General features: G+C 38.8%; 3 protein-coding genes across 4 annotated transcripts; 1 reads left to right on the forward strand and 2 right to left on the reverse strand.

The window, feature by feature from the left end:
• Positions 1-7,593: 7,593 nt before the first annotated feature.
• mettl14 (methyltransferase 14, N6-adenosine-methyltransferase non-catalytic subunit) lies at positions 7,594-12,369 on the reverse strand. The gene is made up of 11 exons (XM_067404474.1): positions 12,190-12,369; positions 11,968-12,056; positions 11,749-11,836; positions 11,563-11,640; positions 10,629-10,716; positions 10,423-10,513; positions 10,019-10,160; positions 9,809-9,901; positions 9,178-9,294; positions 8,849-9,059; positions 7,594-8,126 (listed from the first exon to the last, which is right to left on the reverse strand). The coding sequence occupies exons 1-11, from the start codon at positions 12,253-12,255 to the stop codon at positions 7,822-7,824; spliced, it is 1,368 nt and encodes a 455-aa protein (XP_067260575.1). The 5' UTR covers positions 12,256-12,369; the 3' UTR covers positions 7,594-7,821.
• A 2,123-nt stretch (positions 12,370-14,492) lies between these two features.
• On the forward strand, positions 14,493-59,893 carry prss12 (serine protease 12). Its single transcript, XM_067404334.1, has 13 exons — positions 14,493-14,805; positions 17,451-17,589; positions 20,079-20,257; positions 20,361-20,511; positions 24,506-24,684; positions 26,342-26,483; positions 26,575-26,771; positions 39,151-39,292; positions 42,981-43,183; positions 46,809-46,887; positions 47,040-47,162; positions 55,711-56,009; positions 59,277-59,893. Exons 1-13 carry the CDS (start codon positions 14,493-14,495, stop codon positions 59,582-59,584), a joined length of 2,454 nt encoding a protein of 817 aa, XP_067260435.1. The 3' UTR covers positions 59,585-59,893.
• Positions 59,894-65,469: 5,576 nt separating this feature from the next.
• On the reverse strand, positions 65,470-149,653 carry ndst3 (N-deacetylase/N-sulfotransferase (heparan glucosaminyl) 3). Of its 2 annotated transcripts, none has more exons than XM_067403015.1 (14): positions 149,327-149,653; positions 146,131-147,386; positions 120,670-120,757; positions 119,666-119,820; positions 110,759-110,944; positions 100,789-100,917; positions 83,211-83,393; positions 80,946-81,042; positions 80,250-80,373; positions 78,711-78,885; positions 76,220-76,384; positions 76,003-76,112; positions 70,330-70,432; positions 65,470-66,492 (listed from the first exon to the last, which is right to left on the reverse strand). In XM_067403015.1, exons 2-14 carry the CDS (start codon positions 147,112-147,114, stop codon positions 66,373-66,375), a joined length of 2,619 nt encoding a protein of 872 aa, XP_067259116.1. In that variant the 5' UTR covers positions 147,115-147,386; positions 149,327-149,653; the 3' UTR covers positions 65,470-66,372. The 2 variants fall into 2 exon arrangements, with proteins under 2 accessions (XP_067259116.1, XP_067259115.1); XM_067403014.1 differs by having other exon boundaries at positions 76,220-76,390.
• Positions 149,654-288,358: the final 138,705 nt, after the last annotated feature.

Consider the following 288,358-nt stretch of genomic DNA (forward strand, 5'->3'; position numbering starts at 1 on the left):
TTATCACTATTTAGAGAGGGATCATATGCACTCTGAGCAGAGTTGATTTAACTCTGGGGATTTTGCTGTGCAGGGATTTTCAGCTAGGGTCAGTAAAATTACAATAAAAAAGCCAAATTTAATTTAATTTAGTCTTTACGTACAAGGATAATCATATTTTATTCTGTTTGACAGTATTTTGTATACATAGTATTTTCACACTGTATAGAAATGAATATTCAGTATACAGTTATATATATGAATATACAGTTGGGTCCAAAAGTCTGACACCACTAACCAGTGACCAAGAAATATTTAGCCATTTACTTACTTACTTCTGTAACTTTTTGTTTATTGCCTAGTTTAAATAAGAATTTCAGTTAAATTTCAAGAATTTCAACAGATTTTCAATGTGGAGTTTTGAACCCCATTGTACTTACTGTCTAAAAGTTTGGGGTCAGTAAGATTTTTTTTTTTTTTTTTTTTGAAAGAAAGAATTAATAATTTTATTCAGCAAGGATGGTTTAAATTGATCAAAAGTGACTGTTAAACTATATTGCTACAAAAATGTATATTTTTATGATTTTAAATCGAATGTATTTCACAATAATACCGTTTTAACGTATGTTTGATCATATAAATGCAGCCTTTGACTTTTTAAACATTACGAAATCTTACCAACCCTGAAGAATTGAGAACATACAGTTGGCTCCAAAAGTCTGGTACCACTAGAACCTGTGACCTAGAAACAATGCAGAATCTTAAATATTTCTTATTTATTTTACGCCATAACATTTATTTTGTTTTTTATTTTAAAAATCCTGTAATGTTCTACTTATTACCAGGTTTAAATTATAATTTGAATCCCACATTTTCAATGTAGACTTTTGAACCCCACTGTACACACATTCAAAATCTAATTAGTCAAAATGAAATTTTAATACGTACCTCTCATAATGTAAGTGCAGTCAGCCCGTCAACAGGTATGAGAATATGAGAACAGAATGTGAGAATTAGGAGCCCCCCTCTATCTCTCTCTCTCTCTCTCTCTCTCTCTCTCGATCTGTCTGTCTCCCTTGTCTCACATACGGTCTCTCTCTCTCTGAGATCCTATGTCACTACGACAACAAACACACTTGTTCTTGTCAACAGAGTGTGAATCTTCTGTCTACAGATAGTCAGCTATCAGCAGCTCATCATTTCTCTCTCTCTCTCTCTCTCTCTCTCTCTCTCACACACACACACACACAAACACACAGGCTGACTGAAAACAGCGAATAGTAGGCCTACATTAACAGGTTTGAGATAAGAAAGAGGTGTGTAAGATATAGCACATGAAGTGTTATATATGTTCATTTGGAAGTGCGTTTGATCTATTTCTTACTCTCTTCTTTAAAAGACTGATTTGTTGTTATTCACTGGAGTTTAGTTAAAGAACAGACTGCTGGCTTTAAGGGTAAACAGACTCCAGAGTAACGCTTAATTTCTGCTCATTTGAAACCCTCTCATGCCTGACGCACGTCGGCTCCAATGAGACACAATTAGCCTGACGTTTGCATTCATCATGCTGAATGATTCATTGCTTTGGTCTCAAATCCATTCTGAGCCCAGTCTCCCTCAGTTACCCCCACATTAGCACTGAAACAAACTACACTGGTCTTTGTCAAAAGTTTCTAGTCCCTTCTTTGAAGAACTGATGGTTTTATTCCAAACTTTGACAGCCAATCAGCTGCTGAGTCAAATTTAACCCTACCCACGCCACACCTTATTGGTCTCTACTGTCATCAGTTGACTTTTAATTAGTGATGAGATCTGTCAGTCTCATTGAAAATAATCCTTACTAATGTTACTTTAACTTCAGATTAGTGGAGCCAACACAGTGAGACTGCTTAATTAATAATGCTGTGTGGGGGGTGTGTACACTTCCATGTGTGTCTGTGTGCTGAATTAGTAATGTAAAGGAATACACAGCTTCTTTTTCCTCATTAACCCACTGCTCAATGCCTCAAGGGCAGATCAGTGTGTCCAGTGACACTACATCAGCTTCAATGTTATTTCAGCTTTAACTGTCATTATAAAGGTTTCTTCAATATATATACACTGTGTGCAGAATTATTAGGCAAGTTGATTTTCTGATCATATTTTTTTTCCAAGCACATTTTACCAATTCCAATCCACATCAATCTTAATAACTACTATTAATATTGTTTTTAATCATTTATAAGTGATATATAATTGTTCATGAAGGCTGGAAATGAAAAATGCCCTATATTCAGGTGTGCAGAATTATTAGGCAGGTTTTCTTTTACAGATAAAATGAGCCAAAAAAGAGATTTAACTCAGACTGAAAAGTCAAAAATTATTAAATACTCATGAGAAGGACGCAATACTAATGTAATACTAGAAATTGCAAAGTTAAAGCATGACCATTGGACAGTGAAATGATCATTGGGTCAGCTGGGTCATACAAAAACAGCTGGAGAAGAAGAATCTGCTGCAGAATCTGGCAGTAAGTTTTGGAAGATCATTTAGTCCATCTCTGCAAGATGGACATTTCAGGATAAGAGATGGACTAAAAGTGAACTCCCACACCTTACTGCCAGATTCTGGAAGATAAATTCTTCAAACAGTGGTACAAGAGGATGTGGTGCTGGTCCTTCAGGAGTCACTCTCAAGCTGTCTGTCTATAAGGCCTATAAAAACCCAGTCTTCATGTACTTTATAACACTTCAGCTTGTGATTCTTATTAAGAGCAGGTCGCTTTTTAGGATTCTTCACCTAACCTAAGTCTCTGAGATCCTGACATCTCACACTTCTGAAGACTCCAGGTAGGTTTCAGTACTGGGAAATGGTGGCGCTGGAGACTAAAGGGTTCCTGATGGTTTCACACTTAATTCTTCACCTTAATTCTTAATTATTTTGCAGTTAACATGTCTTTTCTTCTCCAGCTGTTTTTGTATGACCCCGCTGACCCAATGAGCATTTCACTGTCCAATGGTCATGCTTTAACTTTGCAATTTCTAGTATTACATTAGTATTGCGTCCTTCTCATGAGTATTTAATAATTTTTGACTTTTCAGTCTGAGTTAAATCTCTTTTTTGGCTCATTTTATCTGTAAAAGAAAACCTGCCTAATAATTCTGCACACCTGAATATAGGGCATTTTTCATTTCCAGCCTTCATGAACAATTATATATCACTTATAAATGATTAAAAACAATATTAATAGTAGTTATTAAGATTGATGTGGATTGGAATTGGTAAAATGTGCTTGGAAAAAAAATATGATCAGAAAATCAACTTGCCTAATAATTCTGCACACAGTGTATAGCCTCATCTGATCAATGTGTGAATGTAGGCTGTGGGATGGCAATATACTTGTTGGTGTGAAACAAACTGATTTTAATAAGTTGAAATGAATGCACAAATAAGGGAACTGTTGTTACATTAGGTCTTAGTGACTAAACAGAAGGGGAGAACTGGAATAATTCTAACACATTTTATTTTAGGTTATGCTTTGAAGCCACCGGGTGGTTGGTTTCCAATACGTTGTTATTGTTCCGAGTGGTATTTAGCATGGTCAAACTCGGACCCCTAAATATGATGACCCCCCTTTTTTTTTAAATAAATAAAATATAGGTATAATAAATAATTAATTTTATAAAAGTAAAATCACACTTCTTTCCATCAAGATGCACAAATTGATGTATTACGCATTACTATAGCACAAACTGTATGGGACAAGTTACCTGCAAAATTTAACTAGTTTGTTCAAACAAGACAAAAAAGAGACACTTGTGTAATGAGTGTGGAATACAACAAAAATCTGCCTTTCATGCATGCTGTTATGGCAAGTTATAGCACATGTATGCTGGCTATTCTTCATGTGCTAATTACACATCAGAACATGCACCTGACCCACATTTCTGCTGACCTAGATGTTGTTACATTCACGTATGTAATGTTGCAACTAAATCAGGCCTGAAAACAATGCTAAAGCTTAGATAACTGAGATAACTCGATGGTTTTCAACCTTTTTGTCCTACATTGTCCACAACAATATTCAATGGTCGATTGCAGTTTATTTTACAGTATGTGCACTTATGTGTACTTACAGATACTTGCCTAAGAAAGTACTGGGTAATATGCTATAAGGTTAGGTTTAGGGGTTGGTTCAGGGTTAGTACCTAGTTATTATGCAGTTATTGTAACTACCATAATAAGTACATAGTATGTATATGGGGAACAGGACTGTAAAATTAAGTGCTACCCAAAGGTCCCATAATATTTTAGTTGTTCGTGATTTACTGGATAAGGATTTAGGATAAGTATTTTTTTAATATTTTTGCTCAAAAATGTCTACCCAATAAAATAGCTTGGCATTGCTAAAAATTCTGTATTAATTATGATAATGATATAGATAGATTTTTATTAATTAGGCCCAAGCGAATTAAGCGCGCAGGGCCCTCTTGTTCTTCTAAGGATTATTATTATTATTTTATTTTATTTTAATTTTTTTTCCGTCTTCCGGGGCATTTTGGGGGCCTTAACATGCTCAAAAACTCTTGAAAATTGGCACACACATTGGAATCCGCGGCCATTAGGATGCCGCAGAGGCTAGTACCCGGGCGTGGCAGGGGGCCTCGACAGCGCCCCCTTGAAAAAAGTCTGAAAATTTGGTCCATATATTAAACACGCTTGCACGTATTAGTATGAAACTCGGTACACATATAGACCTCATCGGGCCGAACAACTTTCGTGCTCTAAGTTAAACGCCACGCCAACAGGAAATCAGCTATTAAGGGTTGTTTGAAAAAAATTATAACGTCTGCATACATATATTGATCTTTATGAAACTTCACGAGTGTCTTGGTTGTAGTAGTCTGATCACATGGATGTGACTATTGTGAGTCAAAGTTATAGCGCCACCAACTGGCAGCAGGAAGTGTATCACTTTTTGAAATGCTTTGAGATCACCCTCTTATTTTTACCTGATTTGCTTCAAACTTCATCAGTGTAATGTCAATACACAGCAGATGTAGACCTATGACAGGATTTTTGATATTTGAAATATTGTTGCCATGGCAACAGGTCAAGCTGTAATAATATTCTTGAGTGTTTTTGAGGCTCTTAACATGCTTCAAATTGCATGAAACTCGACACACACATCAATATTGTCATCCAGTAGACATGGACAAAGCCATAGAAATGGGCGTGGTGGAGGGGCTCAGTAGCGCCACCTTTTGACAAAAGTGGGGGGGTTAGTTTTTCCTACAGTCACCAAACTCTGTACACATATTGATCTCATCAAGCCGGACAATTTTCTAATTTACATTCATTAGCTCCGACCAACAGGAAGTCGGCTATTTTTGTTTGAATGTTAATTTTTTGAAAAAACAGGCTATGAATTTTATACTACTACTCCTACAGGGTTTATCCAATTTACACCAAGCTTTTTTTAACTTGTTGCTAACACATTGAAGTTGTTTAATTGCAAACAGATTTTGGATATCTCAAACGGTTTGGCCGTGGCGAGGCAACGAATTTATGGCAAGAAAAGGGAAACAAAGTGTTATAACTTCTGCATACATTAATTGATTTTGATGAAACTTTGGCTTAGTCTTCGTTGTACAAGGCTGATCACATGGATTTGACTATTGTGATTCAAAGTCATAGCGCCACCAACTGGAAGCAGAAAATGTGTCACTTTCAGCATACATTGAGATCACCCTCTTATTTTTACCTGATTTGCTTATTCATCAGAATAATGTTAAAACTTGGCACATGTAATCCTTTGAAAATGGGCAGGGAGGAGGGGCTCTATAGCGGCACCTTGTAGTGCAGTAAATGTGGAGTGAATTTGACATAGTCCTTTGATGTTTAACCGCTTTAAGTGCCTATTGCCCGCTGTGCACAGTTGCCCTGAAGCCACCAGGGTGGCGGTGCCACCGGGCTTGGGCCTGCCATCGCTGCTCGCAGCTATATTTTACATTGCTTTTTTATATAGATAAAATGTTATAAACCACATTTAAATGTAAAAAAAAAAAGAATTAAAATAAATATATCTAGTGGGAACCCTGGTTCTTCAAAGAAAAAAAAAAGTTGTTGAGGGGTTGATTTAAAATGACATATCTTAAAGGTGCTAAAGAGGATGTTTTGTTTTATACATTTTTGCAATATTACTTGAAACTTTACTAACTGATAAAAGACTATTTATTAGGTGCACTGAAAGGAATAATATTAATATACATCATCTGTGCATGAGGTAGGGCCTTAAAAACATCAGCCAATCGTTTATGCGATCATCGCATAAACGATTGGCCCTCTGGCTTGTCAACAAAGACTATAGAATAACACTTAAAGGTCTTAAAGGGACGTTCTTTATGAGAGACGTGCGCGGATTGGCCCTCTGGCTTGTCAATCACTGCCATGAAGTTCCTTGTGAGAGACGAGCGCGGCTGCGCGCTCCAGTAACTTTCCACACTCCACAGGTGCCGCATGCAATGTTTTTGTCAGGAGACAGGAGTAACAACTGCAGATTATGTGTTACCTGCGGTGAGTCCGACATAATGAATCCACTAACACGACACAGCGAATGCCGGTGGTAAACACTCGTGTTCCAATACCCGTGCACGAGTTTTGGGAGGCGTTCCCTCTAAATGAGGCGTGAAAGAGGTGGGTTGTTCTTACGCATGCGCTCATTTCAAAAACTCACTAACAGTCTTTGGTTTCTCAGTCGTCGAAAACATCCTCTTTAGCACCTTTAACTTTTAAACTTTTAGCAGTTTTCCCTTAAATTATTGCTTGTTTTATCTTATTTTAAATTATATTGAGGACTCCTATTGGGTCCTGGGCCCCTGATTGAGAACCACTGTTCTAACAAGTATCAGACTCATGTTCTTATTTTGCTCATTGAGAAGATTATTGTTTTACATTTTGAACCTTCTAGTTTTAAAGTCACAATGAAATCAAATTGTCTTGTTTTTAATGGAATATTGCATTAGTTCTTATGATTTATCCATGAACATCTTTTTTTAATTCATGTGCCCTCATAATTTTTAATAAAAATTACTTACTCATCCGAAATCTCTTCTCTTCTGATGACGTTTTCCGGCGCGAGAGAAAGGGGCCATGAGATCGCACTAAAAGCAAACCACAACGATCCAATCAATTCCCACCCTACATTTCGCCCTACAGAAGCCAACTTCTGTTTCATGATGAATTTCAGGTTTGTTCTCCAGTATGTTGCATTTAAGTTGCAACTTTCCAGTCTTGATATCAAATATAAATGAAAGTTAGAACTTCAGCCTGAAAATATTGAAAATATCTCCATGTTATGTTTCTCATGATAAGCAGTTCACCACCACAAACCAGCTACCTGTAAAGTAAAAACATAAAAAAATGTTGACTACTGACAGAATGAATAAGCTTTGACAATGATCATAAAACACAGTTTTGCTGCCCTCCACAGGACACACAGGAAGTGTGCGCATGGCAGGAGGAGAGGCCCGCTGATGTTCAGATGCACAAAACACACATAAAATGATTCATGTAATGTGCAAATGTAAAAAACAAAACAAAAAAAAGCTAAACCTTTAAATTTTTGTTAAAAAAACTGTTTAATTGAGGTTGAATAAAATTCTTACAAATGTGACTTAACAGACCAGAAGTCATACAGAATTGAGTTTGTATGTCATTAAAATTAATTCTTGCTCTTAACCTCTAACGTAATACACTAACAAAACAATACAAAGGGGGAAAACACCTTTTCAAATTTTAGGTACAAAAATATCAGACACATCACATTTTCTGTTTTCAGTCTCAAAGTTGGCACGTTGTGCACTATCGAGGAGGGAATCCACGATGTGGGCCACCACGGCCTCTGAATCCACCTCGCTCTCCACGGAAGTTTGGCCGGTTTCTCTCTCGACCTCGATCCCCTCGTCCCGCAGAAGGACCGCCCCGTCCTCCTCGTGGTGCTCCCCCACCTCTCTCTGCCATAGATTTAGGAGGTGGGGATTTGGGTCGGAGTCTCTCAATTTCTTCAGTACAACCAGACAAGTAAGAGCTGGGCTCACTGAAGTGGGTGGCATAAGCTTCTGCATTGAAGTTGCTATTGGTCAAGGTAGGGCCCACAGTCAGCCAACCTGAAAAAAAAAAAAAAAAAAGCATAACAGATCAGAATAAACATACATTACCATTCAAAGGTTTGTGGTCAGCAAGATTTTTTTTTTTTTTTTACTTTTATTCAACAATGATGCGTTAAATTGATCAAAACTGGCAGTAAAGACATTTATAATTTTACAGAAGATTCCTATTTTAAACAAACTGTTCTTTACATTAAAGAACCTTAAAAAACAAAAATATTAAGTAGCATAACTGTTTTCAATTGTAATAATAAAATAAAATGCCTCGAGAGAGAAAAAAAAAAACAAAAAACATCAATACAAGGATTTCTGAAGGGTCCTGTGATACTGAAAACTGGAGCTTTGTCATCACAGCAATAAATTACATTTTAAAACATATTCAAATAGAAAACAGTTATTTTAAATTGAAATATTTCTCAACATTACTGTTTTTAATATATTTTTGATCAAATAAATGCAGCCTTGGTGACCTCTTTCAAAAACATTTTTAAAAAAATCTTACCAACCTCAAACTTTTAACAGTAGTTTATAATATAATATAATATAATATAATATAATATAATATAATATAATATAATATAATATAATATAATATATACTTGTCATACTGTATTGTCACTTTTTAACTTGTACTTAAATTCTACTTTTGTATTCCTGAGAAAATAGCATACAGGAATGATATGAGGGTGAGTAAAAAATGACAATTTTTTCTAATATCTAACCTGGCCTGATGGTGCTGTCCCTGCCAAACAGGTGCAGCCGTCGACGGCCCAAGCAGAAATGTTCAATGATGTGGAAAATCTCCACTGGCTTCTCAATATTGCCCATCTCTGGCTCCTCTGTAATGATCAGGTCAATATCCACATTAGCATGAATGAAATCGCCATCTGTGCTGCGTCTAACTGTGCCTTTGATACCCATCAGACAGTGTTCCTGAGTGCACGCACAAAGAGAGAGACATCAGAGAAGAAAAAAATAAAAGCATTTCTAACTAGAAACAATTGTTAGTGCCAACAATGTTGCTCTAACCAATCTGGACAGTCTCTCTTACCTTAGTTCTCTGGAACACTGCTTTAGGGTCCAGTGTTTTGGTCTTGCCAGGGTTGTTTTTGTTGGTCTTGATCCAACAAATGTCTTCACATCGCCTGAAACCCCATTTCCTCAAACACTGAGAGAGAAAGATGTTAAAATGTAGCTTGCAAGACTCATAGACTGTAATGCAGCATATTTGTTTGTGGGCAGGTTATGTAGTAATGCATGTCATTTACATCATCATGCAGCATTTAAATCAGTAAAATTAGCTGAATATTACTTCACATCAAAACAGAACTCTTTTAGCTTAACTGAACATTTTCAGTTAAGCTAAAAAAAAAAGTTTTCTTGTCACGTCATAAAATTAAGGTTGAACCAGTGCAGTCACGTAGACTTTTTAACAATGTCTTTAGTAACTTTCTGGACCTTGGTTAAATTGCTGTCTATGGACGAGTCATATACCTCTCAGATTTCATCAAAAATATCTTAATTTGTGTTCAGAAGATGAACGAAGGTCTTACGGGTGTGGAACGACATGAGGGTGAGTAATAAACAGAATTTTCATTTTTGGGTGAACTAACCCTTTAAGGCAGGTGATATGTGCAACAAACAGAAGTATGCTACACTGTGTGTGATTGTGAGATTTGTACCATTCGGCCGAGATCAAGGCCTTCTCCTGAACCACACCACAGGAATACAAAAGAGCGAATAGATGAGATTTCCTCTATGTCCAGCTTCATGATCTATAATTTTTTTTAAAATATAAAAAATAAAATAGAATAAAAATGTATGTACTCAATATCAATTATTTTCCAATGCTCACATGTGGTTGCATTTGAGAGACATTTGCAATAACTCACATCGTCCCAGGTCCAAAAGCGCTCGTTGGCAATGATGCCGGACTCTCTGTAATACTCCTCTAATGGAGGCTCTATCAGAATCACATCAAACTTACACTTCAAATCCCTCAGATCAAACGAGTCTGGATCTGCCTGCAGATACCTGATGCACAAAAGACATTCATATATGCATATATACACATGAAAATGAGACATACAATGGGATCCAAAAGTGTCATAATGAAATGCTTTTAATTTATTTATTTGCTATCCAAATTGAACATTTTAAAGTAATTTGCTTAGATTTTCAGTGTGGTCTCAAACTTTAGGACCCCTTTTTCTTATATATACACAAGTGAAATTTAGTAAAAAGGCCAATTAAACATCTGTTCTATTTTGCATTGACTGACAACAGGATTTCTCACATGGGTGGGGTGTTGGTGGCAGCAATGAGCTCATCTTTTAGTCGGATGAGCTCTCTTTGTTTGGGGTACTCCTCAAACCTGTCAGCCAAACCTACAGCACAATATACAATAGGTTAACTTAACACAGTCTCACAGCTGGGCATGAGAGAGGGAGAAAAAGGGAAAAAAATAAATAAATAAAAATAGAAAGAGATCGGAACATTTACCTCCATCTCGGATAAAGTTCTGAGGTCTATGACCTGTGTCCACAAAGTGTTGGCAGTAATCATTGTGGGGATTTAAACTCTGAGTGCCCTGTAAAACAGAAAGTGGTGATATCTTGATCTTTATAATAAAAAACAATATAATATATATGATATATATAATCAAATATGTATAATAAAAAACAATTATATATATATATATATATATATATGAATGAAGAGTTTCCTTGCAAAACGAGATAACTTGAATATCAATTCAACTGCAGTTGGTTTGTTTTGATTTAAACCTTCATAACTTAAAAAATACAGCTAAAGTAGCACCATAAAACAAAATAATAACATGATAACATAATAATAAACATGTTTTGACAAAAATGTTAAAAACGGAGTTCTCGTTTTGCAATGAAACTCTTCATATATATATGTGACTGAAACGGCTTCTGGAACACGAAGAAATGTAGAACAGGACTTCATTTTGTCCTTCTGTAATTGATTGGATTGAAGTTCACAAATGGGAGAAGTTATTTTGATTAAAGATTACAAGGGCACAAAAACTGTGTCCACAAATCAGCAGAAAGATTTCTAAAGGATCATGTGACACTTTTCCATTTTAGGAATAGCCCAAATTACATTTTAAAACACATTAAAACAGAAAACATTCTTTTAAATTGTATTTGTAGGCCTTTCAATGGTTTAATTCTAGAGCACTGACTAAAACTGTGTGAAGACTGGTTTTGAAAAAGTGACCAAAGTATTAAAAAATGTGTCCTAGCAAATGTAAAAAACTGTAAATACCGCAATTTCCCATAAAAAAAATAGGAATCGTACATTTTTATTTCACGGTGATCATCAACATAATGTAAGATTTTTGCACATATTCCCATCGTACTAGCATGCAATTGTTATGTAAATCATATATTATTGTGTTTAATTCTACCTTTAGGAAAGTGCTGGAGTCTTTGTACACCTCTTCATACGGTCCGCTCTCCTCCTGCTGCTGGGGCTCAACATCTTCCTGTAACACCATACAGCAGATCCAGAATCAGTTACTTACAGCCCTGACCTGATCTAATCTAAACAGAATTTAGGAATTACAGCTGATTCCTGATCAGTGCTCACTCACCCTCTGCTCCTCCACATCCTCCTCTGGTTCTTCACCCTCATTCATACACTTTCTTTTCCCACCAGGAACTGATGTGTCAAATGATGCCCTACAGTAAACACAACACAGAGGTGACTGTCTGATCCTGATCATTATTGTCACTGTTTTGACTTGGCTTAGTGTGAAAATCGCCATATCAAAACAGTTTTTCAAAACAATCAAACAAGCATATTTTTTTACCTGCACGTCTCTCTGGTCTCTTCGATCTCTTTTTGTTCATCTTTACTATTGAGAACAGCACCGATGCTATCGGGACTCTCTGCCCCGAGCTGCAAAACGAATCATTAACATTAACAAAGCTATCTATATTGATTCATAAGCATAAAGTATAACACAATTAGTTTGCCATTACTCGCTAACACTACATTTCTGCAGTAAGCTTAAAAAGTTGCATTTCTTCACCTGTTGTGCAAGAAGCTGTCGTCTTAGCTTCTGCCTTTCACGTATTTCTTGCAGCCGGCTGTTCATGTCAGTAATATTTTGCACTGAATAAACTTCTCATACAATTATTTGATGAACACAAAAGAACGGCAAAAAATTCATTGAAAACCTCAACGTGAGAAGGAGTCGCACGTATTTTACATCATCAGACGCATACTATGACGTCAGTAAACGGCTCACTTTCTTTTGAAGTTAAAACCATTTTTTTAGTCTGTGGTTAAAACGTTGCGTATTATTAGTTTATTAAGATTTGTTAAATTTTCTGCTTAATAATATTATTATGGTAAATCTATAGATTTGTAAATCTAGCGCTTAGCTAAAATGACTTTACAGGTATTTTAATTCACTTGTTTTATCGATGTATTTGTATTATACAGAGGCTTCCAACACGTTGTTTCAGAATGGTATTTTTTTATATACTTTATTATGTCTTTCAATTCAAGCATATTTAATACAATTATACCAATAAACATCTCCTTTAAAGGCATACTATTTTTTACCAATAGTTAATTCTCATTTTTCAATCTACTTTCTCTTCCTTTCACTTTTTATATTTCTTTTGTGATAATACCCATCACCAACACAATAAATAAATAAATAAATGAATAAATAAATAAATAAATAATAATTAGAGACATAGCCAATACATACATAATGAAACACTTATATATAACACTTATATATATTTATATAAAACAAGAAATATATACACACAAATAAAAAATGAGGTATTCACATATTCATTTCAAAATCTTGTAATGACATAATTCCTAATAAGTAATTCAAATAGTATTATTTAAACATCAATTAATAGTAATATTAAATAAGTAAATAAAAAAATAAATAATAATAATAATAGTAATAAGTAAGTTAAAAGGGAGGCAGAGTTATACAATAATTAAAATATGCATTCCTTTATTTTTTATGATATATACTTTAATTTTAAAGGTGTCCAAATCTTTTCAAAATGTATAGGGCCTACTTTTGTTCTTAATTTCATATGTTATCCTCTCCATAGAAAGTAAATCTAACCAATCACTTAAAACTGGAGATTCTTGCCTTCTCCAAAACTTTGTTATCACTTTAAAGGCTGTAATTCTCAGTATTCTAACTCATCTTTAATAAGGCCCTATACCCAAAACTATATGTTATCTTTATTATATTATTATATTTCTTAAAACTTTCTTCTATTACCTGAATTACTTCTGTCCAATTTTTTTTTTTATTGTTTTACAAGTATTAAATATATGTGTGTAATGAGCTTTAAGTTTTATTTATTTATTTATTTATTTTTTTGATGCCATTTCTGGATGTTTGTAATGTATTTATTTTACCCTAATTCTGTTATTTTTATTTGATTTTGTTAATGTTAGGCTACTATTTTTTGATTTCAATTTGAAATATAAATATTTTGTTACATAATAAAGGTCTTCACTGTCACTTATTTTGATCAATTTAATATAGGTTCTTGCTGAATAAAAAATATTTATTTATTCTTTGGTATGCCTATCACGGTTTTCACAAAAAATATTAAGCAGCAAAAACGGGTTTCAAAATTAATAATAATAAGATCCACAAATCAGCAGAAAGATTTCTAAAGGATCATGTGACACTTTTCCATTTTTGAATAGCCCAAATTACATTTTAAAACACATTAAAACAGAAAACATTCTTTTAAATTGTATTTGTAGGCCTTTCAACGGTTTTAATCTAGAGCACGGACTATATTTGGTTATATTTTACTGACACAAGAGGGCAGACATGAACTTTGTCTCGTCTGTTGGTGATCGCTATCAGCCCTGAATGCTTGAACACAAGATTTCACCCCGGAGAGAGTGATGGCCAGACCAGGCACTTATAATGCCCGCACAGACTCGTTTAAGTTCAGATTCTGGGAGGATCGGCGCGCGTACCTTAATCGTGAGCATCTCCCAGAATCCTGTGTGCTGGCGTGACTATTTTGTAGTGACTATTTTGAACAATTCATTTGCCGGTTATCCTGCACCTTGACACTCTTTAGTGAAGGACAACATTATTGATTTATTTCTTTTTAAAAAAAACTTCAAATCTCTGGTGACTCAATCATCAATATATGCATGAGTCATTATAAGCCCCGGGCTTCCTCTTTTATTGATCAGCGTCTGACTCTGAGCTGCTCCGATAACAGCCGAAACACAAGATGAGACTACTCAAGGACCATGTCTCCATATAGACTGGAGAGGAACTGTTATTGTTTTTATGGTTATGGTGACAGGTTGATCGTGATGGATGTGAGATGTCGGTTTCTCTTCACCCTCTGCACGCTGCTGCTCACCGCCGGTAGTGACGGCTCTCCGTTCACCGACTGTATTCAAAGCAAAGGGAAAGCGGGCTTTTACGAGGGATTTATAGACGCAACCGAATCAGGCGTGAAATGCATGAACTGGAACGACGTGCCCGGTGTTATAGAGCGATATCCGGGGAAAGGTCTTGGAGAGCACAGCTTCTGTCGGAACCCGGACGGGAGAATTCGGCCCTGGTGTTTCTTCCCAAACAGCCGAGGACGCATTGACTGGGGGTACTGCGACTGCAAGCAAGGTATCTATATATGGGCTACATGAAATAAAATTAGCTAATTTGGAAGAGCAGCCTATTTTATATTACTCGTGCGAGGGAAAACTGCGCGTCAAGAATGTTTCATTTTCTTAAACAAAAGAGGTAGCCTACTTCCACGCGCCTCTAGTCGTTCAAGATTTCTTATTAATAGTTTAATGTTCATACTTAAATGTTTTGCTAAACTTATGATTGACAGTTAAAAATTAGTCAGGTCAAGAAAACATTGCAGTGCACGCAAGCAAGCTAAGACATGTCCAAACTTCAATGCGTCCACGCGTGGGAAAGGTATGCGCGCCTCAGGTAGCACCTATGAGAACAAAGCAGCCACTCTCATCCGGCGCACGAGGTCATTTTATCATTTGGGTCTTACTTTGAGGCAACTATCAATGTCAAACAGAAATTTCGCAATTTAAGTTATTTCTGTTGCAGCAGAAACTGTAGAAATTAGTAATTTTGCACGAGCGTGTCTCGAGCAGGTCTTGAGGTGCCAGCAGAGCTTTCGCTTTGCTGACGGGCTCGAGTCGCTCGCTCCCGTTTTTGGTTATTTCTGGAGCGCGAGATTTGGAGTCAATGCGCTGCTAAGAAGTCAGTACAGTTTAATTTGGCAATCACCATTTGAAAGTTTGACAACGTGAGAGAATAAATAGCACCGGGACGTAAATAAAGTAGCCTAAGTATACGGAAAAATCGGGGCAATAAAGTTTTCACATTTTAAGGTAAGCTTGTTTATCAATTTGTAAGTCAATTTGTGTATAATTAATTAATAAATAAATTCTTGGCTACAAACATTTCCACTTTTCTCTGGAAAAGAATGTTAATGGAACACACGTTGACCTTTTGTGACAACATGTCCCAATGTTGTGGGATAAGCAACCTCCCACAACAACTTACCAGGAACAATGAACTATATTGTGACATATTTATTGAAATATATATATATATATATATATATATATATATATATATATATATATATATATATATATATATATATATAGCCTATATATATATACACATTCCTGTCCTAACAAAAACTGACCATGGTAACCACATATATATATATATATATATATATATATATATATATATATATATATATATATATATATATATATATATATGTGGTTACCATGGTCAGTTTTTGTTAGGACAGGAATGTATATATATATATATATATATATATATATATATATATATACATTCTTGTCCTAACAAAAACAGACCATGGTAACCACATATATATATATATATATATATATATATATATATATATATATATGTATATATATGTGTGTGGTTACCATGTTCAGTTTTTGTTAGGACAGGATTGTGCATCCTCATGGTCTCTGATTTGTAATGAAATTTTTGGTAACACTTTAGTATGGAAACACATATATTGAAGTTACATTTTTTTTTTTTATCAAACAATTTTTTTGAATGTTCCTAGAAAATTTATGCACGGTCACAAACAATCTGATGATGTAATTAACGGGGGTCTAAAATAGGCCTTGGAAATAAAACTTGGAGAAGAGGTCTAAAATTTTTGGTTGAGTTCCTCCATAATCTTTCCATATTTATTTGTGACATTTCTTTACAATCTTTTCAATATTAATTAAAAATCACTTTGCATGTGAACAGCTTATCAGTGTATTAAATGGGAACCAGATGAGTTTATTTAAATATTTTGATATTCTATTAGTTTACGTTTCCAGCACATCAGGCGCCTCACATTTTCCAAACATTCTGTGAGAGTTTTGACGCACTGAAATGTTTGAAGAACATGTGCTGCCATCATGTGTGGTTGTCCAATGTATGTGATTTATACTGCTCTGAATGCAACAGCTGGGCAGCACATACTGTAAACACACACACACACACACACACACACACACACACACACACACACACACACACACACACACACACACACACACACACACACACACACACACACACACACACACACACACACACACACCTTAATACCACACCTGAATACACCTTAAATTATATGTTATGTTAAAAATACCAATTATTGTATTGTTTGCACTAGTTTACTGTAATTTGATAACCAGTATCTCTGAATTACCAAGTTAATTCATATCCAAAACTTAAAGATATACCTACAGACTGTACATGTGGCTAAAAGAGCTATTTTTAGTTCTCAACTTTAAATTAATATTCTGTAAACCTGTGAATATTTAAGTCCAGTTAGAATGCAGAGATGTATTTTAATAGCAAATAAATGGCTTTTCTCATCTGCACTCACTACTTTTATAATAGACCATTTTGTACTGTTGTACTCAATAGCTTACATTGTTTTCATGACATACATTATAGCTGTGAGCAATTTCCAGGATCACATGCACAAACACACATTTATTATAGAACTGACAAGTGAAACTCATGTGGAGGTTAAGCATTCCTCTGTCATCACATAAAGCAAGTCGTGGATTAATGTTTTCGTGCATCGTAACTGTGGGAACATTTGTAATGCGCACATTTATCAAAATTACGGAGACCAGCGGAACCAATTGTTTGCAGAACATTCATTTTTATCACCTGCCTGAGCAGTGAAGGTCAACAACACTTTCAATTTTAACTCACTTTTTTATGTGCATTTGCAGGCTCTTTGCGACTGCAGGGAGGCAGATCCAAGTTGGATGGTACGATAGAAGTGTATCTGAACGGTGTGTGGGGAGCCATCTGCAGTAATGACTGGGATGACCAAGATGCCGCTGTGGTGTGTCGACAGCTGGGACAGGGGTAACACATACACACATATATACAGTATGTACAACATACTGTCATACCATTTGTACTATTTTTGCAGTATGTATGCTGTGTGCAATAACTGAATGACTTACTATATTTATCAAAATATGCAATATATCACAGAACATATGTGCAATGCATTGGACTTGACTTGCATTTCTTGTGTGAAGAAAGACAAAGTATTATAGCAAACACTTACTGTCATATTTCTAATAAGTGTCGATCACTAATAATTATATTGTTTTATATTATATTATGGTATATTAATATTTTAGTATCTATTACACTACAACATTTTCTTAATATTGCTTTGTCCTGTCTGGCCCAAAATGCGGAAACGATTGTGCTTGACTTGATACTTGACTTATTTAACTGGACTGTCAAGAGTTAAAGCTATAGTTTAACCAAAAATTAAAATTTCATCATTATTTACTCACTCTAACGTCATTCCAAATGTTTTTTTTAACTTCAAAAAGAGCAATTTAATAATAATAAAAAAATAGATTAATGGAAAATAACCATCCCTGACCCTGAGATACTAACTGGATGCCATATTCTGACTTAAACATGCAATGTGGTAAGGTCATGTGACAACAATGTATCATACTACTAGTGTTACTTGACTTATGCATATGGTTTCACACTAAAAATATTAGGCAGAGTAAGAACAGAGGAACAGAGTGTTAATTTACTTTTTACAAAAACCTAAACACATACAATACAGTCCATGTACTGCTGAAATATTCAGCATATGTTATGTCTGTCCACGGCGGACTTCATGGTGGTAAGGTAAAGCATGTGGTTGTATTTAGTTTTTGAAGCCTCATTGTCAGTGCCGCCACAACTGGGCCTGTCAAAGAGATAGTTACTGTGTTCCGACGACCATATGCTGCCCGTTCCTTTATTACCTAACCACAAAACACCTTTGTAAGGTTGTGCATGGAATCCTTTGGTATTTGACCCCAGGGGGTCAAAGGTCAAAGGTCAGTCTTTCACCTTTAAACACAGCATATGCTTAGTGAGTTGTCAAGCAGTGAATATATGTGTGCGGGTGTTTTAAAAGATCGCTGATTTCCCCAGAGTGTTCTAATCTCAATCACAAACACACCCATGTGGTTTGTGTCTATCACGCTCACACACTTCTATCTGAGAGCGTTTGTCTGAGGTCATTACTGAGCGTGCTCAGGGAGAGGTGATCGCAGGGTCTAGTATATCACATGACACAACAATGACAGTTATAAGTCTGATAAAAAAGTATTATTTTGCTATTAAAAAATAAACGGATACATACACATGTGCGGACCTGTCATCTTTTGACCTCAGGAGCTTAGAGCCCATTTGTCATTTGTGAATAATTTATTGGGTGTCTCAGCTTTGATAGATGAACATACTTGAATTATTTAAAAGCTAGAGAGACAGGTAGACTTCACAGATTTTGATTTATGTTTTCTAACGTCTGTCTAACACAGGGGTTCTCAAGCCTTTTTGGTCCATGCCCCACCTATGTAGAAGAGGTTCATAGGCAGCAAATAACATTCTTAAGAATAAAAACACATTTCAATATTCTGCCAATTTCATTATCATTGACTCATTGTGTCACACAGATTTTTTTCTGTCTTCAGCAGCACAGTTTTAAGATGTTTTTTTAAGTAGTTCAGCTTTGAGAAAGTGCTCAATTCTATTGCTTGCTAATTAGTATAATAATACATAAATTATACTAAGATTCTACATTACATTCTACAGATATACTAAGATTATACATTATTAGTCAAAGGTTTAGATTTAGTAAGACTTTTTTTTTGAAAAAAAATCTTTCATCTTTCACAATCTTTCATTTCATATATGAATAAATAACTGAACAAATATAATATAGGGAAACAATCACCGGCTTAATAATTGACATGAATCAAAAGTGCTTATGTTTAAGTTGAGATGTTTAAGAGTTGCCAGCTTACTAGATTCATGGAATTAAATCTTTTAAATTTTTAAATCTGTAATTTAGTTTGACACATTTCTAAATAACAAAATACTGTTTCTTGTGTGACTAAGTTCTGTCAATGGTATCACCATTTGCTTGTAAAAACACATGAACTGAGATTGTTCATTTTACATGTCAGTCAGACAGCTCCTTATCAATATTCCGAGCATATTTTTCAGAGCAGGGACAGAAGAGAGTCCCAGCAGTTATGCAAGAATAATACTAGCATAATGCAGAATTATCTGTGGCTATAAAAAACTATGATCAATTTAACAAAAAGAAAAAGCTAAAGTTCACAAAGATTTCTTGCAACTGCATCTTCATCATTTGCAACCCCATGTACGGTTGTGACCCCAGGGTTCAGAACATGTGGTTTACCATTTACAAACTTTGACAAAGGTACATGATTAGTTGAAAAATAATAAAATCTAAATGGATAAACGAGAAAAGACTGAATTGAGACAAATGAGACAAAAATGTAAAAAATCTTATGTCGTCTCAGTTACAGGGCACGTGCACGTGTGATTCCTCTATCACGTCTAGTGGTGTCTGTAGTTCACTGGCAGACTGTGGGCTGTGAAGGACAGGAAGAAGACTTACTCCAGTGCAATCGCACCGTATGGAATGGGGGACAGTGTGTTAACCGCCAGGCCGCTGCTGTCTCTTGCTCACCAGTCGAGGGTATGCACACGCACACAGATACATAAACACAGACACAGTCACAAACATACACTCAAAAAAAGTGAAAATATCTTGAAGGAAGCATGTGTGTGTGTATGTTTAGCTTCAGTGTTTGTCCCGGTACGTCTCTCTGGTGGTCCATCAGCGTATGAGGGCAGAGTAGAAGTGTATCATGCAGGACAGTGGGGCACAGTTTGTGATGACCAGTGGGACGATAACGACGCTGAGGTGGTCTGCAGACAGCTGGGGTTAGGGTAAGACACACACACATTTTATATACTTTCATACTGCACATATATATAGTTTGGTTTTAAAATCCGATCTTTTGTGTTACAAATCCAGTTAATTTGTTTTGCAAGTACTGGAATCAGATCCATTCAGATAGTGAAGAAAAGGGGTCCCCAATCCTGTTCCTGGAGATCTACCTTCCTGAAAAGTACAGCTCCAACCCTGATCAAACACAACTGAACCAGCTAGTTAAGATCTTCAGGATAATTACTGAGAGGTGTGTTGGGTCAGGGTAGGATCTGAACTCTGCAGCTATGTAGGGCTACATCTGAAAGCTTAAAAATGCTGGCTTCGGATGATGCATTCAAAGGTAGGAAGGCATCAAGGCACGTCCGAATCCAATAGTCTCCTGAGATACCTTCATCTGATACATTTTTGAAGGCAGCATTGATATGTCCTTCGCTCCCTTTGATATTCCACAATCCTGTGCTTTCCATTCTGTGACAGTTCAGCTAAAAAATAAAGATGCTATCTGAAAGTTGCGTGGTCAGTTTCTGTGTAAATGTACGTTTTTGACCAACGTTTCCACTTTTGATGTCATTTCTAGCAAAAACATTGCTATTGAAGTAATTAAAGTCCCCCTGTAGTCAATAATTGTATCCCTTAAAACTCATCTTTGATCACCAAAATTACATATTTAAATGTTTTTTTATGTGAAAAAAAATCTTAATGCCTTAAAGGTGCCATTGAACGTTTTTTTACAAGATGTAATATAAGTCTAAGGTGTCCCCTGAATGTGTCTGTGAAGATTCAGCTCAAAATACCCCATAGATTTTTTTAAATTAATTTTTTTAACTGCCTATTTTGGGGCATAATTAGAAATGCACCGATTCAGGCTGCGGCCCCTTTAAATTCTCGTGCTCCCCGCCCCCGGAGCTCGCGCTTGCCTTAAACAGCATAAACAAAGTTCACACAGCTAATATAACCCTCAAAATGGATCTTTACAAAGTGTTCATCATTCATACTGCATGCATGCGTCGGATCATGTGAGTAAAGTATTTATTTGGATGTTACGTAACAGTCAGTGTTATGTTGAGAATCGCCTGTTCTTCTGAGGTCTATTAAACAAATGAGATTTATATAAGAAGGAAGAAACAATACAGTTTGAGACTCACTGTATGTCATTTCCATGTACTGAACTCTTGTTATTCAACTATGCCAAGATAAATTCAATTTTCCATTCGATGGCACCTTTAAAATAGCTTGAATGTAACTCTACACCCTTGCATCCTTTAATATACACGGATCTGTGAATATGATAATTAGCCCCGCCTCCACTCACTCGCACAAGCTCAGACGAGATCCACTCGTTCAACTTACCAAGGTAAACGCTGTTATGCTGCCTCAGAAGTCAGTTTTGTGAGGTAATCTACCTTTGTGCGCAAAGTCATTGCCTGATAAGGCAGCGAGGCAACAAGTCAGCTGCCTAAAGCTTCAGATGCAGCCTAGATCTCCAGGAACAGGATTGGGTATCGCTGATGTAGGAAATATCTAGTATATCTACATTGGTTGACATAGTAGAGAGATAAGCGAAAAGAAATTAATCATATCATTCCACCGTGGTACAACATTCATGCATATACTTATTTGTCATTCAGTATGTAGTGAATGCCACTTTTGAGAATGAATGAATGAATTCAGGCACTGCTGTAGACACTACTGTGCTTTGTGTATAACATTACATTCATGTTTTGTCCCATATTACGAAAAATACTTGAAATCTGATCTAACTGGAATGTGATGAATCACATTTCACACCACATACTGTAAGTCATCAGTTGTATCACATTTTGTATTCTAAACAAATATATATATATATATATATATATATATATATATATATATATATATATATAATTTTATATTTATAATTAATTTTATTAACTAAGTTCATTATTATCAAGCCATTAATTGACAGCCCTACAAAAAACTAGTCATGGTTGCCAAAGAAATCTGCCTGTCTGAACATAGCCAAGAGGCTTGACCTGGTTTTTGGAAACAAACTGTCTATTTAGAGGAACACCAGGGCGTTCTTTACAACTGAGATGTGTGAAAATAGAAGGAAGATAGAGAGGAGGTAGGAGAGAAAGAGAGGAGTAGAGTGTCTTCTGTTCATAAAAATGTGAAATATTTTCTTGGGAGGTTCCTGACACACAAAGCCAAAGTGTTCTCACTAAGAAAGTGAGTGTGTTAGAAACGGACAGAAAATGGAGATAATGAGAGGATGAGAGCCAGAGGAAGACAGATCGAGAAGGCAAAGAGGCGTAAAGGGTGATTTAGTGGGAGGAAAGGAATTAGAAAGGAACGGAAAGAGGGAATGGAAAGATCAAGATGTGAATCAGGTTGATTGTTTCAAGCTTTTCAACTATAATGTTGAAACGGACATAACAAATGGTGCCCAGAAGTGAGTTCTGCAGGTGTGTGTGAGTTTGTATAATAATCACTCATGTGAAGGGTTCTTTATTGAGCTGAAACTCTTGTAGAATAAAATGTGTGGGTTTGTGCATGTCGGAGACTGCAGTTCCACTTCATTTGCCTCTCAACTTTCGCTGATTATTGACTGCTGAATTTTGTGCTTGATTGCCTGTTAATCACAGAAAGAATTTTAAAATATATAATCTCATAGAACACTCTTAATGCGGCCCACGAGTCTGTTTGAAACAATTCAGTTTTGGATGTGAGTGTTGTAGAAATCTAGCCTTGTTGGAGTTCTGCCATACTCACCGATTAAGAATGTAAGAGGGGTAACAGACTAAATGGCTGCCTGTGACATTTCTCTCCCATTACCTGTTATGTATCGCCCATTTTGCCAGCAAATCAATCTGAAGGTCACCAAATTAAAAAAGAGGTTCCATGCTGACATAAACAATTGCAATAGACTGCATCATGGAGTGATTTTATCCTTCAGGGCTTTAATATATATATTCATGCTCAATTTTTGTGGGAAAAAAGTCACATTCATTAAACAACAGACTGTTCTGCCTCCACTTTCTTAAATTTATTAGTCATTAAAGTGTACGAGAACCCCCAAAATGCTCAGTTACACAATCACCATGTTTAACATTCAGCGTTTGTGATATGGAATGTAGCTTTGCGTTTGCTGAGGATAAAAATTAAATACTTTAAATTAATATACTTAGGTGCAAATGTCATGAATGTCATGTTTTCACACACTTAATTGCATGTTAATTGCAATTGAATGAAAATGCATTATAGTTTAAAATTTTAATAAATGCAAAGCGCTGCACTTTAGAGTGTTTTTGACCCACTTAAGTAGAACATCTTTTGATGTAGTTTCATAATTATTTTATTGTCTTTGAAATATGGTTAAAATGTTCCTCCAAATGTACTGACATGGATTTATGGTAAATTAAAATATACTTTAATGTAATTTCTGTTGAAACTTGCATGTCATGTATTTAAATATGTAGTAATTACACATTTGTCACAATTAAAAAAACTATCAATTATTATATATCATGTTCTTTAGTATATTATTAAAAAGTGCACTTTTTAACAGTGTACTTATGGGGGTTAAGATTAAATTTAAGTGTCTTTTATTTCATAAATGCTATATTATCTGCAAATACAGTTTTTTAAACACTTTTTAAGATTTGAAGTACACTACAAGTGCACAGTCAGTATAGTTAAGTGCACTTATTTATCACAAGGGCTGTTATGGCTTGTCAGTTCTTCAGTGTAAGAATCTCATTTGAAGAAGCTTATCTGAATCATAATGTAATAAATGCAGCACACATAAACTACTTCCTCTGATTTTATAGTGACTGTATATGAACGACTGCAAATCAGCTGGAAGAAATCAGCTAGTGGGATGCCAGATTTAATCTTTATCTACACAATGATTGTTTCACTTTCTTTGAGTCATTATGAATTTCAGTGATTTGAATTTTCCACTGAAGTGTTGTGTTTTTTGTATTATTTTCTGATGTATGTGAACAGTGGCATCGCTAAGGCTTGGGTGGGAGCATATTTCGGTGCAGGCTCAGGGCGTGTATTGTTGGATGAGGTGAGCTGCACAGGAAATGAGCTTTCCATAGAACAGTGTCCAAAAACTGCCTGGGGGGAGCACAACTGTGACCACACAGAGGATGCTGGAGTTTCTTGTATCCCACTTACAGGTATACACATACACATATACAAGTATGGACAAAACTTATGAGAAACAGACTAAAGTTCTATTAAATTACATGATATATGTGTAGGTTTGGGAACTGAGGGCCATTGTTTTGACATTCATTTGCACTGACAGTGTTTCCTGCAGTACTATTCAGCGGCCCTTCAGCACCGCAACCCTTGTGAAAAAGATGTACACCTTAGCATACTTAATAGATAAGTACACTTTAGCATACAAATAGTGCTCATTATGGAAATAATACTGTTAAAAAAATAAACTTAATTAAGATAAACTTAATAAACACTTAATTGTATGGTAATTGCAAGTAACTGAAAAATTATAGTTTAAATTTATATTAAAGGTCCCGTTTGATTGTGTTTATAGTGTGCAATATAACATGTGTTCATGTTTCGCGTGTAAAAAAACACAGTTTTTTTCACATAATTTACTTATCTGTATACCGCTGTTTCCACTGTCATAAAAACGGGCTGATGACTTCCTTGTTCTATGAAGTCCCTCCTTCAGAAATACGTAACGAGTTCTGATTGTGCCAGCGGTTCCTGTGTTGTGATTCGACTCGTTGCCCGGAAAGGTCACGCCTCTTACCATAACGTGTGCTGTACATAGTTTTACATGTGGATTATTGTGGTGTCGTGCCGAATGAACACAAAAGACAATAATTCCCGAGAGACTGAACTTTTTAATCTCCACAAGCAGCGACAGAAAATGTACAACATTAGCACTCACTCAGAAGAGTACCTCATACGGAAAACAGCCATATACATAAACATAGTCCCCTCTTGTGGCCATTATGTGCACTGCAGTCCAACATTAACTATTGCAGTAAGGATACCACAATTATAATTTTCGGGAACCGAGTTAAACATAAATTGTAACCATTGATCTCTAAGTACAGCGTACCTGGGAAGGCCAAACAAAGGTGATTGGACTGCGGGATGAAAATAATAGCGTTTCAACGACATGGCGACAAACACACTCTACAAACGCAACTCTTGCTCTTCTCCGTGGGAGCGCAACAAGAGCACGCCCCCTTTTTTGTGTATTCCTGTGGGCGGAGGTTAGTCAAACAACTGATTTAGTGACATCATTAAAGAAGGAAGTAGAGGGATGTAGTCCAAACTGGCCGTTCGATGTAGGCGACTTCTGTTAAATAATAATAATAATAATGAATAAACGAGAACACAGGTAAAACAAGTGACAGGGAAAACCAAACAGAGCATGGCAATGAAACTAAACAATCATGACTGTGACATAAGTACACTTGAGTGGACCTGTATTTCATTAATATTATATTATCTGCAACTTAAGTACAATTTTTAAAAAATACTTTTAAGATTTGAAGTGCACTTTTTTTCGGAACTAGTTTTGTAAGTGAGCAACTCTTACAAGTCGACTCTTTTCAGCGAATCAACCAATACGGTGCTATCAGTTTACTCCAACTTATTTTGTAATGAATGACTCTTGTGAGCTCTGAATGACTCTCTATTTAGTTAATCAAACGCCTACACTTTACAACTTAACGTTGATCTTAAGGCTTATGAGACATTTTTTCAAAAACATTTTGCAGGGATTGTTTTCAGTTTATGTTTTCCTGAGTGTTAATACCAGGTGTAAACAGAATCCCTCTCTCTCTTTTTGAGATGGTGCAGTGCGTCTGGTTGGGGGTGTGAAGGGTTATGAAGGGAGACTGGAGGTTCATTACAGAGGTCAGTGGGGGACCGTGTGTGATGATGGCTGGACACAGACCAACACGCAGGTCGTCTGCAGGCAGCTGGGCTTCAGGTAGCACACACACACATGCAACGTTTAGTTATTCGATTTGATTGCTGGTGTGTTTATTGGCTGATTTGTTAAAGCTGTTGTGTTGATGTAGGTCAGGGGAGAGTGTGTCACCAGTGCGGTTTGAAATGGCGACAGGTCCTATTCTCTTGGATGATGTCAGGTGCACAGGAAAAGAGCCCAGCGTCACACACTGCACCCGGAGGGGCTGGCTCAAACACGACTGTACTCACAACCAAGACGTAGCCATTGTGTGCAACCCCCAGCGCTCCAGACATGGAGTGCCCACCAGTAAGAGCTCTGACACACATACAAACACACACACACACCACCTTATACATTCTCTCTCCTCAGAGACGCAGGAACAATTCAAACACTTAGGGAGACACAAATCTCATCAGCCATAAATCTGATGTGACCTATGAAAAAGCTGATACGGTTTGAAACCTAAACTTGCAGAAATGTCAGAAATGTCTCATTCTAGTATTCTAGTCATTCAAACTTTGTTGCAACTATGTTTCTTCTCTTCTGTTACATATTCTCTGACAGAAGTTTCTTAATTTCAGCATATATATTAATAATAATAATAATAAATCAGCATATTAGAATGATTTCTGAAGGATCATGTGACACTGAAGACTGGAGTAATGATGCTGAAAATTCAGCTTTGCCAACACGAGAATAAATTACATTTTAAAGTACATTAAAATAGAAAACAGTTTCTATTGTAGTAATATTTCACAATATTACTGTTTTTACTGTATGTTAAATCAAATAAATGCAGCCTTGGTGAGCATAAGAAACTTTTTTTCAAAAACATTTGTAATTATTCCAAACTTCTGACTGGGAGTTTACAGATATGGGTGCATCAGTCATTTTTAATAAAATGTAACATTATAATAACGATATTTATTAGCGGTCTAAAATCACTATTATTAAATCTATGAAATCACTATTAATAACAAAATAATCTATTTAGGGCTGTCAGCCAATGAAAATATTCAGCAACTGTATCAAGATTAATTAACACTATTATAGGATATATGTGTGTGTATATATATATATATATATATATATATATATATATATATATATATATATATATATATATATATGCTAAGTGATTTTATGCAAATTAGGCAACAAAAAAGGACATCTGTTTTAAAGTATACTCTTTCATGTGCATTACATATGGTTCAGATAAGTGAGGTAATATACTTTTGTATTAGCATTTCAGAGTTATGATAACTATTATGGGGTTGCCATGGTGATGCCTCCACACCTGTAACCCATGTGGCACAAGGGATGGTGTATGCACACACGCATAAAACCTGAATTCCCCCTTGAGGAAGTCGATCTGTCTATCAGCAGAATGTTACATTACACACACTACTGAATATATATATATATATATATACGAGTTCTGCTAATGGTCAGAGGACATGAAGTCAGACGTTTAACAAGTACAGCTGCCACTAGACTTATCATGTCTGACTCCTGCTGAGCTTCATAAAGAGCTGATGATTTTACCGGATCCAGACAGACACACATATTACACACATACATATAGAAAACACTCATACACTTCCAGATTACAGAATTTACTTCAGTTTCATGATTATAACTCTAGTTTAAAAAATAACTTAATAAGTTAATATAAATATTAACAAATTCAATGAAAACAATGGTATTTAGTAAAATAAAACTGTAAAAAAGGTATTAATTAAAAGTGTTTTTCAAGAAATTTTAATCACAAGGACATACATAAATTTGAATAATAAAGTAAAACAAATTTGTAGGTGCATAAATCATCTCTTTGTCTTGTTAATTTGTTGTTTGATTAATATTTTCAAAATAATAGACTGTGACAGATCTATAGGGATGCATTTTCATGGCAAGACCACATTTTTCCTGCCTTAATCTACATTCAAGACACAGGCTAACTAAATTATTATTTTGCAGAGAGTTCACCATTCACATGTGCCACTGTGAGTAAAATTCAGACTCTGTTAAAATTCAGAAGTAACAGTACTTTCACATTATTTTGCAGCTTTTCTCTTTCTCAGTTTGATTCCTACTTTTCCACACTATCCCAGACCCCTTTTGTAAAATGCAGCAGACAGAGAAAGAGAATGTGTGTGTAATAGATCTTTATGGGCAGCAGGCCAGTCAGAGTGTGAATAACAGAATGAGTGACAACACTGGAACTGGGAAACGGTGAGGAGTGTGTCACTTACACACTCACTCACACATACACACACTAGATACTATTGTTTATGTGTAAATGCCCTGCTGCAGTCCTTTTCCTGCACTCTCTGGCTTATTTAACTTTATTGTCTTTGGACAGAGCAGCCGATGCTTTCAAGAGACTCACTATAGAGGAGATCTCCCTGTTTAATTCATCTTACTCACACACGGATTCAGATGAGTGCGTTTTCGTCTGTGTATGAACAAAAGATTAATAAAGTCTCCTGTTTTTAGTATTCTTATCAAACACATTTCAACATTCTTATATATGAATGTATATATATATATATATATATATATATATATATATATATATATATATATATATATATATATATATATATATATATACACATACACACACACACACACATGTTCGTTTTGAATTGTGAGGAAATTCCATAGGCGTAATGGTTTTTATACTGTACAAACTGTATTTTCTATCCCCCTACACTACCCCTACCCCTAAACCTACCCATCACAGGAAACTGTGCACACTTTTACTTTCTCACAAAAACTCATTCTGTATGATTTATAAGCCTTTTGAAAAGTGGGGACATGTGTAATGTCCTCAAAAGTCATCTCTCTTTGTAATACCCATGTCATTATACACATTTGTGTCCTGATATGTCACACAAACACGCATATACACACTTACACACTGTAAAAAATCTTTTTTGACATTAGTAAACAAAACTTCACTGTGTTTATCCAGTTGATTTGTATAATGTATTTGAATTGGATGTTTTTAAAAAGAGATTTTTAATTTAAATAATTACTATTGACTAGGCCTACACAAAGTTTTTTGAGTAAAAAAACACACTCATGAATCATTTTTCCTATTGAGGACAAGTGGAGTTTTTGTCAGATTTAGCTACTGGTAGCTGTTGTGTTACTTTTTTTGTATTACTACCCCAAACTTTGCCTACTGATTTGTTTCTTAGATTCATCAAATTCATACTGTACAAACTTTGTATTCTATCCCCTGACCCTCTAAACCTACCTATCACAGAAAACTTTATGCATTTTTTACATTTTCAAAAAACATCACTTGGTATGATTTATAAGCTGTTTTCAGAAAACTAGACGCAATCCTTTTGATTAAAACTAGAAGCAACCCCCCCCCCCCCAAAAATAAATGCATAAATGTGAAATGTGTAATGATTTACATATTTAGTACAAGGGGTACAATTACAAAATGGAAAGTTACCCTGGGCATCTCCAAAAGTAGTCGGAAAGATGTAAGTATCTGCATGAACAAGTTTATCCCTCAAACTAGAGGTCCTAGAGAAAACACAAAGTGGTCATTAAATACATTCAATCACTTTGGATAATGTGCCGATGACTCTTAACACCAGAACCGCCAGGGGGTAAATTTTACCTGTCGCTGTTTTTCAAATGTACATAACAGGTTTTCTATAAAACATTCAAGTCTCCCAGTCATTGACTTTTACTAAAATTGTGTAATTTGCAATCCCTTGGTGTTAAAAATTGTTTAGATAAAACCAGATCATAAAACGTCTCGGTTACAAAGGTAACCCTCGTTCCCTGAAGGAGGGAACAGAGACGTACGTCGGACAGAGAGGCCAATCTACTTCGAGTGTAACTAAACGAGCCAATGCACATTGGCATGCAATCATCTGCATCAGCTGCTTGCCTCGCAGCGCGGGTATATAATGAGCAGCAGGTGCGTTGCATCTTCAGGTTTTCGCTGAGGAGCCGAACCAAGCAGGCGGCAGCACAGCAGGACAACAACTGTGGCGACGGGACGTACGTCTCCGTTCCCTCCTTCAGGGAACGAGGGTTACCTTTGTAACCGAGACGTTCCCATTCAGTCGAATAGGAATCCCTACCAAAGCGCCACAGGAGCTGCCCTCATCCAGCGCTCTGTTGTAAGCCACCTGAACCCCCTTGCCTGCGGATGGTGGGACAGGGCTAACACACAGAGAGGGTCGATCACTGTTGTTCCAAAACCCATTCAGTGAGACTATTGGATAACGCTGGGAAAGCGTAACCTTCGTTTGAAGGAACGCTGCAGAAGCCACATCCTTCCCCGAAGGAGTTATGTGGAGAAGTACATATGGACTAACCCTGTAGGGCTGTGCTACATATGGAATAACTGGGGTGACTCCAACTCGATAGAAATGGGTTCTCCCAGAGGGAAAGACACGGGCTTCGTTTAGGAGCAGCCATGGAGAAAGCCATATGGGATCCCCGTAGGGTCACACATATGGAACCCAGCCTAAATCCGGTTCTCAGGGATGCAACGGAGTATAGGCCTGACGCCGGACGCTCCACCACGTCGGCTACCGAAGGGTAACCGGAGGACTCAACAGGGTCTGCCCGTAGGGACTCTCTGGAGCAAAGAAGCGCACACAGCGCAGCAAGCCGACACTAAGCCGGGGCCTCTCCGTGCCTCTGACCTGAGGCGAGAACACGGGAGGAGACCGGCTCGACACGAAGGCTATAGTATCTAGCGAATGTGTTGGGTGTCGCCCAGCCCGCAGCCCTACAAATGTCTGTTAGCGAGGCGCCACGAGCCAGCGCCCAGGAGGATGCTACACCTCTCGTGGAGTGAGCATGCAACCTGAGCGGGCAGGGCATGCCCTGAGCTTGGTAAGCCAGGGCGATGGCATCCACTATCCAGTGGGCCATCCTCTGCTTGGAGACAGCCTTTCCCTTCTGCTGGCCTCCGTAACAGACAAAGAGCTGGTCTGAGGTCCTGAAGCTTCGAGTTCTGTCTATGTACAGTCGCAAGGCGCGGACTGGACAGAGCAAAGCCAGGGCTGGGTCTGCCTCCTCCGAGGGTAGCGCTTGAAGGCTCACTACCTGGTCCCTGAAGGTAGTGGTAGGAACCTTGGGCACATAGCCAGGTCGGGGTCTCAGTACCACGTGACTGTCACCCGGCCCGAACTCTAGGCACGATTCATCGACCGAAAATGACTGCAGGTCCCCTACCCTCTTGATGGAGGCCAATGCCACCAGCAGCAAAGTCTTCATAGACAGAATCTTTAAGTCTGCTGACAGCAAAGGCTCAAAGGGAGCAATCTGAAGTGCTCTCAGCACCAGAGCGAGGTCCCAAGAGGGTATGGAGGGGGGACGAGGAGGATTTAACCGTCTCGCCCCCCTAAGGAACCTGACGACCAGGTCGTGCTGACCAACAGATTTGCCATCTATGTGGTCGTGGTAAGCGGAGATAGCAGCAGAATGGACTTTGAGGGTGGAGGGGGACAGCCTACGCTCCAACCCTTGCTGCAAGAAGGAAAGCACGACACCGATCGAGCATCTTCGGGGGTCTTCTCGGCGAGAAGAGCCCCACTCGACGAACAGGTTCCACTTCGAGGCGTAAGCACGTCTCGTAGACAGTGTGCGAGCCGAAGTGATGGTGTTAAGTACCTCGGGGGGTAAGTCACCTAGAACCTCCGCGTCCCGTCCAGGGACCAGACATGGAGTTTCCAGAGGTCTGGACGCGGGTGCCAAAGAGTGCCCCGTCTCTGAGAAAGAAGGTCCTTCCTCAGAGGAATGGGCCAGGGAGGGGCTGTCGCGAGGATTGAGAGTTCTGGGAACCAGGTCCGGTTGGGCCAGTAAGGCGCAATCAGCAAGACCTGCTCCTCGTCCTCCCTGACTTTGCACAGAGTCTGTGCAAGTAGGCTCACTGGGGGAAACGCATATTTGCGCAGGCCCCGGGGCCAGCTGTGAGCCAGTGCATCTGTCCCGAGTGTCCCCTCGGTCAGAGAGTAAAACAACTGGCAGTGGGAGGTTTCTGGTGAGGCAAACAGGTCTACCTGAGCCTTTCCGAACTCTCTCCAGATCAGCTGAACCACCTGGGGGTGGAGTTGCCATTCTCCTGGCAGCGCAGCTCGTGATAGCTCGTCGGCCACATGGTTGAGCACACCGGGGACATGAATGGCGCGAAGCGACCTCAGAAGCTTCCGACTCCACAGGAGGAGATGGCGGGCGAGTTGCGACATGCGACGGGAGCGTAGACCACCTTGACGGTTGATGTACGCAACGGTCGCAGTGTTGTCCGTACGGACCAGTACATGCTTGCCCCGTAGCAGGCCTTTGAGGCGGCTCAGAGCAAGGCGTACTGCCAGCAACTCGAGGCAGTTGATGTGCCAATGCAGATGGGGTCCCGTCCAAACCCCTGACACTGCATGCCCGTTGTACGTGGCACCCCAGCCGGTGGCAGAAGCATCTGTGAACACCACAGCATGCAGGGACACCTGTTCTAGGGGCACTCCTGCCCGAAGAAACAAGGGGTCCGACCACGGACTGAAGGTTCGGCGGCACTCCTGAGTGATTGGCACCCGGAACGTGCCGCATTGCCACGCCCATCTCGGGACTCGGCCGTGAAGCCAGTGCTGAAACGGTCTCATATGAAGCAGACCGAGCGGTGTTACAGCTGCAGCAGACGCCATATGCCCCAGGAGCCTCTGAAAGAACTTCAGTGGGACCGCTGTCCTGCCATTGAATGTATTCAGGCAGTTCAACACCGACCGAGCACGTTCCTCTGTGAGGCGTGCTATCTGCTCGACCGACCGGAACAAAAACAGAAGGAAACAAAAGATTTTCCACCCGGCCCTCCTCCGGGGGAAGGAGCGGTGCGGTCACTACCTCCTGTAGAGCAGTCCCCTCCATCTCCGGGTCGCCCGTCGTAGGGCCGCTTGGACTTGGCCTTGCCACCCTTCTTCTTTGGGGGGTGGCGGGACGGGCTGGGCGCCCCGACCACGACCGAGCAGTCTGAGGTGCTGCGGGCGGTGGTGGAGCAGCAGCTGACCGCCTCGGCAAGATGTGACTGATGGCCTCAGACTGCTTCTGTACAGTCGAGAACTGTTGGGCAAAGTTCTCGACCGCGTCGCCGAAGAGGCCGGTCTGGGACACGGGGGAATTAAGAAACCTGACCTTGTCGGTATCCCTCATGTCCGCGAGACACAGCCAGAGATGGCGCTCCTGGACCACAAGTGTGGACATCGCATGACCCACTGACCGCGCCGTAACCTTCGTCGCACGAAGCGCGAGGTCCGTCGCGGCACGAAGTTCCTGAAGAACTTGTGGGTCATGACCACCCTCGGGCAGATCCCTCAGTGCCTTGGCCTGATGGACCTGCAACAACGCCATAGCGTGTAGGGCAGAGGTAGCTTCCCCACAAGCCTGGTAAGCCTTGCCGGTAAGATCCGACGAGTGCTTACAGGCCCGGGAAGGGAGAGACAGCTTCCCCCCGCCAGGTGGAGTTAGGGCACAGTTGCATAGCAACGGCCCGTTCCTCCCGAGGGAGGCAGCTGCGCCGAATCGTCATCCCCAAAAGTGTCAGGCTCACCCTCCGATGCAGCGATCGACATCCGGTCGTCTTGGGGATCTCCAAAGGATACGGATGGTACACACCTCTGGGGTGGTCCACCGCGCTCCCCGGGCAGCTCTACTGGCTGCGGAGTGCAGGAGGGATGAGGGTTCCTAGGGGGTTGGTTCCCCGAAGGAAGCACGCTCACCGTGATCCTCAGGTCACCAGTGCCGCTGCCCGAAGCAACCCTCTGAGGAGGATTGGAACGAGGCAACGGCACTGGGACTCCGCCCCTTTGCAGGAACTGGAGTATAGACCGACCGCAACTCCGTGACGGTCATCTTCCCACAATGGGTACATGACTCGTCCAAAAATGCCGCCTCAGCGTGCCTTAAGCCCAAGCACGCGATACAGCGTTGGTGACCATCCCGAGGCGCCAGGTAACGACCGCATCCAGCAGCACACAAGTAGAATGACATCTTTAAAAAGACGCGAACTACTCGTGTAAGCTCTTTCAGGGACTAACTCTCTCAGTGCCGAAGCACGCAGGGGAAAGCCGCTGCAGCACAGACAGGGAATGTGCAGCCTGTCGTGTGCACTCTCCTTGCAGACGCTGCTCTTACCAGCTGTAAGAACAGCTTTTTAGCGCTCTTAAAGCGCACCATTACCAGCCGTGAAAACGGCCTTCACGCTGATACACAGCTTTTTTTTTTGCTCAAATGAAAAAAGGCAAAAAACGAAAGCAAAGAAGAAAAAATCGACCCCACTGCTGTGCTGTTCCTCCTGCACCGGACGAGAAGAGCAGTCAGAGAGAGAGCTGGCTCGTTGAAGTCCGTTCTTCAAACACTCGCTCAGTAGTTCGGCTCCGAAGCGAAAAGCTGAAGATGCAACGCACCTGCTGCTCATTATATACCCGCACTTCGAGGCGAGCAGCTGATGCAGATGATTGCATGCCAATGTGCATTGGCTCGTTTAGTTACACTCGAAGTACATTGGCCTCTCTGGCGAGATTCCTATTCGTCGGTCTGTCCGACGTACGTCGAACGTGACCGACTGAATGGGAACAGGGCATTTATACCTATAAGCGCCACCTGGGTCAAATTTACCCGATATATAATGCCTGTATTTTCGCGCTGTCATTTTCGCGTGCCCTTATATTTAAACATTGTACATTGCTAGGCAACGCCTTTCACTCACTGAATTAGCGGTCATTGGTTTCATAAACAAAGTCACAATGAGTAAAAGCCGGTGATTTATGGATGCAGAAGAGGTAGAAGCCCTAAATGCCATGATTGAAGGAGTCTGATGGTGGTGAGATCAGTGACGCGTCCTGGGTCGGCTCAGCATCTGACGGCTCATCTGACAGCGATCCAGAGCCTCCAAGAAAAATTAGACTGACTGTGCTTCAGGACAGGATTGTTACAATAGTTACAGAGAGTGAGTATCAATAAACTTTGGATATAAATAATTAAGGTGAAGCTGCGCGCTTGAATTTGTCATTGCATCCTATGCAGTGTGGGGAATTATTATCGTTCATTATTGTCTATAGGCAATTTAAGTAATTTAAATAGCATGGGTTATCTTAATATATGATTAATTATTATATTACACCACCCAAATATGTATTTACTTCCTTCTAATTCTCGTTGTCAGTGCAGGCTTGACCGTTATGAAAAGTGATTAGTGTAGCCTGCATAAAAAGCCTTGAACATAAAACAGCAGGACAAAAATATAGTTGATGACATGACATTATCATTTCATGACTCTAGACACTTCTTTGTGAAGACAGTGACATAATACAGTGAAATAATATGTTCTTTAGCCATATAAAAACAGGTGTAATGTGCGTAGGTAAAATTTACCTGCATGGCGGTTTTAGGTATACAGCGGAGGTCACGTCCATAGTTGCTAATATAGCATCCTGCTAAACATTTTGTATTAGGCATTGCATAAAATCTGCTGTGTCAGTCAAACAGCGTGGAAGGGATGGAACTAAAGGCATTAAAACAAAATCAACAAAACTGGAGAATGGTTCAGCAAGACTATTATTTACTATTTATTACGTACTACTATAGGTTGTCCTGGTGGATTAACCAAACTCTTATGTACCTTTGGTACAATGTAAAAGACTGGCCTACTCAGAGAACGATTTACCAAATATTGCATCTCTTTATCCGAAATTAATAAATGAGCATGTTCTTCCAGAAGAAAAGTCTTAATTTCCTTGTGAAACTGAGCAGTTGTATCTGATGCTAAAACTCAGTAGTAAGTGGTATTTTCTAATTGACAAAGAGCCTCCTGATTGTATAGAGCTCAAAGCATAATAAACCACATAATCTAAACCACCTCCTTTGTCTGCAGGTTTAGTACAATATCTATGTTCCTGCATAAAGCCTCTTTTTCAGAATGCGTTAAATTTGACTTTTTATTCTGAGATGAAGATGACTGCTCAAGTAAATGAGTCATCCCTTACCACTAGCCTACAATATGTATCAATAGATGAATTAGATGCAAAAGGTGCTGTTAGGCTTAAATTTAGCATGACCACTGTAGCTATTTACATTTTGTTGATTTACTTTGTCACTCTTCTAAAAGCATTTTAATGCCTGAAAAAACTCAATTTTAGTGACAAAAGGATCTGTAGCTTTAGATGGAACAAAACTTAAGCCTTTGTTCAGAAGTCTGAAAAAACAGCTCGACGGGGGAGACGTGGTGGCAAGAGGAGACCCATGACAATCAGGTTGGAAGAGAGGAATCTAAAGACAATCTGATCTTCAATCTTACCAGTCAAGGATTACGTCCACGATATAGAATGATCTTTTTTGAAAAAAATCAATTTTAGTGACAAAAGGATCTGTAGCTTTAGTGGTTGTAATCCTTGACCTCTTGCCACCACGTCTCCCCCGTCGAGCTGTTTTTCCAGACTTCTGAACAAAGGCTTAAGTTTTGTTCCATCTAAAGCTACAGATCCTTTTGTCACTAAAATTGAGTTTTGACTGGTAAGATTGAAGATCAGATTGTCTTTAGATTCCTCTCTTCCGACCTGATTGTCATGGGTCTCCTCTTGCCACCACGTCTCCCCCGTTGAGCTGTTTTTGTGAAGTACAAACTATATATTCTATCCCCCTACACTAAACCTACCCATCACAGAAAACGTTCTACTATTTTAGATTTTCAAAAAAGATCATTCTTTATGATGTATAAGCTGGGGACCAAAAAAATTTCCCCACAGGGTCAAAATTTACCGGTATTACTATACTTGTGGGGACATTTGGTCCCCATAACGTAGGGAATCCCAGGACCACACACACACACACATAGCTTCCTCTGTCAAGTTGATGGCTCTATGAAAATGTGGGGAGTGTGACTCTATGGGAAACTCTCAGAGCTTGACTAATGTCTCCTTCTCACTGAATGAACTTAAATTTAGTTCCCATTTGCCTCTGAGCCACATGGAATCCATAAGGGTCCACATGGAATCTGTGCCCACAATAGAGAATTTCTGCAGATTTTCACAGAACCGGAACACCCGTCCTTCACAAAGTCATTCATCTCAATAGTAATACTCTCAGCTCATTTTAACACACTTGATCATGCTTAAATGCATTCTGCAGAAAGCAACAGATTTACCTCCCTGATCAGCACAGTGATGTCAGTTTTGCTGCTGTTGTGATTCCATTGACTTAACATGAATTATTACTCTACATCTATGTCTCTGTCTCTATCTTTCTTTCTCACACACCCGAACCCCTTATATATGAATGAAAGATGACCATTATATATACAAAACCTCAAGTTCTCACTCTCGACATGAACTTAGCAGAAACACGGTATTTGGACAATGAGTCCAAATAAATAAAACCCCTCTGAGTATATGCCTATGTGGTTTTTGGAGTGTTTTTCATGACATCTCATAGACAGAGCTGATGAAAAGTAGAGACCATCTGAAAAAACCATTTCAGCAGGAATCATTATCGTATGTGAGTGTATGTGTGTGCGTGCCGCTGGTGCTGAAGGCTTTATGAAGTACATTTTGAAGTATATTTGATTTAATAAAAAAAGTACTTGAATAGCTGCTGACAGATGAGACATGACTGTGAGAAATGAACTTTAAGCTTTAGGAATGACTAGTAATGCAGATGTTCATAAAGCTGTATGTTCTCGTAATGTATAGAACATTACACAGATGCAAAGAATATGAGCGATAAGGCATAACTTGCACACAAGTTACTGTAAAGTGACTCAACTGATAGAAATAATAATCAAACACTAAATCTAAAATAATTCAAGCCCGTAGGCTTTGTATGGTTGTCACATAATAAAGCAACTTGGCACATTACTATGGAATTCCGCTATTGAGCAGTTATAAGTATGCATAATTGTCTAATCAAAATTTTGAGTCAGAACTATCAGCTTTTACAAACAAATTTTGCTGTTAAATTCATATTAATTTTGGGTGCAAATGTGTATGAATGTATGGTTAGTAAGTCTTGTTTTCTTTTTCTTGCACGAAGAGTACTGCTGATATTGCTGACAGGCCAGTAGCTGATGATTGATTGCGTTTATGTGTGTGTATGTGTGTCTGTGTATACGTGTAAGTGGAGGCAGATGTTTCATGAGTGGAAACCTAAAACTGTCCCTCCAGCACCAGGTGTTTTTTTTATGTCTCTTACTGTGATACACACACATTCAAACTCATATATGTGGACATAAGATGTCTTTCCATAGCCTCCCTCATTTCCCCTTTTCTTCCTCTCTTCTTTTGTGTTCCACATAAGAAAGAAAGTCTTGTCTGAAAGTCAAAGAAAAGTTTTTTTTTTTTTTTTTTTTTTGTCCATACACTTAATGTCAGTAACCAAAACTGTTTGGTTACCAACATTATTCAAAATATATTCCCACGTGAATGCATACAGATTTGCCATGACATGAGAGGACAATAAATTGTAATTTTTGGGTGAACAATCACTTTAAACATCATTATACAGAACATATAAATTATATATACATATCTAATATGTTAAATTAGCAGTCACCTGCTAGTTTGAACCTATAGCCAATCAGATCCGCCCAGATGTTTAACCACTACACTACCACCTTCTGATCAAAGCGAAATTCATATACTTTGTTTTACCTATCTGTCAGGTCTACCTGTGCGACTGGTGGGCGGAGAGAATGAGAGAGAGGGGCGTGTTGAGATCCTGGTGGGTGGCCAGTGGGGGACGGTTTGTGATGACGGATGGACAGATCGGGATGCAGAGGTTGTGTGCAGACAACTGGGTTACAGGTGAAATCAACATGAACAGCCTTGTATGTTCAGTATGTTCAGTTTTACATATCATTCAGAGATGACCTGGTAAAGTAAAGGTATAATAATTTAATGATGACATAGACATTTAATGTAAGGTGTAGCCAAATCTAAGACCCTGTTTCCACCTGGTATTGAGATGCATTTTGGTCGATCGGATCACAAGTGGATGACGCTAAATACCAGTGTAAACAGAGTGTAAAACACTTTGGGCTTGTCTGCTTTCGACCACTTGCAGAAGTTGTTGAAAACGTATTCGACCGGATTGCTTTCATAGTGGAAACGCTCATGAGGTTGAATGCGTTCGAACAGCGAAAAAAGACATACTCTCCGCCTACTGAACACGTAAACCTTATGGGAAGCGCGCTAGCCAGAAGGGATTTAAACTTTGTCGGCTGAAGACACAAGACACATTCACCACGTTCGACGTTGTCTTGCGGCTGTCAGAGCAGAAACGAAAGCTGCTCCCTGTTTTTCCGTCGTCTCCTACAGCGTTCATATGTAAATTGTGCGAGCTTATTTTGTCCATTAGATCGAAAGATCTGAAAAAGCCCATACATTTACCTTCCCATAGACCCTCCCCTCAAAGAGATCAGGACAGAAGTGGTTGAAAGTGGACAAAAGAGATGGATTAAAATACCAGGTGTAAACGGGTATGTGTCTCCCTCGTCTACTTGTGATCCGATCGACCAAACGCATCTTAATACCTGGTGTAAACAGGGCAATTGTTATCTAGCAAAATGTGTTATAACCTGACTATTCTAATGACTATTTTTATGACATATTACTATTCATAATTTTCAGTCACATGACTGCCACGGAGACCTGGAGGGCAAAACATGCAGACTGAATTAGATCTAAACAGGGGCAAAAATTGTGGTCGGCAATTTAGAATCCTCCTCCCATGGCTTTATTAATCGATTTACGAAAGCTGCGGCAGATTCTTTTAGCCCCTGTTTAGTGTTATCGACATATATCTCTTTTTGAAATCCTCTTTTTGAGCCCCCATCCTTTGTAGCTCCTCGTAAAAATCGCTAAATGATAAAAATCTAAATGTAAAAATCTTCCTCATCCCACATTCTGGCAGGGTGGGGTATAATTTTGGTAGAATGAGAGGTTGTTTCAATTCCTCTAATGTAGGCCTTATATTGACAAATATTTTATGGGGATGTTGGGGCATGGGGCTGGTATGGGTACCCCTTTTTCCCTTTTTTAATTTTAGCCTCTCTGGACCTTTATCCCAATATGTTTTCATTTCTTTCCATTTATTGTACAACTCTTTCATGTACTTATAATTCCGCTCTGGATCTCCCCAGCCCCCATTTATCATTGGATTTTTCACTTTCCATAACCCCTGGCTTAAAAGAGCCCTCTTCGGAGAAAGGATCCAATTGTATTTTTCCCTGAGTCCACCCTTTTAAATTTGAGGAAAAGGGCTTGGTCCAATATCCACAACTATTTCTAAACATCCAATTTCGGGGTGTCTCATCTTATATTGATCTTAAAATCTTTTGACCCATCCTTCACTTTTAATTTGCTACACCAAACCAAAGGGTTCTCTGCATAATTCTTTAATTATAATTATTCTGCCAATTTTATTAATTTGTCAAACGGAATAATTCCATCAACACTTTGTTTTCTGTCAGAGCGGATCTAAACAGATCTTCCTCACTCCGGAGGTATAACCAAACTATTTGTCAGGTAGCTGTGCTTTTAAACAGTACCCTTACAGACAAATCTTCCTGGACTAACTCTCTCAGAGCTCCATCCAAGGATAAAACTACCTATTATGAGATCAATCAATCCTACCACCACAGGAAAAACAACTTACCTGTGATGGAGGATGACTTCTCAGTCCCGTGTTTCTTGGGAATATCCCAGGCGAGCCCCCAGCTGTTAGAGAATTACAGACCTGTCAATTTTCCAACTCAAAAGAAGAAAATCAAAAACATGTGAACAAAATGCAAGTTGTGGGCGCTTGTGATCCATATAAGTAGATGAGGGAGACACATACCCGTTTATACCTGGTATTTTAATCCATCTCTTTTGTCCACTTTCAACCACTTCTGTCCTGATTTCTTCGAGGGCAGGGTCTATGGGCAGGTAAATGTATGGGCTTTTTCAGATATTTCGATCTAATGGACAAAATAATATAGCACAATTTACATATGAACGCTGCAGGAGACGACGGAAAAACAGCGATGGAGGATGACTTCTCTGTCCCGTGTTTCTTGGGAATATCCCGGACGAGCCCCCAGCTGTTAGAGAATTACAGACCTGTCAATTTTCCAACTCAAAAGAAGAAAATCAAAAACATGTGAACAAAATGCAAGTCTTGTGATCCATATACAGCACCTGCTGCAGTATTTCAACTACTAAAACCAGCAAGACATTCTAAAAACACTTAATGTATTAAAACAGTGATATTGAAAGATCAAATTCAGTATAAACTTTATTGAAGATGCATACTAATATACAGGTGATCAGATGTGCCCAGAATATGAACGCAACACACTAAATGGTGAAAAACGCTTAACAAGAAACTGCGCAGTGTGTTTATTCTGGGGACATCTGCTTGAGTGTACATAGTATACATCAATAAGGTGTATACTGAATTTGGTCATTTAATATCACTGTCTTACTACTTTAATACTTAGCACAAACCTGATAAAAATGACTGGCGGGCAATGAAGGAAAGCCTTGTTTTGCCCATCAGGTAGGCATTCATATAAGGGTGAGACGCCACGTGAAAACTATGAATAGCAAAATAAAGACTATAAAACCTTGTGTTGTAATGTTGCCAGTGACACACTCAGTCATATACACTCAGGAGAACAGAAAGAGAAAGAATTTACTTCTATCACAATAGAAAATTCATTTCACAATAGATTTTATTTAGCAATTGGCTCTGGTCTATTTCATCATCAGATTGTTTTTCTTGTTTGGAAGTAATATAAGTTCAGTTATGAATCATGCATGTGTTATTTTTGAGCTCAGATTACAAAACTGAGAAGACTCAGATTTACACACACTAATGTGATCAACACCTTCCCTCACGCTCACCTCCTAAGGGGGGGTCAGAGGTCAGGTTATCACACTGTAACTAATGCTCATATCTGATGAGCTCAGTTCTCTCAGCTGGAGTTGGCGACACTTCTCTCTTGTGTTATATCTGATATTCTGTGCTTGCCTGTGTATGTGTGGTACAACATCCTATATGCTTCTCTCAAGTGAATACACCTGAAACCCACCCAGATCTTTCATTGTTTAGTGTTTGCTTGTAGGTAACTTTCGCACTTCATATTGAGCAAGGTAACTGAATCTTGCTAAACTACAGGATTCTGATTAGTGAATTAATCAATAATTAACTGGTGCTGTTATGCGCAACAGCACACATCTCAAGCTTTTCTACAACAGTGGTATTTTAGTATTATTTATGTACTATTATAGTATCTATTAATATTTAGAATTTTTTATATTTTCAGTTTTAATTTAATTTTAGCTTAAGTTATAGTCATTTTATTATGTGCTTTTGTTATTTATATTTTTTCTAATTAGGTTTAATTTATTTTTTCATTTTAGTTGTAGTTGTTAAGTTTCTTTTAAAACTTAACATATTTGAAACAAAATGTTACAAAATGTATCATTTACTTTCATTCTTTTGCAGCGGGATGGCTAAAGCTCGTGTAATGGCGTATTTCGGAGAAGGCGAGGGGCCTATTCACATTGACAACGTAAAGTGTACGGGTGGGGAACATTCTCTTACTGACTGTATCAAACAGCCGTTTGGGACACACAACTGTCGCCATAGCGAAGATGCCGGCGTTATTTGTGACTATGGGTTACAGAAGGATTCTGCTGGGGTCAAAGGTGGGACATTCTCCTTGATCCTCTCATAGCGACAGCATTCAGGTATATGATGCTGGCAATGTTTAAAGGGATACTTACCCAAACCTGTGTTTTCTGTCTTTCATGGAACATAATAGGAGTAGTTTACCAGAATGTTAATGCAGCTCTTTCCTATACAATGAAAGTTTCAACCTTCAAAAATGCCAAAAACCCATAATAGTACCAGAAAAATAGTGTTTACTTAAACTGAAATAAAAAGAGCAGTTTGAACATTCTGCCTAATATCTCCTTTTGTGTTCTTACAAGAAAAAAAAAAAATCACATGGTTTTGGAAAGACATGAAGGGTAGTAAATGATGACAGAATTTTCCAACATGGTCTCATAGGTAAGACGTACCTGTGGGAACGTTTTCACGAGTCGCCAAACGTCGCATACCAACAGAAATGAACGCTAGAGTCAGTAAAACAGCAAGGCCTTTAAATCATTTTCATACACAGTTACGATTACGGGGTCAGATTATGGATTAATAAAGACTTGTTTTCACGTCTCCTCATACAATATGTTATGTTATGTTATGACTTCAAAATGCTTTTTTACCAAAGTGCACGATTTGTAAACGAATATATTTTGGACTTTGCATCGCTTAACCAGCTACATATGTTTCGCTTTCCTGACATAACAAGCTTGCTCGGTAGCTCACCTGATACCGAGTTTTACTTAAGACGAGAAAGCCTTGGGCACGAATCCCGTGAAAGGCGAGTCATGGTAAAAGAGCTCAAAGAGAGATCTAAAGCTAAAACGGCACGATTACGGACGCTTTTTATGTCACATTTGCTTTTGTTAACACTATCGGGTAAGTTTAGGTGTAGTGTTGGTGGTACGTTATTTTAAAATGCAAAGGAGTGCAAATGTCAAATCAGAACTGCGGTGATTCGTATAAAAACCAACATCATAAAAACATACTATATTCACGTTTGTCTGTTCAGGCAAAAAAAATGAACATGCTTTTAGCGCCACTCAGTGGACATTTCACATTGAAACTGCAATGATATGTACGTATTGGTACGTATTTTGCAGACACACGAAAACGTTCCCACGGGTACGTTTTTCTAATGAGACTGGGTTGGAATTTTCATGTTACGATGATCTATTTCTTTTAGGCACATTAAATGAACTGGAATTGAATGAACAGACATTCTTGGACTTTACAAGAGCAGCTGACTTCATTGTATTTCGTGGTCTTCAAAATTAATGGAAAATTAGCATTTTGAAGCACAGGTAAATGTAGAGTCCTAGACAGTGGTTTTGAAGGATAGATTTAGAGATCCAAACACCTGTTAAAATACTTGAAACCATTTAAAAGCAAGAGTGAAAGATGAAACCTATCTGATCAGATCTCTAGTTTGTGCCGGAGTGGAGTGTGTGTGTGTTATGTCTGCTTTAAAGGATGTGGTTTGGCGCGCCATCTCATGATCACTGGCACTTAGACTTCATTTATGCTTTATTATTCTTATCAATCTAATTACGCTAATGCTGGATTATCCGGCTTGCGGTGCTTTCTCCATTAAACACTGAGGACACACAAGCTACACACACATCTTTTTGTGTTATTATATGTTACTCTACTCTACATCCTTAGGTCCATCAAACAGTTCTGTACTGTATGTACACACAAACACAAATGCATACAGCTGAATCTCACAAAAGCATGCCCATGTCCCATTTCACCCCAAAATCAAAAAGATGAAAAATAAAGAAATTATATTGTGCATACAGAAAATTAAGCCATTTAATAATTTCCTCAGTGCATGATTTACATTTCACAGACATATTCTCCATCTGTAAAAGTTAGAAAGTCAAGAAAATATTTCTATTTTGCAGTCAGGCGTGGACGAGCCTTCAGTAAGCACAAACTTCTGTGAACGCCAAATAGACGGAGTTCAGTCTGAGTAAAATACATTTTGCTCTAAATATTTGTTGAAAATTTGTTTTCGTTGGCGAACATAATTATGTCATATGTAGAATTTCGAACCTACAACTATGTGTATTTGTACGATAGCAGTAACTGTGTAAAGTGACTAGGGTAATCAAAATAATAATAATTATTAGTCTGTTCTTTTGTTTTTAATAATTTTCATTTTTAGTTTAGTGTATTTAATTTCTGCTTCAAAAAGCATTTTGATTTTAGATTGTAAAGGTACAATTTTAGAATGTAGCCTAGGCCTAATGTGATTTGCCCCCTTTTTTGCACTTATTTTATAGCATATACTACACAGTTTCATTCATGTTTATTTTTATAGCCTTCAATATGAACATTGTTTCTAGAACAATATTGGGCAGGATCTTAAATAAATTTTTTTTTAAATTAAATTAGATCTCAGCCCTATGACTTTAAATACTGAATTTTCCATGTTTTAGATAGATACATTATTATATCACTTGTTAAATGGTTATTTAACAATTAGCCCATTCGTTCCTGCATTTCTAAATTTTTTATTTTTTATTAAATAATATTTTTAGCACCAGCTGCCACTGTAGTAAGGTAGTTAAGTTTAGGTATTAAAGGATTAGTTTACTTTCAAATGAAAATTTGCCCAAGCTTTACTCACTCTCGAGCTACTCTCTTAGGTATATAAGACTTTCTTCTTTCTGATTAACACTCTCTGAGATATTTTAATAAATATCCTGACGCATCCGAGCTTTATTATGGCAGTGAACAGGGGTCACGACTCGAGTATAAGTGCTTCCATCCATCATTAACATACTCCACATGGCTCGGGGGGGTTAATAGAGGCCTTCTGAAGTGAAGCGATGCGTTTGTGTAAAAAAAATATCCATATTTAACAAGTTCTGAAGTAAAATATTTAGCTTCCGCCAGACCGCCCTCAGTATTCAAGTTACGAAGACAGTGTAAACTGGCTTTTTGAACTGCAAGAGTTTTACACTTTCTTCGTATGTTGAATACGGAAGGTGGTCTAGCTGAAGCTATTTTACTTCATAACTTGTTAAATATGGATTTTTTTTTTTTTTTTTTTTACACAAGTGCATCGCTTCGCTTTAGAAGGCCTTTATTAGCCATTATTAGCCATGTGGAGTATGTTTATAATGGATGGAAGCACTTTCTTCAGCTCATACTCGTGGGTCCCGTTCACTGCCATAATGAAGCTCATTTGCGTCAGGATATTTATTAAAATATCTCTGAGAGTGTTTATCAGAAAGAAGAAAGTCATAAACACCTAGGATGGCTTGAGGGTGAGTAAAGCTTGGGCTAATTTTCATTTGAAAGTGAACTGATCCTTTAAGTAGGATTAAGGGATGTAGAATATAGTCCTGCAGAATTAGGCATTAATATCTGCTTTATAAGTACTAATAAACAGCCAAAATCCTAGTAATATGCATGCTAATAAGCAGTTAGTTAACTAAAGTGTTACCCATTTAAAGGCAGTACAACAAAGGCCGACATGATGTAAATAATATTATTTATGTTATTTATATAAATCATTTTAATACCTAAATAATTAATATTATATAAACACATCACAGTAATATGAAGAATCCTAGGCTTCAATTTTGTTGTGAAATAGTAAGTTTCGTGAGATTCACCCATACTTGCTTTATAGAAACATGTGTTTGTTTCACATTACAGAGGCAGTGGGCTCCATGTGTGGTCTAAGACCCTCTCATATCCGTCAGAAGAGAATAATAGGAGGGGAAAACTCTCTACGGTAAGCAGAAAGGGTCAAAATGTATACAAACATCTTTGACATAACAAATTACACATTCGAAAATAATTGTTAATGCGGTCGGAATGAGAAAATGTATATGCAGAGCGGTTAAATGCAAATTTATAGTGTGTGTTTGTGTGTGTGTGGTATAGTGGAGGCTGGCCGTGGCAGGCAGCTGTGCGTATGCGGGGGTCTCAGGCAGATGGAAGGTTGGTATGTGGAGCCACTTTGATCAACAGCTGCTGGATCCTCACCTCTGCTCACTGCTTTAAGAGGTACATACATGCATACATATGGACAGGTACATCTTCATTCTGTATCACATCTGCAAGGCATAAATAAAGTCCACCCACACACACAAACATGTACACACACTTCTTTCTTGTGTATCCAATTTTCCACTGTGACTCACACAGCTAAATAACACAAAATAGGCTGAAATACAAACAAAACATATTTCTAATTGTCTGTTTTAAACAATATACCTTCTTCCCACACTTCCTCTGAGTCTGTGCCTAATTATGTAATCATTATTTGTGACTTGCAAATAAACACTCTTAATCATTCCGGCTGCAAGACAAACAAAGTTAAATAGCTCCAATAATTCAAGTTCAATAACAAAGGCAGAGCAAGCAAATCAAAATATTCATCATTCAGTGAAGATGTCACAGAATGCAAAATAAATAAATAAATAAATATATGCTTAACTTCTGCTTTGTTTTCTAGTAAAAATATCTAAATGTAAATACATTTGAGACAAAATTGTGTTATAAGACAAAAAAAAAAAAATGGTTTAAAGCATAAACATCACAAAATAATGTTTTGCAGTGTATGTTCCTCTTTTTCTGAAATTAATTTCCAAACAATAATTGCAGTCTCACACATAAACAGAAAATAGTCTTTCTTTCCAAGAAAACTGAATTTAAAACCAGAATATAGTTGCTCATATATTGAAATTAGATTAAATATTTCAAGATGGTTACCAACAGGTATGTTTAGGGTTAGGACAATATATAGTTAAACAACTAAATAATTCCTGAAAAAGAATAAAAAAAATACATAATTGAATATTAAATGTTATAAAATATAAACTGCTAAAAAAAAAAAAAAAAAGGGTCCTAGAAAATTGAATATTTTTCAGCTGAAAACTGTCATCATTTAAATATCAAGCCTCAAATTTTAGAAGCCTCGCATGAAAAAGAAATTTATCTTACTCTAAAAACAACCCTCAACCTTGTAATAATAAAATTAATTTAAATAATAATACCGGTAAATAAAACTGTACAAACATTATATATATATATATATATATATATATATATATATATATATATATATATATATATATATATATATATATATATATAACTTGGTTATTTTAGTACCTCACTACACAGAAATTATTTTATTCAGAACAAGAACAAAAAATAAGTAGCTATATATTGAAATCATCATAAAGCAGAAATGAATTTATTTAAAGCAAAACTGAATTGGGCTCACATAGCCTACCTCTCTCATTCAGGAGGAATCCAAACATTTCCATATTCACGATGCAACATTTATTGGTTGCTGAACTACTGTTCATTATGTAAACTAAGGTTTTCTGTTTCACTCTTTTTTCAATATCCACATAAAACATCATCCTTCACATGCGCAAAAATGTGTTTGGATGGGCTTTGCGCGTGCCGACTGGTACAGATGTAGATGTACTCGGACCATTAAACTGAGCAGTGTTAACTTTCTCTCCATTTATTTTGCTGATAAATGGCTGAAATGTAAAGTTAGCAATGCTAGAACTGATACGTTGCATCTGCATGTGAGTGAGGCGCCTGCGCGATCAATTGAATTTAATAAAATAAAGATAAATAAAGAAATTGAATAGACAATGCATCAAATGAGCATAGCCTTACAAGCCCTACTTGATGCACAGTTTTTCTCTTTTTTTTTGTTAATCTGTTAATTATTTCAGTGAAATATATTTCGTGCAGTCCTATTTTTTATTCCTTGTAGGCTATATATTCAGTTTTTTTCTGTGTTGCAGGTGTATGATGTGTGAATCCTAATGTTCTTTTGATGTTGCCATTTGCGCATTCCAAAGCTAAATCCCTGGAAAAAAAAACATTTGTGGTATTTTAAGACACGCATCTATTAGAATTTAATTTTAATTTGACGTTTTAATCGTGTGGTTTAATGGTTAATGATCGGTTAGTGAGTGATTGTCGGTCAGGAAAATAAACTAAATGTTCTCATAACAGTTCTCCACCAGATTTACTGCTGCACGCAAGTTCCCGCCGACTCAAAAACGTGCGTACACGAGCTGAGACCTGATGTGAGATTTGATCGTAGCCACCGCTCACGCTCATATTGATAAATGTTATTTTACGTGGAAACGAGCGTACCCACAGTTTTCTGGTGTACGATCGTTTGATAAATGAGGGCCAATGGCTTGTTGCTTGGCAATGATACATCCCATCGATCCCAAACTTACACTATATGCAATTAGCCACAGACCCTTCGTGCTACATTTGATGAGTTTTCACCAAAGGGATAAAACTGTTCACATTAAGGAAGAATAATAATAGCATGCCAGAGGCAAAGCAATAAAAACATGCCCACACAAACACTTTCTGCTTCCCATAAGGATCAGTCTGGCAAATGATCTGTCTTCAGTTCAGGTCTGAGACTGTGCTGCATTTTCACATTACTGTGAAGAATGTACGTTAGTGGCAGTTTCCTGAGCCATTTAGGGTTTTCATTTAAAAAAAAAGAGTCTCAGTTGAAAATCTTTGGCTGTGTGAGCGGTTTAAGTAAGATTGAATCTGTTTTTTATCAACTATCCAAGCACCGAGCCCTCAAAATATGATCCATGACATCAGACTACTGCTAAAGTTTCCTCTAGTTACACGCTCTCCTACACAGAGCCATAAATCTAGATACCTTTGCGGCCCCCTCCCTCTTTTTCCTCAGACACGTACATACACTTTTTCAAGAATGCAATTAATAGCCTACAGAACAGCGTAACAGTTGTTTTAAATCATTTGAGCTCATTTACCTCGAGAGGACTAAAGTTAGTCTCTCACTTCCGAGTTTGCAGAAGGTAACATGACATTTGTGCAAAAATAGCATGTACATACACACATTAGCGCTAAACTATTTTTATGCTGTATGCACGGTTGTTGGCCAAACTTAATTAAACTCTTGGGTTACAACCAACAAGGTATTAAAGGATTGAGAAAGCAATATGCTGAAGTCAGCCTTAATGTCGGAACTGCCATAACGAACAACCTAAGTGTTTGATAGCTGTCAACAGATGTAGCATCCGGCTCCTGAAAATCTGAGTGTTAGATTAGTGAGCAAATGTGAGTTACCAATTAATAGAGTACTGAACTTTATCAGTTATTGGCCATTCATAGAGATCTTTTAATATGCTGAAATTGGATATTTAATTGCAAATGCCCATTTCCCCTATTTCTATATTTATATTACTTTTGCTGTCAGTTAACGTTCACGTAAAGTATTTTAAAAACTAATAATTTAATAACACTATATTAAAAGTTTAAAGTTGTCATTTCCAGGCATAGAATAGTCAAATTACAATTAAATTTAAAAAAATGTCTTATAATAAATATTATATGTATGCATATATAGCTTGCAGTCAGTAAGATTACTTTTTTTTGAAGAAAAAAAAAAAAGAAGTGGGGGTTGTTACTGAGAAATGATCCAGATTCAAAGTTGGGTTCAAGTGCAATATGTCAGAGCACTGCCCACTTGGCCATGCCTCAGACAGAATAACCTTTTAATAACCTCATTGAGATCAGTACTACAGTAAGGATTAACATTGATTGTGAGTATTAGAAGCTTAATATATACAGTGTCAGGATCAGAACTGCCCTTTCCAGAGTGTCTCTCATGAAGAGACTTTGGGAATGTGGTGCTGATCCTGCTGCTGACTACTGCCAGACCAAGAGTGTCATTCCGGACAGGGCAGATCCATTTTCCAGAAAAGACCTGACCGTGTAACAGGACACTGCTGTTTCTCTCTCTGGCACCACACCACATATATATTTCCGTTACACACCAATGGTTTCAATCACTAACAAGCAGACAGGAGGGCACATACACAGAGTCACTGCAGTGCAAACTACAGCTCTTCATTCTGTTTTTTCCCTACTCATAAAGGATATACAGTATCTAAATAGTTTACATATGGGAAATATTTATGTGCTATTAAATTAACAGGCATTTTATGTTTTTTTAAACCTGAGGAGAAAATTACAACTGTGGTTGTCAATAGAATACAATAATTGTGATTAATGTCATGATTTTCTTATTTTGTTTTATTTTATTGTATATATTATTTATATAAAATATATAATTTTATATATTTTATATTGTTTATATTCAAAAAACGCTTCCACAGACCTCCTTGCAGCTCTCTCGGGGTCCTCAGACCCTAGTTTGAAAACTTTATCTGAAGAGATATGTCAGTCTCACCAATCACAGCAAAGAAACAGGAGACCTGCCATGCACAGGAGACATTCTGGTTCACGCAAAGATCTTTGTGGGTGTGATGTCATGGTGTTGGGTTTATGGAAAAAGGAAAACGTCCTGTATGTATCTGTTTTCACTAACTGACCGTGACTGTGGTTTTGCAAGTGTGTGTTTGTGAATGCACATGGTTTGGCTTTGGGGACCCTAAGATCGGTTGACATGAAGTTCCTGAGGGAGGGCCCTGATTTGTCATGTGAGGGGCGTATTTGAGTGGCACATAGAAAAGCCGTAAATCATCCTGTGATAATGTATTACACTGCTGTGTTGTCCCGTATACTTCTTTGATGATTGTGTTCTGTGCAGTTGTGTTCAGTCTTTCTGAATGTGTCCTGTCTGTATGCCCTGTCTATCTATTTTTTTTTTGTAATTTTATTTGGGCTTTTTTGCCTCAATAAGCTATCATAATATGGCCGATGTTAATGGCCTATACTAAATAAAATGGCCTAAATAAATGAAAAATAAAGTGCATTTACATATCCCAACTGTATAATGTTCAGCATGAAAAATAGATATTCGTTTTAAGATTTAAAAACTACATTTAGCAGTGTTTAAAATTTTTGTGTTTTTAAAGATTAACTTTAAAGGAACACTCCACTTTTTTTGAAAATAGGCTCATTTTCCAACTCCCCTAGAGTTAAACAGTTGAGTTTTACCGTTTTCGAATCCATTCAGCCGATCTCCGGTTCTGGCGGTACCACTTTTAGCATAGCTTAGCATAGTTCATTGAATCTGATTAGACCATTAGCATCGCGCTTAAAAATGACCAAAGAGTTTTGATATTTTTCCTATTTAAAACTTGACTCTTCTGTAGTTAAATCGTGTACTAAGACCGACGGAAAATAAAAAGTTGTGATTTTCTAGGCTGATATGGCTAGGAACTATACTCTCATTCAGGCGTAATAATCAAGGAACTTTGCTGCCGTATCATGGCTGCAGCAGTGCAATGATATTACGCAGCGCCCGTGAGCCCCTGCTTGCACAGGGAACGTGCCTTGCAACCATGGAGACGTTTGTGAGAAACGCTGCGTAATATCATTGCACTGCTGCAGCCATGATACGGCAGCAAAGTTCCTTGATTATTACACCTGAATGAGAGTATAGTTCCTAGCCATATCAGCGTAGAAAATCACAACTTTTCATTTTCTGTCGGTCTTAGTACACGATTTAACTACAGAAGAGTCAAGTTTTAAATAGGAAAAATATCAAAACTCTTTGGTCATTTTTAAGAGCGATGCTAATGGTCTAATCAGATTCAATGAACTATGCTAAGCTATGCTAAAAGTGGTACCGCCAGAACGGGAGATCGGCTGAATGGATTCGAAAACGGTAAAACTCAACTGTTTAACTCTAGGGGAGTTGGAAAATGAGCCTATTTTCAAAAAAAGTGGAGTGTTCCTTTAAGTGATCATTAGATGACGGCCATTATCCATTATTGTCTGATATACAGTATCATTCAAAAGTATGTGTTTGAAAGAAGTCTCTTCTGCTCACCAAGGCTGCATTTATTTGATAATACAATAAAAACAGAAATATTGTGAATTATTATTATAATTTAAAATAACTTTCTTTTTTAATATATTTTAAAATGTAATTTATTCCTGTGATGGCAAAGCTGATTTTTTAGTGTCACATGGTCCTCCAGAAATCATACTAATATGCTGATTTAGTGCTCAAGAAACATTTCTTATTATTATCAATGTTGAAAACAGTTGTGCTGCTTAATATTTTTGTGGAAACTGATCCTTTTTTTTTCAGAATTCTTTCATTAATAGAAAATTCAAAATTGGGAAAAAAACAGCTTTTATTTGAAATAGAAATCTTTTTTTTAAATTGTAAATGTCACTTTTTTTTATCAATTTAATGCATTCTTGCTTAATATAACTTAATATATTTTCTTAAAATAAATATCATATTGGTCCCAAACTTTTAAATGGTAATGTATAAATTAAATTATTTAAAAAAGATTTTTCTCATTTTCTCATTTATAAAATGTTGCAAAAAAACTGTCCTACATTTAATCTAACGATTGTTTCTTAAAAATGCATATGTGTGTTTCAGAGAATGAACATACTCACAAAAAACATGCATACTCCTCTCTTCTAGATGTGAAATTTATAAATTGCAAATAATCTTGAAATTCAAAAGCAGCTGAATGCTTTCCTTGTAAACGCTACCTAATTAGTGTCATTATTAACATATAAAAGTGCACCAGTCAACGTCCAAATTAGGGATGCTCATTTCGGTTAAATTTCTCGACCGACAACCGACGCTCGTTATCCGATTATTAACCGTTAACTGATAAGATTATAATATTGTATAGCCTATATGATGATAATATGACATATATAGGCTATGACATTAAATAAAAAATACAATTGACGAGTGTCTGTGTCTTTCACGGGTTTATTTTAACATGCAAACAGCAGCATAGATCAGATAAACAACAGAACCTGGATTCACATTATCAAATTGTCACGCACCTGCAGCGTTTCTGACAACAGAAAAAAAAATAATTTAAATAAAAGGCATAAAATAAATAGGCCTACACTAAATATTTTTCACTTAAATGTTTAACAAATTAAGATGAAAAAACAAAAACACGGTGAATCCATTGAAGCTTTGAACAACCGGTATTTTAGACATTTTTTCCGTCAAATAAAAATAGCAGGCCTACCTCAAGGATTGTTATTGTTATGACCACGGACGGTGCACGTGTGCATACCGAACGAGTCTTTCCGCGCTCATGGGCAAAGGAGTTTCTTTGACAGGCTCGTGCACGAGACTAAGCGGAATGCGGGAAATGAAGTATACCATGGCCCTAAATTGTAATGGACTGGAGCTCACGGTTCACATCGAGAGAAATGGGAACGCGGGGGCACCGCGATGCGACCGCAGAAGGCACTTTCACTTTCGTGATCAAAGTGCATGCCACTGATAAGCTTTGTAAATGCAGTATTACAGTAGCTATACACATACCAATTAAACGCGCAGGTCTCCTCTCGTGCGTCCTCCCCACTGTGTCGCCGGTCGAGGCAATAATTTTCGTTTCGCTTTTAGATATCTCTTTTATAGATGCCATCAATGCTTTTAACTTCCTAGATACCGAACTCAAAACAGTCCATAAACTACAAATCCTCACGAAAACTTCAGTCAAGCCGGCTCGCGCGTCAATCTGAGAGATCAGCCTCTTACCTTAAAGTGTCAAATTTCTCGGTTTCTGAATGGACGGTTTTGCTTGATTGACAAACGCTAACGTTCAGCCACGATTTATATACCATCAACCTGTCCTAAAACGTTAGCACGCTGTGATCGATTGCTTGGAGATCGCGTGTTTCTCTGTTCGAGAGCGCATTTCCTCTTCTTCACATCTGCGACAAAACAGTTGATTATTTATGAACGAAAGCTCACAGAAACGTGAAAATGGTCTCATTTGAAAGAAAATAGCCTAAGCTAAAAGATGATATATTGTGACTGATTGAAGCAGCCCTTATCAAAAGTGCGGGGGTCGATTTCTGTCTTTTCAAAACTGCGGGGGTCCTGACCCCCCTGTCCCTCGTTCCAACGGCGCGCCTGACCCTTTCTATCGAAATGGTCAGTACTTCTTTTCGCTCGTTTCAATTTGCTTGTTGCTTAGCGAAATATGTCTGGCACGTGTGAAACGCCCTGCGAGTTATAGGTATATATATATATATATATATATATATATATATATATATATATATATATATATATATATAGAGAGAGAGAGAGAGAGAGAGAGAGAGAGAGAGGTATATATAGCATATTTTTCTTTAACCATGCAGCAAACAGCAAAAAAAAAAAAAAAAAAAAAACGTTTAACTGATAGTATTAATCGGTTAAAATTCTTACTTTCGGTTAACGGTTAAACGGTCAATGTGAGCATCCCTAGTCCAAATCCTTTAGTTGAGAATGGCGAGCGGCAAGAATTGCTTAGATTTCCAAATACCTGCCGTACTCTAACTCTGCCACAAGGAAAAGTGTGTATGCCTGCTTAAACCCTGACGTGGTGCTAAGCACTTTTCCATGTCAAAGACGTGTTGGCGTAGATTTTAGTGTATGTACACAATTCAAATCTGTGTGTATGCACGTTTTATAAGTGAGGCCCTCGAATATCAGCTGATCACCAATTTATGTTCACCAAAATATTGTACATCGATTCACTTCTGATTTTTGGCTGATTAGTGAGGTTTGACCAATATGTATGACATTCACTGAAGTTTAGTTACGGGTCTGTTATGTGCTCTTTCTTAGATACGGTAACAGCACTGGGCTGTATAAAGTTCGTGTGGGTGATTATCACTCTCTGGTTCCTGAAGAATATGAGGAAGAGTATGCCGTTGAGAAGATCGTCCTTCACCCGCGCTACCATGCTGACAGTAATGACTACGACCTGGCAATGGTGCGAGTGTCTGGCCACAGAGCTCACAGGGGTGTCACGGGCGAGTGTGTCATGCTGAACCGTTTCGTGCTGCCCGCCTGCCTGCCAGTGAGGAGGGAAAAAGTGCCAAAGGACATCGCCAACTGCTACATCACAGGCTGGGGAGACACAGGTTGGAAATGCCATGAAACACACACACACACACACACACACACACACACACACACACAAGCACGTTTGTTTTGCTATCAAAGTGAGGAAATTAGATAGGCGTAATGGTTTTTATACTGTGCAAACTGTACATTCTATCCCCCTACACTACCCCTAAACCCTCCCATCACAGAAAACATGCTGCATTTTTACATTTTTAATAAACATTGTTTAGTATGTTTTTAAAGCTAATTTAAATATGAGGACTCATGAAATGTCCTCATATTTCATGTTTACGTCGTAATACCAGTGTGATACCCATGTCATTATACAAATTTGTGTCCTCATAAATCACAAAAACGCACACACACACACTCTCCGTACATATCTCCTTAAAGCTAAAGAAATCGATGCAGATCTGATTCAGAAACAATTAGACTGCCAGACAGCCTCAAACTTTCATTCTTGAAATGAAGGATGCTTTGAGCACAATTAGAACAAGAACTGAGGCTGAGCGTGTAAAATGTGTTTTTGGCTCTTTTGAATAGCACAGGCTGACATGCATAAGATGTGATCAGACAGTGTGAAAGCAGAACTGACAGCGATGATCACACACTGTAAGATATCAGTCTTTGTTCTGTGTTTCATCTGAAACAATCACTCTCTCACCAACTGACAGCCATGTTCAAACTCCTGGAGGAAACACAAGTTAAAGTTTTTGGTAAAATGGTGTGATGACATTTTCATTTAATCATTTAACAGTTGATTTTATCCGATGGATGTACAAATGAGGAAAAGCACAGGCAAATTCAGAAGTGCCACAGTACTGAATTTCAAGAGTAAATCAGAGTAGTACAAAAACTAGAGCAGAAGATTTCTGAATAAAACTTCTCACCTTTTTGAAAAAGAATACTTTAGCATACTTTTAAAAAGAGTACTTACTACATAAATAATATACTTTAAAAGAATATAATTACAGCAAGTGTGAACTGAATAATGTTTTTAGACACTTAAAGGATTAGTTCACCCAAAAATGAAAATTCTTTCATTTATTACTCACTCTCATGTCGTTTCACACCCGTAAGCCCTTCATTAATCTTCAGAACACAAATTAAGATATTTTAGTTGAAATCCGATGGCTCCGTGAGGCCTCCATAGGGAGCAATGGACACTTCCTCTGTCAAGATCCATAAAGGTACTAAAAACATATTTAAATCGGATCATGTGAGTACAGTGGCTCAATATTAATATTATAAAGTGACGAGAATACTTTTGGTGCGAAAACAAAATAACGACTTATTTAATGATGGCCGATTTCAAAACACTGCTTTAGAAAGCAGAAAGCGGACTTAACAACAAAGGATAACGCATGTTATAAAGTTGTTTAGTGTGAAAAGTTCACAGTTTTAAAAGGAAAACAACTTGTTTCACTTGAACTTGAACAATAACCATCTGTATTTAGGCAAGAAGTGAGGAATTCTAAACAATTAATCATTTGTCAGCATTTGTAGAAATCTGCTTAATACGTGATAATAATGTTTTTCTGTTTCTGAGTTTCTGTTTGCTGAACATGTAGATCATTTTATCAGTATAACATCTGTTTTTCTGCTACAATCAGGCAGGCATCATCCATTTCAAACATTTAGTAATTATTTGTATCCTTGGTGGTATTTGCAAACAAGGTTGCATATTTGCGTGAGGGTATTTGTAAGCACTGGTTTATGTATGAGCACATGACTGAGTGGCATTTAACATGTTAATAATCACAAAAGAGTCTGTGTTAGTGTTTTTGATCATTTTTCCAACCAGATGTCCAGTGAAACAAAAATATTAGTAGCTAGCAACAGTTACACATATCTACACACACATAATATACTCCTACAAACATTTTTATTGTTAAGATGTACTCTTTAGCATACTTATTACGGATGTGATATTCTTTAAAAGAATGTACTTAATATAAGTGAACTTAATGTAATGTTTTTGAGCGCTTAATGGCATGTCAATTGCAGTTAAAGTAAAATGTATTATAGTTTGAATTTATATTAAATGCAATTAGCTGAACTTGAGGGTTCTTTTTTGAGACACTTAAAGGGATATTTGTCATCATTTACTCACCCTGAATGATTTTTCCCCCCCTGCAGAACACAAAAGAAGATATTTGGAAAAATGTCGGTAAGCATACAGTTGATGGACCCCATTGACTTCCATAGTATTTTTTTTTTTCCATACTATGGAAGTCAGTGGGGTCCATCAACTGTTTGCTTACCAACATTATTCCAAATATCTTCTTTTGTGTTCAGCAGAAGAAAGAAATTCATACAGGTTTGGAACAACTTGAGGATGAGTAAATGAATTTTAATTTTTGGGTGAACTATCCCTTAAGTACATCTTTATATATAATTTCATAATTACTCCTATTGTTTTTGAAATATGGTTTAAGTGCACTGCCAAATGTACTGTCTTTCTATGAAACTTTTCATGTATTTAAAATTTGCAATTGCACATTTGTAATAATGAATATGCAAGTTAGTACATTTTAAATGTATTAACTTTAAATGTAATATCGAAAAACACTTAAAAAGTTATAATTATAATCAAGTACGTGCTTTAGTATGTTAGACAACATGTTTAACATTTTACTTCTTTAAAGTACAACAAACATAATTATTTAAATGTAATGGAGCGGAACATTTCCGATAAATTTCCAGGATTTTTGGAAACTTTCGGGAAACTTTGAAAAGTTTCTGGAAATGTTCTGCCCCATTGCATCCCTAGTCATCATTCCAAAATGCACTTTTACAGAAACATAGCCATGAAAGTGTACTTTTAAAGTTCACTTAAAGTGGCCTTTTATTTAATTTAAGTGCACATTAAATACAATTAAGCACACTTTATTTTCTTTTCTGGCCACACCTTTCCAGCTGTCTAGCCTAATCAAAAAAGACTGACATGACAGAGCTGTAATCAGAGGCTGACACAGAACATGAGGAAATCATCAAGGAACTACAGTGTGTAATTATAATGTCAGTGTCAAGCATCTACAGATTATCATGTGATGCGCTGATAGTGGGGTTTCATTCTATGGTCACGATATTTCTCTCAGTAAGTGGACTTAACGGAATTCTGAAGTGGGATGAATGAGGTGTGTGATCGCACTGACAGAAAAGTGACTGCACACTCCACTGCATACATGAACAGTTAAGTCTGATTACTTCCAGACTTCAAGTTAAAAGAAAGGAGGACTTTCTGACCTGTTGGATTTTTTTCCCCTCTTTTGTTTTCTCAGGTCGTGCATATTCAAAAACTCTCCAGCAGGCCTCGATTTCAGTGTTGAGCAAGCGTCAGTGTGAGCAGCGCTATTCTGACCAGTTCACCAATCGCATGCTGTGTGCCGGCTCCTCCCACGACGACCGCCGCGTGGACAGTTGCCGTGGAGATAGCGGAGGTCCGTTGGTGTGTGAGAGGCCGAGTGGAAGTTGGGTTGTATATGGGGTCACATCATGGGGTCACGCGTGTCGACTGCAAGACGCACCCGGCGTCTACACCAAAGTCTCCGCCTTCGTGCCCTGGATTAAGAAGGTCATCGGCCAGTAGGACCGGATGGAAATTTCAATCAACTAATAACAGACATTCTGACTATGGGGGCAGAAAAATTAAGCACATTTTTAGATACAATTTTAAACAATTTTATAACTTGTTGAAGTTAACTTGCTGAAATTAACTGTAGTATTCCAAATAAGTCTTAAATGTCAGAGAGATAGTAGTAATTACGCAGTGCCTGGCAAATTATAGTCATCACAAAACTTGAACTTTGCACTGAAATTACACTGCAAAAAAAAAAAAAAATGTAATCAGTATTTTGCTCTCCAGTAAAAATATCTAAACATCCTGAATGAATTTACAGAAAACTACGGAAGAGGATTAGGGCCAAGCAATAATAAAAAAATAAAACCATCTCGAGATTAAATTTGTTAAATTTTGAGAAAAAACTCATTCAATTTCAAGAAAAAAGTCGAAATAAAATGTTGAGAATAAACTCGTTAAATTATGAGAAAAAACCCGTTAAAAATTCGAGAAAAAAGTCGAGATAAAATGTTGAGAATAAACTCATTAAATTATGAGAAAAAAGTCATTCGATTTCAAGAACAAATTCATTAAATTATGAGAAAAAAAGTCGTTAAATTTCGAGAAAAAAAGTCAAGATAAAATGTTGAGAATAAAGTCATTAAATTACGAGAAAAAAGTATTTCGATTACGAGAACAAATTCGTTAAATTATGAGAAAAACTACTTTTATCTCGACTTTTTTCTCGAAATTTAACAAATTTTTTCTCATAATTTAACGAGTTTATTCTCAACATTTTATCTCAACTTTTTTCTCAAAATTTAACAACTTTAATCTCGAGATGGTTTTGTTTTTTTATTATTGCTTGGCCCTAATCCTCTTCCGTATAAAACATTAGAAACATTTAATAAATACCTTTTTAATTTTAATATTGAAAAAAGATATTCGATTAAGACGATATTAGATTGTCAGAGAATATTTCTTGAATTGTTATCTAAAATATTGCACTTTTTTGTATTTTAGGCATAAATCCCGTTATTTTTATGTTTAAAACAAGAAAAAAATTATTTGTCAGTTTTTTTTGTTAACACTAAATTGACCTTGTTTTAAAGATGGTTAGATATTTTTACTGGGAAAAAAAAACAAACAAAAAAAAAACAAATCAGTATTTGCAAAGGTTTAGAGGCCCGTCTTGATAGCGATGCATTTGGAGGTCTTAAATCGATGTTATTTCAGGTCTTCATCCTTTTCCTTTTTTTTCTTCTTTTTTTTAAAATGAAAGCACTTCTAGGTTGCAGAGACCACAATTGTGAATATGGAATTATTGACTTCTTTTCTTAAAAGGAGGAATGGACATGTATCGAAGGGACTGTATACTTTATGCCATGGAGAGACAGATACTGTTTGAACATAAAATGGGACAAGTAATGTTCCAATTTCATACATAACGGATTGAAGAACGTTCCAATGGCTTGAAATCACATTAAGCTTAAAATGCTAAAAGGAGAAGATTCTAGATTTCCTGCCAAGAAATGTATGGTAATTCTAAACTCCTGGGATACATTTACCATGCCATTGCTAAGTAACCGACCACATCACCTCATCAACACATTAGATGACATCATAAACCTCCACAGGAACCATGACATCATTTGTTATAGATCAGATGTTCATGATGATAGTTGGACTGAGGCTTGCCGTATCTTAACATGAGGACAAAAAGCACAAATCATCATTTGCTTAATATTTTTGCAGTGCCACACTCTCTTCCAAAAGCCAGAGACCTGTGGGGTATGGGAATTATGTGCAATGCAAAGCTGTTTGTACCTCCTTGTTTTAGTGTTGTGATGAGGAGCATTTCATGTTAGCATGATTAATGATCACAAAAGTGTCTTTAAGCGTGATTTATGAATGTAGTCTTGATACAGACTACGCCCCTTTTTTTTAATGCAATCCATTATTGGTCTGTTAAAAAAGAGGAAAAACCTCTGCTCTGACCAACCACAAGCTCTGTTATTTTGCACAAACTATGGTGTTTCAGTTTAGACTTTTGTAAATTTCATGTTTGTAATCTTGTGGTAATTAACTATACTATGAAAACTGTAAAAAGTGTTAATCTGTTCACACAGGGTCATAATTCAGTAGTGCTTAGTATTGCCATTATATATCTGTTTAAATATTTCTGGACTTGTTGCATGGTGCTTATATTCTTGCCTAAAGGAGTATGTCAATTCATGAGGGCTGCAGTGTCATTAACAAGAAAACAAACATTGGTAAATATTTAGAGAAACTTAAAATCCTAGTCTTACAACCTCAGTTTGGAGTATTAAACATTTGTCAATTGGTGTAAACATTTGTCAGCGGAGTACGTAACGGAATACAGTAGCCTACTGTCAAAGAACTGTCAGCTTCTTAAACTGGGAAATTTAATTTGAGGGAAATCTAAAAATGTTTTAACTGAGATTATCAGATGAGTATGTATAAAAAAATCATTGATTGTGTGGCAACATACAGTATGTTCTGTGTGTTTGTGTGAATGCACATCCATAGCTTGTATTTGAGGATGTTTCTAACAACTGTTAGTTTTAGGTTTTCAAAATACACAGACAAGCTATACTTTCAGCAAGTCCAGATTTTTTTGTGGTTTTGTTCACACATTGGTCTGAATCAGTGTGTACAGACCTGACAGTGCAGTGTTAGCACAGTCTTCTCAGAAAGCCATTCGTTTACTTAACAGTTACAATGTGTGTTTACACTGCATTTCAAATACACTCTTCCTTTAAACAGATCTCTATGGAGACAAGTTTACTGTATGATGGGAAAGGGTGAAATTAATTTTCAGAATTATTTGTTAATAGTCATTCATATTGATTTTCTGAACGAAAGTAAATCTGAATGAAAATAAAATTCAAGAGTCCTGCCAGAAGCACAAATACAGCAAGTAAATGCAAATCCGATACATATATGAGCCCTCTGCAGTTCTAGGCAAGAGGGGGAGTTCTTTCTCTATGACTCTTTATCCAATTACATTGTTCTGGCGCGTGACAGATTAATCCAGACAGCTCACTGAGACAGAGAGAGAATTGTTTCAGTGATTGAGATTGAGAGAAGTGTTGTAGCGCCACCATGTGTAATAGCTGTCAAATTAAACAGCTTACAACATGCTTTATACACTGATCAGGCATAACATTATGAGCACATTCCTAATATTGTGTTGGTCCCCCTTTTGCTGCCAAAACAGCCCTGACCCTTCGAGGCATGGACTCCACTAGACCCTGAAGGTGTGCTGTGGTATCTGGCACCAAGATGTTAGATGTTAGCATCAGATCCTTTAAGTCCTGCCAAAGTCAGTGGTCATAATTTTATGCCTGATTGGTGTAAATATAGCATATATATATCGTATTACACAGTTTTATAATGCTTTACCTCATAAACATATAACCTACTGATCTTCCAAGTACACGTATACAAAACTCCAGTAATACACTGTATTAATTAACCAATCAGTGATGGAATAACCAAGGTTATTAAGACTTTTCCATTTCTGGGTTTGGCATGTACTCTTTCTCCTTTCTGAAGTAGAAGTATCTTATCACTATAACAGTAGCTGGGACATGGATTGAGACATTGACATTACTCCATTGACCGGATTAAACTTTACGTTATTATCATAGACTATGGCAAAACGAGTTCCTGACCATATTAATAATCATTTACTGTATGATAATGTCTCTAGAGGTATCACTATAGATCCCTGACACAACAACAAAGAAATATACTAATATAAATATAAGCTGCAACTAGATGGAGATTGTTTAAAACCCTCAAAAAAAAAAAAAAGTACTGTGGTAGCAAAATAGTACATTGTTATAGTGATACGGTAATACCATGGTACATAAAGCATGATTCTAGAAATTCACGCATCATGAAATTTACACGGTACTCTGGTTCATGTACAAAACACCTTGGTAAGACCATTATACTTTGTTGTATGTGACATGTATAATGTAACTTATAAAGAGTGTAGGTGATGTAAAGTGACAGTGAGTATTTTTGGAAACACTGGGGGGGAAAAGTTGGTTATGATCTAGGGCGCCCCCTGCTGCCCACCCAACAACCTTGCAGGTGGTGCCCTACTTCCAGCTTCATGAGGTCCCCTGGGGGTCCCCAATGCTAAGCCCTCCCAGTACTAAACTAAAGTATATGGTCCCTCTATAACCCAGGGCGTGCACGTGAAGCCAGAAGGTGTCACGCTGCAGTCCTAAATGTTGGAATTCTCTCTCAAGCTCAGTGTCTCTTAACTCTAGTATAATCCCGAGTTCATTACTAACCCAAATTGTTTTTCTATGTGAGCAAGCTCCAAAGGAGCTTTCGTGTTTGACCGTTGCATTCCACGTCATTTGCATCTCATTATGCGGTGTTCTAAAAACGTGGCGCTCGTCGAGTTAAAAGAAGTCCAACTAAAAAAAAATAAATAAATAAAAAAAAAATGTGTGATCTTTTTTTGTATTCCATTGCCTTGCATTGTCAAAACAAAAATGCATTGTGTGAATGGCACCTTGCAAAAATTTATATTCTGATGCGTGATTCGTGTAATGAATCGTATGTGCATACTTATTTTGACAGATTCAAAAATTCCTCACAAAAATAAAATGTGTGTGTGGGGAGTTGGAGTAGCCTATAAAATTCCATATCAGACCTACAACATGGTATATTCCAACATGATTTAGTTTCGATACACAGGTGTGATCAGAGAGCAGATCCAGCTGAGAGACACAGACATGCTAATGGACAGCTACTCTATGTCTGCTTGAATAAAGTACAGTATGAAGATTTGATTTGACATTAAAAGTTATTTTTATACAAAATCAGATCTTAAACTTGTTGCTCTGATTTATTTTACAGCTATAAATGTCTGCCAACCTAATCTGTTGGTGGTACTTATATGGTCTGACTGGATTTACCAGGCCTAAAAATTGAATGTGAGGGCCCCATTATTTATGTGACCACTAGAGGGAGGTATTTTATAGCACTAAAGGTTTTGTAAAAAAAAAAAAAAAGTCTAAGATGTCTCAGACAATTGTAAGTTCCTTGAGTATGTCTATTTGAAAGGGCACCTTTATGGATACTCAATGTTTACACGATCTTATCACATGGTTTTGAGTATTCCTAACCATGTGATAACATGAAGACATAGTCAAGTAAAATATATGTGACCCTGGACCACAAAACCAATCATAAGTTGCACGGGTATATTTGTAGCAATAGCCAACGCTACATTGTATGGGTCAAAATTATCAATTTTTCTTTTATGCCAAAATTATTAGGATATTAAGTAAAGATCATGTTCCATGAAAATATTTTGTAAATTTCCTACTGTAAATATATCAAAACTTTATTTTTGTGAGTGGATATGCATCTCTAAGGACTTCATTTGGACAACTTTAAAGGCAATTTTCTCAATATTTTGATTTTTTTACACCCTCAGATTCCATTTCAAATAGTTGTATCTCGGCCAAGTATTGTCCTGTCCTAACAAACCATACTTAGCTTATTAGCCATAGCTTATTTATTCAGCTTTCAGATAAAAAAATAAAAAATAAAAAGACCCTTATGACTGATTTTGTGGTCCAGGGCATATATATATATATATATATATATATATATATATATATATATATATATATATATATATATATATATATATATATATATATATATATATATATATATATATATATATATATATATATATATATATATAAATATAATAGATGCAGATGTAAATATAAATATACATCTAAAACAAAATGATATCTAAAATATATTTTATGTATATACTCCACTCCAGGTATATCATGCACAAAGAGAGACAGAACTTTGCAAGGACTGTTTTACAGAAACATGAATCTCTCCAGTGTTTATTGAATATATATAGTTATTTACATATTTCTCAAAGCACTTTCTCTCCATATTGAGGCAAATTGTTTTCAAAAATAAAAGTCACACTTCAAATTCATCAGCCAACCAGTTGCAGTCCAGTGGGCGGGGCTAAGGCTACCTGGCTACAGAGATATACCTAGACACACACACACACACACACACACACACACACACACACACACACACACACACATACACACACACGCAAGGGTTTCTGTGTATTTACCCTTACACACACACACACATACACAAACTGAAATGATTTCCACTCTTCAGGCCATTGTGTCTATAATAACAGTAGCTGGGACATGGATTGAGACATTGACATCACAATGACATCACTCCATTGACCGGTTTAAAGCTGACGCAGCAAACTTGACTGTGCTCTTTATTTTTCCATATTGATTCTTAACATTTTGCATCTTCACTTTGATTGACTGATAGATTTGCAAGAGTGAAGTTATGAACAGTGGTTGTGCAGTTCTAAATTTCTCAATGATGACGTATAAAATCTTATATCCAGTGTCTGATGGGGGGACAGTAAATATAGCAGGAAGTCTGTGGAGGTTTACATTTTCAGTTACGCAGGTTTTATGCAGTCTCTGTTTGGCTGCATCTGAAGTTCAAGGTTCACAGTTACATCACCGTATCTCACTGACAAAATTTGACCTTTTGCAACAAAAAAGTCATGTTGCCATGGACACATCATACTGCTTTGTTTGGATTTCCAGAGGCACCAATGATTGGTGAGTTGAATTTTTGACTTTTGCTTTGCAAGCTTGCAGTTAGGTGGCATTGAGTACTGTTCAAGTGTCTGTTTTCTTTGAGGGCTGAACCTGGATCTCTGACCCGGAGGAGCAGTGGTTTGGTTAGGGCTACCTGACCTTCTGTAGTTCCTCCCGGAGCCAGGCTGGTAGCGGCTGACCCAGTCTGTGCAGCAGCTTAGATAATTCAATGTTCTGATCCCTGTAGAATCTGGAGAGAAATGCTCGTGACTAGAAAAGAAAAGACAAGAGTGAACAGAAAACATTTTTAGTGAGCAGAGAGCTACAGAATTTTGTATAGAATACAGGGGTGAAACGGGACACATTTGTGGTATGGGTCTTATGGTTTGGCACGCTTCTTTAGCGAATAAATTCAGTGTTATTTCAACTATTGCACATGCAAAACTTAAAGCTGCACTATAGTCCCTTTCACCCATACATTTTACTGGTAAATTACCGCTAAATGACCGTTTAGAGATTATAAGTGCACAGGACCTTTTCAAAGTTACAGATAAATTGCATATATATGTTATTCGCTTGTGTGTGTCACGTCATATCCATGGCTCACACACACACAAACACACACAAAAACACAAGCTAATTAAACAGTTAATGTCGTTCATGTTGTTCCAAACCTGTACGACTTTCTTTCTTCTGCAGAACACAAAAGTAGATTTTGAAGAATGTTTTACTGTTTTTGTCCATTCAGTGAATGGAGTCCAAAACAACATTGAAACACTGGACACTGTATGGACAAAACTTCTCAAAACATCTTTCTTTGTGGGGTTCCAAACAGGGTTTGGAATGACTTGAGGATCATTGAGTAAATAATGACAGAATTTTCATTTTTTAGTCATCGTCTAGTTTTCGTCTGTGAAAAAATGTCAAACGTATGATAAGTATGAACGTACGATTCATTTCATGAATCACGCATCGGAATATAAATCTCTGCAAAGTGCCATTCACACAATGCATTTTTGTTTTGACACTGCGAGAGGCGAAAATTATTCTTCAATGAAATTGACACTGCCATGGTGAGGCTACATAAGGGCCAGGGTGTCAATGGCCCAGTCAGACTGATGGTTGGTCTACCCAATCAAATAAGATTTTTTTTTTTTTTTGTAGGAAAGAATTAAAAAAAACATGACAAAAATAATCACTCAAATGAATTTCCGCTATATTTTTGTTGCATGTCAAGTTTCAGAAATAATTATTTTAGAGTGAAAAACTGTGACAGCCAATTAACAGGTTAGTAGTACTGCCAATCACAGATTGTTGTGGAGAGTTTACATTTGCTACTAGTGAAATAAACTAAAACTCAACACACACAAGGCCAGCATGTCGAAATAGATATCTTTGATTAAATATTAAAAAAAAGCAAAAACAAGAGTAGAGCCTGAAACTACACTCGATTATGTCGACAGTGCAGACATGTCAACTGATGACCAGCAGCCCACAATCTCCTGTCCACCAGCACCTCCTCTCTAACCTACCAGCTGATTTATTCACACTTGATGAAGCACTGCTCACTCAGCCCCATTTACGCACACAACAAAAAACGGCAAGTCCAGATATTTTGCTGCCACTGGTACATAATTGAGGTCCATCTTATTTCTCCAAGGTCCACTCACTTAAAAATGTCTGGCCTCGCCGCTGCTCTGGCACATGTGTGGTGTAGACCAGGGTTTGAAAATTAGTGAGGTCTGGGGTGGGGTGTTAAAAATGGTTCTATAATAACACAAATACAATACAAATGCCACTCATTATTTATAATACATAAACTTTAAAAGATCTCTGTCTCCTTCAGATGTCTATCCTCCTTCTCCTCCCTGTTGCTCTCCTCTTTTTCCTCATCTTCCTGATCTTTAAAGGGATAGTTCACCCAAAAATGAAAATTTGATGTTTATCTGCTTACCACCAGGGCATCCAAGATGTAGGAGACTTTGTTTCTTCTTAACTCCATTGCGGTCTGTCAGTCATATAATGCGTGTCAATGGTAACACAATTTTGTGTTCTAACAACAGAAGTAATGTCTAGCACTCATTGAAGTATATGCGCGAGACATCACTGCCGTTGTCAGAGTGCGATCAGACCTCACTAACCGAGTGCTGAACGCAGTTGGGCATAGTGGTGTATTAGAGGTAAAAAATGATATAAATACTGTTCGGTTTCTCACACAAACCGATCGTTTCGTGTCTTATGACATCAATGTGCCTTCATGTGCCAAAGGGTTTAATTTGGATTTGTCTACACATGTTTTATGACTCTTATAAATTGTGTTACCATTGACACGCATTATACGACTGCCAGACCGCAACGGTTGGAGTTAAAAATCATAATTTGTGTTTTACTGAAGAAACAAAGTCACCTACATCTTGGATGCCCTGGGGGTAAGCAGATAAACATCAAATTTTAATTTGTGGGTGAACTTTTAAATTTATTTATTAAGAAATACATTTAATGTAATTTGTCAGAACCTATTTGCCATTTTTCACATTTTCCCTGTTCTGTTTTGAGGGGATGGACATCGTTAAATTAGACCTTATTGCATCACAATTTGTTAATACTTTACTATAGGCTAGGTAATTTTATAATTTGTTTATTACTCATGCAACAATACTTATTAATGTAACAGTTTTCATTAATAAGCATTGCTATATGGACCAAAAGTAATAAGAACTTTGCCTGTTCTCTTATGAATGTTTTTTAGCATGAAAGCTTAACTACCAAACTGAACAAAATAGCATAGCTTTCTTCATGGCTAGTGTTTGGATATTTCATAAACTACTTGTTCTACAGATCTGTGTACTAGTGTTATCATGCTACTGTTTTTGATAGCGTTGCTACCGTTTGTAACAGGTAATATCATCATGATGACCATTGCGTTTGTCTTACTGAATGTGGTATCCTGTCAGCAATAACCTGGGCAGGTAACCTGGCACTTAGGCACTGTCTATGGGCCTTTTTTGATTACTGTCAGTTTATATGCCAGCGATGCAGTGTTGCCAGATATTGCTACAAACAGAAATAAGTTCAAATCTTGTGATTTGGGAATAAGATATATTGCTAACCCTAACATGCAAATTCCCACTATATTAACTTCCTAAAGTGTTCCAAAGTGTCACATTAAGTAAAAAAAAATCTAAAGACGCCTATAATAACTGGATCTGGCAACATAGAGGAGGCTGCACCTGCGCCCTCACTCACAACTCTCTCTCAAGCCCCATTCACCTGGCAGCGTCATAAATCATTCTCCATAATTTTCACACCACAGACACTAAACAATCTAGCAAACTGTCTAAACTAAATTATACAAGCAGACTAATTAGTCATTCAGAGAACTTCACTTAGTCCTGCCCCCTTTCCGGTTATAATTCTGACTAATATTGTTTCAAATATCTGTTCAGTAAACCACTGTTTAATAAAAAAAAAACAAAGAAGCAGAATATTGTTTTGTTTCCCCAGTGCTGTACAGAAAACAAACCATACTGTAATTGTACCTTTACACCCCTAATAGTTTATATACAATGTTCTTAAAGAGACCATTATCTCATTATTTACTCAATCATCCTCAAGTCGTTCCAAACCCTAAACATTTGTTCTTCTGTGGAACACAATGAAAGATGTTTTGAGAATTTTGTCCATACAGTGATGGGGTCCAGTGTTGTTTTGGACTCCATTCACTGAATTGACAAAAACAGTAAAACATTCTTCAAAATCTACTTTTGTGTTCTGCAGAAGAAAGAAAGTGGTACAGGTTTGAAACAACATGAACGACATTAACTGTTTAATTAACTTGTGTTTTTTTTTTTGGTGTTTGAGGAAAAACAGAAGGAAAATGGAGAAATATGAAGCGAGAGTGAGAGTTGTTTTCTTGGTATAAGTTATTCAGTACATGAGCTACAGACATGTTAGCTGCTGCAAAATTGAACAGTCAGAGGTCAGAGTGAGTTCTCTCTCTCTTTCTATGACCCATATTTCAGTGATGGCATGCCTCTATAATGCAGCTGTAATCATTAAAGTTTAAAGGCTCCATTTTGCTCAGAGTTTACTGTTGTTAGGTGGTACCTCAGAGTCCATGGGTGGGTACTTGCGGCCTTTGCTCTTCCCCAAACACTTAGTCCTGCCCCCTTCCAACAGCTGACACCAGAAGCCCTTCTGAGGATCAAACCTGTCAACACATAGAGAACTCTTTACAATCTTACAGACTTCTTTCCTTAGTAGACATCTTTTTAATTTGCATATTCATTGTAATATATACTGTGCATATTGTGTAAAAAATATCCATCCATCCATTGTCTTTAAACTCCTGTTATTTCTTCCTCACACTAGGAGATGGAGAAAATCTAGAAAACTCCAGAATGTTGTCTCCCCCCCCCCCCCCCCCACCCCACAAACAGAGCTGTCTGACTGACAGATGTCTGCTGTAACCTTGTCTGTCTGTCAGATGAGACATGGTCTGGCTTGATAATCATTCAGAAACACATCAGCAATCTCTAACAGCTCTCAGCAAAATGCAATATAGAATATGTGTGAGTGTGTGTGTGCTGGTTCTTTGACAAAGCAGTAAGCAGAGAGTACTCTAAAACATTAACTGCATGTCACAATGTATTTTTTGTTTCACTCTCTCACTCTTCACCTGTCTTTATCTCTCTCTTTTTTGGTCTCACTCACTCCTTTTCCTTTTTTCTTGCTCAAAAGTGTGCTCAAATATTCTTTGTTTAGTCTTAGTCCCAGAAAATACAGAGAGAATACAGAAAATAAGAGCCTTCTTTTCCAACTTCGGGCACATTTCTATATCTGGGGATTAATATATTTTAAAATTATAAGAGATATTTTGGTAACATTTTACAATAAGGTTTCATTAGTTAACTACTTTAGCTAACAAGAACTAAGAATGAACAACACTTCTACCGCATTTATAGTTAATGTTAATTTTAACATTTACCAATCCATTATTAAAATCAAAAGTTGTATTTGTTAACATTAGTTAATGAACTATATTTTTATCAACTAACATTAACAAAGATGAATAAAAACTGTAATAAATGTAATGCTCATTGACAGTTCATGTTAACTAATGTTACAAATGAGACCTTATTGTGAAGTGTTACCAGATTTTTTGCTTTATGAAGATCACATGCTCTATTTTTTTAGCGAGGTCAAAGCATGGAATTTAATTGCCTATATTAAAGCATCTGTAATTTTATCAAATTATACAATTAGGGAACATTCAGAGCATGTATTGCCCAGTAAACGTAGATTATTTATGGATAATTTAATTACAAATAACCAGACAAACATCATTTGTTTTTTTTGTGTGGTGGAATTCACAATCATCAGTGGAGAATTATCTGAAAGAGAAAGTTTAAAATATCATTTTCATCACAGAATGTTATGAAACACAATACATATTAAAGCTGCAAGCAGCGATGAAAGGGCCTCGCACCCGGGCTCACCGCCACCTGTTGGCCTCACGAAAACAGTGAACAGTGGGCGACATGCATGTAAGCAAGTAAATACAGGAGAATTATGGCAAAGTCATTTCAAAGTGCCACATTTCCTGCTGCCAACAGGTGGCGCTTTGACTGTAACTGAATATTGCCATGTAGATGTCTTCAGGCCAGGACTTTTCTCAAACATGTGAAGTTTGGACAACAACTTCCTCTTTCGTGGCATTAATCGCATACCACTAAGCCAAGTGTTGCATGATTTAACGTGTTTCTAGTATGTTTGGTACTTCGTGGCATATTGAAATGTGTTTCTGGGAGTGAATTACAGTAAAAATCATGCCATTTCTTGTTGCCAGCAGGTGGCGCTATGACTAACTGAATGTTGGAATATAGACGTTTTTAGGCCAGGACTCTTATCACACATGTGAAGTTTGGGGCAGATCGGACATTGGCTACGTTCCACTCTAGTTCTAGACCCGCACTCGCGAACTTCCCTAAACACTTCCCCTTGGGGGAATCCCTGCCGCCATTTTGAAGTGCGTTCCACTTTGTGAAGTGGGCGAGGGAAGTTTATATGGACAGACCCTCGCTCCCTCGATTTTGACCGAGGGAGCGAGTCTACTTCATATGTACACTTCAGGCAGCTCCATAACCCACAATGCAACACGATCATGACGTCACCGCAAATCACTTTTAATTTACCCCACCACAAACAATTCTATGATATATTAATTATTTTTTTAAACATTTAAAACATGCATATATACATATAGAATGCTGTATTAAACAATTTTGTAAGGGGACAAAATAAATAATCAGCTCCACTGCAGATTCCAAGTGCTCAAGGGCTTAGGACGTTCCATTTCAGCCCATTGCAAGGGTTCCGCCAGTAGTGGGCACTCATGCAACGTAAGCAATGACGTACATCCGAGTCAATGAGACCAAGGGAAGTTAGCGAGGGAAGGGCATTTAAAAAACGAACTGCTTCCTCTTTCATGGCGAATCATCAGACTTTGTCAGGCCGCCACAGATATGCCCTCCAACGAAAACTCTAGATCTTTGGAATTTAACGTCCAAAAGGCCTTAAGATTAGAATAACCATATATGATGTGCTTCTGGTTAAATCTCCATGAGGAGTTAATCACAGTGTAAAACGTCATTTCCTGTTGTCCATCAGGTGGCGCTATGACTGTAATTGAATATTGCTATGTATATGTCTTCATAAAACATGTGAATTTTGGGGCAGATCGGACATTGTATACCCAAGTTTCATGGCGAAACATTGAATGTTTCGGACACACCCTCCAGCGAAAACTCTAGATCTTCACAATTTAACATCGCAAAGGCCTTTAATTTAGACTGACCAAATATGATGTTGATCTGATAAAATTCTAGGAGGAGTTCGTTAAAGTACAACGTCTGAAAATGGAAAAAATTGCACAAATTTTCAAAGATAATTAAAAATATCTGACTTTCTGTTGGTTTTCAGATTTTGCTTCAAGAGAGCAAAAGGTAGGTATTGGTATTATAATTTCATACTTGTACATCAAACATAGCACGAGGGGCACTTCGTTGAAAATGTATTGGTGGTGCTATCGAGCCATTTTGCCACACCCAATTCTGAAACCCATATCAGATGAAAATGTCACTACTTCTGATGCGTGTGCAAAGTTTCATGAGTTTTCGAGCATGTTTAGGCCCTCAAAAATGCGATTCATTTCAAAGAAGAAGAAGAAGAAACAGAGCAATTCCAATAGGGTTCTCACACCATCGGTGCTCTGGCCCTAATTATGAGATGCGGTGGAGATGAGAAACTTTGGGGTTGAAAAGTTCATTAGGTTTTGGAAAAAATTCTACTGTAATGCTTGTACAAGAACTGTAAGACATTTTTAGTGGACAAATTAAACCAGTGGAGAGTGTGAAAAGAATGTTTTAAGAGGGTTTATTTTAAAAGTCAACAAGGCCAAAAGTACCCAGGAAACACCCCTAAAAGAGAAGAAAGCAACAGGGAGGCAGACGGAGTGATATATGACATATGAGACGAGTGAAAGGCAGAGGAACTGCAAAAAAAGATTGTTGAAAGACAGAGACTGAAACAAAATATGAAATGAGGAAAGTGATGCCACAAAAGAAAGAAGTGATAGTAAATGAAAGTGACAGAAAACAAGAAAAAGTAGAAACAGGCATGATGAGAGAAAGAAAGAGAGATGTGTGAAGAGATGAAGAGAGAGAGAGAGAGAGAGAGAGAGAGAGACTGAAACAGAGGGAGGTTATTAATAAAAGCCAAAGATTGATGGAGCTGTCTGTGGTAGAGAACACATGCAGAGACTCACAGAGCATTCAAACACACACACACACACACACACACACACACACACACACACACACACACACACACACACACACACACACACACACACACACACACACACACACACACACACACACACACACACACACACACACACACACACACACACACACACACACACACACACACACACACACAGAGGGGGAGGACTGAAAAGGTCTACACGTGACACAGGTAATACTGAGTTCAATCTTTCAACCTCTTATACCAATGGCCATGGACACAGGCAGTGAGAATTTTTTTCTTTCTTTTCTTGATTTTAGGTATTGGTTCATTACAAAAAAATATATTTTTTAAGACAGTTAAAGTATGCTTTATTTTAAACGAAAGGCTGTTTATTTAGGGACTTTTGACTTCCAAAAATGAGTGAATGTCATTTCATTAAATATGTTACAATACAATATGATTTATCCACATGGTTCAAAATTAACACACATATTATACATATTATATATATATATATATATATATATATATTGGTCTTTATTTCACTCTGTGAAACTGCACATGTGACAAAAATCATATTAATTTTGTGGTTTAATGTGAGGAATGTTCCACATATGTGTTACCACATGGTGTTTTGGAGAAAAGAAAACAACACTTAAGCTATCAGATGAACTTGTCTGGTAAATGTTGTTAGAAGATGTGTTGTGAAAGATGTTTTCTTTTAGATAGTCTGTATGAAATTGATTTGAGTTGCAAATCACATCACAGCAAGCGTTGGATCTTACAGTTCAAACATGACTGAACATGTTTTAAGTGTTCATTTTGATATATGATTCATGAGAAGGCATGGGCTCATCCTCTTATAGGTGCTTTTTCAGCCATTCAGAAGCAATGTTTGACAATGAATACTTCTGCAAACTGTTGTATTACGCACATACACACCATTCCCTGCTCTCCTCATTTACTCACTATTATGCAAAAGTGTGAGAATGTACATGACACTTTAAGAGCAATTTAACACACAGAGAAAGTGTCAGATGCCTAACGAGCTGTTTTTAATTGGAGAGGCCAGATGAAGTTAATCCTCTGGCTCTCATGTGGTGCAAATGGCTACAGCCAGATTATCACAATTAATCTCATTCAGACTCTGTACAGATTATACAGGCATCAAATGCTGAGAACACGGATCTGTCAACTCATTTTATCAGCTGATTCTCAAACACATGGGACCAGGGACAGCATGGATGGCAGTCTTGTTCCTGTATCATATCTCTGGATGAGCCTGTGTCCATCTGTGTGCGCAAGTATGAGCATGGTCTCATTTGCATATCCAAGTGGGGACCAAATGTTCCCAGAAAGATAATAAAAACTAAAAAACTACATTGTCTGAATGTACATCACACAGCTGCATAAAGTAATTGTTCATTTGTAGGGCTGTCAAAGTTAACATGTTAATGCTCGCAATTTATTAACTCTTTCCCTGCCAGTGTTTTTTAAAAAAAATTGCCATCCAGCACCAGCATTTTTATTCATTTTCACAAAGGTTTCATGGCCCCCAGAATATTTTGTTGTATGAATATCTGAACATGCAATATATCAAAAGATTCACAATGATGATAAAAACATATATAGAGTAGCGATTAATTACATTTTAAAATAAATTAAAATAGAAAACAGTTCATTTAAATTATGTAAACTATTAATGTAATAGTTTACAATTTTACTGTTTTTACTGTAGCATAAGAGACTTCCTTTATGAACATAAAAAAAAAAACAAACAAACAAAAAAAAAAAAACCCAAAAAAACAAAATGACCCCAAACTTTTGAATGGTATGTATGCATAATTAGAAAAGTTCAAGCATGGGTTAATGATAGTATATAGCAATTGTAATTATGCAAATTTAAAAATCACTGGGATGACCCCACTTGAAATAAAACATATGGTGTGTGTTTATGAGCGTGACCCTTACGTGAGTGCCTGTGAGTAGTTGTAATAAGGAGTGACACCCAGAAATTTCTGAAGCTCGTCCATCACTTTAGCTGGGTCATTCCTCAGTTGTTGTCCATCAATAATCATTAGCTGCAGGAAGAGATAGAGAGAGACAGACAGGGAGTTGAAGATTCAGAAAATGTCCTGTAAAAATCCTCAACAAGGGATGATCCAGACCATTGACAGATGTGTGTTACCTGGTTTGGAGGGTAGTATGTGAGCCATCTCTCCAGGTGTGTGGCGTAGAGTCCAGGTACGAGGCAGCGGTTCTGGAGGGAGCGCAGCTCAGGTGGAGCGAGCTGGTCTGCTGAAATGACCTCATAGAAACTGAACTGCAATGCTGCTGGGTCTTCATGAGCCCTCTGATGCTGCCAGTGAGATTAAAACTATTTTAAATACCAAAACCTACACAATGATTTAAATATCAGTATTTGTTCCGATTCTGACTGATCAGTAATTGTAAATTGGTCAAATACTTTTGTATAATTGTATTATTGTCTGTTTTGTTGTTAGGCCGATTATTTTCAACATTATATTGGTCTATTTTTTTCTCATCTGAAGATGATCTACAATTAATATAATGCAGTAATTTCAACTCAAAATAATATTTATTTAAGCAGCCATGTAATAAGCGAGATAATGCACATGGCTTAAATTGTATTTAATCTGAATTAATATTCCTTCAAAGGTGCCATCGAATTAAAAATTGAATTTACCTTGGCATAGATGAATAACAAGAGTTCAGTACATGGAAATGACATACAGTGAGTCTCAAACACCATTGTTTCCTCCTTCTTATGTAAATCTCATTTGTTTAAAAGACCTCCGAAGAACAGGTGAATCTCAACATAACACCGACTGTTACGTAACAGTCAGGATCATTAATATGTACGCCCCCAATATTTGCATATGTCAGCCCATGTTCAAGGCATTACACAAGGGCAAAACGTCTGGATCTGTGCACAGCTGAATCATCAGACTAGGTAAGCAAACAAGGACAATAGCAAAAAATGGCAGATGGATCAATAATAACTGACATGATCCATGATATCATGATATATTTAGTGATATTTGTAAATTGTCTTTCTAAATGTTTCGTTAACATGTTGCTAATACTGTTAAATGTGGTTAAAGTTACCATTGTTTCTTACTGTATTCACGGAGACAAGAGAGCCGTCGCTATTTTCATTTTCAAACATTTGCAGTCTGTATAATGCATAAACACAACTTCATTCTTTATAAATCTCTCCAACAGTGTGTAATGTTAGCTTTAGCCCGTTAGCCATGGAGCACAGCCTCAAACTCATTCAAATGTAAACATCCAAATAAATACTATACTCACATAATCCGATGTATGCATGCAGCATGCATGACGAACACTTTGTAAAGATCCATTTTGAGGGTTATATTAGCTGTGTGAACTTTGTTTATGCTGGTTAAGGCAGTCGAGAGTTTGGGGGTGGGGGAGCGCGAGATTTAAAGGGGCCACGCACTGAATTGGTGCATATATAATTATGGCTTAAAATAGTTAATTAAAAATTAATTTAAAAAAATCTATGGTTTATTTTGAGCTGAAACTTCACAGACACGTTCAGGGGACACCTTAGACTTATATTACATCTTGTTAAAACTGGTTCTAGGGCACCTTTAATACAGTATATGAGATTGAAATGTTTTTCTTTTCATGTTCTTGTGCAGTAGCAGCTTCATGCTGTGCTCTCCTGTGCATGCTGTTGATGAGATTTCTGTCTCACACAATCTCTACTTGGGTTTTCACCCAGTGATTTTCTCACTCTCACTTACACATATTCAATCTCTCCACAATATCACACATGAACATGTGCATGCCTGGTTCCAACAGAAATCCACCAAGCACTCAAACACGCACACACAAACCCTGAGTGATTTCATGTATATGTACTGTAAATATACTACTTTGCACTAAAAAAAGTGAAAGGGTGTACTAAAAGTATAAGAAAATATCAAACACACTGCCCTCTATAGGCCTGGAGAAGTAATGAATACTTGCACAGGTGCACAGTTTACATGCACATGACTTTTAGATTTAGGTTAATATTTTTGAATATTATTATAACATGACAATACTATATTGCTTGACTTTTCACAGCTGTCGATATTGAAAAGAAGAATAGTCTTTGTCTGGATATGTGCAGACATACATGCCTCTGAATATTCCTTAAGAGGTGTCTACACGAACACAAAAGTCTGACCACTGGCCTATTCTACCATTGAAAAGATTGGGGTTAATAAGAGCCTCTAATGCTCACTAAGGTTACATTTATTTGATCAAAATAATACAGTAAAAATAGGCATATTGTGAAATATTATTACAATTTAAAATAACTTTTTTCTATTAATATAATTTAAAATGTAATATATTCCTATGATGGCAAAGCTGAAATTACTCCAGTCTTTAGTGTCACATGATCAATCCTTCTAATATGTGGTGCTCAAGAAACATTAATTATTATCACAGTTGAAAACAGCTGTGCTGCTGAATATGTGTTTTTGAACAGTAGAGTACATAATCAAAATATGACCAAATACTAATTAATATTGGAAAATTCTTGTGCATGTAAACATGGTCAATGGCATTGACTGTACAAGCAGTCAACTCTGATTGGGCAATTTTACTAGTCTTTGCTTTGTTATTGGTCAGTGTCATACCTGGTACCAGCTGTACGCCCTGTCTGAAGGGTTGATCAGCAGAGTAAGGATCTTGGCTTTAGGCAGGAGAGCAGCAGCTCGTTTGGGCGTCTCCTCAGAAGGAAAGTAATTTGCGCTTTTCTCAAACAGGAAATCTGTGCTGACATTAGAGGGTACGGGAAAGAACTCCATGTACCTTTAAGAAGAGAGGTGTATTGAGTTAGAGAATACTCATAGAAAGACAAATACACACAGAGGCTTCATTTATGGTAGGTCATTTTGCCATGGCTGATTTTGTCTCCTCCGTTTTATGAAATAGCTTGAGGTGAGGATATATCTGGGTCAATGACAAATAAGAGTTTCCAAGATAAATGGAAAAAAATAAAAATAAAATCTAGGTTTACACTTTATTTTAAGGTGACGTAGTTACATTGTACTTACTCAAATAAGTATTGAGTAATATTAATTAACTACATGTACTTACTATATGTAGTAACATGTAACTACATCATCTTAAAATAAATCACAGTATAATAAAGACATTATCACTAGACCAAAAATGTATACTTGTCATTAAGCTGTTGATCCATGCATTCATTCACTGACCTACAAAACCCTGAGATTGACAGTAGGAGATGCAGAAATAAAGTTATCAAATTAAATGCGTCACAAGTTCATTTAAGCACTTAAATGGGTCTGTAAAAATAATTGCTCCCTAAAATGACTGTGTGATGAGAATTTAAGAACTTAAAGGTGCTACAGAGGATGTTTTGTTTTATACATTTTTGCAATATTACTTGAAACTGTCTTTACTAACTGATAAAAGACTATTTATTAGGTGCACTGAAAGGAACAATATTAATATACATCATCTGTGCACGAGGTAGGGCCTTAAAAACATCAGCCAATCGTTTGGCCCTCTGGCTTGTCAATCACTGCCATGGCGTTACTTTTGAGAGACGTGCGCGGCGCGCTCCAGTAACTTTCCACACTCCACAGGCGCCGCATGCAATGTTTTTGTCCGGAGACAGGAGTAACAACTGCAGATTATGAGTTACCTGCGGTGAGTCCGGCATAATGAATCCACTAACACAACACAGAGAATGCCGGTGGTAAACACTCGTGTTCCAATACTCGTGCACGATTTTTGGGAGGCGTTCCCTCGAAATGAGCTGTGAAAGAGGTGGGTTGTTCTTACGCATGCGCTCATTTCAAAAACTCAGTAACAGTCTTTGGTTTCTCAGTCGATAAAAAGATCCTCTGTAGCACCTTTAAGTCAGAATAGCAATTCAAACAGAAATATTATTATTTATATTTAAATTTTTATTTGGAAATGAACCATGATCTGCAGATCATATCACAATTTATTTATTTATTTTTTAAATCAAAACAGTGGAAGATCGTGTTAAAATCTGTGAATTCTCTCATTAATATTCATGAGCTACACCTTCACCCTTTTGTGACACCATGATCAGTGCATACTCTTCCAAAAAACACCTTTAACAAAGTGAAAACCATGCACAAAAGTATCTGGAGCACAAGTACATGTTTCACACCCACCAGTCGATGCCTTTGTGATAGTTGTTGGTGTTGAAAAACTGAACTTCCTCAAATGTTTTCACACTGGGGAAGTTGCTGGAGATGAAGGGATGCATGATCAGGAAGAGGTAGAGCGCTGTCGTGCCTGGTGAGAGAGAGAAAGACATGAAGGGAGAAAGGAGGAGGGCAGAAGAGAAAGGAAGAAGGAGGAGAAGTAAATCAACGAGCCCTTCCCCTGCTAATGATGAAATTATATGTGCAGCTGATAGTGCTGAAGAGAAACATTTTGGGCCTGGAGATTCAGCCCACAGACAGAGAAACTAAGAGACATGGGATCAATACCCCATTTACCTTATGGATTTTTTTTCTGTGTGTGTTGTGAGTTTGTGAAACAGAAGGAAAGAAGATGAGTGCAGAGAGGAGAAGTGTTTAACAAGACAGTGTCTTGACACCAATCAAAATCTTACAGCCCCAAAACAGCTCTCTGTCTTTTCCCTTGTTCTACCCCCAGCCCTCTGGGGATGTGTCTGCATTGTTCTCCTCTAGAGCTCAACGCCCGTGGTTGCACTTTCATCATTTCTAGCAGCACAAGGTGAGATATGAAGCAGGATCAAGGGGAACAGTGGAGCGAGGAGATACGCGCACACATAAGGCTTTGAAGCCCTGCAAATGGAAAGACGTAGGAAACATGCTCTCGTAACAGAAGTACAGAATTACCTGTTTTCTGAGGCCCGACCACCATGAACTTGGGCAGCCTGTCGCAGGTCTTCTCTTTGGACCAGATGTCCTTATGCCGTTTATCATCACATGGGTTCTAAAAAAAACAATATCCCAGAGGCATAAAATTCTATCAGATCAATACATGATCTGTTAAGCACTGAGACAGAGGACAGGTCATTGTCTGTAGCTCGACGCTTACAGTATATGGATCATCCTTGAGATCATCTTCAGATATAATATGATGCTAAAAATAGATATTCTAAAATACATAATAAAAAATAAAGGCCATACGGTATGTCTGTAATGGAATTGTTACTGCAGCAATTTAATAAGTAATTTATGTTGAGAACAGAACAATATGAAATTCAACTGAAATCTTTTTTCTGTACTATTCAAGGCTGTAACTCCTACATGCAGCATCTTTTTAATATAAAACATAATTGGAACAACCGCAGAAAAATGCTTTGTGCAAAATTGTGCAAAACCCCCATAAATCCAAGTGATGTCCCTGTGAGAAGTTGTAAAGTGCAACTGTTCATTTTCTGGAGGCTTTTCATTGGTCAGCGTCCATTTGAGACTTGGAGTGCTTGATGTACAGCGATAGTTACACAGCATACAAGCCACAGAGAGTAGGCTTTTTAGCAACATGTCATTTTGCAAAGGATTGCTTTTCCCTTTGGTAATTTCTTGAGGATTTCTTGAGGTATCCATTTAAAAAAATAAATAAAAATATTTTTATATATATAATATATATATCTATTGTTTATATTGCCAAAAGTTTTGGGACAGCTGCTTTTACGTGCACATGAACTTTAATGACATCCCATTCTTAATCGATAGTGGTTAATATGGAGTTGTCCCACCCTTTGCAGCTATAACAGCCTCAACTCCTCTGGGAATGCTTTTCACAAGATTTAGGAGTGTGTTTATGGGAATTTTTGACCATTCTTCCAGAAGCACATTTGTGAGGTCAGCCACTGATGTAGGACGAGAAGGCCTGGCTCACAGTCTCCGCTCTAATTCATCCAAAAGGTGTTCTATTGGGTTGAGGTCAGGACTCAACTGACGCTTTGCATTGCACTTGATGTAAGGCTTGGATGCAGCTGCTCGGCCATTGAATCCCATTCCATGAAGCTCTCTACACACTGTTCTTGAGCTAATCTGAAGGCCACACAAAGTTTGGAGGTCTGTAGCTATTGACTCTGCAGAAGGTTGGCGACTTCTGTGCACTGTGCGCCTCAGCATGCGCTGACCCCGCTCTGTGATTTTACGTGTCCTACCACTTCGTGGCTGAGTTGCTTTTGTTCCCAATTGCTTCCACTTTGTTATGATACCACTAACAGTTGACTGTGGAATATTTAGTAGTGAGGAAATATCACGAATGGACTTATTGCACAGGTAGTACCCTATCACAGTACCATGTTTGAATTCACTGAGCTCCTGAGAGCGACCCATTCTTTCACAAATGTTTGTAGAAGAAGTCTGCATGCCTAGGTGCTTGATTTTTCTACACCTTTTGCATATAAGTGATTTGAACACCTGAAATCAATGATTTGGAGGGGTGTCCCAATACATTTGGCAATATAATATATATATATACCTGGAATCTGATGGTGCAAAAAAAATCTAAATATTGAGAAAATCGCCTTTAAAATTGTCCAAATGAAGTTCTTAGCAATGCATATCCACTCACAAAAATACATTTTTTATATATTTATGGTAGGAAATTTACTAAATATCTTCATGGAACATGATCTTTACTTAATATCCTAATGATTTTTGGCATAAAAGAAAAATCGATAATTTTGACCCATACAATGTATTTTTGGCTATTGCTACAAATATACCCGTGCAACATTGTGGTCCAGGGTTCATATAAACAAAATATAAAACATTTTTTAAATGTTTTTGAAAGACGTCTCTTACGCTCACCAAGGCTGCATTTATTTAATATAAAAATGAAATGTTTTGAAACATTACTACAATTGAAAATAAATGTGTTTGGTTTTAGTATATTTTATAGTTATTTTAAACATGTATTAATTGATGGCAAAGCTGAATATTCAGCAGCCTTCACTCCATTCTTCAGTTTCACATGATCCTTTAGTAAACCTTCTTATATTCTATTATTTAAATATTATTTAAAACCAGTTCTCATTAAACAAGGAAAACTCAAGAAGTGTTAATCATAATTATTCATTAGTAAATTAAAATGTTTGAATATGGTTAAAAGACAGTTTGTGTCTTTCTATCATGACTGACCTGCCACAGCGGGTGCCTCTGCTCCGGGAAGAGTGTGAAGTACTTGTGTGCGAGCTGCAGGGGAGGAAGTGTGTGTAGCCTCAGGTTGGTCCAGCATTTCAGGAAGTTAGCCAAATTAGTGAATGTATATAATCCCAAGCGGTCATTCCCATAGTTGGAGAGATGAGTCATAAATATACTGATCTACAGAGAGGAACAAAGAGAGAAACTTTTTATTCATCAATCATAAATAAATAATCATTTGTCATAAGTAAACAGCACCCTTTGCTAATCTAACATTTCCGCTAATATAAAAAGCTATAGTGACATATGTGAATGTGATGACCTTATTTGTAATACCCCAGTGTTTCCTGTAGGCAGCAGTATTGTGTATATTAATGCTCAGGTCTTAAACCTTTGCTCCTCCATTATACTAACACCTTTTCTCATAAGAGCATTAGAGGAGAGAGAAAACCATTTGAATACAAAACGACCCGCATTTTTCCGTGTTAGTTGCATTTGTGCATGATTTTATTTGTCAAACATGTGTCGTAAACGGCCCAGCAGATGTTGAGGTGATGTTGATCATTTGGTTTGCTGGCATTGTTTAATAAAGGCTAAATGTCGCCTAGCAACCCTATACACTGCACTAGGGTGTACTGATTTCCTGCGTCAGCCCCTTTATGGGGTGGTTCAGAGCACCCCTGGGGCACATTCAATTACTGCAGGCCGATCAGCGGTCTTTCATATGAGGTAAACCCAGCGGATGCGTCCACTTCATGTGGAGTGGAGCTGTAATTCTGATGTAATCCACTAGAGTAAGGTCATTCGCGGACAGTGTCTGTGGAGATTAGGATCAATACAATTAACAAGGGTCTGCTGAGAGAAGAGAAAAGATGAGAGGAGTGAGGGGGGAAAGACGAGAAAAAGGAAAAGTGAAGAAGTTTTATTGGGTCTCTATGCTTGACTGGTTTAGTAGGTTGCATTGCAAGAGGAGAGGAGAGGGAATATGTGGCCTAGTTTAAAACAGACACTCCCAGTAATGCCAGACAAGGCTGTCGCTAAAATTCTCCCTACCCAGGGCAAAGTTTTATGGGTGGGCCCCCACCAGGTGCATTAGGGGGCCTCTCATCACAGGGTCCAGGACAACATTCCCAGTTGTCCCTCCTGAATGACGGCCCTGAAGCAACGCATCCTTCACTTCTACAATAATATCACATATAGGCCTACTGATAATCAGCTTGAATGATATTTGTTTTACAACTGCTTATACGTAATCAGTTCTTTTATATTGGATTCTCCCATCTGTAAAGTACGTAAAGTGCTATTAAACACTGTGAATTTAACAGGAAACAATAGTGTTCAAAGCTACATAAATGTAATGGCATTAAAAAAATGAAACACTACTACTAATATTACTAACAGTGGCGGCGTTTCACAAAAACCTAGGGTATAGCATGATTCCTTCTGGCCATACAACAATGACATTCCCAAGTAATCCTATTATGTCTAAACAAAATGTGGACAAAAATCCACCATACTAAAAGAATGGATGGAGTCCATGGACATGAACAGACTTAACAACAACACAAAATAAATGCAAATTTTGAAACAGCCCTAACACCCTGTCCTAACCAGACACGACGCGACACGCGGGAAAATGTATCTTTTCCATTTTAATCAGAGATGTTTGTACTAAAGCAACAACGATTTGTGACTATTCTAATTTACAAACAGTTTCTATTTCTGCAGCGTTGTGGCTGGAACAACTTGCCTACAGTGTAAGACAATGATAATCTCAGGTGATGATTAGGATTATGTGCTTGATATAATTTTAATATAATGTGAGTTTGAATGTAATTTTTTGTGACCTTTATAGACACTGCCTACTGAAAGCTACAATGGATAGGCTAACCTTAGATCTTGAAAATAAATTAAAGGAAACAACAGTGTTCAAACTGTCAACTCAAGGTGAACAAACACGTGTATTTTATGTTAAAAAAAGATTATTTCTGTCTTTTGGTATGTATTTTTAATTTTGTTAAAATGGAGTAAGATTTAGGAATTTGATAATGTACTTATCCATTTTGTTGCAAATACAGTGCGCTTAAAGAGAGAGCCCACCCACACGCTCTTCTGATTGGCTGTGATTGAGTTTCCCTATTGGCTGTGGGTTGAGTCTGATTTATCGCATCGCATTGCGTCTGGTTAGGACATGGTGTTAGGCTGTTTAAGTTTGCTTTTCAAAGCTGAAAAAGCAAAAGCCAACTCAAGCAACAGAACTAACAAGCAGCATCATGAGCTGTTTATTTCCCCTTGTTTTGTCTAAATGCCAAGGTACTCTGCCATACGTAAACGTCACACCTGATTACTAAGAAAAGTTATTAAAGACGTATTTAAAACAGTTCATGTGACTACAGTGGTTCAACCTTACAAAGCAACCAGAATACTTTTTGTGCGCCAAAAAAATTGTTCAACAATATGATGGGAGATTTCAAAACACTGCTTCATGAGGCTTCAAAGCTTTACAAATCTTTTGTTTCGAATCAGTGGTTCGGAGCATGTATCAAAAGTCACATGATTTCAGTAAACGAGGCTTCGTTATGTTATAAGTGTTTTGAAATTTCAATGGTTCACTACTGGGGGGCATGACTTTGGCAGTTTGATACACGCTAAAAGATTCATAAAGCTTTGAATCTTCATGAAGCAGTGTTTTGAAATCGCCTATCACTAGATATTGTTGAATAAAGTCGTTATTTTGTTTTTTGTGCACAAAAAGTATTCTCGTCGCTTCCTAACATTAAGGTTGAATCACTGTAGTCACATGAACTGATTTAAATACTTCTTTAGAAGTTTTCTGGGCATTGAAAGTGTTAATTATCTTGCTGGCAATGCAGGCCTCACTGAGCCAACCGATTTTATGAAAAAATACCTTCATTTGTGTTCCGAAGATGAACGAAGGTCTTACGGGTGTGGAACGACATGAAGGTAATTAATGACAGAATTTTCATTTTTGGGTGAACTAACCCTTTAATACTTTTTATCAGCAAGAACAAATTAAATTGATCAAAATTTATCAAATATTTCATATAAATATTGTTCTATTCATCAAATATTCCTGAAAAAAGTATCAACATTGATAATATTAAGAAAGGTTTCTTGAGCACCAAATAAGCATGTTAGAATGATTTCTAAAGGATCATGTGACACTGAAGACTGGAGTAATGGCTGCTGAAAATTCAGCTTTTTCATCACAGGAATAAATGACATTGTACAATATATTAAAACAGAAACCAGTTTTGTAAATTGTAATAATATTACTGTTTTTACTGTATTTTTGATAAAAAAAAAGCATCCTTATTGTGCATAAGATCCCAAACTTTTAGAAGTGAATACTATACCTAATAATAATAATAATAATAATAATAAATGTAAAGTTGTAAATATGCAATAATGTAAATGTTTTTTTTATTATTATTCATATAATAATATAATATTTATAATGGACATTATGTTTTTATCTTTGTAGTGAATACTTATTGTGTGAAAAAGTATAAATAAAACAACAACAACAACAGCAACAACAGCAACAACAACAACAACAACGACAATAATAATAATAATAATAAAACGACTGTTGTAATTATCAGCCAAAAATCAATATTGGTAAGAGTTATAAAAAAACAATAATAGTCAATCTCTAATAAACACATAGGTACATGAACCAGCAAAACAACAAAAGGCAGCAAAGTCTGGCAGAAGCTGCACAAACTTTACAGCCAACTAAACATCCTCATCCAGTTTTAGCAGAACTTTTTCACCGACATCAATTCATTTTCCACATAACTCTTACATTTATCACGAAATGAGATCTGCTATATTATATATCTGTTTATTAGGTTGAAGGTAAAAGAGAAGACTATGATCCATTAGAACACACTGTCTCCTGTAAGCTGAAAGTGTTTTATAATCAGCCAGGATCTGGTTGGAGTGTGTAATGGACTCTGTATCAGAGCCTAAGTGCAGCTCCCTCAGAAGGTTGCCGTGGATATGGTAGCGGCACAGCAATGGCAGCAGGCTTTGATTGATGGATGGGATGCTAGGTGACCGTGAGCAGGGCGGGGAATATTTATGGGATAATGAGACAAGTTTAGCAGCTTCTGTCACACTGGCATGCTTTATGCTGGACTGGTGTAACACACACTCTCGCGTACACACTCGCAGCCACTGAATTCAATTTAACCCTCACGGGAAAACGAATGGGACCCGTGATATTAAAAAGATGTCAAGTATTATAAAGTATTTTGGTGGGATTGTGGTGAATGTTCGCCTTCGCTCCACACACATAAGAACACAGGCTTTTCCCATATGTACAACATCAATCTGACCACTGAACAAGTTCTGCTGTACCCCAAACAGACTGATCAAGATATGATTTATGCTGCGCTTTCAGCAATCAATAACAAACACACACATAGACTTTGTAAAATAGACACCAGAAAGCAACAACGCCTACACACACACTGCCATAGGTCGTATGATTCATTTTACCTAGCTCTAGCAGCCAGGGCAAAGAAAGAGAGCAAGAAAAAGAGGAAAAGAGAGCGAGCGAGCAAAAAAAACATCCTTTAAAAGGATCTCAGGTCCAAAAGCATCTATCCTGCTTGTCCAACACACACTTGAGAATGCCAGCACAAGCCACCATTTTAACAGCTAAATTTGGACTACCTATTGAACATGCACACACACACAAACACACACAGCGAGAGGATCTAAAGGGTTCCAAACAGATGTTCCTTCTGGAAGAGGTTCAGGACCTGACAGAATTATAAATCACTAGCCTGGAAAAGACATGAAAATTTAACCATCAAACACACATGCACTTACCACAAACACACACACGCACGCGTACACACACACAAACACACGCACACACGCACACACACACGCACGCGCACACACACACACACACACACACACACACACACACACACACACACACACACACACACACACACACACACACACACACACACACACACACACACACACACACACACACACACACACACACACACACACACACACACACACACACGAGAGAGAGACTCCAATTACCACTGCTCACCTTTCACTGTGATTATGAGCATTACACAATTCAAGGCAACAGTGAAGTTCATACAGGGGATTAATAACTACTAGTTAGTTTGCAAGTATAGTAATTGTGAACTTGGTTTGGTTGCATCATTTTTTCTTAAAGGGGTCATATAATGTCAGTTTTGTAAAAGTTACAGTTTTCTACAGACGTTAGGACACATTTGTCAATACTTAGGTTGCTTTTGCAAAACTCTTCACACAGTGAGCACAACAGAAGTCTATGTGGGCTAAACTGAAGATTAATTATCATTGCTTTGGCACAAAATGCATTCAATGACTACATCTCTCAAATTTCTCTTTTCTCACTCAGACACAACAACTGCCAAACTCTTTGTACGTACAGGCCAATTTGCACACGCTTACATACTGTTTTCAAAACTGTTAAACTTATGTTCAAAACAATAACATAATACAAAACTGAATAAGACAGCAATTTGCTACATTCCTACAGTAATATTGTAATGAAATATATGCTGAATCTAAAAAAATCAAATACTATCAAAGCAATTAGATGAAACTGTACACCTACACAAGTATTAGTTTTTCAATTTCATTACCATCAATTCAAAAGGGGAAACTTAGGAATAATTTTGTTCTGTAATGTAAACTTGGACCATGTAAAAAACTGCAGTGAATTATAAGCAGTAGAGAGTGTCATTCTTGTTTTGTAAAGACATTTTAAAATAGAAAACATTGTATAATGATACCTAATGTCAGTGTTTTTAGGTCAGCGTTTTATGACTGACAAAGTGTGTTTGCTGGGTCAAAACCTTTGTTAGGGTCCTGATAGAATGAGTTAATTTGAGACACGAATGAAGTGTTTTGGTAGATTTAGTGCATTTTGAATGTGAAATTAACTGCTGTGCCAAGATGAATGTTGGTTAGGAGAACTGTGTGAAGAGTTTTAAAAAAGTTACCTAAGTATTGAGAAATGTGTCCTAACGATTGTAAAAAACTGTAATATGATTCTCTAGGGTCTTAATGAAAAGTTTGTAATATACTTTAATTAAAAATTCTCATTACTATTGTAAGAAAACACAAATTTTACCTGGTCAAAAACAGCTCTGGGTAACACTTTAGAATAATGGTCTGTCATTAATAAGTAACTATGCAGGAAGTAATGCAGGACTAATGAGTAGTACTACATTAACACTTCAGCTACTACTATTACAGTTTTTTTTCGATTGCTAAACGACAGTGAGCACAACTGGAGCTACATGTGCAAAACTCTAACTACAGTCTGCACTACCAACAGTCACCTGAGCTAAACAGTTAACACATGGCTCAAAATAGGCTCAGTGCAGCCAAACACTATGCACAACCCTCATTGAGATAACACACACTGTCACTCAGAACACACTGAGAGTAAAAACACTAGCATCAAACACTAACACAGAAAATACAAACTTTCATCTTTACATTTTGAACAATTTCAGTGACTTCATACAAAGTACTATTTTCTTCAAAGAAAAGAGTGACATTCTTTCAAATTATTTATTTAAATTTTTAGAACATAATTCTTTAAGGTAAATGAAAATTAGCAGTTTGCTTCAATAGTCTGTAGTAATTTACGGAATTACAGTAATGAGTTACACACATATATATATATACATATATATATATATATATATATATATAGCTAGATATATATATATCTATAGGTGTGTGAGTGTGTGTGGGTGTCTGGGTGTGTGTGTGTGTGTGTGTGTGTTCACTAACAAGTCTAAAACAAGACACCTGCTTAGCCTTTCAGCTGAAATTGCAATGTTTGAAAGGCACAAGGCTGAAATCTATTCTGTTTTGAATGTGTGGTTCACAGTTTTGACAGCAGTGTGTAAGCATTTGAACAAAGTGCTGTAAATCCACAGTGTTGTGCAGGTTGTGATTAAAGTCATGGGATAAGTGTGTAGAGTTTTGAAAACTGTGTTCAAGCAATGAAAAACGAACTAGAGTTTGGTCCACATGAACTGCTGCTGTGCAGACTGTAGTTAGAGTTTTGCACATGTGACTCCAGTTGTGCCCACTGTCGTTTAGCAATCGAAAAAAACTGTAACTAATGTAAAAAACAAGCTTAACTAATCAGTAAGTAATATCAAATTTAGAAGATAGTTCCTTATTAGCTAATCAATAATTACCTATTGAGATTACCATAATTAATAACTATTAACTAATGGATAAATTGTAAAGAACATTATTGTGTGTCTGAGACGTAATCAGTCATGATTTTTACTCTGAATATAGTCATAAAATGCATCTTTAATTACTTAAGTGTTACCTAATCACTATGCAGGAACTACTAGTGATCAGGACCATTATTTTAAAGTGAAAAACATATTTTTCACTTTAAAATAATGGTCCTGATCACTAGTAGTTTTACAGTATTTTATAAATAATTTTACAAACAATAAACAATTCATTAAATTTAATTTATACAGTGAATTAAATTATTACTTCATACATATTAATTAAAATTAATATATTATACAATATCAATATTATTTATAATTATTATAATACTGATCCTTTTATTCCAAATGTTACTTCTGGTACAAGGATAATTAGTTTTTATTTGAGGTTATCATGATTTTGCCTTTCACCCTTAAGTGTTTGACAATTCAGGAATCCAAGAATGGGAGAATTGTCATGTTTGTATATTCTGATGTCTATTCTACAGCTGATTTTTCACTGTTAAATTTACTGAATGATACTTTTAATACATATTCAAAACAGTGGTGCTGGACAACAATCTTGGTGTTTGTTTCATACTCCAACTTTTCCTAGCCTAGCATAACTTAATGAGACTCAAAATTACACACACACACACACACACACACACACACACACACACACACACACACACACACACACACACACACACACACACACACACACACACACACACACACACACACACACACACACACACACACACACACACACACAAACACACTAACACACACATAATCGGCTCATTTAACAGGAGAGTCCAGCTGGAAAATTTTGTCCTCAAGCGTCATTCCTCTCTCTCTTTCTGTCCTTTATTCTCTCAGACACAAACAAACACATACTCCCTTCCCGATTCTCTGATTGGACACCCTTCCTTTTCTTGTACAAACTGTTTAGTTCCGCTTATAGTTTCTCTCTCTCGGTGTTAGACGTTCTTTGACCATCCATTATCAGGATAATTGAAAGTTGACATCAACATACATAATGATGTCAGCTGAATTTGTTGTGTTGCTCTTAATGTTGCTCTTAGTTCACCCAAAAAACACAAAAAGAAAATCTTTTAAGAATTCTTTTTTTTAATACAGCAGTTTATAAAGGTAACAGTGTTTTCAATTAATTACCTAGAAGAAAACATTTTTACACTTGCCTTTCATTTTGAAAAGAATGGATAAATTGAACAAAAATTAGTGAGCTTATCAAATTGCAAAAATTGGTGCATTTTAAAACAAAGTCATGAAACTCTAGTTGGCACAGGCTGATTGGTCATTACAGTTTTTTACAGACGCTAGGACACATTTCTCAATACTTAGGTCACTTTTGCAAAACTCTTCACACAGTGAGCACAACAGAAGTCTATGTGGGCTAAACTGAGGATCAATTATCATTGCTTTGGCACAAAATGCATTCAATGACTACATCTCTCAAATTTCATGAATTCTTTTCTCACTCAGACACAACAACTGCCAAAACTCTTTGTACGTACAGGCCAATTTGCACATGCTTACATACTGTTGTCAAAACTGTTAAACTTATGTTCAAAACAATAACATCATACAAAACTGAATAAGGCAGAAATATGCTGCATTTCTACAGTAATATAGTTATGAAATATATTCTGAATATAAAAAATCAAATACTATCAGAGGAATTAGATGAAACTGAACACCTACACAAGCATTCGTTTTTCAATTTCATTACCATACTATCAGAGGAATATATTCTATATATACTATCAGAGGAATATATATTCAAAAGGGGAAATTTAGGAATAATTTTGTTCTGTAATGTAAACATGGACCATGTAACATGTACTGCGGTGAATTATAAGCAGTAGAGAGTGTCATTCTTGTTTTATAAAGAAATTTAAAAAAAGAGAACATTGTATATTGCTAACTGATGTTAGTGTTTTTAAGGTCGATGTTTTATGACTGACAAAGTGTGTTTGCTTGGTGAAAACCTTTGCTAGTGTTCTGGAAGAATGAGTTGATTTGAGACATGAATGAAGTGTTTTGGTAGATTTAGTGCATTTTGAATGTGAAATTAACTGCTGTACCAAGATGAAAGTTGGTTAGGAGAACTGTGTGAAGAGATTTGAAAAAGTGACCTAAGTATTGAGAAATGTGTCCTAGCAATTGTAAAAAACTGTAACTCAATTTGTTAACGATCACATCATTATGTACATAGCACAGCTGATTGGTTGCTGTGGCATAAGCAGCTAGTGAGCTGTGGCATTCGAATACTTCAACCTGGTCTCATGACGAAAACGTATCTGTGGGCACGTTTTCGCGAGTCGCAAAATACGTACCAATGAGTACATATCGCTGCAGTTTCGCTCTGAAATGTCCACTGAGCGGCGCTAAAAGCGTGTTCTTTTTTTTTTTTGCCGGAGCAGATAATAGGGTGAATGCGGTACGTTTTTATGACGTTGCTTTTTAGACGAATCGCCGCGGTTCTCGATTTGACATTTGCGCTCCGTTGTGTTTTAAAATAACTTCCCACTGACACTATGCCTAAACCTACCCGATAGTGTTAACAAAAGCAAACGTGACGTAAGAAGCGTCTGTTTTTCAGCTCGTTTAGATCTCTCTTTGAGCTCTTTTTTTTTTTTTCCCTCAGTCGCCTTTCATGGGATTCGTACCCAGGCAGGGGGAGTCGACTCCTCGCCGTAAGTCCAACTCCGTATCGGCTGAGCAACCCAGCAAGCTTGGTAACGGCCAAAAAAAGTGAAACGCGTAGAGCCGGAAAGTCCAAAGTATGTTCGTTTACAAATCGGGCACTCTGGTCAGATGTGTTTTGAAGTCGTAAAATGATATTGCACGAGGAGATGCCAAAACAAGTCTTTACGAATTGATAATCCAACCCCGGCTGTCATCGAAACCGTGTGTGAAAACGAGCAAAAGCGCTTATCGACGTTTTACCGGCCTCTAGCGTTCGTTTCTGTCGGAAACTGCAGCGAGACGTACTCGTCGGTACGTAATTTTGTGTCTCGCGAAAATGTGCCCACGGGTACGTCTCTCCCATGAGACCAGGTTGGAATACTTGGCACTGTTTGCTGTTAGCAGTCTGCTGCACACTTTCAGAAACCCTCCACCTTCCCCAGCTCCACCTGTATAGATCTGCTAGGGGTTATTTCATATTTACATGTGTGCAGCTCATAATCTGGTTTTCAGTGTCTCCGAGCGGCTCAGTTTACAGTAAATGCAGCAAACTCCATCTCTACATGTGCTGTGAGTTTAACGTACATTTGGGAATGCATCGTGCACCAGTTGTGCTATATCTTCACATATACATAATTTTGAACATTTTTGTGTACAGATGATTACAGCATTTTACTAGATTTCTAATGAGAAGTGTTTGTAAACCTGAAACTTAAAGGTCTCTCTTCAGTTTTCTACCAAAATAAAATCTTTAAAGCTGCAATCAATAACTTTTTTTTTGGTTAAAAATCTACCAAAATCAATTTTTGAGCAAGTATATAACCAGCCAGTGTTCATAATTATCTCTTTACCTTAACCCAATTCACAACAGTAAGCTTGTAATAATGTTTTATAATAAATCGATACTGGTGTATTTCTGTGGGAAATTCGAGCATGCAGCAGTTCGTCTTTGCGTTATTACGTCACATCTGAAAAAAGAAAGAAAGGAGTCCCTGCATATAGGATGCTTCTGGTAGTGGATCATTTACAGCCTTTTCTCACAATAATTAAACTTATCATTTTGATGGCGGACTGTAATCCAGAAAGGTCCAAATGAAATTCATTGCTGACAGCTGGAGATTCAGCCATGGTCAAAAAGCAAAGAGTGGCTACAGTAATTGAAATCTACAGGTAACGCTAATACAGACTAAATACACATAGTCACACAATGCTGATGTTGTAAACATTAACAATTTGAGAACAAAGTATAACAAAAATAATAATTTGAACGGTTTGATACAATATGAGCCAAGCGATCCTTAGATTTAATCACAATTGGCAGTGTGATTTATTGTAGGCCTAATGCTTTTTCCCTCAGTTGGTCAGAACAAAAGTGGCAGACATGTTACTTACAGTACTTGTTCAGATGACATTTTTTGGTGAAAATTCCTACTTTGGTCATACTTCAAGACTAAAATCTGTGATTCCAAAGTACAGTATCCACACCGATGTGGTGACTGACAGCAAACATTAGATTCATCCACGCTGAGGAGCTTTGCCTATGCACAATGCACGTAAAGATAATAATTCCACATATAACTGCAACTGCAGGTTTCAAACAGAGATTGTGTCTAAGAAGCAAATCTTATGGACAGCACCTTTTGCAAGTAAAAATTTTAAAGACAGAAATAAGTACTTTAATTTTACTAATGTATACTTATTGTGATTGTTTTTTACATTTATTTTACAGTGCAATTGTATTTGCAATAGTAATCTATTTCTGGCTTAGAGATGATGATGATAATAATGGGCATGAACAAGGGAAAAACAGAGTGTCAAAAACACAGTGTTCTCCCCTCTGTAACTGATGTTATGCTCTGTTACCCTCATGCTCTAAAGCACAGCATGCACAGCACACACGCACACACACACACACACACACACACACACACACACACACACACACACACACACACACACACACACACACACACACACACACACACACACACACACACACACACACACACACACACACACACACACACACACACACACACACACACACACCTCATTTCAGGGAGAGGACCTCAATAATGAATGGGCAGATAAATGAGTTTCCTTTAAAGCCCTCTGGACAAGGAGACAAAGAGAGCACAAGGCATGGCGGAATTTTTTTCTTTTTTCAATCAATGTTATACCAATGTTTTTTTTAAATGTAATAACATTTTTATCTCTGCTATAAAATGTTTAATCGATGCTACTGAATGAAGAGAGAAGAGAAGAGAAGAGAAGAGAAGAGAAGAGAAGAGAAGAGAAGAGAAGAGAAGAGAAGAGTGATGTATGTCATTAATAAGTAGTGCTGTGTCTTCATGTTAACAGTGATTCATTTTAACACAGAGGAATGTGGCGTGGCTGTGATGAATAAATCAAAGAGCCTACGGTCAGATTAATGTATGTATGTGATGGGTTTGAGTTTAATGTAGAAAGACAGATGTGTGATCATGTTACTGGTAATGTGCATCTACAGAACTCTCACAGCACTTTTCAAGCTCAATAGTATTTTGGATGCTTATTGAAGAAGGAATTTCAAACAAGATTTACAAAGGAATCTAATTGTCTGCTTTATCTTTCCTGATTTGGTGTGATGTTCTGATTGGTCAGGAAGTGTTTCTTGGAGTAAGAAGACTTATGTTTAATTTACTGGAGGTGGAGTCCAGACTCTAAAGTCATGCCCACACAACTTCCTTCTGATATTACTTGTATTCCAGTCTCAAAACATTACCAAGCAAACTAGCCACACATTCAGTATTTACAACACTAAACATAGCACAGACACTGAAAGTATTCACTGATTCATGCCATATGGACATCAGAATGGTGGAACAGCTCTGAGGCCTGTTGCATGAAGTCGGTTTCAGTTGCTACCCAGGGATGCGTTTCCCAAAAACATCATTAGCCAATTAACATCGCAAGTTCCTTTGTTACTTACATAGTTCAATGATTTGGTGTTTCCCGAAAGCATAGTTCAAAAGATTATTCGCAAATTGCATCGCAAACTTGTGTGGTTGGAACGACAGCTCTCGAGCTGTGGTTAGAAGCATAGTTTCCTGTTTTTATGACATGTGGACTTAATAAATCGTTATGTTGAGCAAAATAAGCAAGCTGACATTAAGTACAATGTATATCTTTTATTTCGAATATATACAAATGTCATTTTTGTATTTTAGTTTGTCAAGAGATCTAAAGCACCGTTTTTGAAGAGTGCGCATGTGCGTACGTGCTCTAGTACGTCAGAACAAGCATTTGATTTAATCTGGAAATAAAGCAAAATAACTGAGGAAAATGAGAACATGTCTGTAATTTATAGCAGAAATTATAGCATTAATTGGATCTCAAACGGATTCATTTAAAGAAGTTACTTTTACTAAGTTACTCTACCACCTGCGTGACATTATTCACCAACATGGTTGAATGACAAGTTTGCGACAATACGGTTTCGGGAAACAGTCGTGATTAGCTAGTTGATTTGTTCAACAATGCATCATACTATGGTAGTGAAGCAGCGAGTTACATCGTTGCTCAGGAAACGCACCCCAGGTAAATTTGAGATTTGTTTGGGCAAACTCTCGTTTTTCTGGCTCAGGAAGGTGGATTGGTTTTTTAGCTGTGATCATGGCCTTTGTAACTACACGGCTAACCTGCTCCAGAGCAGGGGTGCGTTTCCCAAAGCGAACTATGGTTGCAAGTTCCGTCGTTACCAATAGAGTTCAATTTTATTCTGGGTTAGATATTGCAAACCAAAACTGGCCCAATCAGCCGTGAGCAAATAAAGCCACTCCCCCCTGTATCTCTTGCTCCAAATTAAAGCAATTTACAGTGAAACATTTTTAGAGACAACATTGCACATCTTTTGCTGCTAGTTATTTGTTATATTTATATTATATGAATTATAATTATGTTTAACTATACAGATTTGTCTGCATACCTTTGGCTATAACGAGTGGTTATTTTAGTTGCTGTTGCCCTTCTATCAGCTCAAACCAGTTTAACCATTCTCTTCTGGCATCAACAAGGCATTTTCACCCAGAGAACTGCATATATATTTTTGTTTTTGGATCCATTCTCTGTAAACCATAGAGATGGTTGTGTGCGAAAATCCAAGTTGATCAGCAGTTTCTGAAATACGTCTGTGAATCAAACCGATGCTCTCAATGTTCCATGTGATTGGCTGTTCACTGCACATGTCACAAATTCAGGTGCATGTGCTTCAAACTCTGGACCAAATCCTGAGTTGACATATGACATGGACTCAGTGTATGGTTTAATAACTTTATTTGGTAGCAATATTATTGCTAACTGTGATATTTAAAGTGTAATTTAATTATTATAGGTTTGCATATAAAGTTCAGTGTTTGTATTTCCCCTGTGCATTTCTATTAATTACTGAGATGAATAAAGAGCATTTGTTGCATAAATAATTAACTGTCTGTTGTCTATAAGTAGCACATTCAGTATTTTTATTAGGAGTAAAATGTACACACAATTCTTATTTTTACTTAGCTATCTTGAAAACGTTTTGAGAACAGAGTGTAAATGTAAAATATGTGGTGACAAAGTTGATGTAGGTAAGTGAAAATATGCACAGAACTGAGAAAATAGTTGTTATGGAGATAAATTGTGTCTCACAAGGCAAACGTTGTGAATGTTTTTGCCAACAACTCTCTAATCATAGTTATTCCTGTAGTTTTTCCCTGTAGTTCCTGTAGGTAGGATACAGGTTTACAGTGTATAGGTATAATCGTTTTAAAATATTTTAGTTAAAATGTTGCACAACAAGTGCATGTAATGCGAATATTTTTGAGAAATAAAATATTTCTTGATGGGTTTGGATGTGTAGTTAACTGATGGATCTGTATAATGTCTTACCTTATTTTTTACACAAACTGTTTTGCTACATTTTATTTTTACATTTAGTTATATTTACATACTTGTGTATTTACAATTACACTTATATTTGTATATAAGTAATGAGTCACCATGAGTCCAAGTAAATTTTCGCTTCGTGGACAGTACAATGTATTTCAGTCATTTACCTGACTCGTATGTATGTGTTTCAAATGCCACTGGTTCATGTAATAGTGCTATAAATCTTAGGAGTATTTTGAGTGATATAACAGATATAAATAACTATAAAATATCATTTTTGTCTTTGTCCAGCTCTTTGCACTGGCGTCAGGCACAACCGGTGCACACAATCACTAGATCGAAATCCAACATGGTGGACATATGCAACTAGCACAAGTAAATATAGTGCACTGATCCACACTATAAAAAGGGAAATTATTCTCAGTATCTCTTTCTCATCAGTTTCTCTTTTATTCAGACAACCACACAGACAAACATTTAACACATTATTAACACACTATCACACATTCTAGGCTTTAGCAAGGTAAGTGTGAAGTGAACAATATTATTCTGCACAGAGTGACTACAATATACTACTTCACACCTCCATATCTCCTTATGTTCATTTCACCCACCCTCTTTCTATCTGTGTCTGTGGGTTGTTTATTATTGCTGGTATAAGCAGATGACCAGGATCTTTGTGAAAATGAGAACACAGACAATCTCTGATTACATTCAGCTTGTTTTTCAGGTCAGTACAATACCATGGGAATGAGTCAACCCTTAGTAATGGCCTTTAGCCAAAGGAAAAGATCTACAAGGATGCTTTCTTCACAGACACAAACATACAAAATATGACTCTTTAAACATTAAATTTTCATACCTTATACAGATAAAGGCTGTACAGGATGTTAGCAGTTCACAATACAGTATCCATTCATCAGTCTGTCTACAGAATCCATTAATGCTCCACAGTTGTTCTTCAGGGTTTTAGACATCCACTGGCAACTAGATCAGTGTTTTTTTTTTAGTATATTTATATACTATTATAGTATTTATTCATATTTTGAATTTTATTGTTATATTTTCAGCTTAAGTTTTAGTAATTTTGGTATGTGCTTTTATAAATTTTTTTATTAGTTTTATTCTATTTAGCAGTGTTAAAAAAGATAAAGATAAAAAAATCATTGCAATTTTTTTATCTTACAATTGTCACCATTTTGTTTATTTTTGTTCATGGACTTTCAGTTTGTTTTCATTTGTCATGTTTCTTTGTTCAGATTTCCACCACTCATCTGTCTCCATAGTTACTGTCATTATTAGTTCATTGGTGTCAGCCGTGTGTTAGTAATTATCCTTCTTGTGTTCCTTCTCCTTCTCCTGTGTGTGTAAAGCTTGTAAGCTTGTACCTGTTTGGATTTGCCAATTTTGGATTGCTATTTGTAAAGTTACCTGTTTGAATCTTTATCTTTTGTGTCTACGTCTTCCTGCCTGCATGCACAACGTTACAACAATTCTGACTTTTTTTCTCATAATTGCGAGATTTAAACTCGCATTGAGAGTTATAATGTCAGAATTGTGAGATATAAACTTGCAGTTATGATTTAAAGTCAGATGTGCAGGATATAAACTTGCAACTGCAAGAAATAAAGTCAGAATTAGTCATGCAAAGTGTGATTCATTTCTGTGAAGCTGTTCTTTTCGGACAGTTCGGCTCAATGAACTGGTTCAAAAAGCCGATTCATAGGTTTCTGACGTTTTATCAATGAAATATTCAAATAAAGTAATTTGCTTCAACGCATATTGAAGCATTAAAATAAAAAGTTCTTTGGGTGAACACATATTGCTGATTATTGCCTTTTCATTTAGTTTGTGGTCAAAGTTTCATTCGTTCAGATCCTTTATGTCGTACCGACCAATATTGAGTAGCCTACATCTTGGATAAGATTCGGAAATAAACCAATTTTATACACTCATTAATTTCGCTTAACAACATTGTAAAATTTATTTACATCTCTTGACAGAAAGGCTTTTTGCAGATTCTGAGAAAAAAAGTTAGAATTGCGAGATGTAAACTTGCAAGTTTGAGATAAAAAGTAGCAATTATTTTAATTTATAGTTCTGGTCAACAATAACAACAATGGACTCAACACAGCAACAAAACTGTTTATAGAACAAAAATAAAACACAGATTTGTGCCAAAATTGGATGTACAACCTTTGACATGGGAAGCATTTTCTTTTAAAATGTAATAACCTCATTTTGCTACCCAAACTATGTATTGTTCTATGGTTAGATGCATTATTCCCCCCCCCCTGCGGTACGTGACCCTATCAGGACAGACCTGTGAATCAATTTTGGGTCGCAACCCGCTAGTTGAGAAGCAATGAATTAACGTATAAACATACAGCACACATACACGACAGTATACACAATTTTGTTTTTCATTTCACTGCTGTTTCCAATAGAGCAGAGTTTCAACATAAGAACAGTGATTCATGCTGGGAGAACAAATCTATAAGCAACACTAACACGGAAACCCAGCGAGAGAGAGGAGGGGGGCATGAGGACAGAATAAGACAGAAAAAAACAATACAACAGGCTGATAGGATGAAATAAGCAGAGACGACAGGGAATAGCAGTATGTGTGTGCCTGTGCGTTTTACACTCACAGGGTTGAGCAGGACGGTCAGAAACAGCTCTCCTCCTCGTATGCTTTTGTCCAGTTCTTTAGGGCCTCCTGGATACTCTTTATAGAAGATGGTGTGTGTGAATAAGCCGCATGTCTGACGGGGCAGCACCTGCTCACACACACACACACACACACACACATAGAGTTTTAGACTACAAAGATTTGCAGTCAACACAGTTTGGTTTGTATTTGCTTTGTACTGTGGAAATGAATCTTCTTATGGTACATTTATAAACTTCTCTGTTGTTTTTTCATGTAACACTGCCAGTTTCAGTTTTACAGATAACTTTTTATTACGTCTCATGTCAATGTATCTGTATTCAGGTGGAGACAACTTCATATATATATTCATCCATTCACTTCCTGTCTGGATCAGTCAAAGAAAACAGAATCATTTCTCAGTGGAAAAAGCTGAATGTTTCAATAAAATATGTGCCAAAAAGGCAAAGACAGACAAGAAGAGAAAGAGAATAAGAAATATACTGTGACTCAATGTGACAAAATTACTTTATAAAAGCTCTTCTGTCTCTTTTCTCTTACTTTTTCTCTAGTGTATTTCTCCAGTTATAGTAAAGCAAGTTATATGTTTATATTTTGACAAAATAATTACTCTTTTCTATGTAATTAAATTCAGGTTGTCATTCACTGTTGTATGTCTTGAAAGCATCAGTTACTATTCATTGTAATTGAGAGAGCAATACATTACAAAAATCCTCCTGTGTTTAAATGAAATAAGAAAATAATATGGTTTGGAACAACATGAGGGTGATTAAATAACAACAATTCACTTTTTTTATTAAACTATTGCTATAATACAGTAACTCAGCTTTTCCTCGAAGCAATTAGATAATTGAATTTTCTTCTTAAATATTTATCATCAGATTCTTCCAAGAACAAATTATCTGAGCTACGCCAACCTTAGTCATCATTTTATAACTTTATAATATTATTGTTCGCCGACACTTGATTCTATTTTATTTCTATTTTGTTTAAGCAATTTTATGGAAAATTTAACATCCGAGTCACAAGAGAAAAACATTCTGTTAATCAATACATAGTGTATACACTACTATTTAGTATGGAGTAAGTAATATTTTTTTAAGAGGTTATTACTTTTATTCATCAAGGATGCATTAAATTGATCATAAGGGACAGTAAAGACATTTATAATGTTATAAAAGATTCCTATTTCAAATAAATGCTGTTCTTTTGAACATTCCATTTATCAAAGAGTCCTTAAAAATGCAAAAAGTTTTCCAAAAAATATTAAGCATCAACTGTTTACATGAATAATAATAAGAAATGTTGGTAACACTTTATTTTAGCGTCTTTTAACTAGTTGCTGATTACCTTGCATATTACTAGAATATTGGCTGTTTATTAAGCATATATTAATGCCTTATTCTACATGACCTTATTCTACATTCTTAATCCTACCCAATGCCTAAACTTAAAAACTAACTTACTAACTATTAATAAGCAGTAAATTAGGAGACTATTGAGGGAAAAGTCATAGCATATTAGAATGATTTCTAAAAAATCATTTGACACTGAACACCAGAAAAAATGCTACTGAAAAGCAGTTATTTTAAATTGTATTTCAAACTTTTGAATGGTATAATGTACTCTATGTCCAACATACTTGCTCTGTGTGTGGCAGACAGAGAGAAGCAGATTGAGAAATGCTCAATTTCTCAACACTGTAACAGTGTGTAAATATCAGAGAGGCAGCTAAACTCTTCCAGCAAACTGCTAAAACAGCAAAATCTATTACATTAACACACCCACAAACACACTGGGCTCTAATGCACTGATAAGAGCTTTCATCACCCATATGCTTGTTTTCGGACTGCTTGATTGAGCTGGAACAGATCTTTGGGACTCAATCCAATCTTTCCATCTAACTTAAACTTAATTGCTTTTCCCGCTTTAACATCTCTCTCTGTGTTTTATTGCAGAGTATAGTGTGGCATGCGTGTTCAACTAAACGTGTGCCGTAGCTGAAACTACACACACACACACACACTTTTGATGGGCGCAGAGCAATTGTATTGCACGCATGTGGCCTTGATTTAATATTTTAATCTACTCCATCTCCTAAAATTCAATTCCAGTGCAAACACACTAAACTACCTGTCCCACCAGAATGCCTGGACAATTTATGAGGCTCTATTCATGTGCTCTGCCCTTCCTGTTCATTTTTCTACCACCCACCTTCCCTGTTCTTTCTTCGTATTGAATGTAACTTGCCCTGTCAGTATATTATTGTGGTGGTTTGTGAAAGGAGCAGTTAGTTCTGTGGCGCGTTGTCGACTTGCTGTATTGCGGAGCCTGTAACAGTCTGACATGCTTCATAGCTCATGTTTAAGCTCCATGGATTCATACTCATCAGGATTCTGCACTCTGGATCTCTGATCTGAGACCTGTCATGCTCACACAGAGGAGGCCAGTAATTAGGCCACAGGTGTCCAAGCAACTGACCCAAAACCTGTTTCGGTGCATCCTCTAAATAAAAAAGCTAGAGATTTGGGCTCACAAACTCCTGCTCTAAAATATCTGTCTAGATTCAAAACACTCTTAAAAAGCTAGAGATGATGACAGCTAAATTGCACGTAAAACAGCACTGATTTGAGTAAGGCCTGCCAACGTTTGTTCTTTTGTATTGTGAATGAGAGAAAGTGATTCACTAGAAAGAACAAAGAATAGAACATGCTGTAGTGGGCTGGGGTTCTAACAAAAGAGAGTACTCTAATTTGTTTTTCTGAACTTCAAAAAAAAAAAAAAGTGTTCATAAAAACTAAATAAAGGGTGCATTAATTCCTGGTGTTTCATAAGAGTTATGAAAGATATTGCACTGCACTTTAAGAACTCATTTTCTTAATCAGTATTTTTCATTTTTATGAAAGTTTTTATTTTTGTCATTAAATATTTAAACATCTTAAAACAATCTAATTTACTAAAATTGCAAAAAAGTCAGAATTTTTCCAGGTGGGTAAGAGAAATTAAACTAATTCAAGAGATGTTGTTATATATAACCTAATACAGGGGTCTCAAACTCAAATTGGCGGGGGGCCGTTTCTGTGATTGACACCTCATAGGAGGGCCATATTAACATTCAATCGCAAGAAAGCGCAACATTTCAGAAAATTTACTTTCCTTTGCATTATTTCTCATTTACTTCAAATTTCATTAGGCCTACTAAAATATTTTTATACATATAAATATTGTATTTACCATACTAAATGTAAACAGCAGTGTCTCTCTCATTGTGACAGAGTGTAATATAATTATATAATACTATTACTAATATAATACTACTAATATAGCCTACTAATATAATACTATTAATTGCAATAGTCTGGTGCAGCTTCTCACATCCAACCAGGTGCATGGAATAAAAAAAATTGTAATTTAGGAACAAATCCAGCAAAACTTGTGGCGTAGAGGGGTCAGAAATAAAAAACTGGAGCTATCAACTTTATTTTGCCAAAAAATTACATGCTTTATTAGTTTTTAACATCTAGTGGAAGTATTTTACCTTACTTTATGTTAGCTTAAATAACATTAAAATCTTGCACTGAACAACACTGTACTGAACAAATACAATCCCTGAATACATTTGTACACTTCTGTTTCTTGACAGACACCTGGCAGCGCTTCTGCTCACTGTTACGGGTGGCTGGTAGAGAGATGAGGCAGATACGGATTTCCACGATAATAGAGACTTTACTTCAAATAATGGCAATGAATAACAGACAGACACCTTAACAAAACAGAGAACGGACGAGGAGTGAAGGGAGTGAGTGCAATATATGGGGAGTGCTGACAATAGAGTCCAGGTGCAGGTGATGAGTGACGATGAGGAGCAGACGAGGGAAGTGAGTGCAGGTGTGGAGAACAGGAGGATTCTGGGAAATGGAGTCCAGGGAAACAAGGGATCTGTAACAGTACCTCCCCCTCCCGGTAGGCGCGTCCTCGCGCCGTAGATGTAACAACCGGGAGGGGGGCGGGCGCCCTGGAGACCTCAAACCGGAGCAGGGGAAGGAGTAAACTGGAGTGGAGGTCTCCAGGGCAGGTCCAAAAACCATGGCGGGTCAGGAGCCGTGGGCAGCCATGGGGGGTCAGGAGCCGTGGGCAGCCATGGCGGGTCAGGAGCCGTGGGCAGCCATGGGGGGTCAGGAGCCGTGGGCAGCCATGGCGGGTCAGGTGCAGCGGGCAGCCATGGCGGGTCAGGTGCAGCGGGCAGACATGCAGCGGGCATACATGGCGGGTCAGGTGCAGCGGGCAGCCATGGCGGGTCAGGTGCAGCGGGCAGCCATGGCGGGTCAGGAGCCGAAGCCTTCGAGGCGTTGAGCCCAGGCGTCGCTGAAGGACTGGCGGGTGATGGCGGAACCGAAGGCTCCGCCGACCGAAGCGCAGCCGGGGCTCCAGAAGGCCGCAGTGAAAGCAGAAGGACAGCCAACAAAACGAACACCGGGGGGAGTGAGGAGGCCAACTGAATCCGAGGGACGGAGTGACGGAGCGGAGACGGAGGAGTGAAGTCCAGAGGGGAGGGCAGGCTGATGAATGACCAAGGTGTGAGTGGAGGCAGGATGGAGACTGGTGAAGCTGGAGGACTGATGGGCAACGGTGGAGCAGAGGGAGGTTGGAGCCGGGGGTGAAGGTAATCGCCCAGAGGTCCGAGGTGGAGATCTGGGCGTGGGGGCTTGAGGTGGAGGTGCAGTATAGACATGACTTGGAGGAGGCGGGAGAGGGAGGCAGGGAGGGAAAACAGTCCTTGGGCTGGAGAGTTCAATCACAGAGACCATACTAGGAGCGGCTGGCTCGGCGGCGGCGGCTGGAGCGGCAGGCTCGGCGGCGGCGGCTGGAGCGGCAGGCTCGGCGGCGGCGGCTGGAGCGGCAGGCTCGGCGGCGGCGGCTGGAGCGGCTGGCTCGGCGGCGGCGGCTGGAGCGGCAGGCTCGGCGGCGGCGGCTGGAGCGGCTGGCTCGGCGGCGGCGGCTGGAGCTGAGGGCTCGGCGGCGGCGGCTGGAGCTGAGGGCTCGTAGGCGGCGGAGACTGGAGAACTTTGCTCGGCGGCGGAGACTGGAGAACTTTGCTCGGCGGCGGAGACTGGAGAACTTTGCTCGGCGGCGGAGACTGGAGAACTTTGCTCGGCGGCGGAGACTGGAGAACTTTGCTCGGCGGCGGAGACTGGAGAACTTTGCTCGGCGGCGGAGACTGGAGAACTTTGCTCGGCGGCGGAGACTGGAGAACTTGGCTCGGCGGCGGAGACTGGAGAACTTGGCTCGGAGGCGGAGACTGGAGAACTTGGCTCGGAGGCGGAGACTGGAGAACTTGGCTCGGAGGCGGAGACTGGAGAACTTGGCTCGGAGGAGACTGGAGAACTTGGCTCGGAGGAGACTGGAGAACTTGGCTCGGAGGAGACTGGAGAACTTGGCTCGGAGGAGACTGGAGAACTTGGCTCGGAGGAGACTGGAGAACTTGGCTCGGCGGAGACTGGGGTTGAGGGCCATTTCATCCCCTCAAATACAATTAAAATCCCCACAGGCACTGGAGCTGGCTCTGTGGGGACTGGAGCTGGCTCTGGAGATACTGGAGCGGGCTCTGGAGATACTGGAGCGGGCTCTGGAGATACTGGAGCGGGCTCTGGAGATACTGGAGCGGGCTCTGGAGATACTGGAGCGGGCTCTGGAGATACTGGAGCGGGCTCTGGAGATACTGGAGCGGGCTCTGGAGATACTGGAGCGGGCTCTGGAGATACTGGAGTGGGCTCTGGAGATACTGGAGCGGGCTCTGGAGATACTGGAGCGGGCTCTGGAGATACTGGAGCGGGCTCTGGAGATACTGGAGCGGGCTCTGGAGATACTGGAGCGGGCTCTGGAGATACTGGAGCGGGCTCTGGAGATACTGGAGCGGGCTCTGGAGATACTGGAGCGGGCTCTGGAGATACTGGGGCCGCTTTCTTCCTCCTCCTCCGCTTACTGGGCCCAGTAGCGGAATATGGGTCCAGCCTGGGGCAGGCAGGGAGTTCGCTGGAGCGGTATGCGGAGGAAGCCGGAGGTTGACTGACTGGCCCGGCCAACCGTGTTTCTGGATGGACCGGACGACAACACTGATCCTGAACCTCTTTCACTAAGAATTTGGAGCCATTCAACCACAAAATTAAATTGATAGTTTCGCTTAAGGAGAAACAAAAAACAGGTTCATCAAAACGGATAGTGTCGTCATCCAATCCATCCAAAAACAAGGAGATCAACTGAGCATCGGGCCAGTTAGACAAGTAAGCAAGCTCAACGAACTCCTCCACATACCTCTCCAGCGAACGTCCTACCTGCAGGAGCCCGATAATGCGTTCGCTGGCTGTTAGGGTGAGAGGCGATGGAGGAGCTGGATCCAGGGAGCTGGTGGAAGTCTCCATTCTTTTTTTTTTTTGTGGAAAATCCGGTCGGTTTGGTCCGTTCTTCTATTACGGGTGGCTGGTAGAGAGATGAGGCAGATACGGATTTCCACGATAATAGAGACTTTACTTCAAATAATGGCAATGAATAACAGACAGACACCTTAACAAAACAGAGAACGGACGAGGAGTGAAGGGAGTGAGTGCAATATATGGGGAGTGCTGACAATAGAGTCCAGGTGCAGGTGATGAGTGACGATGAGGAGCAGACGAGGGAAGTGAGTGCAGGTGTGGAGAACAGGAGGATTCTGGGAAATGGAGTCCAGGGAAACAAGGGATCTGTAACACTCACACAGCTGAGACACATTTTATCAAGATGCCGTTTGAGCATCGGTAACATTTAATGGTTGCATCGGACGCGTTTCGGTGGTTTAAATCGATGCTCGTGACTTAAAGTCGAGTGCTTTTACTGTAATTTAAGCCGCGCACACACTTATTAGGCAAGCACGCTCATAATAGACGCGGTTGAGAGCGCGGTTCATGGTTGCATAGCAACGACAGACGCCACTGGAGCGAAAGCGCATTGGAAAGGAGGAGAACGTGGCGCGGCAGCTTATGTGAATGCCCCCATAGAACGGCGACTTTTTCTTTGCATATCAGACAGGTAGCAACTAGAGAATAATCATAATAATTTAGCGGGCTGGATTGTGTTTTATTTTTGAGATCAGTTGCGGGCTGGGTAGAGGGGGAGGGCGGGCCGTAAATGGCCTGCGGGCCGGCAGTTTAAGACCACTGACCTAATATGTCATAAATGCTTTGTACTAATAGTATATAGTATCTATACAGTTAAGCAGCTATATAGTTGTTAAGACTTAGTTAGATTTGTTACCCAAATTCAAACTGAATGAGTGAAATAAACTTAAAATCTTTAAGTTGAGTTTACTCTAATGAGTGACTAAACCAACACTAAAATATTAGTAAATTGAACTTTATATGCGTTTACAGTTCTCATACTTATTGGTTTTAAAACTTAAATGGTTTGAGTTACCGTAACTCATGAGGTTTTACAGTGTATCTATATAAAATTTTACTTTTGTCTTTTATCATTTACTGTACTCCTTCCTTATTCCAAACCTGTATGACATTCTTTCTTCTCTAAAACTTAAAAGTAGATATTAGGCAAAATGTCAACATCTCCATTTTACCAGAAGAAAGGTTAGCAGAGTTCTGCACAGGTCCTGTTTGGTAAACCTGCATCTGCCCCGCACCCACAGAACACCAGACCCATTATCAGACAGCAACGCTAATTTAATTCTGTACCAGACTCGTTTGAAATAAAGACCGTTACCCGAACCGCATCTGCATTAAAATTTTCTCTCCTAAAACTCTGCAGTGTATACGTGGGTGTTGGTCCTCATCGCAGCATGAAAAATAAAACTTTATTCAAATTATGAATAGACTATATACAGAAAGCAAGCAAAAAGTGATCCCTATGTAATCACTGAAGCTGTCAATGCTGTCAATGCTATAATGCTCAATGGTGCAAAACTTTATTCCACCCGTTACATTAAATATTGCCAGTTCACCTGTCAGGTATCTGCCCACGTGCAGGACTCTGTATGAGGGTGAGTAAATGATGACAAATCTTTATTTCAGGGTGAACTATCCTTTTAAGTCAAATCTTCAGATAACCATAGAGCCTTTGACCAGAAATGAGGGACACAGACAGCAAAAAGCTATTTAAAAAATTGATTCAAAGCTGTGGTTAGGGACATCTAGTCAAAATCTCTGTGTTTGTACCACTAATAGATTTGGCTGTGGTGAATGCACTATGGGGTATTTCATCTGAGTCCCAGTGTGTCATCATTAATTCTTTTGGTGTGTGTGTGTGTGTGTGTGTGTTTGTGTGTTTCATTGATTTGCTATGCTAGCTGTTGCTTGTATTTTGGCAGTCCCTTGTCTCACTGCATTTTTCACGACACCTGTGTAGCAACCAGTTGCACATCTATAAGGCCCCCCACAAAGCATGAGATGGGGCCCTGTCAGCAATCATTGATGTTATGTATGAAAGTTTATTATTGACAGCTTAAAGGATTAGTTCACTTCTGAGAAAAATCCTGAAACGTTTTCCTCAAAAACCTTAACTTCTTTTCGACTGAAGATAGAAAGACATGAACATCTTGGATGATATGGGGGTGAGTAAATTATCAGGAAATTTTCATTCAGAAGTGAACTAATCCTTTGACCTACTAGCATAGCATTAATGGGTTAAGAAAAGTTCTTCTGGTAAGCTACAACAAATTGTTATGATAACACTACATTTTAATCAGACATTGAGGAATAGGGAATAGGATCTTGTATGGCTGCCTGTGGATGTGAAAATAAAATATCAAATATTAAACTATTAAAGGTGCCATCGAACGTTTTTTTACAAGATGTAATATAAGTCTAAGGTGTCCCCTGAATGTGTCTGTGAAGTTGCAGCTCAAAATACCCCATAGATTTTTTTTAATTAATTTTTTTAACTGCCTATTTTGAGGCATAATTAGAAATGCGCCGATTCATGCTGCGGCCCCTTTAAATCGCACGCTCTCCGCCCCCTCCCGAGCTCTCGACTCTATCACCGCATTAACAAAGTTCACACAGCTAATATAACCCTCAAAATGGATCTTTACAAAGTGTTCTTCATGCAGCATGTCTAATCGCATAAGTACAGCGTTTATTTGGATGTTTACATTTGATTCTGAATGAGTTTGAGGCTGTGCTCCGTGGCTAATGGCTAATGCTACACTGTTGGAGAGATTTATAAAGAATGAAGTTGTGTTTATGAATTATACAGACTGCAAGTGTTTAAAAATGAAAACAGCGACAGCTCTTGTCTCCATGAATACAGTAAGAAACGATGGTAACTTTAACCACATTTAACAGTACATTAGCAACATGCTAACAAAACATTTAGAAAGACAATTTACAAATATCACTAAAAATATCAGGTGAATCTCATGGATCATGTCAGTTATTATTGCTCCATCTGCCATTTTTCAATATTGTCCTTGCTTGCTTACCTGGTCTGAGGATTCAGCTGTGCACAGATCAAGACGTTAATACTGGCTGCCCTTGTGTAATGCCTTGAACATGGGCTGGCATATACAAATATTAGGGACGTACACCCCGACTGTTACGTAACAGTCGGTGTTATGTTGAGATTCCTCTGTTCTTCAAAGGGCTTTTAAACAAATGAGATTTATATAAGAAGGAGGAAACAATGGAGTTTGAGACTCACTGTATGTCATTTCCATGTACAGAACTCTTGTTATTCAACTATGCCGAGGTAAATTCAATTTTCAATTCAATGGCACCTTTGAGCTTTGCATTATTAATATTCTCTAATATAATCTTTGAGTGTGTGATATTGTTTTTTGCACCTTTGATCCCAAGAAAAATGCATTTTATGCCACATCAAATAACTTTTTTGTCAAACGCTACTAAATGGATTTCTATGTGGTGTAAAAAAAAAAAGAAAAAAAGTGTCCTCCATGTGATGAACCATACCATAATGTTGTTATGAATGAATCCCTTGCGGTGACGTGCAGGTTTGAGGTGTGGGTATTCCTCTGTACTGGTCACTTGTATCCCCCATGCTTTCTTCCAAGCCTCATACAGTTGAATATGGACTGGATATACACCAGAATGATGAGGGGCCACTGCATATCCCAGATCTACTGGAATACCATGCTCCTGTAATGAGAAATACACACACCAATAAATATACTTTATATTTGGATGTCAAGAGCATATATAAGCATATTGCAATCTTTTATAAACACACATACACATGGATGGTCACAAGTAATTGAGTAGTGATGTAGGCTACTTAGATGTGACGGCAATGACTGATCATAAAAACAAAATAATTTGATGAAATTCAGAAAATTCTGTTCAAAAGTTTGAGGTTGCTAAGATTTTTTAATGTTCTTGAAAGAAGTCTCGCCAAGGATGCATTTATTTGTTCAAAAATACAGTAGAAACAGTAATATTGTAAATTATTATTACAATTTAACTGTTTTCTATTTTAATATATGTTAAGATGTCATTTCTGTTATGGCAAAGCTAAATGTTTAGCAGCCATTACTCCAGTCTTCTTCAGTGTCACATGATCCTTCAGAAATCATTCGAATATGTCCTATCAATTTTTGCATGTTATGACAAAAAAGACTGTTGCATGTCACGTCTGGTTAGAACACATTGTGACATATATACATATATGCACTGGAATAATTTATCTGTTGAGTGCTTGAGTAGACAAAATAAGCAAAAATCTCTTTTCTCAGAAACAGACACACACACATTTATATAGCTGGCGCTCTCCTTAACACACATTCACACTTATCTTCAGAGTTACACAGAGCTACCTCAGAGCTATTGATTCGAGACTTTATGATTTTTATGAAAAATCCATTTTCATTTTTAAATTTCTCTGGGCTAACTAATTAAAATCAGATAGGTGAGATAATAGACATCTAAAGAACAGCTGAGTCGATAACTGTATTTTAAGGTGAATTTTTAGATTTAACTTCCATATCATGAGGATCCAGTAATCCATAGAATTTCCCTCAAGAGAGTGTGCGCACACATGCACACACATGCACACACACACAGACAGAGAAAACCACCCACATCTTCCATCCTCTCATGTACACTCATCTGTTAGCTTAGCTGCACAGCTCTGATTTAATCAAGCCCCCAAACCAACAAAGGCAAATCAAAGCTGTCTTCTCTAGATTATCAAACTTCTGCTCGTGGCCCATTAAAATTCTCTGTCAGCTTGACTCTCACAGTCTCTGCCCTCTGAGCTGACAGACACTAGTCTGTTTAACTCAGCACCCTGAGTCAAGCGCATGCTAGCTACTTGACCTTGGTCACTCCTGTAGGAGATTTTTCATGGGAAAATTTTTAAGTTTGCAGTTTGTTGATTGCCACAAATTTTGAGCAGATCCTAAAGGTAGCTCTGAAAATGTATTTAAAGGGTTAGTCCACCCAAAAATGAAATTAATGTCATTTATTACTCACCCTCATGTAGTTCTACACCCGTAAGGCTTTCGTTCATCATCGGAACACAAATTAAGTTATTTTTGATGAAATCCGATGGCTCAGTGAGGCCTCTATAGACAAATCTTTTGTTTCGAATCAGTAATTCTGATCGCATGTCAAAATGCCAAACTGCTGAAATCACGTGACTTTGGTGCTCCGAATCACTGATTCGAAACAAAAGATTCAAGGCAGTGTTTTGAAATCGTCCATCACTAGATATCGTTGAAAAGTCGTTTTTGGCGCACAAAACGTTTTCTCGTCACTTTATAATATTAAGATTGAACAACTGTACTCACATGAACTGTTTTAAATATGTTTTGGGTACCTTTCTGGATCTTGAGACGTTCAATGGTATTGCTGTCTATAGAGGCCACTGGATTTCTTTAAAAATATCTTAATTTGTGTTCTGAAGATGCATGAAGGCCTTACGGGTGTAGAACAACATAAGGGTGAATAATAAATGACATTATTTTCATTTTTGTGTGAACTAACCCTTTAAGTCAGCATGAAATGGAAATTCACCCAATCTATTTACTAAATGCATTTTATTGATCTTATTGTGAACAGTTCATAGATGCATTTTTTATTATGATATGACCCTGCCCTACATTTCCGTTTAATTTGGATGTATGTCATAATACAGAACAAAGGATTTGTCACTATACTTTCATTATACTGTGAATTTAAGAGTGAAACAACACACACGTTTATTTTTCTATCATGTTGAAGACTTTCCAAAGTGACGAGAATATTTTTGGTGCGCCAAAAACACAAAATAACGACTTATTTAGTGATGGCCGATTTCAAAACACTGCTTCAGGAAGCTTCGGAGCGTTATGAATCAGCGTATGGAATCATGATTCAGATCGCGTATCAAACCACCAAACTGCTGAATTCACGTGACTTTGGCGCGCCGAACAGCTGATTCGAGACGCTGATTCATTGTGATCCGATGCTTCCTGAAGCAGTGTTTTGAAATCGGCCATCACTAAATAAGTTGTTATTTTGTTTTTTTGGCACACCAAAAATATTCTCGTCGCTTTATAATATTAATATTGAACCACTGTACTCACATGAACTGATTTAAATATGTTATTTGTACCTTTATGGATCTTGGTAAATGTCATTGCTCTCTGTGCAGGCCTCACGGAGCTATCGGATTTCAACTAAAATATCTTAATTTGTGTTCCAAAGATTAACAAAGGTCTTACAGGTGTGGAATGGCATGAGGGTGAGTAATAAATGATTTTGGGTGAACTAACCCTTTAAATTTTAGGGTGTACTCACACTAGGCACGCTTGCCTTGAACCGAGCAGTTTGCAGTTTCATTAAGATACTGCCTAATATATAGGCTATTTATAATTTATGCCGTGCAGCGATTTTCAATAGCACGCATCAGAGGATTATTACGAAGGCAGCTGACGTTATTGGAGGAATTTGCAGCTTTACACGCAAACTACAATTCCTGTTCATCAATAAGGTGAGAATCAGACCCGTTATAAACCCAAATACACTAAAATTAATTACATGAATTTATAAGTGTACTATCAAAGCAGTAATAAAGATGTTTGCCATCATAATGATGACAGTAGCGCACACAAAAGTAGTAACTGTTCCGTGTTCTGGCACGGTTAGTGCTCACACTGCATGCGAACTGCGCTCGAGCCCAACTGAACAGAACTCTGGCCCACCTCTTCCAAGCGGGCCAGGGCTGGCTAAATGAACCGTGCCTGGGCACGGAACAGAGCGATCACACTTGTCAAACGAACCGGGCTTTAGGTGTCAAACACGCACAGTTCAGAGCACCTAGTGTGAGTCCCACCCTCGCGCCAGTAAACACGTCATCAGAGAAGAGATGTCGTTGCAAGTTATTTTGATTAAAGATTATGAGAATCCATACTGTACACTAAATACAACAACAACAAGAACAACAACAAAAAATAGTGATGAACAGCACTGTTCTAATAAAATACTTTGCTATAAAAAGACACACAACATCACCAGAGACTTATCTTCTGAGAAGAAGTTTGAATCTGTCAGTCATTTCTTTTTTATCTGGGTCACTTACAGAAATTGTTTGAACAAAGTGAATCACTAAAGCTGTGAGAATGTGTATGATTATTACCTCAGATCTAAAGAAAAACAATGTGATGCAGAAACTGTGATGTCGTGTTTTGTCACACAATATTACTATTGTACTTGTTGGAAAAAGTAGCTTGTTGCTACTGAAAAATGTAACAGTTAAACAGTTCAACACAAACATACCTACAGTGAAAGAGATATTAGGCCACTTGATTTCTAATATTTCAATTTCTCAGATGGATAAACACAGTAAAAGCCACTAAAAGTTCATATGAAGGCCTCTTTAAAGATAAAGACAAAATGATATTGAAAATGACAATCTGGGGGGAAATAAACAACAGATATAATAATTATATGGATAAATCAGACTATTGTTTTCAAAAGAGCTTTGTTAAAACTTAATTTTAGTCACATTTTAATGCAAACTGCATTTGCATAAAAAACTATTAGCTAAACTGCTCAAGCCGTGGCCCATGACTCAAATTATAATTTAGCTAGCGGTTATGTTTTCAGAGAGAAATGGTGCATGTTTGTGACTTCCAGCAGGGGCACTTTGCGCTCTGTAGTTTATCACTCATTCTACTGTTCACATCACATGGCTGTTTTTCTAATATTCAAACTGCCAAGTGACAGTGATGTTAACATACAGCCTAACAGTACAGATGAAGCCTAGACAGCTAGTGAGCACACAACCATCTACAATACCTTGCTGTGCATATACATGTATAAACACTATAAGGACAAAAGTATTGGGACACCTGACCATTATGCCGCACTCGCCCATCAGACTGCCAAACAGAGAAGTGTGATTCATCACTCCACAGAACATGTTTCCACTGCTCCAGAGTTTATTGGCAGCATGCTTTACATCTAATGTTTGGCATTGTATTTGGTGAAGTGAGGCTTGCATGCAGCTGCTCAGCAATGGAAACACATTCCATGAAGCTCCCACAGCACAGTTTTTGAACTGATATTACTGCCAGTAGAAGTTTGGAACTCTTCAGCTATGGAATCAGAAGAGTGTCACCTCACTCTGTTACTTTATGTGGCCTTGTGCGTTGTGGCTTCAGAGCTCAATGAATTAAATTTTTTTCACAAATATTTGTACATGCAGACTGTATGGCAAAGTGCTTAATTTTATACACCTGTGGCAATAAAGGCCCTTTCACACTGAGTGCGATGCAAAAAGGTGAGGCGATTCACTGAAGAACGGATCTTTCACACCGAAAGCGAAAAGACTGATCATCTTCTGCTAATTCATGCCTGCACGCTAGGTGGCGCCGACCAATAATGCATTTTTCCTCATGTATGTGTCTTGTATATGGCTTTAAACCATCATCAAGTTATTGTAATAACGTCTGATTATGATTTAAAGTTTTGACCTGATATTGGGCAGACATGCATTCTTTGTATGTTTTGAATGGATTGAATGGATTGAACGCCAAATCTGCTTATCGTTTGTCATAAACATCCTTTATTGTTATAAAAATACCATAAGCTGCATAAAAAATACACCGAAAAAATATAGTCATAATCAGCTGTCTATCTGCCTTCATATTTCATCTGTAGAAAAAATTCTCTCTCAATTTTTTTATATGGAAGAGCAGGAGATATGATTACATGATTGACAGATCTTGAACGCACTCTCATAATACTCACGCACGTGGCAGAAAATGGAAGTGATCACATATTTCAGTGGAAAATGAATAGAAATGATATTCTGTATAAAGAATGTGCAAATAGTTCTCTTCTAAGATACAAATGATAACAGGAACTCAGCATCCACTCTCTTCTCTCCTCAGGAATACTCTTCTTCTGTGTTTGTTTACACTAGTTTTCGAAACAGCGCCACCATTCTCCCCCTTCTGTGCAACAGCAGCTGCTCTGGGCATGTGATCTAAAGCTCAAATCTAATTGGACGGCCCATTTCATCAACCCGCGTTTTGGTGGAAAAAATCTGTAACAGACAAAGAGCTGGTCTGAGGTCCTAAAGCTTTGTGTCCGGTCGACGTACATTCGTTATGCATGGACGGACAGTGCAAAGCTAGGGCTGGGTCTGCCGCCTCTGGGGGCAGCGCTTGCAGGTTTTTGAAAGGAGTGGTAGGAACCTTGGGCATGTAGCCAGGCTGGGGTCTGAGTACCACGTGGGTGTCGCCCAGCCTGAACTCTAGGCACAATTTGTTGTCCGAAAATGCCTGCAGGTCCCATACCCTCTTAATGGAGGCCAGTTGGTTAGTATCTTTGGATCAACTGACTGCAAAGGCTCAAATGGGACAATCTGTGCTCTGAGCACCAGAGTGAGGTCCCAAGAGGGAGATCGAGGAGGATTTAACCATCTCATCGCCACCATTCTCCCCCTTCTGTGCAACAGCAGCTGCTCTGGGCACGTGGTCTAAAGCTCAAATCTAATTGGAGGGCCCATTTCATCGACCCCCGTTTTGGTGGAAAAACACCGCAAATGTTTGTGCCCAGTGTAAAAGTCTCCATAAAGAGCAGTTGTTTTGAATTAAGAGCAAGCACATATCAGGTTTTCTCTGAGGAGCCGAGCTGAAGTTGGCTACCCAGCGCCCAGGCAGCGGTACAGCAGCTGTGGCGATGGGATGAGATGTCTCTTTTCCCTCTTTCAGGGAATGAGGGTTACATACGTAACCGGGATGTTCCCACCCAGCCTAGAACAGGTTCTCAAGGATACATCCGACGTAGGACTGGTGTAGGTGCTCCACCATGTCCGGCTGCGGAAGGGTGATCGAAGGACTCAACAGGGTCTGCCTTGTAGGGACTAAGCCAGGGCCTCTCCGTGCCTCTGACCGGTTGAGGTGAGAACACAGGAGGAGACCACCTCGACACGAAGGCTATAGAATCTAGCAAACGTGTTAGGTGTCGCCCAGCCCACAGCTCTACAAATATCTGCCAGGAGGATGTAAAACTCCTGGCAGAGTGAGCCTGAGCGGGAAGGGCACACCTTGTGCTTGGTAAGCAAAGGTGATGGCATCCACTATCCAGTGGGAAATCCTCTGCTTGGAGACAGCCTTTCCCTTCTGCTGGCCTCTGTAACAGACAAAGAGCTGGTCTGAGGTCCTAAAGTTTTGTGTCCGGTCAACGTACATTCGTAATGCATGGACGGACAGTGCAAAGCTAGGGCTGGGTCTGCCGCCTCTGGGGGCAGCGCTTGCAGGTTTTTGAAAGGAGTGGTAGGAACCTTGGGCATGTAGCCAGGCTGGGGTCTGAGTACCACGTGGGTGTCGCTCAGCCTGAATTCTAGGCACGATTTGTGGACCGAAAATGCCTGCAGGTCCCATACCCTCTTAATGGAGGCCAGTGCAACCAGAAGCAGAGTTCATGGTTAGTATCTTTAGATCAACTGACTGCAAAGGCTCAAATGGGACAATCTGAAGTGCTCTGAGCACCAGAGTGAGGTCCCAAGAGGGAGGTCGAGGAGGATTTAACTGTCTCACCCCAAGGAACCTGACGACCAGGTCGTGCTTCCCAACCAACTTGCCTCCTGTGGGGTCATGATAAGCAGATATTGCAGCAGCATAGACTTTGAGGGTGGAGAACGCTACGTACTCTCATGGTATCAAGGACCATCTCCGTGACTTCCGTGAAGACATAAGGTTACAGGGACAGCCCGAATGGCAGGACTTTGTACTGATTTGCTCGACTCTCAAACTCAAAGCGCAGGAACGGCCTGTGTCAAGGGAGAATCGAGACATGAAAGCACGCATTCTTCAGGTCGATCACTGCAAACCAATTTCGGGGATGGATGCATTTGAAAATTTATGCGTCAACATTTTGAATGGTAGCTTGTGTAAGGCTCGGTTCAAAACTTGAAGGTCCACGATTGGCCGTAACCCACCACTTTTCTTGGGTACAATGAAGTAGGGGCTGTAAAACGCTGCCTTGATATCGGCTGGAAGGACCGGCTCTAGCAGGACTGCAAGACAGGGGCATCGACAGTCTTCACTGAAGTGAACTGGATGCCTCTGAACTTGGGGGGACACCAGGTTAACTGAGTAGCATAGCCGAGTCTGATGGTCCGAAAGAGTCAGCGAGTCAGACTGGGGAACGCTATCCAGGCTCTCAGAGACTGTGTAAGCAGGACCAAGGGAAACCACAGACGTACCCGCAGACGGGCAGCGAGGTGGAACACAGGGACCCAGCTAGGGGGGCTCTCTTTCTGAGGCTGCTCATTTATACTCACACTGCAAGGCAGAGCAGCTAAATGTAATAATCACATGCTCATTTTAGTTACACTCAAAGTAGATTGGCCCAATTTGTAGCAGAATTAAATAATTAAGAGGAGTGCCCCAATACATTTATCCATATAGTGTATATAAATGTTTTAAAACATTTCTTGCAGTAACATACAAAGTGTACTTCTGAGAGCAAAAAGAAACAAATGCACTGACCAAATTGCATTAAAAGTGCATGAGTGGCTCTGCACTGCACCATGGATGGATAGTTTACTTGCATGACAATTTACTTGTTCACTGGGTCATGCAGATATCCTCTAACAGTTCAGCTGCAGGGTTTGGCTTCCAAACAGCTCATAACTAAATAAAAACAGGCTGTGTGATAATGAGGAATGCCAATGATCACCCCTTAGTGTGCCAGCTTACAGCAAGATTCTTTTTCTTTGAAATTCACTTAGAAATCTGAAATTTTTTGTTATGTCTTAGTAGGGCATTTCTCATTTTTATATATATTTTAGGACATATATCTTGCCCATTTTATAGACAGGGAAAGTCAGACAGGGAACGATAAGGAGCAGAAGAGTAGAAGGGATCAGGAAATGGAATGAGCCGGATTTGCACTCAGGTTGCTCACATCAATTTACAGTATGCGTGTCACTCTGTAATACATGAAGGGTAAATATATGTGTCAGAGTATTACATTCTGCTGGAAAAGTGTCTTTAAGTGTGGTATGAGAGTGCTGCTTCACAGAAAAACGGGGGACAAATAAATGCAGGAGTGTTACTGAGAGATAACTAAATGAGAGCACACACACGCTCACACTCACACTCTTCCCCGTTCAAGTGTGGGTTTCAATGATTCTGTCAAAATCATAAGAGGCACTTCTCTATTTGAGGAACAACTGAAGTCTCAAAGCACCTGTAAAACATGCATAATTAGTGTTCATTTTCTCACAGTAAATGACACATGACTCGCTGTCAGGCAAATGGTTCCTTAGGTAAATGAGTATTTTTCGCTGGATATGATAATACCTGGATGATGGTTTTGTTCAGTGATTGTGTATGGGCAAGTAAAAAGTGTAGTTTTTCTCACCAAAGCAAAGTCTTTGTTCAGGATCATTTGTTCCATCAGAGAGGATTCATTGTGGAAGAGATGAGGCTGCATATGACTCCACATATGAGGAAACCACCAGAACTCATCAACATATTTCAATAACAGATCATCTCCATCATCTTCCTCCTGCGTACCTACACAAACAAACATTAGCTCATTAGCATATTGGGTATTTCTTTTGGGCCTGTGGACTTTTAGAAAACAAATATTCCTTCATTTCTAAAAGAATCCTAAATTCCTGAAATATTGACATGTCTAATGGCATCAAAGAAGAATGACTGTCATTTCTACCACAGCTCAAATATTTATTTTGTTTAATAGCATTCTGTGGTGGAAATGATGGTGATGGAAATATCATTTTAGAATAAAATGGATGACTACTTTGTTTTGCTAAAGTGATTTTCATGTTCACTTCTTACCTAATCTGACAAAATAAGATTGGAAATTATGCCCCCCCCACACACACACACATTTTACATTCTTGTACATACATTTATCTCAAGCATGCTGCAGCATTTCTACTTTTCAGTTGAAGTACTAAAATAACAAAATAAAAATAAGCTAAAAACTAAACCTTCATTAAAAACTATATAGACATATTTACAAAAAAATAAATGAAAGAAAAGAATAAAAATGACAAACATTTGACAGTGAAAAACAAATGAAAACACTGGTCTCTTCCTTTCTAAGTAGGTGGTTCTTGGCCAGAATAAGCTATAATTTGCAATGGTATTCAGCAACAACAATAAAAACTTAATTTGGTTATCCACACAAACACATACATACACAGTTCAAAAATAGAACCTAATCTCTAACATGACAAACTAGAGAAACTTCAATGTTGCTATGGCAGAGTTCTGTTACCATGCCATTCAGAATATTACAGAAAGCCTGTTGGCAGGCATTTATATAGCAATATAATCATGCGTGTTATATTAGTTTTTCACCTTTATCTTTTAACATCGACATACATATACAGTTACCTGTATGGAAGAACTTCCCAGAAAATCCCAGGTTAAAGGTGAAGTTAGAGACATAAGACCTCAATGTGTTCTGTGTTTCCAGAAGTGCCTGAAAAATAAAAATGTCAAACATTAGATTCTGCCCTTCTTCTATACAGCACACACCCATTTATTCATTATATATCAATCAACCATAATACACATCACAATATTGAACTATTTTGCATTAGCATTATGAAGTAGTATATGTGCGCTTGGCCTGTATATATGCATCTAAGGATGTGATCGATCTTTCCAGGATGAGTAATGGCATTTGGGTTTGGCAGGTGCCTCATTGCAGCAGTTCCAATAAAACAGTCTCATATATTTCTAGCCTAAGACACCATGCAAATACAATCAATATCTGTCTGACAACTGACAGCGAGTGTGAGTGTGTGTGTCACTGTTTTGTAGGATATATGGTAATATCGCAGAAGGCAGGAAGGGGCGTGTTGGCTGACTTAGACGGTGTCATCAAGTCATTACTCACAGAGCTCGGGAAGATATGCTGACACACACTCCGGCACACAGGCAGATACACACAGACGGGACCCAGGAGACAGGTGTAATATATTTGATTTTATCCTCCGGTGAGAGTGTGGCAGTTATCCCTGATGACATTTTGGTAATTAATTCTATTTACATTCAACTAAACAACTGCCACAACAATCAGCTCAGGTACTCGCATCCTGGTAATCGAATCAGCTCACCCACGTGAGGGTGCACCAATCTTTGTGCGTTTTGCATTTTAACCTAATAATGTGGCATTTTGATTGAGCGTTCATTAATTTAAAATGATTTGGCCTCACAAGCAACTGTCATCTAATTCAATGTTCATGTCGTAATGTGATATTACTAAAACTGAGGCTTTTGATAAGATGCCTTTCTGAATATTGAGTGGAGTGTGTTGTGTGTCTTATGGGAGATACAGCCTGATGTTTGATGGCTTATGGCTCAGCATGCAGGAAAAGAAGGAGAGGTAAGATGAACCTGTGAGTACATTAACCCACCTCTTGTAATCAGGTAACTGTACATGTTTTCTGTAAAGTGATCATGGCTGGATTTTGCAAAACCTTCTTAACTCTACGTCGCTCTTTAATTATACCTTAAGCTTTACCTTAACGTTAATACGCGTTTCCCGAAACATTTTTAATTAAGTATACCTTCTGCAAGTCATTAATTCGGAAGGTTCCACTCTTAGCTATAACTTATCACTGTTGACAGTCTATACGAATATAATTCTGAAATTGTAATACACCCAGTGTTCAATTAGGATAAACGGCAAAGAATAAAATGCAAATATTCACTGCTAAATTCAAATGTGCTTTGGCGCTGAGCCAGAGACAGACGCGCTCCGCGCTTGTCATATTCCATACACAGATGTCTATGGAAGCTGCAATAATATTCCTTTCAATTATGTAATTTAACAAAGTGTTTTATTAATATCAGGTACACATTGTGTATGAAACGATAAAGTTTACTCTATTCTTCTCCCAGTTCATGTATTTTGGGGAAAATTTTGTAAATCTGACAGCTACTGCAGTGCAAACTCATAGCGCGACAAAACACATTCACTTCCACATATTTTACAATTGGAATATAACATAAAATTCATAATATAGTTAACAATTTTGTGAATATTTTAAATATATAAACGGAAAAACAATATAAACCGTATACCTATGTATCTGTCAGCTGCATCACGCGTCTCCAAGGAATTAATTGATTGATTGATTGAAAATTTATTTCACATACTTCATCATTTTAAAGACAAAAATTAACAATAATTAATAAAAGTTAATGTGTGTAAAAGGGGTAAACCCCAAAGAAGCATTCTAAAATAATGTTCTAAAATAACGGTTGCCTTAAACTCACGCTCGGGGCTCAGCTAGAATATAGAGCCCTCAGAATATACATAAATTACAATACAGATTTAATTTGCAATTTGGATAATTTTCCCACGAAGATCCCATGAGTGCTGATAAATGCAATTTCTACTTCTGAAGTGCTTCTTTTATAAAGACCACCACTTTCTCATATAATGCAATGAAGCAGCCCCTGTATAGAGTGAATTATCGATTCTCAAGCCATTGATATCAACCAATTCAGCACCACCGCCGTGGACAGCACCTGGTAACGTTGCACTTAAGAAGATATACCTTAAGCAACCTCCTAAGGTATAGTTCACTTAGAAAAGGTATATCTTCAGTTAAGGTATACCTTTAGAGTCTTCGTAGCACGCTAAGAGACAACGTTATCAGGAAATCCAGCCCATATTAACAGTTAGTATCCATCAGTATTAAGAACATAGTAAAAGGGCTATAATAATTTCAAATTTTTACATTTTTTTTACACTTTTGACAACCTAAAGGATTATTTTTTTTATTATTCTGGCAAAGATTTTAGTCCAGTTATATGTTTTTATTGAAACAATTTTGTTTATAATGTTTGGAATTAAAAATTGATTGATTTATTTTTTTGGAAAAACTTTTATGTAGTTGATTAAATGTGTCCATCATATATACATTATAAGCATATATAATCTAAATATTTGTAAGTATATTTAAAGGGTTAGTTCACCCAAAAATGAAAAACTTGTCATCAATTACTCACCCTCATGTCGTTCCAAACCCGACTTTCATTCATCTTCGAAACACAAATTAAGATATATTAAATTAAATCTGAGAGATTTCAATCCCTCCATTGACAGTTACACAACTACCACTTTGACTTTTCAAAAAGGTCATAAAAAGATTGTAAAACTAATCCATATGAATTGAACAGTTTAGTAGAAATTTCAAGAACAGTTTTTATTCACATATAAACATTGATCGGTGAACATACAGAAGCTCAACCGAACCTGATTCACACGTGAGAACAAACCTCTTACGAAAGCTCAAACATGCTGCGTAACACATGACAGTAAAGCTCACTGAACTTCCATTTACCATATCTGATGTATGTGTTTAGAGAAGGCTTATATGTGAATAAATACCTAAATTAAATCTGTTCATCATATAAAGGGATTGCCTCTCTTCAGAAAATTAGGACTAAACCGTTCAATTCATATGGATTCGTTTTACAATCTCTTCATTAACTTTTTGAAGCTACAAAGTGGTAGTGGCATGGATTTGTGTTTCAAAGATGAACGAAAGTCTTATGGTTTGGAATGACATGAGCAAATGATGATCCTCAAGTGTCAAACTCTCTGAGGCTTATTTTATATTAATATAAACGTATAAAAATGTAAATAAAATAAAAGAAAGCGGATAGGAAAGGATGACAATTATATTTAATAAACAGATTAAGATAAACTAAGAAATTAAAGATATGTAATCTGATTTTTTTTATTTTAACTTCAGTCAGTGAATCACATATACAACAACAAAAAAAGTCATACGTTAGTGGCTTTCCGTCATAGACAGTCTTATTTTATCCAATCATAACAGACGTCTGGATAAAAAGTAGTTCTATTCTTTTCCTCTATCTAAGTTTTCTTTGTATAGGAGACAAACAAACTTTACCTCATCTTACCCTTCTCTCCTCTTTATATAAAAGGTACATATAAGACAACAGTGAAAGGTAGATGGGACATATTCTATTGCCGGAGCAAGAGGGAAGAGTGCAAATAAAAGAATGAGAAAGAACATGTTTAATATTGATGTGGGAATCTGGGATGTTGGGAATCTGACATCATAAGATAAACCAGAGTGCAGGAGAGATGGGAGGGGAATGACAGGATGAGAGGAGAGAGTGAACCTGAAATGGATGACAGCAGGAAAAAACAGAGAGAGACAGCTATTCTAGGATATTTTTACAGACACAAAGTTTCCCAATCTCTCAGCAAGCCGTGACATGCGCACACACGCAAGTACATGCATAAATCACAAAACTCTTCCAAAACACAAATCTAAAATAGCAAGACATGCCACAAACATGTCGGAAAAGTTGAACTGAAACTTCCTCGGCTCATTTCTATAGTCTGCACTCCCATCCACTGTCAGGTTCCTCTTGATTAAAATGCAACAAACTGAGCGAAATTAATTATTTAACGGTTAGGTTTTAAACAGCTCTGTCTTAAATCGATTCCTTACATTTACTGAGCACACTTCAAAAGAGTGCACATGAATCATTAATGCATTAATAAGCCAAAGAAGCAGCTTCATAATGGCATCATAGTTCTGATGCTTCCCGTCAGCTTGGCGATTCAGTGTACGCTGTCATAAAAGTCTAAAATAGTTTATTTGTAAGAATCAGTTTTATTGTAAGTAATTATGACCCAAACCTGCTTTACCCTAGTAGGATATTCTTGTTAGCTCTTGCTTTGAGGTTTGAAGGTTAATGTAAATGTTGAGCCTTTTATTAACCAGTCATTTGTCTCTCACTTCAGAGGTAGTTTATGGTTATGGTTAAGGGTGTTGACGGAGTTTGGCCTATGATTATTTGGTAAGAAGGTTGTTCCAGGACAAACAAACAATCTCAATCTGGGAATTTGTCCTACCTGACACACTGCAAAATGTTCAGTGTGAAATTAAATAATAAGTTTGAACAGCTCACGAAATATAAAAATACAGTATAGTTTCATCCACACCTATCATGAGTCATACTATTGACATTGCCTGAACTGTCTAATATATAAATGTGTATTGATAGAACATAATTGTGGCGACCAGGGCGGGCGAGAGCCGTGAGGGAACGGCGCAATAAAAGGAGGAGCGACTACAGTGAAGGACGAGAGAGGACCAGGCCTGGACTTTATTTTATGTTTTATTATGTTTGTGTGGCCGGCAGACGTCCGCGAGGGGTCTGCCGGCATTACTTTCGTTTTGTTGTTTGTTTATTTTGAGATTAAAATTTTGTTGAATGTTCACCGGTTCCCGCCTCCTTCTTCCCACATCTATGAACCAACGTTACAATAATGTTATGAAAAAATTAAGGCTGTCAAACGATTAATCATGATTAATCGCATACACAATAAAAGTTTGAGTTTGCATAATATATGTGTGAGTACTGTGTGTAATTAATATGTATATATAAATACACACAAATTAATGTATATATTTAAGAGAAATATGTTATGTACAAAATATTTGTATTTATATATAATATAAAATTATATAAAAATATAAATAAATACATATACTTGTAAATATATACATGAATGTGTTTGTATTTATATATACATAATAATTACACACAGTACTCACACATATATTAGGCAAACTCAAACTTTAAAATTTAAAATATGCGATTAATCACGATTATTTGAAATTTGAGAGATGCATTCTAAGTGGAATTGTATCCCATAATGCATTTGCTACACTGAAGTCTATCAAGAGTATTGTTGAATATATTAAAACAAATCTTTTAATATATGCTAACATTATCATTTAATGAGGCAGCATATTTATTAAAAAAATAGTTTTTAATATTAACATTTTTTTTTTAAATGTAACCACAAATGTTATATACAAATCAAACTTTCAGAAGCACAGGACCAACCTACAAAGTCTGTCCTGAATACCCAAGTGCATGATGGTTAAAAACTTGTGGTACCAACATCAGTCACTACCAAAGGATATTTCTGCCAAGATTATGACTGGCATCAATTCTGTGGCCTGCACTTATCCAGATGCTGCAGAAAACACACATAAACAAAAGCTTCATTGCCACTCTCACAAGCTGTCTTTGCCAACTTCAAATTGAGATCACAATTAAGCTCATCAACTTATTGTCTTTGGTCGACCTAAAATGCCTTGGATGAACTGAAGTGGTAGAGTCTCTAATTTGAATTCATTAATCAGCTTCAGCCTAATAAGAAACCAGATATGCTCAGATCCACTGAGCTAGTAATCAGACAAAGTAATCAGAGCGTAGAAAGATACAGTTTCTTCAAGGAAAGTGCATTCTACTGACTTTTCCTCCACAGAAATTTAATCAGTGCCCTTAAGACGTAATGGAGAGATGTATAATTCACTTGCTCAGTACAGGTGTGCAGTATAAATGGACAGTTTCATAAGACAGAATTACCTTTAACTGCAGGCAATGTTTAAATAAAAGTTCAGGTCCCCCCCCCTTCATATAATGTTAGAGAGTTTATTATAAAAACAATTTTTGAAATGTAATATTTAGCGGCTCCTTTTGCTGGAGGCAACACTATGTGACAATGGAAAGAAATTAATCAAAGACTTTGCCAGTGCTGAATATATAGCACTATCTGCTACATGACAGAAACTAATGGAAATGGCCTTTATTTGATTAAGTTAGTACTATAAAGGTAGATATTTAATAATAGAATATATATATACATATATATATATATATATATATATATATATATATATATATATATATATATAAACAAAAAGATATCCACTGTACATGACATTACATTACACTTTAACAAAATGTTGCATCGAGGCAATAAAGATATTTATACAATGCCTCCTCCTGAATTAACAGTTAATTTAGATGAAATGTCTGAAATGGAAGTTTACTCGCTAACAAATGTTAATTGTAAGTCATTATTAGTGTTCTCTTATTTGCATCATGCGTTGACAAAGTAAAGAAAATGTAATTGTTACTCATTGTGCAACAGAGGGTTAACGCAGATAGTAATAATTCCAATTGTTTCCTCAAAACTACACTAAGTTCATGGTGTTTAGATCCTCATAAAAGAACAGTGAGAGGGAGAAAGGGACTGATAAGCAGAGTTAATCAGATTGACTGGTTTTTATTCAGACTGCAGAGAGAGCAAATTATATTTAAGGATTGCAACCACAGCTGTGCTTCATTTCATTACATGCACATATGCAGGCGCCCCTCTGGTGAGGGATAAAAACAAACATCCATGACAAGCCAAGTGTATGCTTATCACTTATCCTTTATTTCTTTTTACCTTCAAACTCACTGTCCTCTTTTGGGTTCTTACATTATCTCTTCTTATCCTTCACTCTTTCATCTGAATCTGAATGTTTTCTTTTTCTCTCCTCTCTTCTCGCGACTCTCTGCTGACATTGAGGGCCGATCAGGGAGAAGATAGAGTGACAGAGATGCATGTTAATGACCCGAAAGCACTGATCGATTCCTCACAGGGGAGAGATAGAGAGAGAGGGAAAGAGGGAGAAAAGAGTGAGAGTGGTGGAGGGAAGGAGGAGGAGACCTGTTGAAATGCTGACAAATAGCTGAAGACATCTGGGCAGGCAAGAAGACGAACATGCCCCCAGAGAATGACAGAGAGAGAGGGACAAAGAAAGAAAGAGACAGCCATTTCTAGAGTTTTGTTAGCAACATGTTCCCATTCAGTCGGTCACGTTCGACGTACGTCGGACAGACCGACGAATAGGAATCTCGCTAGAGAGGCCAATCTACTTCGAGTGTAACTAAACGAGCCAATGCACATTGGCATGCAATCATATGCATCAGCTGCTCGCCTCGCAGCGCGGGTATATAATGAGCAGCAGGTGCGTTGCATCTTCAGCTTTTCGCTTCGGAGCCGAACGGTGTTGTTCCTGTTCTCTGCAAGCGAGTGTCTGCTAGAAGACGAGTCAAGCTTTTGGTTGAACTTCTCTTTTTCCGAGTGCGGAGGCGAACAGCACAGCAGCGGGGTCGACGTCCTCTCTTTTTCTGTTTCGTTTGCCGTTTTTGAGCAAATAGCTGTTTGACAGCGTCAGAAGGCTGTTCTCACGGCCGGTACGGTGCGCTTTTGAGCGCTGAAAAGCCGTTTTTACGGCTGGTAAGAGTGAGCGCCTTCAAAGAGAGAGAAAGCACATGACAGGCTGCACACAATCCCTGTCTGTGTTGCGGTGGCCGTTCCCCTGCGTGCTTCAGCACTTCTAAAGAGTAAAGTCCCTGAAAGAGCTTACACAAGTAGATTCGCGTCTTTTTAAAGACGACATCCTACTTGTGTTTCTGGATGCGATCGTTCCTGTCCTCACTGACGGCCACGATCACCGTTTCGCATGTCTGGGCGCGTGCTGAAATGATGTTCGTGGGTGTTCATGTTTTCATATGAGAACATGATCACGTCGACACGCCGGTCGTGACTCTTCTTTCTCCGGGAAGCTTGAGTCCCCTCTGTTGTTGGCCAGCTGCCGCTTGTGTGTAAAAGCACAGCCGCGGCTCTGCCCGACACTCTGGGAGACCGCGGAGATCAGCGAGAGCAAACCTCTCGCTCCTCTGCGTGTCGTGTGCCGTCGAGCTGCCGGGCTGCAGCGCGGGTTGTCACGGCAACCCAGCGCTCGCTCGGCGCTCTAGATGCGCGGTTCCCTTGCGTAATCTCCATTGTAGCGCCCTCTCTGGTGCACCAGAAGAGGTCTACTTTGCTGATATGGCTTGGGTGACATGAGGTTGAGGGGTTCCTTCGGGGAACCAACCCCCTAGGGCCCTCTCCCTCTCTAGCGCATTGCAAGCTGTGCAGTTTCTGGATTGGATTGCTGGTCCTTTTCATGGGGGAACCTAGCATTTCATTCAGAGCTCCAGCTGAGGGACAGACGTCGATTGCAGCATCGGAGAGAGTGCTGTTATGCTCTGGAAATGAGGGTGACGCTGCCCACTGTAATGGTGTGTGCTTATGCTGACTCAGATTCAGAGTTTACAGCCATGCTTTCCTGGGTCTTCCAGATGTGCATGGAAAACTTGGCAGTATGGGGGTATATTGGTGCCATAAATATGGAATGCCAAAGGTGCCAATCTGCATAAGTTTTCCTCTCTCACTACCCTCTTGGATGGGGTGGCTGTACACAGACCACACCCACCCTGCATGTGAGGCCAAGGCACTCTTTTTGCATGAGGGTAGTTCTGTGCTGGGGTTGAGCTGCGCTTGTTGACTAACCGTGATCAAAGTCACGGCGCAGGCCCTCAGCCAGACGATGTCCACCTCCGTGGTCCAGAAGTGCCCCCTGGCTTACCTTGTGAGGTGTGAGAGGTTGTCAAGCTAAATGCTTTCTCAATGCTCCCATCTTACGAGGTGGCCTTTCGGTGACACTGTCGAGGACTGAGCCCAGCGGTTCTCCTCAGTTAGTAGCGGATAGGGGAGCTTCCCATGACAAACCATTGAGTTCCTCTTGGGCCGCCCCTCAGTCTGCTCGTCGCCAAGGGTGTCGTCCCCTGCAAGAAACTCCGGCCCAGCAGGCTCTGCTGTGTCCATTGCGGGGAGATGACGCCTCCCGTCTCTGCAGCTGTTTAACTGGTTGGTGAGAATCACCCCTGAGACGGGCGACCCAGAGATGGGTGGGGCTGCTCTTCCACCCCTGGAGGAGGGCCAGGTGGTAAATCCTTTATTGGGTTTGTTTCTGTTCCGCCACTGACCCAAGAGGCAGCGGTACCCAAATTTTAAAGAGCAGTTCCTCCATTTCCAGGTCTGAAGAGGGTTTGGAGAGCAGTGGGAGGAGAAAAACCTCACCACTCTCATCCCCCTCTTCTGTCGCCAGCGGACAGCAGCGAGCAGCGGGCAGCCAAAGCCTCGACTGCTCCCTCTGTCCATCCGTGGAGCCAGGTAAGTGTTGCCTAGCACACTGTGACGCCGCTTCGGGCCGCCTCACAAAGAGAGCCCCCCGAGCCGCGTCCCTGTGTTCCACCTCGCTGCCCTGCTGCGGGTACACCGGTGGTCCCTTTGGTCCTGCTTGTACGGTCTCTGCGAGCCGGGTTAGCGCTCCCCAGTCCGTCTCGCTGGCTCCTTCGGACCATCAGGGTCGGCTTTGCGATTCAGTTCGCCCGGCTCCCCCCCCAAGTTCAGGGACGTCCTCTTCACTACAGTGAAAGATGCCGATGCCCCTGTCCTGCGTGCGGAGATCGCAGTCCTACTGGCGAAGGACGCGATAGAGCCGGTCCCTCCAGCCGATTTGAGGTCGGGGTTCTACAGCCCCTACTTCATTGTACCCAGGAAAAGCGGCGGGTTACGACCGATCTTGGACCTGCGAGTTTTGAATCGGAGCCTCCACAAGCTACCATTCAAAATGCTCACGCAGAAACGCATTTTTCGAGTGCATCCGTCCCCGAGATTGGTTTGCAGCGATTGACCTGAAGGACGCGTACTTCCATGTTTCAATTCTTCGGCGACACAGGCCATTCCTGAGATTCGCGTTCGAAGGTCGAGCATATCAGTACAGAGTCCTACCCTTCGGGCTGGCCCTGTCTCCCCGCGTCTTCACGAAAGTCGTGGAGGGAGCCCTTGTTCCCATGAGAGAACGGGGTGTTCGCATTCTCAACTATCTCGACGACTGGCTCATTCTAGCACAGTCCCGGGATCAGTTGTGCAAACTCAGGGATTTGGTGCTCAGACACCTCAGCCAGTTGGGGCTTCAGGTCAACTGGGAAAAGAGCAAACTCGCCCCGGTGCAGAGGATCTCTTTTCTCGGTATGGAGTTGGATTCGGTCGAGCAGATAGCACGCCTCACAGAGGAACGTGCTTGGTCAGTGTTGAACTGCCTGAATACATTCAATGGCAGGACAGCGGTCCCACTGAAGTTCTTTCAGAGGCTCCTGGGGCATATGGCGGCTGCTGCGGCTGTAACACCGCTCGGTCTGCTTCATATGAGACCGCTTCAGCACTGGCTTCACGGCCGAGTCCCGAGATGGGCGTGGCAGCGCGGCACATTCCGGGTGCCAATCACTCAGGAGTGCCGCCGAACCTTCAGTCCGTGGTCGGACCCCTTGTTTCTTCGGGCAGGAGTGCCCCTAGAACAGGTGTCCCGGCATGCTGTGGTGTTCACAGATGCTTCTGCCACCGGCTGGGGTGCCACGTAATACGGGCATGCAGTCTCAGGGGTTTGGACGGGACCCCATCTGCATTGGCACATCAATTGCCTCGAGTTGCTGGCAGTACGCCTTGCTCTGAGCCGCCTCAAAGGCCTGCTTCAGGGCAAGCATGTACTGGTCCGTATGGACAACACTGCGACCGTTGCGTACATCAACCGTCAAGGTGGTCTACGCTCCCGTCGCATGTCACAACTCGCCCGCCATCTCCTCCTGTGGAGTCGGAAGCATCTGAGGTCGCTTCGCGCCATTCATGTCTCCGGTGTGCTCAACCGTGTGGCCGACGAGCTATCACGAGCTGCGCTGCCAGGAGAGTGGCGACTCCACCCCCAGGTGGTTCAGCTGATCTGGAGAGAATTCGGAAAGGCTCAGGTAGACCTGTTTGCCTCACCAGAAACCTCCCACTGCCAGTTGTTTTACTCTCTGACCGAGGGGACACTCGGGACAGATGCACTGGCTCACAGCTGGCCCCGGGGCCTGCGCAAATATGCGTTTCCCCCAGTGAGCCTACTTGCACAGACCCTGTGCAAAGTCAGGGAGGACGAGGAGCAGGTCTTGTTAGTTGCGCCTTACTGGCCCAACCGGACCTGGTTCCCAGAACTCTCACTCCTCGCGACAGCCCCTCCCTGGCCCATCCCTCTGAGGAAAGACCTTCTTTCTCAGAGACGGGGCACTCTTTGGCACCCGCGTCCAGACCTCTGGAAACTCCATGTCTGGTCCCTTGGACGGGATGCGGAGGTTCTAGGTGACTTACCCCCTGAGGTACTTAACACCATCACTTCGGCACGTGCACTGTCTACGAGACGTGCTTACGCCTCCAAAGTGGAACCTGTTCGTCGAGTGGTGCTCTTCTCGCCGGGAAGACCCCCGAAGATGCTCGATCAGAGTCGTGCTTTCCTTCTTGCAGTAGGGTTGGAGCGTAGGCTGTCCCCCCTCCACCCTCAAAAGTCCATACTGCTGCTATATCCGCTTACCACGACCACTTAGATGGCAAATCTGTTGGTCAGCACGACCTGGTCATCAGGTTCCTTAGGGGGGCGAGACGGTTAAATCCTTCTCGTCCCCTCTCCATACCCTCTTGGGACCTCACTCTGGTGCTGAGAGCACTTCAGATTGCTCCCTTTGAGCCTTTGCTGTCAGCAGACTTAAAGATTCTGTCTATGAAGACTTTGCTGCTGGTGGCATTGGCCTCCATCAAGAGGGTAGGGGACCTGCAGTCATTTTCGGTCGACGAATCGTGCCTGGAGTTCGGGCCGGGTGATAGCCACGTGGTACTAAGACCCCGGCCTGGCTATGTGCCCAAGGTTCCTACCTCTCCTACGGGACCAGGTGGTGAGCCTGCAAGCGCTGCCCTCGGAGGAGGCAGACCCAGCCCTGGCTTTACTCTGTCCAGTCCGCGCTTTGCGACTGTACATAGACAGAACCTAAAGCCTCAGGACCTCAGACCAGCTCTTGTCTGTTATGGAGGCCAGCAGAAGGGAAAGGCTGTCTCCAAGCAGAGGATGGCCCACTGGATAGTGGATGGCATCGCCCTGGCTTTCCAAGCTCAGGGTGTGCCCTGCCCGCTCAGGTTGCATGCTCACTCCACGAGAGGTGTCGCATCCTCCTGGGCGCTGGCTCGTGGCGCCTCGCTGACAGACATTTGTAGAGCTGCGGGCTGGGCGACACAACACGTTCGCTAGATACTATAGCCTTCGTGTCGAGCCGGTCTCCTCCCATGTTCTCGCCACAGGTCAGAGGCACGGAGAGGCCCCGGCTTAGTGTCGGCTTGCTGCGCTACATGCGCTTCTTTTCTCCAGAGAGTCCCTACAAGGCAGACCCTGTCGAGTCCTCCGATATCCCTTCGGCAGCCGACGTGGCGGAGCGTCTGGCGCCAGGCCTATACTCCGTTGTATCCTTGAGAACCGGGTTTAGGCTGGGTTCCATATGTGTGACCCTACGGGGATCCCATATGGTTGGTTCCATGGTTGCTCCTAAACGAAGCCCGTGTCTTTCCCTCTGGGAGAACCTACCCTTCATCGGGTTGGAGTCACCCCAGCTCTTCCATATGTAGCACAGCCCTACAGGGTTAGTCCATATGTACTTCTCCACATAACTCCTTCGGGGAAGGATGTGGCTTCCGCAGCGTTCCTTTCCCAGCGAAGGGTACGCTTTCCCCAGCGTTATCCAATAGTCTCACTGAATGGGTTTTGGGGAACAGCAGTGATCGACTCTCTCTGTGTTAGCCCTGTCCCACCATCCTCGGGCAAGGGGGTTCAGGTGGCTTGCAACAGAGCGCTGGAAGGGGGCAGCTCCTGTGGCGCTTTGGTAGGGATTCCTATTCGTCGGTCTGTCCGACGTACGTCGAACGTGACCGACTGAATGGGAACGTCTCGGTTACAAAGGTAACCCTCGTTCCCTGAAGGAGGGAACGGAGACGTACGTCCCGTCGCCACAGTCGCTGTACCCCGCTGATGCTGCCGCCTATCCGGTTCGGCTCCTCAGCGAAAACCTGAAGATGCAACGCACCTGCTGCTCATTATATACCCGCGCTGCGAGGCGAGCAGCTGATGCATATGATTGCATGCCAATGTGCATTGGCTCGTTTAGTTACACTCGAAGTAGATTGGCCTCTCTAGCGAGATTCCTATTCGTCGGTCTGTCCGACGTACGTCTCCGTTCCCTCCTTCAGGGAACGAGGGTTACCTTTGTAACCGAGACGTTTCTTACATACTAATCTATCTACAGTGCACAGCATAAATGAGTACAGCCCCTCTGAACAAATACAAAAGATGTATTTTCTTTATGATCACTAATACAATTCATGGAAAGATGGCAAAGCTAAAAAGTATTAAACATATACATAATAAAAACAGAGAAATATATCTCATTAATAACCCTAGATTTAATTACACAAATGTATAATAGTCTAGTACTTAGTATGCCCTCCATAATTTTGAATATACTGCTCTGACCCTTCTTGGCACAGAGTGTACAAGTTCATGACAAATTGTCACATCTGTCCTGTTTAACTCCTGGATGATGAGCTCCTTAAATGCCTCTACAGAATCCCCCACAGGTGCTCAAGAGTGTTAAAACTGAGTGCGATACATGTCCACAGAAGTTTTTTTCACCTTGGGAGAATGCATATCCTCATTGTCATGTTGAAAAATGCCCAACAATGCAGGGAATAAGGAAAGGGTAACATCTTCTGTTTCAAGTTTGTGTATTAAATTACACAGTGGTGTGGGAATTCATGACAGCATTGATAAAGCACAACTCCCTCACACCTTCAGCCCTCATACATCCCTATATAAGAGCTTTACTACCACTGAACTTTACTGTGGGAACCAGGCACTTCTCACTGCACTCCTCCTCTAGCAACACCATAACATTTTGGATTAATTTAGTCTCACGAGACCAGAGTATTGATTCCCAGAATCTATATTTTGTAAATATGGGCTTTGGATATGGCTAACTGACTTTATTGTGCTTTGGCTACAGTAGGTACTTCCAGTGAAAACAACAACCATGTATGTCATTTCTGCAGGCTGCATCTTACTCTGTGAGATAAATAGTCACTCTTTTCATAGCTTTTGCTGGCTCTGAGACACTCGCTTGGTATTTCTCCTGCTCTTTGTCTAGCAAAAAAAATCCCTCATCAATAAATGAAAGATTAAAATGAAGGCCTGATTATTTCAGGAGCCTTGTCACAAGTCCATTGTTTCACACTTAAAACAATGATTTAGTAATCCTCTTGTAGCACTGTCCTCTTTTGTGCTGAGAAATAAGTCTCCTGACAGTTCTCTCCCAAGTGGTTCCATTGTTCCATCTATCTATCTATCTGGTTTAGCTCAGTTAGTTGATGTTAGGTCTGTGTTTAATGACTTTCTAAAGCCAAAAAGCTCAACACAGTCTGTTGTGGATCAAATCTGCTTTTCAAAGGCAGACTGTGTGCATATGTGTACATGTGTGTGTGTGCGCCAGGGGAACCAGGAAAGGCTCCACATGTAATATTTATTGGACATGAAATCATTGCTTATTCCTGAGGCCATAAGAAAAAAAGAGCATGCACATATACATGCCCACTAATCTACATCAGTAAAGACTTATTCTCAGCAATAGCACTATTCCTGGATATCATGCAAAAAACAAGCACAATTGACATAATTAGCTCACTTGATGCCCAAGATGACATAAGTCATTAAGTCTAGTTAGTCTGGTTGTATGGTTTTTGTTTAAATGAGACTTATTAAGCAAAATTAACTTTAATGAGGTGTTTGAACACAGATGGGTGTCCACAGTGTGTAAACAACCAGCCTATAATGGTAAAAATCCACCCACTTCTTTTTTAATAATCACCATAAATCATAAACAATCTCTCCAAACACGCAGTTCCAGATTTTCCCCTACTCTTACGTAAGAGTATGGGAACAGGGGCGGGGAAGGTTGGGGGTGCTGTGTGTGCGGGTGGGGGCTTTATGAAAAAAAACAATTAAGAAAACAACCAGGAAAATGGACAACCAGGAAACAACAAGCATATCGCTGAAAAAAAAAGAAAAGAAAATCACTGAGAATGCTGCGTAGCCCATACACCAGGTCATTTGACTGCACATGGGAAATACATTAGCCTAAGCGTTTAAACAAATAAAAAGTATAAAAAGTTTTTTTTTTTCCCAGTACATCCATGAGATTTCCATGCTCCGCTTTTAAGTTGTGTGTCGCCTAGCCACAACCTACATATCCCAGCATAAACATTGATACATTATATAATATTTGTTATTTAAGTATCAACAATATTCAGAAACATAAAAGCAAGCATAGGCAGTGCTGCGTGCATGATTTGGCATGGCAGAATGCGCACAACAAACGCTTCCATTATAATCACTAAAAAGATGAAAGTTTGACGCGACCTCACAATGCTTCAATGACTGCACAATGAATAATAATGTCTAGACTTTGTTTTAATCAGAGGATTTGCTAACATGCAAAACATTCAGCGCTGAACAAAAACTCCAACATTTTTATAGCCCATTTAAAATGTTTATTACAAACAAATTATTAAATGATAAAAAATGAATAAATGTAACTGAACAAAAATTTGCGCTGCAGCACCCCCACTTCCCTCTCCCCTGTAGGGAAACCCCGCCCATGACTGGTGATGATCTGCTCTCGCTGTAGCAGCTGGAGATATACAAACTCTGCTGCAAAAAACATTACAAATGTTCTGTTATTGGATGTACAAATGACCATAAGACTCCATAGACTTTCTGCATCTGAGCCACTGAGGACACTGTGGTTGAATTTCAATTATGAAGAAAATGTGCCGAAGAAAGTCGGTAAAGTGTGATACATTTGCACAAATCATTTCACGCCAGATTGCTTCACAAATGAGGGTCAGTTCAATGCTGGATTTGCCCAAAAGATTGACATGATGGCACATGCTAGTAGATGAGTTGAATCAGCTCCACAGCAACTACATAAATGTATCCACTAAATGTTCAGAAATGTCCAGTTGCATTCTAAAAGTAGTTACTTCTTCCCGAGTCTCTCCAATAGTGTCAGACTCTCCCATTTGAACAATGTAAGGCTGAACACTGTTACTTAATATCATAATTTTGGCTGCGTGAGATTCTCCAGCTTGTTGTTTTTGAGTATCCGAAGTGCGAACTGTTAAAGCTCCGCCCTCTTCTGGAAAGGGGGCTGGGAGCAGCAGCTCATTTGTATTTAAAGGGACACACACAAAAATGGTATTGTATAAATGGTATGGGGTATTTTGAGTGGAAACTTCACAAACACATTCAGGGGATACTAGAGACTTATATTACATCATGTGAAAAGAGGTTTAATGGGTCCCCTTTAACATGCAAAGACACAAGAATTTTTTTTTTTTAAATAAACCCTTTTTAGATGCCACAATAAACTAAACAGCAAGTGATTACATGCATGTTCTTATGGAAAACAGCAGATCTAGTATGTGCGTTTCATGCATTATAAGGGTTACATGTGAAAAAACTATCAACTACTTGAGAAAGACTTGTCTGGACTGACCAAATGTCAATGTGTGATATCCTTCACAACGTTTCAACATTTTATACTTTTTAGCCTACAATAATCATGCAACTTCATTACTATTATGTTGTGTTTACAGATGTAGGTGTGCAAATTTTCTTAACTTTTCTTCAGGAATCAGAGATCTATAGCTGCAACCAAAAACACTCCACCTGAACTGAGAAGCAGGAAATGGCAGCTATGCATTATTATGTGTATGTTTTCATGTGAACTTGCTGACACAGAGCATCGCTACAAACCTGACGTCAACACACCTGCCCAAAATGTTCAAAGCACCTCCCAGCTCTTTTTTGGGTAAGATCTGGGTTAGAACGAGCATAAACCATGATACAGATGCAGAGAGGATGAGCCTGCATAGATAAGCCATGGTTTTTTCTTTTATGCAGAGTGAAAACAGGGGCAAATGCTAACGTTTGTAGATTTGTATTTATATGAAAACAGCAGAGGGGGGAATAAGAGGGATAAGAGGACAAAAATAAAGGTGGAGAGAAAAGTAAGGATGGCAAAAAGAAATAATCCCACACAAATGCCAAACATATTGTTGTCACAGCAACACGGCTTTCTGTTTCCCCTCCTTCTTACCACCCTCTTTCTGTCTATCTTTCTATCCATGTATATTTACACTGGCATCTTATTAAAATAGCACAACTTTATTTAACCAAACTATAACCTACTCTGTTGTGCCAGAGCTGTGATCATATACATAAGTTTTTATGCCTTGCAAACTTTTAAAATTTCTTTTTGCCATGAATTTACATTGTTCCTACAAATTCTGCTGATATAAATATGTCAGCCGGCTAACATAGATAATGTTTCATCAAAATTGAGAATTATTTTTAGTCCTTTTTATTATTTTCCCCACAAATGCACTCTAGAATATTTCTTTATCAGACAAATATGATTCATTAGTAAGTCTGCTTCTTTCAGACTTTCATTTTAATGAAGTGGTAAAAAAAATACATTTACTGATTAAATTGGAATTTTACACAATCTTTCTCTAGCAAAATAAAATAATTAATTTAACACCGTTATTATGCTATATTTTTATATAATACACTACATACATACATATTTACTATGTTATATAATTTTTTTTTTATTTTTTTTTTTGCTTTATTAGTTTAATGTTAATGTATGCATATACTAAGAATGATGCCCTAACTGATATCCTTTGTTTGTTTTTCCTTAGTAAATTTGGCTATTTTAAACTGAATCATATCTGATAATTATATAATTTAAAAGATAATGTTACCTTATCTTTAATGTAGTTAGATACATTTTGTTATTTATTAACTATTTTTCTTAAGAGTAGCTTGTCTTTACTTTAAATAATGCGTAGCTTGTTTCTTGGCATGTAGCTTCCCCAACAAACCTCATAATGTGTCAAGTGTGAGAGGACACACATGTTAGCGTGTTGTTGATGTAAGTGTGCGGCTGAAAATGAAGACAGCTGCTTAGCAACCTACGTAGGCCTTTAACGGAAACACATACACCAGCTCCATCTTACTCAGAGCAGAAATATCATTGGATCAATACTTTCTGAAAATAGGTCTGGTGTGTGAGTTTTTCTCTGGTTGTTCTGTGTTTGACCTCCTGAATCTCAGATTTAACACCGTACTGATGCTTCAGTTTCAATCTGCTCTAAAAGTGTCAGGTTCACGTGACTTTCAAACTACCAAAATCCTTGCAGTGTTCACATTATACAGCATTCTTTAAATCGGTCATCTTGTTAGCATTGCAGAGCACATACTACACAATCAAGCAATGACGAGGTCCACAAATTACAAAATCTCTGACCTGCAGCTTTTCCAGATAAGCAGTCTGTTTACCTATCAAACTACACAAGAAAGTGCCACAGAACTTGGGACTTGGCCAGAAATACAGTCTAAGGAGCAGGTGGTTGTCCAAGTTGGTCTGGCACTTCTTTCTTTTTTTTTTTTTTTTTTGCATTTATTTAGATTAGACAGGAAAGAGAGGGGGATGGGATTGGAAAGGACAACAAACAGGTACTCGAACATCTTGGAGCGCTGTCTGCAAGGCTATCCAAAAAACAGTTAGTTCTACATTTAAGCTAGTCTTATTCACAAACAGCCTGAACCGCCCACATTCTGATGCATATTGCACACAAAACTGGAAAGCACTTGCTCAATCTGGCAAGCTCTAATCTGACAACTTCCGGACGTAAAGGCTCACAGTGTGGTTTATCAGTCCTCAGGGAAGCAAAGTCATGTTAACAAGGAACTGGTTGATACAATGAGCACTTGAGGGCAGAATTTGAGATGACTGTGCAAAGTCCATACATATTTTCTGCTACTTTTCTATATATGGTTTTCAACAGTTTGTAGAGATTGATGCACATCAGAAAAATCTGCTCCTATAGAGCAAATAAAACAAAAAACAAAATGGCAGTTGGTTCACATGTCAGACAAAAGGTCTCTTCCAATCTAAGTGGCTGTTTCCTGGTCAGATGCAGCTGCACTGTGGACCAGACATTATGGCGTTCAGTCAAAGGTCTTGATACACAAGACCATTCCAATTCCACTTTAAACTACTCTGGTTTTCACAACAAAAAAAAGGATAATAAATGGGAATTCACAAGGAATATTCTGTAAATACATTTCTATATAAGTCCTGTGGACCTCAGAAGCTCTTGTAAAAAAATCTATGTAAAAGTCTAAATCCTTTCAATTTCAATATGTTTGTTCTATTTTGACCATCTTTTTGCTTGTTGACCTTCTTGACACCATCATGTATTTATGTTTATCAGATCTCTTTAAATCACTTTATCTCACTTAAGAAGTATCTGGAACGGAAATGAGTGGCTGTACTGCTCTTCTTTCTCATTTCCCCTGTTTTCTAACCCATATTTGTGTGTGAGTGTGTGTGAGGGAGGCTTCAGGAGTCACTTTGATTCTGCTCTCTGTCTCTGGCTGAATGTGTGCAGGTATAGCTTTGATATTGTGAATCTGTTCACTGTGATTCTGTCTTACAGTACATGTTGAAGTCAGTGTGCAGCTGAAGAAGTGGCAGCTTTGTCTTTAATCCTCATCTATATGCTGCTTCAAAGCCAAGAATCATACTCACCACACACACATATACAGTGACCTGCTGTAAGTGTACTAGGGCTACGAGATATAGCAGTTACATCTCGATATTTATGCATTTGCTTTGAAATGGCAAAAGAAGGATTTGTTTCAGAGAAACCATAATTTCGACCAAACAGCCTTTGTATCCAATTAGATTCAAAATAATTCATGCAAGAAGTCAAACACAATCAAAATCCAGTTAAAAATAATTAAGCCATTCCATGGTTTTTCACAACCATAAGCATAGTAACGAAACATTTTCCTATTACTTTTTAATACATTAAAAATGCTACACAGTGACTTCAGTGAACATTTTTGAGTGATAACGCTAATTAATTACTGAATTTATTCATTGAAATGGATAGTTTGATTCACCTAAACGTACTGAAGCAAACAGGAAGTGTCAATCTCAAAGCGCAGATGAGCAGCTGATAGCCACTGTTATCTGTTTTATTTGTGGTACTTTACACTACCGTTCAAAAGATTGGGGTCAGTAAGATTTTTTTTAAAGTCATAATGAAATCAAAATGGACAATTCTTTTTTTTAATGGAATATTGCAATATTGCAAGTATTTTAAATGATTCATTCGTACACATCATTATTTTTTTTTTAATTCATGTGCTCTCATAATCTTTCATCAAAATAACTTCCCCTTCCTCTTGCAACAACATCTCTTCTCTGATGATGACATGTTTACTGACACGTGAGGGTGGGACAACCTGTCACTCACATGAGATCACAGGAAAAGCAAACCACAACCAACCAATCAATTCCTGATTAACCAAATTTAGTCCCACCCTACATTTTTTCTTCTTCCAGAAGCTGTTTAACTTGGATATATACATCACAATAGGTAAGAAGAGACTATCACAACTTCTGTTTTTAATGCCGATTTATTCAGCAAGGATTCAGTAAATTAAATAAAAGGGACAGTAAAGACATTTACAATGCTACAGAAAAAAATCTATTTCAAATAAATGCATTTCTTTTGAACTTTCTAATTATCAAAGAATTCTGAAATAATGTATCACGGTTAAGCAGTACAACTGTTTTCAACAATGATAATAAAAATAAATGTTACTAAATCAGCATATTAGAATGATTTCTGAAGGATCATGTGACACTGAAAATTGTAGTAATTCAACTTTGCCATCATAGGAATACACTACATTTTGAAAACACATTCAAAAAGAAAACAATGATTTTAAATTGCAATGATATTTCACAATATTACTGTTTTTACTCTAATTTGATTAAATAAATTCAGCCTTTGTAAGCGTAAGATTCTTGTTTCAAAACCATTAAAAATCTTACTGACCCCGACCTTTTGAATGGTAGTGTATATGATTAGTTCATATATTAAAAATTCCATGCCAAAATGAATAGAAAAATCACTGCAATATATTGCCCAAGTGTACAAAATGAAATTCATAAATACTTCATAAATACTGCAGTTCAAGCTAGGTGAGTTCAGTACTACACATGCTGTCACTACACATGCTGTCACACAATGGCCTTACACACACGACCATACAAATGCAAAGTTCCACATACACACATCTGTACTTAAATGTCCTGTTACACAACCACCAACACAAGGTCACTTTAACTGCAATTTCAGCAGAATCTCTGCTTGGGGAATCCACACACACACACACACACACATAAAGTGAGGGTAAATCCCATTTGTGTTTGTGAGTGTGTGCAAGTGTGCATCGAGTCATTTATCACTAGTGTCCCCTGTTTTTTCAGCCTGCCCCATGGGTTGATGGGAGATATGGCAACCAGTCACTAAGAGTGACATTCTAATCTACAACACCTATATCTAGAGCACACAGGGTTCCTTTTGTTTCGCTCTCCCTCTTGTTTTCGCTCTCTCATCTTTACACTCTCAACAAATATATGACATGAGCCTATTTATTCCAAAAGTCAAAAAGTAACTGTTGTAAAATTGTTAAAGTAATCTAATGGAGAACAAGAATTTTGGTGATATTTTACAAACCAGTGGCTCTTGACTGGTTTTGCTTTAGGACCCTGATCAAATGATGTCCAAAAACCATGTTTATATTAAATTTAAGTGAACACATATTTAACAAAGTCTGGAATGTATTTTGTTTTTATCTTTTTTACCTGCTTTTCTAGAATCAGGACATGTCGGATACTTTCTACCAAGCTTCAGTTTTCTACCAATACTCAGCAAAAACATGGGGAATGTTTTCTCCTCCCTTGTAACATCCTTAGCCTAACAATCTGTGATTATATGATTAGTTGCATTTTATTTTTGGTATTTAGCATTGTTTTTGCCTTGTGATCCTAAGAACAGACTTGTGTGCCATTTTTGGGTCGCGACCCACCAGTTGAGACTCATGGGTTTTCCGATGATTAGCTGTTATCTGCCATTTCATTCCACTGGCTTAGTATCAGCCTTTCCTCACACACGGACAAACACACGCACCTGTTCTGGATTCTAACAGCCTGCCATAAACAGTCAGATTCTTCTCTATAACCAATGGTAACAGTGGCTAAAAACAATGGCTGGTGGATCAAAGCCTTCCCACTTCTCTCCCCCATCACTACACGCCATGTTTTTCCCCAGAATCCTCCGGGAATTTTCCGCTGACATTTCCAGCCATGCTCCAGAGCGACTAGCTCTAATTCTCTCCCTGAGCACCCCCTCCAGAATCTCCATCTTACCGCTGGCTCATTTGCCAGGTCTAAATTAGCTCAGACCAATCGGGAAGAATTTGACAGTGCACATTCTTAGCTAACAACATCTGGGGAGAAGTCACGTGCTTAGCCACTAACCTTTCTCAGAGAACATTAGATTCGGAAATTAAATGTGTACCCACGCTAGGTAATGGTACTATACTGTTTATAGTAGGAAAAGACCCATAAGGAGCAACCATAAAGAATGTGGCCTCACTTCCTGTGTCCAAAGTGTTCAATATTTTAAAATAATGGAAGCCAGTCAGATTTAGGTTTGTGAAAAAGATGTCTAAATGTTAGGTACCTATTTTATAATTCCCCTTATTAAATATGCATATACCTAATTAGTAATTAACAATAGTACCAAAAGTTTCTGGATGGAAACTGTTTCCAATAAAATTATCAGAAAGGTCACTGGAAGATGATCATGAAAGATGCGTTTAGTACAGGACATTTTAGTTAAGAAAGGGTAACTAAAAACAATTAAAGAGGGCATGCAAACCACACAGAATTTTTGAATGATGGGAATATAAAATTTATTCTAAACCTTCATGCTGTTTTCCTTGAAAGTGGAATTTAGATGAACTTTTTAGCAACTCTTTCCATTGAACAACACTAGGCATCAAGTTTCAAAAAGGACAAAAAAAAAAAAAAAATCATTAAAAGTTGTAAATTCGCACAATGGAACATTTAAACAATTTTACAGTATAATCACGGAGGCCTCCATTGCTCTCCTGGGTGCCATTCGGCAAATCACACTTCAGCCAGTAGGTGGCGGAAATTTTTACTTTGGCTGCATTTGTTCAACTGAAAAATTCTGCCTTCGGAGGACACATTCCAAGGTAAGAAGGCATTAAGGCACATCCAAATCCAAAGTTAGCTTTACTTCCTATCTCATGATTTACATTCCTATCACTTCATCTGATCGATTTTTGAAGTCATCCAAGATGTTCATGACTTTCTTCAGTTGAAAAGAAATTAATGTTTTTATGGAAAACGATCGGTCATTTTCTAAAAAAAAAAAATAATAATATACTTTTTAATCACAAATGCTTGTCTTGCACTAGCTCTGCGATCCACACGAATGACATAATCACGTTACAAAGGTCATGCGTGATCCAGTGTCTACAAAGCAAACGTGCAAAGATTAAGCCAAACGTCGATATCAGATGATTTTGAAGTTGGAGGAGAAAATTAGATGAAGTTTTTCACCCTACTGCGGTATTTCCGCCTACATCACGCGTGACCTTTCAACATAATGTGTGGTGCATCGCAGAGCACTGCAAGACAAGCATTTGTAGTTAAGAAGTATATAATTTTTTTTTTTTTTTTTAAATGACAGATTGTTTCACTAGATAAGACCCTTAGTCCTCGTCTGGGATCATGTAGAGTTCTTTGAAGCTGCACTGAAACTGCAATTTGGACCTTCAACCTGGTGAACCCCACTGAAGTCTACTATATGGAGAAGAATCCTGGAATGTTTTCCTCAAAAACCTTAATTTCTTTTTGACTGAAGAAAGAAAGACACGAACATCTTGGATGACATGGGGGTGAGTAAATTATGAGGGAATTTTCATTCAGAAGTGAACTAATCCTTTAAATATTGAGTTGTTTTTCACTAAAACCTTTTGGAAAATGATCAGGAAGCTGCAGTTACTTTTTTGCTGACGCTCTTAGTGCTTTGTTAAGCGTTAAATTGAGTCACAATGTAGTGCCACTGTACTGAATTCACCCAACTGGCTATTCATTAAATTATCTACTTTTGTGTTACAAAGAAGGAATAAAGTAAACACGAAGGTGAGTAAATGATGAGTGAATTTTCATTAATTTCATTTCATTTTAGACTGTTCCTCACAAAAGCCTATCAGATAGCTTCAAAAGATTTGTAATATAGCACACAAGTTCTATAGCAGTCTAATAGCACACTAATTCTATGGTGTTTTCTGTGCTTTGACAGTTTATTCTGAACTTTGGCAAGAGCTGCGTAACGATCCTTCAAAAAACTCTACATTGAGATCCAAAAAAAAAATAACAGCATATACGTTTAGAAAAAAATAAATACATTATGACAAAATTTTCATACGTGAACTGTTCCTTTAAATATTTGACTCTCTCCCCTATTGTATCCATTTCTAATTGTTGCGTAATGTCCGCATTAATTCATATTCACACTCATGTGCTTGCACTTGAAACTGAAAGCTCTGGAAGTCATGAAGTCATCTCACAATAGAGCGTGAGCGGCTCTTCAATCTGTTGAACAGCCTCAGAGAGGGGCCAAACGTGGGAACGAGATTATGAATGAGTATGTGAAAGAGAGAATGAACACCATTTTACTGCTCTTGTCCCTCTAAATAGCCTCTTTATACTGACTGAGGCCAACTCAAACACCCACTCCAATTCAGTGACACATACACACAACATCCCCTTCTTGTCCTCACAAAAACATTCACATAATATATCAGTCGCGAACACCTGCGACTTAAAAAATCAACCAAATTGACAAATTGATATTTAGTCTTTTTGGTTGATATTTAGTCGCAGATGTTCACGTCTGATTTACTAAATGTGAATGTTTTTTTTTACCATTTTCACCAAATGCTGCATCCAAAAATCCCACACAGCTACAGCTCAATTTCTGTCTTTTGTGATTAATTGGAACAGATTGGAAAAAAAATCTTGTGGTAAATGTGCTTGTAAAATGTTGAATGTCCTTGGTGATGCATCCTATCACCATTTAAATGCACAAATAATCATTTTATATCTATTTTTACATTTTTTAATTTGTTTTATTATATTTTAAATGTACTCAAATTAACACGCGCATATTCTTCAACCACCTCTTACCTTCACGTCATTCACATTCATTCTCGTCCCTTTCTTCCCCACGAAAATGTCATCTATGTCAACCAGGATGTAGCGTTCCAGAGATCGGGACAGCTTCCTGCCTGTGAGATAAGCGATGGCATCCACCAGTATGAGTCTGTGTAACCAGTAGCTCAGTCCATGTCCAAACAGCACACGCTGCACCCCATCGTACAGACCCAAGTCCTGCACGACGGTAGCATGGAGACCCTGGGGACCTGGGATCATCTGGGCTGCCCCACTCTCACTGGGCCGAGTTTTAGCCAATAGGACTGGTTCATACGTGGAGTGATTGAACTGGAACACAGTCCAGTCTTCTCCTGGTAAATGCCCTCGATCCACTTCTGCCCGTGTTATGTAGAGCAAAGGTGAGCGTGGGTTTACGCAACAGTCTCGAAGTGCAACATTTGTTCGCAATGTCAGAGGGAAACCCCTCAGCTGCAGTGCAGGCTGGGAGTTTTCACTTGCACGGTGAAATGCAATGACGCCAACGCTGTATTCGGCACAGTATTTATCCAGCAGGTCGCGGTTCCATGCATCCATCCCGACATACTTAAGAAGGTTCTCGTAGATGACCAGTGCATAGCGCCCACGGCCTTTGTGCGTTAGAGGTGGAATATCACCCTTCCCCGGCGCAATTTCAGCGTGGTAACGGAATTGGTTGGATTCTAGAATGGCGATGATGTCCTGTCCCAGTTGAGAATACTGACTCTCCACAAATACCAGCACCACCGGATCCTTACGTGACGGATCGATTGGTTTTGGCGTCCGAGGTTCTGACAGTCGGATCGGAAGGGCCCGGAGGTCAGCACAGTCTGGACCTATGGCGCGGTCCGCGAGATCCAGTTCTTGGGTGGAGCCTGTGTAAAGGTAGTAGGCGGAGATTAAAACGCTGACCATACAGAAGGTGGCGAGGAGGATGACCAGCCTCCTCAGATTCCTCCGCAGCTTGGTGGCCAGATTCATGGCAAACGGAGCACATGTGTGGGAGTGTGTGTGGGTGGGAGTCTCTGATAGATCACTGAGGCGGGCTAAAGCTGAAAATTGGCTTTTTCGAAAATCATGCTGCAGTCATGTGACCATCTCACAAAACTGGCAAATTCACTTCCAAGACAGGCCGCTTTTGGTTGATAATGAGGCCCAACGTTCAGACTATGACACCAGCTGTTCCCAAAATGAATCCTTCACCCAACTAGCAACACTCCATGTTCTGAGATTTCTCCTGACCCCCAACAAACCTGGAGAGGATACAAATGACAAACGACAAGCAAATTCATGTTTTAGTACAACTTTAAGCATCTCTGAGGTGTGTGTGTTCCTCTTACAGAAGTGTTCATCAGGGGTGTGTATGGATGCTCTTGAGGGGCAATTCAGCCGTCAGCCTTCAGGTTGTTTTCAATCAACACTTCACCAGCTGTGGCCAACACTTCCCGTGAGGAGTGTGTGATTGGCTGTATATAAATAGGAAGTTGGAGGCTGAGCCAGTGGGAGCCTAAGGGTGGCTCTAAGGGAGAAATTCATCATTTGTCCAATAGGAATCGACTGTGTCACACATTTACTGCATACACATCAGGTAATCTACATGACCACATTTTGTCTTCAGAAAGGTGCTACTGCAGAAAAAGGGAAAGTGTATGCTCTCTTTTTCTTCTTGTAGACACCCTAACACAGTGGACAAATACAATGAGGATGGTTTGATATTTTCCCATAAACTACAAATGCAGTACATCCAACAAGTGCACTTGTGTTTATGTGTGTGTGCAAGACTCTGCGCATGTCATGGTCGGTGTGATATCGGAGTATGTAATTAAAGGAACATGAATTACACAAGATTGAAATAACAGATTACAGCGTTGCGCTGGAACATCACGGGGGAATTCAAGAAAGTGGGAATGTGAGTCGAGGGATGAATTTCATAGGGAGAGAAAAACAAATTACCAAAAGAGTGCTCCTATTTCTGTATCATAACTCAAGCAAAGGTTTACTTAGAGAGTGGATTAGATTGTGACATGCATTTACATGACATTATATATCAAAAACATGTGCTTATTTTTGTAGGCTATGTGTATATTAATATTTTACTATTCTATGTTTACTGAAAACTTAATAATCAACAAGTTTAGTGTAGTCTGCGGGTTGCAAAGTCCCGCTGTGTATGCAGATTTAGCTAATACTTGCTAATACTTTTACAGGTAAACAACCTAGTTGTGTAGACATTTGAAGTGGTCCTCACCATTTTTTAAGGCTAATAAATCGGTCAAATCATATTTTGTTTTAAATCTAACGTCAACAAGTTTGAATGAGGGTTACGTTTAGTAAATATCATCACCTTCTTATAAAAAAAACACTGCGTCCGAGATGTCCTCACTAATATAATGAGCGCGCGCGTGTGCGTATTTCCCCGCGAGGCGGCGCATTCTTTAAAAAGGGAAACATCGCCAGAGATTACATATTTTGCCTATTTTAACTTGCATTAAAACTAATAATTCTAAATATGGATACCCAAGACATGTCTTTTCTCAGTCCTGTCATGTTTAACAGACTACATTAATAGTACATTTTGATTAAAAACACAAAAAAGCTACAGTTTCTGTTTAAGATTAACAGTTTTATGTCAAAACCTGAGGCAAAGTCTAAAACAAAAAGAGAAAATGAAAGTCGAATATTTAGAAACAAACAAACATATGCTGAAGTAGCCTAAGTAAATTTAACCTCAACACACGCAAGGATTCTAAAAAGACCAGTATGAGTGTTATTGTTTACGATGTGTTTGTCAGCTAGAAAATTATTTTAGAAAATGTTTTCAAATACTTTTCAACTAGCCCAAGAGATAGGCTATTCAATGGAGACAAACGTGCACATGTGCATGTGTTATGGGTGCGCATTAACGGTCGCTCTTCAAACTAAACCGTTATCAATCACGCTTTAAGAACTGATTTTGCTCAAGAGAAATTGTATTAAAATAAAAGACCGTTAAAGGCGTTAAATACAACGCGAGCGAAATTAAACGCACAGCATCTCCGGTCCGGTAATGTGACATTCCAGCACAGCATATCTCTAAATCTTACACACACGCACACAAAGATGTTCAGCACCCCAATCAGCACAAAGTTACAACACTAAACGTAACTCAAAATAAACCGCACTTTCGCCATCTCCTGCCAACGAGCTTTCTTACCTTGAGCCGAACCTGAGGCACAGCTGAGCGGGAAGCTGTCACACCAGAGCCGCCTCTCTCCGGAACACCAGCTCCTTACAGCTCTGAACCCGAGCGCCCAATCTCATTCACTGATTCAGAGGCAGCCATCTGGAATGATGCGGGGACCGGTTCGCTATTCTCTCCGCGCCCTCTTCTCCTTTCTCCCTTTCTCTCACTGCGACACGGATTAAAGGAGCGCGGGGGGAAGACAGGTCTAGAGACAGGAGGAGAGACAGGACTGGAGACAGGAAAAGCGCTCAAAAGACGAACTGAAGAATATCCCGAGAGGAGCGCTGAGACCCTCCACTGTCAGCAGTGACTGAATAGTGCCGCTGCCGCTCTCTGCGCTTTAGCTCACCAACATAGAGAGAGTGAGCGAGCGAGCGAGAGAGATGCTCAGAGTGATTGGCAATTTTAATGGTATGGCAAGTATAAATAGGCTACATGGAAAGTGTGACAAATGCTTAGAATTTTTAGCACGGTGTCTCTAATTACTAATTATTTTCTTCGTTTAATAATAATAATCACAACAATATAGGCTAGTAGTAGGCCTATTGTTTAAATTAACAATGTAGTCTACAAGCAGCTCCGCAAAACAATACTCCATTAGCCTACATGTAATCCCACTTTATACAAATTTGCTTTACTCAGTGTTTGTAAAAATATCAGTAATTTGAACAGAGGAAAACAACAGTACAGTAGCTAAAAACCTGCTGTAAGTTACCTCACCATATAGGCCTACTGTAAAATTGTATTGTAATTTAAAAGACAATACATGTTATTTTACTGTAAAAAGAAAAGGGAAAAAAAAAAGGCAAAATTACATTTTTGACAAGTAAAATGTATTGCCTTATAATATGGGGAAATAAATGAATGCATGAATAATCAAATTTTTGGGGGGATTTTTCATTTAGAATCTATTTTTGTATTCAGTTATGGACAATGGAGTGTTTATGCATCAATTTATGCTTTGTGTTTATCGTCATGTGCCAATTTTGTATTCTGATGGTATTTTGGGTTTGTAACATTGTGATTTTTCATTTTATTACTGACTGCAGTTTCAGAAGAGAAACAGATTTTAATGTCTCAAAGATGTTGATTTTTTAACATTAATGTAATAAAAAAAAAAAAAAAAAGTGGAAAAAAAGGGGTCACTAAGGCATCCTGTAATGCTTGTTACAGCTGCTGGTTTTTAACATAAAAAAAAAAAAAAAGTGTACAAAAAAGTATAAAGAAGAAGAAGAAAAGAAAAGAAAAAAATCCCCAGTTGCAGGTATCCTTAACCCTAACATCATATTTCTCTTAGCATAATTTCAATGCTCAGTCTGGTCTCCATGACTGGGATTTTCTGTTTTTCGTAAATCAAAACGGTTTGAGGGTTTAACTCAAAATAAAACAGGACAGTGCTGACTACTGCGGAAATGCTAAAGGCAGTGTGGAGCAAACTGTTCTGCAGAATTAATTACAACTGTAATAATAAAAAAAAAAAAGATTGATGTGATTCTAAACAGTATGAAGGGAGGTGCAGTTTTGGTTGATGATAAGGGCATTTTAAAATGGACAATGTACTGTAAGAGGAAGTGAAAACTATTACAGTAGGAGCTCATTAGAGACATGTTCAAACATGAGTGCCTACACTCAACCATTTAAAACACTGAGAGTGATTTGATTAGAACAAACCAACACTCACTGCATGCAAACATACACACACGCTCAAAGTTAAACAGCTATTTAAAGCAGGATGAGAGCTTCTGTTGGGTGGCCTGCAAGTCTGATGAGTTGATACAGACAGTAGCCAAAGAATCTTTCTCTCTCACACACAGACACAGTTCTTAGATACTCTGAAGAGGCAGCATTAGTGTATGCCTCATTTGGGCCAAATGTGATGGTCTGGCAAGTGTTCAGCTCTCCTTCCTCTTGCTCTCCCACCACTCCTCTCCATTCCCGTTTCCCTCCCTGTCCATTCCTCCCCTCTCCCTCTCCTTCTTTTCTGGAGCTAATGGGGCTGAAAGCTTCCAGCAGTTCTCTGCTAAAACATGCGTTTAATTTGATTATTTACTACCTATTGTTTTCTGTCCTATAGAGTTTGAAGAAAGTAAAAAAAAGAGTGAAGGTGTATGTTTGTGAGAGAAAGATGGGGGTATGTGTGAAAATTAAGTGAGAGAGGCAGAAAGAATCCTCTGAATGTCTCTCTCGCTGTGTGTGTGGTGTGTAAGTGGGTAATTGTATGTGTGACGAGTGTGTATTGTGTGTGTGTGACAGGGGAAGCCCAGCTTGTATTTGTTATTCTAATTGAGGCTCCTCAGTTGTCTATAGATTCATTGTGTTGCACTCAAGATTTAAGACTTAGATTTAAACCCAAAAGGACTAACACTTTAACTTATCAAATCCCTCCCCCACATAGAGAAAATTAAAGGAAATTATGAACTTCCAAACTCCCCCCTTAAACATTGGCACATTTAATATACTTCCTACTAATCTCTAAACTAAAAAATGTACATGTAATGTTTATTGTTTATTGAATTTTTCTATAGTACGAATTTGGAACTTTGTATTACAACATGTTGCATGTGACATTACTGTATGTCTCATTATAAATTGCAGTACAAGTAGCTTTAAAGGTGCACTATGTAATATTTTATGTCTGCTAGAGGTCGCTAGAGGCCTATTCAAAACAAAGGCATAGCTTGATGACGCCAAGTTTGAGTGCGGAATCTTGGGATATGTGGTCTTCACCTCAACGGATGGTGGAATAGAATTGGCATAGGACTCGGAAAGAAATCATGTTCATGGATGCGATTATTAACGTTACTGTAGTATGAAGCAGAGCAGGTTGAGTGTTGTGGGAGCTGAACGAAGCCACTGGAGCGATTGCGCAACATACGCCGCAAGCAGCAGAACTTTTATTACAGTCGCCAGCGCTGCTTCCGCTTTTCCGGTCATGAATATGAGGTATAGCAGCTCTGTTTATCATATTACATACATTTATGTGTGCTGAAAATTATGTTATAACATTACTCTGTGCGTTCGGTCGGCGGCTGCTGTGAGACACTTGTTTGAAACACACTGCAGTAAGCTAGATCGATTTTAGAATATCATATTAAATGCTGGATGGCTTGTGTTGATAAATGGCATGAAATTAGTTTTAAAATGTATTGTATGATGGAGAAAATTCTGTATTACTGTTACTAAAAATAAAGCTGCATCTGATTATGCTAAGTAAGCTACTTGACTAAATAGTTCCCTTTCAAGGGAACTCGCGCTGCGTTAGCCGCTATGGGAACGCCTCTGCGTGATGTCGTCGTGAAGCACGTATATATTGTTGTCTGTCCCAATATATTGCTTATATTGTGATTATGGTGAGCGAACAACATTTCAGGAAGTGTGTTCATCCCTGCCCACGTTTTATCCCGGGAGGTGATACACATGAAATGTGTGTTGTCTGTTTGGGAGTGCAGCATGCCCAGGCAGCTCTCGAGCTCTGGATGTTGTTAGCGTGGCTACAGGAGAATCTGAAGACTCGTAACTTCAATCTCCCGCGAGAGGTTTACAGTTTTTTCCGACCTCCACGCTGAGGTGTCGGGGTTGTGGAATAAGCTTTTTCTCATACTATATATTTTACATCAAAATGTGTGGGTATGAGAAAGCACGGTTATGGTGGCTGCTGGGCGGGCAGCCGAGGCCAGGTATGAACTTCTCGCACAGACAACACCAGACAGAGTGTTGCTACCCGTACTCCCCCTCCGAGGAGTTGGGAGGCGGGGCAACGCTCGCAGACGAAATCCTCGAAGGCAAGACGGATCTGAGGACCGTCATTGCTGCTAGAGCTTTGCCAGAACCAAATCCTGACAGTGTTCACCTTATCATACGGTGCCTGTCTGCCCTTTGGTGCCCCCGCAGGGCATTGTGCTGGCGTTCACCTCTCTTAACGGTGCCCGTCTATCTTCGGTGCCCTCAGGGGGGCGCTCTGCCAATCCCACCGCAATGTTGGGACGCAGTGGTTCCCTGCGTGTCACCCGAGGGTTGTTACCAGAGGCCAGCCTTGAGAGGCTGGTACCTTCAGGCTGGTACCTTTACTGACAGAGTGAAGTCTGTCATTTATATCTACAATGGGTCCTGCACACGAGCAGGCTCTGGTGATGGCACAAGAGGTACTGACTCTTCTGCGAAAGGAGGCTTTAGAAGGGATCCTCCTCCCGGCAGGGAATCAGGTTTTTTTTATAGCCATTATCTCATTGTGCCAAGGAAAGATGTGGGAGCTGTGTCCGTTTTTAGATCCTATCAGCTATTGACACAAGTTAGCAATGTTGACAATAATATATATATTGTGTCACAAAATGAGGTCCGAGGACTGGTTTGTTATGATAGATCTAAAATACACATACTCCCATGTATCAATCCTTCCGCAACACAGTAAGTTCCTAAGGTTTGCTTTCAGGGACGAAGCATTCCAATATTGGGTTCTTCTTTTTGGCCTAGCGTTGTCACCCCGCACCTTTACCAAATGTGTAGATGCGGCTCTAACGCCCTTGCATATGCGGGGCATCCGCATTCTAAGCTACATAGACGATTGGTTGATTCTGGCTCAATCAGAGCAGATGGCGACTCAACATCGAGATGTTGTTTTCACTCACATGAAAAGGTTGGGGATAAGACTAAACGCAAAGAAAGTGTACTTTCTCCAGTTCAGAGAACCACTTATCTGGGCGTGGTATGGGATTCGGTGGCTATGCGAGCCCGTTTATCTCTGGCTCGTATATCATCAATTCTCACTACTGTCTTAGACATAAAGCAAGGCCAGTCACTCACTGTCAAACGGTTTCAGAGACTGTTAGGTCTGATGGCAGCAGCGTCCAACGTGACACCTTTTGGCCTGTTGAACATGAGACCACTGCAGTGGTGGCTCAAAAAATACCAAATGATGTTGGTATTTCTTGCATTGAAATACTTCCTTCCAGATCTCAGAGACCAACATGTGTTAGTCCGTACAGACAACACATCAGTAGTCTCGTATATAAATCATCAGGGGGGTCTGAGATCACGCCCGCTTTACAAACTGGCGAATCAGATTCTCTTGTGGTCCCAAGGGAAACTGCTGTCCCTCAGAGCAGTTTACATTCCAGGGTACCTGAATGTGGGGGCAGACATCCTGTCGAGGCAGGGGCCGAGGCCCGGGGAATGGAGACTTCACCCCGAGGTGGTGAAGCTCTTATGGGAGAACTACGGGTAAGCCCAAGTGGATCTGTTTGCATCTCGAGAGACGACTCACTGTCCACTGTGGTTCTCGATGTCAAACCCAGCACCTCTTGGGCTGGATGCTATGGTACAGCCGTGGCCGAGGCTAATGCTGTACGCATTTCCCCCGATTGTTCTTCTCCCGGGAGTTCTGGAGAGAGTTCGCCGGGACGGGGCCAGTCTCATATTAGTAGTCCCATTCTGGCCGGCCCGAGTATGGTTCTCGGACCTGGTATCTCTCCTCAACGGGTCTCCGATGGAGATTCCGATCAGGTAGGACCTTCTCTCTCAGGCGGGTGGTCTAATACTGCATCCCCGCCCGGAGTTATGGAAACTGTGGGCGTGGCCTCTGAGGGGGCACGTCTCATAGATCTCTATACTCAAGTCCAAAGCTCCCTCCACGAGGAGACTCTATACTTTGAAGTGGAGATTATTCACTTCTTGGTGTAAAAATCACCATTGGGATCCAGTTTACTGCCCAGTTAGTGCGGTACTGGAGTTCCCGCAGGACAGATTTTCTTCAGGGTTATCCCCCTCCACGCTGAAGGTGTACATGGCGGCCTTAGCTGCTTACCACGCTCCTTTAATTGGGGTATCTTTGGGGAGACACCCGCTTATTACTCGTTTCCTCCGTGGCACTTTGAGGCTTAGACCTGCAGTACGCACGAGAGTTCCGACTTGGGATTTGGCCATTGTCCTTCAAGGCCTTTCTATGGCTCCCTTCGAACCTATCGAAGAGGTGTCAGAAAAGTTTTTAACACTAAAAACAGCATTTCTTCTGATTATTACGTCTCTCAAAAGAATTGGAGACATTCAAGCCTTGTCGGTTTCTCCATCGTGCCTTGAATTTGCGCCTGGTAATGTAAAGGCTTTCCTCCATCCCAGACCGGGATGCATCCCTAAGGTTCTCACTAATACTGCGAGACCTATTGTGCTGCAGGCCTTCTGTCCTTCTCCATTCACATCATCGGACCAGGAAAAGCTTAATCTGCTGTGTCCAGTTAGGGCACTAGATGCATATGTCCACAAAGCTGCCATGTGGAGAAAAGCTGATCAGCTATTTGTATGTTTTGGTGCACCTAGGAGAGGTCTCCCAGCATCTAAGCCGAGAATGAGCAAGTGGGTGGTCGAGGCCATCTCACTTGCTTATGAGTCTGTTGGACAGCCTTCACCATTGGCTGTTAGGGCTCATTCGACCCGGAGTATGGCTGCCTCTAAGGCTTTGATTTCAGGGGTTTCCCTTCATGACATTTGTGATGCGGCAGGCTGGTCCTCACCGCACACATTTGTGAGGTTCTATGAACTTGACCTCGGCTCCACTCCAGGGGCACAGGTGTTACTGTGAGTTGTGCGCTTCGGCTTCACACGATCGGTCACTTGCTCATATGGCGACGTTGGGATTAGCGTTTCCATAGTGGCTAACGCAGCATGAGTTCCCTTGAAAGGGAACGTCTCGGTTATGTTTATAACCTTAGTTCCTGAATAGGGAACGATATGCTGCGTCGCCCTGCCATACTCCCTGCATGCCCGTAAGCGACTTGCTTCAGACTTTTCAGAAGCTGAATGTGAGTGTTTTCGGGCTGGCTTTATGGTTCCTGGTCAGTGACGTCACCCGCCTATGAAATTCCGTCTCCTGATTGGACAGATTTCATACGTGCTTCACGACGACATCACACAGAGGCGTTCCCATAGCGGCTAACGCAGCGTCTCGTTCCCTATTCAGGGAACTAAGGTTATATACATAACCGAGACCTTTTTTTCTCTGAGGAATGATGAAGCATGGTACTCACAAATAAATCAAGAAAATTAGATTTAAACAATAGGACTAAATGTGTTGAGCTATATAACAATAATTAGTTTTCTGTCTATAAATGTATCAAAACAGTTGTTCCCTTGTCTATTAAAAGTAATATATTAAAGCGTCTTTGGTGTTTCCATGGTTTCTACAAAATAAAACCAGAAACTGAGGGTAACGCGGGTATGACACAATTGACAGGCAACTCCTCACACGTCCTGGAGCCTTGGTTAAAATTGCAATTTTCTCACGATTTACAAATAGTTGCAAACATTTGGGATATTCTAAGTACTCAAGTGAACAAAATATATAACACTGGCCTAGTGGTTTTTGGATATTTTACTGCAAAATTCTTACATATTGCACCTTTAAGTATCTGCACTGTAAAAATCTGCAATTGCTATCTTATAAAAATATTTATGCCTGATTTAACCCTCAAACTTTTGTTTTGTTGGTAAAAATGAATGTACTTAGGTTGATTAACGTCAGCATTTTTAGGTTACCTTTTCAGTGTGCTAAATGAACATACCGAATATAAATGTAATAAACATACATAGGGGGAGTTGACAAATGACATGGACATGAACCTTTTTCGAACACATTTTTTGTATTATATTTGATTTAATGTTTTGCATTCAGTAATTTAAATTGTACTATGGTGTGACAATTTAAAAGTACAAACATTCTATGTAGTTTCAAAAACTGCATGTTCAAAAATTATAATAAAATGTTAAAAATCATGTTTAAAAATGGTTTTTGACGTCACATCACAAAGAAAATTAAATCGGTCCTATTTGTAAAGTGCCAAAATGTGTATTTATAAAACGGTTAGCTCCAGTCCTTGATTCTGATTGGCCAATAGCTGTGTTTTATTCAAAATAAAACACAGCTATGACCACTTCACCCAACGGTTCTGTGTATCACTACACAACACCCTTAGCAACCACTCTTGGCAATGTAAACTGGGTGTTCTCAATTGATATTGTTCATTGACGTTTACTGTATTATGTAGAAGAGTATTGTGAGAATATATTACCTGCATACAGATTTAAAAATTTCCTTCAGGTCAGTCCTATGTTCATAATGAAAAATCTGTTTAAATGTCTGATGTTTAATCTTGTCCTTTTAACATTTAAGGGGGTTTACTGTTACTGCCAGCACTAGTCAAAGCATTTGTCGGTTCCGTTCACAACAATTCAGGCTTTTCAATTCAGGCTTTTACTGACTGACACACTCATAAAGGCAGTCTTTGCCACCATCTAATGGCGTAATAATGTGACTTATGTTGCTGTTCACGGTGTGGGACTACTTTTTCCAGCAGAAGGAAGGCTTTTAGTGAAGGTTTACTTCATGAAAGTTGCACTGATACATATTTTTGGCTTTAATATTTGTGCTGGGTGGTAACCATTTAATAAAAGCAATAAGGTACTCGAGGCTGGTGCTGTATGAATAAGTCACGGCTGATGGGCGTTGTCAAGCACAATGCAACTTATTCACAATACAGCACAGCCTCGAGTACCTTGCTTACATAAAATTACACTTATTTATTTTAATAAAATTGAACATTAGTGCACAAAGATCATCATTATATTTACAGTTGGATAATACTCTAAAAAGACTAACATAGCACCAGCATATGTTATTCGATACTTGTCCTCAAGCATGGGATAATGATGTGATGGTTTGTCCCACAAAAAGACTGCCTAAATAGCTGAATCAGCTAAACAACTTGATCAAGCAGAAAGGCTATGCTGTTGAGCCAGCTAGACCAGCACCAAACCAGAATTATACTGCATAAACCAGCATGGAAATGCATGCTCCAGTCAGCTGATTTTTCAATAGGGAAATGTCTCTGTAATATTTCACTTGTAAGCTGGCCTGCCATCAAAGTGTGTGAGTGTGTGAGCGTGCGTGTTTGTGTGTGTGTGTGTGTGTGTGTGTGTGGGGGTGGGGGGTCCTTGGACATGTGATATATATGTGCTCACTAAGGTCCTCTACTCATTGGGCCCAGTGCCGAAGTGGCCCAATAAAATGCCTTGCTTAAGAAGAAAAAAAATGTGTAGAGAATAAGATGTGTAGATAATAAGATGTTTTTAGAGAGTATATATTAAGTTTATTTTTAAATTAATTTTTATTAAGTTTTGTTTTTTCTAATAAAATTTAGTGACGTTTATTCTTTAAACATGATAAACTATTTTCCAGTGGGGTAAGAAACGTCTCAGGTTACAGATGTAACCCTGGTTCCCTGAGTAGGGAACAAGACGCTGCGTGGTAACGCATTGGGAACCTTCTGCGTGATGTAGTCACTGAAGCACTCATGTATCTAACCAATCGTGTAGCGAGACGTCAGAGACGGGTGACGTCACGGACCAGGAAACTATAAAGCATACCCGGATGCAGAGCACGCTAGCTTCTGGATAAGTCTGAGACAAATGCTCGCAAGTATGCAGGGGGTACGGCAAGAGACGCAGCGTCTCGTTCCCTACTCAGGGAACCAGGGTTACATCTGTAACCTGAGACGTTCCCTTTCATGGGAACTGTCGACGCTGCGTGGTAACGCATTGGGAACGCTATACCAACTGTGCCGTAGCGGCAAATACTTACCAGGTTATCTTGGCAGAACTGATGACCCCGGAGTGGAGCCGACATCAAGGTTATAAAACCTTACAAACGTGTGCTGACATGACCAGCCAGCCGCGTCACAGATGTCACCGATGGAGACACCTGACATCAAAGCTTTTGATGCCGCCATACCCCGCGTAGAATGGGCACGGACATTCAGAGGAGAAGGCTGTCCGGCCGCATCATATGCAAGTGTGATGGCCTCGACCACCCACTTGCTCATCCTCTGCTTAGATGCAGGGCCCCCTTTCTTAGGGGACCCATAACAGACAAAAAGCTGATCGGACTTACGCCACAGGACGTAAGTATCCAAGGCCCTTACAGGGCAGAGCAGATTTAGTCTTTCCTGATCCGAAGATTTAAAAGGAGGAGGGCAGAAAGCCTGGAGTACAATGGGACCTGGAACGTGACTCTCAACCTTAGGGACATAGCCCGGTCTAGGATGCAGGAATGCTTTCACCATTCCTGGAGCAAATTCGAGGTATGAGGGAGCAACTGACAGTGCTTGTATATCTCCTATCCTTTTCAAAGAAGTGATAGCAAGTAGAAAGATAGTCTTTAGAGTGAGGAACCTCTCAGGAACCTCCTCTATTGGTTCAAAGGGCGCCTCAGCCAACCCTTGTAAAACCACGGCCAGGTCCCAGGCCGGAACCCTTGTGCGCACTGGAGGCCTCAACCTCAGTGTGCCACGGAGGAAGCGAGTGACCAGGGGGTCTCGACCCACCGAAAGGCCACCTACAAGGGGAATATTAAAGGCAGATATAGCCGCAACGTAAACCTTCAATGTTGAAGGGGATAGGCCCTCCGAGAACTTTTCTTGGAGAAATGTAAGCACGTTGCTAATAGAGGCGTGGACAGGGTCCACATTAATACGTCTGCACCAGGCAGAGAACAGATTCCACTTGTATAAATAAAGCTTCCTCGTGGCGGGAGCTCTGGAGTTTAATATGGTCTCCACAACCTCGGTTGGGAGACCAGCATCTACGAACCTGGCCCCCTCAGAGGCCAGGCCCATAGTTTCCATAATTCTGGGCGGGGGTGTATTATCCGGCCGCCCGCTTGTGACAGGAGGTCCTGTCTGAGGGGAAGCTCCATTGGGGAGCCGTCTAGTAGGGACACTAGGTCCGAGAACCATATTCTGGTTGGCCAAAAGGGGGCCACCAATATTAGGCTGACCCCCTCCCGGCGTACTTTCTCCAGAACTCCCGGGAGCAAGGCGATCGGGGGAAATGCGTACAGACGCCGCCTCTGCCACGTCTGTACCATGGCATCCAGCCCCAGAGGTGCTGGATGGGTGAGGGAATACCAGAGTGGACACTGGGTTGACTCTCCCGAAGTAAATAGGTCGACTTCCGCTCGACCGAAATTTTTCCATAGGAGATCCACCACTTCTGGGTGAAGTCTCCACTCCCCGGGCCTCGGGCCCTGCCTCGACAGGGCGTCTGCTCCCATATTTTGGCGCCCTGGGATGTAAGCTGCTCTCAAGGAGGATCTGACGGGCCAAGTAATAAAGTTGGCGAGACCGCAAACCCCCCTGATGATTTATATAGGCGACCACAGCAGTGTTGTCCGTGCGGACCAACACATGATGGCCTCTCAGGTCTGGGAGAAAGTGTTTTAATGCCAGACACACCGCCATCATCTCCAGCCGATTTATGTGCCAGGAGAGCTGATGGACCTCCCATGAGCCCTGAGCTGGGTGGCCACTCATGATCGCCCCCCAGCCCATGAGGGAAGCATCTGTCGTAAGCATTACGCGACGACCAGAAGTCCCCAGCACGGGTCCCTGGGACAGGAACCAGGGATCTTTCCCGCTCATGACCAGAGCACGAAGGCATCGTCGTGAGACTTTGATCATGCGAAAAGGATTTCCCCTCGGGGAGAATCCCCTGGTCCTGAGCCACCACTTTAAGGGTCTCATGTGCAGGAGGCCAAAAGGTATCACGTTGGACGCAGCTGCCATCAGACCTGACCTGCTGCCGTGTATGCTTTGCCCACCAAGCTTGATGTAGTTCTTAAGGGCTTGGTGGGCAACGTCGGGGCTTTTAGTGACGATGCCGACTCGGGCGAGAGATAGCCCGCGAGCGTCTCTTCAACCCGGGGCATCGCCGCATAACCGTGCCGTTTCAACCCCACTATATTACTATATACGGATGTTTGGGGGCTGAATACGCGATGCTGCACGGGCCTTTTCCACGACCTCGACACCTCGGTGTGGAGGTCCGTGAAAAACTGCAAACCCCGACGCTGGGGTAGCGACCGAGCGGGCAGAAAGCGCTCATCTAGCTTACTTTTTGGTTTAGGTTCTGTCCGCTCTGTTGGCCAATCGATCTTTAACTTGGCAACAGCCCTGGTCACTACCTCCAGGAGCTCCTCATATGCTGGGGAAGAGGATGGCGGGTCCTCTTCCCCAGTCTCGACGCTCACCACATCAACCTCCTCAGAGGAAGACAGGTGAAGCGCCGATGCCTCTCTCCAGGGGGAAGAAACCGCAACGCGTGCTTCCGCCGCCTGAGAAGAGACACTGGGGCTGGCGGGTAAAGGGCGAGATAAGGCTGGGCCCATCTCAACCCCCTCCGCCAGCTCCATCTGCGAACCCCACGACAGCAGCCGGCGCTGCGCCTCAGCAGCAGCAGGACCCGACCCGCGGGGAACGCTAGCCGAGGCACCTTCCTCGAAGAGTGCTCGGCGAGATCTCAACACTCTGAGGGTTAGTCTCTCGCAATGCATGCAGACAGCTCACTCGAGAGCTGGCTGGGCATGCTCAACCCCCAGACAAAAGACACACATATCGTGTGTGTCCCCGTCAGGAATATATCTGGGACAGGGATGCACACACTTCTTGAATCGTTTTTCCTCCGCCATTATAAATGTCTTATCTATATATATATATATATATATATATATATATATATATATATATATATATATATATATATATATGTGTGGTGTTTGTGCAACTCTTGTCCTCGGACGAAGAGATATTGTGAATAATAAGGGACAAACAACACCAAATAAGACAGACAAGATAACATAGAGCGCTTTGTTGAAGACACAGAAGCTAGCGTGCTCTGCATCCGGGTATGCTTTATAGTTTCCTGGTCCGTGACGTCACCAGTCTCTGACGTCTCGCTACGCGATTGGTTAGATACATGAGTGCTTCAGTGACGACATCACGCAGAAGGTTCCCAATGCGTTACCACGCAGCGTCGACAGTTCCCATGAAAGGGAACATACATATTTACTAAGAAGATAAATATTCTCAAAAGAAAATCTTATCATTACACAAGTTTGCTTCTCGGGTAAATTTATCTGGTTTTAAAGATGTTTTGATTCTGGAAAGCAAGACAAAATATTTTTATGATTTTTTTCTTCTTCCTGGTAACCTCCATTTGAAATGAATCAGATAAGATGGTGCTTTATTTTTATGCATTCCAACAATAAATTGAAAGTGTCAAATTTTAGTCTCACGTTTTATGACAAGTATATTGTAGCCTTCTTTTCCAGTCTCTGTTTCACTGACACACATACACTCACTCACTCAAGCACATCGCCACTGTGTGATCTCGCTATCAAGGCTTCAAAACCCCCTGCTTGCTGTCAGGGTATTGCTGTTGATTCATGTCTTTCTTCCTCTTTTACACTATCAAAAAACACACACATACATACACACTTCTCTGAATGAAGGCTTAACACTCTATGCTGTAATTGAGGCCATGAGATATAGAGCTCTCTAACACAGAGATAAATTCCCTGTCATCCCCCTACCTGCGCTTTGATTGGTGAAGAGATAGCATCACTATGACAGCCAACAACTATACTTCAAGCAGCCTGTCAGCAGACACACATCATTTTCCATCAGCAAATCAGCCAGGCTTATCTGGGAAACGTTCTCTTAACGTTCTTCAGGCATCCTTGACAAGCACTTTAAATGGGTATTTAATAGAGGTAGAATAACCTAGCTAAAACCTTTTTTGTTGGTGAAATTTTAAAAGTGAGATGGGAAAAGCAGAAATCTTTTTGATGTAAAATATTTTGTCTAATCCCATCTTAATGTTCAAAGACGAGTAATGCATTTGTATGCATTTCCTGATAAGTGAAAACACGTTTGCACTTTCAAAACATTTGCACAACCAGTGACACCTAAAATAAATTAAAATAAAATAAAATAATGTGTGATATCTGCTTGGGAAAAGAACATTTGGTTGTTTACTGGCCCTTAGACTTTCAATCAATACTTTTATGTCATGTGTAAATATTTTTAATTTTCGTAAAAATGCTTGTTAATTTATTTCCATTACAATATTTCCCAGTTTAGTAATAATTCAAAAAGTAGTATTTAGAAGCAACATTTTACATTTTACCAAAATAAAATAAAATTTAAAATAAAATACAACCCGAATTCCGGAAATGTTGGAACGTTTTTTAAATTTGAATAAAATGAAATAGACTTTCAAATCACATGAGCCAATATTTTATTCACAATAGAACATAGATAACATAACACATTTAAACAGAGAAATTTTACACTTTTATCCACTAAATGAGCTCATTTCAAATTTGATGCCTGCTACAGGTCTCAAAAAAGTTGTCACGGGGGCAACAAATGGCTGAGGAAGCAAGAAATTTCTAAAAGATTCATCTGGGAGAACATCTAACAACTAATTAAGTTATTTGATATCAGGTCTGTAACATGATTAGCTATAAAAAGGGATGTCTTAGAGAGGCAGAGTCTCTCAGAAGTAAAGATGGGCAGAGCTGTGAAAGAGTGCGTAAAAAGATTGTGGAATACTTTAAAAACAATGTTCCTCAATGTCAAATTGCAAAGGCTTTGCAAATCTCATCATCTACAGTGCATAACATCATCAAAAGATTCAGAGAAACTGGAGAAATCTCTGTGCATAAAGGACAAGGTCAAAGATCTTTATTGGATGCCCATGGTCTTCGGGCCCTCAGACGACACTGTATCACTCATCGGCATGATTGTGTCAATGACATTACTAAATGGGCCCAGGAATACTTCCACAAGCCACTGTTTGTAAACATAATCCGCCGTGCCATCTGCAGATGCCAACTAAAGCTCTATCATGCAAAAAGGAAGCCATATGTGAACATGGCCCAGAAGCGCCATTGTGTCCTGTGGACTAAAGCCCATTTAAAATGGACTGTTTCAAAGTGAAAAAGTGTTCTATGGTCAGACAAGTCCAAATTTGACATTCTTGTTGGAAATCAAGGACGCCGTGTCCTCCGGGCTAAAGAGGAGGGAGACCTTCCAGCGTGTTATCAGCGTTCAGTTCAAAAGCCAGCATCTCTGATGGTATGGGGGTGTATAAGTGCAGAGGGTATGGGCAGCTTGCATGTTTTGGAAGGCACTATGAATGCTGAAAGGTATATAAAGGTTTTAGAGCAACATATGCTCCCCTCCAGATGACGTCTGTTTCAGGGAAGGCCTTGTGTATTTCAGCAGGACAATGCAAAACCACAATCTGCAGCTATTACAACAGCATGGCCTCGTCGTAGAAGAGTCCGGGTTCTGAATTGGCCTGCCTGCAGTCCAGATCTTTCACCTATAGTGAAAAATACATCAAAGTTGACCACAAACTCTTTAGCAGCTGGAAACCTATCAGGCAAGAATGGGACCAAATTCCAACACCCAAACTCCAGAAACTCATAACCTCAATGCCCAGACGTCTTCAAACTGTTTTGAAAAGAAGAGGAGATGCTACACCATGGTAAACATGTATCAAATTTGAAATTAGCTTATTTTGTGCATAAAATTGTAACATTTCAGTTTAAACGTGTTTTGTTATCTATGTTCTATTGTGAATAAAATATTGGCTCATGTGATTTGAAAGTCTTTTAAATTTAATTTTATTCAAATTTAAAAAAACGTCCCAAAATTTCCGGAATTTGGGTTGTAAAATAAAATATTAAACAAAGATGACAGCATCTGAGGTTGCTTACTTTAGGGGCTAAATGCACCAGCCAAGCAACTGCCATTGAGAATGCTTACAGGTATATTTACTCTACATTAGTTTTTGGGAAGCCATTGCTAATACACCAGAAATCTTTAAGCACTAAGGTTAAGGATGCAGAGTTTGGTTACGCCTGAGACTAACAGACAGTGATTTTCCCCAGCATTACCCATCATTGAGAACGTCAAACCAATGCAAATGAAATGCATAGGATTATGTATGTAGCATGTCTGAATTAAATAGCTATTTTTAACTAGTCGGTAAGGTTTCTATACTTCAGCTCAGTTTAATTGGATGTGAATGTTGTATTATAACTTCACGATGTATAATCTTAGTGTCATTTTAAAATAGGATTTTAGAGATGTAAAGATCCTGTGAGCTGTGTAGTTTTTCACTGATGAAAAAAAGGGCTGAAATATTTTATTCAAACAGAATCTAGCAGAGTAGAAATAAAAGTGCAACCTGCAAGACTACCTGAATATAGGTTTTTGCAAACATTTTTGAAAATCTAGTTTCGAACATTCAAGACAAAGTGCATTTCCATTTTAATTTTGACAGCAAACATGTTTATACTTTCCATTTCTGCCTGAGTTATTCAGACAGGAAGTCACATTTTATCTTCAACAGAAGATACCTTATATCCTTAATAATTTATGCTGCATCCATCTCCAAATTATACTAAATATGGCAATACTTCAATAATCAGTCCTTAAAAGCTGTGCAGCCTGCTTATAGAGTCCTTGTAATCCATCACATTGTACATAATATTTTATCAACCTGTCTTCAGGCCAGAGCAAATAGACAAACACACACATACACTCACATATTTTCAGTTGATCAATATCTAAATGACTCCTGAAATGACTTTCTTTATTGATCAGTTTGAGTCTAACTGAATCAAAGTAACCACAAAGTTGCACATATCCACCTCGTAACGGAAGAGAATGATCTAAGCATATTAGTGTCACCTTAAAGAAAACCTTTTGTGTGAAGAAAATTTCACTGGAACTGCAGAGTTTTACTGAGACTTTTCAATAATGCATCATGTCTTTCAGTTTCTTAAAAGCAGAAAGATTCAGATTCATAAAAAAAAAAAAAATTCAGTTGGTGAGGACATACGTTTTCTGTAGTTTCGTTTGTCGTGGTGTCAGGAGCCTTATACACAGTTCACACACACAAAAACAGAGAGAGAGAGGGGTTTGTTCTCGCTCAATGACTCACATATCCTGTTTTACATTCTTGATTTTAAGCACAATTTTTGTAACTAGTAAATGCTAGTGTCACTGTATAACAGAAACATCCATTCACAACTTTACTTCCTTTGTAAATCTTGACATTTGCCTTTTAAGGAGTCCAAAAGTTTTTTTTTTGTCTTTGCTGTATTGTCTACTCCAGAGACAATACAGCAAAGACAAGCCACTTGAGTTACAAATGAATTAAATTATTATATATGTTTTATAAATGAAAGTAATTGTATGACGCCTAAAGAAGTCTGTCTTTCAAATAAAAGACCCAAATGCCAAACAACAAAGTCATCCTTAAGTCTTTGTGATAGTTCTTGCTTTTTTGATAATGGTTGAAGTCATGAAACTCGCACTCATTTGCTCTACTCTGCACATGCGAATTAGCTTGACCAACCTGAAATATACAGCTTTTTAGTGTTACTTGAAGATTAGATGTAATTGCTGAGTTCAAATGTGTTGAAATGTCAGTTTGGCAAGAGATTTTTTTTTTTTTTGTATTTTCCTTTCAATAAGATAAGAGCTTGCATGACTGAGCTGCACAAGTGTGTTCCCAAAATGGCCACAGAGTGAACGGACTCACCTTGAAAGAGACTTCTGAGCGTGGAGTGGAGGGAAACTTGGAGTGGAACTGGAGCAGACAGATTACAAAAACACTTTTAGAGGGGAACTCACTCGCATGCTCTTTTTTCAAATGGCTTTTAGTATTAGCGTTGCTCAGCGACAGGTAAAACTTCATGTTACTGTAAACTCTCATTAAAAAATTATGCCTGTGGTGACATTTTTGCAAACAGATTACAATGCATGTTTAGTGACACTTTCAACGTAAAAATATCCAGTGAGTGGAGAGTTCAGTTTTATCCGAAACAGATGAACCTAAAACTGGCACCATTTTATTATGTTGCATATTGTATGTACCATAGCAGTTGAGTATTGCAAATGGGTTAATTTCCTATTGCATTTGAAAATAACATACTGTAAACTACTCTAAATCATACCGTAAACATAAATGATAGTGCTTACAAAAACAGTTGTGAGATAAAAATGCTCTTTCTGGAGCAACCATGCTTTTCTAGCTTGCTTCAACAAGTCTTTGAGCTCTTTTATCGTGACTTGGTTTTACAAACTTGTACCCAAAACATTCCACATTGCTCCTCAAGTGCAGTGTTGTACCAGGTGAGCTACTGAGCAAGTTTACTTCTATTTAAGATCCAAACATGTGGAGCTAATTATGTGATGCAAATGTCAAAGTGTATTATCTTACATATCATGCACTAAGGTGTTTCACAGTCATATTGTGCAGCGAGCAGTGCGGAAATACGTCTTTATCAATCGATAATCTGCCCCATAAACATAATTTGTGTGAACAAAAGTTGTGATGTTTACTGTTATTAGTGTTCATTTCAGCTTAAAACTGCAGTTAATTGTATGTATAGGTACATTTTTTGGAGATTTGCAAAAATGTACAGTAGGTAAGGTAAGTATACTATTGACATTAACTAAAACAGCACTCCCACAAATAAAAATTGTCATCATGTACTCACTCTCATTTCATTCCAAACCTATGTGACTTTATGAATTCTTCTGGACCACATTGACTTTCAAAAAACCCAAAACACAGAAACATTTTTCAAAATATTTCTTTGTTCAGGTTTAGAACAACATGAGGGTGAGTACATAATGACTTCTATTTTTGAGAATTTTATTTTGGGGTAAACTACTCCTTTGGGGTATACTGTAAATTTTACAGTAAATATTTACAATTAGTTACTGTTATTTGCAATCAACAGTATTACTGTTTTTATGTCGCTAACAGTTGATGCTGCAGTTTACACATGAAATGTGAAATCTTGTTTCATCAAACATTGCAACAGTGCGAAGTAGGGATGCTAACGATTATTTGATGATCGATTGATTCTTGATAATTTAATCAATAAAACTTATCGGATCCTGGAAGTCCTATAGCTTTAGTCAAGCAGCATGTCGTGTCACTCCATGATCTATGCATTGTCTTATGTTGTATTTAGGCTCGTTCGAGACCACCATCTCTAAATGGAGATACGCCATCTACTAGCTTTACTAATGTTTTGTAAAGTTACAAACCAAAACGCGTGTATACTGATTAATCGTGCACTGGCAGATTTCTCATACAAATACTTGGCATAGTTTGGTCTCTGTACTGAAACAAATATGCTTCTTGTATTCTGCTATTTGAGACCTTTTCAACGATATAAGACACAAGTCTGTCTGTTATGTACTATGATTTTACAAATCACGTTTTCATTTAAAGCAGTTATTTTTTAATGAAATATGAAATATATGAAAATAGAGAACTTCTAATATGTCAGCAAATTTAAAAGCACTTGTTAAGTGATGGTCATATTTCTTGTATTCAGTGTCTAACCACGCTTCTAAGCTTTATAACAACACCTATTTTGTTTTGGTTAAGCATGATAACTTAGTAGCTTAGTTATGCTACTGAGTAGTGGTTTGCTAGACAGCCAAGCCATTAGGAGCAGCTTGAGGGTGCCATGAGGGTGCTGTATTGAATATATTTGTTTTGTTTTGTTATTTATGTCTTTTTAAAATGTTTTTAAATGATATTGTGTAGGTCAACATTACTTGTAAGGGTGCATTGTATCCATATTTGTATTTTAGCTAATCGTTAGTATTGAAAGTGGTGAGCAAACATTTAATTGCTTGCATTTCTTCATTAGCTTGTGAAGTGCTGATTTTTGCAGGTTTGTGTCATCCTGTTGAACATGTTTATCTTTCAGTTCTGTAACCATGAGAGCAGTACAATACTGACTTTTATGCAGCATATGAAATTGCATAGTTATGTGCCTAATTCACATTTGCTTATTAATTTAATTTTAGCTATGAGCAACTGCAGCAGATATGGAAAAGAGATGGCTTACCAGATTTACAAATCAGATTTACCTTACAAGGTAATTTGCTTTACTCTGTATTTCTCATTGTGTACACACTCTATCACTTGCTGTCTAGCTCTGTACATCCATGCCCCTTTTGTTACATACTTTTTTTTTTCACTTTTACTATCTGTTTTAAAGTCCCCCTGTGGTGAAAATCAAGTTTTTCAAGTTTTTTCCCTTCAAATATTATTGAGCTTTAAATAAATGGCATATTTAAGTATGAGCCCATAGTGAAAAATATAAATATCAAAAATATAAAAGATCATCATAGCTGACACCTATGAGCACTTTACAGTTGATTTTATGGCTGTAAATTATTCCCTTCAAATGTTACTGAAGTTAGAAACGTGCATACCAATGGCGAATGAAATAGCAATTTTAGTCACTTGTGTTTCTGACGTCACAAACTACCTTGTAACCAATCACGTCAAAATGCCAGCCGACTGATCTGAAGTCCTCAAGAGATGGTTATCCCAGCATATTTTTTTGTTGATATGAAAAATTGGGTAGATTTAGCAATATAGTGGGTGTATCATATACATTATGATGATGAATGATATGCTTTTCTCCACTGTGTCTCATACTGATTTTTAGAAGACAGCTGTCCGACTGGGAACCTGGTTTGTGTAACATTAGCAACACATTATTAGCTGTTTGATAACATAGTCAAGCAAAAGGCTAATTGTATTAATTACCGTTAAGTGTCCGACATTGTAAAAAGTGATGCCATTGTGCAGCGTTTACCTCAGCAAGTTGACCGAGTGGATCTCTGAGCTCCTGTAAGTGAGTAGAGGCGGGGCTAATTAGCATATTCATAGATCCGTGTATACTAAATGAGGCAAGGGTGTGGAGTTACATTCAAGCTATTTTGAGGCATGAATTTTTTTTTTTTTTTTTTTTTTTTTTCACAGGAACTTGCTTTAAATCTATTTCTGTTTGTTGTTTTTGCCCCACTATCTCACAGCTCTGTTCTCATTCTGTATGTTCCTGCCAGGTTAGTCTTGTGTCTTTCTATGGCCAATTTCTTGAGTGTCTCTCAACCTTTATCTCTCTCTCCCTACATAACAGAACAGTAATTGTCAATATTATAAATACTGGCAACAAAATTTTGTTTGTATTTAATAGAGGAAGCCCATGTTCGGAGGCATTTGTTGATGGCCTGGCAGCATTATTTACAACCTTGTACAACTTCATCTTTGCTTATCAGGATAAAGCTGCTTGCATGCTAGAATTTATTCAGAGGTAAGTCAATGTTTTAACTCTCTCATTTTTTCTAGCCTTTGTTTTTTTTTCTCTAGACTTTTTTTTACTATTTTAATGCACTTGTCCTTGTCATTTACTCACCCTCATGTCATTCCAAATGCAAAATACTTTTTTATTTTTATTTTATTTTTTTATGAAATCTGAGAGATTTCTGTCATTCTACTGAAAATCTGTTCATCCAATACTTTGACACTTCAAAACATTCATAAAGAGATCATAAAATAAATCCATACAAATCAAGTCTTCTGAAGAGACATTACCTTTTCATATGATGAACAGATTTAATTTAGGCTTCTATTCTCATATAAATATTGATTAGCGACTATAAACAGAAGCTCAACCGTACTTGCTTAAAAGTGTGAGAACAAACCTCATTGGCTCTTGCGGAAGCTCAAACATGCACTAATAAACCTGATTGGTTCTCATGTGTCAAGCAAACATGCTTGAGGTTCCTTGACCAAATTTGAATGCTGTAAACATTGGCTTTGTCCAAAATCATCCCCTATACCCTTACATAGGGCACTATTTGGGGGGGACAGACATTTTTGTAGTGGTGTCCGAAATCATAGTGGACGTTATCAGGTGCACTCATTCAATCCCACAATGCACCACAATAAAGAATGTACAACTGATGTACGCTCAATGGCTAGAGAATACTCACAGTGCACTCTGAGAGTCATGCCGAATTAATTTCCACGACTGACCAGAAGATGTGTGACTGCAGTGTAATATCATACAGGTATAAATTCCTTTTTAATTAATTATTAAATTGTTTAATTAAGGTTTATACATAGTTGCCATGACAGAGTTCAAGATAAATCTTTTCATCTTATCACAGGAGCTGCTAATTTTCTAAGTTTCAAATGATTATTAAACAGAAAGAACAAACTATGCAAATGTGGCAGCCCTTCCGACGTACTCAATGTCCGGATTCACTCACTCATTTTCATTCACTCCCTCAAGTGAACTATATTAGTAGAGTAATGTAGGGAATAGTGAGTGAGGGTATAGGGGGCGATTTCAGACACAGCCATCGTTTCATTTCAGTTTCCTGTGTTTCATTTGGTTTTGCACTTGTCTCTATTTTGTTGATTGGTTTGCCCTGAGTATTTAAGCTTTGTGTTTTTTTCATTTCATGGTGCGTTCTTATCACATGTTATTGGCTGTTCTGTTCCCATTTGCTTTTTCATGTTTTAGTTTCTGAGTTTAAAGTTAAATAAACTACCTGCGATTATATCCCACCTATCTGGTCATTACTTCAACCGTCTGTTTCACCCTTTAAATATGATGCTTGTGCGGTATTTATATGAGATTTTTTACAGAAATTCCAGTGATTATTTTATGTTTCAAGTGTTGAGTTTATATTTACTGCATTATTTCTGATAGAGTCACGGTAACAAAGTTAAAGGTGGTGGCCGAGGCTGTCGATAATAACAGATTGGTTTCCTCCGGCAACTTCAGGGCCTTATTCATTATTCGACAACCAAAGCAAAGCTTCACCGCTCGAGGAGGAGAAGTGCTCATCTTCCCTCAGCCTACACCCACCTCTTCACTTCTGCCCCACTGATAGATACATCCAGAGAGAGAGAGATGGGTTGACTGTAAAAGGTTAAATGAAAGAGATGAGACAAAGGGAGGCAAAAATGAGAGAATGACAAAAGGAACGAGGGTGAGAGAGACATAGAGAGGAGGCAGAGAGAGATAGGGATCGATGGACTCTAGTAATTACATGGTGATTTATGACTGAGAGGTGCAGTAGATCGCCTTTAATTTCACACCGTAACTCAAGTTTTTTTTTCATTTTTTCCTCATGACTGAGCAAGGTCAGTGTGTGTGCATGTGTATGTGTCCAGGGGCAGATCATTTACACACTCCCCCTTCTGCTGAGTAGCTTCCCTGTCACTGAGATATGATCATTCTGGACACGTTTTTCACTGCCAATACAAGTCATCTCTCTTTCTCTCTCTTCCTTTCTCCCTCCCTTTCCGTCTCTCCCACCTCACATTTTCTCTCCTGTTTTACTTCTTTTTTTCCCCTCCATCTTTCTCCCTTCCACCTCCCTCCTTGTCTCTCTCTCTCTCCATCACACTGGCCAAACCACTTTACTTTTGGCAACTGCTCTTTTGCTGAGTGCAGTAATATGAATATGATGACACGGAGGGCTCTGGCAGTAATCGCATATTTGGGATCTGATAACTGATTTATTAAGCACCCATGACAGCGAAATGTTTTCTCAGCATAAAGTAAACGTTTCATCTCACAGACCCAAAGCAGTAAAATCAGAATCGACCAGTGATTTTGAAGTTTCTCAAGCTTATTTATTAGAGAACCATTGTTTAGTGATAAGTTTATTGATGTCTCATGCACTGATACTTTTTTTGTTAGATATTTGATGAAATTGTCCTTTAAACATTGCATCATTTCATATTCATTCATTTTAGTCTGTTGTATCTTGACTGAAATTCCATATTTATACAAGAAGTAACAGGGACGTGCACAGACATTTTGGGGGTCAGGGGCTCAAGTGGAAAAAAGGGCACTTTTTATAATTATTTATTTAAAAAATAATGAACCCTTAAATATATTAAGACAACTTTGACTTCCCTTACACTCACGCAATTGAGTTCACAGATACTCCACAGATTTCTACAAAATAATCAGTTCACTAGGTTCATTTAGTATTCATTAGGTTTATCATAAGAGCAGGAAACAGCAACTATTTTCAAGTAGCTATATATTTTGAATAAATGACGGTTTAAATTGTGTTTTATTTTGCACAAATCAATAAATCGTTTTTAAATTTTTGTGTGTGTGTGTGTGTGTGTGTTATTGGAATACTTCTTTCATGAAGTGGACAATTTTAAGAATTTGGTCCATTTTTGCTTAAAAACTTAACCCTAAACCTACACATTTAGATGGAGTTTGTTTTAAGCCTACTACCCTCCGTCTCTTTGCATCTGTAGATTTCTTCTAAATTTACCAAAACAAGCTAATCTGCATATTTAAACACATCAAGAGTTTTTTTTTTCTTTTTTCCCTGAACTGTTATTAATACATTATATATTATAACAAATGCCTGCAGAGGGTGCCAAAAGCCTGCTGATTTTTGTTGTTAGACAGCACAGCACGATCAAATCCACGATTAAAGCCAACCACCATGATTAAAAATATATTATGAGTTAAATAATAATAGTCGGCCACTTCTCTGTGATAGAGATGCTAAAGCCACTATAATTTCTTCAACAAGAATATGTGGACATCAAACATGCAAAGACTTTTATTGATATAGGCTATTATACTGTGTAAGCGTAGATTTAAGAATAGCATTATGTAGCTATTGCTGTATTATGATTTTTAAATAGTTTTAATCATGCATCTTTAGAAAACTGTCTAATAATGCGGTTCATGGATGCTCCTCTTCTGGTATTGACAGCCCCGCACAGATCTCTTTACCATGGTTCAAAACGCAATGCATAGCACATTAAAATAATAGAAATTATAATATGACATAAATGTCATTAGTATCAAATCAGGCAAATGTGTTGATGGTGGTCAAACTATTAATGCAGCGTTACGTGTATAAATAACCCTTAAATAGCCAAAACTTTCAGGTTTGTGAACATAGGTTAGCCTACCTGAAAGAAATGTACGGTATGCATCCATCTAGGGCTTTTTACTTTTTCGCTTCTCATCGCCAGACAGCAGTTGCATTTTCACGGTAATAGTTGTCACAAGTTTTTAGCCAGCAGCAAACTCGAGGTGAGGTGAGGTGAGGTGAGGTGAGGTGAGGTGGGGCGTGGCGCGGCGCGTGTGCGTGCGTGCGTGTGGGCATGAATGGCGTGTCGTGGAGTGAGGGCATCTGGGGCACGTTCAAGCTCACACCGGTGCGCAACGTTTTGCTACGTTTTCCGGGTTGAACGACATGTTTCCTGGAAACGGTGTGCAACAGGTTTGAGATGCGTTTTCTCTTGTTTGGTGGGCGTGTCAGAAATGTCAGCCCAATCAGCGGCAACCTGTATATAAACCATGCGGTATTAAAGAGACAGCTCGCACACTGGGTATTAATGTAACATAAAAATACTTTACTTATATATTTTGCAGTTGTATTGTGAAGGTACACTTTAATAAACTTTTCTATACTCCTCTGATTATATAATGGTAAATATTACAATATCAAAGCACAACAACAGTGATCAGCATTAATGATAAGCCTATTAAACAATAAAATAATCTAGATCATAACACAGTCTGGGAGGTAAGAAGTGGATTATCCTTCACCTGAAATGTTTGTCTTTTCATCCTGAAATGCAAGGCAAGTGTTGTATCAAAATAATTAGAAGATTCCACAAATCCCTTCACTCGATTGGGATGTTCTCTTTTATTCTGGACGGCAAGGGCAGTGGCTGTAACATCGAGGGTACTTTGCAATATTAAACATGTATTTATATCGACTTAATCAGGCTCCGAAAATTCTTCAAAAAGAACACAAAGATTGGCCTTCTCAGTTGCCATAGTTGCAACGCTTGCGTCAACACAACAGGGTGTTCAACGCCACCGTTTCCGTTTAAAAAACGTTTTGCAACGTTTTGTCGGGGCTGAACGCAGCCCTGAACTTATTTGTTTTATTCAGTAAATATATTTGTTTGACAGGGAAGCTGTGCACAAACAGGAATATATATTAATTAGAAAAAAAAAAAAAAAAAAAGCACCCCAGAAAAAAGGGCACTTACTCTCGAGGAAGAAAAAGGGCAGGTGCTCAAGTCCCTTTTTTGTCTATGTGTGCACATGCCTGAGAAGTAATATAAACCTCTGGTGTCCCCAGAATGTGTCTGTGAAGTTTCAGCCCAAAATATACCACAGATCATTTATTATAGCTTGTCAAATTTGCCTCTATTTCGGTGTGAGCAAAAGCTCACAGTTTCTGTGTGTGTCCTATTAAATGCAAAATGAGCTGCTGCTCCTTTCCAGAAGAGGGCGAAGCTTTAACAGCTCGCGCTTCAGTTGCTCAACAACAACAAAGCTGGAGAATCTCATGCAGCCAAAATGACGATCGTCAGTAACGGTGTTCAGCCTTACATTGTTCAAACTGGAGTCGGACACTGATGGAGAGACTTGGGAAGAAGTTAGAGCTTTTAGAATGCAACTGGATGTTTCTAAATGGTGAGTGGATAAATGTATGTAGTTGCTGTGGAGTTGATTCAACTCATCGCTTAGCATGTGCCGTCATGTCAATCTTTTGTGCAAATCCAGTGTTGAATTCACCCTCTCTTGTGATCACTCTACTACAACAACTCTTCGTCTGAATCGCAAATGGCACTTCTATGCACTTTCGGTCTTGTGGACTTACAGTGGCTGCTGCGTGCACATGTCCGTTAAGTACACGAGACCGTAGGGTGTCCCATTAATCGTTTTTGATTTCAGAAGGGTGCTGCCGAGTGCCCCCTTTGCGGCTGCTATATGCACCCTCGATGCGCACTTCAGCTAAGCCCGCAAGTCTGCAAGCTACGCATGAGGACTTTACCCGGCAGTCAAAGTGGCATTACGTCATGAAAGTGCGGACTCAGAGGAAGAACGTGAGGGTTTAGGGTGCCATTTGGGACCGGGCAAGGGCGTAGATTTGGTTTCAACTTTGGGGGGGTGGAACGTTGGTATGGTTGTATTGTATTGGGGGGTTGTAACTGATTGATTTGAATATTGGGGGGGTTACCTCCCCCCCATAAACTACGGCCCTGGGACCGGGCCTTTCTCTTCTCTTAAGCAGCCCAACACTGCCTCGCCCACTTTGTTGTGTATTCTCAGGGGCAGGGTTTATGTAAATTTTTGGGGTTTGTTATGTCACCAACCTGGGAAGAAGCTTGTTGTAGTCCCTACCAGTACCAGCTGTTTGTTGTTGTCCTTAAAAAGTGATTTCTGTAAAAGAAAATATCTCCGTCTGCATTGAACAGATGTTGTTTAAGCTCAAACAGCAACATTACACACTAACTAAAGTAAAAAAAAAAAAGTGAAATCATAATCAACCACCTCTTTAAGTCAACAAAAATAGTAGTTGATGATAAAGTGCAAAATGTGGGCTGTAACCAAATATTCTAATATTTTAAAATGTACATTTATTATCAAATATATACATACTACCATTCAATTTGGGATCAGAAAGACTTTTTAATGTGTGTGTGTGTGTGTGTGTGTGTGTGTGTGTGTGTGTGTGTGTGTGTGTGTGTGTGTGTGTGTGTGTGTGTGTGTGCAAACACATAATGAGTTATTATCTTAGTATTTTTGTCATTAGTATTAAAGAATTGGTAGTTGCATAGGCTGTCAATGGAGGGACATAAAGCTCTCAAATTCCATTAAAAAGATCTTCATTTGTATTCCAAAAATAAACAAAAGTCTTACGGGTTTGGAATGACATAAGGGTTAGTAATTAATGACAGAATTTTAATTTTTGGGTGAACTATCGCTTTATTATCATCATCATATGTTTAATCTCATCTTTGTTATCACAGATGAAATCTAAAACCACATTTGTCAACAAACATTTTCGTCAGTAATTACGTCGATGACATTAACACTGCTCTCATGAGAGAGCGTTTTGTTGTCACTAGTGCCATACCGTGCCATGCCTCATCTCCCAAGTAACAACCTTTCATAATTTCACAGCTTGAGGTGAGGTGAGGTGAGGTGAGGTGGGGCGTGGCGCGGCGCGTGTGCGTGCGTGCGTGTGGGCATGAATGGCGTGTCGTGGAGTGAGGGCATCTGGGGCACGTTCAAGCTCACACCGGTGCGCAACGTTTTGCTACGTTTTCCGGGTTGAACGACATGTTTCCTGGAAACGGTGTGCAACAGGTTTGAGATGCGTTTTCTCTTGTTTGGTGGGCGTGTCAGAAATGTCAGCCCAATCAGCGGCAACCTGTATATAAACCATGCGGTATTAAAGAGACAGCTCGCACACTGGGTATTAATGTAACATAAAAATACAACCTTTCATAATTTCACAGCTTTTTACCAACAGCAATAATCACTCACAGTAATGCTAATCATATATGTAATATATAAACAGCACCAAGGTTCTAAAATTGTCATGCACTTCATTGAAATGATGACTTTTAAAGAGTCACTTAGACATTTAAATACAACATTTCATTATCTGAGACAGAGGACATAATATTCACCTCATATTGTACTGAGAAAAATAATCTGGCATGACTGACAATTTGATGAGTTGTATCTTTTTAAAATGCCTTCCATTCAGAGAGCTGAATGTAATTATATCAAGTCAAAAGAAATGACATAGAATCTGGGCAAAAATAGCTGAGAATTTAAATGTATGTGTGGGAGACGCATTTAAACCTTTTTTTATCTAATCGTAAAACGCTGCTTGCAGACTCAGAGGAGTAACATTGAGATAACACAGATGTACCGCTTCATAAATTGCCTTGTGGCTGTGTAACAGTGTGTGTCTGGGGTTATTGTGTTATTAGTGTATGGTTAAAGTGTGTGTCAGTCACAAGTGTTCTTGTGGCTTAAACTGTAAACATGTTGAAGAAAGCACGTGGGTCTGTGGGTTATGTGGAACTGCGTGGGAGTTTGACGGTGTGTGTGAGTGCGTACGCGCGCATGTGAGTATTTCTGTGCGTTAAGGTATATCGTCACCTCGGTTGCTGTTGTGGTGAACCACATCCCTCTCTCCCCTCCTCCATGTTTGTGAGGAGGGCGTAGGCGTATAACTGCCGACACATACGACCTGCTCGACACAAACAATTCACAGCTTTTTCTTTAAAATCTTGATCATCCCTTCTTCACTAACTCTTCCTCTTTTACTTTCTCTCTTGACATTTATTCAGCCATAATTTACTTGCCCTCAAGTTGCTCCAAACATGCGATTCTCTTTCTAAAGGAGACATTTTTTCCTATGATGAAAACTTAAAAAAGGGCAAATGAAAGTGTGGGGAAGCTACTTTGAATAGCTTCCTAAGTTACAAGCAAAAAAAGCAAAAAAGCAAAAAAAAAAATAAAAAAGGTTAAAAAAAGGATACAGTTACCATATGCTAAAAATATAAAGCAACTAGCAACATTGAATAAGGGGGTAAAATCTGGTTAAGTATAAAACAAATATAATAATAAGTTATAAAAAGAAAAGTATTTATCACAAAATCACATGTGACGGCACATGGACATTCATTTACACACACACACACACACACACACGTTTGTTTTGCTATATTAGTGAGAACATTGCATATACTTCCACTGATTTTATATCTAGTTGATGATATTCTCTATGGCCTAATCCAACCCCTACCCCTAAACCTACCCATCACAGAAACATTTGAATAAAAACATGTTTTGGCTGATTTATACGCCTTTTTAACTACTGAGGACTAGTTAAATGTCCCCACTTTTCAGTTGTCAAAAGATTTCATTATATAAGTGAGGACATTTGGCCCACACAAGTATAGCCAAACCTGTACACACACACTCCCACCCACCCACACACACACACACACACACACACCCACACCCACAGAAAACACCCTCATTTATATAATAGTGATGCATAACATTAAATTGCTTTCAAAAATAAAGAGAAAGAACCAGGGAATACCATTCAAAAGTGTCAGTAAGTTCAGTAAGATTTTTTTTAAAGAAATTAATAATACTTTATGGTAAACAATAATAAATAAAACAAACAAATACATGCTGTATTTTTAAACTTTCTATTCATCAGCAGATCCTTATAAAATATATCACAGTTTCCACAAAAATATTAAGCAGAACAACTGTTTTCAACAGAAATGTAAGAAAAGTTTCTTAAGCATCAAATCAGCATATTAGAATGATTTCTTAAAGATCATGTGACACTGAAGACTGTGGAGTAATGACTGCTAAAAATTCAGCTTTGCCATCACAAGAATGAATATATTAAATTAGAAATTAGTTATTTTAAATTTTCAGAATATTACTGTTTTTTGCTATATTTTTTTGTATTAAATAAATGCATGATTGGAGTGCATAAGAGACTTCTATCAAAATCACTGAATCATTTATTGAACCACCTAATTAACACATCCAAATTGATTTACTAAAATGATTTGAACTTCCCAAATGTAGCATTTTAAAACACACACACACACACACACACACACACACACACACACACACACACACACACACACACACACACACACACACACACACACACACACACACACACACACACACACACACACACACACACACACACACACACACACACACACAGGTTTGTTTTGCTATCAAAGTGAGGACATTCCATAGGCGTAATGGTTTTTATACTGTACAAACTGTACATTCTATCACCCTACACTACCCTTAAACCTACCCATCACAGAAAACATGCTGCATGTTTACATTTTAATAAAAAAAAGTTTAGAATGTTTTAAAAGCTATTTAAAATATGAGGACTCATGACGTGTCCTCATATTTCATGTTTACGTTTTAATATCAGTGTAATACCCATGTCATTATACAAATTTGTGTCCTCATAAATCACAAAAATGTGCGTGTGCACTCACAGACACAAACAAACAAACAAACACACACAAACTGTAGTCTTTATGACTTCTCCATTTAAAAGCTTTTTTTCCCACCTTTTATTTTCTCTCACAATTACAGATGGAAAAGGACTTCAATAATATTCAAAATCCTCTGAGGTGTTTGAAAAACAATCTTGCTCTCCACAGTAGCTCTGAAGGCTTATTTGCACTTATTTAAACTTGGTTTGTCGCAATCAAACGTGTTGGTTTCAAAACTGGCACAGTGTGGCTTCACAAAATGAAACAAACCTCTGTCATAGAGTAATTTAAATTTTGCAGTTGTGTACAATAATATTAAATAATCCGTTATTACTAGTTTTTCTGTATTATACAAATGCATACAAAGTGAACAGTTTCAATCCCAGATACAAATCTCTTTCCAAAACACAGGAAAAGACATACACAGTGTCTCCGAATCTAACCTCTGTTGCAAAATATATGAAAGTGGGGCTCTAGAGCTTCACCAGTGCTTAACCTTGCAAGAGTGTGCCTGTGTGTGTAGGTTGTAGTAGCCTGTTGTGCCCCAGGCAAGGCAGTTAGCATTCAGCTCAGAGGCTTGCAAAGCCTTTCAGGAAAAAAGGGCTACACACACACACACACGCACTCACACTCACACACACACACACACACACACATACATGTTGAACTCATGCACAGGAAGACATCCACACGTTTTTGACTAACTATCATACATTAGCATATGTGCGTTGTTTACACTCCTGTGTCATGCTGCGTGACTGCGGGAGTGTGTCTGGATCTTAAAGAAAATCAGCCACATAAATTAGATTCACTCCACTGAAAATTAACAGACAATAGTCTCCTTCACACTCTCCTGATAGACGCACACACACACGGCTCTCACTAGGATCCCTGCAGAGTTTTTATTTTCCTCAGAGGCCAAAACTTTCCCATAGCACCTGCCGCTATAACAAAGCAGACACACACAAAACTAATGTTACACACCACAGTCATTTTAAGTGGAAAAAGTCAGATGTGAAGCACTAGGAAACACACACACACGCATACACACACACACACACACACACACACACACACACACACACACACACACACACACACACACACACACACACACACACACACACACACACACACACACACACACACACACACACACACACACACACACACACACACAGTGTGAGGCCTGGTTGATTGGTTTGGCTGGTAGCAGTGGAGTACTGAACCAGTTTTTATTTGAAATGGCATCTCCCATGGCACTACAGGTGAGATAAGACAAGAGAAATGAGAAAAGAAAGACTTTTTATCTACTTGGTATTATTTATATATGCATAAGATAAGATGGTATTGTGGTGCAGTTTAGCATGAAAAGGGACCAGGGTTCAAACCCTGACTTGACTTCTTTCTTTTTTTTTCAATAAACCAAGTAAAATTGCAACTGAACTTGGTTGGTGAGTTGGCAATGAAAGAAATTTCAGTTTTTAAAGTACACAGTCTGTGTAAGGTGCATCCCGGTTGGACTGACCAAATGTGGACATGTGAATGGGCGATTTCTATGGAAGTCTGTTCCTATCCCAGAGTACAAAATAAAAAGGTAACTGAGATAAAAAAAAAAAAAAGAAAAAGGTGTAACATTGTAAAACAAGTAAAAAAATGTGCAATTATAAGAAATACAGTTGAAATTTTGAGAGTCAAATTTCAAGATACAAAGTCACACTTTTAAACCGTAATGTCACATTTACAAGAAATGAGGTCCCAATTATGATATATAAAGTTGTAATTACACTTTTGTTTTTTTGTTTTTTTTACTATAAAGGAGGAAACAGGCTTTCTTAGATTTCTTCCATTTTAGACTAGAACCCTTTTTCCTTCAATAATTATTATTATTCTTTTAAGATATAAATCTAAAATGTGACCCTGGACCACAGGTATATTTGTAGAAATAGCCAACAACACATTGCATAGGTCAAAATGTTCAATTTTTCTTTTATGCCAAACATCTTTAGGATATTAAGTAAAGAGCATGTTCCATGGAGATATTTTAAATTTTCTACCATAAATATATTAAAAAAATATTTTTGTGAGTGGATATGCATTGCTAAGAACTTCATTTGGACAACTTTAAAGGCGATTTTCTCAATATTTAGATTTTTTTACACCCTCAGATTCCAGATTTTCAAATAGTTGCATTGGCCAAATATTGTCCTATCCTAAAAAAAAAAAAAAAAAAAAAAAAAAAGAGCATTATGAATGGTTTTGTGGTCCAGGGTCACAAATGTCTAAATGGTGACATTCCATAGAATTCTACTGTTTTTATATACAGCCAGTTATAAATACTTTAACCTAACCTGAACAGAATACTTTACATTTTTAAAAAAAAAAAAAACTTATTGTTATACTTTAGCTTACTTATTGTTACAGATTTGCTGCCAAAATATAGTTATACACACATTGGACAGTCACACTCCATCACACTCATGCATTTCTTCTTTGATTTTTCATATCTCAGTCAAAATGATCATACACTTTCTCCATCTTTTCAGTTTGGCTGTACTATCTTTCTCCTTTCATCTAGCCCACCCTTATAATAAGTTTGCCTTTATTTCCTCTTTCCTCCAGACCCTACATTTACACCAGTTTTTCCTCATTCCCTGCAGCAGTGTTTGGCCAGCAGTGAAGGACTTTAATTTATAACTGCTGTAGAGAGATTAATTTCAGTAGCTGCTTAATTGGCCTTGAAACAACTTCCATTTAGAAACCAATCACAACATTGCCACCCACAACTTGGCATGATGGGTAAAATCTCATAGCCACCTCATTTAAAGTGTCTGACAGGAGGTTTAGGTCAAACCTTCTGTTGTAAGGATTGTGGGACCCATTTTAAACAGTCGTCCTGGAATTTAATGTTTCAATGGGGCAAATCTTTTCTACGTTTGCAAGAAATAATCTAATTTAAAAATAGTCTAAATGAAGATGGGTCCTTCCTGTTATGCAGTACATTTTTGTAATTTATGTAAGGATTTCTCTAAAAGGGTGCACCTGAACATACTGGTCATAACACTTAAATGTTATGAGTTAACTTGATTATTTACACAGTTACAAGAAAATTATGTCTAACAGGATGGAAAAAAAGAGCTAAAGTTAGTCATTGCCCAATGAGAGATTGACAGTTAGCTCACATATTTTCATATACAGTATGTATGTTTTTAAAAATATGTTTGACATTTTAACACAGATTTTTAAGTAATTTTTAGGACAACAGCATCAAAAATAATAATAAATCATGCATACTGTATTTAAAACATTCTGATGAGAGAAATGACAAAATATAAAGCACCTGGGATGTTTCTTAATTGTCATTTCTTTAATTTAATTGAATTTAATTATGTTTTTCAATGTTAGAAATAGTTGGTTAGGGATATGGAGAAGAAAAAAATCTATTCCAAAAAAAAAAATTAATGAAATTATTTAAGTTCATTCCTTTCTCTTGATGGCTATGGCTTTCATATTTAAAAAAAAAAAAAAAAAAATATATATATATATATATATATATATATATATATATATATATATATATATATATATATATATATATATATATATATATATATTTTTTTTTTTTTTTTTCCTAGTATATTAAGTATGTACTCAAATTCTATCAAGACACTTGACCAAAAATTCTATATGGGATATTTACCAGAAAAGATTGGTGTGTTTTACACAGTATCTGTTGTCAAGTTATTTATATTGTCAACAGTTTTGAAAATACCAAAAAAGATCAAAAGAAAAAGCAAATGGTGGACCTTGAATGAAACTAAAGGCTGAATAATCCTACATGGAGCCAGAGGAAGGCTTGAGTCTCACTTTCAGTAAACCAGTAAGCTCAATTTACTCTTTACTTGGTGTGACTTGGAGCTGATTTTGCAGTTTTGCTCTCCTCTCTCCTCACAGCAAAAAAAAAAAAAAAAAGAAAGAAAAAAGATAGCATGCCTGAATTTGATTCCAGCCTGCCGCACTTGATGCTGAAATGTAGCTATCTGGCTATTTTAAAAATACCCTCAGAGCTTATAAAATTGACTTAAAAATACATTGCATGAAAATTTTATCAGCACATCATATTGAGCAAAATGTAAAAAAAAAAAATAAAAAAAAAAAATACAGCTGGATCTTGGATTCAGGCTGAGCATATTCTGCAGTTATGTGTAATCCACATATTACAAGCAATATATTTTATATTTGTACTGTTTAAATGCAGAATAAATAATTATTTACTCCAGCAGCTCTTGTATTTGTAACACCATGTGCATAGGCAGGCAGATGAAGACGAGTAACGTTCCAATACAAGGCTTAATAATATAATCTATAAGCAGGTAGGGATACACAAGCATAACTGAAATGAGACCAGACAATGAACAGAGCACAGGCAGGAACTAATATACACAGAGATGATTAACTAAAGACGCACAGCTGTGAATATATGTTAGTGTCCATGGTGACTGATGAGTAGTGGGAAACTTGTGATGAGTGAAAACCAAAACTAACTGAACATGACTGTGACAGTATTGCTGAAGAGATGATATGTTGTTACAGGAGGGAGGGGAATTTATTTTGCTTAAAGATTAGGGCACATGAATTTAAAAAAATAATGATTTGCACAGATATACAGTAGCATTTATAGTAAATACTTCAATATTCCATTTAAAAAATAGGAATTGTCCATTTTGATGGACTTTCATGGTGACTTTAAGACTGTATTAGCTTAGCCCTCACTTCTAGCCTATGGCTGTTGCCCTGAATCTGCTGGTACTGTGTGGGCCTACAGATAGACACTATTGGAAAATTTATACTTGCTATCATAGGAATAAATTACATTTTAAAAATTACTTCTATTATTTATAACTTTTTTATTATTATTAAAAAGACTATAACAGTCTACTAGCGTAAGGGCTGGGCAACCTGTCACTCACATGACATCACAGCAATAGCAAACCACAACCAACCAAATCAATTCCCGATGGACAAAATCATGTTTGAAAAGCTGTTTTACTTGGTAAAAAAAATGAAGTCAGAACTTCCCTTTCATGCCGACTTTAATTACTTGTGCCACGTATATGCATAATTTTCTTTTATTAGACAAACTATTTTCAAATGGTTTTTGATTGGATTGAAACTTAAAATATTTAATGACAATACTTTTTAACAAGGTCACTTTTCAGTCCATACATTCATTAAGGTATCATGATGTACAATGAGTAATATTTTTAAACATATTAATCATGTTTAATGTTAATGGATACAAACACAACAGTTTGTTGTTAGTCCATATTGCATGAATTAATTAGAACATATCAAACATTTTAATTAAAAAAATATTAATACATTAATAAATCATATTGTATAGTGTTTCCCATTTCATTGTATTAATATACTGTATTTAATCAAATTCAAAATAAAGCATTGAACAAGTGAAACGTGCATTTCTCTATATGAAAGCCAATTAGACATTTAAATAATAAAATACAGCAAATAATAATAATAATAATAAAACTTAAACAGCTGTTACAGCTTGTAACAAAACATTGAAATTTGCACTACTGTCATTGTGACTTATTTGCACTACCGTTTCTGACTACAATCTCTCATGTCATATATATATATATATATATATATATATATATATATATATATATATATATATATATATATATATATATATATATATATATATATATAAATGCATAAATTTAATGCATCCTATATGAATTAAGGTATGTATTTATTTTTAAATAAAACTGACCCACAAGTTTTTTTTTATTTAGGATGCATTAAATTTATGAACAGTGATAGTAAAGATTTTACGTTGCTACCAAAAAAATCTACAGGTATTTTAATTATTAGCTATTTCTGTCATCTTGTGTGCCGCCCACTCTCTTCTGGAGCAACATGGAAGACACTCGAACAACACAGCAGGAAATTAAGAGGAGTAGAGATTTGGCAAGAAACGTGACAGAAACATGGGGAAAGGAAGCAGAGGTACCGGAATATAAGAGGACATTAAAGGGCATGTCAAATTAACTTTCAAAAGTTCAGGGATGTGATAATAAGTCCAACAAACCTGTGATGTGTCTGAGGAAAGCTATGCCTATAAATATATGAGTAATGGCAGTGGTATTCTTTCATGACAATAAATTAATGGAACCCAAGAGACTTTTCATACTGACATTTTAAACTAACTTTTCCAGGGTTTTCTGAGGAAACAAGAAACGAGGAGCGAGAAAAGAGAGGTTGAAAAAGGTGAGAAAGGCAGTTTGCCAGAGAGTTAAGACGTTCTGGATAGATGGAGACATTGGAGTCCATCTCTATAATATACAGCACATATCATTCACAGCACTGCCTAATTCATTATCCACAGTGCTGCGCAATTATGCAGCGTCGGCAATCCAGAGCACACACACGCGTGCGCACACACTTTGCGTGCCACACTTTATCACCCGAGCTGAGGTCCGTCACACTAAATTACAGCGCCAATAAGACCTGTAGGCCAAAGCAAAGGGCCAGCTTTCCTCACACACACACACACACACACAAAATGTTATCAACTCCTAAAAGTGAGTGTTATGGTTACACATAACTTCTCTGTTTATAAATGTTATGTCACATGCTTGCATCACACCTCCATGGGATCCAAGAAGTTGCTTTTTCTCATGCATCCCTTTATCCACCTTCAATCCTTTGGCGTCTTTCAATTTGGCACTTTGATCACCCTTTTCTCTCAGCGTTTCATTGTCTTTCCCTTCCCGGTCTCTCTATTTCCCTCTCCCCTCAATAAATGCCTCCGTAGAGACAATAAACAAAAACAACGACCTCTTTAAAAACCCTCAATATGGCTCACTAGCAAATGAAGTCGCAGGGGACAAATTACCGCGGCTCTTGTTAACGCCGACCTGCTTATTAATTCAGCATGTTTTTTTTAAACGTCTGGTCGGGGCTGTATTTTAAAATGTCTTAATGGCCTCTGCCATTCCATTAACGTTCTGTTCCCCTTCTCTGCACTCTGACTGATGTGCAAGTCACCTAATTGCAGACAAATCGCTTTGCCACACACAATAATTTTGGTATTTTTGATGTTTAATTTCTGGAGCTGATTACGCGCAAGTCTTTTTCTTCTTTCTCGGTCGTTGTTTAACTCGAAGGGTATTTTTCTTTTGCATAAGGTGTGTAGTTTGTGTCTGTCTTGCAGCACGCATACACAATGAGGGGCACTGACTGCGCAGGAGATTGATTTCATAAATCACGCGCTTGTTTGTAATGGCTTTCTTTCCCTGGTGCTCTTTTTTCACCCAGCAGCAAAAGCCATTCAATAAATGGCACGTCACTGTTGTGTGTAATGCACGGAGACAAACAGCAAACTAATGACTGTAATGGGCTTCGCTGAATGCCAGGGTTGCCAAGTTTCTATATGCATGGGGGTGTGTGATAGCATGTAACCTGCTGTGTGAGGCCCGCTGCTTGTATATGTGCTTGGTGTATGACGGGACACTAATATTTGAGTAAATTTTGGTGAGCATGTGTGATTCCTCTTATACAACGGCACAAACAACTTTCCATCTTAAAGGGAAGTGGCAATGAAACATCAGCTATTTAATTGTCACTTTAACCTTTAGACTTTTTCAGTGCGGTTTCCACTAGTGACGGTCTGTTTTAATCGATTTTCTCAGTGCAGGGCACACTGTGGTAAATCATTGTGTGTCTTCTCACCTCCAAAAAGTAAAACCATAAAAAATATTATATACTGTATGGACCTTGTGGTCCCCATGAGATAAACAGCTTCATAAAGGACAAACCTTTCTTGTCTTTTTAGGATTGAACTTAGTCTATAATAATTATAATTAGCTTAAAGTCACCATGAAATCAATTCTTATTTATTTATTTTTTTATCAATTATTACACTATTTATTATAAATGATTTATCCGTGCACATCATTTTTTTTTTTTAATTCATGTGCCCTTGTTATCTTTAATCAAAATAACTTCCCTTCCCTTCCCTCTCTTCTCTTCTCTTCTCTTCTCTGATGATGTGTTTACTGGTGTGAGGGTGGGATGCATAAGCGGTTGAAGCATAAAATGAATATGCCTTTAATTTATTAGCTTAATTAGCAATTCATATAAACAATCACTTCTAAAGTAAAATTAAAAAAACTAAAGTTTTTTGTTTTTTTTCTTTCAAAAAATGTCAGGAACTGTCCTGATATTAAAATGAAGACAAAGAGCCTCATTAAAAGAAATTCTTAAAAAATAAAAACCTTTGAAATGTTTAGCATAATCTTTTACAAAAGAGTGAAGAAGTTTTGTTAAATTATTATTATTATCTGTAAAACATTTGTCTGTCAAAATCCAAGTCATATGATGCAACCAAGATGCAGATTTGGAAGCACTTAACTCTTTCAACTCAAATGTGCGTGCGCGCTTTGCCTGGCGCTAAACCAGAGACGGACGCGCTCAGTGCTTTTCATATCACAAATATGCAGTGTTTTCAACCACGTAATGTTTATTTTGGGTTTCAGACATTTAAATACACGAGTACTAACAAAACAATATATTTACAGTTTGTAAAATACAAAATGATGTCTATAGAAGCGTAAATTACCCTTTCCATAATAATTAGACGACTCGTTTAATTCATATCAGATACACATTGTGAAAGTAACTTTAAAGCTTACTCTATTCTTCCCCAGTTCACCTACTCACTTACTTTCATGTATTTCGGGAGAAGTGGATAAATTCACAGGTTGTAAATCCAACAGATCCGATTCTCTGTGCGGCACAAACTAACATGGCGGCACCCATCGCGCATATGGCTCAACTAATGCGATCGTTATAAAGGTGTTTAAACGGCAAAACACATCCACTTGCACATATTTGGCAATCGGAATTTTAGATATTTCATGTTATAGTCAACAAATTTGTGAATATTTTGAATAAAAAAGGAAAAATTAAATGAAAGCAGGTCATCAGTCATACAGCGCTGCGGTGTGTCAAGTAACAAGTGATGACGCGTCACCATGGAAACCATAAAGTGATACGTTCTAAATAACGGTCGCCTTATAAAACTCACGCTGGGGGGGGTCAGCCAGAATATTTTAAACTTACGTGCGAAAGGGTTAACAGTGATCTCGGCTGAGATCGACGCCTCTCCCCGGTGGTAACCAGTGAATTATCGAGCGAGTTAACTTGCACTTAAAAGAACAAATTCCTGTGGCGTTTGTTGAAAAGATGTGGTTACATGCAGAGCAGCCTTCGGGCCAGCACTGGGCCGTGCCCACTCTGAAGCCTCGCTCATTGAGACGGACTGCCCCTTACTGTGAGAACATGAGTCTCGACTTGCTATGTTCATGGACCGCTTTCATTAAAAGAAGCAACCAAGCTCCTCGTACTCCCCCATTCTCAACCCCCACCTTTCACGAGCCCAGGTGAAAGAAACAATGGAGTTGCGGGACTGAGCAAACGGGACTCAATGAGCTCACGCGTGCCTCCCGCATGCAAGTGGTTTGGCCTCATTTGGAGCCCGCTGAGGATTCCGCCATCATGCCACAGAATAAGCTAGACGATTCCCGGCCCGGGGTGAGTTTCCCGAAAGCATCGTTGGTGAACCATGGTCGCAAGTCCCATTTGAACTCTATTGGTAACAACGGAACTTACGACCATAGTTTGCTTTGGGAAACGCACCCCAGGGCTGGACTCCGAGCTCATCTGAGTCCTCTCCAAGGCCGTCGAGGAGCTGGGGTCAAAGTGGTAGACTCTGTCGGAGCTATCCCGCAGCCATCTCGAGGAGTGGTTCTTGCAGCCAGGGTGCCGTCAGTGTGCCCCCTGGCAGAGACTCATCATTTTTTTTTGAGAAGCATGAAGAGCTTACAAAGCCCTGGAGAGCAACATTTGCCCTGCTGGCCAGGGCTTATTCAGCAGCCAGTCAAGCTGGATCCGCTCTCCACACAATGACGGTCCTTCAAGTTTTCCAGGCCAAGCAGACCCAGCTGCATTCAGGGATCTGCACAGCGCAACCGACCTCACCCTGCGTGCCAGCAAGACAACCGCCCAAGCAATCGGCCATGCTATGAGTAGCCTGGTGGTCCTTGATCGGCACCTTTGGCTTAATTTAATGGAGATCAAGGATGCCAACAAGATAGTCCTTTTTGACAGCCCTCCCTAACGGGTCTGTTCACCTTGGCAGTGAGCGAATTTGCCTAGCCCTTCACTGCAGCCCAAAAGTCGTCACAGGCAATACTTAACTTCCTGCCAAAACCATCCAGAGCAGTGTGCCAAACCAGAGGCAGTGCCAGCACCTGCCCCGCCCCAGTCCAAGGCAGAGCCTGAGGTAGGTCAGGCAGAGCTCCCGGAGTGCCAAGCGTTACCCTTTCCTTTGGTCTATCAGGGTGTCTATTAGCGACATTTGCACGGCATCCAGTTGATCTTCGCCCTCTACATTTGCCAGATTCTATAACCTGGACATCCCTGCACTTCAGGTGCAGATCCTCTGTTTGAGGGCTAGACTATGGTGTGCTGGATGCCACCAAGTCTGTTATGTGCATCACTCCCCTGGATGGTGGCAGTTTTCTAAGATGATTTCGGCTTTGTTAGTCCAAGCCTGACTAATTTCTGTGTGGCTTCCATTGTGATTTGCCACTCTTCGCCAGGCACCGCTGCCAGTGACTTACTGTCCAGGCTCCCAGATCTGAACCATCCTTGGGCTTATTAGATGGCACTGTTAGACTGTGTTCCCCAGAGCGTCAACTATCAATGCAATGAGAGTGAACTGTTATTGAATGGGAACGTTTCGGTTACTAACATAACCTTGGTTCCCTGAGATAGACGGAACAAACATTGTGTAAGCTTGCCATGTTATCATGCTTGCACTGATAGCACAGACGTGATTCAATCAGGCTTCAGTATTTTCAGAGAAAGGGATTTCCTCATAGGACAGTCTTATTTGTCATTGACCCTAATAACAAAATATGTCAGTAGTAAGTCTCCACCATAATATAAAGCATCAAAAAAGTTCTAAGCTGTAAGGAATATTTGATACACAGATTCAAGTCTTTGCACAAGGCACTCTCTCGGGGTTTGTGAAGATAAGATTATACATAATTTTTCCAAAGACAGCAGCTTGTTACACTAGAACCAGAGATGGAACTGTATGTATATGTGTACATACTTGATAAAAGGTGATTTAAACAACACAACCTCATGGCAATTCTTAACAATTTCCCATTTTGTACGATTCACATTGTACGAAATTTATACGAAATCACCACCTCGTAAAATAGTTGTTTTCCAGTGAGATCGGGTTAGTTTGAAGTAGATTTTTAATGTGATGACTACCAAATAATACACACACATCCATTTAATTAGGTTAATTGTTTGACGTGCTTATCTATTATGATAATTATATAATTATAATATTATGATGTTTTTGTTTATATATTTTGAATATTGACAGGAAAAAAAATCTTAAATGCGTGAGCCTTTGACCCTTCTGTGAATAGTGTGTGTGAGTGTCAATGAGTCCCGCCCATGGTGTGAACTAAGAGTTTGATTCCTGAAGTGACCAGCCTCAGGAAAGCAGTTAGCTATTGCTAGCCTAACTGACATGTTAATGAGGCTATAAAAGCATTGCTCTTGACTGCTAATCATTAAAACCCATTAGTGAACCTCCTAAATAAAACAACAGGAACATTATACAGCAGTCTCTCTCACTTTGACTCTGCACACCTTACAAGACCTGGAAGTTTACCATATTATGAGCATTCAAACCGAGATTTTTTCTCTTTCCTTCCCTGCCATTAATGTCAGCATACATTAAAAAATGTAAACAGCAAACAGCGTAACTTTTCTATAAAAATACAATTTAGACCTGTTGAAATCTTCACATTTGCACTCAATAATATAATTAATTGTAGTTGTGGTAACATACTGACATTTATTCACATGCTTATAAAACTGATGCTAAATCTGTCAAAACACAGCAGTTAGCCACGACAGCCTCTAACAAGCACACAGCAGCATGTATACAGCTACGTTAATAACTACAGAAACACTACACCATTAATGCTAAATCTCCCCAGAATCATGCTAATGATGGGATATGTCTGTGATATTAATTAGTGCTGATACTTCTAGGGCCCAAATCACAGAAAATGTTGCACTAAAAGCCCTTTACTTTTAGATATTTGACAGCACTGTTAGTGACTGACCAGCTCAGAGCTTGTTTGCTGCAAAAACATTTTCTTAATCAGTATTTTAGACTTGTTTTCCAGTAAAACTAATTTTCAAAGTACACATTTTCTATTTTAAAATATTTTTCAGTATGTTATCAATCTGTACAGGGTAAATTTTACTCAGTACATTCTTGTTTCGATGCTGTTCAGCATGTCACGCCATGAGAGTTACATTTTAAATAATGCATTTAAACATGCATTTAAAACATGTTAAAAGCTATTAACTTTGCAAGCAAAATGTATCCCGAGACCCCTGCATTCTTTTTGTTGCACAGGGAATAAGTGGCATACAGTATGTAATGTTTTTTGATAAAGTCTTTTTTCATAATAAGTGACTTAACTTGTTGCACAATGAATTCTGAAATTCAATCTGATTATTCAGACTTAAGCACATTTAAAAACAATGTGATGCATTTCAAACCACCTACAAAAGTGGTTTGGATACGGCTTGTGAAATTCAAATTAAATTTTTGTGTAGATTACAAAACTAAACAGATCACATGGGCAAAACAATAAACAATACCTAAATGATAAATTATCTGTGTATATTAATTTACTTTATTCCTGTTACGGGAAAGCTGCATTTTCAGCAACCATTACTCCAGTCATTAGTGTCACATGATCCTTCAGAAATCATCTAATATGCTGATTTGGTGCATTTTCTTATTATTATCAATGTTGAAAACAGTTGTGATGCTTAATATTTCTGTGGAAACCTTGATTCATTTTTTCAGGATTATTTGATGAATGAAAAGATGAGAAGAACAGTTTTTATTTGCAATAGAAATGTTTTTAACATTATATATGTCTTTACTGTCACTTCTGATAAATTTAATGTGTCTTTGCTGAATAACATTATTATAAAAAAAAAAAAAATATATATATATATATATATATATATATATATATATATATATATATATATATATATATATATATATATATATATTCTACTTAACATTCACAATTACATCTTAAGCCGGGGACACACCTAACGATTGTAAGGCTGATTATGAATGTAAATTGATACTTATGACTGATCGCTCAAACGCGTCCAGTCAGAGCCAGTTGCGTTCAGTCGGCGATTACAGTCGGTGTTCAAATTCTGTGTGTAAGTATATAAATCTGCTTCAGTCAAAGGAAACAGTCTTTGTGTGTTGAGCTCAGTCTTAGAATGTTTCAGCTAGTCGTTAAGTGTGTCCCCGGTTTTAATTGTGCCATGATTTCTTAATTGTGCCATGAGTTCTCTCCAACCTGGCAAGTCTGACCTCAAATCATAAGTTGGGCATTTGTATTGACCTTCATGTGTGCTCATCCCATAAATACAATTCTGATATGACAACAAGGAAACAGTAGAAAAGGTCTATTTTGATACTGTTGTGTTAAAGGTCTCTGTCGAGGAGTTCAGCAGTACATGTGTCCTATTTGTCTGGTCATTTTAGCCCCAGTGACTGTCTGGACTCAGTGCAGATCCAGAACTCCCCTGGGCATCTAATTAAAACAGGTCACAGGCATTTATCTAACAGTAATTACCCCTCACTCACTCAATGAGGAGAGAGTGGCTGGTACAGACTAGGGTTCATAAAGGATTAGTAGAGAGAGAGAGAGATGGATAAACAGTATTGATGGCTGAACTATGAAGAAGACAAATCATGATTTTTTTTTTAATCTTATTTCTTCAAAATGATAACCAAAAGGAAATGTAACATGTCTGCAGAGCTGGACACTTCTGTTTTGTCAAATATAATGTGGTAGATTTTCCAAGACGCACCTGACTTAAGTTACCTTCCTGGGGCGTCTCCTAATCGACACCCGAGCGCAGTGGTGTATAAAGTACTTGAAAACCATACTTGAGTAAAAGTATAGATATTTTACCAGAAAATGACTTTGGTAGAAATTAGTCACTTTTTAGAATGTTACTTGAATAAAAGTTGTAAAGTATGTGCTATTTTTTGTACTTAAGTATGAAAAGTATTTTTATTATATTAAACGTACTTAAGTATTGAAAAGTACAAGTAAATGTAAAATACAAAAGGAGCAAAAAATATTATTAAAAATTGTTTTGAGCAGCAAAAGTGTTCAGTTTTAACTCTTTCTTACATTTTGTTTCTTTGAATTAAAAAAATGGCTAAATGTTCTTTGTAATTTTTAAATATAAAAAATACTAATATATTAATTATACACTGATCGTTATGTTAATTCATAGTGCATTATAACTAATGTAAGAGACAACTTTAAAATGTTAAAATGTAAATGATGAAATTAAAAATGAACAATACTTTTATAAACCTTATTTATACAAATGGACACTTATTGTAGTGTTACCATTTCATATAAATCCAGTAATGCTTAAAAATCATATTTACACACAAAGGCATAGCCTAAGTCTATTATATGTATACTTTCACACATTATTTGCCTCTATTTTAGAATACTTGATTATCTAATCAAAATATGTGTTACAGTGTCGATAAAAAAAGAACTGAAATCGAATACATTTCTGATTTGTTATGTTACTGTCGCTGCATGAGGATACAGTTTAAATATGCAACTTCACTGGATAACGAATGCATAACAACAAACAAATGGATATAAACTAATGCAAATGAATGGTAACAATCGTGACATTAAACAGTTGGTGCTTTTGTCACATTGTTTTAACCGCTTGAGGTACTACTAATGTTAGCATCCTCTCAGCCTCGATGGTGAACATACTGCTGTTCTCCACTAATGCAGCATCTAGTCAACAAACTAATTACTTTATAACGATATGAAAACATGTACTGTAGTGTACACTGTACACTGTATAACATACCATTTTGTTGTTCGTTTTAAATCTGTTTTTGAAGTGTCCTGCTCTGTGCAGCATGCAGCCTCACGTGTCAAAACTAACTCTACGAGGCATAAGTCAGTTTTTATTTCGCCTCTAGAGGTCGCTCTCGTACTGTATAATGACAGCGCACTCTTCTCAGCTGCTCCAGCAATGGACGCAACCCGGAAAATGAAATTAACCGCAGTTGTGCAAGTACTTGTTTACACATGCTTACTTGCAGTCTCTGTTCTTCCTACTTTATTTTGTAGTAAGTACTAAAATGCTTTGGTAAAATGTATAGGAGTAAAAGTATACATTTTATTTAGGAAATGTAGTGGAGTAAAAGTAAAAGTTGACAGAAATATAAAAACTCAATTAAAGTACAGATTCTCCCCAAAAATACTTAAGTACTGTAACGAAGTATTATTACTATGTTACATTACACCACTGCCCCAGCATCTCCTAATCTACACTCAATAAATGTCCTGATCTTTCGGAGCGTCTCCTAATCGACACTCAATAATACCTGGGAGCATCTCCAAATCGACACTCAACAACATATGATCTTTCAGAGCGTCTCCTAATCCTAACCTAATATTTTGGGTCAACGTCTTGACCCCCTTAAACCTTGTTCCCTAACCTGACTTGCTGCGCAGCAATAACCAGGGACTCCAGTTTTTGTCCTTCAAAGCTATAATCACGGCTGGGAGAGTTCTCATCAATTCCAGAGAATCTCTCTCCGAACAAAGGAATACAACAGGTTTTATAGAATTTTAGGTACACTTCACAGTCAGTATGGCATGATCTATTACTCATTATCATCAGTGTCAATACAATTGGTTTAGATTTAAGAAAAACATCTCAGTTCCTCTGTCCCGCATAAATTTAGATTTAGAACAACTGAATCACAAGATCATCAAAAAAAGTCTCAGGGTTAATAGTTCAGATTACTCAATAGGTTAAAACAATTTCTCAAAGACTATTTTTATCCTTATCCAGCAGAATTTTTCTGAATCACAACACTCAGTCCTAGTGACTATTTCTCTATTTCAAAGTTAGATTATTATTAGGCCTGTAAAAGAAAAGAAATGTTAGTTCATTATTAATTAGTTCAAAAATTCCATCACATTCCCCTCTCTTGATTACATTTTACTTCAATCAAAAATGATCAAACTTAATTAAAATCAATGTGCATTATTATCCTACAGATTTTGGTTATCATTCCTGTTAGTTGGCAACAATTCCACATATTCTACACTTAAACATTCTGTCAGCCCAGAGCCGCTCCCAGGTGTGCTGATCATCCCGTTGGCCCCACAGACGTCTGAAGCGTTCCATCTTCACCTTGATGACTCTTTGCGAGCCGTAGCAAGGTCTTTCCTTTGTTGGCAGAGGAGGGATCATCACTAGTACGCCCTGATTTCCTCTACTTCTGGCTTGAATGTGCGTGTTGGTGGGGCTTACAATGTGACACTATCCCAGGTGTCACGTTCAGCGACCTTGATTGCGGTGTTTGTTGTTAAAATGATCTCGTATGGCCCTAAACACCCTTGGGTTGCTCCACGCCTTTCGCCTGAGATCTTTGATCCAGACCCACTGTCCTGGCTTGTAAGAGTGCTGTGGTCCAACGCCTAGAACTGGCAGAGCAGCTTTAACCTGCGAATGGATTGTTTTGATAGTTTTGGTTAAGGATAGCATATATTTTCTCATTTGCTCATCTACCTCCGTCAAACCCTCCTGGGGAGGAGGTTCAATTCCTACTCACATGGGATGACCTGTAAGAATTTCATGTGGGCTGAGGGCTGTTCTTGCCCCTTTTCGGGCTCTCATGGCCATCAAAACAATGGGTAAGGCTTGGACCCATGTCATTCCAGTTTCTGCTATAACTTTACACAATTTATTCTTTATTGTTTGGTTAGACCGCTCAACAGTGCCCGCACTCTGTGGCCTATAGGAACAGTGTGTTTTCAAATTTATTCTTAGTCCTCTTGCCAACTCAGTTATAACTTTATTTACAAAATGAGTTGCAATTTCACTAAACAATTTTCCAGGCACTCCCCATCTAGGAACTACTTCTCATATCAGAGCTTTTGCTACAGCCGCAGCATCAGCTTTTTTGCTTGGGAAACACTCAACCCACTTTGAAAACATATCAACAATTACAAGACAATACTTATACCCTTGACATGGTGTCAATTCGATGAAATTAATAAAGTAAATGATGTGCTCATAGGGAAATTCAGGTACAGGGTGAGCAGAGTAAACAATCCATTTACTCTGCTTTCCCACATTATTCGCTGCGCAGATGTGGCAATTCTGGCAAAATTTCTCTGCCACTGCTATAAATCTTGGAGCCACCTAGGAAGGGTGCTATCGGTAGCAAGGGATGTAAAACCTATAAATTCAGTTGGCACGCATCATGTCAGTGCCGTGTTTTTCGCTATGGAATCGGCAAATTATTACTGTGATAAAGTTCGTATAATGGAAGGAAGAAGACAAGGGTCGGCTGACTGCTGACGGTGGTATTTATTAGAATTCTCCAATATAAACACAAAAGCAGGTGCATCAGCACAATAAACTCAAATCAAAGCGTAACAAAACTTTCACTCCATGGCTGTGAATCGCAGAGTCCACCGGTCAGCAGTCCTTCTCTCTCTCACTCACTCCTGTTTCTCCTGGCGTTATATACTCTCTCCACGCCAATTACTGAAACAAGAAACAGGTGTTCGTCATTTGCATTTAACCCACTCAATCACCGATCGTCTTCTGCCTCTCTCTCCCACTGCAGATTTCGCTGAACCACGCCCCCCCCTGCCACATACCCCCACCGCCCGACTCAGGCCGGGGAGCCATCCGGTCTGCAGCCCCCCCCCCATTTCTGGAGAGGAAATCAGCCACAGCCATCTGAACAACCGGTCTGTGGACCACCTTGAACTTAAACGGCTGTAAAGCTAGATACCAACGAGTGATCCGCGCGTTGGTATCCTTCATGCGGTGGAGCTACTGCAGGGGAGCGTGGTCCGAACAGAGGGTGAATTCCCGTCCCAGGAGATAATAGCGGAGGGTAAGGACGGCCCATCTGATGGCAAGGCACTCCTTTTCTATGGTGCTGTCTCCCTCTTTGAGAGCTTCCGACTAATGTACAGCACCGGCCGCTCCTCTCCCTCTATCTCCTGAGACAGGACAGCACCCAGCCCCCTGTCCGACGCGTCTGTCTGCAACAAAAATGGAAGAGAAAAATTAGGAGAGTGTAATAACGGCCCGCCACATAAAGCAGCCTTCACTTGGGTAAAAGCCTGCTGGCACGGCTCCGTCCACTGGACCGTATCTGGTGCATCCTTTTTAGTGAGATCAGTCAAGGGGCTGGTGAGGTCCGAATAATCAGGTACAAACCTTCTATAATATCCCGCCAGCCCCAGGAACTGTCTCACCTCCTTTTTGGTCTTGGGATGTGGACAGGTCGCAACTGCTGCTGTCTTGTCAATTTGGGGACGCACCTGCCCATGTCTCACGTGGAAACCCAGATACCTTACTTCCACCCGCCCAATTGCATACTTCTTCGGGTTGGCCGTGAGTCCAGCTCCTCTCAGCGATCTCAACAAGGCCCTCAAATGCTGCACGTGCCGCTGCCAGTCATTACTAAATATAATTATATCATCAAGATAGGCAGCAGCATACGCAGCATGTGGCCGTAAAATCCTATCCATGAGACGCTGAAAGGTAGCCGGAGCCCCGAACAGCCCGAACGGAAGGGTAACAAATTGGTGTAATCCAAACGGCGTAGTGAAAGCCGTTTTTTCCTTAGATAATGGAAACAAGGGGATCTGCCAATATCCCTTTGTTAAATCCAGTGTCGAATAAAAGTGAGCCGTACCGAGCCGATCAAGCAGTTCGTCCACCCGTGGCATTGGATACGCGTCGAATTTCGACACAGCATTGACCTTACGGTAATCCACACAGAACCGAACCGAGCCGTCCGTTTTCGTAACTAAAACTATCGGGCTCGCCCAGTTACTGTTGGATTCTTCTATTACTCCCATGTCAAGCATTGCCGCCAATTCTGCCTGAACCACTTTTTTCTTGTGTTCAGGCAAACGATACGGCCGGCTGCGAACTACCACGCCCGGCTCTGTCTCAATGTGGTGCTGAATTAGATTAGTACGGCCAGGTAGGGGCGAGAACACGTCCGCAAACTCCGCTTTTAACTTAGTGAGATCAGTGAGCTGGGAGGGTGAGAGATGATCTCCTCCTGGAGCCAGCGCGAGAGATTGTGTTTTGACATTCACCTGTGGCCCAAGATCATCCTCTCCTCCAATCACCGTCGCCAGCATCACTGTCTCCGCCTCATTCCATTTTTTAAGGAGATTGAGGTGATATATCTGACGTGCCCCTCTCCTATCCGACCGTATTACTTCATAATCGAGATCTCCAATTTGCCGTGTGACCTCAAACGGTCCTTGCCACTTTGCAAGTAATTTTGAGCTTGATGTGGGGAGTAATACAAGCACTTTATCTCCCGGTGAAAATTTACGTAGATTAGTTCCCCTGTTGTACAACCGGCTCTGTCTGTCCTGAGCTTGTAACAAATTCTCCATTGATAGCCGCCCCAAAGTGTGGAGTTTTGTTCTCAAGTCCATTACATACTGAATTTCGTTTTTACTCTGAGATGGTCCGTCCTCCCAAGTTTCCCTTAGAACATCCAGTACCCCGCGGGGCTGGCGTCCATAGAGAAGCTCAAAGGGGGGAAACCCCTTGGAGGCTTGCGGGACCTCTCGCACAGCGAACAACAGGGGTTCTAACCATTTATCCCAATTTTTGGCGTCTTCTTGAACGAATTTACGAATCATGGTTTTAAGCGTGCGATTAAAACGTTCGACCAGCCCGTCAGTTTGTGGGTGAAAGACGCTGGTACGAATCGATTTAATGCCCAATAATTCGTAAAGTTCGCGTAAAGTGCATGACATAAACGCCGTGCCCTGATCGGTGAGGATTTCTTTCGGAATCCACACCTGGGAGATTAAACTAAACAGTGCGTCCGCAACACTCTTCGCGGAAGTGCTGCGGAGAGCCACTGCTTCAGGATATCGTGTTGCATAATCCACAATGACTAATGCAAAGCGATGTCCCCTCGCTGATCGCTCTAATGGCCCGATGAGGAGCATACCAATTCTCTCGAAGGGGACCTGCATTAATGGTAAAGGGCGCAAAGGCGCTTTTGGGGTGGCCGGTGGATTCACCAACTGACATTCCCGACAAGACGCGCACCACCTGCGCACATTCTCGTGAATGCCCGGCCAAAAAAATCGGGTCATGAGGCGATTTAGTGTTGCTGCCTGCCCTAAATGTCCAGCCATTGGATTAGAATGAGCCGCATGAAAAAGCATTTCCCTGCGGCTCCTTGGCACTAATAACTGGGTTGTATGTTCTTTTGTCTGGGCATCTTGGGTCACCCGATACAACCGATTCTTTATAACTGCAAAATATGGATAGGTAAGCACCTGCCCAGGCTGAAGAGGCTGACCGTCGATGGATTGGACCTGTTCAAACGCACGTTTCAGCATCTCATCCTGAGACTGCTCCAGGGGAAAGTCATCGCGCTCCGAGAGAATTATTCTCTCAATTTCACTCTGTTCCCCTGAAGCAGCACTCAGTGGTCCCGTCTCAGTCTCTCCCGCCTGCACGAGCGCATCTTCAACCATCGCATTCTTTCCCCAAGATGCATCCGTGCATAAATAACCCAATAATTCTGAAAATGCTGGCCAATTAGTCCCCAAAATAGACCTCCCCGCCGCTCCAGTGACAGAGAGTGGGTTAAATGATTGGCGTGGAGACAGCGGAGAAACAGGAGCGGGGTCCGTCCCGGCCTGTGTCAGCCCCCCTGGGCGGGACTCTCGGATTCGGATAATGACCCTGGTTATTCCCACCCCGCCCCCGGGGCGGGACTCGTGGACGGCACCTAGGTAGAGGGACAGGTCGAGAAAGAGAAGGGGAGGGGGAAGAAGGAGAGAGAGAAGCAGATGGTAATGGATCGCCGACCCCTGGGCACGCCACCATATGGTCCTCCGCCAGATGGATGGCCGAGTCCAGCGACGTGGGACGGTGACACTGGACCCACTCGGCGGTCTTCCTAGGTAGCCGAGTGATGAATTGCTCCAGCACCACCCGATCGATGATTTGCTCCACGTCGCTTCCCTCAGCCAGCAACCATTTGCGGCAGGAGTCCCGGAGCTGTTGGGCCATCACGAAGGGCCGGCCAGACTCGCCCAACTCCAAGGAACGGAAGCGCTGTCGATGTTGTTCCGGGCTCCGGCCGACCCGCTGGATGATGGCCCTTTTGAGGTCGTTGAAGACCTTGAGGTTCTGTACGGGGAGCTACTGGGCTGCCACCTGCGATTCTCCAGAAAGCAACGGATTGAGGCGCATCGGCCATTCGTCTCTGGGCCATCCGACACCTCCGCCGTTTTCTCAAATAGGTCCATAAATGCTTCACGATTGTCCGTTGGCCCCATTTTATTAAGGGGCAGGTGAGCATAGAAGGTTTGGGTACAATTGGAGAATGAGGCTGAACAGCTGCATTCACCAATCGCAAATCCTGCACAAAACGGCATTCACCTGATGCTTTCCTCACAGGGAGTACCGGTAAATTATTGGGTGAATCTGGACAAGGCACTATAGCCCCCTTTTTGACGAGCAGTGCATGAACTTTAGAAATTCCCACTACAGCTTCTTTGCTGAGAGGATATTGAGACCTATATGGCCTGTGCTGAGTTTTAGGCGTGATTACACAAGGCGTTGCATTCTTTATCCAACCAATATCAAATTTATCTTTTTTCCAGAGAGTCTCTGGAATCTCTGATAAATCAAAATCATTTTCAATTGGAGTACTAGAAATATTATTTCTCTCTTCACTGCACAACCTGTGAACCGTCACTGTCTGCATTGTTGGATATGCTCTTACCCCTGCTTCATTTGTATAATACCCATCATCATGGTAAGTCCAGCCCCCCCTCTCCACTTTTTCCATGAGCCACACTCCTACTTCCGCCCAGGAGCTTCCTCTCTTCCCCACAAAGACGTGAGGCTGGTCTTGCATCTGTTGGAAAAGAGTAGATTGAGATGGTGTTAGTTTTACAGTGAATGCTGAGAAATGCTGTGATTCTGTGAAATCGCTGTTTCTCTCATGACCCACAAACCATGAAGTGCAATGGAAATGAGATGGTTTTTCATAATCAGCAGGTATAAAACTATATTCAGAATATGGGTCAAATGAAGGAGTTATAACCCAATTGTAATACCAATTTGGCAATATCTGAGCAAAATTAGCACTCATAGTTGTCATTTCAACTCCTTTCAAGGAAACATCAATTGTTAATCCTAATTTAGAAATTAAATACCAGCCAAACAAATTCAAAGGGCATGTTTGAGAAATCAGAAATGAATGTGTACACTTTTTCTCCCCATTAACTACTGCTAATGGCATTGCCACTTTATCAATTTGTGCTAACCCTTATATACCATAAGTAGTACAAGTTTAGTCAGAAAGTGGCAATTAATCCAATTTAGATGCAGTCTCTACCGTAAGTGTTGATCTTGTGGCCCCAGTGTCTAATAACATGGAGATTGGAAGTCCTTGTACAAGTATTGTCATCATTGGATTCGAGCTTGTGTATTTAGTCAGTTGAATAAGCAGAGTTGTTGTCCGGGTTTGAGTGTCTCCCTCCTCATCCTATGCTGTGGAGTTTGGTGGTGGCGGAGGGGGAGGAAAAGAAGAAGTGTGTTGTTACTCTCTGTAGTTCTGCCTCTGTGTCGGATTGCTCTGCTGTCGCTGCTGTCGGAAGTTATTTTGGTACTGCTGCTGTTGGGGGAAGTTGTTCAGATTGTCCGGACACTCAATTGGCCCAATGACCTCTCTGACCGCAGATTCTACAACTGTCCCCAACCCTGCCATTCTGAGCATTCCACCTGCCATGACCTCTGCCTTTTCCTCTTCTTGCCTCTAGATAGTTGTCATCTCTTGGCATTTGGTTGCTGGACTGGGACTGGTAAAACATATACTGAGCATTTTCCAACTCCTGCTGTTTCTCTGTGTTCCTCTTTTCGTCATTCTGCTCAGCATGCTTGGCATGTTGCATCACCACTTCCAGATTCTGAGCTTCCCATCCAATGCAGGTCAATTTGACAGCTTTCTGTATGTTTGGAAGCAGGCCATTTACCAAATGGTGTTTCAGAACCCCCGTGTTGTTGGTTCCTTCTGGAAGACCTGCACATTCATCAACAACAGTCTTTAGTCTCGCAAGATAAGCAGTGACAGTCTCACCTTTCAGTTGCTTTGTGTTGGCAATTGCTGCCCAATCTGGCCATAGTGGGTAAGCCAGTCTCAGTCTCTCAAGCATTGCTGTCCATTGGACTCTCCACTCCTGTGTTTCAGTTCCTCCTTCATCCAGACGCTGCAGGGCGGGGTTGAAAGCTCCTCCGCCTGCTCCACACACTTCTGTCCACTTCAATCCCAGTCTCACAATCCCAGTATTGCTAACCAGTCTTGATCTGTGGGTATATAAGTCACATCAACATTGTAATTGCACTTTTGAACTGCTCTACCCCCTTTTCTGGATCTGGGAGTGCAGCTGTCACATTTCGAAGTTCTTCCAAATCCCAAGGTCTCTCCACCCACACTGGCCCTTCGGCACCTGGAAACTGAAGCATAGGCAAGTTTTCTCAGTCTTTTTCCCGATCACAGAGACCAACCGGGTTTTCATTGGGTGTGTGAGAGGTGGTTTTCCAGCTTTTCTTTTCACCCCCTTAAATACACGGCTGAGGGCTCACGCAACTCAGGTGTCATCGCCTCATTCAGGAGTTTTCGAACTTCCTGATAAACTCCTGCATCCCTCTCATCCTCATCATCATCAGAGCTCTCACCCTCTGTCTTCACTTCCCCTTTTCTGGGGCACGGTTCTGCAGAGCTCCCAGCCACTGGAACTTGTCCAACTTCCTCTTCTCCCGCAGCATTGTATGGCGGGGGCCGCCTGCATCCACTCACTGCCTGCATATCATCGAGCTCTTGCTTCTGCTTCTTGGTCTGTAAGACAATAAGAGCAACCTTTTCCTCCTCATCTTTTCTTTGCCTCTCCTATCGAGCCTCCACTTCTCGCTCCCATCTGTTGAACAGCGTCCAGTCAATCCGTCTCCGCTTCTTTGGGGATAGATTCTTCAAGATACACCTTGATTCTCCTAAAACTGACACACTCAAAGTACCACAATTTTTCTCAAATTGTCCTTTTGTGAACTTTGACCACAACTGAATTTGAGGAATATGCTCTTTTTGCAAATTCCACTTTCTAACCAATTCTCGGAAAGGACCCTGGACCCTGGAGATTTTTTCAGTTTTTATTTTACCGCAGCAATTCCCCATTGTTAATTAAGCAAGAAAGTACTTCTTTGCAGAAACAATAGCAATAGCAAGATACATTTCTTATTTTTTCTTCTCTTATTTCAATGAGAGCAATAGCAAAAAGAAGGCAGACAGAATAAGCAAATTCTTCGTTGCTAGAAGGAGAGAAAGAGGAAAAAAACAATCTTATGAATTCAATTTCTGGATAAATATGTGAGCTATATCTCCCGGCCCAAATCATGGGATACCCTGGAATAGGAGGAACAGGATTCAATCCCAATTCTCCTGTGCTTCTATCTATATGTCTTAGATTAGGTCTAGTCAGCAAATACAAGGATGTTTGACCTATCATTAAATATGGGTCTGGATTGTAATCATAATACCATGCTTTAGTGCAACCAACCCCCAAAAATCTTGCTCAAATATTTGTTAAATTTGGCCACTCAATCTACACGACGTCTTACATAAGTATATCTTGTTAAATTGAAAGGATACCACTGTGGTGAATTCAGTTGAATTTCGTCATCCCTATAGGCTAACGGGATAAACCTTTTAAAACTGGGCCTAGCCAGTGTCTCTCTTACTTACTCACAGCACAACACAACACAACATTCAAACAAAGAACATAAACAAAACAAACAACATCCAACATCAGACAGAAAGTTCAAAACTTTAGAAATTGCAAAATTGCATCTTGTTTGTCCCAATAATAAGCAAATCAAAGGAAAAGAACTGGAGTCTGTGTCCTATTTCAAACCTTAAGTCCTTTCAGCCCATCTCGGATGGGTCCCTCTGTCGATCGGGGTCTCAGGGTCTCTTTTCTGTGAATTGCAAGTTGGCAGAATGCAGAAATAGGAAAAATAATAATCAAGTTCCTCTTACTCAAATTTAAAACTATCTGGCCCCCACCGACGGACGGAGGGAGGATCCCTTGGGTTCCTGGAAGCTCGCCAAAACTGTGGTAGATTTTCCAAGATGCACCTGACTTAAGTTACCTTCCAGGGGCGTCTCCTAATCGACACCCGAGCATCTCCTAATCGACACTCAATAAATGTCCTGATCTTTCGAAGTGTCTCCTAATCGAAACTCATTAGTACCTGGGAACGTTTCCAAATCAACACTCAACAACATATGATCTTTCGGAGCGTCTCCTAATCGACACTCAATAATATTTTGGGTCAACATCTTGACCCCCTTAAACCTTGTTCCCTATCCTGACTTGCTGCACAGCAATAACCAGAGACTCCAGTTTTTGTCCTTCAATGCCTTAATCACGGCCGGGAGAGTTCTCATCAATTCCAGAGAATCTCTCTCCGAACAAAGGAATACAACAGGTTTTATAGGATTTCAGATACACTTCACAGTCAGTATGGCATGATCTATTGCTCATTATCATCAGTCTCAATACAAATGTTTTAGATTTAAGAAAAACATCTCAGTTCCTCTGTCCCACATAAATTTAGATTTAGAACAACTGAATCACAAGATCATCAAAAAATGTCCCAGGGTTAATAGTTCAGATTACTCAATAGGTTAAAACAATTCCACAAAGACTATTTTTTATCATTAGAAGGATCTCACAGCAGAATTTTTCTGAATCACAACACTCAGTCCTAGTGACTATTTCTCTATTTCAATGTTAGATTATTATTAGGCCTGTAAAAGAAAAGAAATGTTAGTTCATTATTAATTAGTTCAAAAAATTCCATCACAATAACAACATGAATTACAACATGTATAACCTCCGTCCATCACTGAGAGACAAAACAATTCCTGTGATTTTACCTGCAATTAGTTTATAAAATAGCAACATTTTCACTTTAAAGTATAGTCAAATGTACCATTTCATCTGATTTTCACCTAGTTTTATCAAAATATCATCACTCCTAAAATCACATATCCTCCTTAGACCCAGTACATCATCTAGATATACATATTGAACATAGAAAAAAAATATTTTAAACCAACAGCGCTACAAGTTCCTGAGTTGTTAATTTTGAAAACATTTATTGATTCCTCTTTCTAGATTACACAGGCTCATGGAGGCACATAGAGTGGAAAACAGGTTGAAATCATATACTGGACTAATTCAGTACTAACCCATTACTCAAAAATCAGAAACCAAAAAAGATGCCATGTGTGTGTGCATGCATGCCCAATGTCACCAGTGCCTCTGTCCAGACAGAGTGTCTGGCCACCAGGTGAGTGATAAATTGCACTGCTAAGAAGGAGGGATGCCTGTCTCACACACACATACACACACAGTGTCCTGGCAGCTGATGTGTGTCTCATCTAAACACCTCAGTATAGAGACCTCACTTCAAGGTCACCTGTGCCAGCTAATCAGGCGTGGATGTGTGTGACCTGAAAATCACATTCATCAGCCATTGGTTCCCACAAGGCTTAATAAATGTACTAAATAATGTCATATTAAAAATGTAAAAATGCAAAAAGGTTTGTGTGAGGGTTAGGTTTAGGGTCGGGGGATAGAAAATATCATTATCTCAGTATTAAAAAAAAGTGTGTTGACTAAAAAGTTGAATGTATGCAGAAACATGTCATTATTTACAGTGCCCTCCACAATTATTGGCACCCTTAGTAATTATGAGCAAAGGCGGCTGTGAAAATAAATCTGCATTGTTTATCCTTTTGATCTTTCATTCAAAAATTCACAAAATTATAACGTTTCATTGAAGGAAAAGAATTGAAATCACATTATGAAATAAATGTTTTTCTCCAAAACACGTTGGCCACAATTATTGGCATCTTTTTATCTTTTTATCCATGTGTGCACCAAATCCATCTGGTGAGTTTGCTGCGAAAAAAACCTTTTTTTAGTTTCATCTGACCATAGAAGCCGGTCCTGTTTGAAGTTCCAGTCTTGTCTGACAACTGAATATGCTGGAGATTGTTTCTGGATGAGAGCAGATAATTTTTCTTGAAACCCTCCCGAACAACTTGTGGGGATGTAGGTGCTGTTTGATAATTTTTTCTGAGATTCAAGACTCAACTATTCTCTGCAATTCTCCAGCTGTGGTCCTTGGAGAGTCTTTGGCCACTCAAACTTTCCTCCTCACTTCACATTAGGACGATTTAGACACACGTCCTCTTCCAGGCAGATTTGTAACATCTTTAGTTGATTAGAACTTCTTAATTATTGCCCTGATAGTGGAAATGGGAGTTTTCAATGATTTAGCTATTTTCTTACAGCCACTTTCTATTTTGTGACACTCAACAATCTTTTGCTGCACATTAGAAATATATTCTTTGATGAATGATTACGGGAATTTGGCCTTTGTGTTTCCTCATGTTTATACTCCCGTGGAACAGGAAGTCATGGCTGGACAATTTCATGTTCACGATCACCCTGGTGTGCTAAAAAATGTAAATATGAATGGGAATATACTTCAGAGATATTTTACTCATAGAATTTCTAGGGGTGCCAATAATTGTGGCCAACATGTATTGAAGAAAAACATTTATTTCATAATTTGAGTTTCCCCCCACTTTCAATTGTTTTACTTCAATGAAAGGTTAGAATTTTGTAAATTGTTTTGAATGAAAGATCAAAATGATAAACAATGCACATTTATTTTCACAGCCACCTTTGCTCATATTTACTAAGGGTGCCAATAATTATGGAAGGCACCGTAAATATAACATTTATCATGTTATTCAAACTTACTTTAGGTAAGCCTAAAGTGTACCCAGAAAATGTTGTTTAAGTTATAATATCTATTAATGCATAAATTAAAGTAAAATCTAAGTCAAATTGCATAATAAATATACTGTTAAAAGATATATTTGCATTCATTTTTGGTCATACGGACATAGGTATAGGTAGGCCTATATATGCACTGTGAGAGAGATCAGCATTTAAACTGATCCCCAGGTAAACTCTGTTCTCTTAATACTGCACACAATAAATAAAGAATGATGCCCCATTTCAGATCATCTCAGATAAAGCTTCTCAAGTAAATCTCTCTCTTTTTTTCTCTCTTCTCTCTCTCTGTTCTTTCTCGTCTCTTCGTCGTGCTGTCGCTCATTGTGTCACTGATGAGGCTGAAGTGTAAATAGAGACAGGGAGCGAGGCGATGTGACGGCAGTGTTCGTGTGTTAAACTCGATAGTGTCGTCTCAGATAACGCACTGCACTTCCTTTCCTGTTCCTCCACATCAGAAGATCAGAGACAATAGAGGTGTATGTGTGTGAAAGTCGCCCCCTCTAAACCAGGCGAGCAATTGAATGCTTTGAATTGCATTCTAAAACATATATGCTTGCAAAGTTTTTCACAAATCTCTTCCTCAAACTCTAAGGGTAAGAAAATATGTTCACCTTATCTGGAAATGAAATGTGCGTGTGTGTGTGTGTGTGTATATGTGTGTGTACATATACGTACTTAGTTATTTTAGGGACAAATTTGTCCCCAGATGTGAGACAAATCTGACAAAGCTTCCATTTGGAGACATTCAGGAACATCCTAAATTGTAAAACAAGTTATTTATATATGCATCTATCTATTTATTTATTTAGCCAAAAATGTTTTTCTTTTATGGGTTTAGCTAAGGTTAAGGTGGTTTTGGGTTAGTCTGTATATCTGTAATTAGCTGTAAATAAAAACAATATATGTCTAAGGTATGTCTCCTAGCTATCTAAATAGCTAGTCAAAACTCCCCTGCAACATGCAAAGATACAAAAACATCAAAATTATTAATGTACAAAGATGAAAGTAAAGATTCTGAATGAATTTTGTTTTGGTCAGAGTTGGAGTGTGGGTGAAATCTCTGTGGGAGTTCAAAACAAGCTGTTTAGCTCCATATTGCGCAAAACTACTTCACGCAACTGAGTGAGTGTCAAGCTTATTTAATGTTTCCGTGGGTGAGAGAGTGAGAGAGAGCGAGAGTGAGAGAGTAATATTAATAATAATTGAGGGTTTTGGCAGGTCTTGGATGTAGAGAAAGTTCAAAGCAACAATCACTCACAATTCAGTCAAACTGACGTGATCTACGTGACAGGCTCTGCCAAATCTCTCCCTCACACACATAGAAAGAAGTTAAAATAATCTCACTGCATGTTGGTTCAACTGTTTATTACAACAAATGCTGAACATTCCTTTACTCCTACACACATGCACCTTATACACATAAATATACATGTATAAGTAAATATAATTATCTATGGAAATGTTTTTGATATGTTTCTAGTCATTTGTTATCTTTCTGTATAACATGTTTGTCTATACAGTGTTCCCAAAATGTGTATGTGGGTACTTTTGGAAACAAGTCACACTTTAAAATATATGAATTCCTTTACATAAAGTGGCACCTGAAAACCAGTGATGCAAGAGCTTTTCTTTTTTGCAGTTGTGTCAATGACATGAAGCTAATTTATTCAAAAATACATTAAACAAGAAATTCATGAATACAAAGCCTGGAATACACCACATATGATACGATTTTTTAGCTGTTCTGATGTCATAAAGCATAAAAAGCCTAAAAAAATCTAATTCTTGAAAAGAAAAAGAAAAACGTAAGTAGTTTGTAGTTATTAACTTTAAGTACAGTAGTTATTACTTTTTACATGACATTTTTAGAGTCATTAAATTAAAGGAAAAATTAGAAAGCCTGCATGATATCCAAAACATTTAAAAAGAAAGAAAGAAAAACTCGCAAAGTGCTCAGTATATGTTTTTGATGATGAATAGTTTTGTTCCTGCACTGGACATACAAGTTTGTCTCTGTTTAGTACAAACTTCAGTTATTGTGTTAGACTCATTAAAGCTGCAGTCCGTAACATTTTTTTGGTTAAAAATGATCCAAAATCAATTTTTGAGCAAGTACATAACCAGCCAGTGTATAAAACTATCTCCTTACCTTAGCCTGATTCTCAACGGTCAGCTTGTAATGATGTTTTATAATAAAATCGGTACTGGTGGGTTTCCGCAGGAAATTCAAGCATGTAGCCCTTTGTCTTTGTGTCATTACATCACATCTGTAAACAGAAAGAACGAGTCCCAGCTAGTAGGCTAATGCTGCCTTCATGTGCTATCGGAAGTTTGAAAGTTCATCATATTCAAGAAATTTGGTGCAATTTTTACCTAGGAAACTCGTATATACGGTAATTCCGAGAGCACGTGAAAGTAGCATAAATCACATGTGAGGATGGCGGATCATTTATAGCCTGTTCTCACAGCAGCTGCAATAATTAAACTTATCATTTTGATGGCAGATTGTAATCCAGAAAGGTCCAAATGACAATCATCAGTGACAACTGGAGATTCACCAGTAGTACAAATAGTAAAAATACAGCTAACTTACAAAATTAAAGTTCATTGAAAGTGTGTTTTTTATATATATATATAATGAAAATGAGTTTTTAAGCAAAAGCAGATAACTCCAACAGTCGTTTTTTTGGCAAAAGCAGATAACTCGACATTTCATGTTATACCAAACCAAGTAATTGCTTTGTAATTGCATTTAAAACAGACTTAAACTCACACGCACACGCACGCAAACACAAAAGCGAAAGGACAACCAAAAAAAATATTCAGCATGTAAAGGACTTGCAGGAGTCAAAATTATAAATCCTTGATCACTTTTAGTTAGCTTTGATGAAACTCCCCTCAGCTAGCACATCTTTTAGGAATGACTAGCAGTCTTGTCACCTGACCTGAATACTGCACGCTGATTCGCTAAAACGGACTTATCTGTTTCTGTACACAAACAACAAGGTCGCTAGCTTGTCGGTTTCTGCTGTAAAACCGGAACTCGCGATGCCTTGACAGTTGGCAATACTGGCTTTTCTGACAAAATGTATTTATGGTTCAGAATGTGCTATATGTGGAGAATAACACACACCAGTCAGTTTTTTAAAAAGTGGCGTTTATCGGTTTTTGAAAATGAACTCTTCAGATAGTCACGCAAAGCTGATGTTGTTAACATTAACGTTTTGAGAAGAAAGTAGAAGAATAATAATCATTTGCATGGACGTGATCCGAGCTAAGGGATCGTTAGATTTATTCACTATTGGCAGCGCTATTTATGCTTTTTTCTCAGTTGGTCAGAACAAAGTAGCAGATTTGTTACTTACTCCTTCAGATGACATTTTCCGGTGATAATTCTTATTTTGGTCATACTTCCAAGATGTAGAATCTGTGATTCTGAAGTACAGTATCACCAATGTGGTGACTGACAGCAACATTAGATTAATCCACGATGAGGAGCCGTGCCGATACACAACCCACGTAAAAATGATAATTCCGCAAATAACTGCAATTGCAGGTTTCAAACAGAGATGGCGACAAAGAGGCAAAACTTACAGACTGCAGTTTTAAAGTTATTAGGTCAAAACCATATGAAACCTAAATGAACACAAAGTATACTTTTCTAATATCTTGGCATACACTATGTTTTAAAATGGATTTAAAAAAAAAAAAAAATCTTTATCATGGACACTATTGACCCTGCAGTTATGATGTCTGTTTTTATTGTCAGCGTTTGCCAATAATAACTTAAATAAGACAATCATATATTTTAACGGTGGATTATATGTCCAAATACATTTTGGGCCCACTGTCCATGTATGTTTTCTTTCCATCATATATCTAGTGGTGTGCATTCAGCTCAAATGACTAACATTCACTAAAGAAACAAAACTGAGTTATCTATTGCTTTGTTCATTCAGTTTGGTCCTTTGTTACCTGAGTATACATGAGTTTTCCCCGACAAGATATCCACCACCTCTTTATGCCAATTGCATTTGCCTCTCTTATCTAATAATGTAATGTGCGTGTGTGTGTGTGTGTGTGTGGTTGAAGCAGAGGGGGCATATGAGATGCTGAGGATGTTTAGGATTGGACCGTCTCCTTTGATCAGCGTTTCAAAAAATTGCCAAGGGCTGTCTACAAACTCCACCACTCTCTCTTTTCCTGACACAGACAGACATGCACGCAATAGAGTGACAGAGAGAGAAAGGGATGAAAAAGCAATAAAGCTAGGTAAATGAGCAAAGTTGCTAGGTTTATTTGTAACATCATGTTTGATATGACAGGTACAGTGCATCATAGACACAATGTACTCCCCGGTGTGTGAACACCACAGATTTGCAATGTGTGCTAGACACAAAAGCCTGACGTAGGATATTTCTGTCTCATGTGTGGCAGCAACTTCTCCCAGATCTCATCAAACTGATTTGAGAACAGCTTTGAGAGTATAATAGATAGGGCAAGTGTGAAGAGGCGCCTCAGTTGCTGTTAAAATGGGAAAAGCATGGCTCAGCACAATAGCACATGCAAGAACTTTTATTTAGTGCTTCCCAAAATGTAAACATATGGAAAAGTGAGGCTCTCAAACTATAAATATCATTTCATTAATGTGCCATTTTACCCAGTCACAGAATTCCAAAATTATTTTTGTTTAACTTCCTGCATCTTGAGAAAGGTGCCAAAGCTCTTCTATGGATTTATAATGTCTCCAATGCTTCTGTCTCTTCATGTAATCTCAGATGTACCCAATAACGGTGAGATCAGATTAGAGGTCTGCATTCCAGTGGGACTCCCACAGAATCCTCAGGACTTGACGCTTGAGGTGCGGGACAAGTTTTAAGTTTTTTATTAAAAAATAAAAATAGGGCTGACCAAAGATTTTCCTTGTCGACTGATTAACTTGTCATTTATTTTAGCCATTATTTGACCAGCTGCACATTATGATATTAATTTAATTACTTAAATATATAGGGGAGGAGAACCAGAAAATGGTTTGATTTTCAGGGCTGAGAAAGAATATTATATGTAACATAGCTAACATTGTTCTACATTACAGAGAAATACTAAACCATTAAACTTAAACCTAAAATGAAACCTTTAAAATATAAATTAAGCATTCCAGAGCTTGCATAAAGCTTGCTGCAGTACATAGGCAAAAGCAATGATGATGAAAGTGTCAGGGAAAAAAAAGGGAGACTGACTGAACATTTTAATAATATATAAATAAACTAGTGTTTTCTGAGTCAGTGTCGGCTACAAAGATGAAGCTGATGACTCGGACACATCATCTCCGCAGTATAGTGAATGTGCCTATAGAGAGAAATGCACGTTAGGAGCGAGTGGTCATGTAAAGTGGCAAACGTTAGGGCTACTACTTATTTGTTTCAAATGATAAAGCCAGGTTTGAGGTCGATGAATGACAAATGAATGTTTGGATATCCTTGCCGATATAAATACCACTTGGACCAGCATGTTAACGATCTGTCCGTCACAGACTGCATGACTTCACCACTTCCTGTAGAATTTTTTATGATCAATCGACCTATTAAAATTTGGCTGACTAAGCCCCTTCTTGACCAATGATTTGTCAACTATTAGGGGGAAGCCCTAAAAAAAAAAAATGTATTTTATGTTTTAAGGTATAGAATGTTATTCATCTCTTGCGCAACAAAAATAAACAGTTTACAGACATAGGGCCCTGTTTCAATGATCTAAGTGCATGGTCTGAAGCGCATGGCGCAGGTGCACTTTTGCTAGTTTAACAATGGAAAAAATGGTCGGCGTACCGGGCACATGGTCCAAAAGCGTTGTACCTATTCTCTTAATGAGTCATGGGTGTGTTTTGGGCTAACGTGCAATAAACCAATCAGTGTCATCTCCCATTCCCTTTAAAAGCTAGGTGCACTTGCATCATGGCAGATTGTTATTTACATGGCAGAATATAGAGGCCCTCAACCTGATGAGTCAGTTTACATAAGTTTACACAAATAATTAGCCAATTTTATCCATCATTACTGGAAATTGGTAATTCTGATACATGAAGTGACTATCCATTATGACATGTAGGCATTTATCATTTATCTTTATGTACACAATGATATTTTTTTTACATTGTAATCTTTTTATTTTTTATATTGTAATCACTGTAGTCAATAATTTTATCCCTTAAAACTCATCATTGATCACCAAAATTACATATTTAAACGTTTTTTTCCTGTGAAAAAAAATTCTTAATGCCTTAAAATAACTTGAATGTAACTCTATACCCTTGCCTCATTTAATAGAGGGTATGCACGTGACGTCACCGTCGACTCTTAGGACTGCGGTCACCCACGCTGAGTGGCAAAAGACTGAGCAGCAGCATTGGTTTTCAGGGTGAATGTCGCGAAAAACACACAAAACACATTCAAAACGGGAAAGAGCTTTGCGGCTGACTGAACAAATAGATTTGACACAAACCCTGAGGTATATATTTAAAAACTAGAGAAAGCAACAGAAAAGGAAGCAAATGGATCACTGCAATTCACAGAAACAGCTGGACTCCAGCAGAGAAACATGGATTTGCAGTTATCATTTTGTGTCGAATTGTTGGATTTTGAGGTAAAATCATAACTTATATATTGTATTGTTATATATTATGTGTTACGGTACAGAGACACGGAGGCAGAGATAAGAACAATCCAGGTAAGTTTATTGTAAACAGCAAAGCACAGGGTGATGTTGAGCAGATATTGGGAAGTTGAGAGGAGAAGAGAAACTAATACTGTCCTGAATTTGTATAGTTGATGCAGATGGTGGAAGGAGCTGGCGGAGACACTCACACACACAGGCAGGTTGGTACACACGAGGAGTAGGAGACAGGGGAGCTGAAGGAGACGTCTGAAGCAGGTAGATATGGAGTTGGGAGTTCTTAAGGTAAGCATACATGTGAAGTATAGCAAACGAGACTGGGCAGTGAGTGTGTGTGAGTGAAGAGTCTTTGTAGTGGTGTTGATTGCAGTGCTGATGAGTGACAGGTGGCGGTGATCAGTACTCCGGTGATTGGGTGCGTGGGTACGGAAGTGAGGTGGAACCTGACGTGTCTGTTACAGTACCCCCCCCTCCTACGGCCCGCTCCTGAGGGCCGCGGACCCCGACGTCGTGGTGGTCTTCCTCTCGGGCGTGGGGCAGGTCTGTCAGGGTGATTGGCATGGAAGTTCTGTAATAGGATAGGATCAAGGATATCATTCTTGGGGACCCATGAGCGTTCCTCGGGACCATAGCCTTCCCAGTCGACGAGGAACTCGAGCTGACCACCACGGCACCGGGAATCCAGGATTTCATGAACCACGTAAGCTGTGCCGTCCTCCAGGATGAGTGGAAGGGGGGGCTCGGCGGCTGCCACGTCAGGTTCTGTGGAGGGAACAACAGAAGGGTGGTGAGGTTTAAGTACTGATACATGGAATGTAGGGTGGATTCTACTGTACTGTGCTGGGAGCTGGAGACGGTAGGTGACGGGGTTGATCTGCCGGATGATGGTGAACGGGCCAATGAAGCGGGGACTCAGCTTCTTGCAGGGCAGACGCATCCTGATGTCCCGGGTGGACAGCCAGACCTTCTGCCCCGGTTGGTATACAGGAGCTTCGGAGCGCCGAAGGTCGGCTGTCATTTTGCGTCTGCGCAGGGCTCTCTGCAGTTGGTGATGAGCTGAGTCCCAAACCCTCTCGCTCTCCCGGAACCAGTAGTCGACTGTGGGGACGTTGGAAGGTTCCCCATCCCAGGGGAACAGTGGGGATTGGTAGCCGAGTACGCACTGGAAGGGTGTCAGTCCAGTTGTGGCTTGTCGGAGGGAGTTCTGTGCGTACTCGGCCCAACCCAGGTACTGGTTCCAGGAGTTCTGGTGGCCGTGACAGAAGGTACGCAGGAAGCGGCCAATCTCCTGGATCTTGCGTTCCGTCTGCCCGTTCAACTGAGGATGGTATCCCGATGATAGGCTGACGGTCACACCCAGGAGCGAGAAGAAGGCCTTCCAGACGTGGGAGACGAATTGGGGTCCTCTGTCGGAGACTATATCTTCAGGTATTCCATAATGACGAAAGACGTGATTAAACATTAACTCAGCAGTTGCCATGGCGGTAGGTAGACCCTCCAGGGGTATCAGACGGCAGGACTTCGAGAAGCGGTCTACCACCACCAGGATGCATGTGTTACCGTCAGACTCTGGGAGATCTGTGACGAAGTCCACTCCCAGGTGTGACCAGGGTCTCTCAGGAACGGGCAGAGGTAGGAGCTTGCCGGTGGGAAGATGGCGTGGGCTCTTGGAGATGGCGCACTCCCTGCAGCCCTGCACGTACCTTCTGACATCGTTGGCCATGTTGGGCCACCAGAAGCGTTGTTTGAGCAACGAGAGGGTCTCATTGACCCCCGGGTGACCAGTGGCAAGTGATGAGTGGGTATTGTGCAGGAGTGGAGTGCGACGTGCCCGTGTGACGTATTGCAAGCCTTGGGGGCAACCCGGCGGAGTACGTGTGGAGGCATTGGAGGAGGGAATGGTTTCTTCGGACCACTGGATGGGGTTCACGAAGATGGACTCCAGCAGTATGGTTTCAGGATCCTCGGGCTTTTCATCAGGAGAATGGAGACGAGACAGGGCGTCGGCCTTAGTATTCTTTGACCCAGGACGGTAGGAGATAGAGAAATTAAACCTTGAGAAAAACATGGCCCAGCGAGCTTGGCGCGGATTGAGTCTCTTGGCAGCCTTCAGATATTCAAGGTTCTTGTGATCAGTGAGAACTTGGAAAGGATGAGTAGCCCCCTCCAACCAATGCCTCCACTCCTCGAGGGCAAGCTTGACGGCCAGGAGTTCTCGGTCATCGATGTTGTAGTTGACCTCCGCCGGGTTGAGCTTGCGGGAGAAGAAGGCGCATGGATGGAGCCTACTTGGTGTCCCCTGCTGCTGTGAGAGGACCGCTCCCACTCCGGTGGTGGAGGCGTCCACTTCCACAACGAATGGGAGTTCTGGATTGGGGTGGGCGAGGAGGGGAGCGGTGGTGAAGGCTCTCTTCAGGGTCTCGAAGGCGTTGGTGGCTTGCTGGGACCAGGACAGAGACTTGGGCTGATTACGGAGAAGGTTGGTAAGTGGACTGACAATGGTGCTGTAGTTTTTGATAAATCTGCGGTAGAAGTTGGAGAAACCTAGGAAGCGTTGGAGTTCTTTGATTGAAGATGGAGTGGGCCAGGACTGAATGGCGGAGACCTTCCCCTCGTCCATCCGGATGCCACTGTGATCTATGACGTACCCCAGGAACTGGACAGAGGGTTGGTGAAAGGAGCACTTTTCAGCTTTGAGGAAGAGGTGGAACTGTCGTAGTCGTTGGAGGACCTCCGCAACGTGGTGGCGATGTTCGGCCAAGCTCCGGGAGTAGATGAGGATGTCATCGATGTATACCAGAACGAACTTGTGTAGGAACTCCCGGAGCACCTCATGTATAAAGTCCTGGAATACGGAGGGGGCGTTGACCAGGCCATACGGCATGACGAGATACTCGTAGTGTCCGGTGGGCGTGACAAAGGCGGTCTTCCACTCGTCCCCCTCGCGTATCCGGATGAGGTTGTAAGCGCTGCGGAGGTCCAACTTCGTGAACACAGTGGCACCACGGAGATGTTCCAGGGCCGCTGGGACGAGGGGAAGCGGGTAGCGGAATTTCACTGTTATTTTGTTGAGGGCATGGTAATCAATGCAGGGCCTCAAGCCTCTGTCCTTCTTAGCCACAAAAAAGAAGCTTGAAGCAGCAGGGGAAGTAGACGGGCGGATGTAACCTTGGTTGAGGGCCTCTTTGATGTATTCCTCCATGGCCTTTTCCTCCGGTATTGACAGGGGGTAGATGCGTCCCCTGGGCACTGGTTCACCCGGCAGCAGATCGATGGCACAGTCCCATGGCCGGTGTGGAGGAAGCTTGGAGGCGCGTTGCGGGCAGAAAACGTCACTGAAGGGGGCGTAGTCCGGGGGAACATCCACGGAGCGTTTCTCGACGTGGCTTTCAATAGAGGTAGCGTGCATGGAGAGAGACTCGGAGAATGAAAACCTTGGAACAGGAAGCGCTGGGAAACAGTCTGGAAAGCAGTGGTCACCCCACTTCAGGACTTCGCCCGTGCGCCAAGAGATGTTGGGGCTGTGTTGTTCGAGCCACGGGCGCCCTAGAACCACGTCAGCGGTGGACTCCTCCAGAACCAGCAGATGAATCTTTTCTGTATGTAGAACACCCACGCAGAGTTGAAGTGGTCCCACACAATGACGGATGTGCTTACGGCTCAGGGGTTTGCCCGTGATGGAGTGGATTTGATAGTTAACCGGAGACGGGGAGATCTTGAGCTTGAGTTGTCGACAGAGGGCGTCTGCAGACCCTGAGTCAAGGAGCGCCACCACTGGAACAGAAGTATTTGCAGCAGTAAGGATTACAACAGTTGTGAGTGGTTTCATTTTATGAATAGAAGGGAAAAATCGCACTCACCACGGGCTGAGGAGGACGGGTTGGGCACGTGGAGAGAATATGCCCCGGAGATCCACAATATAAACACAAGTTAAGAGTTAATCTTCTTTGTCTTTCATTTGAGGTGAGACGTGAGTGATCTACTTGCATGGGCTCGGTGGCTGGTTCTGGGGAGCTGACGGGTTCTGACCGGCGGAGGAGGTTGGTGGTGGATGACAGGCCCTGGTGCTCGAGGAGACACGACTGCATACGAGAACCCACGCGGATGGCGAGTTGGATGAAGCGTTCTAGTCCCATTGAGTCCTCGTATGCAGCGAGATGCAGCCGCACGTTGGGTTCCAGTCCTTGACGGAAAGATGTGATGAGGGCTTGTTCATTCCATCCGCTGTAGCGGCTAGCGTTCGGAACTGCACGGCATAATCATTTACAGAGAGATTACTTTGTTTTAGATTATAGAGTTTCTCACCAGTAGAAGAATCCTTTAGAGGTTTCCCGAAGACTTCGCGGAAGTGGGAGACGAACGCCGAATATGACTGGACGACAGGTCCTTTCTGGGTCCATAGAGAATCGGCCCATTGTAGGGCCTAACCTTGCAGTTGCGAAATGATGAAAGCTATTTTTGAGGTGTCGGTTGTGTAGAGGTGCGGCTGCATCTCCAGGACCAGTTCGCATTGAAGGAGGAATCCGCTGCATTCCTCCGCCGATCCAGAGTAGGGCGCCGGTTTGGCCATGGGACTGGCGGTGAATGCAGGTGAAGGAGCGGTGAAGGAGGGTGCGGGAGCAGCCGCGGTGAATGATGATGGTGCTGATGAAGATGATGGCTGTGGTGTGAGTGCTCGGCGCAATGCGTCCACGAGCTCTTGGAACGGGTCGTTGGTGCTCATGCTGTGAAGTTGGTAAGGTCCGGTCTTCTGTTACGGTACAGAGACACGGAGGCAGAGATAAGAACAATCCAGGTAAGTTTATTGTAAACAGCAAAGCACAGGGTGATGTTGAGCAGATATTGGGAAGTTGAGAGGAGAAGAGAAACTAATACTGTCCTGAATTTGTGTAGTTGATGCAGATGGTGGAAGGAGCTGGCGGAGACACTCACACACACAGGCAGGTTGGTACACACGAGGAGTAGGAGACAGGGGAGCTGAAGGAGACGTCTGAAGCAGGTAGATATGGAGTTGGGAGTCCTTAAGGTAAGCATACATGTGAAGTATAGCAAACGAGACCGGACAGTGAGTGTGTGTGAGTGAAGAGTCTTTGTAGTGGTGTTGATTGCAGTGCTGATGAGTGACAGGTGGCGGTGATCAGTACTCCGGTGATTGGGTGCGTGGGTACGGAAGTGAGGTGGAACCTGACGTGTCTGTTACATTATGTTGACGAATCATCAATTAAATATTTTCCATCTCATATTATGCATAATTGGGTGTTTTTAAATAAACAACACTGTCAAAAACTATACTATAAAACTATATATGTTTTAGGGCTGGACAATATGACGATATAACATTGATATAAGTGATTAAGCAGATTTAAACCTACCGATATTGTAGTTATATAAAATATTCACAGCCAGGTTTGCTTTATGTATTTCCCCAGCGTCAAATCAGGCACATATAAATGTGACTCCTGGCTGCATGTCAATATCCATGGATTAGGTTTATTTGACAAGTTGTAAGAAACACTTTCGAGTCCAACCATTAGGGTAATTCATTAGTTTTATTCGCGTTTTCGCCGTTTCTCCTATTAATCCAGTTACGCAGCTGACGTCGATGCATACCCTCTATATAAACGGCTCTATAAATATGCTTATTAGCACCGCCTCCACTTACTCGCACAAGCTTAGACTAGATCCACTCGGTCGACTTACTGAGGTAAACAATGGTATCGCTTTTTACACGTCAGACACATAACAGTAATTAATATAATTAGCATTTTGCTTGACTATGTTATCAAACAGCTAATAATGTGTTGCTAATGTTACATAAACCATGTTCACATTCACAAGTCAAACAGCTGTCTTCTAAATATATAAATACTGCCTTCTATATTGCTAAATCTACCCGATTTTACATATCAACAGAAAAAATATACCGGGATAAACTTCATTTAAAACTTCCTTCCGTGGGCAGTTAATGATATGCTAAAGCCTGGCGGCATGTTGACATGATTGGTTACAAGGTAGTTTATGAAGTCAGATACACCAGCGATTTCAAACCGCGTGTTTGATACTGTCTTTGTTTTACTGCAGTTTTGAAGAGAAAATACTCAGCAATGGTGTTGACTGATGAATTTGACATAAAGCATGTTAAAATCACCAGACAGACATATGAACAACATTAAAAACTTGATTTTCACCACAGGAGTAAGTGGGAGTGGGACAGAATCTTGCTAGAGTGGGAAAAAAACAAACACTCTAGATAAGATCTCTGTGTGGGTCATACCATCTGCTATAGGGCTCATTGTTGATACAAAAAATCTCTGTGGATTATTACAGTATTTGCAAAAGGAATGTTTGGAAATTTAAAATGGATATTTTCTACTTGCACACTAAAGCAAAATATAGCCTTCTTACAACAAATGTTTCTGTCAAGCATCTAATGTAATCTAGTAAGCATCTAGTAATGCAAGACTTTTGCATAGTAATTTATGTTTGTGTGGCTCTCACCATTTTTGGATCACTTAAACACCGCAAATAAACATCATTTCATTGTGCTGTTTTGCTGAGCTAACTTTTCCAATTTTAAGAACCATTGAAGCAGGGGTTGTGCTAAGGGTCAGGCCTGAGACAGATTTGTTCTCTTCGGTCAGCAGACACATCAAATCAGTGCGGTCTCATTAACTATCAGCTACAGCAAATATATCAGCTAATCTGACTCAGCTTTATTTAAGCTGCTGTCCTCTCAAACACCCTGTCTCTGTGTCTCTCTTTCACCCTTTCTGTCACTCTCTTTTACCCTATTGATTCAATGTCAATTCAATAAAGCTTTATTAGAATGACTATTTACTTATTGTATTGCCTAGTCATTGCAATTCTACAATTCTACATTGCAATTCTACATTTTATTTATTACACAATACACTAAGACAAATAAAATTATTAAAATTAATAACTTAATTATAATTAATTTAATTAAGTATTTGAAACAAATGACAAGAAAGTGAATCTTAATTTTAATAATATTATATTGTTTCTGTTAGTATAATACATTTCATATAAAACTATTAAAGCAGAGGTTCTCAACCTGAGGGTCTCAACAAACTTTCAAGGGGGCCTCAAGATGGCTTAAAATGATTTAAAATTAAAGCTAATATATTTAAGCTAATACAACGTAAAATTAAGATATTTCTTATTATTTGGATATCTTTATAATGAATATACATCTTTCTAGTTAGGCCAAGCTCTAAATGGGAGCCCCAACCAGGTACTGTTGTAGCGGGGCATGGGGTCGCCGCATTGCTGCCATTGCAACTTATGAGGTCCGAGGAGGTTGGAGGCCCCATCCTCTCTGTTTCAGAAACTTAACAACCAAGTGATGGATGCGTGTTCTGTCCGCAGCCGGAACTTCTTCCTGTACAGGTAGGGCCAGAAGAGCCGGAGTGCCAGCACCTCAGCAGCTCTCAACGGGTAATGCAGTAGTTTCTCTCTGCCTTTTTCAGAGCCTGGTTGAAGTATACAATGACATGTTCTCCATCTACATCTTTCTGGGACAACACTGCGCCAATATCAACATTACTGCCGTCGATGTCGATGATGAACGGCCGGCCTGGATCAGGGTATGCTAACACTGGAGCCTTGGTCAGTACCTAGTAACAGTTGAAGGTGGCCTCACACACCTCATCCCAGACAAAGGGTCTGCCCTTTTCCGTTAGCTAGTGCAGCGGGCTAGCAATGGTGGAGAAGTTCTGGATGAAGCATCGGTTGTACGATATCAGGCCCAAGAAGCTCCGCAGCTCTGCAATGTTCTTTGGGACAGGCTACCCCTTCTGCCCTTCTGCTACTTTGGCGGAAGGGCAGTAGCTGACCACCCTGTTGGCGGTGACCTTTCCATTCCAGGTAGGATCGATGAGGGCCCTGCAAGCACAGTCATTTAGAACACAGAACACATATAAACCCTGGGTGGGGCCCACTAGTGAACATTTTCCATGGAGTGGTGTAGCCCCTCCACCTGACCACTCGCTTCTAGTTTTCCAAAGATGCAGGCACAGGGGCGGGACAATCACGCAGTGCTGAAGTAGAATGAGTAGAACGCCCTTGCTGGTTCAGGGGCCATTCTCTGCTCTTGTCTTGTTGCATAAAGTCACCCATACAACATATCCCTTCAGCATTGCCAACTACAGTACGCTCGGCCTGGCGTACTCGGGCAGGAGGGTGGTAAAAAGGGGCCGCTGTTTGTGTTTTGGCTTGAAGTCAAAAGGGTACTGTATAATGGATAGTTCACCAGCAATTGAATATTCTGTTATCAGTTACACATCCTCATGTCATTTCAAACCCATAACACTTTTTGTCTTCAAAACACAAATAAAGATATTTTCAATGAAACCTGAGACATTTCTGTCCTTCCATTAAATATCCATATAACCAAATAACTTTGACACTTCAAAAGGAATTGTGAATGTAATTCAGTTGAATCAGGCAGTTTAATATCAAGTCTGATATGATGAACCAATCTAGACTTTTATTCACAATAAAACTTTGATCAATGCACATTGAGCACATCAAATATGATAAATGGAAGCTCAAATGTGTTTCATGTGGAAGAACCAATGAGGTGTGTTAACAGACATCAAACAAGAACAGTTATTTTTTTCCCCCCATATTTTTCAGTACTTTCTGTACTTTTTAATACTTAAAAGTTTTGGTTGAATGGATTTTTAATGGACAAAAAGGATGAGAGAACAAAAATATATTCATTTGTGTAAAGATGAACAAAAGAATCATGAGTTTGGAAAGACAAGAGGGTGAGTGAGTGATGACAGATTTTAAATTTTTGGGTGTACTAACCCTTTAATATCATGTTCACAATAAAACTACATTAATTTTCTTAATTTTATGCTAAATGTGGTCTACATACTGAGATGAGTCAATTTGATTAATCTTGCATATTTTAATTCAAGTTTATGTGCAAGTATATTCACAAGATGTGACACTGAGGAAATTTCATTAGCCTTATGTTTAGAGCTTTATAATTAATACAGCCTTAATCAAACTGATTAAATGGACAGTTTTGTCATCATTTACTCACCCTCATGTCATGCTAAACCTGTAAGCATTTCTTTCTTCTGTGGAACATAAAAGAAGATATTTTGAGAAGTTCTGGGGCTCAAACAATGGGTTTTAGGGCTTTTCACACTGCTTAACCCCAGGTTCTAATTTCTAAACACCACTTTTAACCCCAGGTAACCACTTTTTACCTGTGATTAAGAAACATTTTTGAAAACGTACATTTTTAATAAGTAAGTAAATTGAAAAACCCTATTATAAAACCTTATAGGAAAATCTCGAAGGAAGCAGTTGCGAATTAGACTTTCTGGTTCTGACATCACACCTGCACCACTCTATTCATGTGCTTTGGACAGTCACAAAAACAAAACGTGTAGTGTTGAGGGAGAAAATGTCAAATGGTGACACAATACGTCCACTGAAGTTAATATGAGACCGATTCATTCTCACCTTTATAGTCCGAAAAGTCCTTTATGTAAACATATTGTGTTCAGCAATCATCCAAACAGTGACACTGACAAAGCAAATATGCAAGTACATTAACCCAGAATTTAGGAATGTACAGTGTAAAATGGCAGTTTATGAATATCCAGGATTAATTGTTAATTATGAGCAATCTGAAACATGAAGCAAGACAACCCAGGATTCCATTTATCTGGGCATTAGAAGGGTTAACTATTTCAAGTGTCAAAAGCCCTTTTGACTTTCATTGTTATGTACAAAACATCCGGGACATTTTTTGTTTAGTTTGGTTTGAAAAGACATTAGGATGAGTAAATGACTCATGAATTAATTAATTAATTTTCATTTTTGGGTGAACTACATCATTTTGAGATTGTGACACTGGTCACAACATTCCTATTTCTTTTGTCTCTGCCTCTCACCTCATCTCCTTATCTACCCTGTCTATCTTTGTGTCTCCGTCTATCAGCCTATCAATGTCTCTCTGTCGCTCAGGTATCATGTTATGTACATGAGTGTGTAATGAATAATACTGTAGTTCCTGTATAGAGTATCAGGTCAGATCGATATCATCAACCTTTCCCTGTCTGCCCACTGCAATACCAAACCGCTGCGTGCCAGTGTGTGTGTGTGTGTGAGAGAGGGAGCGTGCCAACTCCTGAAACATCTGATACACAGACGTTCTGATTTTGAAACATTGTCTAACACACACTTACACACAGACAGGAAGCTCGTTCTCCTAAGATAAGATGACTTCTCTGACTCCCATTTTATGCAACAGTTTTTAAGCCTCTGAAAACATATACAGCAGCACCTTCCTGTCAGCTTTTTTTCCTTCTTGCCTCTCCATCTCCCTTACAGGTGAATGGAATGGAAAATGCAGGAAACATGAAAGGTGATACCCAAATACAGACTGTTTTATCTGCTGAGTGCAGCGAGATGGAGCTTTGGGACACCAAACTACATAACATTTCATAAGAGACACTGAGAAGGAGAGAGAATGCTGATAACAAAGATGGATATTTTCACATGAACACCTGTAGAGAACAGTTTAGAATGAACCAAAACTAGAAAGAGTGTTGCATTTTCATAAGAAATAAACTCTTTCATGCTGAGTTTAATAGACGAATTTGAATTGCTATTGATTTTTTTTAAAAATTATTTATTTCTCACTACCTGGCAGTATTTGAAGTGTTCTCCCTTTGAAAGAAGGAAAGGGCAATTATCCTTTGGCATTAGGAATTATTTTGTGGTTCTTAGCTAGTGGGTCACAGATCTGTTCTGACAACAACAGGGGGGAAAATAAGTCTAAATGCAAACATCAAAGGCTTTGCATTTTATCCAACTCTATGGGCAGTGGTTCTCAATCCTGTAGTACCAAACACTGCACATTTCTCCCTTAATAACTATCCTCAATTTATATTATCAGCTCATTAGAAGAACTGAACTGGCCGGACATACCATCTTCTATACTAACATGTGAAAAGTAATAAGTCCCATGAATATTATGTTCGAATATGCAGTTTTTTTTTTTTTTATATAAAACTCAGGTGTGACCTACTTCTTCTCCCGAGATCATCCGAAGGATATGAAAGAGGAGTTGTTTCATTCTGAAATGTCAGTAAACAGCAACATGGGTGATGCTGCAGGTCATGACAATAGCAACTTAACAAATATGATTATGATTACTTAAAGAACATACTTCATTAATGGTCAAGAACTATACTACCATTCAGATTTGTGGTAGGTAAGATTTTCTAAATATTTTTGAAAGAAGTTTCTAATATTCACCAAGGCTCCATTTATTTGATCAAAAATATCATGAAATATTATTGGTGCTCAACAAACATTTATTATTATTAGGGGCCAAGCACCGAAGGTGCTTAGGAACCTATTGTTATTGTTGGCGTTCCGTACGCTTCTTCTTCTTCTTCTTCTTCTTCTTCTTCTTCCGCTCTTGAAGTCTATGGCAGCCCATAGAACCGCTTGCGGGAAAGTTGTGAAATTTGGCACACAGTTAGAGGACAGTCTGACCTTTGTCCACAGCAAATTTGGAGTCTCTATCTCAATCCCTCTAGCGCCACCAGCTGTCCAAAGTTGCACTTATGTTTATGTTAATAACTTTTGAACCATAAGGGTTAGAAACAAAATTTTTTCCTCTGATTCCTTGGGTCAAGTCGAATCGATTGCACCCTATGACGTCATTTTCCGTCATGAAAATTTTTCCGCCATTTTGAATTTTCTGAAAAACGTACTTTTTCGAACTCCTCCTAGGCGGTTACTCCGATTTTCATGAAAATTGAATCAGATCATCTTCAGACCATGCTGACAAAAAGTTATGGAATTCAAGTTGATTCCTCAAACCGTTTTCGAATAACAAGCTAATGAATTGTACATAGTGCTTGCGAAAATAGACATAAGGCTGTATCACCGCAACGCTTTATCGTATTCAGACCAAACTTGGTACATGTCATCACAAGCATGTCCTGAGGCAACATGCAGCGTTTCGGCACAGTGCCATCTAGTGGTGCGGAGATATGAAAAATTGATATTTTTGCTTATAACTTCTGATGGGTTTGTCCAAAAATCACAAATTTGGACTCGTTGGATTCGGGGCATCATGTCGAGTCGAATGATACCCAATTTTCCCATATCAGACATTTTGGCTGTCGGCCATTTTGTATTTTGTGCTAAAATGCTGTATTTTAAGAATGCATTGGCGTATCTTTACAAAACTTGTTATGGATCATCAGCACAATGCCCTGAAGGAGCCTAAGAAGTTTCGGGCCAGCGCCACCTTGTGGTCAAAAGTTATAATAAAATTTACAAAAATGCTAATAACTTTTGTTTATATTAACCGATTGTAATAAAACTGGTCTCAGTAGCTTCCCTGGGTCATGCTGAGAACATTGATATCAAATTTGCCATAGTTAACTGAACTTCCTGTCCGCTGTATTGTTTTTCTTTAAAAACCTACTTTTTCGAACTCCTCCTAGACCGTTGCTCCGATTTTCACCAAAATTGAACCGTATCATCTTCAGACCATGCCGACAAAAAGTTATGGATTTCGAGTCGATAAGTCAAACCGTTTTCGTATACCGGAGCAAAGAATTTGAGGCATGATGCAAAAATTACTCTTGAAGCTGTATCTCTGCAATGCTTTATCATATTCAGACCAAACTTGGTACGTGTAATCACAATCATGACCTGAGGCATCATACAGTGTTTCGGCGCAGCGCCACCTACTGGAGTGGAGATATGAAAAATGGATTTTTTTGCTTATAACTTCTGATGGGTTTGACCAAAATTCATAAATTTGACATGGGTCATCAGGACAATGCCCTGAAGGAGCCTGAGAAGTTCCAGACCAGCGCCACCTTGTGGTCAAAAGTTATAACAAAATTGACAAAAATGCTAATAACTTTTTTTTCTAATTACTCACTGCTGCTGTTGGTCTGATGCTCCCAGCCATGTTGGCTGGCTTCTTGTGCCGTTTTTGTGCTTGGCCCCATAATTGCTGCTTGCAGCTATATTTATTATTATTATTATTATAAATGTTGAAAACAGTTGTGCTGTGTAATATTTATGTAGAAACAGTAATTCATTTTTTTTCAGGATTCTTTGATAAATAGAAAGTTCAAAAGAACAGCATTTATTTTAAAACAAATGTGACGATGTAAAAGTCTATACTGTCACTTTTGATCAATTTAACACATTCTTGCATTAAAAAAAAAAAAAAAAAAAAAAAAATATATATATATATATATATATATATATATATATATATATATATATATATATATATATATATATATATATATCATGGACCCCTTACCACCCTCTTGTGGTCCCCTGGGAGTTCCAAGATCCCAGTTAGATATCCTCTGGTATAAGAGACCCTATTTCGGTCACAACTCAATTCTGACCAAATATGCAGTTTCTGCGTTTTGCATGGCAGTATTTTGTGTCAAAATTCTGACTTTTGCACATATAGAAGACTGTTCAAAATTTCTTATGGTAGATGTCTAGGTAAAGTTTTGTGTACCAGCATAGGCGTGTTCTAGCAATGCTTGGATTGTTTGGTTAGAGAGGAGTGTTGAGGCCAGAATTCACTCGTGTTTCAGAGTGCTATGCTACTGAGCCACTACAAACAGGCAATTATTGCCTCAGTCAAACCCACCTTAACAACCCATCAAAGCTTCCAGGGGGAAAAAAAATTGCCAGTCGCTTGAAGAATTACGATTTATTTTGCAAAGCTGTGACAAAAATAAATTGCAGAATAAATTCTGGGAAAGGGAGATGCCTCTCTCTCTCTCTCTCTCTCTCTCTCTCTCTCTCTCTCTCTCTCTGTTGGTCTCAATCTCCTTCTCTCTCTCTCCATCCATCTCTATTCTGACACTCAGTGCTGCAGGCTTTAAACTGATATAGTAGAGGAGATGTAATGAAAATAATATACATTGATTTTGCTGAGAAACTTATAGCAGTTCATTTGCATTTCTAAACAGTATGCTGAATCATACATTTAGATTTGTCAAAACTGAACAGAGAGGAAATTCCCTTCCCACTGGACCACATAGCTGCTCTATCACAACTCCTACACCTGTCTGCACTCAAAGTGACCACTGATGCATGTCATGTTAAAATGTTCACTAACACGGACCAATAAACTGCAACTTCAGCAACAGTAACTATCTGTCTTTCATTAAATTGGATTCCTTTAAAAAAAAGTGCCATTTGATTATTTAATTACCATTATTATAATATTAGAATAGCTACAGTTGCATGCGCATACAGTACTAGAATCAATATTTGATTTAAATTAGTAGATCAGAGATGTGGAAAGATATCTAAAGAAATGCCTTACAATCATACTTTGGAAAAGTTGCCAGAGTAAAATTTGATCCAATTTATAGCCACTTAGACATGACATTCCAGCTTATTTGGGTGAATTCTGAATGTATGGTACTGTATGGTTGAGGCTGAACAAGTAGTGCAGATTTTACGGATGTGTATCATATAGTGAAGATAACTTGTAAACCAGCAAAAATTAACTGACTGGTATTTTTTTTATTAATTTATTTGTGACTTTTTTTTGTAAATAGCAGTATTTGATTGATACACTTTATATATTTGTATTTTTTTTTTTTTTTTTTTAAACACAAATTAGTAGACCAGAGATTAAATCACAAGCTGGCTTTGATGTAATGGCTATACGTTTTTCAAATATATATCAAATGAAATTGATAGCATGGAACTGGATATAAAATCAAATAAAGTATCTGGAACGTCTCTTTATCAGGTCAAAAATACAAATTGGGTGTCTGTCAACTAAAAAAACAGACACTTTCATGTAGACAGCTTCATTTTAATGTGCACAGTTTAGTTTTGAATTCTGCTTCCTGTCCATTGTGGATCTGTGATCAAACAAGACATTAGGTGTCCGTTACCCATTGCTTTAACACCTTTAACATCAAACTACTAACACGGGCCTTTTAGAAGTGGGACCTGAGACCCATGGATGACTCACTGAATCTGTTTCAGACGCACACACACACGCTGAAAATCTTCCTGCCCACGCTTATTGATTAAAACGCTGTAGTTCAGTACAGAGAGAAAGAGGGAACATTATCCTAATTTGGTATTCAGTTAAAGTTAAACATGATCCTGCTAAATGCCTCTAATTATTTCTGCTCTAATAGGGTAGGGTTTGGAGAGATGAGCTTGTATAGAGTGTGTAGGTTAAGAGAGACAACCGCACACACACACACACACACACACACACACACACACACACACACACACACACACAAACTTTTGAACAACATTATATGTACTTTGGCAGCTATAAATGAGGAATGTTAATGAGGAATGGGGAAAAATTAATTAACCCCTAAAACCTAACCATGCTGAAAGACCAGCTAAACACTTTTAAAGCTATTTCTTTTTAAATAAGTCTCTCTATATTAAGAGTGTGACCTATTGGTATGACAAATGAATGTATTTTCTGTCTTTGTATCTCTTTAAGGGATCTTTGATGTTGAAGCCCTTCTAGTATTTTAAGGTCCATTCTCAATAGCCATCTGTTCTGGTTGACACAGCACAGTCTTTGTCTTCACTTTTTTTGCCACTTTACCACTCTCTTTTTCAACCCTTTTCTAACAATACAAATCAGTGTCATGGTTCAGGAAAGAGAACTTTCAGGAATTCCATGTAAGGGTGGATGCATTTTCAAACCACCATGCTAAAAATGTGTGTTAAGTGTGCACCGGAGTTTATGACAGCTTGTTTTATCCAAATGTTGCTTTACAAGAAACCAATTATATTCACCTGCATTTAAATCAATAGCTAATATTTTTGCATTTATGTGTATGTGCACAAGGGTAAAAGATTCAATGTGATAAAAGCGTTCTATGTATTTATTTATTCATTCATTCATTCATTTATTTAAAATATGCTCTGACACTCTTTCTTCTCATAAAAATTCATGATCATTTATCAAGTGTACTCCGGCCTGGAGCATCTTAGCAATTCAGACACATATAAAGCGTCCAGTTTAAAGGACAGCTTCGAGCCTTTTTCTTTCCTTCTTTCAGAAATTGTGGTTTTACCCTGAGAGGATACTGGCAGTGAATTCATCTCCCAGACCTTTTCACAGAGCTCAAATGTTCAGATAATGGCCCACTTGGACACTGCATTAGCATACTGAAATTACTGAAGGCATTGTCTAAATGAACTTATGCTATACTACAAATACACTCATGTTTCGCATACTGTAGCCAAACTGCGCATTTCAAAACTGTCACACGCACCATCTCACATGCCTTAACCCCTGCATTGCAAATGTCTTAACAAGGCTACTCTAAATGCACTCTTGGCTAGCATAAATGTACTTAGTGCTTTATTATAAATGCACTTTAGAACTCACTCTTCATGCATTTACTCTTTTTACACACTAATGCTCTTACATTGAGAGTACAGACACTATGAGTAAAAAATGAGGAATGACTGTCAAATAATAATTACTGCATTAATAAGGCTAAGAATTATACTAATAGCAACTTGACTCACTCTGACAGAAGCTAAATGATTCATAGTCTTAAATGCCCAGTGGCATAAATATCACATTAATTGCTGCAGCATTCTAATGCGTGTGTGTGGCTGTTACAGTGACTGAGATCTCACACTCAACCTTACATGCCCATTAGCTGTATGTTAAATGCTTTAATTGTTTAGTAATGAGAGACTCTGACAATATAGAAGAGTGTGTGTGTGTGTTTATGTGTGTATTTGCAGTACAGGTACTCCGTTATAAACTAACTGCTCTTATGTTGCCATGGAGAGAGCTTTATTGTTACAGATATTTTATTATCTTTTTAGAAAAAAAAAAAGAAAACAGAATAATTGCAATTGCATAAGATATATGCTGCATTGTGTGACTAACAGGCCTAACCGGCACAAAAATAAAAAAATAAAACTCTTTCATGCCATTTCTATCACTCTGTCTCTTGTATTCAAACCCGACCTCCTGGCACTGCACTGACAAAAATGTTGTCAAGTTAATGATGTTCTTAAACAGTTAATAGTAAAACAGTAATCACTCCAAATAATTTAGTAATTTAAATTTACAGCTGTCTCAGATTGTTGCATTCAAGGCAGCAGCTGAAAATGGGATGGCTATTACACTTAAGATAAAAATATGAAAAATACGAAAAATATTATCTATTGTGCATGTGCAACTTTAACTATTATAGTTTTGCTACTTCCTGATGCTGTACTGTAAGACAGATTAGGCAAGTAAATGTTATGTTTCAAAGTGACATTGCATCTGTTGCAGATTCTACATTAGTCTTTTATTTGAATCTTTGTAGCTATTTTAATTAGAATTTAAAAAAAAGAAAATAATAATAATATCTAACACACACACAAATGTTTTAAACAATATTTGTACTGGAATGGATGATTAAATGCTTTATTGCCCTTTTTTATATAGTTGCTAAGTGATTTTTTTCTTTGTTGGCTTCCATTTGCTGCAGCTGCCCATCTACAGCTGTTGCTTAAATTCTAAAGTTTCAGTCACACTAACCTTTTAGCATGCTAAACTACTTATAATTAACAAATAATAATAAATTAGTCATAAATAACAAATAATAGTGCTTATTAAGTAGTCCTTAATCCACTCACACATCTCCCTGTCAAGAGACATTACATTACCCGCTACTCTGGAAAAACATTTTTTTTAGTTTGGTCCCATTTACTCCCAGTATTGACATGCAGATGGGAGTGTTTATGACTTTTTAACTACATATGTCATCCAAAAGGCAAGTGTTACCGCACACTTCAAAGAATGCACCAGTATAGGGTCTGACAATGGGTCCAAGGATTTCATTCCAATACCTAAAGGCAATCAGGGTGCCATTGTCTAGTCTGTAGAGGTCTGTGCGTCCCTCCATGGATATGCCTCCCTAGACCTTCACTGACCCACCACCAAATCGGTCATGCTGAATGATGTTACAGGCAGCATAACATTCTCCACGGCTTCTCCAGACCCTTTCACGTCTGTCACATGTGCTCAGGGTGAACCTGCTCTCATCTGAAAAGCACAGGGCACCAGTGGTGGACCTGCCAATTCTGGTGTTCAATGGCAAATGCCAATCCAGCTCCACGGTGCCGGGCAGTGAGCACAGTGAAGAGAGCTCAGGCCACCCTCATGAAGTCTGTTTCTGATTGTTTGGTCAGAGACATTCCTGCTGGAGGTCATTTTGTAGGGCTCTGGCAGTGCTCATGCTGTTCCTCCTTGAACAAAGCAGCAGATACCTGTCCTGCTGATGGATTAAGGACCTTCTACGGCCCTGTCCAGCTCTCCTAGAGTAACTGCCTGTCTCCTGGAATCTCCTCCATGCTCTTGAGACTGTGCTGGGAGACACAGCAAACCTTCTGGCAATGACATGTATTGATGTGCCATCCTGGAGGAGTTGGACTGCCTGTGCAGCCTCTGTAAGGTCCAGGTATCACCTCATGCAGTAGTGACACTGACCCTAGCCAAATGCAAAATTAGTGAAAAACAGTCAGAAAAGATGAGTAGGGGAAAAAATGTCAGTGGCCTCCATCTGTAAAACTATTCCTGTTTTGGGGGTTGTCTCATTGTTGCCTATCTAGTGCACCTGTTGTTAATTTCATTAACACCAAAGCAGCTGAAACTGATTAACAACCCACTCTGCTACTTAACTGACCAGGGGTGCGTTTCCCGAAAGCATTGTTAGCCAACTATGGTCGTAAGTCCCAATGAACTCTATTGGTAATGACAGAACTTGCGACCATAGTTTGCTTTGGGAAACGCACCCCTGATCATTATCCCAGGAGTTTAACTGACTTGATGCTATTGTCTGATTAAAAAGTGTTCCTTTAATTTTTTTTTTGAGCAGTGTGTATATATATTATATATATATTAAAAAGCACAAAAAGTAGGCACTGTGTAGCTCCCAAATAACCTTAAATTTTAATCTTGTTAAAATGTGACAGTTTGAGCAAAACATAGTTATTTAGGTCAAGCTGCAGTGTCACAGCATGTTGCATAATGAAGATGTTCAATGAAGGCTTGTGCACACATGTACTTTTAGCATAATGACTGATTGACAAGTGTGTAGGCAGTGATTGGCTGTTGTATGGGACACAATCATGATCAGTTTTTCAGATGTTTACAAAATGTTTTGGACCCTGTATACACCTGTATTTAGTACTGACCACTTGGGATTGGATTGCCTGAGATAGAATTTAAATGGATAGCTCATTGATGAAAAATGAAAATTTTGTTTTTTAATTTGAAAAAATTTAATTAAATACCCCTCACGGGCATTCTAAAAACTTGTACAACTTACATACTTTCTTCTTTGGAACCTGAAAGAACATTTTGAAAATATTTTTCAATGCAATGGAAATCAATGGTAAACCAAACTGTTTGTTTATCAATATTCTTTAAAATTTATTTTTTGTGATGTTCTGCAGAAGAAAGAATGTCATATGGGTTTTGATACGTGTTCCCTGACTTTCTTTTTCTTTCTTTCTTTCTTTCTTTCTTTCTTTCTTTCTTTCTTTCTTTCTTTCTTTCTTTCTTTCTTTCTTTCTTTCTTTCTTTCTTTCTTTCTTTCTTTCTTTCTTTCTTTCTTTCTTTCGTTTGTTTGTTTTTGTTTTGTTTTGTTATTTGGACTTATTTTTTAAGTGTATTTTCTGTTCCCATTGTTCATTTCCTGTTTAGTACCTGTTTTGCTTGTTTCCATAGCTACCCTTCTTATTTTCTATAGTTACTCTCATTTGTTAAATTAGTGATTCATTACTACCACCTGTGCTTTGTCAAGATTATTGTTATCCGTGTATTTATACCCCATTGCTTCCCTTTTTCAGTGTCTGGTGTTGTCCATTGTGGATGTATCATCTGCATTGTTTTCTATTCTGTTTTTGCCAGCCTTTCCCTGTGTTTGGATGTACTTTGTTTTTTGCCTTTGCCTGGATTTACTTTTGTTATTTATACTTTTAGAACGGCATTTGGATCCTACTATCTGTTATTTCTGAGTCCATCTGTGTTACAGGACCAGCACAAGGAAGAGTAAATGATGACAGAATTTTCTTTTTTTTTTCTTTTTTTTTTTTTTGAACTTTACCTTTGATACAGTATGCAAACTGGGCCTTTGAGTAACTTTCTAAGTCTTGTTCTCTCTTTATGTGTTCTGTTACACAAACACTAACATTATATACACAACTGCCACAACTAGCTAGACTGCTGGTTGAAAAACTCACATGCACATATATTACTGAAACACTGTAAACTCATCATCACACACTTTGGTTTTCATGTAGTTAATGGAAAGACTGAAATATCACAAAAGTAATTACAGCTCTTACACAAATACTCACACACACACACTGTGTGATTGCTATTGTGCTAGTTTCATTTAGGGGTTTTATCCATTGCAGCACTGTGATGAACGTGATCTGAAATTTAACAGGCTAAATTCCCACCACATACACCAAGATTGACCCCCCAAAATGTTGACATTTACTGGCTCAAAAATACAAAATGGCTACCTCAACTACATCATAAAATAGCTTCTGATCGGAGCAGGGGCGAACAGATCATATGTAGCATAACAAGACCCTCAGTAATGGTGAACATGGATATAAAATAGTGCTAAAAATGACCTCAGCTCAGGGCATGATATTTGATCAATCTGAGGCATTAAGAACAGAATGTGTGAACACTGGGAAAAGCTTTGCGAGAGTGAGTGTATGTGTTTTACCAACCGAAACCATGGTTCAAAGTCTTTTCTGACTGCACATTAACATAGCTAATGATGAAAATGTTTAATAAAAACTAAAAAATAACAAAATATTTCATCTAAATTGCGTGTACATCGTTGAAGTATTAAGAGTGACTTGTGTGTGATGGTAAACTGAGTTATGTCCTTGCCGTGTGCTCTAGAGATTGCTAAAAGTGCTCTTATTTTAGACAAGTCTGATCTCTGAAGACCCATCGGCCTGCTATATGAAACCCTGCTAATGGATAACACATTGTCAGCCTGAGTGAGTGTGTGTGAGAGTAAGGAGGGCAGATACATCCATATCTGTATGCATGTACTCAGTAGTCATATCAAAACTGAGCTCATTTCTCTCATCTTACACTATATTTTCAAGCAAGTGAGTCAGTGAGCATATTCATGTTCGAATAGCTAAAGTTTAAAGTATAAATAGTTACAAATTCTCATAAGGTTGATGATTCACTCCATTTCTCAGGGTAGCAATATGTGCAGTAGATAGTCTGCATATATAGTGAATACAGTATGTGCTTTTATTCCAAAAATACAATCACTCACCATTTGCCAATTACTCCAGGAACATTCAAGGTTTTGCCACCAACACATCCAAACAAGTACAAGCTCTTTCCTTTACAGCAATATTGTTGCTACTATTAAATTACTTGTAAGCTAATTTTTTGTGTGTTTTTGTGGTTTAAAGGTTGCTTGGCAATACGCACTGTAGTGTCATTAGGACTAATGACTCACTTAAAAAGCTAAATTAATTTAGAGTATGAGCTACTGTAGTATTGTAGTACTGAGTTATTTAACACCACAGCATACAGTCCACAGTGGGCACAGGTTATAAAAAGAACAAAACAACACTCGCAAATAAAGCTGCAAGCAGCGATGAAAGTTCCTCGCACTTGTGCTTTAGGAAAACAAAGCACAATGGGCAATTATACAAATAAAGGAGGACTATGTATGCTTGAGTTAAAACAACTTCCTATTTCATGATGATAACAGCTCAGCTAAGTGTTGCTAGCATGATTTAGAATGTTTGTTGCATGTTTAGCATTCAATTGCATATTTTGGTATGTTGCTAGTAGTGCATCACAGTGTTAAACACAACACTTCCTGTTGCCAATGGGTGGCGCTATTACTATAACTGAATATTGTCATGTAGATGTGTTCAGGGCAGGACTCTTCTCAAACACATGAAGTTTGGGGCAGATTGGACACTATGCCTGAGTTACAACAACTTCCTAGCCTGGATGCCAGCCGAACTTAGCCCCGCCCATAACATTTTGAGGTCGGGGAGTTCGGTCTGGACTCGATCCGTAGAGGAGTAATTATGCCCGAACAGAAACTGTTCGGACCAATCACATTTGTCAGGGCGATGATTGACAGATTATCACCAGAAACGTAATCAGCCACGTCATCAAAGAGCGCTTGGGTTGAATTAGTTTACAACAATGATGGCTGTTGTTGAAGAACTGAGATGTGTAGATTCCGCCATCGCGTCCGTTATAGAAGATATAAACAGCGCATTAATTGGCAAGTACTCAGTGTATACTTTACAACACCGGCAAAGATTGTTTACGCTCAGTTAGTTGACAACTATGCGTCGCTCAACATACATCACTTACTCTGTAGCTCTGATTGGTTGTAGGTCTATCCAATTGAGGTTTTTCCTGGATCGGTTGAAATACGGCCCCATAATCAAAGCCCAATGGCGCAGTATCAGACTCATATTCGAACTAGAATTGAGTATGACCACGTCAGGCTAACAACTTCCTGTTTCGTGCCATTAATCACATACATTAGCACTTAGCCAAGTGCTGCATACTTTACCAAACATGCTAGAAACACGTTACTTCATGGCATATTTAAATGTGTTTCAGGGAGTGAATTACAGTGTAAAGCATGATATTTCCTGTTGCCAACAGGTGGCACGATGACTAACTGATTATTTGCATGTAATGCAATCAGTGTTCAGGCCCTAATTACAAATTACAGTGGATTCAAGTCATATAGGTAGCTAGGGAGAAATATGGGGTTGTTTTAGTGAATTAATTGGACTGATTCTTAAAGGGATAGTTTGTTACAAAATGTTATACATTAACAGATCTACACACTTTCATTTAATTCAAAATCTGTATGAGTTTTCTTTTCAGATCATGGCACACAAAATGAAGTTATTTATTACAGTAGGGCTCCCAAACTTTTCATGCAAAACTTGTCATCTAATCTTTTTGTTCCTTGTCAAAGTAGGCAATTTCATTCCATTGTCATAAGGCATATGGTAGGCTATAAAAATGAAGATAGCCTTTTTTTTTCTTTTCTTGGTGGCACTGACAGATTTAATAAGTTCATTCAGTAAAGAATTTGCCGGAAAGGCTCATCAGACTGAATAAAATAAATCCTGAGTTTGGAAATTATTTTTTGAATGTTTCATTAAAAAAAAGAAAAAAAAAAAAGAACACATCATGCTGAAAACCTGTGCAAGAAATTCCAGCATACTTGTGGTGCATTCAGTTAAAAAAATGTAAATACAAGTTAAGTTCACCAGTGAAGGTTTTACTTGAATGTTAGAATTTAAATTTTTCATATGTCTAATATTTTGTGACCTAAAGCTTGAAGATCAGAGCTTTTATGGTACGTTTTTGTCCTTTTTAGAGCTTGACAGACTCAGTTCACAGCTTGAGATTTTCTGCAAAAAAATAATTTTGTTTCACAGACGAAAAAAGAAATCATACAGGTTTTAAACAACATGAGAGTGAGTAGGTCCTTTTTGCTAAACTATTCCTTGAAGCTGATAAAGTGCTTTTTAGTTTGACTGATGACAATAATTAAGTGAATAGCACTTCTGAGCCTACTGTGAGGTTAATGTTTTAATATCATAATAGTGCCATTAACACTGTGATCTGTTCCTTACCGGTTTCACACACATTTACATGCTTTTAAATCAAAGGAAAAATGTATTCATACATTATGTTCAGCTAAAAATACACCAAAGACAAAAACTAATCAACATTTTCAAGGCGGTATCTGAGAGATTCTTGCGATAGTGCACTCTTTATATTGCAGGTGTGCGTGTTGGTGTGTTTGAGAGCACTAAAACAGAAATTGGCCATCTGCTGTTGTTATGGTGTTGACTATAGGCCAGGCATGCACAGCTGTAATTTGCTGATGACTTAAGACATATGGTGGACATGATAACATTATCTCTGCAGCTTAATTTACAAACCTGGGTGCAGAGACATGCACACAGATGCAGTTCAGCATCTGGTGTATAAAGAAAATACATGCACACTCAGATATATAAGCTATACAACCGTGGGTCTCATTTCCCTTAAGCACCTCTACATATGTTTCACAAGGCGTCACCAACATACGTGTTTCAAAGCGTGAGCATGCATGTTTACTGTTTATGTGATTTATTGACTCCTCTGATCTGGGGCTGTTGCAATACTGTCCTATATAATACTAATACGACACCTCCATAGCAACCTCATGGAAAGACCACATTCGACTCTTACTCAGATCATACATTTGTATCCCATAACTATAATATTCAGTACATCTATAATTCATCTGTCCACATGCATTGCAGCCAGTGATGGCAAAGTTGCAGTATGAATAAAAAATAACGTGAAATATTTTCTTAACTGAATTAGACTTTGATGTAGCATCTGCCATAGTGAAATCAGAGCGAAGTACTTCATAAAACATGAACATGCCACTAAGGCACTGACATAAAAGTAATATTTATCTTGCAGCCGACACATTAAAAACATGCGCATGAGGAACTGCAACAATAACACTACATAAAAAGCTTGAGCACTCAATCTGTAACAACTGTATCCGATTTTCATATGAGAAGCACTGAAAAAGAAAAATGGTTTTCTGTGTCTCATCATTTTAAAGTAAAGCAAAGATAGAAGTGGAGGACACAGTAATATACTTAAGAAAGTGTTTACTGCATTAGGATTCATCACTTAAACTCTGTATGACTGGTGTGTTCGGTGGCGAGACTTTCTTTGCTCATAGTCTCTTGGGTCCAGGCTCATGTTCTGTTATTGTAGTTGTGAGTATTTACTACAACTTCTGTGTCTAACGATCAATAGACCAAAAAGAAGACTATCATCAATCTTTTTTTTTTTTTTTTTCATTTGTAAATGTGGATGGAGGAGAAGGCAAACAAGTTTGGGTTTCAACAACCCACACACCGACTCCCATGTGTGTACCCAAAACCTGAGATCGGGAGCTCACCAAAATTAATAATGTATTGCCCCTGTTGCTGGACAATGTGTCCTCTCCTCTGGTTGCATTGGATGCTTACATGACTTTCAGGAGCTTAGACATGCTAATGTTAACAATAATAACATAAATCTAGCCACAGGTAATCTCAAGTTGATATTTAGACCAATAGCACGACTTCAAGTGTGATACTGCTTACAGTTAATTTGCCACCAATGAAAACAGTTCCGAGAGAAGCCAACAAAGAATCAGCTGCTGCGTTTCTAAGCAACATACAGAAGTAGCATTACTGAATGAATCAGTGTTTTGAATGAATTTGGTTGAGTAAATGATTCAATGACTTGCTCATAACACAGTCACTTATCTGACAACCATACCTGGTTTTGAGGCTTAGTAAAGGAATATCTCACCAAAAATGAAAATAGAACACAAATGGTAGCTTACTGAATTTAATGAAGGAAAGAACTGCAATCACATGAAGCATTGCGAATCACATAATCAAATTTTAAAATATATATATATATATATATTTTTACATTTATTTCAAAATATGCATACACATAGTTTGAGAATGTAATAAAAAGTGACTCAACATCATACACAGTTCTTCATGGGAGTGAGCAGGCACTAAAATGTGATTAGCCAGTAGCTGTTCTCTTATTGGTGGAAATTTCTTTGCAGATATACGGGTAATGTAGTTTTTCATCAGGAATTCTGTAGGTTCTGTTTTTAAAGGTTTATAAGGTATCATTCAAAATTGATTCCCCTATGAGGAAAGTGAATTTAATTTTTACTTCAGGAACCCGACTATTGCAATCTATATGAGGTTGGTTTTTCACTGAAACAGATCAAAGCACTCTGAAAATAATCAGCGAACTTTATGTACTTTTTTGCTGACATACTTGGGAGCTTTAATTAGCACTAAAGTGAGTCATGATGTACAGCAGCTGTATCAAATTCAACCCAACCAGTTAATCATTAAATTATTTTAATCTTTAAATAATTTATCTTATCTTGAATTACAGCTATTATTTTTAGGTGACCTATGAATTTATGATATGCTGTTGAAGTTGAAATAAATAGCAATGCACAAAAAATGGTGGTAATTTACAGGCTCATACTGCGTGCATTTTTATAAACATCAGTTTCACAGACAAAAGTGGATGTATGACAGCTTTACATATTCATTTCTGTCAGTGCTTGACTTCGGAAATCTTGCTGGGTTTTCCCCCCCTCCAGCTTCACCTTGACTGTCTATGTAGGACGAAACAGCCCTCAAAACCCTAGTGGATAGCCATTTTCACAGGAGTATGTGTGTGTGGTAATGCTAAGACTGGGTGAGTGTGTGTTATTGGCAGGTGAAGGGGCTTGTCTTGCCCCTAGGGTCTCTGACATCTTCATCTTGATATTTCCTAATCTTCAGCTCAAATCCCAGACAAGGACAGAGACAGATTACCTTTAAAACTCTCTCTCTACACACATAGACACACACACACACACACACACACACACACACACACACACACTAGTGGGCAACCACATGGCTTTTATGGGATCCAGATAAAATTGGTACAAACATTCTTTCCTTATTCATATTTGGGTAAACTGCACAAATCGAAATGGTTTGACCATAATTAGCATATCAGTTTAGCTACATTTTTTAAAACGAATTACAGACAAAGACATTATTAATATTAGTATTAATGTTTCATAATCTTTGAAATTTGGGATAATATTGAAAGCAGAATTTCTTTAAAATCCTGATTAACACCCAGCCATATGTAGGAATAGGTATAGAGAGTAACTAAATGTTAGTTTTTTATTATTATTTAAATTCTGTTTAAAAATATTTGCATTTTTATATATTTTATTGTTCTTCTTTTCTTGAATTGTAGGTTTAACTTTGTGATCAGATTTTTGTGATCAGAAATGGCATAATATTGAAAAAAATCAGCCTGCATAAGGTCATGTTTAGTTAGATCAGACGAGCAGAATATAGAAATGACCTAGATAAAATCTTAAAAGAAATATATGGCTATAATCAATCTGTATATACAAGAACATTCTCAGGCTCTTCTTGGTCTTTGTGAGCTTTGAAGCATTGTAATACAAGCAGTGTAATTAGATACGATAAAATGCTCCAGATCAATTTAGTGAGAATGTATGGGATGACATGCACTGTAAAGATTTTAAAAGGTCTATGCAACAAGATAATGACATGCCCAGAAAATGTCAGAAAAAATGTTTGATTTGTGAAAAAATGTGTTCATTTAAGGTCTAGAGCTTACTCCTTTGAAGCCTAGTAGTGTTAGCTAGAGTGTTAGTAAATGCTGAGCAAGCATTTATTCAATGACAACTAATTTTGTATCAACTGAAGTTGATCAGCAGTCTGAATTGGCTGAAAGTAAGCAAAGGTTACAAATTGCATTGTGCTCATCTCCAGGTCGGCATGTGCAGCACCCTCCAGCCTCTGGCTCTCTGAGACTCTTCATGTCCATCAGACCTAGCTCAGGGTTGCTGAATCGAAATGGCGCAAGTCAACAGACCCAGCTGACCTGAGCAAATATCAATCTCTTCTCTCCTCTTCCTCCTCTAATGTTTCCAATGCCAATGTCACCTACTACCAAAACAAGATCAGCAGCATTTCAGTCACCACAGACTGTTCACAACATTCACCTTTCTCCTCTGTCCTCCTCCCCCTCTTCCTACTTCTGACTTTCACTGATAAGGTGGTCACCATCAACCAGTTCTCTACACCCACAACCACACATGCAATCCTCCGTTTTTCCTCTTTCTCTCTTCTCACGGACACTGAATTCTATTCTCCAGCTGTCCTACTAACTGTCCTCTAGACCCTATCTAGATCACATCTTCTATGATATTTTTCTCCAAAACTCTCTTATCCAGTCTTATATACTTATCCCATGCCCCAGGCCTCAGTGCTTGGTCCCCTTTTCTTCTTGACATGCACTACCTCACTGGGCACAATCATAAGCATATGATTTCTTGTGTACATTATATACTGTATATGTCACAAGACAGTAGATTTATACAACAGTCATATTTGTCTGCTTACATTCAGGATCTACAGTATGCTGGTTATAATATAACAACTTTCCCTAAAACATTATGAACTATTTTTTTTTTTTTTGTCACATTCTAAAGATTTTTTTTTCTTCTGGCCTTTGATGATTTAAGTTCCAACCTGAAAATGACTTTACTTTTAAACATCCCACCTGTGTTTTATTTAATTTAATATGTTTCTTAAAATCACTTAATTTTACTGATAAACAGGAACACATCTAACTGCTGCGAACACATCATGCTGAACAGAGCAAACCCATTATAATGCCATATTAGGTAAAATCATAAAACATAATTAACACATTCACACTGACAATGAATTTTATCTCTGTATTGTGAATAGAAAATTATGTATTTTGTTATATGACTCGTTTTTATGAGAGGCATAGTATTATCAGTTTATTATGTAGTCATGCAGTCACGTATACTGCCACCTCTCCTCTACACTTATGAATTAATGATTAATCTTACATACCCACTCTTACAAATGAGAGAAAGGGATTCATAGTATACATACAATTAACACACATTCATTCTGTGTGTGTGTGTGTGTGTAAATGTGTTAATTTTGAGAACACTAGCACATATGGGGATTGTACTCTGTCATAATTATGTTCCGTACAAATCATTCTATCTCTCTCTCTCCCTCTCTCTCGCTCTGTCTGCATGCCATTCTTGCTTCTCATCTCATTTTTCTTTTTCATATATTAGAAATGAGAGACCTACTTTGGCACAACGTGCAGCTCTACCATGTTAGGCACACTTTGCCCATAAGGTCACGCTAACATTTTCCATTTGACACGTATATTGAAAACTCCAGAATAGTAAATAACACTATCCATAAAACAAACCATGATGGTCCTTCATGCTTCCACTCAATCAATACTTTTTAGTCATGCACACAAAGCTTGATTAGTTCAAATCAAATACACTGAGGCCATGAAAAAGCTTGGATTTTAGGTTTGCTGTTGAGATGCAGAGATGCCCTGTTTACTGCAGGATTGTGCAGGGAAGGTTTTCCTGGTACTCTAGCTGGTGTACTTTTGTTATTGCAAAGTTTATATTTGGCCTATTTTCTTTTACTCTAATAATGAAGTTAACCAAGATAAAATGTTATAATAAAATGATAGTTCACACTAAATTGAAATTTCTTTCACCATTTACTCATCTTCATGCTGATCAAAAACAATGTCATTTGTCAAACACAAAAGGAGATTTTAGGTAAGATGTTCACACTGAAGTGAATGGTGACCATGTGTGTGTGTATGTATATATATATATATATATATATATATATATATATATATATATATATATATATATATATATATATATATATATATATATATATATATATATATATATATATATATATATATATACAGCTATGGAAAAAATTAAGAGACCACTTAACATTGATTTCTGAACTTGGAGTGGTCTCTTAATTTTTTACACACATATATATATATATATCCTTTAAGGATAAAAATTAGGTTAGATTCTTATCAACTTATCAACTTATATTGAAAATCCCTGTACATAGGATTCAGTGTGTAGCTGGTTGTTAATTGAGAAAATGCTGCAAATAAGCATTGAGAACATAATATTTTGATCCCTTTTGCTACAACATTGACAACAACTGCCTGTCACGATCACCGTCTGCCCCTGTCAAGTTTCGGACTACATTTCCCATCATCCCCCCTGTCAATCACATGCACTCACTCCACCAATCACCTGTTGCCACATACAGTCATGCACACTCCACACTAATCACCACACCCAGCTGATACGCATTACCTGGACTATAAAGGACTCACACATACACCACCCATTGGCGAAGTCTTGTTTACCCTGTGTGACATTTCTGAGCGTTTCCCTGTGTTTATTGTCTGCCTGTTTATCGTTACCGATCCTGCCTGTTTCCTGTTTATCGACCCGTTGCTGCCTGTCCTGACCCTTGCTTTGTATACCGACCTGTGAGTGATATCTGCCTGTCCTGATCATTGCCTGTTCCTTGACCACGATTCTGCCTGTTCCTTGCTGTTCCTGTTTGCTCCTGTTTGACCCTGCCTGTACGACCACTCTCACTTTAATAAATGCTGCACATGGATCTCTGCCTCAGTCCCGATTCGTTACACTGCCACTATAAAATGAATCATTCATTTTGAAAACATTTCAGCAAGACAATATGACCGTACAGGTTAATGGATAGTGGTCAGTGTGTTTTGGTAGTTTTGTTAATAACACAATCTCAGCTCTTAAAAAAACTGTGACTTTAAAAAAAAAGTGCCAGTGCCACAATCTTTCTGTTATTGCTTTCTATTAATATTATTCTGTGCCTATGACATAGTCAGGTCCAAAAACCACCTGTTGCTGTTTTTATTGTTTCATTCTTGCAGAGCCTCTTTTAAACATATCATTGTCATACATTTTCTCACAGTTTAGTGAGTCTGTGTCAGTTCACAAGCACACATCGCCTTTTAGGAGAGGAGCTTTCAGTCAGTATTTGTCATGACAATGGAGAACTTTGTTGTTTCAACACAAATTGAATTTGTGGGTCTGACAAGCCCATTCAGTCAGCAGTAAACAGAGGTTCAGTGGAGAGAGGGCAGCATATATTTAATTTACACAGTTATGTAATTTTGAATTATCATCATTTGGGGGGTTTCTCAGCACATACTGGTATAAGATCATTTGCTTTTATTTAAATCAATTACATTTTTAATCAATTGACAGCACTTTTAATCTTTATTGCAAATACAATTATCAGATTCATTTTATGTATAAATGAGGAGGGAAGTACTGTTCAGGAATTTAAAGAAATATAGGAATTTAACCAAAGGCTAAGTTCAAAAGTAGACTGAGTAATGAATGCACATACAGTAATATTCATATTTTCAGGCTGTCTATGTCCATTTCTGCCCATATCTATTACGGTCAAGTATACTGTATGTCAGTACTCAGATGTGTGCATCATATGCCTTCGGTAATCTGTAATCTTTACAAAGGTTTACTAGTTTCATCTTGGATAGAAACAGAAAGAAGACTGGGTTTTAATGCTGTAGTCATGCTCTCAGGAGAATTCACACAACGCTCAGTTCTCGGAGTCAAAAATACCCGTTTTCTGTAATTGGCATTTGGAGTCAAACCAAAGTTCTCTTAGCATTCAAACTTTTTTGATCAACACATTCCTCTTGCTCATCTCTGGTGTCATAGCAACACTTGTCCTTGCCATGGGCTTGGTTTGATGTGCTGTATTATCATTAGTGTATTTTGTTTTTTATTAGCACAGCTCTGGAAAGGAACAGTGGGCCATTCTCATGCCATTAAGCTTTGATATATTTTATAGGTGATGGAGGGAAAAATCTTTTCTTTTTGTTTTCTGAAACACAAGTTATACAGATTGCAGTACCGAAGCCGCATTGTTCATTAGATTAGCTTTTCACTCATTTCCACACAATGACATTTTAAAAAGCACACAAAGATACATATTTGAGACACTCTGAGGAGACCGCCAGATGACTAAAACCTGTAGGCAGAACTCCTTCAGATGAGCCCCCTGACTGAGAAATTCTTTATGAATGAGGAACACAGGGGGGCTCGAACGGCACTTATTATTAAAAGAAATGAATAATGAAATCTGTGATTCAGTGCAGATGGAGAAAATCTCTCAATTAGTGCTGTTCTAATAGGGGAAAACACAGAGTGAGCAAGGCAGGAGGGAGTGCAGAGAGAAAAAGGAGAGAAGAAGGTTTAGTGGAGCGAGGGAGAAAAAGAGAAATGGAAACACAAAAGAGACATTAAAAAGACTAGAAAAATCATTGTTTAATTACACTAAACTGCTCTTGTGTGTAAACTAATAGTCCCTTGTGATAAATATTATGCTCATTCTCTCTATCTCTTGCCTCGCTCTCCAAGGCACAGGCCAATTTCAGCTTATTTTACAACCAATTACAGAGGATTAATCTATTCTTCCAGAGAGCAGCTCTAAAGAGGGAAGCATGACTATGTGCCCTATATCAGACAATGGAAACAGGTCAGTGAAGCGCTACAACAACTTCAGTTGGAACAATTACAGCCAATAATGTCATTCTGCAGCTGCAGTCTTAACCTTTGATACTTTGAAATAAATAGTGTTGTTCATTTAAAGGGGTCATTAATTGAGAAATCAAATTTTCCTTGATCTTTTGACATACAAGAGGTCTTCTCCGTTACGTATGTAACCCTCATTCCCTGAAGGAGGGAACGAAGACGTATGTCAGTAGTGACCGACGAATCGGGATATCACCAGAGAGCCCTATCAGCTGTGAGTAAACTAAAACAAGCCAATGGAATTGGTGTGTGATACTTGCATAATGCGCACTGCCTCTGCCAGGTGGTATAAATAGGGAAGCAGATGCAATCGAACTCTGTTTTTCACTGAGGAAACAACCTAGGTCTGCACTGCAGCGAGGGCACAGGAACTGTGGCGACAGGACATACGTCTCTGTTCCCTCCTTCCGGGAATGAGGGTTACATACGTAACTGAGACTTTCCCATTCAACGTACGTCAGTAGTGACCGACGAATTGGTATCCCAAATAAAATGCCATAGTTACTGACCCCTTCCAGCGCCCAGCGTAAGCTCCAGCCACCCGGCGCACCGGGGGCAGAGAAGGGGGCGAGCTTACACTGAGAGAGTCTACTGCTGTTCTGCAAGACCCACTACAGTAAGACTTAGACAACACTGGGGAAGCAAACCCGTAAGGGACACTGCGGAGGCCACAACCTACCCTACATGGGAGGAATTTACGTGGCAATACACATATGGACTGTCTGTGGGCAGTACGCATATGGAGTCCCTGGGATGGCTTCAGCCTAGAGATAGGGGGAGACTCATCTGACAGGTGACAGTAGAGCTAGCTCTGCAAAGGGAAAGACACAGGCTCACCGTGGTGAGTTGACTGTGGACAATACACATATGGTACCACTCACGTGGAGGGGTCACAACATATGGCACCCAGCCAAACCTCAACGTGGATACAGAGATTTGGCCTGGCATCGGACACTCCGCAATGTCCGAGCCACAAGGGGAGGCGAAGAAACTCGACAGGGTTTGTCAAGCGGGGAACTTAATGGATGCACGTATCTGGCCCAGGGGGCGGGAATGGCATTGCAAGTCCACACTAGAATGGTTCTTCGCGTTACCAGCTACTGGAAGCGAGTACACGGGAAGATACCGGTTCCACACGAAGGCTATAGAATCTAGCGAATGTGTTGGGTGTCGCCCAGCCCGCAGCTCTACAGATGTCTGTCAGCGAGGCACCGTGCACCAGCGGCCAGGAAGAGGCAACTCCTCTGGTGGAGTGAGCTCTCAACATGAGCGGGCAAGGAATGCCTTGGGACTGATAAGCGATGCCGTCCATTATCCTGTGGGCCATCCTCTGCTTGGAGAAAACCTTTCCCTTCTGCCGGCCTTCGTAACAGACAAAGAGCTGATCTGAGGTCCTAATTAGTGCAGGTCCCCTACCCTCTTCACCAAGGCCAATGCAACTAGGCAGATGGTCTTAAGGGACAGTACGTTAAACTCAGCTGACTGCAAAGGCTCGAAGGGATGACCCCGGAGAGATGTAAGTACCAGGGAGAGATCCCAAGAGGGTATAGAGGAAGGGCGAGGCAGATTCAGTCTCCTCGCCACCCTCAGGAACCTGATGATCAGGTTGTGCTTCCCCAACGACTTACCTTCAACTGCATTGTGATGTGTGGCGATAGCGGCAACATACACCTTGAGGGTGGAGGGAGACAGCCTTCACTCCAAGCCCTCTTGCAGGAAGAAAAGCACAGACCTGACCGAACATGATCGGGGGTCCTTTCGGTGAGAGGAACACCACTCATCGAACAGGTTCCACTTCAACTACAATGAAGTAGGGGCTGTAAAACCCTGACTCCATATCGGCTGGAGGGACCTGCTCGATTGCAACCTTTGCCAGGAGGACAGCAATCTCCGCCTGGAGAACAAGTGCATTGTCCAGGGACACGCGAGTGTAATGGACACCCCTGAAAACCGGGGGAAGCTGGGCAAACTGAATCGCATAGCCGAGTCTGATGGTACCAATGAACCAGCGGGACGGGCTGGGAAGCACTAGCCAGGCTTCCAGACACCAAGCCAGCAGGTCCAAAGGCACCACAGATGTACCGGGCATGGGGCAGCGAAGCAGAGAGCTGGGACCCGACTCAGACTGCATAGCGGCCCGAAGTGGGGTCTGACTCTGCGAGATGGCAGTGTGCATGGGAGGCGGCCTCGACCATCACACTGGGACCTGCTGGCAAAGTGAGAGGGGGCTGAGAGTGGCGAGGATTGAGAAACAGCTCTTTTTGTGAAAAAGTTGGTACCGCTGGACTCCGGAGAGCCAGCGGCGGGACAAGACAAGACACATATTCCCTCCGGCCCTCCTCAGAGGGTGGGAGAGATGCGGGCATCATCTCCTGAGGAGCTGAATCCCTCTCCTCCAGGTTGCCCGTCTCAGAACCGTCCACGACCGGCTCCCTGCTGTCTGGCGGGTGTAGGCTGCTGGCTGACTTAGCAGGGGTGGAGGACAATGCAGGCGGGCACCCTTGGCAATGAGCAGACTGAGGCTGTGTGGCCGACATCGGGGTGGAGGCAGCAGCAGACCACCAGGGCAGGACATGTTTAATGGCCCAAGCCTGCTTCTGTGTGGTCAAGAACTGCTGGGCAAAGCTCTCGACCGCGTAGCCGAATAGGCAGACCTGAGACATGGGAGAGTCCAGGAACCGATATTTATCAGCTAAGGTCAACCACAGATGGCGCTGCTGGACAGGTGTAAGCTTTCTCTGTCAAGCCTGACGAGAATTTACAGGCCCAGGATGGGAGACGCCGTTCACCACTCCAGCCGGCAGCCGCTGGACACAGTTGCATCGCAACAGACCGCTCGACTGGGGGGATCCCAGCATACCCAGCGTTCCCCGTCATCCAGGGTGGTGAAGGCGGAGGGGCCAGGCCTGGCACGAACGCTATACGGCATTCTCCAAGACCTGGTCACCTCCTCATGCACTTCTGGAAAGAACGGCACCGGGGCAGGGCGCTGAGGACCAGCATAGCCATCAACTCGGGATCGGCCTCGGGCAACGCTACAGTCCCAGAGGGAGGCAACACAGCCGAGTGTCCGACTCTTGCTCACCTTCTGATGCCGCAATTGACATCTGGTCATCCGCAGGTGCACCAAAGGAAACAACTGGTCGCTCAGTAGAGGGACCAGCACGATCCATCGGCAACACCACAGGCTGCAGTGTTGTAGAGGGGGCAGGGGCCCACGGAGCAGCACTCAGCGGGGAAGCCCTGACCGTAATCCTCAGATCACCCTGCCTACACGCGATGCAATGTTACCCCAGAGAAAACGGCTGCACGGGGCATAGGGGAGGGGACCCCCGCGCCCTGAGAACCAAGGAACGAGAGTCTAGATCTCAACACTGAGATAGTCATGTTCCCACAGTGAGAACATGAACTGCGTGAACTGCTGAACGCCCAGACATGTGATGCAGAGATTGTGACAATCAGCGGGGACCAGGGAACGACCGGATCCAGTAACGCACAGATGAAATGACATCTTTAAAAAGACACAGGTTTCGTCTGTGAAGCTCTTTAGAAGGGGAAATTTCAGCTCTGATCTCTGTGCCGAAGCACACAGGGAACAGCCGCAATGTGATCAGGTACACCACTCCCTGATCACATACACAGAGGAACTGGCCCAAATCGCGAACCGTCAAATGTACAGGCAAAAACAACGCTGTAAGAACAGCAGTTGAGAGCTATAATCAGCTAAGGCTCCTCTGAAGCTCGTGACCTCATTGCAACGTGCCGTCACACCAACACAAAGGCCGCTGTTTTCTCTCAAAGGCTTGTAGAGTTTTACTCTCCATCTAGTAACTCTGTAGGAACACAAGGTTGGCTGCAAAGCGAAAGACAGAGTGCGATTGCATCTGCTTTCCTATTTATACCACCTGGCGGAGGCAGTGCGCATTATGCAAATATCGCACGGCAATTCCATTGGCTTGTTTTAGTTTACTCAAAGCTGATAGGGCTCTCTGGTGATATCCCGAATCGTCGGTCACTACTGACGAACGTCGAACGTGACCGACTGAAAGGGAACAGTGTACATTGTATATCCTTTAAGTTTCAGAACTCAAAACTTCCTCATTAGTCCAAAAACAGCTTTTACTGAAATCAAGCCCAGAAAACAACTCATTTCGGATGTTGTCACATTATTACATCATAGTGTGATGAAAGACCGCCTCTGCACCACCAATTACTTCAGCAACAAAACCATAGAGATGCTTCTGAAGATTACAAGAGGTTTTGAAGTGCCAAGTTGTAGAAAAACAGTCTTTGCATTGCTATCCTTATTATTTTTAACTAAATTCAAGTCAGATCACGTCAGTAAGACGCCGTTCGTTTGTTCGCTTCATTTTACTGTGGATTTGTAATGACATAGTTTGACACAGGCTTTTCAGAGAGACTGAAAATAAAAGAAGATGCAGTACTACTGTCACAACGTTGTGTGTGTGACTGTGACAACTACATTGGATCTGACAGTTATGTCACAAGGCTCGCAACACACAAGTGTAACAGTGTTTTTACCATGTGTCACCATTGGGCCATTCCCTGTAAAATCAACAACATTTCGGAAACTTACCCAATCAAATTTTTGATTTTGTTAATATTTTTTTCTGTACAAAGACAAACATAAACATCTGAATTTTTTAAAACCACTCCACACGTGTAATGGCAGTGACAATGAAAATTATTTTAATATGCAAAATTGTAACCCAATCATAGCAGTGGGCATTTACTTCCAAGTCTTGAATGTGGCACACCCATCTTAATGAAAGTCTTAATGTTTATACAGTACAAAAGTGAAAATTGTGCCATTACTTACCCTCCATTCCAAAGCTGTATGCTGTTGTTTTTCTGTGGCCAGTTGAAACTAGAAACTACTAATGATGTATAAATGCATCCTCCACAATCATCTCTTGTTAATTTGGTGGCGAAATGATTTATGAGATAATTTGATTCCATTACACATCACCAATCAATAAACTCTTGCTGATACACTTATCACAGCCGAGTCTAGCACATATCCTTCCAAAGCTGACCAGCTCACTGCCTGACATAAAATGATAACAATACAATTTCAATACATCCTTATTAGGTCTAGGACAAATAATTAACTCCTCACATTAGCCAATCACCAGGGAATACACTGATTGGACAACTACAGAAGACACAATGACGTTTCATAGCTAAACAGATTAGGTAAGAGAAGAGAAAATTTAGCGCATTTTCCTTTTGGTGATCAGAATATGTTTAGCTTTTAGAAGACAACCATTTACTATATTTGACAACCCTTTTCAGCGCTGCGCTCATTGTGTTCTGTCTTTTGGTTTGTATTTCCACAGCATGAAGTTAAGAGCTTACAGATTTATGAATGAACCCCTCATTTTAAAATCTTCTCAGTCTACTGACATTTGTTGTGAAATCCGCTTCAAACATTAATGCTCATGATAACTTTTATTAACTCTACAATAAGTAAATCCACTTCACCAGCTAATTACTCTTCATCTGTGATACCATAGAAATATACAGAGCTAAAGATTGCTAAAGCTTGTTTCTCTGGCACATAAGGTTAATATGGAAGCTCATTATTGCCTATTGACTAAAAAAAAAAAAAAAAAAAAGTAATTGCAACTTTATATTGTACTAATGCAACTTTATCATAATTGTGACTTTTTATCTCACAATGTGACATTAAATCTTGTAACTGCACGTTTACTTTTCTATAATTAATCTTACAATTAAAAATTTTATATTGTGACTATATTGCTTCAAAATGTGGCTTTATGTGTCATTTTACACTTTATCTTACAATTACATTTATTCATTTTTTTTTAATGACTTCCATAAATTATGAATTTAAAACAATGGAAGTCATTAAAATAATTTTGGGAGGAGGTACATGACTGGCCCAGAATGAAGCAAAGAATAATTGAACTACTTCTGCCCTGTTTCTGTTTATCTGTTTAATTTCAAGGGTTTGTAATGAGTACACAAAAATGGGGGAGGAGGTGTATGATTTATGGCTAAATTGGACCCATTTCAAAAAATTCTCTTCCTTTGACACATTTGAGGCTGATTAATTTGATTAGAGAGGTGTGATGTCTGTGTATGTCTAACACGTTTGGACTACAGCTCCCAGTGTTGCTATAGCGACAGTGCTGTGTGGCCAGATGCTATGAAAAGATGAAGAGAAGGATCTGAGTCTTAAACAAACATTACCATGAGGAAGATTAGAGACACACTTACAAACACAAAAGGCACAAAACAGAAAATTAATTACTTGTTAACTCAAAATAATTGTACACTCTGATACACAATGTTCTATCTAAGTGAATTTAAATACAGAAAGAGACACTCATATAAAACACAACACACACCCATGCCTAATGAACAGGTTGCCATTAGTGCATCGTTAATTATAATGTGCACAATGCATATTAGAATTTAGTCATTAGATGTTATAAATAAATAGATAAATAGAAAGTATTACCATAAAAGCTGGTTCACACCAAGAATAACTATAACCATAAAATTATAAAATTTATTCCAACTCTATAAGAATAGTAAAGTGAACAACAACTAAAGTGTAACAATAACGACAATGTTAACAAATATTAGCAGAATAGAGGAATGATAATGGATATATCATTGTATCATTGTATCATTGTACTTGTATCAAGTTTTTTCCCGCTTCAAAATGCTAAAAACATTTACAACCAATCAAAATCTTTTTTTTTTACTTTAAAGAGAGAATAAACAGAATGTTATTGTTAGTTTGTGAGGATGCTAATATAGATAGCATTATAGTTCATGTTATAGTAATACTTCTTGATAAGAATTAGCATATGATATATATAAGTAAAAAGTAAAATATACAAGTTAAACTAAAAGTACAATAAGACAGATAATTGTGACATTGTGACAGTTGGAAAACGAATAAGCTCCATGATGAATATAAATATATATATCCTCATACCCTAGACACATCCTCAAATTATGAAACACAGGCTTTATTTATGACCTCAGAATACATGTAAACACGCAGCAAGAAAGATAAACAGTTGGAACTGGAAGTACATATTTTAATAAACTTTAAACCAAATATAGCTACAAGCAGCAATATGCAGAGTCCAAGATGAGCAGAAAGTAGTAAAAAAATGAAATACACAAATGTAACACAACTGACATCAAGGCTTGGAATGACTATTTTAAAGACACCACATTTAAAAACAGTATTGAAAAGGGAGTATCATATGACAATGTACAGAAATTTCCAATCGATTCAGGCCTTTGGAACCCATAATAGTAATATTTTATATTCAGTATGACCAAGGAAAGAGAGTCAGATTGATAACCTGAAGGTTGCAGGTTCAAATCTCAATACCGACAGGAATTGAGTGAGGTGCCCTAACACCAAATCTCTCCCCGGGAACCACAGCAAAAAAAAAAATGGTTGCCCACTGCTCCGGGTGTGTGTGTCCATGGTTTGTAGTGTGTGTGTTCACTATTCACTACTCCTAATGTGTGTGCCCTAACTGGATGGGTTAAATGCAGAGGACAAATGTATGGGTTATCATACTTGGCCTTCACATGTCACTTTCACTTTCTCTCTTAAATACAGTATATCTTATGTAGAACAAAAAAATAATTTAGAACATCTCCTGGCTTACGACTCCACTGATCTGAGAGCCACACAATAAAGTAACAGTTACAAGGTTATAAGGTTCATTAATTAAACATTATGTAATGTATTAACTAACATAAACTATCCATGAGCAATACATTTGTTACTGTATTTATTAATCTCCGTTAATGTTAGTTAATAAAAATACAATTGTTCATTGTTTGTTCATTTTGTTTCACAGTGCAATCACTAATGTTAACAAGATTTTAATAATGAATAAGCAAATGTTGAAATTAACATTAACAAAGATTAATAAATGCTGTATATGGGCAGTTCATTATTAGTTCATGTTAACTAATGTAGTTAACTAATGTTAACTAATTAACCTTATTGTAAAGTGTTACCAAAGTAACTGACTACTGCCTTCCAGGTCTTTGTTCACAGGTTTATGAGTTTTGAAAACGTATTGTAAATTCCGCAAATCATGCTAAGGTGTTGGTAGTTGCTACTTATTCAAAACAGGTTTTTTTTTTTTTTTTTTTAAATAAATAAATAACCACGTTGACCGACAGAGCATGGAATGAGGTACACTAAGTTTATGAGTCTGATTCCCAGAAAACAGTTGATAAATGGATAGCTTGAAAGCCCTATAAATCACTTTGGTGAAAGTGAGTGTTGTTTGAGTTTGAGTGTTATATAATGTACCGTTCAAAAGTTTGGGGTCAGTAAGATTTTATTTCAATTATGTTAAAGAAATTAATAGTTTATTAAGCAAGGATCCATTAAATTGTTCATTATAAATCAAGTGACAGTAAAGAATTTTACATTGTTACACAATATTTCTATTTCAAATAAACGCTGTTCTTTTTAACTTTGTCATGCAACAATCTTTAAAAAGGTATTATGGTTTCCATAAAAAACATTAAGAAGCACAACTGTTTTCAACATTGCTAATAATAAGAAAAGTTATGTGAGCACCAAATTGGCATTAGAATGATTTCTGAAGGATCATGTGGCTTTGAATACTGGAGTAATGGCTAATGAAAATTTAGCTTTGCCATCACAGGAATAAATTACATTTTCAAATATATTAAATTAGAAATTAGAAACAATATTACTGTTTTCACTGTTTCACTTGTCAAAATAATATAGCTTTGGTGAACATAAGTGACTTCTATCAAAAAAAATTAAATAAAAAAATAGGAATCTTAATGACCCCAAACAATTAAATGGTAGTATACGTCTGACAGAAACGAAATTAAAATATTTTAGTGTTTAAAAATTTGTATGTGATATGTGAAATTTTAGTGCAGACTGCATGAAGATCCACCATACAAAAAGGTTGATGACAGTTAAAAATCGAAAAGAGAGCAACCTTAGTCATGGCAATCTGGAACTTCATGCCTAGTGTGGTGGGCGTATCTGCTTTCCGTTGAACTCCATGGGATTCAGAGTTTGAGTATCTGAAATCTGAACAAGACCAATACATGCCAGAACACCCCGAAGCTTCCTCCCGAATCTATTGATTCCAGCTCAGCTTCCAACAAACTCTATTTTTAGAAACTCTGAAGGAGCATTAAACAAATCCTACCAGTGAATGCATCAAAATAAAGTTGAGAGGCAACCTGATTAAATAGAGTCCACTGATTCATTACAGCAATAAAAGGCTAATTCACACTGCCTCAACAAATGCTACCAAATTCCAATGCTTGTTGGGATCTGTTGGGTCAGTGTGTTTGCTATCATTGGGCCTCTTTACACCTGTTCACTTATTGTGTTTTTACTGATCGGATAGCTTTTCATTTTTTAAAAATCTGTTCCATTTATGCCTGATCACATAAATGTGTCTCCTTGAAACAAATATTATCCTGATCTTCAATTCCGCCGTTATATGCAAATTTAGAGTTCACATCAACGAAAGCAACAGATATGAGCTGCATTTTATTTATAACCAGCTAATATCAAGATCAAAGACCGCAATAGAAGAGAGAGCGGCATCAGCACTGGTAAGATCATTTGGTCTCACTACTTTTAATGACTTTCAGTTTAATTTGCGGAAGTTTCCTTGTTGGCTTGCTGAAGAGATACTCAGTTACTCATTCACGGCGATACGCATTGCAGTAGCAGTGTAAATTCTAGCTATAATGTCATATAGCCTATAACACACTCTCACACATTTATTTTTTACCATTTTGGAAAATTTACCAATTTACATATGTGGTTTCATCAACCAGATTCATTTACACTTGTCTAGTTTTGTTTGGAATCCTGAAGTGGTTTGAGTGATCAGATTTAAATCCATATTGGAGGGCATTTACATTTGGTCTTTTATCAGAGAAAATGCATTAAATGACCAGGTGTAAACAGGCCTACTATGTTGACAACGGAGAATCTAAAAACTATGAAACATTATAGATGCGCAATGTGTTTATAATGCAAATTTCCTACTCCCTATCAAAGACGGAATGTGGAATATGTTTAATCGTGCTGTATCTCATATTGTGTCTGTTTGAAACAATCTGGTCCAATGCAATACATCTACACACACACACACACACACGTATATCAGGTCCATCAGCTGCTGTTTTTCAACTGTATCTCTCAAGGCCATTTGCACACTCTTCATCTTCAAGGACGGATTCACCTTTGCACAACACAGCAGTGTTCTCTCTCTCTGTCTCTGTTGTACTAATGAAATAACACTTTCCTCTTTAAATCCCTCACATGCTTTTCTTTTTCCACCCTTATAAAGAGATACAGAGTGAGAGCTTGTATTTCATGGCAGACCAATTTCAGGTGGCTTGTAGTCATCGAAAGCCCTTTTTCTGTAAGCGTGTGTGTGGTGTGTGTCCTCTAAGTGACCATGTTCTGTAAATAGGGTCATTACAAAGATATCCAGCAGGCATCCCAGGTTAACTGAGCCAGTTAAAAAAGATAACTGACAAAACTAAGGGAATAAAGTATTATATTGTAAATCATTTGAAATGGAATAAATAATATTATGAAATGGACTGCCCTGGATTGCCCTGAGGACCCTCACAAGAAAGTGTGAAATATAGTGTGCCTTACCATGGGGGCCTTACCATGGACCCCACAACCCCAAACATTGCCCTAAATATGGTGTGGTAACTGAACCAGATGGGGTCAGAGCCCTGTTAGTCCGTTCAAAAGACCCAATTGAAACCGAAATGATGACTTTAAGCATCTACCTACCCACAGTAAGGTCTAGTTATATATGAGCAGAGGCAGGATAAAAATAAATATATACAGTATAAAAATTGAATTAAATAAGTAAATAAAGGCTATCTTCCAAAGGAAAAATATCTGTGCAGATCTGTTCCTGGATTTTAAAGAGGCTAAAGCAATATGCCACAACACATACAGAAGAAATGAAGGGTGTAAGATTTCAATCAATAAGCACTCATGCCCTTAAGAAAACAGGCTGACCTCATCATATGCCTTTAATAAATGAATGTGAGGAAGAGGAAGAAATTTTAGAAGTATAGAAGAATAGACTCTTTGTCTTAATGTGAATCAGAGAGTATATCCTAGAATGTGATAATACTGAACTGATACACAACATAATCTTAAAAGATGCAGTGAGCTGCAAATTAGATCTAATTGAAAATTATTCTGGTAGACTGACACAGCATGATGAAACACTGCCCTCTGTTGACTCGCATAAACACACACTCAAACACACACCAAATCCACCTGACAGCTTTGGATCTCAAACTTTCATTTCATATTAAAGTACAGGTGCAGGTTTTCTGTATACTTTTAAAAAGTAAGTAAACATGTACAGGCACACGCATCTAAAATCCACGTTGCTATTTCTCATACCTGCTTGCAAGTGTGTGTAAATGCCAGCAGTCAGAGTGACATCAGCTGCTCTGACATCTGCCACAAATGTCAATCATACAGCACATCTTTTGTTCCATCTCTGTGAGTCTATCTATCTATCTATCTATCTATCTATCTATCTATCTATCTATCTATCTATCTATCTATCTATCTATCTATCTATCTATCTATCTATCTATCTATCTATCTATCTATCTATCCATCCATCCATCCATCCATCCATCCATCCATCCATCCATCCATCCATCCATCCATCCATCCATCCATCCATCCTTCCTTCCTTCCTTCCTTCCTTCCTTCCTTCCTTCCTTCCTTCCTTCCTTCCTTCCTTCCTTCCTTCCATCCATCCATCCATCCATCCATCCATCCATCTATCCATCCATCCATCCATCCATCCATCCATCCATCCATCCATTCATCCATCACATCCATCGATTGATAGAAAGAACGATAGATAGAATACCAATTGAGTAGAAAAGTAGTGGAGAGAGCTTGATTAGCACAGGGTTGTTTCTGGTTCATAATTGGATGCTCACAAAAAAATAAGATAAAAATGATATCACACAAAAAGGTCATATTTGAATGTTTGCCCATTTGGCCCGCACTGATATTATGAAAACTTAAAAAGACTAAAACCACTCGTTGTGTGGACAATTTTTCTTTTCTTCTTTTTTTTTTTTTTTTTTTTTAAAAATATATATTTTTTAAAAATGTGAAATATACAATTTATTTAAAATATAATTATTATATTATATTATTATTTTCATGAATTTTTCAAATGATTACAAACTATTAATAATAAAAAATATATATGGATGATGTAATAATAAAACAACTAAGCAAATGTCTCCCCACAGGTTGTGCAAGTAATTAAAAAAAAAATATTAAAACAATTATAAAAAAAAGGTTCATATATCATAAGTTATTCATATTGTTCGTAAAAGAAAAAATATACAAAAACAACTATATAAGAGAAATGTGACCCTGGACCATAAAACCAGTCATAAATATATTTGTAACAATAGCCAGCAATACATTGTATATGTCAAAATTATCGATTTTTCTTTTATGGCAAAAATCATTAGGATATTAAGTAAAGATCATGTTCCATGAAGATATTTTGTAAATTTCCTACCGTAAATATATCAAAAATGTATTTTTGTCAGTGGATATGCATTTGGACAACTTTAAAGGTGATTTTTTTTTCTTCAATATTTAGATTTTTTTGCACCCCCACATTCCAGATTTTCAGTATTGTCCTATCCTAACAAACCATACATCAATAGAAAGCTCATTTATTCAGCTTTCAGATGATATATAATTTAAAATTTAAAAAAATTGACCCTTATGACTGGTTTTGTGGTCCAGGGTCACATATGTGTTGAGTCATTGGTTTGAATGAAATATTTTCATATTTTATATTTGTTGCTTTCCTCTTAAAACTAAATCTCTTTAAACATTGTGCCAACTAGCACCAGAATCTGTGCCAACCGTTCTTGTATTGAGAATGTTTTCTTAATTTTTAATCCATCAGAGATATTCAACAAAGAATAAAAACTCTTCCAGCAAACCCTGCTCTCCCCCACGACAGATCAGACATTTAAGTGCAGAACAACAGAAATACAAGTGCAATACATTAAGGACTACATTAAAAGACAGCATACAGAGAGGCTAAATAAATGATCTGATTAATTTGGCAGCTCAGCTGATATGGAGTGGGATGTTTGTACACACAGTAAAAAGAACAAGAGGCATGTGTTTATTATTGCTGGCTGCAAACCGACTTTCACATTGTATGAGGTGACATACTTATTGTGTGCGTGAAATAAATATTTAAGCAGCATCCGAGCTGGGTGACAGAACCATTTGAACAAACAATTACACATTCAGTTGCTAAATTTAATCATTCATTTTCTATTATGCATTATGGTTGGGATTACACAGTGGTAAAGAAACAGGCAATGCTGTGAGAAACTCATGTGAAAGCATGTGTGTGATTTTCTGTCAGGTTGTTGGGAAGGCTGTGTGGTACTCAAGTTTCAATCTGTCCCAGATACGTCCAAGGTATCAATGCAGAGAGACAAACTTGAGTTTCCTTCCTTCACTTATCATAGCAGGACACCACTTAGTGAAACGCACAGATTTCAGAGAAATAAAGAAAAGGTTTATCAAGTATAATCAAGCCCACTAAGGGAGACCCTCACAGAGAGAAGATTATAAGATGTGAAATTATTAAATATATATCTATGTATGTATGTGTGCATATGAGGTTTCCTTGAGATGAGCACAGCTTTCATATCAGCTAAATAAATGAAAGAGAATTATTAATAGCATTATGGTGAAGGGATGGATAAAGTGGGAATCAATCTCATATGAGAAGTTAAGAAAGTGTCCTGTTCACACACATGTAGGGTTTTCATGTTTTATGGGGACATTCCATAGACATAATGATTTTATACCGTATAAACTGTACTGTATATTCTATCCTCTAACCCTAACCCTAAACACAACCACAAAAACATTTCAGCATTTTTACATTTTCCAAGCACACACTTTGCTATTTAAATGCGACATTGCTTGGACTTCTATTGTTTTAATATGTGCACAGCGGGCAATGAGCATTTAAAAGGGGTAAACATAAAAGGACTATGTCAAAGTTATTTGAATACACTACATTTACTGCAGCAGCTGGTGCCCATATGATCACAAACCACAACAGCCACATCCATAAGATTTTTATGAATTTAGATTAATTTCATGTCATAGGTCAATTACATATACAGGTGCTGGTCATATAATTAGAATACCATCAAAAAGTTGATTTATTTCACAAATTCATTACACACAGACTGATATATTTCAAATGTTTATTTCTTTTAATTTTGATGATTATAACTGACAACCAAGGAAAATCCCAAATTCAGTATATCAGAAAATTATAATATTGTGAAAAGGTTCAATATTAAAGACACCTGGTGCCACACTCTAATCAGCTAATTAACTCAAAACACCTGCAAAGGCCTTTAAATGGTCTCTCAGTCTAGTTCTGTAGGCTACACAATCATGGGGAAGACTGCTGACTTGACAGTTGTCCAAAAGACGACCATTGACACCTTGCACAAGGAGGGCAAGACACAAAAGGTCATTGCAAAAGAGGCTGGCTGTTCACAGAGCTCTGTGTCCAAGCACATTAATAGAGAGGTGATGGGAAGGAAAAGATGTGGTAGAAAAAAGTTTGCAAGCAATAGGGATAACCGCACCCTGGAGAGGATTGTGAAACAAAACCCATTCAAAAATGTGGGGGAGATTCACAAAGAGTGGACTGCAGCTGGAGTCAGTGCTTCAAGAACCACTACGCAAGAACCACCACTCAAGAACCACCACTCTGAATCTGGATGAACAGGGTGTTAAGGAAAGTGCTGGGGTGGTGTTTGTTTTAATTTAGTGCTGTAAGGGTAAAATAAAAACCCATGGTGGACATAATATTAACCCTGGTGTACCCTACCATGATACCACCATTTTTTCCCCTCCGGGCATTATGCACTTCATAAACCCAATCTTATCAATTATTCTTTTGACCCAGTTTGTGTTTGATAACAGTTTATGTAAGATACCTGTGGAACAAGTCAGAGTGGTGGTTCCCACTATGACTTCAGAAGTGGGAATTATCAAATTTCCGATAGCATGTGAAGGCAGCATAAGACACAGACTAACTGAGGGATAAAGCAAAGGAACAGGAGGGGCAAATCAATTAACAAATGAGCAACTAAACCAATGAGAATGTACTTGGAAACTAAGGCAACAACAAAAACAAGAACTTAACACAGGAAGACAGCAAAAAAAGAACAAAGAAAAAAATAACCTACAAAACATGACAATTTTTATTCAGGAAGGATACATTTGTTACAAAAAAAAAAGTGGTTTCCACAAAAAATATTAAGCTGCACAGCTGTTTTGATAATCAAATCAGCATATCTGAATGATTTCTGAATGATTGTGTGATTCTGAAGACTGCAGTAAGTAATGGCTGCTGAAAATTCTTTGCAATTACAGGAATAAATTACAGTTTAAAATATATTAAAATGGAAAACTAATTATTTTCCAGTTTACTGGACCATTTGAGACACAAATAGTATGAAATGTGAATTACTTTAAACCACATTTAAATATAGCCTGCCCTTGGTGAACATAAGAGATTTCTATCAAAAATATTTAAAAAATCTTACCGACCCCAAAATTTTGAATGGTAGTGTCTGAGGAGGCAAGGCAGGCAGTGCTTCCATAAAAAAAAAAAAAAAAAAAAAAAAAAGGATGAGAATAGTTAGAAAAAAAATGTGCATGTTCCACGATTGCAAATCAGTCTGAATTAACAAAATGGTGTTAATGGGAAGGCTAATTAAAAAATAAGTATTAATTTAAGTGTGTGTGTCATCTTACATACGTCTTACATACATCTTTGTGTCTGTGACCACAGTGTTTACTGAACATTACTGATGATCTGAAATGAGTTGACTATTAAAAAGAACAGCTGAACATAATAAAATATATTGTTTTAATTGTTACTGCTTTTAATTATCATTTTACAATAAATGTAAAAATGCTTAAAACACTAACTTGATGTGATTTATATTTGGGTTTAATAAAAGATTAATTAGCCTACATTGTTAAAGTAAAATACAAAATAGAATTGTATTTTTTAGTGTAAAGTAATATTTAAGTAATATATATATATATATATATATATATATATATATATATTGCATTTTCTTTACCAATTTAAGGTACTGAACACGTGCTTTGTGGTTAGAAGTATAGGTAACGCTTTACAATAAGGTTCATTAGTTAACTACGTTAGTTAACATGAACTAATAATGAACTGCACATATACAGCATTTATTAATCTTTGTTAATGTTAATTTCAACATTTACTAATACATTATTAAAATCTTGTTAACATTAGTTAATGCACTGTGAACTAACATCAACAAACAATGAACAACTGTATTTTCATGTTAACTTTGTTTCAATGTTAACGAAGATTAGTTATTACAGTAACAAATGTATTGCTCATGGTTAGTTCATGTTAGTTATTACATTAACTAATGTTTAACTAATGAACCTTATTGTAAAGTGTTACCGAAGAATCAAATAAAATCCACATCTACAGGGCTGAAATTTCAAGTATAGAGCAGCATCTCATAGACCCCTTAAAAAAAAACACACAAAATTAAATCAATAGCAGCAACACCAGCACTGGCACCTGGGACATTAATATGAAGCTGAGGACGGGCTCTCTTGCATTGTGAAGCCTATGGGCGTTTTTCATCCAGTTATGTATCTTACACCTGCTTTGTCACATCCCCATGCTGTGCCTCTCAGACAGAGCTGGAAGAGAGAGAGAGAGTGTGTACAAACTCTTCGCTCTAGTGACAGTGTCTGCTTATCTGGCTGTGCCACTATGTGATTTTGTGAGTGCGTGTTTACTCTTGATACACTCTCGGTGTACGTTTAGGGCTATCACTCTCAGTGGACTGTGACCATTGTCTTAATACATGTAACAGGAAATGTGTGCATTGGAGTTTAGCCTTAAGGGGCTCAGTCCTTTATCTGAATAAAAGATGTTGAGGCTCAGAGGAATATATCATTTTGTTTGACTGACAATTTTTTTAAACAATTGAAATATGCACCGATGAGCCACAACAGCGCTGACCCGCCAAGGCATGGACTATACAAGACCTCTGAAGGTGTTCTGTGGTATATAGCACCAAGACATTACTGTAAGTTGTGAGGTGGAGTCACCGTGGATTGAACTTGTTGATCCAGTACATCCCACAGATACTCAATTGGATTGAGATCAGGGGAATTTGGAAGCCAGACTTTGAACTCTTCATATTCCTCAAATCAACAACAATGTTCAGGTAGCTGGCATGTGTCAAATTTATGTCCACATGAATGTCTGGACCCAGGGTTTCCCAGAGCATCACATTCCCTCCACAAGGTTTTCGTCATCCCACAGTGCAACACGGTGCCATCACTTCCCCAGGTAAACAGCACACACGTACACGGCCATACACGTTATGTAAAAGAAAACGAAAAACTGACCAGGCAACCTTCTTCCACTGCTTCAAGGTCAGTTCCGATAAATTATTATAAAACACTAGGGCTGGGATAATACATCAAGTCTTGATTCACAAAACAAAGAATCTGGAGCGATTCTGATATTTTCCGATGTATTGCGATTCTCTCTCGAATCGATTCTGAGCTTAGTTTTTAACAGCAGTTAGCACTACGTGCTTTAGAAACACTTGTCCTCTGCTTGCTTCCAGTTCCTTTACACACACCACTTAAACCAAAAACAGTCATTCATAAAGTTTGAAAAGGTTAAAGCGAATTACAGCAGGGTGTTCACAGTGGGCTGTTTACATTAATCTCGCATCATAAAAGCAATCTGAGCCGAGGTGCAAGTATATTTAGCCACTTACATGATTCAGCCGAATGCACAATCGCTGTCTAGCACTCTTCTTTGTGAGCATTTGAGTGTGCAGTTAAAAACTAGCCTAGAGCGTCTTCTGGTGTTAAATCTCAGAATGGATTCGACAGAGAAAATATCAGAATCGATCCAGAATCATTGTATAGCAAATTGAGAATTGATGTATTGCCCCAGCCCTAGAAAACACTGATGTACTGATTTGCTTAATGATTCAATATACAGTTAAAACAGGTTTTTTTTTTTTTTTTTCACTTTTATATGTTAGGCTTTACAGGGTTAAATTTGCTGGCAGCAAAATCAATCTTTTTTTCGAGAGGGGCTGAGATAAAAGACAGTAAATGGGTCTAGAATCACCTATGGTGATATTATGACATTTAAATCAGTCTGCAAAACACCTTGCATGCATTTATCATTATTCAATGTAATTAAGCACTGGTTTCATAAAACGTTAAAATGATTAATGTAATAATGAATTTCATCCTGTATTTTTGACAGAAATCAATACATCAGAGAAGGTCTTTCAGGGCAAAGGTTCTCTATCATCTCAATCATTGTGTCCGATTTGAATGACTGACTTTAAAAAAACAAGAAGCCAGTCAGTTTGTTGTCAGATATGAGAGGAACCAACTGTGCTTCAGTGAAGTTAAATCTACATGTCACCTAAATTCTATTGTGAGTTCTGAACCCTGTTGCATTTAGCAACATCAAAGAAGCAATTCATATTCATGGAGAGAAAGACCTTCATTTAATCCCAACTGCCAAGAACACAAACACACACACACACACACACACACACACACACACACACACACACACACACACACACACACACACACACACACACACACACACACACACACACACACACACACACAAACACTTTATGATATAAAGTGTGTTGTTTGTAAGAACCAGTTATGTGTATGTGTGAATTTGAGAGACAATTTCCTTTGTCGTCTCCTGCTGCGTGATTATTAAGCTGACTTTTTTGTCTTTCATTCTTCCAGTGCCCTCTCTCTCCCTCTCCCTCTCTCTCCCTTGTGAATACAGTCTGCGCTAATAGACTGCATCTGTTAGCAGAATGTGGCTGCCAACCAATTTAACTGACCTGCCTCCTCAGTCTGGGTTTGTGTGTGTATGTGTGTGCTTGGTGCTGATAGCCACACAATTGCTTTGCCCAAATTTTACTGCTCACAATAATCACAACAAAATCAGTTTCACAGAAAGAGAGGTGAAAAACAAACTCTCCAACACTGTAATTGTGATAATATATTGTAAGTATAAGTATATATTAAGGGCTGCCCCAGAATAAAGATTTTTCTAGTCTACTACAGGTGCTCGTCATATAATTAGAATATCATCAAAAAGTTGATTTATTTCACTAATTCCTTTCAAAAAGTGAAACTTGTATATTATATTCATTCATTACATATACACATTCATTACAGACTTTTAATTTTGATGATTATAACTGACAACGAAGGAAAATCCCAAGGCGAGTCTGCTGGCCAATTAAGAACAAGGATACCATGGTCCTTAAACAAGGTACTGGTAGCTTTGGCACTGTGTGCAGGTGCCAAATCCTGTTGGAAAATGAAATCTGCATCTCCATAAAGTTTGTCAGCAGCAGGAAGCATGAAGTGCTCTAAAACTTACTGGTACTGTATACGGCTGCGTTGACCTTGGACCTCAGAAAACACAGTGGACAAACACCAGCAGATGACATGACACCCCAAACCATCACTGACTGTGGAAACTTTACACTGGACCTCAAGCAACGTGGATTGTGTGCCTCTCCTCTCTTCCTCCAGACTCCGGGACCCTGATTTCCAAAGGAAATGCAAAATTTACTTTCATCAGAGAACATAACTTTGGACCACTCAGCAGCAGTCCAGTCCTTTTTGTCTTTAGCTCAGGCGAGACGCTTCTTACGCTGTCTGTTGTTCAAGAGTGGCTTGACACAAGGAATGCGACAGCTGAAACCCATGTCTTGCATACATCTGTGTGTAGTGGTTCTTGAAGCACTGACTCCAGCTGCAGTCCACTCTTTGTGAATCTCCCCCACATTTTTGAATGGGTTTTGTTTCACAATCCTCTCCAGGGTGTGGTTATCCCTATTGCTTGTACGCTTTTTTTCTACCACATCGTTTCCTTCCCTTCGCCTCTCTATTAATGTGCTTGGAACAGCCAGCCTCTTTTGCAATGACCTTTTGTGTCTTGCCCTCCTTGTGCAAGGTGTCAGTGGTCGTCTTTTGGACAACTGTCAAGTCAGCAGACTTCCCCATGATTGTGTAGCCTACAGAAATGAAGCTCTAGCGCAAGTTCTGTCGGGAAGACTCAAATGTTACGTCACTTATTAAGTCAGATCTAACCAATCACTATCTAACACTTGGAGTATAAAAGATTGGTACTTACACTTGTCTGAGTTCGCAGATGCTGACGCAAATTTTCACCTCCATCCTCCCCACCACAACCAGGATGGTCCCTGTCCATACTCCCCGGGGGTTGGCTACGCTCCTGCCTTCAGCTTCAGGCAGGAAACGCAAAGTCTGCAACCCTCAGGACGTGAGCTACGGACGGGGCCTACGCCAAAGATCAGTAACCTTATATATTCTGCTTGCTGTTTGGTAATAAATATCAGTGTTACGTTATCTTGCCTCCCGAGTCTTTCCGGTAGAACTAGACTGAGAGACCATGTATAGGCCTTTACATGTTTTGAGTTAATTAGCTGATTAGAGTGTGGCACCAGGTGTCTTCAATATTGAACCTTTTCACAATATTCTAATTTTCTGAGATACTGAATTTGGGATTTTCTTTAGTTGTCAGTTATAATCATCAAAATTAAAAGAAATAAACATATGAAATATATCAGTCTGTGTGTAATGAATTAATATAATATACAAGTTTCACTTTTTGAATGGAATTAGTGAAATAAATCAACTTTTTGATGATATTCTAATTATATGACCAGCACCTGTAATGGTCCTTCATTTAAGACATTAGTCGATTAATTGCACGTTTATATTATTTAATTGCTTAAATATATACTGAGGACAAAATATACACCGCACGCTTAAGCGCACACATAAAGCTTGCCGCAAAGGACTGGCAAAAGTAATTATTATAAATGTGTCGGGGAAAAAATAGCAAGGAGATATTTTAATTGTTTATTAATAACCTAGTGTTTTCTGAGTCTGTGTCAGCTGCAAAGATAAAGTTGACGATGCTGACTCGCCATCTCCACAGTACAGTGGATACAGCTTTAGAGAGAAATGCACCTTTCATATGGATTACATAAGCAGACAGTATTTCGATTCAAATTGGTTTGTTTAACAGCCAGGGATCGGTGGTCGCACTGGTGACATCACCTCGGTTTTTCTCTTACCAGTGCGAAAGAGACTCAAAATACTCAGTCGATTTTGGACATACATATTAGAGTTATACATTATTCAAAATTGTGAAATGTCTTCTTCTATTTGTGTACACTCACAGTAAAAACAAAATGTTGTACTTTTTGCAAAATAAAGAAAACTAACATGATACCATTCTGATAATCTTTAGAAAATGAACTGTAACTTAGAGAATACTTAATCACACAAATATGAAACATATCCAAAGAAACGTTGAAATGTCAGGTTTTAAATAATGTATGTAAGTCACACATTTCAAGCTTTCTATAAATATATTTCTCATGTCTGTGAGGCAAGTATACACTGAGTTTCAGTTCATTTTTGTGACGCACTGCTGTTCAGACAGAACAACAGAAAACGAATCCTGTTTGTTTTCTTTATTTTACAAAAGCACAACATTTTATTATTGTGAGTTTACACAAATAAAAGTAGACAGTTTCAAATGATGTATTACTCTTATCAGTATGACCAAAAATGGAGTATTTTAAGTTGAAAAAAATGCAAGTGATCGTGCTGGCGCCTCCATGTCTTGCAGTAAGCACGCTAATACTTCAGCTGACACTCCGCACAAACACTTGAATATTCGGCTTATATTATCACACATTTATCTAGGTTAACAGAGTGAGCAGCCACATAACATGTTTCTACTTACATGTTTCAAAAGATAAGCCATATTAGAGGTTGATGGACAACAGGTGAATGTTTGGATTTCCTGCCCGACATACTGTAATTACCCCAAGGACCGTTAACAATCTGTTATTAAATGGATGCTGCCCAATTGGGAGAATAAAAACCCTCCTGCACCTTCCCTTAACCCTACCCAATAAACACTTTAAATATTATTAAACACTCGTTCGCAGTTTATTTCCGCTTTTGGAAAATTATTTTAATTTTTATTGAAAATAAATGCGAGCTCGGCAAAAGGCAGATTTTATATACCAATAGACAAAAGGGAAGAAAAGGTTACAATTTCCATTTCATGCCAACTTCATTGTAACTTGTGGTGATCTCAGATTATTCCTGTGATACAAACTAACAAACAAACAATTAAATAAATATAATTATAATGCTTTGCCAACAGCCTTTGTATCGAGAAGGTTAAATGTTTTTGGAGCTGAAGTGGGACTGTGGCCTTAAATTAGGGCCGAAAGAAAAAGATGAAAGCATCACTTGTGTGTCCGCCACAAGGAGGCCTTGAGAAAATCTACACAAACACTGTATAACAGTCAGTGCTTCTACACACACACACACACAGTTATGGAACTTGCAAGGTCCACTTAAGGAAGATTTGTGCAATTCTGTCATTGGTGAAAGATAAGGGCAAAGTGAGGGGTTGAGGCACGAGTGAATAGGCAGCTGAGAAAGGGATAAATAAAAGACCTCACGAGTGGGTTTGAACGAGAATGAATAAGAGAATGATTAAGTGGGAAAATAAAGGACATGAGGGAGAGCAGTCAGAGAGGATTGTAATGCAAACTACTTACAGAGAGATCTGTTATTGTAACGGGACAGAGTCAGTCTGTTCAGAGTCTGATGACTTAACGGCATCTGCGCATTCTGCCCCTCCACTCGCTCAGCTTTTTATTGTCATCCCCCATTTGAAGAGATGGGAGCGAAAAATAGTGGATAGAGAAAATGGCAGGCTGATGACAGAGTGAGAGTGGCAATAACTAACTGTTGAAGAGACATTATCTTACCAGAATCATGCCAGAAAGGTACAGCCAGGAAGGGAATAATATAAAATCTGACTGTGTTCTCCTACACTAGGTCAAAGGGCTCATTTAATGTTGTAATCTTGTCAATGAAAATACTTTCAGAAAAAACAAAAAAAAAACAAAAAAAACAGCATGTTATCAACAACGCAATAACAATGTTTACAATAAGACAAATGTAGAGAAAATTGATTCAAATAATCCAATCATAGCACACTGGGGATTGCACTGCTTGAGCTGAACAACAGTAAACTGAAATGCTTTGCTAGAGGGTTAATACGCTCACTCAGACGCATCTTATATGAGATTAATCAGCTGTATCCAACAACATAATATTACTGCTTATATTTGCACAGACATTGAAGTAAATGCACTGGTGAACTTGAACTAAGTCACATAGCTCTAGTCACGTAACAGTGTACCAATGCAATATGTACAGTCTTTAACCCTTTCATACGGTGGCCGAGAGAGCTCATCGCACTACAACTGAGGACAATATATGCAAACAGAAAAATCACAAGCAAATTAAGAAAACATCTTCATCAGTTTGCAAAAGTTCACAACACAACCAAATACAAAAATGTGCTGCGAAAGTTCTCAACACAACCAATACAATAACGCGCTGCAAAAGTTCACAACACAACTGCAATAAGTTCAAGTTCGTAGGGAAGGAAGAGGACAGGGTTGACTTTGACTGCTGACTGAGTTTTTATTTCAATAACAAGATGTCCAAACAAAAGTCTGTGCAACGCACAATAAACAATCCACATCCACAGACGGGCTTCACTCCAGTAGTGCTCTCCAGCTCAGTCACAGTGTCTCTCAGTCAGCAGTCCCTCTCTCTCACACACACTCCTGTTTCTCCTGGCGTTTTATCCTGTCTCCGCACCATTTACTGGAATAAGAAACAGGTGTTCGTGATTTATATTTAACCCCCTCATTCACCACGCATCTCTCCTGCTGCAGACTTCGCTGAATTTGGTTGTGTTGTGAACTTTTGCAGCGTGCTTCTGTATTTGGGTGTGTTGTGATCATTGGAGAACAGGTAAAGGGCCCTAGGAAGGAGACGAGGAAGGTACTTTAAATCTAGTAATGCTAGGACACAGGTAAGTATTCCAAGGGAGACCAGACAACGAATGAGGAGTGAGAGTGGCTTATGAAGGGGAGCTGATTTGCGTAGTGATGAGCTGCAGGTGCGGGTGATTAGAATTCGGGAGAGAGTGAGGTCTGTATGTGGAGGGAAAGCCTGGTATGTCTGTGACATTTACCCCCCTCCCCGGGTTGCTCCTAAGAGCCAAAACCCCCAATGCCATGGCCGACCCCATCCACATGGAGCTGGTTGATGAGGATAGTATTTGTGGAAGGTAGTAAGCAAGGTCATATTCAGGATGTCGCCCTGAGGTATCCATGATCTCACCTACGGACCATATTCTTCCCAGTCCATCAGGTACTCGAGACCGTGACCATGTAAGTAGGCCTATCTTCCAGGATGAGCGGCAGGGGGGTTCTAAGGCTCTGTGGAGTAAGAGGTGAGAGGAGGTTGGTAAGGCTTCAGGAATGACACATGGAAAGTGGGATGAGTATTGTGGAGGGACTCGACTCCAGCAGTTCTGGTGCCAATGACCAGAAGGTCCAGTGGAAGCAGCCAATCTCCTGTATCTCCTGAAGAGTGGCTGACAGAGACCCAGCAGTGAAAAGAAGGCATTCCAAACATAGGAGATAACCGGCACCCTCTGTCAGCTGACAATGATGTTATGCAGAAGAATGGATTCGGGTTCATCTTGAGCTTCCTCAGTGGAATGGTGGTGAGACAGAGTATCTGCTTTGAAATTTTTGGCCCCTGGATGATAGGAGATTCAAGCAGGGAAAGAAGAGAGCCCACTGTACTTGCCGGGGATTTAAGCTGATGAGCCATCTGAAGATACTCAAGGCTATGGTGGTTAGTTAACACCATAAATAGATCCTGGGCCACCTCCAGTATATGCCGCCACTCTTCTAAAGCCAGTTTGATGGATAATAGCTATCTCTTGCTGATGTTGTAATCCTGCTAGTGAGAGCTTTTGGGAAAAAATGGCACATAGAAAGAGTCTTGAAGGTTTACCCTGCTGCTGAGAGAGAACAGCTCCTGTGCCATTGTTGATGCATCATTCTTGGAGTACACCAGTATATCACTGATGTAGCTGAGAAATAATTGATGGTGGTTCTCCCAGAATACCTCATTCATGAACCCTTGGAATACAGGAGGAGCATTGAACAGGCTGTATGGTATGACCCGGTACTCACAAATGGCTGGTAAGGGTCACAAAAGCGGTGTAATGGCTGGACCAATCATACACACAAATTATTCATTATATTTAATGAACAATTTGGCAAACCCAATCTCCCAACAAACTGTGTTAGAATCCTATGCGTTAGACCGGATGAGAGGAAGGGGATACCAGAACTTTACCGTGATCTTGTTGAAGGAACGCTAGTCAATGTAGGACCTCAAGCCTCCATCCTTCTTCGCAATGAAGAAAAATCTTGAAGCAGCAGGGAGACATGAAGCAACCAATATAGCATTGTTTAAGGGCCTCCTCAATGTACTCCTCCATGGCCTTTTTACTCTGTAATGGATAGTGGGTAGACTTTCCAACAGGTCACTCATTGGGGAGTAGGTCAACTGCTCAGTCAAAGACTTCCTTGAAGTGGGTGATGAAGCTCTCAAAGGAATGAAACATCGGTCCATGCTGCTGCCAGATTGTTTGCACCCACTGAATTGCTCTACCAGAAAACAAAAGACATTTTTGAGTGGGGAAATGGTGTGGATGCATCTCTAGGGCCACAACACAGAAGCACAACAGCAGCACAGGTGAGTATGAGTAGGCAAACTGAAGATATGGATACTGGCATTGACCGTTCTGAAATGATGTAGACAACGGAGGAGGATACAGTGATTCCAGGCGAGTATCTTGAGTATCTAGGCCTTCATTGTGGTATGAAAATTTTCAGATTTATTTTTATTGATTTTATTTTACAAATTAAAAAAAATAATAAATCTTATTTTTTTGCATTTCCCATTCATTTTCAATTGGGGTTATATTGACCCCAAAGACAATGTAGATAATGTAGAAAAAGTTTTTAAATTTTATTCCAGTGAGATGAAGGGAACCATGTTTATTAACTAAGGAAAAGTCAATTGGGGTCATATTGACGCTTGAGAACAGGGAGATTACCAGAATCTTCATTGGAGTACAGGTGAGGTAAACAGGAGATTGCTGGAGAGTAAGGGCAATTGGAGATTGCTGGAGACAAGGTCTAACAGTTTGGAATTCACTCTGTGTCTCTTTTCGAAGGCTGCATCCTCCAGAGGTCACATCATATCAACAAAGTAACTATTACATTCCAAAATCATAAAAAAAAAAAAAAAATATATATATAAAAGTTTACGCTTCACAAGGAACAGCAGTCAAATTTAAAATTGTTACTTTTATGAAATGAGACATCCTTGATAATGTATATGGCCAACAAATATGACTTCTGAAGGACGTAGCCTTCAAAATGAGACCCAGCTTGTGTGTGGAGGGAGAGCCTGGCATGTCTGTGACAGTATTACGGTTTCCACAAAAATATTAACTGTTTTCATCATTGATAATAATAACAACAACAACAACAACAACAACAACAATAATAAATGTAACTTGTAACTTAAAATGTAACTTTCAGCATATTGGAATGATTTCTGAAAGATCATGTGACACTGAAGACTGGAGTAATTGTTTAGCTTAGCCATCACATTAATAATTTACATTAACATACAGTATATTGAAATAGAACACAGTTATTTTAATAATATTTCACAATATTACCATTTTACTGACCCCTAACTTTTGAACGGAAGTGTGTTTCATACATGATAAAACTGTCGATTTCTTACATTGTTCAAATTTATTTACTAATACATTCATTTACTATTATTCTATTGACTAAATCAGTTTGTCATTTCAATTCACATTTTTAGAGTAAATGGGTTAAAATTAATAAACATGACATGATGAAATGGTGAATAAACAGAAATGAAAAAACAAAAACACTATAATTAAAACTGTAAAAATAGACACTTCCTATATATATATAAACACTTTAGCTCCACCAGCAGTAAAATAACACCAGTTTAAATCAATCAGGCCTCAATCATTCAACCACAATCATTTTCAGCTTCAGTGAAAGAATCGACCTGATCGAGATGCTAATGCCATTCAAACACATTATTCATTATCCCTTTTTGCGATACAGTTGGCTAAATGACAAATACCCAAATTACAGAAAATGCACGAGTGACTGTTAAAATTAAAATCTATCCACTTTTGAACCCTCCATTTGCAATGTTTTGTTTTTACTGTAAACTAATGTTACAATTGAATGGACAAATTGCGTAAGAGCTGGGGGTCCTCTCTTCTGCACCTTCAGGAATATCCAACTTCTAGGTGGAACCATTTAGACCATTTTAGTTAGAAATTTCACTGCTTGATTAACTTAAACCTCAAAGCAGTGGTGAACTATTTACCTAATAATGCTCTAATGTCTCCTATACAAATACCTGCTAGTATAGTTATAAAAATGATTTAGCACAGAGATAAATTAGGTTTACTCACAAATTAAAGATGATTTGTAACTTTTTACTTCCTATTAATCTCCTGTAATCAAGCGCAAAATGAAGGAGATACTAAAGAAGACTTTAATCTAATACTTAAACAAGAAAACGTACAACCACATATCACAGAGAAATGAAAAAATGCAAGACAAGGAACACAGAAACTGAGGGCTTATATACACAGAAAGCAAAGGAGCTAATTAACAAGACACACCTGAACTGAGGACTCGAATCAATCTGTAACCTAGGACACAAACAGGGAACAGAGGAGAACTAATCTAACTTGGAGATTAACAAAGAAACTCTGAGCCAGTCCACATGGTGATGCGTTTAGCTCTATACAGAATTTTTTTTTTTATCGTATTGCCGTTTCGTCCAGACAGGTCTAGCGTTTTTAAACTGCTATTTTTTTAAACCAGGTCCCAGAGAGGATAAATCTGAAAACAACACCCTTGCATTTTTTTGTGTATAGCCAATCCGTATATTTTGTGAAACAATGATGTCATCACCCCACGTCTTGACACTAGTCAGACAACGCTACGTCAGGTAACAGCAACATCACCAGCAATGGCGGACTACATGCTTGTGTTAGGCTCAGTAGCTTCTGCAGCACAATTAGCTTCACTAAAGTTAAAGGTGCCGTAGAATGGAAAATTGAATTTACCTTGGCATAGTTGAATAACAAGAGTTCAGTACATGGAAATGACATACAGTGAGTCTCAAACACCAGTTTCCTCCTTTTTATGTAAATTTGATTTGTTTAAAAGACCTCTGAAGAAAAAGTGAATCTCAACATAACACAGACTGTTACGTAACAGCTGACTGTTACATAACAGTCGGTGTTATCTTGAGATTTGCTTTTTCTTCAGAGGGCTTTTAAACAAATCAAATTTACATAAGAGGACACTGTTTGTGTCCTAAAATATGTACGCCCCCAATATTTGCATATGCTAGCTCATGTTCAAGGCATTAGACAAGGGCAGCCAGTATTAACTTCTGGATGTGCACAGCTGAATCAACAGACTAGGTAAGCAAGCAAGAACAATAGCGAAAAAACTAACATGATCCATGATAACATATTTTTAGTGATATTTGTAAATTGTCTTTCTAAATGTTTCATTAGCATGTTGCTAATGTACTGTTAAATGTGGTTAAAGTCACCAACGTTTCTTACTGTATTCACTGAGACAAGAGCTGTCGTTATTTTCATTATTGAACACTTGCAGTCTTTATAATTCATAAACACAACTTCATTCTTTATAAATCTCTCCAACAGTGTAGCATTAACCGTTAGCCACAGAGCACAGCCTCAAACTCATTCAGAATCAAATGTAAACATCCAAGTAACCTATTTTGAGGGTTATATTAGCTGTGTGAACTTTGTTTATGCTGTTTAAGGCAGTCGCAAGCTCAGGGGCGGGGAGCACAAGAATTTAAAGGGGCCGCAGCCTGAATTGGCGCATATTTAATGATGCCCCAAAATAGGCGATTAAAAAAATTAATAAAAAAAAAAAATCTATGGGGTATTTTGAGCTGAAATTTCAGACACATTCAGGGGACACCTTAGACTTATATTACATCTTTTGAAAATGCGCTCTATGGCACCTTTAAGCTTTATCACTAAGCTTTACTAAAGTTTGTATACAGCGCACAAGGTTTATATGCATGCTCCAAGTCTTCTTTTCTGTTTTTAGTGTATCTCTGTGGCAGAATTACAGCGCCACATACTAATCTGGCAAGTATACTCCATCGATTTGAGTCAGTTTCAGTGGTTTCGTGTGTACGCAGATATTACTTGAGACAACGCCGTGTTTAAGGAAAAAAAAGATAGAATAGGGAAAGCTCTGGCTTTGTGTTGATGTGGTCTCAGACACTGAACAGAAAAACAGATGAAACGTGAAGACCTCATAGCATAGCAGCAGTCCCCATTCTGTAAATGATTTTTGGATTGTGGATTATGTGTGACGCAACCGAGCATGTTTACTCTGACTGAAAATCAATTTCAATATCTCATCAAATACATTTTTAAGATTGAAATCAGTTTTCTTTTATCACAATTAAGTGAACATAGTGATTTTAAATGCTCCTCAGCTTTATTTTTCATCAAGTTTTTTTTAAATAAAGTCCCTCTAACTGAATCTAGGTTTTTAATGACATCATTCCTCAGAAAGAGACATTATTTATTATGATTTTTGACAAAAGCACAAACATGAGTATAAATTTGGTGGAGCAAAGGTTTTGTTGAATATTATATGACATTATCACATTATATTATCTCACATTATGTGAGGTAATTCAGTGAAACTAAATGGGAGTCCTGAATAATATTATTAATTTGTATTTGTTTGTTTGTTTGTTTGTTTTTGTTTAGGCCTACTATTTGTTCTTATGGGGGTTTGAGAGCCATATATGTTTAAAAATTCTGGAATCACACATTCACACTCAAGTCCAATTGAGTAACACCTTATCAAGATGACTTGCTTTAAGTTTAATCTACCCCTCCCTCATGTCGCAAGAAATTTGCATGGTTTTTCCTAGCAGAACAAAATGTCAAAGCTGCTCAATTTTGCTTGAGTTTAAAAAATAGGATGTCCTACCTGTCTGTCAACATATTTATTTGCATACCTCCACACTCCCTACTCGCGCTGACATCACACATCATCAGCGCATTTCATTAATGCAGAGTTGTAGACAAAGTCATCCAGCACAGCAAACAATCAGCAGCCACCTTTTACAATTCCTCCTGAACCAAAACAACGAGCCTATGCTGCTTTCATGCTAACCAGTGATGGGAATAACAGCGTTATAAATAACTAACGCTGTTACTTTTTTCAGTAACGAGTAATCAAACAAATTACTTTTTCTCCCGTTACAACGCTGTTACCATTACTGAAAAAAAAAAATGCCACGTTACTATAATTGAGCTCACTGAAGCGGTTTTCATCCGAGTAGGCTCTCTCTCAGCCGTAGGACCTGCAAAGTTTTTTTCTCAGGTGTGTGCTGGTGTTAGTCATACACAGATACAATTTTAAACTTGTATAACTATAAACTGATAATAATGTACGATGCTCTGTGTGTGTGTCAGAGCATGCGAGCGGAGTGCAAGCTCAAACCAGAATACCCTTTGTGAAATTGTGACATGCTGGATCGAAAATGTGAAAAGTTTTTTTCAAGTCGACTAGTAGTTGTTCATTTAAGCCATAAGTTGACTAATCACATTTATATACTGGAGAGAATAAACCATAATACACCACAATAAATAGGCTATAGCACTCAAGCACGCATAAAGCTTACCATAAAGAACCGGCAAAAGTAATGATTATGAATGTGACAAAAAAGCAAGGAGACATTTTAATTGTTTATTAATAAACTAATGTTTTCTGAATCAATGTCGGCTGCAAAGATTAATTTAACACTGCTGACTCTCATCATCTCCTCATAGTAGACGCGCCTAGAGAGAGAATGCACATTTCATTCGGTTTAGTCTACATAATCAGAGTAGCCTATTTCTTTTCGTTTTTAATTATTTCATTTTCGTTAAAGTAGATATTTCAAGCTTTCTATAGATTTTTTCTCATGTCTGTGAGGCAAGCAGCCGTTGATCGGTTCATTTAGCCTAAGACGTGCTCCAGTTCATGCGCCAGTGATCGCGCCCGTGCCTCCATGTAAGGATTAAATAGAGTGCCCCAGGGATGACGCATTTTTGTAGGCAAAACCCGGAAGTGAGTTAGCATTTTAGGACTTCCGGTTCCAACGCCACCAAGTCTATGGGTTTTTTGAATGGGTTTTTGCTAAATCGCCTGAAATAAGGTCTGTGGTTAACAAAGCCTCTAAATACTTTCATGTTTTGATCTATGACATAAAACACACCAGTTATAACCTGCTTGTGATTTTTTTTAAACTTTTACTGTGTCTTAAAATCGGCGGTTGCTAACAAATTGCTAAAACGGACTACTTCCTTTGGCGGGGACTTTAGACGTCATCATTAAAAACGGGACATTTGGACAGTATTTCTCATGAAAAAGTGGATAAGTATTAATAACAGTGCAGATCATAATCAGCGAGCATGTTTTTAAATAAAGTTGTCTTCTAAATAAAGTTTGAGGACGCTTGGTGGTGATGACGTTGATCTGTGACCATGGTGTGCTGTAGTCCGTTTATAGCCTACTGTTAGCTTTTTATATCTGATGACTTTATTTAGGTTTCAAAATCTATAAATGTTGTGTTAACTTGTAAAGATTATCTTGATAGACAAAATGTGTAAGTGTCATAACCCTTTGTTATACACAGAGCTTATTTTCTGCGATTTTCCAAAAGTCTATGGGAAAAATGAATAGGCTTTCAACCGAGGGAACCCGTGCGCCGCTAACTTCCGGGTTGGCCTACAAAAACACGTCATCCCTGGGGCACTCTATTGCCTGCTATATTTGCTTCTTATTTATTAAATCCAGGCAATTAGTTGATGAAACATTGATTTTCGTTTTGTAAAAATTGTATCTTAATTTTAATCACTTTAAAGAAAGGCTTTCTACAAAACAAAACTTAATGAAGTGGTCAAAATCATGTCTGACACACTCCAAGTCTCCCGATATACTGTGCATCTTTTTATGCATCTTACTCATGCTGTTCACTTTTCATAATCAAATAAATTAATTTAAAACATAACATAGGACTATTTAAACATAAATATGAAACTATGTTTCCTTTAATGGCTAACACGTAGTACAGTACAGATAAATTTAATGTCGTGAAGAATAATTAATTCTTAGACTTATATTTATTATTGGGGGCATTCAAGTTATTTAATATATTTTTAAAAATATTTGTGAGAAGTAACTAGTAACTATAACTAATTACTTTTTTAAAGTAACTTGCCCAACAATGGCCATAACTACCATAAATAAGAGATGGCAACCATGATGTTCTACTTGGAGCTCACATTCTCAGACACGGATTTCTATGGCAACACTATCAATGACAAAATTAATCTGCAGCAGTCAGATGGTGTAATGTATAATCCCTGTAAGTTGTTATGTGCTTTGAGACATGAGGTCATTTAATGCTGTCTCATGACGCTTTGCAGACTCTGCTCTGGCTGTGTGTGTTCATGTGTTTTGGAGGAGGCGTGGCTTTGTAAAGCACTGTGAAGGCAGGGGCTAGCTTGCTATTGCTAGCCTCACCAAAATTGCCTAGCCTACCTTTAACATGCATTCACTGTGATCCAATCAAGCAGATTGGATCATTAGCTGACCAGGACACATCACGTTTACATTTGTACACATTAAGTGGCCTCTGTATCTGGATAACCAATTGAATTTCTGTTTCCCGCACAATATTTAAATTAGGTCTTTGGTGCATTTGAAAGGCAAAAGCTTCAAATGGCTTCCTAGCGTAAAACAACTTTCACTTTAGCCTCTATCAATAAATAAATATTTATTATTCATCAGGACTCCATACGTTTGATGTAATTCCCCAAACGGATTCCTCCAAAATATCTTTTATTTTATTTTAAATGGTTACATTTATCATGTTTGTTTATATATTTTTTTTATATAGTTGGAAATCCATCTTTTAAATAATGTTAACTTGACTGACTGTGTCATTTCCACTTCAAGAAAAAAAAGATTAGACAATCAGAATTTCATCCAAAGTGAAAATATATATAAAAAAATTCATTATATACTCACCGTCCTGAGGACAGTCCAAAACCAGTGTTTGTGGTACACCAAAGGAGCACAATGAATGGTGACAGTTTATGGCCAATAATCAAAATATAGCCAATATTAAAACTTATTAAAAAAATTAAAATTTTAACTTAAAAAAGAATGACAAGAAATTAAAAAAAAAAAAAAAACAAAAACACGAAAACCTAAATGAATTGTTTTAAAGTAGGGCTGCACGATATATCGCATGAGATTGTCACACGCATTTCTTCAATAAAGCCGGTTCCCTGATTACCGCTAAATTGCCATCACCTGCTTTCAAATGCAGCAGCATTTAATAGACAGAGCCGTAGATCACTGAAAAGCCACTCAATATCGCGTTCATATCACAGATGAATCACCTTCGATAATGAACGCGATATTGCGTGGCTTATCAGTGATCTACGGCTCTGTCTATTAAATGCCACTCCATTTGAAAGCAGGTAATGGCCATTTAGCGGTAATCAGGGAACCGGCTTTACTGACGAAATGCACGTGACAATCTCATGCGATATATCGTGCAGCCCTATTTTAAATGCTAAAAGTAAATTTGGGCATCAAACATTATAATTTACAATATGTCAAATTAATTAATTAAAAAAAATAATATTCACATTTGCTAAAAATTACATACAGTATATAATAAATGTTATTAAATTATTAGTGTTTTAAAGATTAAGTGAGCAGTAGATTTATATATTGTCTGATATATAGGCCTATCCAAAATTGATCAATACTGATAAATAAAAAAAAAACATCTTTAATAATAACTGATATGGTACTCATATATTGTATTTCCCTTCAACTTTTAGTTAGTTACTCTCCAACACAGCCGAACCTGATCACATAATGCATACAATAGCACATTACACCCACCATAATGTGATAGATCATCGTATCTGGACCGCTTCCGACACAATCTTAATGAGTCTACTCCACCCGGCTACTGTTATAAGCGCGAACCCCGTCTGATTGGTCTATATATAGAGAATATCTATAGAGATATTCTTAATGTTACTCAGAAAACAGAAGACAGGTTTAATTCATTTGAAGTGCTTGTGCTAAATGTTACACTCTCAGAAGTAAGAAAAAAGTCCCTATTATCTCTTCCTTTGGCTACTGTTTATAGACCTCCAGGGCCCAATGTTGATTTCCTAAAAGAGTTTGCAGATTATATTGGTGAACATCATTAAAGTGCTGATTGTTGGAGATTTCATCATTCATGCAGACAATATAAATGATGCATTAGGGGCTGCGTTTACAGATTTAACTCCTTTGGGGTCAAGCAAAATGTACCTAGACCTACTCACTGTTTTAATCATACACTAGATTTAATTATATAGCATGGAATCAATCCTACTGATATAGAAATTCTACCGCAAAGTGATTGTCGCTGATCACTACCTTGTAATGTGCATACTTCATACTGCTGAAAATTGCAGAATATCGTGCCATGTTATCGACTAGAACAATTCTCCCAACAACTATTGATAGATTCACAAATAACCTGTACCCAAACACACAAATGAACTTGAGAAAAAGACTAGCAATATGGGCACCATTTTCTCTAGTTAAAAAAAGGTTACAGAGAAAAGTACTGCTCCATGGTACAAGAGTATTGCCCAGGCTATCGAGAGAGAAACTCGAAATCTTGAGCAAAAATTGAGACAGACTCATTTAGAGGTCTTTAGAATTGCGTGGAAAGACTGCACTTCCCATTATAAAAAGGCTCTAAAAGCAGCAAGTGCCGAGCATCTCTGCAAGCTCATAGAAAATAACTAAAACAATCCAAGGTTCTTGTTTAGTACAGTGGCTAGATTAACAAATAAACAGACATCATTAGAACAAAGTATTCCATTTATAGCTTAGTAGTAATGACTTTATGAATTTCATCACTGAGAAAATCGAAAGCATCAGAAATACAATTGTAAATGTACAACCTTTGACGTCGTTGTATGATTCAGCCTCAATTATCACCACTCAACAAAAATTGCAACGCTTTACAACTGTAGGACAGGAAGAGCTAAATAAACGTGTCATTACGTCTAAACCAACAACATGTTTATTAGATCCAATACCCACTAAACAACTGAAAGAGTTCTTACCCGTTGCAGAAGAGCCTCTTTTCAATATTATTAACTCGTCTTTATCTCAAGGTCATGTCCCAAGACCAAGATTAAGCCTCTTATTAAGAAACCACAATTAGATCCAAATGCATTAGCAAATTACAGGCCCATTTCAAATCTTCCATTTATGTCTAAAATACTAGAAAAAGTTGTGTCAGCCCAACTTTGCTCCTTCTTGCAAAAAAGTGGTATCTATGAAAGAATTCAGTCAGGATTGAGGCCTCATCATAGCACAGAAACTGCACTCATTAAAATTACAAATGACTTACTTTTAGTTTCTGACCAAGGCTGTATCTCAATACTAGTGTTACTTGATCTCAGTGCTGCGTTCAACACTATAGATCATAAAATATTCTTAGACCGACTACAAAATTACACTGGTATTCAGGGACAGGCATTTAGGTGGTTTAGATCGTACCTATCAGACGGCTACCATTTTGTCTATTTAAAAAAAAAATCTAATTTAAAAAAAGATAACATCTTACTCCCTCTGCTATTTTCAATATATATGCTGCCACTTGGTAATATTATTTGAAAACATGGAATTAGTTTCCACTGCTATGCTGATAATACTCAGTTATATATTTCATCACAACCAGATGAAATCTCTAAATTATGCAAGTTGACAGTATTAAAGATATAAAATACTGGATGACCAGTAATTTCCTAATATTAAATTCAGATAAGACTGAAGTATTACTTATCGGACCAAAAACCTGTATTCAGTAATAAACTTCATAATATATAGATTTATATGTGATCAGATGTGGTACTGCATAATATATTGCAGATATATTTACTCATGCAGTATAAACACATAAATGGTAAAATATATTATGTAACATTTCTTATATTTGATAATTATTTACATTTTAAATGTTTCATATTTTCAAGTTAGTTAACAAAAGCACACCTGCATGTACTAAAGTTTCTACCAAAGAGACTATCACTGTGCTATAGCGTGCACAGCTGTTACTTTTTGAATAAAGTTATTGTAGTCTTAGTGGTGTTCAGCCAATCATAAACCTAACCACAGGCTCTACTCTTCAGCACAGTGGTAACCCCAGAAACTCACACATACCAGAAAACCTTTTAAATTCCAAAATAATACAACTTTAAACACTAACAGATCTCCCCCATATCAATATTGAGCAAAACACATTAAAGAACACTTAATTTTAACATTTACTCTCCTTTAACAGTCAGAAGCAAACCATGCTGGGAACTAGAAGGTTGTTGTAACCACTGATTCCATGAATGTGTGTATATATGTGTGTGCAATACATTCACATTTACAGTATATTTACATTTATATGAATGTATGTGCAATATATGCACACAATAAAGGATAAAACTTTATGAATGTAATGCTATTTTTGTCTTCATTTATAAATATTGTATTTGTATCAATATATTGCCATACATGGTGAATGCCTATATTGCAGTATATTGAAAAATATAAGCATTAGTTTCCCATATATGGAAATGTATTATGTAATATATCACATTGTATTTTGCAGTATATTCCCATATGCATTTTCTGTAAAGCTGCTTTAAAATGATATGTATTGTGAAAAGTGCTATACAAATAATTGTGAATTGAATTGAATAATGTATTAATTATTTGAGATCTTAAATACTTATAATCATACTATAAAACTGCAAATGTCAGATTTTCAATCTAGTTGTGATTCTAGCAGATATTTTCTGATGGCTATACTATATGTTGTTTTGACCTTTAGGGTGTGACCTAATGCTGACAGTTAAATTGAGCAACGCATCAGCAGGCAAATTCTGACTCAAATGATGTGAATCTGATGTTTTGACAACCTGTCTTTTGCCCACGTTTACAGCAAAGGAGAGAGTGTTCCAAACAGAGTGCTTTTAAATGAACACAAGAGGAACCCACTCCGTTTTAACAAGCTTCCTTCAGCTACGAATACACCATAGATTTTCTCAGCAGAGAGAAAGCAAGTTTGATTTGAGAACATTAAAAAAAAAAAAAAAAACGCTGTATGACATCCTTCCAAACACGCACACACACACACGCACAAAATAACCCCATTTAACAGGAGTGACATCTGTGGCGCAGGTGATTTGCTTACAAGGTGACACTGCATCAGTCTTGGCGGCCATATTTGGCAGCTTGTCAATAGAGGAAAGACTAGACATATGAAGATGGTGAAATGCACAGCTTTTTACAATTTACGATTCCAACTGCCAGGAAGCCCAAACCTCGAGCTCAGAGGAAAGAACAGTCTGGAAAAATCAATGACAAGGTAAATTTACTCAGGTTTAAATATTTCATGCTTGAAAATGTTTTTAAAACTCCCACTGCATTGAGAGGAGGGCTTGGCTGTCACTTCAAGTCTTCTCCTTTAATGCAAACTTATTTTCCAAATTAGGTATTTTCCACCCACTCATTTTACCATAGCCTTCAAAATGATTAGAAATCTATATTTCATACTTCTGTGCAGTACCATGCCCTGCAACACTCACCCAGTTAGCCCTCACCCCTTTCATTCACCCTCCCTCCTTTCATTTCATTTCAGACAATCTGTCGTGCCCAACTTCATACTCTCTGGTCTCAATGCATGACTTTTTTTCATGATGTTTAAATTTAGATTTATATGGATGTTATGCTTATTAAAAGCATGCAATAGACTGATTCAATCTGGCCTTCTGTGTAATCTGCAAAATATAGAGAGAGCCAGGGCAATCGATTTATGACATCATTTTACTTCTGATTGAATTTGTGCATTAGCCATTAAAACTGCAAAACAAACTTTTTGTACGGAGAGTGTTTTCATCTCGGGGGAAGAAAAGATAGAAAGAGAGAGGTGATGGAACATAATCATTTTGGGTGGAATAATTTAATAATAATGATTTTTAGGTTTGCGTTTTTGCTTTCCATTTAGGCTAAGAACACAAGTGGAATGTGGAATGAAATAGCAGGAACAAAAAAGGTGCTGGAATAAACTGATATTTTCAAACAGTCTAAATCCCCAGAGAAGATCAATTCTTGAGATGCTTAGGCACTGCTGCAGTCCCATAAAAAGAGAAAGCCATGGAAGAGTACAGAATGCAGTGTAAATATGGTGGTATAAAAATGATTTGGTAAAATAACACTACAGACTCTAGAGGTCCATCTTTAACCAAGATGAAAAGAGAGGCCTTTATTTTTTACCTTGTAGCTATTTTGCTGTCCTTTTCAGCTATTTGACATACCCGATGGAAAATACAAATCAGTGCCAGACAGACAGGTTAGAAATGTATGAGTAAAATCAAACCTCTCTTCCTTTCTTAGTTTTGAAGGTAAACGTGTTTCGGCTTTGTTTGTTTAGTTCGCAGATTTTAGTTTAAACCCTGCTCCAACACCTGTTTGTAATTATCAGGCAGCCTTGAACACCATGATTAGCTGGTTCAAGTGTGTTTGATTTGGGTATGAGCTTAAATCGGGTTATCAAATCAGTACTGAAATTGTAAAAAATGTGACGCTTTGAGCGCTGTTGAGCGGGTTCGTAAACACCTCTGATTGGCCTTTGTGTTCATGGGCACATCAGATATGTATATGATTGGCTACGCTTCAAAACATGTCGTAAATAGACATCAGTGAGGCTCTTCATCGAGCGCTTACACAGATACACAAGGGAGCGTTTGAAAGCAGGCGTCTATCAGCAAACTGGTCCACTGATAGATGCCTGCTTTCAAACTCTCCCGCCCCTGCTTTCAAAATGCTTTCAAATTCAAAACACTTCGGTGTTCTTTCAAACGCTCCCGTGCGTTGATCACTGTAACCAATCACAGACGTGAGCACAATGGCCAATCAGAGGTGTTTACGAGTCTACGAAATTCGATTTTACCTGTAAATGTATGAAAAGTATTTTTCTATACTACTGTAATATTTCTACGAGTTAGATTTGGTACATTATTATGGTCAAAACAACATTGTTTAACAAAAATACTTTACAGCTACCTTTATCAGTCCTTTCAAATGTTTCAAATTCATAGACACAATATACAATATGGTGCGATAAACCAAAAATAGATAAACTAACGTTAAACAAAAGTTGCGCATTTTGTGTATGGTCGTCTGCCAGAAGCTAGTTTAAATATGGATATTTTTCATACAAAAACGCATCGCTTCGCTTCAGAAGGCCTTTATTAACCCACTTTTTTATGGATGGATGCTTTATTTTTGACTTCAAAACGCCACCCTCATTCCCAACCAATATAAACCTTGGAGGACTAAGGATGTTTTAAAATATATCTCTGATTGTGTTCATCTGAAAGAAGGATGGCTTGAGGGTGAGTAAATCATGGGATAATTTTCATTTTTGGGTGAACTAAACCTTTAAGGCAGGTACCGGTGTACTGCAAACCAAAAGTCAGTTACCATTTTGGTAAAATATTTGTCAAAATAATAATGCTGCAATAAAAATATAAATATAATAAATATTATAGGGGTACTTCTTCAAGTATTGGCACTTTTGGCCCTTTGGACATCTAGAAAATAAACTCCCCTAAAACACTTTTCACACTTTAACTGGTTTAATTAGATTACTAACAATGTCCAACAGTGGACATTGAACATAGACAGTCCATGAATCACAAGATGATCACACCATTTTGTGAAAGTCATGAACATTTAATCCATCACATTTATCACATCTTAAATTATGCATTTCGTTTAACAACATTCTTTGATGCAAATAATTGGTGGAAATGACATTGTAAATAATAAAAATGGAAAAATTTTGCTAGGGCTGATTTCATAGCCAACATTTTAATTATCCTAAGTACAGTACACGATTAAATATTACTAAATATTAATAATAAAAAACTATTTACATGAAGATTTTGAACATGTACTTATATTTCTGGTACTGCAGAGGAGAGGTGTGATTCAGGCTTGATGCTATTTATCTCTGATTTCTTAATTTAGTCTCCAGCTTGCCAACACCTTTCTTGGAAAGCAAATGTTGGCAAATGTCATTGTGTCAAAAATTAAGCTGCCCTTGCCCTATAATTCTCTTCACACTCCTGACAGAATTTTGCTCAGGTCATGATCAGCATCAATGAAAATAAAGACAAGCCTGGCCATCAAATCAGAATATATACACATAATACAACATAACTATTATTTGCATAATAGATTATTAAATGTCACACCATTTTTAATACTATTTGTAAGATTATTTAGTGCTCGATTTGTATAATATCTAAGTCAACAGAGAGAAAATCAAAAGACAACAATTGACAATCTCAAAAGCCTATGTGAAAATGATAAAATTAGAAGTTTTGCTCATCTGAGTATTAGTTTCTTATTCATCACAGATTTCTGGCAAGAATCCGCATAGACTGTTGCCCATGGCAACACTAAAGGGCCATTTGTATTAAAGTAGCTTTTTGATGTGACAAAGAGACTCAATGAGTTAAAACTCTTCAAGAAATATCTAACACTGCCACTGATGGACATCCATGAAAGCACTGCAGTTCAAAAAATATACAAACACAGAAAGGCATAATATTAACTATTAAAGATTTAAACTGGAGTTTAAGGAAACGTTTCATGAAATGAGCATGATTCTCTCTAAACCTTTCTCTCCCCCCACCCCCCCCCCCCCCCACCCCCTCTTTCCCCTCAATCCCTGTCATGCAGGCACATTCTCTCATGGTCTCTGTCTAGCACCTGGTAATAAGTTGACACCC

This window comes from Chanodichthys erythropterus, chromosome 12 (genome assembly GCF_024489055.1).
Source record: "Chanodichthys erythropterus isolate Z2021 chromosome 12, ASM2448905v1, whole genome shotgun sequence".
In the NCBI taxonomy this organism is placed as follows: Eukaryota; Metazoa; Chordata; class Actinopteri; order Cypriniformes; family Xenocyprididae; genus Chanodichthys; species Chanodichthys erythropterus.

What these genes read in the sequence shown, in the direction of transcription:
- mettl14 (XM_067404474.1), bottom strand. Translation starts at nt 12,255, where the DNA reads ATGAACAGCCGGCTGCAAGAAATACGTGAAAGGCAGAAGCTAAGACGA. An exon ending in ACTCCAGCACTTTCCTAAAG is followed by an intron (nt 10,717 to 11,562) that starts GTAGAATTAAAC and finishes TCTGTTTTACAG; the next exon opens with GGCACTCAGAGTTTAAATCC. An exon ending in GCCTTGATCTCGGCCGAATG is followed by an intron (nt 9,295 to 9,808) that starts GTACAAATCTCA and finishes TTTCTCTCTCAG; the next exon opens with TGTTTGAGGAAATGGGGTTT.
- prss12 (XM_067404334.1), top strand. Translation starts at nt 14,493, where the DNA reads ATGGATGTGAGATGTCGGTTTCTCTTCACCCTCTGCACGCTGCTGCTC. An exon ending in TGTCGACAGCTGGGACAGGG is followed by an intron (nt 17,590 to 20,078) that starts GTAACACATACA and finishes ATGTCGTCTCAG; the next exon opens with TTACAGGGCACGTGCACGTG. An exon ending in GGAGGGGAAAACTCTCTACG is followed by an intron (nt 46,888 to 47,039) that starts GTAAGCAGAAAG and finishes TGTGTGGTATAG; the next exon opens with TGGAGGCTGGCCGTGGCAGG.
- ndst3 (XM_067403014.1), bottom strand. Translation starts at nt 147,114, where the DNA reads ATGAATCTGGCCACCAAGCTGCGGAGGAATCTGAGGAGGCTGGTCATC. An exon ending in AGAGGCACCCGCTGTGGCAG is followed by an intron (nt 81,043 to 83,210) that starts GTCAGTCATGAT and finishes TGTTTTTTTTAG; the next exon opens with AACCCATGTGATGATAAACG. An exon ending in GGGCGTACAGCTGGTACCAG is followed by an intron (nt 76,391 to 78,710) that starts GTATGACACTGA and finishes TCTCACTGGCAG; the next exon opens with CATCAGAGGGCTCATGAAGA.